The sequence below is a fragment of the Miniopterus schreibersii genome, assembly GCF_964146895.1.
Source record: "Miniopterus schreibersii genome assembly, chromosome: 1".
Classification (NCBI taxonomy): Eukaryota; Metazoa; Chordata; class Mammalia; order Chiroptera; family Miniopteridae; genus Miniopterus; species Miniopterus schreibersii.
This window is the reverse complement of record NC_138101.1, coordinates 132608836-132897193: the sequence shown is the minus strand read 5'-3', so window position 1 is coordinate 132897193 and position 288358 is coordinate 132608836. Positions and strand designations below refer to the sequence as shown.

Genomic DNA, 288358 nt, shown 5'->3' with positions numbered 1-288358 from the left:
CCCCTAGATGCTGTTCACCCAGGACTGTGCCACTTCTTGATTTGGGGGAAACTCAGAGTCTCCAAGAGACCGGGTTGTAGGTGCTTTGCAAATGTTCTTTGTGCGTATTGGAGCTTACAAGGTGAGCGTTCATAACTGGGAGGGTGCCAGCAAGTTGATTTGCATATCAGCTAGACCAGCTAAGTTTTGGCCATGCCAGTTCTTTGTACCCTTGGGTATCATTCGGAGGCAAACCTGAAGCTTCTACATCCTTATGGTGCCTTGGAGTGACTACTAAATTCTTGGCCTGGGGTGATATATCCCTTTCTTTGTATGGGCTTAGCCAGTATCTCGGTGGCAGGGCAAAGCACTGAGGGGAGAACTCCTGCCTTTTTACAAATTGCTCATGAATTTTCAAGTGTGCCTGTTGGCTGCTGATAGTGGCAGCTTCCTTAGACCTCCTACTGGATAATGCTCTTGGACATGGTTGCTGAAGAGGCGGCAAATGAACTGAACTCCTTGTCCAGCACGTCAGATCAAAAGCAAACAGGCAGGGCTGTGCCAAGCTTAATTCACAAAAATTGCCCCAAGGAAAAGAAAGCAAATGTAAGCCTGCTGCTCTCTGCAAAGATAGGCAGTCCCTTATCGTTTCTGTGACGACATCTGCTGCAGGGCAAATTGTCCTGGAGCTGCAAACCAATTTGAGGAAAGGCAGATATGTAGGGGTCAGAGCTCAGGTAGGAGCTCTGTGCCATAGCAAAATGTCAGAGAGAAGAACCTCGTGGACAGGAGACCAGAACTCCATAGGATTCATTTCTGAATTGCAAAGAGATGAATATGAAATGCGATGTTTTATAGGGATTCATAATTAGCATTCAAATTCCTTTTGTAAACAGAACATTGCATTCCTCTTTGCAATGCTTTAAGTGCCTTTTGAAAACCAAGTCTCAGAGTGGGTTAATTCTGAGTCACTCTTGTGAGTTTCCTGAGACTTACAGAGGAAAGCCCTGAATCCAGTTGTAAGAGGGACAAGCACATTTAAATGGAAAACCTGATGCTTCTGTCTGATAGCATCTGGCATTTCCACTTTGGCATACTTATTTGCAAATTAAACTTTCTACAAAAATCTTATGAAGTTCAACAACAAGCTTTTATTCTTTTCCTGTGAATGTCAGCAGTGATGAAAGGGCTTATCTCAAAACTAATAAAGAGAAGCTGTCCTGACTGATAACCTTAAGTACTCACAAAGTCCCAAACAAGTCCAGGAAATTTTGTGATAAACACACATGTGTAAATACAGAGGGCACTTTGCTACTTTCTGGTTCCAATCTTCCCTATCGGAGTCAGGGCTTAGGGTCGCCCCTGTGCCATTTTTATGGAGGTGAAATTTTTAGCAACGCCTTGGCCTTCAGGGTTACAAGCCATTCTGATTCCTTTTCTTTTCCTCTTCTCTTCCACCTGTATTATTATCCTTCCTCCCTTCTCATCCTTAGGAAGCAGGCTTCCAAATCACTCCAGTGATGGTCAATGATTGATGGGCCCCGTCCCTTTGGGGATTATGTCGTCTTCTTCCTTTCCATGAGTCTCTCAGGTTCCAAATCATAGGCTAGGGATAATCTCCCCACTCCCTGTCGTTTATCCCCTCTGAACATTTTTGGCATCTAGCTTTGTATAAAAACTCACACACAAAATTGGCACAATCACTTTGTGAAACTGTTTGGAAGTATCTGCAGAAGGTGATTATGTGCACATCTTATGACCCAGCATGGTGTATACGCAACAAAAATGGGTATGTGTGTGCACAGAAGAAATGTACATGAAAGCTCATAGTGGCACTATTCAGAATGGTAAAAAGCTGGAATCAACCCATTATAAGTAATCAATTATATATTGTGATATATTTATAAATAAAATACAGCAGTGAGAATGAACAAACTGCAGCAATAACATGAATTACCTTCACAAAAATAATGTTGAGCAAAAGACGCCACACACAAGAACATATACTGTGTGTGGGGGTGTGTATTTCAAAAACAGACAAAACTAATCTATAGTGTTTCAAGTCAGGATAGGAGGGATGTAAGTACTAGTTACATTATAATAAAATTTTACCTTAAAAGAAAATAAACAAACACTAAAATCATTCTGAGATGCATTCATCTTTTTCCAAAAATACAACCGTTTCTGCACAAAACTTACCCAAACAGTAAGCTCAGTTCCACCAATGATCAAGCTATCATCTTAGTAGTCATGGCTATTAATGTAAACAGTAAAGCTTACACCTAGCTAACAGCGTTTCTAGAAGAGATAAGCATAACACCTACATAAATTTAACAAACATTTGAGAATCTGTTGTGTACCAGCCATTGTGTCAGGTACTGGGGTTAAAGCAATGGCAAGACCCATCTTGCTGTCAGAGAACTTTTTGTCTTTTCTGGTTCTAGACTTCCCTAGGCTTCTACCGTGTTCCACCCAGGCCCCATCCTACACACTCTACTGAGCCCACCAGGTTTTGCCATCTTCCTCTCTTTTCTCCTGTGAATACGTCATCTTCCCACTCATAGGACCATACAGCAACAAGGTTGAAACTGCTACTGCACTGGGGCAAAAGGCAGAGTGAGAACTGGATTTTAGAGATCCCTAGTTATGTACCCCTCCCACCTCCCAGGCGCATGAATCTCAAGCATTGCAAACCCTATTCAGCCACTGATTGCAAACACTAAGCTGGTGACTGAAAACAGCTCTGATATGTGCATTCTGGATAATGTAGTAACCTTTTAGGCCTCAATATAACCAGTTAATGCATCAGAGTAATTTGAAGAATTATATCCAAGTGGCAGAAAAAACATTCATCCATCATTCAGAAGTGCTACTAGTAAAGTAAGAATGTCTCAGAAATGTGCCTACTTTTTTTTTTTTTTTAAATATATCTTTATTGATTTCAGAGAGAGGAAAGGAGAGGGAGAGAGATAGATAGAAACATCAATGATGAGAGAGTCATTGATCGGCTGGAGCCTGCAACCCGGGCATGTGCCCTGACTGGGAATCGAACCCCGATGACCTGGATCCTAGGTCGATGCTCAACCACTGAGCCACACCTGGCCAGGCTGTCCCTGTTGTTTAGATATCCAGACATTCTAACTCTGTGGCTCCAAACCTGGAGTCCCTGGATCTCTAGGCAAGAGCCAGGCCTTAAGTTATTTCTAGTATGTTAAAAAGCCTCACAGAAATTGCACACTAACCCACAATAAGATTTAAAGCTAGGCAACGGTGATTTGTTATGTTTAACTAGAAATAATCTTTGTGTAGTAAACCTGGTCATTGCATGTTAATCACAAGTTCTGATGGCAGTTTCTATGGCTTTGATAGATGCAAATTGGTAAGCAAATGAATAATTACTTAATATATGGAGTTCTCTTGAAAGATACATTTCAAAATGTGAGGTTCCTGGGGTTAATATACTAATAAAATGTCTTCGAGGTACTGAAAAATTTGGCAACGTCTGAACTAGTCTAAGGTATCTTTCCTTTCTGCAGGACCAGCAGAGGGCGCTGAAACTAAATTATTTCCTCTTGAGCAGTTCTTGTTTCAAGGGCACAAGACAACAAAGGACAGCAGGATCAGAGCAGAGGTAGAGGCCGCTGCGGATTGGGATTGGAGAGCAGCTGCACTGGGAAGGCACGTCCATTTCATGTATTAATTTTTAAGGAGTAGGAGACATAACATGCAACAAGGAAGAAGTTTTTTGATGGCAGTACTGTTTTATGATCTACAATTACACTCACACTGTTTAGAAATAGGCCATTGCTAGTGTTTGTCCATTTAGGGCACAGCTCAATGAATGAGCCCACATCTAACTTCCTAAAAGGTCATTGTCATCAAAGGGACCAGGTCTGAGCATCGTGAAACAGGGAAATTGTCTTGGCATTTCTGGGCTTGGTCCTTTCTTCTTTGTTTTCCTCTGCTCCTCCAAGGATGACCCTGGAGGAATTATTTTGGGCATTATTAAGTAGGACAAAGAGGTTCTTTCTGTTGGGGGTGGGGTGAGGTATAAACCTCCCACTTCTTCCTGCACCAAACCTAGAAAGAAAGTGTAGCCTGCTCTGCCATCCTGAAGGGAGCTCTGCCTCAGGGAACAAATACGGTCAGGACAGTCTGGACTCCACAATTCCACTCCTTCTCCATGACTGATGATCTCTTTCGGGAGAAACTGAACTTGGATCATCTCATATCACTGCTTTTTGTAGCTACACATTCCACTGTTCACAATTCTACAAATTCACATCAAGTTTCACTAAGGCACTCAGCCTACTTAATTATAAGAATTCTTGTACTCATTATATCTGCACATCTTAAATGTTCCTGCAGTGTTCAAATTTTTTACTCAAGTTGGATATTTGACTCCCAAACTCATTTTATTTGTTGAAACTTTAAAAATGTGTTTTTTCTTCTTTCCTTCCATTTTGAATAAGTACTATATAACTGGAAATGTAACCCTCATATTCTGAGTCCTCATGAGAGAACTAGAATGGGCAAGACCCTTGGAGGTAATCTACAGCCCCTTCTACGGCATCCCTAAAAGCTCAGACATCTTCTTCACATTTGAATACATCCAGTGATGGGGCGGGGGAGGGTGCTCGAACCAATAGGGCAGAATTTCTGGTTAATTCTGATGTTAAATAGAAATCCACTTCTTTGAATTGTCCAATAATAAATGCACATTCTGATCTTCTTCCTCTCAATTGTCCTTCAAATATTTGAAAACCACTGTCGAATTTTCCCTCTAATTTTCTCTTTCCTGAAGGCTGAACATCTCCAAGATCTCTAATAATGTCTCATATGACATGGGATTTTTTTCCTCATCTTTGTCATCATAATCAAAAGTTTTCTATTTGTCAATATCTCTTAAAATAAACTCTTTCCATACTTTCCTACCACACGAGAAGATTCTTAGATTCTTGGGGAATTCAAGGAGCTTGGTCTGGTGTGGAGGTGAGTTGGGATTGATCATGGGGCTGCAGCGTTTGCAGCCAACGGAAAACCGAAAGTTGGTGATCTTAGGCAAAGCTGGGATGAAGGCCAATCTGATAATTCAAGCACAGCACCTGAATCTGATGTAACTGGGCCCAGAAGCAGAAACCAGCCAAGAGGTAGGTTCAGAGCAGAGTGCAAGGACTCCCTGAAGCACCACCACAGCCCTTGTTGCATCACTGTGTCCACATGGGTTTGACTAGCCTCTCTTAGCTCCAACTGAGTGCATCTTCAAAAGACACAACCAGTAGTTGCTGATGATTACTTTATGATGAACAGCTGATGATAAAGGTTTACTCTTTATGGTGAGATATTTGTTGAGCTCAGTAAAGATTTTCTGTTTTCTCTGTCACACAAAGGGGTCTTCACGGTGGTTTTTCTGACAATAAATGTGTGGGGGTTTTTCCACACCATTTCTCCAATTCTCTGGCACCAACTGGGTGTCCAACCAATCAATCCAATTTTGACACTAACTATCCAGGTTTAGCACAGACCCCACAAGTTAAAGACTCAGTCCCACCAGACTACCCCTACTTTAGACAGCTGCAAAGGGGGTGACCAGGCTACCTATACTTCCGCTTGGCTGACTACAAATTTTGGGGTATCCATGATCCCTCTCCTTAAGTTCAATAATTCACTAGAATGACTTACAGAACTCAAGAAAATATTTAATGCTTCCCAGTTTATTATGAAGGATAAAACTCAGGAATAGTCAAATGAAAAATATGCAAAGGACAAGGAATGGGAATGAGGGGTGCTGAGGTTCCATGACCTCTCTGGGCATGCCATCCTCTCAGCACATCAGTGTGTTCACTAACCCTGAAGCTCTCTAAATCTCTTTGTTCAAGAGTTTTTAGAACCCATTCTCTAGCTCCCCTCCCCTTCTGAGAGGTTAGAGTTGGGACGAAAGTTCTCATGCTTTATTACTACATTTAGTCTTTTTGATGACTAGTCTCCATCCTGAAACTATCTATGGCCACCACCCTAAGTCACCTCATTAACATAAACTCAGGTGTGTTTAAAGTAGGCTCATTACAAATGAGCCTACACTCATCACTAAGGAAATTCCGAGGGTTTTAGGAGCTCTGTGCCAAGAACCACCCAAAACAAATACCATATGTATTTTTTATTACTCCACTGGGTGACAGCAAGATAGTTTGTGATCGAAAGTTCAGGTTTCCCTTTGAGATGGAAATTAGAAAAACCAAACAAGTAATGAATCAAATTGGCTCCCATACTTTAAGAAATAATCTGGGAATGTGGGATGGGTAGTCTTCAAGAACACTTGAGCTCTAGAAACATTAAACCAGGTTTGGTCTCTGGAACAGGTGTTAACATTTGCTGGTCTCAGGCTGTAACCTTTTCAATTTATGTAATTAAATAGAAAAAAAAAGTGCTGCTCAAAAAAGAATATAGTCATCCTGTGGGAGAGAAAAAAGTAAGTATATGGCTGAGTTTGTTAAGCACATGCAGGGGAGAAGAAAACTAGATGTAGGTGACGTGAATGTTTGAATTACCCCAGAGGTGCTTTCCACTGTGGAGCAGGGATTGCTCATCAGACCTGTGTATGCTTGAATGAAATATTTCTCATGATTCTCTATCCCTTGTGGTCTGATTCCATGCTTATGAAGCAAGGCACTGACTGAGATTCAGCTTTTCAGGTTTCTTGAATCTAAGAAGTCACTATGGTCAGTAGATATGGGTCTGGCCACTGGAAAGGGATAGGTTCAAGTGGTACATTAATGTATTTTCATTCTCCTTCATATGTAAAAAATTATGATTTGCATGTCAGCTACACACATTGCTTAAATAACTGATCCCTGGCTAGCCTTCTCTTGATAGATACCGCCTAATGCGTCATCACTAAGCCACACATGCAACTTCAACTCAATCTGACCAAAACTGGACTCAACAAAAACTTTCCCCTACCAATTTCCTTGAGTGTCTCTACTGCAGTGAATTATACCACCTGATTGCCCAAGCCAGCTTCTTTAAGGGGCATCCTAGACTCCACAACATCGTGCCTCACCTTTTGGAATTAACTACCAAGTGCTGCCCATCTCATGTTGTCCTCTCAAATCTGCCCCTTTCTTTGCAGGATTACTGTCATAGCTCTGGCCTCATCAGCTCCTCCAGGATCACTGCATTAACTCTCTGACTTATGCTCCTGTGCTCCACACTGCCCCCTGGGGCCAGGATAATGCTGCTAAAATGTGAATCAGCTCATGCCAATTTTATGCTTAAAATTCTTCAATAACTTTTCATGATTTCATACTTCTTAGCTTAGCTCCAGGGATTTCCATGATTTGATGTCCACCACATGCCAACTCCCTCTCCAAAGACATCCTGAATCTGTCATCCTTATAATTTCCTGAATGCATCATGCAGTTTTTTAACTAGGTTACCTAATACAAATTGTTTCCTTTCCCTGGTAAAGGCTCATCTTCCAGGCTGACCCCTCCCTTGTTGTGCTAAAATCTACTGCCTTTCTCCAGAAAGCTTTCTCCACAGCCTCCTTTTAATCCACCTCCCTCAATTTTGAGACCCCTGACTTTTCCCCCAATGACTTTAAGGGATTTTATATGCCATATCCCATGCCCACAAGGTAATGCTGCAGTCTTGGTTACTTGCCTTACACCCAAGGTCTCTTGAAGGGCAGGGATCTAACATGGTTAAATGAGTAAATAAATTAGCATAATAGTTCTAATAAAATGTTTAAAGATCTTTTATTTATTTAACAAATTAATGATTTAGCCTAAAGTCCTGAAGTAAGAGAAAATACTAAGGAACAAAAGTTATAAGGAGGCTAATTTTGGTTATTTTAAAAGAATTTGTGTTTCTAACAAATAGAGCTCCCTTCAAATTAAATCATCTGTTTATAAGATGAAGAGCTTTCTATTACCAGAGAAGTTCAGGTAAAGGTTGAACCCTTTTGTAGGGCTGTTACTTAGAAGATTCAAGCATTACATGGGGATTGGACTCTGGTTGTTATTGGCTGGTCACCAAAGTGCTGCTACTCCCACCAGGCACACAGTAGGATTGCACTTCCCATCTCTTTGAAGTAAGCATCAGTGTGTGATTGATTTTAGCCAAAGGGGCATGAGCAGAAGTGATGTGTGTCACTTCCAAGCAGATTCCAACTGCTTTAATCATCATGGAAGCAGTGTCGAGGTGATGCCTCTGTTAGCCCGAGGCCTGAGTGACTCCAGGTTGCAGAGGTCCTCTGCTGACCTGCATTGGGCATGTTGTGAGAGTGAGAAATCAGTGTTGTGCGTTAAGCCACAGGTTTGGGGCTGATTTGTTTGCAGAGCATAACCTACTCTATCTGGACTGGCAGTTTTCCTGCAGTGTCATCCAAACCTATGATTCTGTGCCTCTGTGAAGGGAAAAAGAGGGATTGAGGGGGACCCACTGGGAAAGGTAGAGGAGGGGGGGTCCTTGCAGTGGGGTTCTGGGAAGGTGATGGCATGGAATCTCAAGGGAACAATGGAGAGGAAGGGACAGACATGTAGGTTCTCACAGTTTTGTCTTGGCCCAGGTCTGTGGGCTTATAAGGAAACTTAGCTGTTTCAGGCAAGTTATGATAAAGAAATCTCTTTATGAACTTGAGACCAGCAGACATGTTCTGCTGTGTACCATGTGCCAGACAAAGGCCATTGACTAGAGATGGATGGAGGTACTGGTTTCCTGCTTGATCAAGCCGATTGGGCATCCCTGTTGCTGTGGGGCCAGGAAGAGGGCCTCTGCTTGGGGCTGAACTCCCAAGCATGCCAAGAGCCTTGGGGTCAGAGGGCTGAGTTCTTGTCTCAGACACCAGCTATGTGACTTTGGGTCTGTCACTTAGACTGGCTGAGCCTCAGCTTCCTCATAAAAAAAGGAGATTAGAAAAACATCCTTCCTGCCTCACAGGAATTTTATGGCAATCAAGAGATAATGTGCCTGGAAGTGCTTTGTAAATTGAAAATCACTAATCAGATACCAGAGACGGTCGCTTATTCTTCCATTAATATTCTCCACCTTTGCGAGCCTCCTCTGCTCTTCCGTCTTCCATCTGCCTCAGGCGATGTTCTTTAGATACGAGGTAGTGTGTAGGCGAAGTCTTTCATCTAATAGTGCTTTTATGTATACAGTCTTACCCTCTCTATCCCCTTACCAGTCTCCCAGTAGAAGTTTTTTTCTTGGCTTTGATAACCCAAAATTCACAAAACATGCATTATTTCTTAAAACATCTTGGCTGTTTACATTTAAAAAATTATATTATGTTGCCCCCCACCCCCAAATCAGTACACTGTGTTTAGCAAAATGGCATGCAGGAGAAGTCTCGGGCTGACATTCCAAGCAGCGCTGGTGGAGCCCAGAACCCTGTGGTGGCCGCCCTGGGACAGCTGGCGGCACTGAGAGCCCAGGCACTATCCGTACAGAACCCCCATTTGTCAGCGACCTTAGTCGTTTGGTGACGAGGGAATGATGTGTTAAGCATTTTCCATTCTAACATGAGCATTTGTTACTCACAGGTGTTTTAGTTCTGCTTTAGGAAAGTGAATCAGCATTTTGGTTTCAGGTATATGGCTGTTTTGCGTTTAAAATAGTAAGAAAGACACCCTGCCTTGTGTTTTGCAGAAAAGCCAGACAGATTGCTGACTTTAAGCACGAGAAAAATGCCCCATTATTTGATTTTGATCCTACCCATTTGTAAAATTGTAATGCATGAGGCTCACGGGAGTTCAGTTTTCCCGGAGTCCCGCAGCTTCTTGTGAGGAATGGATCCTCGCAGACTCTGACACGCCTGCTTACGCCTTGGTCCGCTGTCCCTCGGGCGTCCCTGGGCTGGGCCCGTGTGCTTCTGCTGGGCTCTGCTGGGGGCTGTGTCTCTACAGCGACAGCTCTGCTGAACCAACCTCACCTTTCCCCCCCAGCCCTGGGAGAGCTCAGGTGCCTGGGGTAGGGGTGGGGTGACCTTCCAAGGACATGGACATGACATTTTGTGTTTTAGTCGGCTTGGGCTGCTGGAACAAATTACCATAGACTGGGTGTCTTAAACAACAAACATTTATAACTCACAGTTCTAGAGGCTGGAAATCCGAGGTCAGGGTGCCAGCGTGGTTGGGCTCTTCGTAAGTGCTCTCTCCCTGGTTTGCAGATATGTCTTTAAGTGAGGAGACGTAAGCTCTAGTCTCTATCTTGTGTTGGGACACTAGTCCCATCATGGGGACTTGACCTTCCTGACCTGATCGAAACCTCGCATCTCCCAAAGACCCCACCTCCTAATACCATCCCACTGAAAGTTAGGGTTTCAACATATAAATTTTGGGGGGACACAAACATGCAGTCCATAACGTCCTGGGACAGGTTTTGATCTGCACAGATACCAGCTAAATTCTCCTTACTCGCATTTTCTCTGGCCTTCACCTTGTGTTTAAGCCTGAGTTCTCAGACTGATTAGCCAGCCATTGGGATACAGTAGAAATTACCTGAAATCACATTAGCCAGAACAGTGAACTATTACATCTTAGAGAATGTTTGATTGTGGGAAACAGAAACCAAATCAACTAATTGAAATTTTTAAAAATGAAGTGTTGTTGGAAAGATTAAGTGGTAGCTACAGAACCCATGGGCTGGAAGTGTAGCCCCCAGGGCTCTCAAAGGATCCAAAACAGGATCACGTGGCCAGGCAGCTGCCATCTCGGCCTCTCTTACTCTCTCACCTCCACATGCCTCTGGGCAAATGCTCCTTTCTTCCCCTTCTTTGCTACCAGCTTTCTCTGCTCCATTTGAACTCAGGTGAGGTATGGCCCCTCCAGCCCTAGCTTTAAAAGTCCCCAACAGAGACCCGAAAATGGACTTTGTGCACCAATTCCAAATTCTTGGGAGGCAGAAGCTACCTGATGTTACTTGAGTCCGATGGTCAAGTAACACTGTAGAAAGGGATCTGGATGTATGAGCTGCAGAGGCCCCCTGCCAGGAGGTAGGAATGAACACAGAGGAGGTAGAGATTTGGCTGAACAAACAGTCCCCCAAACAACAACAAAATCACAAACATGTTTCATATTTTCCTCCTGGCTTTAAAGGGAAATGGGGGAATAGAAAAAGGAAAGAAAGAAAAACACACACATAAATATGGCCTTGATTATATGTGTGTGTGTGAACATATGTGTGTATATACGCACACATGCATATATCTCTCTAGACCTTGAGGATTGTGTTCTTTAATAAAATTAATCTTCTTCCCCACCCCCACTTGCTGTCCTTTCCTTGCCCCAGTCTTACTGCCCTGAGTAGAGGGCTCCCTCACCGCTGAAGTCAGCAGGGTAAATGTGTTTCTGAGAATGCGGGTGACCTGGCTGAAAGAAGTACACAGAGCCATGCTAAAGCACAGTATAGGATGAGATCTGAAAGGTAGCAGAAATGATTAGAATAACTGTAATCTTATACTAAAGTTTGCTTTTATACTTATTCATCTGCTCTTTCATTTATAAGCTTCAGGGCCAGAATGGTGTCTAATTTATTTATCTTTCCTCCTAGCCCTTATTAATAATATATTCTTGCACACAAATGGCATCAACAAATATTGGTTGAATGAATTAATAAATTAAAGTTTTAGGAAACCAAGCAAAAATTGTTCTCAATTGATTTAATATAGCATTTTTAGTGCAGAAAGTAGATTTTAATAAATGTTTTGTCCTCAAGAACTCAAATATTTGTCCACAATGTAACCATGTTGGGGGATAGAGGTTTAATTTTTACCTTTTTTTAAAAGAAACATGATTTCCACAGATAACTTTTTCTTGAAGTTTGATTTACAACAAATTTTCAACACCTCATGTTGAATGAGAGCATCTTCTTAGCTTAATTTTCAGTTGGAATATTTACTGTATATTTTATGTACTGTGCATTCCATCAAACAACATGAAAACTATCTAAATAATTTTACTTCTATATGAGTTCTGATTATAGCCATTACACAAAATAAGCTGCATCTAATATTAGCGGGAGCAATTTGTTTTTTATATTTTGTTGTATCCTGTAAACTTGCTAAACTAATTTAGTAGTTCTTGTAGCCTTTTTATAGCTTCCTTAGTATTTTCTATATATGATCATATCATCCATGAACAACAATTTTACTTAACTGTCTGCCAGAAAAGGGCACGCTTTAAAGGAATGCAGCCAATGCAGCACTCCACTGCATAAACGTAACAATGTTCAGCATCCAGTTAAGTTATTAGCTAGTCAAAGCCTCAGGGGCATGTGACACATAACCAGTAGAAGGATCAGGCAATACTAACAGACCCAGAAACAATAGAGATGGTTGAATAAGCAGACAAGGCCTTTGACTTTTATATCCGCAAGGATTTTAAGGAAAACCTGTAAATAACAAGGAGAAACATGGAAGATATATATAAAAAAAGAATCAAATGGAACTTCTAGAGATGAAAAATACAATATCTTAAATTTGGAAATAAATTATTGGATGGGATTAGCACAGGTATCCTTCTGGCCTCTGGCTCTCTAGAACCTTAGCAAGGCCGCTTTCTCTCCTTTAAATTCCCTCTACCTCCTCTGAACCAAAACAGGCTCAGGCATGACTCTCTCCCACCTGAAATTCAGGAGGCAAGAACTGATGGGAGTTGAGGGACTGTCAATCCTACCATCTGCAGTGTCCTGTGATCATCTCTCATTCTGAAACATTTGGGGCTACTCTCCACTCTATATTTTAGAGAGGAAAGAGGGAAGTGACTTAGGTGATTGTTTCTATAACTTGCTTTGATTTGGTCTTTTTTCTTGACACTGTTTATTTACAGCAGTTTCCAGTGTTATTAATCAGCCATTTCATGTTCCTCAGTCTTTTCTCCCCTAGAATATAAATGATAGATTCAAAGACAGAAACCCTAGGAGGACTCTTGGTCTCTAGTTGGAGGTTGCTCCAATCTCTTTTCCTCACAGATTTTTATGTAAAATATGACCATTTGGACTCTGATTTCTTAGAACTAGAGCATTAAGAGTCACAATTGTTGAAAATGAGCTTGGAATATCCCACTGTTATAGGCATATATGGAGGGAATGAAAATTGGGCCATAAAATCTATTTCCCAACTTTCAGAAAAGTTCTTCCAGCATCTTCGTAAAGAGCTTGTGTGACTAATAGGCTATAAATAAATATAACTTTGATGCATTATGCAGCATGTAGTTTGACTGGAACTGAGACAAATGAGGCAAATAGATACTCTATTCAGAATCATCAGAATCTTTAATGATAAAGTTCAGCTAAAGCACATGCAATTTTCTCCCAAGCCTGAACACATGTGATGGCGGAAGTACTTTTAGAAACCCTTATGTGCAGATGTTAAAGTTCATGTATTTTTATTTCTCCCTTTTGTAAGATATGAGAAAAATTTCAAATTTATAAAAAAATGTAAGAAATTGGTAAGCCTTCCCCAAAACATATTATTGGAAGGGGGGGTCCCTTGAGTTCCTCATATTTGTCTCATTTCTTTTTTCATATTGTTTTAATTTACTTTCAATAAGGAATACATTTACATGGTTCAAAAATCACATGCAGATGTATACATGTATTAGCAGATGTGTGCATGTGTGCACATGTGTGTGTATACAGTAAAATGTCTCTCTCCAGCCTCTGTTCTCCATCTGCTCAGATTTGTATCACCAATGGCACCACTATTATTAATTGCTTATTTACATTCATCAGTATATCTTTCTTCAAATTCAAGCAGACATCAATATATATTCTTATTTTCCCACCTTTTTACCCAAAAGATAACCTGTTATATACTGTTGTGTACCAGTGGCCTGCCCAGGGCAGGACAATGGCAGTGAACCACTGGGGCTTAACAGAAACATCAGCAATTGTCTAGAACTTAGACCAGTAAAAGAGTTTTGGAGGAAGGACTGTTGACTTACATTGTTTAGAATTATTGACACATGGTTATTAAAAAAACGTGAGCCAATTTTTAGTCCATTTTAAATTGCTTTTAAATTCTTACAGAACCTCTGGTTGCCTGCACAATGGCATAATGCTCTTACCACTCTGTTCCTACTGCTTTTCTCAACATTCTACAGATCTTTCCATAATAGTAGAGAGAGAACGTCTCTGTTTTTACAGCTATATAATATTCCATCATGTGGAGGGGCAACAATTTATTTGCCTAGTCCACCGTTGACAGTAGTGGTCTTTAGGGTTGCTTCCAATCTTTTGTTTTTACAAACTATGCTGCAGCGACAACTCATACTTATTTATGTAATTTTGCATATGAAATGCTGGGACAAAGGACATATGCATTTGTAATTTTGATAGAAATTGGCAAATTTCTTCTCTATAGGAGAGAGTAAATTTATATTCTCACCAGCAATAAGTGAGTGCCTGTTTCTCCACAGCCCTGCCAAGAGAGTGTGTTATTAAAATTTCTTTATATTTGCTCACCTGATAGGTGAAAAATTGTGTTTCTCTGTATTTTTAATTTTGTTTTTGTTGTAAATGAGGTTGGACATAATTTCAATTATTTTTTTATTTTTAAAATATATCTTTATTGATTTCAGAGAGAGGAAGGGAGAGGGAGAAAGAGATAGAAACATCAATGATGAGAGAATCATTGATTGGCTGCTTCCTGCACGCCCCTGACTGGGCATGTGCCCTGATTGGGAATCGAACCAAGATCTTCTAGATCATAGGTCAATGCTCATCGGCTGAGCCATGCCAGCCAGGCTCATTTCAATTCTTAAATATGACATTTTATTTATATTTCTCTTTCTGTAAACTCTCTGTGCATGTGATCTGCTCTTTTTTCTATTGTTTGATTCTTCTTGTCTTACCCATTTCTAGTTTTTTACGTATTAGGGAGATTAACCCTTTGTGATATGCATCATAACTATCCAGTTTATTATTTGTATTTTAAGCTTGCTTGTGGCATTTTTGATCATGCAGGAGATTATGTGTCTGTGTTTTCACTGCATGTGTGCCCAGTGTGGGTGCAAAGCTGAATTAATCAATATTTTCATTGTGACTTCTGGAGTTTGAATCCTGCCTTTCTTCTATGAACTCAGGGTACCTCAGAGTAACTAAGTAGCTGCTGTGGGGAAAATTTTTCTTTATGCAAGTATTCCACCTAATAAATAGCAAAGGAATGAGAGAATCAGAATATCACCTCTGCAAGCTCTGGCGGATTAGTGAATCTGGATACTGATGATCAATGGCTGCTAACATCACGGAAAGGGAGATGAGCAGGAATTATTTGCCTTCTGATAGAAATAGATAAAATCATTGGCAAAATAGTGTCTCTGAATCTGATTAAGCCTATATATCTAGTGATGAATTTACAAGAAATACAGATGAGAGTAAAGTATAAACAAAAATATCCCTTCTCCTCTATGCAAAATTTATACTTGATTTAGCTTTGTTTCCTTGAAAACTATAGGCTTTCTCCCATCGTTAAGTCTGAGGAGCAGATGTTATGCTAACTCCATCCTGGAAAGATCAGATTAAACAGTTGTTGGGTTTTTAGAACATTTTATCCCTTCCTGGTTAATAACAAGCCCAGGTCCTATTATTCCACAGGGAAAAGGAGTATTCATTTCCAGGGACTCCTGGGAAAACATTGCCTAGTGGAATGGTATGAGCCCTATAAGCTCAAGTCTTTTTCTGAAACCCTTTCCCTCTGTGCCCATTAAATCTGCAGAGTAAATCCTTATTAAACTGATAGCTATTATTCAAAACAGCTTACATTTCAGAGCAATTACCATTCCCCAGCCAACTAAATGCCCAATTAGTCTTTAATAAAACCAGCACCTAGTACAAAACCCAGCAGAGAAAGGTGTTTACCAAATCCTTTATTGCCCAATTCATTTAACTTGGGTGACCTACATAATATTTATACAATCTTTCCCTCCCCAAAAATAAATATGACCCGTAGGTTGACTGTAAAGGAAGGATCTTGACTAACTGGAAAGGCAAATGTATCATTCCTTCTGTCCTCACATTATCCCTGTCAAGAGCAGGAGAACTGGTCATCATTCTTCTTTTAACATAGACTCAATTTAGAGCAACAATCATGCAAATGTCCTTTCCCAGTGCCAGCTCCTAATGGCCTCCTCTCAGAGGTGTGTGGGAGCAGTCAGGCTGGGATAACTGTCCTCACTTGAGCATCAGCACAGAGAACAACTGGTTCGGAAACTCCTCTGGGGACACGTGTACATGGCACTAACACGATTGTATTGGGCTTCTTAAAATATACTTATAACCAAGAGAGCTTTTTAAAAACAAAATATCAAAATGGATACTCTTAAACGGACTTACTCAATTCCTCAAATGAGCATTTCAGCAACTCTGAGCTTATCTGTCACCAATTCCTCCCTCATAGAGCTGGCAGTAGCTCCCTACTAGGCATATCCTGGTAATCTGTCCACGTCCCACTTCTCTATCATTATGGATTAATATTAATATTTGCCCTTTTAAAATTTATGTTGCAAAGAACTCAGAATATTCCCTTCTCAAGGCATTCTATGCACAACTCCTCAGGTAAGAGACATTTGCTATGCTTGTTACAAATTCTTAGAAGGGCGTTTCCCCCGCTGCACGTTGTGACAACCACGCTGCCTTCCTCTCACTTTCGCTGTCTGCCTTCAGCAGGCGAATGGCAGGCACGAACTTTCGCTTCTGCATTGTGCTGCTCAACCCTGCAGCTGCCTTTGTGTGTATTTGCAGCAGAAAAGTCTCTGTAATCCTATTGTTCATTTTGAGCTGACTCTCTGCATGGGGGCAGGTGCTATTTGTTTTTGAGACCACAGTGTGCTGTTTTGAAACAGCATGGAATATGGAATTGAGAGACCTGAGTTCAAATTTCAGTTTTGTTGTTCACCAGACATAAGACTTGAACAATTCCATTAATGTTTACTGCTCTCACTTCTGAAATCTCTTAAATAGGAATATTACCAACCTTTTAGAATTTCATGATGATTAAATGAGATACTCTGTAATATTCTTAATGCACACACAGTCCATGCTTAATATTGTATTGCATTGGCTATGACACCACTGATTATAAAACACACCAGCATTGGTTGATAATATTTTCTGGGAGCAAGATTTAACATCAGAAGAATATGTAGCAGAAGACCCTCTGCATAAAAAAAAAAAAAAAGCCAGTGATTTGGAAAAGTGGACAAGAACAACAACAAGAAGATTGAGGGTTCCAAGGAAAAACTTTACCTAGTTTTGCTTGGACCAGCCTAAACCTTCAGGTAGAAAAGAGCCTGAAATTTAAAATTCTTTTAAACTATGTTTTGGTTTCCTGTGATTTCTGGCTACATTAGATAAGACTATTTTGACTATAAGTAAAACCAAAAAAACCCAAGAGCTTTCAAGGATGATTCACAAAGTCAAAGGTAAAATCAGATGACCTAAGACTGCTGCCCAGGTCTAGGTCACCTCTGTGGGTGGCTCCTACCATCCCTGCTCCAGACACTGGGATGAAAGGCCTGTGTTCTCTCCCTCCTGCATGCCTTTGCTTCTTGTTCCTGTGCAGATGTAGGATTAAGGCGCTGAGATTTGGGGGTAGGTTTATGGGGAAAGGAAGATGGTAACCCTTTGTTTCAGGTCCTTGGTCTGTCTCTAGTCTAGACAAAGGAATTCTCTGAGGGACAGCATGGGCTTGGAGGTGGTCCACAGAGTATACGATTTAAGGACCCTTGTGCCTGATTCCTGACCTTCAGTGCCTTTCCATCTGCAATGTCTTGCATATTTGCAGGAAGGAAAAGACAGACAGAATGGAGTGAATCAAAAAGAGTCAAGTTAGGAATTTCAATGGCTGAGAGGAGCAGAAATGAAATCTTTTAATTCAAGGGCATCTAGAAGATCTGAGATAAATGTGTGCTGTCCCTTAGTTGAAAACACTCTGCTCCTGCTTTCTCTGCTAGCTACTCCTCTACCATCACTCCAGCAATATTTCCCTTTATTCTAATTCCTTTAAGCATCCAAGGAAGTTTCAGATTGTATAAGAGAAATTCTAGGCATAACTTCTTTTCCAACTTTGGTAGAACAAATCACTCGAGGAGTTGGCCGAGAAAAGCTTTGGGCTGAACATCTACCAGATTATTTATATCCATCAAAAATGCATCAAACTATTTCACATCCATCAAACCACTTACCATGAAGCAGCCCATGGGTTCCCTTACTAGGGGGACCTAAGTCAAGGGAACTGAAGAGGGGTGAGCATCAGGGTCAGTGGCTGTTCAGTCTTGCTTCAAGATAGCAGTTCTGGAAGAAGTAGCAGCTTCATACCTCATGAGGAAAGACTAGTGGCTGTGGGAGCTGTGTTCAGGATGGATGGAGAAAAGTAAGCACAGTAAAGAAAACAAACCACAATACATGGGTTTGGGCCTGGGCAATGGGTTTCCCATCTTAAAGATCAGCATGATGGTAGAATAAAGTCTTTGCTTTTATAAGGCCAAATTCAGCTATACCCTGAAGCCAGGGGAATCCAATGGGTATGCGATTCTTTGGGAAGAAAGAAAATCATTTCTCTACCTTTGGCTCTAAGCTCTAAAAACTCCCAGCTTGCTCACCAAACTGCTACATTTTGTGTTTGCTGACGCAGAAGTATAGCACTTCCTTATAGCATACCACCAGATGGTAATTGGATTCTAACAATAGAACAAAATACAGAGAATTCCCGTTGCTTGGCTGGGTTTTAACTGATGTGACAGCAGAGAGCTAGCCCATCCACAATGTGCCCGTGTGGGGAATGAGCTGTGAAGATTTTGGTGGTTAAGCTCTCTTAGAAAAGCCAGGTTGGGGGAAGAGTCACGGTTACTGCTTGGGGTGTCCTAGGGACTCCAGCCTCCTCTTTTTGGGTTGACTCTAGATGACTGCTCCTTGTATTCTCAGAAATCTCCAAGGGAGTTGGGGCTCCTTCATTTGAAGCCAGCCCCTTCCCTTCTCTGCCATCTTTGGTGAGAGGCAGTCTTCTGGAACTGGCTTCCACCTCAGGAAGGAGCCAGTTTCTCTCTCTGCCATCACCCTCAGACCACATCCTAAACACGTGGTGACTCTCAGAGAGGCCTCTGCCAGAAAACAAAACACCCTGCATGGAATTGGTTTTCCCTAGAGTCTTGATTTCAATTTTTAGAAAAATGGGAATTGTGTAACATAGGTGTGGGACCGTGCAACTTGGCAACTTGGAGCACACTCAATTTATCTATCGCTCCCTAGAGGACATTTTCTCAGGGAAGCTTCTCTGCACAGGACTGATATGAGAAACATAGACTCCTTGAAAAAATAGGACCAGCTCATCAATGTAACCACTGTTTTTCAGATATCGTTTCTGAAAACAGGCCCATGATGGCAATCCTCTAGATTAGGGCCCACTTACTGAAGAATTAGGATTACAAAGGCACTTAAGATAATCATTGATTTCTTGATGAATCTAACAGCATTAAACACCAATATTTGCTCACAGCACTGTAGGAACCAACCCCCTCTCCCCCCAAAAAACCCCCCAAATAAACAACAAAAATAACAAACAAATCTTGGCGGGGTGTAGTTCAGTGGGTAGAGCATTGGCCCGTGCATCAAAGGGTGGTGGGTTTGGTTCCCTATCAAGGGACCCCGTCTGGGCGCTTGTGGGAGGCAACCATTTGATGTGTGTCTCTCACATCTATGTTTCTCTCCCCCCCCCTCTCTTCACTCTCTTCCACTCTCTCTAAAAATCAATGGAAAAAATATCCTCGGTGAGGATAACAAAAAACACATACAAACAAACAAACAAACAAAATAAACAAAATCAGAACATGAGGTCCCTAACTTAATGGAAACTTCAACCTGAATCATAGCCTGAGCCTCACAAATCACCTAGAGCAGCCTCCTCTTTGTGTAGATGAGGAAAATAAGGATCAGGTGAGTAAAGTGACTGGTTTAAAGTCATGAAACTAAGTGGTACAAGAATCAGGTTTGGCATCCAAAATAAAACTCATATTCATAATTATATTCACAATGCAATCTTAACGATGTGTGCATGCTGGAATAAATTGGAGAAGGAAGGCGGATATGAGAGTAAGGGGAAGGTCAGAACTCAAATGCTTTTGCCTCTGATCTCTGTGGTTAGCCTTGTGAGGAACTGTGGACTGCCTACTGGATGGTTTGGAGAACCAAAATGCAGACACTCTTAGAGAAGGAAAGCAAGCCCTATGTGTATGGCCTTTACAACCTCTTTGCTATGCACATGAAGGGAGATCACTTTGAGCTGAGCAAGGAGGGAAGGCTTCCTAGAGGTAGAAACATTTGAACAAAGCTGTGAAGGATGGATATAATTCAGGTGAGGAACAAGAGTAGGACCAGCAGGCCTAGCCTGGGTCAAGAGGTGCAGCCGTAGACATATGTAGGACTGTAGTTAGTATGAAGCTCAGCACCCTTTAAATGTGGCTAGAGAGAGCGAGAGCTCAATGCCTGCATTATTCAAGAACAATGTTAAAAATGCTCAAAGCACCAGGGGTTAAACACCAGTACCAAGACTGAGAAAGTCAGTTATCTGAGGTGGTGGTAGGAAGGACACGAACTGTTATAAAGTTAAGGTTTGCCCTGAAGCTGTGTGTTTATATGTATGCAAGTGCATACCGAGATCCATTTCTGCAGGAGATGAAAAGGTTTTAAAGATTAATATAAGAATAGAACTTCTGTGTTGATTTTGGAGGCTGAATATGAGCTGGAAGAAAATATTTGGTGAAGAATAGAGGCTGGCACTCATGACATTAGATGTTTTTTGGGGCTCGGGTTAGTGAATACATTACTGCGGAAGTTACATATACAGATGTTTCCTGCCTACTATGACCTAATATGAGATGCTGGCTGCAACCCTTGAACCATCCCCAAAGATGTCACATAAACAAGTTTGATACATCTAAATAACATGGGGAAAAAAGTGAAAAGATCCTGGGGAGGCAGAATGTGATTGGGTCCATGTGTGTGTGTGTGTGTGTGTGTGTGTGTGTGTGTGAGGGGCGGGGGGAGTGAGTGTGAAGAGGGATAGAGGATCTGGTGCCAACATTGGAAACAGATGACAGAAAAGTTTTCTAGTTGCATCCTGCTCATTTTTGCATTGCTAGGGGCAGAAAATTGCTTCCCAGGCAGAAAAACAGACTTGCTGGCCCAGCACCAGCTAGAAGCTTCAGTGTAACATCAGGGAAGAACCCTGGGTGGAGAGCAGATAATAAATCAGGGGAACAGAAGGCCTGGTTCCGGAGGCTCCCTCTTTCTCAAGCCTCTACAGCCCATAGTATAAAAATTAAGAGCACGGGTTCTAAAATCAATGGCCCAGATTTTAATCCTGCCTCCACCACATACTGCTTTGTGACTTTGGGAAGGTTACTTACTTCTGCTCTCAGTCACATCTGTCTTTGTCTTCTCATCTTTAAAATGGACATCATAATACTACACAACTCTTAGGATGATTTAAAAGATGCAATACATGTAAAAGTACTTAAACCTGGGCTAATGCATACTAAGTGCTCAAGAAGCGTTAGCTGTTATTTCGAAAACTAGAAGTTGCCTCCAGGGGCAGTGTTGATTTTGGGGGAGTTTGGGAGTAAACAGAGAATAGGGAGCCCATAGGTATGATTTTCACACACTGTCTGTTCCCTAAACTCAGCAGAAGAGGCACAAGCAAGGACCTTAGCTCTTCCCCTTTCTTCCAGATACCCATCAGCCAAGGCAGCTGATACTCCCAGGGTAATATGAGTCATACAGAAAAGGCGACAACACATCTACACTCTCAAAGAAAAGCAACAAAGGGAAATTGTATACCAAAGGATTCAGACTTAACAAACCATACAAAATCAGATTTGAAATTAGCATAGGAAACACCCTCAATAGGATGAGAGAGAATTTTGGAAACATGAAGAAGGAACGGTCAAAGGAAACCTGACTGAAGATGCTAGGAATGAAATTTTAATTGTTAAAATAAGGAACTCAGTGATTCATTTGGATAATAGAATGGATATAGCCATGAAATGAACAAATAAAATGAAAGATTAAGTTAAGAACTCTCCCAGAAGATTCTAAGACACATTAAAACAGTTGAAACTATAAAAGTTGAGAGAGGTAGAAGATAAAAATAGAAGTTAACATCTGTAAGTTAGGAATCTCAGAAGAGAGTAAAAATAAGTGTAGTGGAGAAAGTACTTGAAAATAGCAATCAAAATTTTTTCCAGAATTAAAGGAAGACGTGGTAGATTTGACAGTAATGCTCCCAACTTGTTCCATCTCTTGCTAGCCATGATCTTTGGTGGCCCCCTCCTCATTGATTCTAGACTTGGCCAACTGACTCGTTTTAGCCAATGGGACATGAAACAATTGATGCAAATAAAGAATTTAAAAGTGCTGCACATTGGGACTGGCTGTCTTTTGTTGCTTTTAGAAGGCTGAGCTACCATATAAACAAGCCCAAGCTAGCCAGTTGGATGATGGGAAACATACGGCCCAGTTGACCTATTTTTTCAGCTAAGGCCCAAAAGCCGAAGCACTTAGCTGATTAGCTGCTGACTACAGAGGAAACACCAGCAAAACCCAGCCCAATTTGCCAACCTATAAAATACAAAAGTTAATAAAAGTTTATGTTTTAAGAAACTACCTTTTGGTGCGTTTATCACATAGAAACAGAAAGCTGATAAAGAGTACGTTGATAACTCAGACTGAAAATGCTCACAATGGATTAGGCAGGAGAGGTTTAAACACACACACACACACACACACACACACCCCTAAAACAACAACATAAAAGGCAAAGGGAAAACTCTAAAATCTTTTGGAGAGAAAAAAGCAGATCATCTTTAAAGGAAAATGAAGAGGATTGACATCAGAATTTTCAAAAATTTGGGGTATAACAAAATTGATAATATTTTTGAGGTATTAAAAAAAGAGAATTTCAATCCAAAATTTTGTATCTCACTAGTCATTTAAATATGAGGATAAAATAAAGATATTCTCAATACTAAGCCCCAGAAGATTCAACATACAAAAACTGCTTATGAAAATCATTCAAAGAATTATTTCAGCAGGAAGATAAATGCAAACCAAAGGCTGTGGATGTAAGAGTGAGAAAATAAAACTAAATTTAAGTTCAAACAGAAGAAAGAATGGAGGTTGAAAGGGAAGCGGGAAGGAGTGGGCATATTCTTCATAATCCGGAAGTAAAATTTTTGTTTTATTTTTCAAAATATTACAAATGTCCCTTTTTCTCCCCAGTGACCCATTCCATCCTGCCCCACCCCCCCTCCCCAGCCCCTCTCCTCACCATTGTCTGTGTCCTTGGGTTGTGCATAGATGCATATAAGTTCTTTGGTTACTCTCTCCCCCTCCACATCCCCTCCAGTTCCCTCTGAGATTCGTCAGCCTGATCTATGCTTCCATGTCACTGAATCTATTCTGTTCATCAGTTTATTAAGTTCTTTAGATTCCACATATAAGTGAGATCATGTGATGTTTGTTTTTCTCTGCCTGGCTTATTTCACTTAGCATAATACTCTCCAGGTCCATCCATACTGTCCCAAAGGGTATGGGATTCTTCTTTATAGCTGCATAGTATTCCATGGTGTAAATGTCCCACAGCTTTTTTATCCACTCATCTACTGATGGGCACTTGGGCTGTTTCCAGATCTCAGCTATTGTTAATTGTGCTGCTATGAACATAGGGGTGCATATATTCTTTCTGATTAGTGTTTCAGGATTCTTAGGATATATTCCTGGAAGTGGGATCACTGGGTCAAAAGGCAGCTCCATTTTTAATTTTTTGAGGAACCTCCATACTGTTTTCCACAGTGGCTACACAAGTCTGCATTCCCACCAACAGTGTGCCAGAAGTAAAATTTCGATTAAGTTTGGGCCGACAGTAATGCAATCAGGGCAGGGAGTGAGCCTGAAATGGGTTCTAAGAAAGATTGTTTTGATATGCCTCAAACATGCTGAAAACAGCTGCACCATTTAAAAGGCAATTAAATGTGTAATAAATGGAAAGGCTACAAAATTGTTCTGCAAAAAAGTCTAGATGGGAATTGCCAGAGTGTACTAGCTGAGTGAGGAATGTGTGCTAAGATGAAGGTTACCAGTTTTTTAGCTGATGTGCCCTCTGCAACACCAGAGGCATCTTCAAAAAATGACAACTCAAAACTAGCTCTTTTCAGAGCTTGCAGAGTGCTGTGATTTCTGGCCCCGTGCATGGGAGAGAAAGGAATGCAAAGCATACAAATGGGGGTGGGGGGGGGGCGTAGAAGGCAACAGTGAGAGAGAGACTGCTTGGCATTCCGTCTTGGCCTGGAGCCTGTGAATCTATCTGAGCATTAAATGGTAAGAGGAGTGGGACAGAAGCAGCAGAACATGAAAATGGTGTTTTGAACCAGTAAAATCCACTAATCAGCTAATATGGAACTTTACAGACTGTAGTCTACAAAGTGCCGTCCATCTTTCTGTCTGATTTCATCACTTTTCTGTCTGATTTCTTCACTTTGATTGTCCAGGAAAAAGATGCTCAGGTTAAATCCTAATATTTCAAGTATTTATCACCCAGTTCTATATTATAGGCATCTTGGGTACCAGATAACAGGGAGAATCAGTAAGGGTTTAATAGGGGAAACAAAACCACTATTCATCATGGGATAAAGGACTTATTATAGGAAGTAGACCTAACTCAACTGTGGGAGGATATGGAGAGGTGAAAGTCTAGGAGGAAGTTGGAGAATCAGAGAAATAGTCAATATCCTGTCTGCATGAGACATCAAGTGTGTCTGGCTTCCAAAATGGGACTTAGCAAAGGAGAAGGTCCCGGAGGTCTGTGGGCAGCTGTGCCTCCATGAGTCTGCTGGCAAGTGTCTGGGAGAGACCTGGAGCTGTCCTTGTCAACAGGATCAAAAGTCAGGAAGAAGAGCTAGACACGGGGGGGGGGGGGGGGGGAGTGAGGACGAGCTGGAACCCATTGGCACTGGGGCGATTTTCAGTCACTGCATCTAATCCTGACCTTCAGCAAGCAACAGATGCTGCTTCACTTCTGTCCCCCAAATCCCATGCTAGTTCCTCTTTCGGCCAACTCTCAGCCAGAACCATGTAAGGAAGGGGTTTTAGCAGACAACTTAATGAATTTGTGCAGGATCAACTACCCCACAGGGTGAGTAGTGATGACTAGAATGATCTGGTTTGAGCTGAGATTTCAAGTTAGCATCCAGGGTGTGGAAAGTTAAGAGAAGGAAATGGGGATCCAGAGCCAGGTCAAGATATTGAAGGGAAAGGTCATGGAAAAGTTGGGTGATCTGAATAGCTACATTTCTGGGAAGATAAAACTGGCCTTGTTTCACTATGGGTGCTGAAGCAATGCTCATTTTAAGCACTCAGTTGTGTTGCCTTGAAGAAGGGACTGAGGTTCCTATATGCTAAAAAGTTTCTCACCTGTTAGAATATCTTGTAACCTGGTCTATACAGGGTGGGGCAAAAGTAAGTTTACAGTGGTTCATATAACACAATATATGAATATAATACAAAAATTGATAAATAATAATACAAGAATAAACTCTGTGTTTTGCTTACTCAAAACTGTAAACCTACTTTTGCCCCACCCTGTATAATCAAGACTACTCCCTGTCAAAGCATCAGGACAGAGCCAACATACTGAGTTGGCTGGATTTACCCAAATTCAAGTCTCTCAATGACAGAGACATTTTCTTTACCTCAGGTTTTAGAATGAAAATAAAAGGAGGTGCTTGAGAGGCGCTCACTTACATGATGAACTAATTTTGTACAAGGTGGGAAGCAGGTAAAGACTTATAGATATATAAAATAAGCACTCTACAAATAAAACTATGTGTTCTTCAGTTACCATTTCTTCCTAACAAGCATTATCTACTAACTCAGGTTATTATGATAACTTGGGTATGAGTATGCACTTGCCCAGGAATGGATACGGAAATGTTTTTATAGGGATTGCCTGGATCTTGCAGATAGTAAATTAGAATGACCATCCCATATGAGGGCAGGCTTAAGATTCCAAATTTTCACAGAAAATCTTTTGTAAAATTTCTAACCAGAATCCATGTCAAGATAGGCTAGCTTCCTTGTCTCTTTTTGCGGCTGAGATGATTTCTTTTTTCTGTTGTCTTTTCTCTAGGGTGTAGGCCTTTGAGGGACCTGAATTGATGTGGGGCCTCCCACTCCCTACTTTGCATGGGCCTCAGGTTTTGTCTCCTGCCCCAGCATTACTGTTAAAACCCAAGCGTCTTAGTTTCTGAAACAGGAGTACTCATTCCTATTTTGGCTCACAGTTCTGCCTGCAGTGCCCTCTTGGAATTACCCGAATTTCTTCTGAATTCAACCATGCATTTAAAAAATACTTGTTAGCCCTGGCCAGGTGGCTCAGTTGGTTGGAGTGTCATCCATACACCAAAAGATTTCGGGTTTGATGCACAGGGTGTGTATGCGAAGCAACCAATCAATGTTTCTCTCTCACATCAGTGTTTCTCTCTCTCCTTTCCTTTCTCTCTCCCTAAAATCAATAAAAACATCCTCAGGTGAAGATTTAAAAATACACTTGCTGTATTTCCAGGTGTTATGTATGAGTTGGTCAGTAGGTTTAGAATTCCAGATTTCTAGAGAATGAAGTTGCCAAGATGACCACTGACATTTCTTCCGGCCAGCACCGAGCTGCTGCTACACACTGCAGCACCATGCGACTGGGTTTCTAGGTCCTACCCAGAATCTGAGATAAACAGGTTGGGGCAAGAGAGGATTCCTTGTGTCTTATCCTCTTGAAGTGTGAGGTGAGTGGGTATCTTCATCCCATTATCTTAAACGCATTCGATCGTCAGGGTGTTTTGAAATAGTGAAAGATAGCTCTTGTTCTTGAGCTTCCATTCTTTGAATTTATTGATAGTGAAAATTCCAATCATTACTGATGGCTTTGAAGGCAAAGGGCCACTTAGCTCTTGGTTTGTGTCTTAGCGCTCATCTGTGGTTTTGAAGCTCCACTTTAACGATCTGTTGTGTAATGGAGATAAGCTCCTGAGAACTCGAGTTCTGGATCTAGCAAACCATGTGCTCTCTTTTCTGGATGTTCTGAAGATAATCTGAGCTGACAAGTCAATGTGCCTTTTCAGATTAAGAACCAGTCAGTGCCTGGAATAAAGGGACAGGATTGGAAAAATAAACATTTTTTCACTCTTAGCTGGACACATTGAAATGGAGACTTGGCTTGCTCTTTCTTTTCATTTATTCAGATGCTTCTTCCATGAAAGCAATAAGCATTTCTTATCTGAGAAAGAGTATGAAAGTGAGAACAAAATTTATTTATTCCATAAATATTTATTATGCATCTTCTATGTCTGTATCAGGCTTGAAAAGGAAAAGCCTAGTAAAACAGGTCAGAAGATCATAGGAGACTGGCAGATAATGGGCTGCTCTGGACCTATGCTTGCTAACTGGAGTAGGTGGGGTTCAAATCAAGGACTGAGCAACCCCCAGTGAATGTACTCTTGCATGCATACAGCATCAAGAGTTGAGACAGGTGAGTGAGGCTGGGGAGAGGAGGCAGATGTTTCCCAGAAGAAAGTCCTGTTGAAAACCTGATGCAACAGTCAAAAGTAACTAAAATCAGATGATGTGTGAAAGAGAAGTCACAATTCTATTCACTCTATAACAGCATCAATAAACCAAGTCTTCATGAGATAGAAAATAAATACAAAGAAAGATTATCAGTGCTATATGTACTTTTAAGTTATGTGTAACTCTTCTTTATTTCCTTTATCATTTTACATTCCTTTATAATTTACTTGATTGGTGAGTAAGTATAGACTTCTCAGTTTCTCTCAGGATCTGACGCTAGTGCATATCTCCTTACCATCCCAATATCACCATCCATTCTCTTTCTTAACTCCATTACCTTTACTTACACTGGGGTTCAACGAATGGTTGTTGTTATCACAAAATATTTTGAGCACAGCCTTTTCATATCAAAACTTTCTGGAATACCATGTTCTTTCTCCAAGAAAGGGGTACTTGTCAATAGAGATAACAAGAGATTAAGCAAAGTGGATAGAGTATAATCTTCATGAGGCCAGGGACAGCATCTATTTTGTTCACTGATGTATCTCCAGAACTGTATTTTCCAGTGTCTGGAAAGTATTAGTGTTCAATAAATAGTTGTTGACCAAATGAATAAGTGAATGAGTGAGTGAGGAAAGGAGAAGAGCCATAAGAAAGTCTATTATTTATAGGAGTCCCTGCCAGGAGAAACATCTCTACCCAAGAGGGATCTGCAGAGATAAATAGCTTCCTTAGGCCATTTGGAGGAATATGGATCTGCTGCCTGCTAAAGACCAGTGAAGTTCTTTCAGGTCCTTGACTCCTGAAAGTAGTTGGACATAATCTCAGCCCCTAAATGACATGATCATTAAGAAAGGCAGGGAGTTAAAGCTGACAAGAAGGGGGAAAAAAAGGTAAGGAAGGATATATCAATGCATCCTCTGCAGTGTCATCAACATCACCAGTGGTTTTGGGGAAGCAACAACACTACCAGGCAAATGTATTAAAAGTTCACACACTGAATTGTACTGCTGAATGCTGCACACTACAGTCTACTACTGGAGGCTCGCAGAGCCCTTCTGTGATTTTAAGTGATATGGGCCACAGAGGCACAGCTAATAGCTGCATCTGCATTTCCCCTTCCCCTTTAAGAGATATTGCCATCCCTTCTTTCCAATGATTAAACCATAAGTTGATGGTGGGCAAAATTAATGACCAGTAAATAAATATAATTTACACAAATAAAAACGATATAAATAAAACAAACATAGAAATAGACAAAAATATAACTACATACAGTTTTGTATTCAGACAAACTGAATTCAAAAAATGGAAGTATTTTCCAATAGCAGAGGTGGGAGAAAGGGGTGGCTTAGGGAGAGAAAGATGGGGAGGGAAGAAGGGACTCTAATGGAGTAGGGGTAGGAACCTCAGCAATGAATAAAACTTGCCCAGTCATAAAATTCCCTTAAGCTGGTCTCTTCAAAATAGCCCCATTAAGTAAGATAAAGCGCCCACAGATGTTCAACCAGCTTAAGCAGTTGAATTAGCAGAACATCTAAATGTCTCCATTATGAAGAAAGAGATTCTTTCATTCAGGAGCAATAATGAGCTGTTTCCCATTGATTGGTTCCATTGGGAGGGAGACTAGGGAACTTCAGTAATTTTTTCCCTCTCTGGTATTATTGCAGTGGTAAAGTTAAAAGTCAAATGTTCATGTTAAAAGTTAAAGAGGGGCCCACTCATTTTCACCCGCCTACCTATGCCACGGCTGAGATAATTTTTGTGCTGATTTCCCACAAATTCTCTCTCCCTCAAATTCCTCACTTAACTGCAATGTGACTTATCTTCCCCAGACCCACCACTAAAGGACTTTAAGATCAACACGACCCTAAATTTTTTTGCCATTATATATTTTTTTCTTTTTTAGGAATCCTTCCACCCCCAGCCCCACCCACCACAGCTGTCGGCCTGCTCTCTACGAGTCTGTCTCTAAATTTTATCAAATACAAAAAAACCAAATTTTTCTTTCTGAACCTCTCTGCGGAATTTGACAATACTCATTTAAACTCCCCTGCTCTTGGCTTTCTCAAACCACTTCTCTTGATACCTACGATCATTTCTAGGTCTCCTTTTAGAGGATCCCCTTCCTTTGCTGACCCTTAAATGTTGCTGCTCCCTCTCCCTGGTGTCATCTTGGCCACTCATCTCACCCTGCTCACTGTCCCCAGGTGATCTCATGTAGTCAACCACCTAGGTTAGGCCGCTCCCCCTACCTTTATCATCATAAACACAACTGTCCTATGGGCATTTTCTACTCAAATTCAAGATGTCTAAAAATGCACTACCCTCTTTCCTGAGCTGCTTCTCATTCCAGCGTCTGCCCTCCCGGCCTTCTACAGGGCTGACATGAGTGCTAGCTGCCTGCAGAGACCAGTGCAGAACACCAGTCTTGGTCCTCAGGCCAGGGAATATATTAATGTCAGCATAGGTCAGGAATTTTCTGGGGCAGCCCAAATTTCATTTTTTAATCCAGTTGATTAATTAAGCATATTTAATACAATTAACATTTGTGCTTTTGCAGCATTTTGCATATAAACAAATTCCTAAACCACAAAAAGAAATTCTTTATTAAACTGTGCCACCCAATTTGGTTTTGGAAAATTATTATTCTGTATACACACTAAATCAAAGTAGTAAATTAATATTGTGATGTATATAACTGCCCTCTATGCATTTGATTAGTGTGAATCTATTCCCTGGATACCAGTATAAAGAAATTTAGTTGCTACCTTTTCAAGGCTGATGCTCTGACTTCTTGGAGTGCTTAGCAATGTGAAGTCACTTCGTAAAGCCCAACTTAAAATGATAATATATAGTGATAATTTATTGAGCTCCTAGTATAGGTCAGGTTCTATTGTGGACACTTTACAGTTATTACTTTAATCTTTATGATGCCCCTACAAAATACCTCATCCCTTTCATACAGATGATAAAACTGGTACTTAAGCCAGTGATGTTCTGGAGTCAGCTTTTATGGGCGATGAGAGCCAATAGTATAAATATCTCCCAATCTTACATTCAGTGACATCACATTGGTAGCTTAAAATCAGCCATGATGGGAATATTTACACCACAAAAATCAGCACATGTGACAAATCAGGGCCTTATTTATTTATTGTAGAGTGTGTTATTAAGCATTTACCAGCACACCACAGTTTACAGCTAATAACCAGTAAAGCCAAGATTCAAACTCAGATCTGTCAGTCTCCAAACATTTGCTCTGTCTTTCTGTGTTAAAAACCACAGGCTGAGATCACTATCCAGTGCTTCCCTAAGGCTCTGAAATTTTTTTTCTAGAAGACCATCCCCCTTCCCTAACTAAATTCTGCTAACTCAAAATAGGAAGCAAAGTTCAGCCAGGGGCTATCCAGAATTCCCTTTATTCTATTTCAACTCCTGCCAGAAAGGAAAGTCAAATAACAAAACTATTAGGGAAAAACCAAAGAGACAGAGACAATTGAGTTTCTGTTTGTTCAGTATCCATAAATGCAAAGGAGGAACTGAATACACCATTAGTTCTCAGATGCTTTGAGGAGCCCCAGTGGAGAGCTCTTTCACTTGGCAGCAAGGAGAAGAACCCCATGGAAGCCTTAATCAACACCATCTAATTAAGGAGATGGAGTTTAATCTCTGGGCCAAGTGTCCATCTGCTTCCCATTTCCAATCATTTAGTGCACATTAGAAGTGAACAGAACATAAACTAGGAGCAACCTCAGTGATGCATTACATTTCTAAGACAGAAGTAAGACAAGAAACAAACTTCTAAGAAGATAACAAAATGGGCCAAATGCCCTTCTAAAATCTGGCATGGACTGGAGTCCGATATTGAGAAAATGACCTTTAATAAATAATTCTGTTTTTGATGACACTGGACTCTCCTCTGGCCGAGACAATATAGCAATCCCAAAGGCCATATTTAATAGCCTTGTATATTCATTTTGCGTGCATTTTATAGTTCTGTTCTTTGTTAGTTTCATCTTTGGTTTTAAATTGCTAATTCTTTGAGGAGAGATCATACCTATTAAGTTCTTATAATACTAAGTTGAGTGCTTGTTGCACAATAAATATTTTCTAACCATGAGTTGCCTGTGCTTTCTCTTGCTTACTTTGCTTAAAGTGAGTGAGTGGGCATGGTAATAGTGGAGCTGGCAATGGCACAGGACATTGTTCCCACACTCAACACAGAAGCCACTGTCTCTGACCCCCTCTCAGTCAGTGAAGGAGGCGTGTATTGCCTCCTCAGGAACAGTCAGGCCAAAATTCGAGCCTTGAAAGAAGGCAGAGGCAGCCTCTCTTCCCGACAAACCTAGGAAGTGTGGTCCAGGGGAAGTGCTTGCCCTCTGAGGACTAGCAGTGACACATTAAGGACATTTATGACAGCACAATTAAGATGTTGGCCAGACTAGACTCTAACCTGGAGGTTCAGGGGAGGAGTCTTCTAAGCCATTCAGGTTGTTGGCAGGGTTTCAGTGCCTTGCAGCTGTGGGCTGGTCCCCATTTCCTTGTTGGCTGTCACTCTCTGGTCCAAGAGGCCACCCATATTGCCCCTCTCGTGTACGCTCCATCTTCAAAGCAACATTGGGTCATCGAATCCTTCTCGTGCTTCAGTCTCTCTGACTTACCCTTTAGCCACCAGCTGGAGAAAACTCTGCTTTTAAGGAGTTCATGTGGCTAGATTAGGCCCACCCTTTCTGATTAGTGATCTTAATTACATCTGCAGGATCCCTATGCCATATAACAGAGCATAATTACACACATAGTGTCACAGGTTCTCTCCACACTCACGGTGGGAGATTATACAGGCAGAAGGTCACTAGGATCATTTTTAGAATTTTGCCTCCCACAGGCAGGTCACGGGTGGGATTGCTCACCTAAGCAACTTGGAAGAGATCAGAGGTATGAATTCAGGTGTGTCCAGCATGATGGGTGGAAGCATGATCAGTGACTTGAGTCCAAGAAAAGTCAAGGCAGTAATGGGGCCCAACCTGGAGACAACAGCTGGACTTTTTCTGCTGTGTGTGGGGGGTGTGTGGGGGGGTGTGTGGAAGAAGCAGTGTGAGGAAGGAGAGTAATGGGAGGGAGACATGCCAAAAGGGGATGGTGGTGGGGTTATCTCTTACATACAAACCTTTTGAAGAAACAGCCCAATGAGTCTACAAAGCATATTTTCTTTCTTGGGGCAACCAGAGCTCCAGCAGTCATCCTCCTACCCAAAATATTCAAGGGCTTCCCCATTCTCCTCAGTTTGGCTTTCAAAGCCTTCTCTTTATAGGCTCCCACTCACATTCCAGCTGTATTTCTCACAAATCCTTCTAATGCATCTTCTGCTGAAATTTCAGTAGAACTGGTACATAGTGAAGGGACTGATGGCAGACAATTTTTCCCTAAAGAGTCACAGGTGATGCTATTACCCTGGTGAATTTACAGTGATCTGCGGTCTATCTCCAGTCCTTAGGCTCTCAAACTGGATTTTACCAGCACCTCAAATGCAGGCCATGCCTGGGATAGTGCTCAAATAGACACTAATAATATTTATGGTCTATGTTTCCCTTGCTGCATCTTAGCCTCTCTTCTACTGGCTAACCTCTGTTATGTCTGGAATTTCCAGATTCTCAACTTTGGCTCAGGTGGTACTCCTTCCTGGGCCCTTGTGAATGCTCCCATTTCCAACAATTGTAGCAGAACCAACTACTAGTTAGTGGGGCCAGTGAAAAATGAAAATGCAGGACTAATGTTAAAAAATGATTAAGAATATCAAGAATGCCCTAGCCAGTGTTGCTCAGTGGTTGGAGCATCAGCCCTTGAACCAAACGGTTGTGGGTTCGATTCCTGGTCAAGGGCACATACCTGGGTTGCAGGTTAGAACCTGGGCCCACATCGGGGTGAGTGCAGGAGGCAACTGATTGATGTATCTCTCTCACATCGATGTTTCTCTCTCTCTCTTTCCCCCACCATTCCTCCCTTCCACTCTCTCTAAAAATCAATGGAAAAACTATCCTCAGGGGAGGATTAACAACAACAACAAAAAAGAATTTCAAGACAGTGACTCTACAGAGTATTGAAGCGAGCATAGGGTCCTGTGTCACCGCGCAGCTCAGTGCTTGATTAGCTGCCCTCACTTGTAGGACCTCCCCGCTTCTTCCCACCCTCACTCCTGTTCATGTCCACGTGGTAAATTCTCAAAATTTGTTTTTGAATGACAACCAAGGATCTCAGACAAGTACTGAAATTATATGGGGTTCTTGAAAGTTCTCTAAATCTGGAAACATTGCATTGAGAGGAAGTCTTTGTCTTAATGCCTGCTATAGAAATGGTAACAAACATGCCTCCTACTTTACATAGAGAATGGCAACTGGGGATGGAAAAAGTCACCCAGACCTTGAAATATGGAATACTGGTGGGCCAGATCATGGAAGCAGCAAACTATAGGGAAGGCGAGGGGCTGCTCTTTGGACCTGCAATATCTCCTTGGGAAAGAGGAGAGAGAAAAAAGAAGGAAGGAAGGAAGGAAGGAAGGAAGGAAGGAAGGAAGGAAGGAAGGAAGGAAGGAAGGAAGGAAGGGAGGGAGGGAGGGAGGGAGGGAGGGAGGGAGGGAGGGAGGGAGGGAGGGAGGGAGGGAGGGAGGGAGGGAGGGGAAAGAAAGAAAGAAAGGAAGGAAGGAAGGAAGGAAGGAAGGAAGGAAGGAAGGAAGGAAGGAAGGAAGAAAGAAAGAAAGAAAGAAAGAAAGAAAGAAAGAAAGAAAGAAAGAAAGAAAGAAAGAAAGAAAGAAAGAAAGAAAGAAAGAAAGAAAGGAAAAGAAAACAGAACGCCCACCTAGCAAACATCAGGGCTTTTCGGTTCCGGAGGCCTGTTTTTCCTAAGGGTGCCAAAGGCATTCTCAGAAACACATTGGACTATGGTTGGCACAGTGGGTCTGGGGTGGGAACAGCAGGACAAGGGTGGGATGGGGAACTGTCCTTAAAACAACAACTACCAAATGAACCTGGATAATCGGCGAGGCTGCATCCTGCCCTCCCATCCCGGGCCTGACTCGCAGGGAGAATTTTGAAACGGCCGCTGGCAGATGAATGGGGAGCACCTCAGCCATCTGTCTTCCAAATGATCCTGTAGCTACAGCTACTATTTCAGTCAGACACCGGCAGGCGGGCAATTGTTCACAGCCACTGTGAAGAATAGGGACTGTGAAGGGTTTGGCGACCGTTCCGACTTCCCACAGACCCGTTTTCAGTTTGCCTGAGTCATTAAAACACGGAGGGACGCGGGGCCTGTGACTGACCCAGACTTTCAGTGGCTTTTCCCCTCACCTCGGCCACTCTACCCCTCTTTCCATATTTTCCTCCCCCTCACGCCCCTCATCCTCGGCTTCCTCTCCTTACCCTTTTCTCTCTTTTCTCTTTTTCTCACAAAACTACACCAATATCTTGGTAGGAAACTTGCTGTTGCCTCGAGTCCTGTCGTGAAGAGAGAGGAGTGCTGAGGCGGAATGCACGAGACTGGACTAAACCCACTGCAGCCCAACCAGAGTCAGCTCCAGAATCCTGCTGGGTTCTCCCGGGGAAGGAGAGATACAGAGGGGAGTTAAAAACTGCAGACAAGAGATGCCAAAAAAAGACATGCACCATTAAATACTGCGTTAATCCTGGCTAACAAGTTGGCCAGGAGATAAGAAAAACCAGCTGGAAGATACGAAGTCTCATCAACATCTCCCAGAGGTAGGTGTGAACCTGAGCACATGAAAGCTTTGTTTAATTTGATAAATGTGCTCATTTGTCAGCATTTTAATTTTCATGCCTTTATGGACCAATTTGAGTGACATAATTCGGCCCACACCTGGTTTGACGTGACAGATGGATTCGAAACTCCACACACAGCGCTCACCTCCACGCTGCAAGCACCTGCTGGCACAGCCTCAGAGCTGAGGAGGGCTTCACGACCTCACCTCTCATCTGGAGCAGGAAATGGCTTTGAAAGGATAGCCTTGAGAATCAAGTTCAAAGGTGGAAACAAATGATTGCTCTTTAAGCCTGGTAAATATGGCAAGAAAATTAGAACTCGCTGTCTTTCCCCCCGACCTCTCTTATGTTCTTATATTCTTCCTCTCCAGCTCTTCTTTCTCTTTCCTTCCCCAGCTCTCCACCCCTACCACCATCCTGCTCTGAAGAAATGCTTAGAAACAGAAAAAAACAGAGTCTTCTCCTCAGCTGCTTCTGCAGCAGGAGGTGTCATACATTAAAAAATCACTGTACAGTATCTCATTAGACAATGTAATTTAAGTTTCCTTACTTCAACTTTGCCAAGAAGAGCATCTGAGTGCTGTACATCAAGTATTACTGAAATGTCTGTTTTACTCACAGTCAATCAACCGAAAGTGTTCTCTGCTAAGATTTTGGGGGCATAAAAACTTGGGGATCATTTTTCATTCTGCATTGAGATTCAAGCTCAAAGCTATTCCTAACAAGGTATGAAGTGTTCAGTGGCTTCCTGTCTAATGCCTCATTACTTGAGTGACCATGAGGCTTATCATGAAGCTGGGCACCTTGGAGAATGAAATAATGAAAGTTCCTATTCATGATTACACCAGGACAACAGATATAGGCCTGGTCTGTCCAAGAGAAGCCTGGGTGCACAGCCCCTCTGCCCATCAGGGAAAGGCTGAGTAAGAGGAGATTTTATTGTTAGTAAGGATGGTTATCTCCTCTGAATGCCTAAAGCCCTAGCTGAACCTGTCACCTACTTGGAATTCAGTATATTCTACCTTACACTTTTATTTCTCTTTATATGGATTTGTCCTGGAGGTTGGAGTCTGAATTCCTTTTTTCATCCCCTAGGAGAGATCCAGAAATCTCAATATTCTTGTTAATGACAACCAAGTTTGGCCTGCGAAGAGCTCTTGGTCTTCTGGTTTCAGAGGGACATGCCCCCACCCCCTTGTGGGAGATCCCCCCTGAGAGTTTATGTACCCCACCTTGGGGGTTAAGGACTCCATTGGTTTTCTATTGCTTTTGCAACAAATTACCACAAACATAGTGGCTTAAACCAACAGAAATTTGTTATTTCACAGTTCTGAATGTTAGAAACCCTCAAATAGAGGTTTTGGTTAGGCTGTGTTCCTTCTGGGAGCTCCAGGGCAGAATCTGTTTCCTTATCTCTTCTAGTTTCTAGAGGCTGCCTGCTATCCTTGGTTCAGAGCCCCTTCTTCCATCCTCAAAGCCAGTAGTTGAGCATTTCTCAATATCTCTCTCTACATTTATCATCATGTCGCTTTTTTCTGACTCTAACCCACTTGCTTCTTTGATTACACTGGGCTCACCCAAACTACCCAGGATAAGCTCCTCATCTCAGTATCCTTAACTACATCAACAAGTCCTTTTTGCCATGGAAGGTAACATAGTCACAGGTTCTAGGGATTGGGGCACACTGAGGCCAATTCCTCTCAATCCTCTCTCTTTTGAAATTTGTCTTTGAAATTTGTCTCTAGGGATTGGGGCATGCTCACTTTTGGGGCCTTTATTCAGCCACAAGGACCCTCTCAAGCCAGACTCTGACTTTGTTTCATTAGGCATTTTGTTATCTACGGGTCACAGCCATCATTAATGTTTCTCATAGGTCTGTTTTCAGTCTTTCTGAACAGAGGAAATCTATTCTTTGTAAGGTAGCCAGGAGGAGTGAAGCACTCTGGTGCTGGGGCAGGCTGCAGAAGGGCCATCAAATTGGTCAAAGAAGAGAAGAGAAATTCTTCCCCAGAGGGCTTAGACATTCACCTGCTGGGGCTAAGCACAGACACTCAAGTCTCTTCTGGCTCTTGGTTTGTACGCCTTGGTGTATCTACATGCATGGTTTACATACATACTTCTCTTGAGAAGGGTGTAGGAGGAAACCTTCAGAAAACAGTAGAGATACCCGGAATGTAAGAGTTCATCACCAGCACCCTCTCCCCAGGCCTGAGCCTCCTTAGGAAGAACCAGGTCTGCTCCTCCCACTTTCTGCCCCACCCTCACCTCCAACTCCACCTGACTTGACAGGAAGTACCAGCTGTGCTGCTGGCATCTGTATTTCAGAGAAAAAAAATTACCACACTTCTCCCCAACCACTACTACCGAGTTTCCCTGATCAACACCGTGGACGTCACCTCTGTCTCAGGCTCCCATTCTTGCCTTCTGTTCCAGGGATGTTATGCGCTTACCCTCTTTTTTCTTCATGACCAGTTAGGGGCTTATAATGGTCTTTGTACAACCTGCAGTGGCGTAGCTCACAGTGCCCGTAGTTTCAATAGTTTTTTAGATATACTGTACTGTGAAAAGACCTCAGCCAAACATACATACAACCACCATCACAATGAAGTTAACATGTTGTTGATGCCTGCAGTATGCAGATCACTATGCTAAGTACTTCAAGTGTACGATTTCATTTAATCTTTTAAAAAAAATTTTTTTTTTTATTGATTTCAGAAAGAGGAAAGGAGAGGGAGAGAGAGAGAGCTAGAAACATCAATGATGAGAGAGTCATTGATTGTTTGCCTCCTGCAAGCCCCCGGCTGGGGATAGAGCCCGAAACCCCAGCATGTGCCCAGACCCGGAATAGAACCCGGATCGCCTGGATCCTAGGTCGATGCTCAACCTCTGAGCCACGCCTGGCCGGGCTCATTTAATCTTTAAAATAACCCTGTGAAAAGAGTATTAAATTAGATAATATGCATATGCACGCATGTGCTCATACAGGCATACACACACTTCTCAGCAGAGTTTAGGTTGCAGAAAAAATATTCAAAGATTAAATATATGGAAACAAAAAGAAGCAGTAAAAGAATATGAAGGAAGCCCTAGCTGGTTTTGCTCAGTGGTTAGAGCGTCTGCCCACTGACTGAAGGGTCCCAGGCTTGATTCAGGCTCAGGGCACATACCTCAGTTGCAGGCTCGATCCCCAGCCCCAGTCAGGGCGAGTGCGGGAGGCAACCAATTGATGTTTCTCTCTCTCTCTTTCTCTCTCTCCCCCCCCCCCTTTTCCACTCTTTCTAGAAAAACAATGGAAAAAATATCCTCGGGGGAGGATTAAAAAAAAGAATATGAAGGGAAAAGAAAAATACTTTAGATTGGTCTTTTCTTGAGTGGGGGAAGGCATGATAAAGCATTACAGGAACACGTTGCCATTTGTGTGTGCTATGAATTGAACGTTTGTGTGCCTCCATCTCTACTGAATTCACGTGTTGAAACCCTAATCCCCACTGTGATGGTATTTGGAGGTGGGGCCTTTGGGAGGTGATTACCATTCAATTAGGTCCTGAGCGTCAGGCCGTTATGATGGAATTAATACACTTATCGAAAGAGGAAGACATGAGAGCCCTTTCTTTTTCTGCCATGTGAGGATACAGCAAGAAGGTAGCCTTCTACAAGCCAGGAAGAGGGCCCTCACCAAGAACCCAATCTGTACCAGCACTTATTAGAGTAGCCTAAGCTGACTAAGACAATGTATTCATTCAATACATGAACACACTTATTGAGTATTTACTAATGTGTGCTCTTAGATATGCAGACATAATTGAGATTCAGTCTCAGTTTTCTGGGAACTACCTGTCTGGCAAGAAATGCATATCATATCTGGCACATTACAAAAAGCAATGAACATGCAGAGGCATAGGAAGAAGTGGCTAGTCACTTCAGCCTGGCAAAAAATTGGGGGAAATTTGGGGGAAAAAGATATTGAATGTAGCCCTGAAAGATAGGGTTTGAATGGATCTGTGGGGGGTGAGTGGCAACTCAGGCCCAGCATACAGTGGGACCAAGGCATGGAGGTTAGGAAAACAATGGCCTCTTATAGTAGAATTATGACTGAACTATCACATGTGAAAGTGAGGAATAGATTGGAAAGATGGCTGAAGTTAAGTCACATAGGACCTTGCATGCCAGATTTCAGATTTTATTTTGCAGATAATGAGGATCTCCTAAAATGTTTTGAGTGAGTAGAAAAGTGACATAAATGAGGGCTCTGAAAACGGTAGCCAAAGAGCCAGATGCTAGGGACTGAATGTGCTGTGGGCTAGACCATGAAGAAGAAAACGGATGTGTAAATACACATTGTGACAGCTTCTATGAAAGGAGAGGGGCAGGGGCCGGGAGAGGGAAAAGCAAGGGGAGAGGGAGAGGCTAAGACCCGAAAACAAGGTTATCTCCTTCAGATGCAGGGGTCAGAGAAGATCTTTCTGGGGAGACATTTAAGTGGAGACCTCATACATGAGATATGATCAATCATGGGAAGAGTTGGGGTGAGAAGTATTGTTGGGGTCAAGGTTGGCCTATGTGAGGATTTTCGGGTGCAGAAGAACCTGGCGTGTTTGAGACCTGAAATATGGCCGGGCCAGTGACGGCACAGTGAGGGCGAGGGGTATGTTCACGTCCTGGCTGAATTCTGGGGCATTCATCTCCAGACCTAAGCAGGCCCGGGCACTGTATTCAAGGCTTCCTTTTCTTAGGGGAAAACCCTACATTGAAATTGAGGCCACGCTCTTTTGTGGGTTTGCACGTGGAATGAAGGCTTATGGGGACTTTCAGAAGCTGACATCGTCTCTAAGCGTGACTGCTATTGTGCCCTTCCTCGCGAAGGACCGGCTTGAACGGCTTCTGAGAGTCGATTCAGTCCTTTCCCCTAATTGCCCTTCCTGTCGCTCATCCTCTGTGAGGGGGATCGGGAGTAACGCTGGCCCTCGTGTGGCAACAGCAGCCTTTCATCCCACCTCGGGGAGGAGGAACTGAGTAAGGGGACACAATAAGGGCTCAGAGGGACACCAGTGGGGAGGCCTGTGGCTCCCTCTCCCCTCCTCCTTGAACTTTCCTCAAACTCTAACACACTCACATAGCTGGGGAGTCGAATGTGCTCGAGGGCCACGTGAATATGCATTGAGCGTGTGCGTGGGTGTGTGCGTGTGCGGGTGGCTCACCCACCACGGAGAGGCTGGCGGAGCGCAGAGGAACAGAAGCGTGAGTAGGTGGCTTGGGCCACCTCAGCATTAGGCTGGAGGGGAGGCAGTTATGCCTCCTTCCAGCCCTTCCTGCTGCCTTTTCCACAGGGAAAGTGAGCCCAGGCCAGGCGCCCCGAAGAGGAGTCCTGAGCTGGCCACGCAGCTCTCCCCACGTTGGGGCAATAATGCTGTCTCCGGTGCGTGCAGCTGAGGAGCTTCACATCTTCCCCCCGTCTGAAGGAATGGCTTTGGATTGCATCCTTCCAGCGGTTTCCTGTCTCTCTGGAATACTGATTACCATTCCTTTTTACTCAGTGACTTCCCAAGACTTTGGCCATTTCTGGGACCCTCTCCACTTTAATCTTACATTAGGACAACCAGACACCATAAGGACCTGAATGTGCTTCCAGCCCGTCTACACGGGGAGAGAATGTCTGCCCTGTTGTGTTTGTTTCCAAGGAGTCTTCCCCAGGTGGGTGGAGGCCAGTTTCTCCATCAGGATGACAGAACTCTGAAGTTACCTGTGGTCCTGGGGTGAGCTGCGTCCAGGCCGACCTGCCCTGCACAGACCCCCCCCTTAGCCCCTGGAATACCCTGCATCTTTTCCCTGGGGGGCTGCCTCTGAGCCCAGCTGCCCCCTGCCCTGAGCAGTTTCGGACTGTCTGTTACTATTGCCTTTGCTCCACTTGCAGTGATGGCAAGTGACATCCAACTCTCTGGGGGATTCTTCTTCTTGGGAGAGGGGAAGAGGGGTGATGACACCATCCAGTACTATAGAGTCGGACCTGTACAGGAAGAGGGGGTGGTAGATAAAGGAATCCCTTAGGTCTTGGGTGGGGACAGTTGAAGACCAAGGTTTTAGCAAGCAACCCACACGTCTTAGCACTTTGTACTTCCCAGAGCTTCTCTCCTTCACATTCCACATTTCAGTCCACTCACCAAGGCTCTGAGGCAGACAAGGTGTAGATTATTTTTCTCTGAAACATGAAGAACCATTTACCGATGTAATTTGCCTGAGGACCAAAAGCTAATGACAAAGCCAGAGGCTCTCTGCTAGGAAGGATCCTAGTTAATTTACTTTTTAAAAAGAAGTTTGCCTGGCTTACAACTCGTTAAAAAATAATGCAGTTTTTAAAGTAGAGTTTGGGATTTTGGGTAGGGCAGGTCAACTATTATAACTAGCCAGATCCTTTTTGCCTGACAGTTCTTTACAAATGACCTATTTCCAAAGAATGTTGGGTTTACTTGGACATCATAAATAACAGCAACATGACAACTATGGGTAAACAGTGAGCTGACAGCATTGGTTTTCTGGGGTCTTCTTTCCTTCTTTCAGCTGAATGCCTAAAGATGCTTCCAGGAAAGGTGTGCTATCACCGATTTACACTTTAGTGAGGTATTAGTTACTTCCCTTTTCCTCTTAGGGTTATTTTCACTCTAGGCCCAGGTTTAATTTGTGGAGTAAATGGTTCTCTTTAAGTTACTCTCAATGTTAGTCAGCTAGGAATCATTTGAGTAGTAGCATCCTTGGAATCACACTAATACATCTGTAGGTGAACCTTGAGCTTCTTTTAAAAAGAGGGGCATGAGTTACTGCCCAAAGAACACGTCCAATAATACCCCAGGCCATGGAACCATTCACTTCTGTCCCCACAGTTGATGGCACACTGAGGCCAATTCCTCTCAATCCTCTCTCTTTTGAAATTTGTCTTTTTGGAAATTCCCTCTAGAAAATGCCCCACTGGGTGCCTTTGGGCCAGGCGCTTCTTATCCCAGAGGTGGGCTATATGGAACAGCCAGGGATCTATGTCCCTGAGCCATAAAAATGGTCAAAGAGGCCTGGATAATGTCTGCTCGTGTGACCTGTGCCAACATGGATTTAAGGATAACACGTCGATTCTTCTAGCCAGCAGCACAGTCTGGCAGCATCACAAGCCTGGAAGGTTTTACTACTTTGTTTTGGATCCTTCACAGAGAAGTAGCCCGCTGCTTGGAGCCCTTATGTGCCAGGGGCAGGGCTAAAGGCTTCACAATCATCATTTCACTTAATCCTCATGATAACCTGTGAAATAGGTAACCACTCCCATTTTAAAACTGAGGAAACAGGCAGAGAGTCAGTAACCTTCCTAGGTCACCCACCTGGTAAGGCTGGAGCTGGAATCGGAAGCGGACAGGCCCTCCTGGGACCACTCATTAAGCACACGGCATTGCTGCCGCCAGTGAGCCACAGCAGAGGGCACCCTGCTCATGTTCACTCCAGTCAGAGGTGTTGTGCTATGTTTTTCCTCCTGGGGGTGAGGGTGGAGGCCCCCCTTCCCGTTTCTTTCTGTCCAAATGCCAAGGCTCCTTCAGTACTGGAAAGATTCAGACCAATGTAAATGGATCCACCAGTATCCGTCACTGTAATTCCAGTTCTAAAGAGCAAAAAACTCCCCGAAGGAAGCCTTTGTGCTGTGAATAAAGAAGCAGGTTCAATAGTAGGAACTGGATTTTCCTTCCTGGGGCAGTAAAAGAGAGGATTGGTTTTAAGGAAAACTGACAGAACATTTCAGATTCCAATCACCAGGGATGTGGTATTATAATTAAACAGAGCATCTGGCGCACATAGTCAGAGCATGTAACAGGAATTTTCTTCAGAAACTGAATCATCCCAGCCATGTTTCAGATCTCAGGGTAAAGCTGAGAATCCATGGGCTTATTTTTCTTCTTTCTGTGTCATCTCAGAGTGGCAAAGCAACTGCGATGCAATGTCATAGGAAAAGGCTCATATCTAATGTTTTCAAGTGATGCTTGGGATTTGTAGGACCGGCGATTGCTGTCCAGCCTCTGACTCATCCAAGTATGGATGCATGATGGGGCCAGGGCCCATTTAAACAGGCATCCTTGACTGACGTGAACTGGTTGAGCACACAAGGATGAGAAAAACTGTATGTAATCTATTAAAAAACAAACCCTTCACTCCACAGGAGAGGATCAATTACATTTTAATTAATTAATTAATTAATTAATTAATTTTAAAAGAAACTGCATTTTATTTATTTTTAAAAATATATCTTTATTGATTTCAGAGAGAGGAAGCGGTGGGGGGGGAGAGAGAGAGATAGAAACATCAATGATGTGAGTCATTGATCGGCTGCCTCCTGCAAGCCCCTTGCTGGGGATCGAGCCCGAAACCTGGGCACGTGCCCTGACCTGGAATCGAACTGCAATCTCCTGGATCCTAGGTCGATGCTCAAACACTGAGCCACCCCCAGCTGGTCATCAATAGCATTTAAAATGTCTAACAGACACAATGTGAGAGCAGTGACAACACATCTCAGCAGCGGACTCAGAATCTCTTCGGTCTGTCCCTTGGTTCCCAGAGGACTAAGGAGGCCAGGCAGCTTTGCCCACCAGCCCAGAGCCCAGAGCCCAGTGTGATGGGTCACCGAAACAGACCCAGCCCCTGGGGACCTGTGATGCCCAGGCCCATGACTCATCAGCAGAAAGAAGAAAATGTGGCAGAAAACTTCAGGGGTGGGAGGGGGCAGCAAGTGAAACTATGAAGCTTAGGAAATGCTGAGGCTACAGATGAGGCTCAGGGGAAAAAATATAATGGGGTCAAGGCAGAAGGTTACATTATAGCAGCTGTCAAGCTTAAATGCACATTATATTTAATTTCCTTGACAGCTTGAATTTGCTGATTTAAATCTAGTAAGCATCTAGGAAAGCCATGTGCCCTACCATCCAGGGCCTGCAGGGGTCATTTTTTTTTTTTCTCAAGATGACCAGGGACACCAAGAAGGCAAATTTGGGAGTAACGTGTGCATTTCTTAAAGCTCCTCAAAGTGACTGACACACCACAGACAGGACAGAAGAACTCCCTAAGCTGCTATAAACCATGCTTTATGTGTAGGTAACATTTTGGAAGAGTAATTCAAGCAGGATTTAAGAGAAATCAGAAAGCAAGAAGGGCGTGGAGGAGAGAGAGGTGGCCACTCAAAAGGGGTGGTGGTGGAGGGAGGTATAAATTAAGATCAGTGTTGTGTCAGGCTGGCTCTGGCTATACAAAATCTTTTCATAAATAATTTCTGGATTTTCAAAACGCAAACCAAAAGAAAATCCACCTTTTGCATCATCTTGTTAAAAGAGGACTGGTAGTACTTCACATTTAGAGGAAATAAAATGAGACTTGCCTTGTGGGTGGGTTAATTGGGTTCCCAGACCCAGTTTTACCATGTGGTGGTGGGGGTTCCCTCTACAGCAACAAACAATTCTCAGACACCAGTGGGGTGTCTGAGATTCTACAGGTTAAGGGTTCAGTCCTATAAGGTTGCCCCACCCCCAATACACATTTTAGATGCCAGGCACAAGCCCAGGTTATCTGTGCTTCTGATCAACTGGCCAGAGATCGGAGGTTCCAACAAACCCCTCCAACTCAGAATGCCAATCGCAAACCCAGGTTGTCATCTGTACTTCTGGACCGACTGGCTATAAATCAGAGGTTCCCAAAACCCCATGTTTGGGTACGATGAATTTGTTAGAAAGGTTCACAGAACTCAGAGAAATATGTTACTTACTAGATCACTCATATATTGTGAAAAGATATAGCTCAGGAACAGCCAAATGGAAGAGGTACATAGGGCAAGGTATGCGGAAAGGGTGGGTGCCTCCATGTCCTCTCCAGGCGTACCATTCTCCCCGCACCTACACGAGTTCACCAACGTGGAAGTTCTCCAAAACTCGTCTTCTTCAGTTTTTATGGAGGCTTTGTTACATGGTCATAAGTGATTAATCATTGGCCATTGACAATTGATTGAACCCTCCAGTCCCTCTCTCCTCAAGAGGTGTAGGGGGTGCTGGAGCTGAAAGTTCCAACCCTCTAATCATGTGGTTGGTTCCATCAGCAGCCAGAACCCCATCCTTAGGTACAGCCCAAAAGCTAACTCATTAACATAACAAAAGACACCTTTTCCCATTCTCAGCACAGAAATTCTAAAGAGTTTCAGGAGCTTTGAGCCGGGAATTTCTCATGCCTCAAGTCCTTACATTTCTCATGCTCTGATAATGGCCCACCTGTGGCATTTTCCAGTTTGATTGACCTCTGGAAATACTGTCAGCTGCCTAGCCATGTCCATACAGGCAAGAAGATGTCACGAAGTGACTTCAGGGGCATCTGGAAGCACAGCCCTTTTCTTGATGCCAGCTGTGTGCACATGTGAGCATGCAGCTTATGCCCAGCTCCCACCTCGTCTCACCCAGGGCAGGAGAAGAGGCACACAGAACAGCATCAGGAGGAAATAATCAAACTGAGGGTCCTCATGATTTTAATTTGTGACTATAGCTTTAGAAATAATTTTTTTCTTCTCTCTTCCTCTTATTTCATCTTACAGACTTAGCCTTTCCTCTTGATAATCCTTAACCCCTAAGGCAGCAGGAAACAATAGCCCAGACCTGACTTATGGTCACAAGGACAAGGTCTGGATGTCTGGCAAGCTAAAGAGAACATTTGACCCATGCTATGTTTCAGCTCCTGAGTGCTAAGGTGGATCCCTTGGCTATTTTTCCATGAAATCAGACAGAGAGACTCTGGAGCTGACCTCAGAGCTGTTCTCAAGACTTGAAGAAATGACTTATTACCCTATGTCAGCTCCTAACATGACCTGGAACCCCTAACCCATGATGTCTTGTGATTTTGCCCCATATAACTTGAAGCCTATACACCATCAGGGAGCCCTGTCTTCCAGTGCAGGGTTTCATCCATACTCTGGAGTGGCCAATGCTATAATAAACTACTTCTTTCCTTCACTGCAAACATCTGCTCGTGTATTTCTTTCAGTCGGTGCACACAGGTGGACAGACTCCAATACTGAGGGTTGATAACAGTAACACTCAAGCATTTGCATTTGTTTGAAATTTATTTCTAGTATTTTCTCCCTCTTCTACTTCTCTCCCACCCTTCCCCGTAATCCGCTTGTTTAGTCAGAGGATGATTATTATGATGTCAATAGTTTTTCTCATTGATGACAGGGGGAAAAAGCACCATTGACTTTTCTAAAAACACTTGTCATGTTGATCCTCCCATAAAATTTTAGAGTTGGCTATGGTGTAATTACTAACAAATAAAAATCATATTAAGAAAAAAGATCTTTCCAAGGCAGTTAGTTTATAATTTGTTCACAAGAACTGGTGCCTTTAAATACACAATTAACCTAAGGCTGGGTTCCTCATATAGCTAAACCATCTATCCATTTTTTCCTCTGAAAAGTGGAAACTGCAGTTTTCCTTTCTACTTGCAGTCCTTCCAGGAAATATTCAAAGTCCTGACTGCTTTATAGAGGGTCCATGCTAATCCAGAGATGGCTATTATGCTACAGTAGTCACCTAAGTCAGTTCCCTTGAAAACAAATGGGGGATGCAGTAAGTAGCATTTACTTTTCCATAAAAATAAATCGACATAATTGTAATTTGATCAAGTAGTCTTTCCAATTTAACAGGGCCTGAAACTAGTCTGTTGAATGAGGGCCCATGTTATAATAAGTACTTGAGTTGAGCATACCACTAACATCTGCAGAAAGATAACTATTAATTGGCTTAATTGCTCTGCCCAGGAGAATAAAAAATATATTTAGCTCTTACTGGATATAATCTCATTATCATAATGCTATGCATCTTTATCCTAATGCTAATCCTAGTTCTTTGGTCTCCTGTAGGCACACAAAATCTTCCCATTAGCATCAAAAGTGCAGTGATGCCTACTTATTTGGAAGTGTTTTTACAGATTTTACAAATAACTGAGAGAAACAAACTTTTGTCACAGAATTAAAATATTTAATGACAAAATTAGTCATAGTGAATCATGAGCAGGTGTTACTTGTCTCTGAAAGAAACAAAAATTATATTTGACATCTTAGAGAACTTCTGAAGAATTAACTGTACAACAGACTTCAGCAGTGTCATAATTCTAAACATTGGAAGAGAAATCTATCTTCAATATCCCATATTTAGAGCATTCTGTAAATATTTTTACATAAATGCACAACCTTTGCTAGCCACAAAAGTAGTATTAAGACAGATTTCACTGTAATTTGAAGTCTAACAAATAATCTTTATTTTTTTCAGAGCTTAAAAAATGTTAACTACTGATCCTGTTACATTTTACAAATACATTCTTAATATGAAACATTAACCTGAATAACTGTATAATTCCTGTACACTGATATCTAATAATACTAGTGAAGGATACTACAGCTACACTCCAGGAACTAATAACACTGGGAAATTTCTTTTCCTTACGCATTGTCAACACAATTTAAGAAGTCCTTCACAAAAACACAGTATCCCGAAAACTCATAATGAGGTACAGAAATGAAACAAACAGAAATTAAATGTCTTCTAGCAAGCTCAACCAAATGAACTGGTCCCAAATAATGTGAGTCATTTTAGCAATTTTCTCTAGGTTAGGTTTTATCAGTATTTTGTATTGCAGCACCTTCTACAAAAGGATAGCAAAGAACTTCATGTGTGTCATCACAGGACTCCTGTGCAAGAGTTCAGGGGGTTGAGGAGGGACGGGGACTGCTGTTCTGGCTTCTCTGTGGGGTGAAGCCCTATGTATGTCTTTGACAGTGGGAGGTCAAGGTCATGACCACAGCCTGGAAGCAAGTGAATAGAGGAAGCCAATTCAGAGGTCTTCTTCTAATCCAGGCTTTTTCCAATAAGGCTTAAATCTGAAGGATAGAGAGAGAGTGAGGAAAGAGGGAAAGATGTGGAATTCTTATACAGCAGTACCCCGGGTTTCGAATGTAATCTGTTCCGGAGACCGTTCGAGTTCTGAAATGTTCGAAAACCGAGGGATCCACAGCCACAGCTGGGCCTCAGGATCCTGCGCTCAGCGGAAGCCGCGTGGCATGTTCGACTTCCGAGGCGTGTTCGAAAACCGAAGCATTTCCTTCTGGGTTTACGGCCTTTAGAAAACCTGAATGTTTGTCAATGGAGACGTTCGACAACCGAGGTACCAGTGTATTTGTGAAAAGTAACGATCACAATGTGAGCAGGAAGGAAGGATCTCACATCTCACAGTATGCTTATGACCTCACCCTCCGCTACTTCAGAAGAGGCTCCGCAAACACTATTGTTAGGTAGTTGGCAACAAATTACATTTTTGAGTTTGGCTTATTGTCAGGGGGTTTTAGATTTACCTTTTCAATTATTTATACCAACTGTCTACCTCTGAAGCCAGAATCCAATTTGGGAAGATGAATATGTGTGTGTTTTCTGAAATGAGATTTGCAAACAAAACCTATTTAGAGGGATATTTTGGGCTTTTCTTAGAAATTATAAATGCTTCTCATGATACTCATCAGATAGAAAATTTCTTTTTTCTTAAACGTTTTACACACCAAAAGAAAAGTACAAAATATTATAGTAAACTTATATAGTTTACCATATAAATTTTACAGTCTTTTAGAATTGGATCATCTCCCTAAGAGGATTCAAAAATTTGTCTCTGGCAAATCCTATCTCCCTTTTGATACGTACTGCCTAAGATAATTTTTCCCCCCAATAGCCCAACTTTCTATCTCCCCCAGAATGTGCTGTCAGGTGAACTGAAGTACTTAAATCAGCATAAATAATCCGAAAGCTACCTTACACTGCTACGTAAGAGGCTACACTATACCTGAACTTAATTGGATCCATGGATAGGAAGGGACAGAAAGGGTCCTGAAGATTCACGCAGCTTAAAAATCAATGGCGCTGCAGTGAGAGGCTGGCCATGTGTCTGAATGTGCAGCTTGCCTCCGATTTCAAGAAGACACAGCATGGCTTTTATGTTTAGCATTTTAATCCTCTAAGAAACAAACTCCCAGACTCTAATACTACCTCAAGCAATACAAAATCATATGTGTGAACCAACTTTTTTCAGTCTGACTGCGAGGTAAAGTCTTCTTAACTGTGCTGTTTCCGTCAGACCTGGCAAGCTGCAATTGCCATGAAATGAAATTTGTCAAGAAACCCATATTTGAAATGACATTAAAGAAATAGACAGCAATAACAACATCAAAACTTCCAAAAATCAGATACCAGGAAACTGAAGGCCATTTCCCAAGGACATTGTGAGGATGTCTCTAAAACAGACATGACTTTGTAAAAAGAAAAGAAAAAAGGTTTTAAATGTAGTATCTTTTCACATTATCAGTTACACAGACGTCTATCTGGACAAATCAATTCTTGATAAAAATCCAAGCTTTTTTCAATACCAGCTACTGGAATTTGGGACAATGACAAAAAGAAGCAGCCATAAATGCACAGATGTTTTTAAACAGGCTTTTTCTTAGGTCTTTAACCTCACATTTTTAACCTTCATTTGATAATTTCAAATAATCAGCCTAGAAACATGTATTTAAACTGTACCTCAGAAAGGAGATTTCTATCTGTGATTCTGATCTGTTCTTTTGAATGCTAGTGATGGCTCATGCAAAAGATTACTACATAAAAAGCAAAAATCTAAGACTGCTGTTTCCCCCGATAAATCCAATTGTTTTTCATAATACAGATTTGTTTCTCAGGGTATAGAATCTTAACCTTCAAATTAGGAGTAACTAAGAGACTGAGTGAAGCCAATCACCGCTGGACTTTTATTTCCAATCAGGAACAATAACATCTGATGTCACCATATTCAAATGCCTTCCTGTTTAATATTAGGAAAAAAATACATGATGCCAGTTTAGAGTCAGCTCAGTATATCATTTGGTCCAAATTTCATATTCAAACTACCACAAAAAAACAAACTTTAAAAAAAGGGGAAACACATACATACACACATATACACACAGTGGAAAAAACCAAAACCCAAACGAAGCTGTTGCTATTGCAACATTCTTAGCAAGATCATTAGGGAAATGTATAAACACAACACCTTTTTCACATTAACATCTTCAAAAGAAAAACAAAACCCTTAAATGTCCATATATTATTGGAAAAAAGAAGCAAGTGGAGGTCTGGAATTCTTGTAAAAACTGCTGAACAAACTCTTCCATTTCTCTTACGAGGGCCACCAGGACAGTTCCTCAGCATTTGTGCTTCATGGCAAGCTAAGGAGAGACGGGTGAGAGAAGAGGGAGATGTTATTGGCAGCGGGAGGTCAGTGTGCTCTGTCCCCACGCCCACATGAGAGGCAGGACCTCAATTCTGCTCGCTGGGGCCGACGCCAGTACTATGCACAGTGGCATCCAGTAAATGTGCAACGTTTTCGCAAGTCATCCATGGAGCATTGCATTTGTTACTCCTCCCGACAGTAGTTTTGTCAGTGTACGTGTCCAGGTAGGGGAGAGGGCTATTGTGGTGTTCCCTCATTCCCCTGAAGAAACAAATGGAAAAGCCAAAGCACAGGAAGAAGGGGTGACCTACCCTAGGAACAGGTCAGGGTAGATGAACAAAGGCCTCTGGGCTCCCAGGTTACTAGTTATCCAGGAAACCCACTACTCTTTGAATGTAAGTATTTACTGACATCTCCTAAATATAAAAAATCAACAATGGCAGAGAAACAATTTTTGTAATCGACTCAATATACAAACTGAACATTCAACCAAGTCCAAAGCACTTGCTTAAACCATGTTAGGGCTGAACAATAGACCAAGTCCAGACCTTGATTTACTATTCCTCCCACCGGTATTTGAGAAATGCACTTTACTGAAATGTTAGATAGTTATAAATGGAACACCAAATACCACTATATCTTTCAACATCTTCCCCGGCCCAGCTGGACCCCTTAATGATATATTTAAGGAAATGTATGTAGACATGGACATAAAATTAAACCTGACATTGCTTTCCTCAGCCAGATCTTTTCCAAGGCGCCCAGAGGCAGAGTTGAGGTTGAACTTTAATTCTTCATATGTCCAGAGTCTGACATTAGGGATTAATCCCTAAGTTTGGGGCTGGAGTGACTGGGGGTAGGTGGCAGGGTTCTGGGATTGAGAATGGTTTTTGAGCAATGAGCAGGTGATTCTATGTAGGCACTAACTTTGTAGAAAGCCCTGTCATCTGCTTAGTGACCAGGTTCTCGACACTTGAAGACACAGCAAAGGGAAACCCCCTGATCCCACCCAGAGGTGCTCTGCATCACACCAGAAGATGTCAAGGGTTCATTTTCCAGTGTAACACAAGACAGTCCTAGGCTCCCCTTCCCCTTCTTGATGCCTGCAACAAAGAAGTTATAACCTGGGCTACCACCTCAGCTAGGTCACCCGCAAGAGCAGCACCAACATTTCTCTTGCAGCTGCTGCTACACCCGGGCCAAGTCAGCATGTGATGGAGAGGAGACCGTGGACCAAGCCCTCGTGTTGCTAAACTAATTACTCTGCTTGGGAAACCTTGGCTGAAAGAGCTCCTGGTGCCTCTGTCTGGTGAAGACAGCCTAAGCGAAGACCTCCACAGGCCTTCTGTTCTGACACCCACAGTCAGTTGAAGGCCAGACAGTGCTTGCGAAGTCCTGAACATGCCCAGGTTGTGTGCTAAGTGCTGTGAGTTTTTGCCACAAGGATGGAGGTGGCTTATAACTCCTGACCTCAAAGAGTTTATGGGAAACATGGTGGATGGAAATAGCAGAGCCAGGGCTCTCCCTCCGATGCATCCCACTCCCCAGCCATACTCTGAGCCCCTCTGTGTATGGCCTCACTTCTTGGTCTGTCTTCAAGTGTTTATACATTATTTAGCAAGGTGGACCATTCATATCAACACAGAGCTGTTAAGTATTGTGCATAATGAATAACAATCATATATATTTGATCAGTGTTGCTGTCCTGTTATTTACTGAGCTCGTAACCTTCACAACTAGTGGGCTTGTGCCAGTTTACCCAGTCATTAATCTTCAGCAGCCTTGGTGCTGCTCACACCAGGCCCTGGTTACCACTACAGTGGGTCTGGACCCACACAAAGGGAGTCCCAGCCAGGCGGGGTGTGGCCCGCTCAGCTTTGCAGAAATACAACTGGATTGGACATTCTGTTATTTGAGGTATTTTTGTAGAAAGTTAGAAAGCTGTATCACTTTGATGCTACCTAGTTTTTTGTTTTGTTTTTTAATTGCTTGGGAGTTGGAGCTAGAATATGGAAGGGGGAGGTACTATTGCTTCCCTGCTACAAGTCTGGTATATGACCTTGAGCTCCAAAGTCACAACTGCCCTGTACCTCATGTTTATAAATATCATCTCCAACTCAAATGCTACGCATTAATTTAGAAGTCAGAGTTCCTATAGAAGAGTTGTTTAAAATTTCCTTTTGATATGTTTTGTTTACTTAATATGTCATGGAAAGCTTTCTCTTTCAAAGCTGTGTAAACTACTATACCTTAATAATAATAATAATAACAACAACAACAATAATAAAATCATTACTTATACTGAGGGAATCTTTAAAAGGCATGGATTTTTGAGGTCCCTTCCTGCTCAGAGACCCAGAGGAAGAACAACACAGAGTAAGGAGAGAAGCAGCCATTCCCTGCCAGTGAGACAGATGCCACCTACCACTCCCTCCCCCATAAACGTGGGCTCATGAAAACAGGGCGGATCACTGTTCCTTTCTGCAAGAAATGTCATCTGAGGATGCTGGGTGTGGGTCCCGCTCTCGCCTGCTGACTCACTGCCTGGCAGGCCTCAGAGAGCTGCACACACTTCAACGCTGTGCTTTTGGGGCAGGGACAGTCAGCAGGTCAGCTCTGCGACTGAGCTGCACTTTCCTAAGGGCTGAGGCTGTACCAAGCCCACAGCTCAGGAAGGAACCTACTTCCTCACGCCAGGCTGACTGAGCTGCGGGAGAGGGCGTGGGCAGGAGCACTTTTCATCTGCTCTACAGAAGTACCCACACATCTTGATGGCAGGGTCATGCAGAGGTGATCCACTTGCTGACACACTTGGGTCATTGCAGGAGCACTGGGGAAAGCTAGAAAGCTGGAGATCCCTTTCTACTGCAATCTGGAAAGGTGGGCTATACTCTCCAGCTAGAGTTGCTGCCCTGTCCAACCAGGAAACACGAAGAATTGTCACCTGGAATTGCCGTTCTCTGCTCAGGGCTCTAACGTGTGCACTCAGTCTCCACTTGTAAATACAGCCCACTGTTTATGAGCCAACACAGCCATGTTTGTCTCGGAGGCAGGGCTGGAAAGCCTGGCTTCCATCTCTGAACTCTCTCCTCACCAGCACGCATGGTGGGGTCCTGACTAGCGAAATGACATCTTCAGGGTCAGCCTACACCAGTGGGCTCAAATCAGGAAGTCCCAGTCTCGGGGAAAATAGCCACACCTTATCTAAAGAGGTCAGCCTCCTCCTTAGGAATACTGCCAGTGCCCGTGATTCACAAGCACACGACCTAGTCTGGCTCCGACAGCGCCTCCCTCTCACTCCCTCAACAGACACCAGCAGCCCCTCTCTCTCCTCAGAACCCCCACAGCCCACAGGAGGGCATGTCACTGGCTGGCACGGACCCTCTTAGTGGTAAAAGCCAGAGGCCCTTTTGCTTTCGGTGGGCTAACCCGTTTGTTTTGTTGGATCCTATTTCAAGGGCTGCTTTGTGTTTAGAAAGCATCAGCATTTAGCAGGAGGAGCTCCCACCCCCTCTGGAGGACATAACATCTTCCCCTCCAGGCCCTCCCATCCCTGTGTTGGGATCCTCGGGCTCATTTCTACACCCTCCCTCTCCCCTCACTGTGGTCATTATGCAACTAAATAGGGCAGGTTCAGCAGAAACCATTGTTATGGACATAATTATAACACATATCAACTTAGATTTATATGTGCTATGTATTATGTTAATAGATTTATAGGTTTGAATTCATTCAATTCTCTTGATACCCTTGAAGATAGTACTAGTGTGAATTAGCCATATTTTACTGATGAGGAAACTGGAGTTTAGAGAAATTAAGCACTTGCCCAAGGTCACTGATGAGTAAATCACTGAGATGGTAAATCAAACAGAAAATGTTAACCACTATGCCATACTGCCTTCCCAGCTGCTTAGCAAACTTGGCCATGATACCAGGGAAACAGGGTGACCAGGGCCAAGAATTCTGGCCACCTGGTTAGATTGTCCAGCCCAGTGTTTGTGTAAGTTCCTCTGAGGGGGACGCCCACATGGATGACCTCCAGGTATTGTCTACTCCACCTTAGGAAGAGCGATTTAACAAACTTCCTTGGTAACCTGGTTCATGGTTTAATCATTAACTGAAGCTCTTGTTTTAGCGGAATTTTACCGGTGCGCTATTGATTGCTCTACTCGGTGTGGTCAAGCACAAAAGAGAATCGCCTGTACTGTCACCCTTCCCACACTCGAAGACAATTACAGATTATTCCCTTTAGCTTTCTCTTCTTCAAATCAACACTTAAAAGTTTCTCCAGACTTCCTCTACCTACCCCTCATTTAAATTACTAAAGTTGCTGCTGTTATAAACGAAGCCGGGGCTGGAATCCTGGCATTTCCAGCTCATTGTTGTTTTTGCATTAGGAAGGCTGGAGAAGGGATTAAGGGACAAGAGAACCATAAATCTGAGCTCTCTCCCTCTGTGACAACCTCAATCAGGACGACCTGCATTTTCCAATAGATCTGGCCCATTTTCCTCTGGGAACCCTAAAGGGGGTCCCAAGGCAGCAGGGCAGTAAGACCCTGTCATGATAGAGAAGATGACGCAATGAGACAGGCCTGTGCAAAGGGGCTGCAGGAAGGGAAGGCAGGAAGCTTCCACTTGGAATCGGATCGGCAGTCTGGTCCAAGCCTGAGCCCCACGCCTGAGCTCAGCTGGGGAGATTTTTCTTATTTTTCAGGTTGTCTATTCTTGTTTCCTCTGCAAAAGTGGGGTTTTCTGTTGGAGCACATTCATCCCCCCTCCCAAAGGTCACCTGAAAAGCGTATCTGTAAGGTCAGATCATGAGCCTGAGATGCTGACAGTTATCAGCGGAAAAGTTGTTTCTGGAAATGTAGATTCGAATTGCTGGCCAGCTCTTTGATCTAAAACACAAGAACAGCAGTAAAGCCTCTCTATCATCAGACTAACAGGGACTCTTTCCTTTGGTTTGTGACTGCCTTAGATAGCTGGCTGCCAATAAAAACTCCCCCTTCCCCTTCTGAAAGGCACCTTCTTAGTGAGGGTGTGAATGTGGACGTGTGTGCCCACTGTCACGGTCACGGGGGAAATGCTTTCCCCTAGGCTCAGAGGTGGGAGGGAGCCTGGTGGCAGCTCTGCTTTAGTCAGGCCAGCTTGAGAGGTCCACGGCCCTTATAGCAGGAGGCTAGCCCCGAGCTGCACCGTGCCCTGGGACTAAAACTTGATTTTCATATGGTGAAAAGATAAGAACACAGGATGCTGAGCTCATGACCGGAAAGAGACAGCAAGGAAAAGTAATCACAGCAGCCCAAAGTCCTCTTCTAAGCACTGGCCAAGGGAGGGGGGATATTCTGGGACCTGACCTCTTCCTTCCTCCCCAACACTGTTCTCTGAGACTTGAGCCCTAAACTTCTGGGCAGGAATTAAAGATGGTCCACATTTCTCAAAGATCCAAGGTCAGAGATAGGGATGAAGATGTTATAACATAGTGAAGGCTAGGACAATTCCAGGACAAGAGCAATAGAGAAACTGAGACAGATCGTTAAACAGCAGTTTGTAGCCACCTAGTAAATCCCAGCTTCCCTAAACCAAGGACACTTGAGAGTAAATGGTTTGTGTTTAGATGGGCCAGGTATAGAAATCAGGGAAACTCACCAGGGCAGGAAGCCCCAGATGCCTTCAAGGGGCAAAACTGAGAAAATAAGAACTTTGTCCCCAGGGTAACCTATCCTCCCCCAGCATATCGTTGGTCGTGCAATTTAGACCCCCTGAGCTTTCCTCCCTAAAGATAACATCTAGGCCTCAGTTGTGTTTCCACTCCAGGCCCAGGTAAGCAGTGAAACCAGACAGGTGGCACCCTGTAGCTGCCTCAGGACCAGATATGTTGACTAATGACCTTCCTGCCCTGACACTGACCAATCAGTGGAGACCTTGACCCTGAAAGAGCACACCTGGAAAGCTGATGGATATTCTATTGAGATCTTTCCCTGAGACCTCCCCTAAGATTTCCCAGCCTGCAAGAAAGAGATAAATACTCTCAGGACAAAGGACCCAGGAAGCATTGTCCCCCCCACTCCAGGGGAGCACGCCAGCACCATTTCCTTCTCTCCTCCAACGGGTCCCCACGAGACTTGCAACCAGGAAAGCAATGGGCGGTGGAAGCTCATCCAGGGCTTACCCCTGGAACCTGTCTCCAGGGCCCCCTTCTCTCTCTCACTTCCCAGTGAGCCAACGCAGCCCAGCCTGGGCTCTCCTGTTACTTCTAAGCCCTTCTTTGTTTCTTGGTCCTAAGTATATTTTTGCTGCAGCCGATAAATCCTGGCTTTCTTTTCTGCACTTTGTTTCGTCATTGAAATCTTTCTCCTCATGGTCTCCCTGGTAACAAAGACGTCAGAAAGGAAATATCCAAAGAAACAGGGAGAGGAAGGAATCTTTTATGACTCTGGTACTTACTAAGTAGCAGATGGAAATTGTATAGAGGGGGGGGAAAGGCTTGATTTTGTATCTGCCATCACAGGAGACACGGAAATAAAGTTTGCAGGCTCCCTGATGGCCCAGGCCCAGACCTCTGCTGTCTGCAGGACCCACCTTGTGCGCAGTTTCTGCAAACTGCTGGGCGCTGTTCCTCATGTCTTCCGTCTTCTCCTCTGCTCGGCCTAACCGCTCCCCGCGCTCGTTCAAGGCCTGGCTCGCTTTCTGTACGGCGCTGGTCACGCTATCGGCCGCTGAATGGAGGATGCTGTTTCCTAAAGAAGGGCAGCAAGAGGATCAGAAGCTGGCTCGGCTGACCTACAGCCACAGGCCCCTGCCAGGGGTGAGCACCTGTGAGAGCAAGGCAGCTCACACTGCAGAAAGGCCCAGTCAACATTGCTCCTGATTGGGTCTGACCCACTCACTTGCAGGAAAAACACCTGTTGGCGGCAGGACCTGGGCATATGCGGAAAGCTGCTCTCACATCCCCACAACCACCACTCCATTCATTTCCACTCCCTGACATTCTGATGAGGAAGCATAAAAGGACTAGGTCCACCTTGGGACTTGGCTTGCAAATGGAAATGGAAATCCTGACAAGTTCAGAGAACTAGGCAAGTTTAATGAGACACATCTGGATCTTATGTGTCTTTCCCCTGGACCTGGGGTTTAGGTGAATGACCACAGGAAAGCTGGGGGCACAGGACTTTTCCAGATATAATGCTCTGTATTCCTCTCAACTCTTCCTTTCCATTATCCCTAATGTATGGCTCCAAGAAAGAAGCTCTGAATCAGCCTCAATGTCCGGAGTAGATGCATCACCTCGCAACCTTGAATCCTGAGCCGTGGCTCTGTTGGTTGGGTCTCCGTGCCTCTAATCTCGAGTATATGAAACATGGAGCCTCAACACTGCACTTAGCCAGCAGGTAGAAAACAGTGAACCAGCCTGGGGAGAAGCTCAGCACTCCCAGATTCACGAGAGATGAATCCGAGAAAGTTGGAAGCCATCATGTTTCAAAGGGTTAGGCATCCCTGACACCCACTTGGCCCGGAGCGGGAAGCAGAATGCAACAGTGATGAACTGGCAGAGGCATAACCCAACTAAGAACAAGCATCTTGCAAAATGACAACCAAAGGAAATTTATACCTGCATTTTGTTAACATTAAGTGGAAGATACTTAATAACATTTAGTGTAATAGCTTTATGTCTTTGAATAAGTTTATTACATCATTTAACTTTGTACCTGAGATAGATACATCTAGCCACAGGCAGCTTTTAATAGAAATGTAATTTCCTCTGGTCTCTGCTGCAAAGGCTTCCTAATTTCTCCTGTGTGGGAACAGTCTGTGGTTTGTGGAAGAAGATCACAGGCAGAGCAAATGCCCAGCCCAGAGGAAACACTTCATAAATTGTTTACCATTTTTCTTCTTTAGGGGTGGATTTCCAGGGCTTACACTGTGCGCTAAAGGAAGGGGAATGGGGTTAACTTAATATTACTCAGTTGCAGCAAGCACTACAAGGAGCCAAGATAAATCAGCACAGATGAACAGGGGCCAGGGGAGATGAGGCTCTGGAGAAACCTGGTTGAATGCAAGCATTGGAATGGAAGGTCTAGGTCTTCAGAACAGATTTAGGAGGAGAAATCTTGGTCCCCCTTTCCTTCAGGTCATGCTCATGACTATGATGACAGCCCATCATCACTGCCTAACATTCCAACAGCATTCTGCAATCATAAAGCTCCTTCACAAATATCATCTCATTTGTCACAAAAATTCTACTGCAAAGGCTGAGACTATTTGAGGTTAAGTGGCTTGCACAAGATCATGCCACCAGGGAAGGAACATGGCCAGCACTGGAACCTGGTTTTCCTATGACTTTTCCTTATTCTATACCTTCCTCTTTGAAAATAGGGTCATGGGAAGCAATCACTATGACAGAATTGCAAGCAGACAAGCATAGAGAGGTTTTGACAGATTATTTCCCAAGGTAATGCCTGACTGTTTTTGCCCTCGAGGCATTCCTCTTGGTAAATGAAGAATTATTGCCTGTGCTGCATTGCAAGCCAAGTGTTCTAGAGAAGAGGGCACTGGGATGGAAAAGGAAGATGCAGGAGGGATGGGGGGGGGTGAGCAGGAGTGGGGGCCCTTTTCCTGCTTCCTTCCACATACCAGAGGCAGGGGAAAGATGGGGCCAAGAATCTGCAACTTCACAGCTAGGAATAGCTGCAGTAAAGCGAAGGGATTTTAGATAAGCTTTCATAAAATAAGGAGGGTATATAAGCAGTACTTGTCTTTTCCTATTGGAATTGACCCTCACGGTATTCTCAAAGCTCAGACATATCTGTGTTTCTGAAATGATTCTGCTATGCATAAGCCATGCTGCTTTCTTGTCATGACTTCTGTAAAGTTAATCTTGTGCATGATGTCAGGTGACACTGCACCCTCTTTTATATGATATGATTTAACCAAGAGTCATTATAACTAAAAGAGAACCGAATGCTGTCTTCACTATTCAAAGATGACACTGCTGACTACTATCAATAGAAAATCTACCTTTGGTTTCTTTCGTGCATGAGGATAGATTGGAATAAATTTTGTTGCCTCAGTTGAAATGACCTCTCCTGGTTTCAATTCTACCCGTATTTCAGGACTAGTGAAGTCCTATCACCTTGATCAAGCTTCAGGGCAATTCCATTCTTTCCTTCCCCTCAACTCTGGGAGAACTGTCTATATCCTTCTTGGGTGCTTAACCAAGTACAATCATGGGCAACTCTTCCACCTTATTTCTTCACCTGTAGATGCAGTGACTTCCCAGCTGGATTATAAATCACCTGAGGACACCACTTAACTCTACTGACCATTCCCTAAATCTTGAATTTTCTCCTCTTGATTTGGGTCTCCTGCTTGCTTACTTTCTTCTCTCTGGGGTCTTCTTGCTAATGCTGTAATTCAAGGGTTCTGTCCTGGGCCATCTTCTGTTATGTACTCTACAGACTCTCCCTGGGACAATTTTATTCAGCTCATAGTTTTAATGGCCCAATTTTTATCTTTAGATTGTGCTGCTGAGCTCCAGACTCTTATGTTTTCTTACTGGACAACTCCAGGTGAGTGACCCAAACTCATTTTGAAATCAGTATGTCTAAACATGACCCTGTTATCTTCCCCTTCACACCTGCTTTTCCTTTGGGGTCTCCTGCTCAGTGACTAACCCTACTATCTACCCAGCTCCTCAATTCAGAAGTCTGGGAGTCCAGTCTACATTCCTCCCTCATTTTCAGCCCATACAACTAAGTCACCTGCTACACAGCCCTCTGCTCTCTACCATTCTTGCCTTCATAGTTAGTTATAGTGACAGCCTTTTGTCTAACTGTCCCCACACCCTTTCTAGTAAGTCTTCCACACTTTTACAGTAAACTTTTAAAAGACAAATCTGTTATCACCTCCCCACTACTTCAAGATAAAAGTGAGACTTGTGCTTTGCCGGTCTCTCTCAGCTCATCTTGGAATCCTGTCCATTTCCCCTTCTACCTAGCATTTTCTAATCCCACACCCTGCCAAAATTTTCACGAATGTGTCATGTTTCTTTTACCTACATGCCTTTGTACTTATTGTTACCTCTGTCTGCAACTCTGCTTCTCATATCAGCCCTCTCACTCCTAAATTCTTCAATACACTTCAGGCCTCTTTCCTAGGAAATCTTGTCATGTACAGCCCATCCTACCCCCTGCTGCCCCCAACACACACATTATCTTGTGTCTATTTCAAATGGTGTATTTATTTTCCTGCATGTAATCGTTGGATATCTAGTATGAGCTCTTTGAGGGCAGAAACTGTGTCTTTCTCACTTCTGATTCCCGATCCATGGCACACAGTAGACACTTAATAAATGCTGGTTGACTTACAGGCAGCAAGTAAATATCATCCCACTTACGATTTTTTCATGCCTTAGCAGAGAGTTGGACACATAACTGATGCTTTCACATGATCTAACTAGGTCCTGAAATTCTAAATTTGCCAAATGGTTAAAGGTTTAGTCTGTGTCTAGTGAAGCTAATTATCTCTTTTAGAGATTGTGCTAGGAATTTAATGAATTAAGTCAACAACAAAATGCAAAACAGGAAATGCTTTTGCTAAGTAAAGGGGAAGTATATAAAAAATTTATTGTTACTAGCTTTAACATAAACACTGTAAAGTATAAAAATAACAGAAGTTAAAAAGCTTAATAAATCCAATGCAAAAATGACAGTTACCTGAACACTTACTATTTCTAGGCACTTAATAAAATCTGCTCTTCATAACAACTTATGTGATGGGCACATCATCATTTTTAAAATCCCATTTTTACAGATGGGAGCAGCACTGTAGAGAGAGAGGTTTAACAGCGTGCCAGGAATTATACAGTAAATGAATAGTAGAGGTTGGTTTTGAACCCAGGAAGTCCAGCTCCAGAGCAGTTCTCTTCTCATGGGAATTTTCTTATACTGAGATTAATGACACAGTCTGCATGAGCTGTATGCAAAAAAACTTCAGTGTAGTAATGCATTTCTTAAAATCATAATAGAAAACAAAATATCTTGTCCTTATTATAAATTAAAAAAATTACCGTAGAACATTTAGAATACACATTGTTATAAAAAGGCAATAAAATCATGTAATATTCAACTGCTTAGAGATAACCATAATTTATATTTATGGTACATTTTATTGTAGTAATTTTTCTGTATATGCTTTTCTGAAACATGGTTAAAACCATACTATACATATTCAGTTATATATCCCATTATGGGTACTTTCCCATGTCATGAAAAATTGTTTGAAAATACTGTTTATAATGGCTGCATTATACTATTGTAATTTATTCAACTATTACTCTTTTAGATATTTGGTGTGTTTCTAAGTCTTACTTTTTATAAAATGAGGCTGCAGTTACCATCTTGCATTTACAAACACACACACACACACACACACACACACACACACACACACAACCTTTGCCCACATCTCTGATAATTCCTAGAAATAAAACTGCTGGTTCAAAGGACATACACATTTTTGAGGCTCTTGGTGGGTGCTGAAAATTGCTTCCCCGAAAGATATGTTCAACATTCACAACTATTCATTTGACTGCATACTGTGTGCCAGGCACTGTTATGTTGACACAGGTGGCAGAATGACTTTGAGGGAGTGACTTCAATTCTCTGATCTTTAATTCCCTCATCTGTACAATGAGCATCATACCATCTGCCTCATGTGGCTGTTGGTGAAATGAGGACAGAGATGCATCCAAAGTGCCTGTAGGTGCTCAGTGGACACTTGTCCCTCCACCTCCCAAAGACGACATCTGCCCTCTAGGAACTTTGGAAAATTGCACAATCCACCCAATTTCATTGCATGTCTCCCTGTCTTCCCTCTTCTCTCAGGGCTAAGTGTCTTTAGGCTTGCAGAAGACATTGCATAGACATCTTGTATACCCCTGCTGTGTGTAGCTCAGTGTGTTGCTGAGACGTGGAACTGAACACATACTCATTAAATGAATGAGTATGCTTTGTATATAGGATGCCTGACTCAAAAGTTGGGGCCTCTCATATTGAGCTGAGTTAAATCTGGAAATAAAACAGTCTTCCAAGGCAGGCAGAACAGTAATTCTCTCTAAATAGACGCAAAGCATATTAATACCTAAATTTGTTCATTCAATCACAGAAAATAAAGTCAACTACCTTTTGAATTATAGTCTCTAGAGAAATCATTCTCACTTCATTGATGTTGCATTTCATCATTCCACTCAATATGTGCTTTTAAAAATATATATGCTGGTATATTTTCTGTTAAATGACTTAGAAGGCTTTGAAAGAGCAACTTGAGATAAAGCTTTAACATTGTATTAGTCACTGTTTAAAATCATAATTAAAAGAAATTTAAATGTATAGACAAATGAGGGAAAAAGTGTAAAATATACTGACAAGTAACAATAGAAAAGAAAAAAGGAGGGAAAAAATTTAAAAAGCACACAAAATACTCCAATAGCTCAAATATCAGTACAATTTCTTTTGATTGCCTTAGACTTTAGGTTATAGATTGGTAATCAAAATTCCTAACTGTATAGCTAGCAAAGAGGCAACTTAAATAGAATTTCAGCAGCTACTTCCTGTATCAAGTACACATATAGATATTGGAAATACAAAATACTCATCCTGTTTGGGAAAAAGATAGTAGAAAAATAACATAAAAATAAATGATCAATAAATATAAGCCAATCTATCCTCAGTTCTGAATAAACATGTTCATTTCAGAGCAATCTTTTAAAATGAAATCTCTTAAGAGTTTTGTTTGGGCTACTTCTATTCCATAATCAACTAACCACTTCAGAATACCTGTTCAATAAGTCCCATTTATCCAAGCTAATTTAGAAGAAAACAAATTATGAAAAAAAGTACAATGGTACCTCGGTTTTCGAATGTAATCGGTTCCGGAAGACTGTTCGAGTTCCGAAACGTTTGAAATCCTAGGGATCCACAGCCACAGCTGGGCCTCAGGATCCTGCCCTCAGCAGAAGCCGCGGGGCATGTTCGACTTGGGAGGCGAGTTCGAAAACCGAAGCATTTACTCTGGGGTTTATGGCGTTCCTAAACTGAAATGTTCGTCAACGGAGACGTTTGAAAACCAAGGTACCACTGTATATGTATAAAGTGAATTTGGGCTATAACACAATAAACTCTCAAAAACTGGCATGGAGATCTATTATATTAAATCTGTTAATAGGTCAGAAACATTAGTAACTCCCATATCACAGACCCAAAGTGTTCAATAATAATTTACTTTTGAGTACATTAAATAGTCTCTGTTCTATTGTATTAATTTTCTTAGCAAAACAATTTTGTGGTGAGACATAAGGTACACTTAAGTCTGAGTCAGTACTGGTGATATTTAAATTAATTTTACTGGATGCAAATCTATGGAATTCAACTAATATTTTCCTTTCTGTTTTCTACTTACAATCTTCATTGCTCAGTGTCTCTACTACTAGATGACATATTAGCAAAAGAAAAGTCTCATGGAAATCTGATTCCCTGACCACGGGGCCCATTCTCAGTCCTGAAGCTACTCTGAACAACTTACACATTAATCTGCCCTGAGATGAGCTCCCACCTCCACCCCATTGGTGGTAATTCAGTTGCATGATAATCGTGATGCTTCCAAGGAGGTTCTGCTCAGTACTGTGACTTGCACTAAACGTTTTACAAATGAATAGTAATCAAAATAATAACGATGATATTAACTTTCACTTCAACAAACAGAGTGATTGAATGCAATGGTCTATCCATGAAACACATTGGTTCTTAACCCAAAGACTCCATTAATCATCTGTGAGCACGGGCAGACTGCCAAGCTCTTTCATTACATTGACTAATCACACTGCTGCACTTCAATGTTGGACAACCTCTAGGAACCCCCTGTAAGATGGAGACTCTTTCAAAAGGTAAAATTTCATTCTTGCTTTTGTGGTGCTGACTGATCCTTAAATTGTTACACGCCCAGGTTATGCTACTGGAAGCTTTTCTAAAAGGAAGAGTTAGTTGTGGCCCCATGTTGGGCACAGGTGCAGCTTGAATATCAGCCAGTCACTCACAGAAACAGCTACTTTTCACTGACTGTCTACTCTGTGAAGGTGCTGTAGTAAATTGTCAAATTCCTCAAAGAAGTATATTCTTACCCTATTTACAGTTGAGGATATGAGTGCTCAGGGAGCTGAAGTAGCTTATCCAAGATCACCCACATCTTGACCCTAAAGCACATTTTATCATTTTTAGAATAAAAATTATATATATTTAAGGTTTACACATGATGATTTGATGTACATATACTACCTAGCAAAATGATCACCACAGTCAAGCTAATTAACATATCCATCTTCTCAAGGTTACCTTTTTCTTTTTTCTTGTTCGTATTTTTTTGTGGTGAGAGCACCTGAAATATCTTTTAGCAAATTTCCGGTGTTCAATACAGTATTATTAACTCTAGTCCTCATGCTGTGCATTAGATCTCTAGTCTTATTCATCCTACATAACTTCAACTGTGTACCCCTGAACCAACATCTGTCCACTTCCCCCACATCCCTGCCCGTGGTAGTCACACATAGAAAGAAAAGAAACTACACGATCTCACTTATATGTGGGCTCTAAAAAAGTCCAGCACACAGAAGCTCAGAGTTGACCTCAAAGCTCAACGACTATGTCAGCATTTCCCAAAGTGGTTGTGTGGCTTTAAAAAGTCCTACACAATTGTAAAACGACTTTGTGAAATGCCGATTTAGTTGGCCTCTTTACCGCAGAACTTTGGAAAACCTTTAATATGCTAATGTGAATTGTTAATCAAAAGGAGGCAGGGAAAGAAGCAGGAGAGAGCTGTTAGCAGAATTTCTCAGACATATTTATTTACAAGGTCCTTGTGCATAGAATCTGCTTTGGGAAATGCTACAATAAACCATACCAACTTCTAAGTTAAAGGAAGAAAAATAAATAAATCCAGGCTGTCCTCATCAATTTAGTAATAGATGGACAAGTCATGTAATTACATTAAAAAGGCTTGTTTTATAGAAGCAGGAGAACAGATATAGCACATTAAATGGCAGTTCCAGAATTATCTTTTGTCTTAAGTTGGTGGCTAATTTCAGGGACCATAAAGCTTGTTTGTTGCTTGCAGCTGGATGGCAAAGAAAAATGGACTCAGAGCTCAGGAGTACTTTGTAAACCCATAAACTCAAAAGCCTATTTGAAAGAGACCTTGGAGTTATCTATTGCTGGCATTACCAAAGGAAGAATGGGCCATTCCACATTCTGCTGGTGATGTTAAGGTAATTCAGTGGATCCTCAGCTTGCTCTCAAATCGCAGGCGATACCCCACAGCTAAGGACACAGGAGAAAGCCCGATGTTCCCTTCCTGTCCTACAGAAGCCTAGGAGTTCATACTCTTCTCAATTCATGGTCCCAATATTCCCAATGGCAAGGGTCAAACATGTAGGATTCTATTCATGTCCTTTGAACACTTCAGCTCAGGATATGTAGAGAAATTCAGCAGTCTTTTAGTGTGTATTTAAACTTGGCCATATGAACATGCTTTTATGGAGCATCAGCATAATAAATTCAAGGAAACTTTTTGTTCTTTTTTGTTCAGAGAATACAGGCTTTCAGAAGGGTGGCTGAAATGCAACTTGAAAGAGGGAAGCCTTGTTCTGAGGTTAAAAACCTCGAGTGGCTCTAAATTTGGTAAAATGGATTTTGTTCCCTATCTTTGGATGTCTGGGACAAACCACTTATGATCTGCGGCTCTCTGCTTTCATTACAGTTGGAAGTGCTGACTTTTACTTTAATAACTACAATTTCAAGTCCTGATATATACAACTTGAAAACCTTCAACAATGCTGCTGGCCAAAACTAATTCTGTTCAACATGTGGAGCCTGCTACTTACTAGCCGTTTGACCTTAAACCAATGACTTTCCCTTTGTGCCTCAGCCTGTTTCCTTCCCTGTCGTGGGGGTTGGTCTAGTACCTACTTCATAAGGTTGTTGTGAGGGATAAATGAGGTCATGTATAAGTGGGGCACGTGGAACAGTGTCTGACACACAGTAGTCACTCAACTTTACCCGTTACTAACGAGATAAACTTCAGCTTCCCGGCACTAAAGAGCCTTTCTGTTAAGCCTCCCATTTTAGCTCGTCTTTCTTTCCTTACCCTCATTCACCATAACACTCTTGACGGAAGAGTCTGCTCTTACTGTGACCTCTCATACTTCCCCGCCACTTGAACTGTCAGTGAGGTGGCTCCCACGCCAGTCTAACACGGCCTCTCAACCTCACCAATGAGCGAGCAAGTCTGCTGCCTATTTTGAGTTTCCTCCACTTGGCCACAGGACCACATGTGGACTGACCACACTTTTAATTTTTATTATTATTTTTATTTACTTATTTATTTATTTAAATACATCTTTATTGATTTCAGAGAGAGGAAAGGAGAGGGAGAGAGAGACAGAAACATCAATGATGAGAGAGTCATTGATCAAGCCCACAACCCGGGCATGTGCCCTGACCGGGAATCGAACCCTGATCGCCTGGATCCTAGGTCGACGCTCAGCCGCTGAGCCACGCCCAGCAGGGCCTGACCACACTTTTTAAAAAAATTGTTCCTTCCCTGGGCTTCTATCACACGCTGTTTCTTGATTCCCACCATCATGTTGATTAATTTCCAGGCAGTTTCATTCCTTTCTCAGTTAGGGGTATGATGTCAGAAAGGTCTGGGTTTGGGTCTGTTTCTGCCAAATACTAGCGATATGATCTCAGGTAAATTACATAATCTCTATAAGCCTTTGTTTTCTCATTGGCACAATGGTGATAAAAACGATACTTATTTTTCATAGACTTTTTGTGAGAATTGAATGAAATATATACTTAGCACAGTGTCAGTAATACAGTATGAGCTCAACACATACTGTTGTTAGTACTATTTGATTCATTCCGCACATTTATTATAGAATGAACATGGGCCTGACACTGTCTATACTTGTCTGTTTCTCAAATTTTACCTAAATATTAACCCACTGCTTCCCTCCCACTCCCTATATGATCTCCTCCTCTTGAATTCCCTGTTAGTTAATGGCCCTTCTCTCCACCAAGTGTCCTGTGCTCAATTTACCTTTAACTGTAACCTCTGTCATATCCCACAGCCAGGTTGTCTCACGGCCTAGCACACTGATCTCAGCAAGGGCTCTTCCAACAGTTTTCAACTCCATCTAGTCCCTGCCAGGTCTCACTGGGCCACCACAGCAGCCTGGTCTTCCTGCCACTGGTCTCAGTTCTCTAATACATCATCCTCTTTCTATACTACTGTCTTGATCATGCCCCTTCTTTGTCTCAGCCCTTTGTTGGCTCTCCCATTATACAACAAAATCAATTACAGAAGATCCTTCTTGATCCAGTTGCCAAGCTATATACCTGCCACCCCCCCACAGACTCCACTCTCTATCTGCTGCCTCATTTTTTGTTCATACATTTTATTTTATTATTATTATTATTATTATTTTTTAAAGATCTTTATTGATTTCAGAGAGAGAAAGAGAGAGAGATAGAAACATCTATCAATGATGAGAGAGTCATTGATCGGCTGCCTCCTGCACGCCCCCGACTGGGGATTGAGTGGCAACCTGGGCATGTGCCCTGACCAGGAATCGAACCCCTATCTCCTGGATCCTAGGTCGATGCTCAACCACTGAGCCACGCCCAGCAGGGCTTGTTGATACACTTTAGAAAATTGTTCAAGTTTTGTCAGTTTCTTACTATAGGCAGAGTACAGCATATAATAAATAAGTTCAGTGTAAATAAAAACCTTAACAAGGAACACTGTACTGTGTCCAGTTCTGTCCCTAAGGGTGTCCAAACATTAGCAATAGCACTTAAAAACTTTTTTTACAACATTAGTACTTAAATGCAAACCCAGCACTTAGATTTTGGTGTCTGATACTGTTTTCTGCTAGAAGAAAGCGAAGTTCTTTGGAAAGTGGTGGTTTCCATGCCTTGGGGCAAGGAAAACTCAGAGAGGCCTGAAATGCCTTATGATTGCCAGACAGTAATAAGGACACCTTCAAAGATGTTAAGGACAGCGCTAAAAGCAAAAAGAAGCCAGTTTAAAGCAGGTCCTCCTGAACAAGTTGTAATATTTAGAACATAAGGAGTAATAAAATGATTATAACAGTGAAGGTGGTAATAATTATAACTATTTCAGTATATAATTATATAATAATACACTATAATATAATGTATAATATATAATTATAATAATTTTATATAACTTTGTGGAAGCTATAACTTAATAATGACTTAATATAAAACATTAAGTACAAAAATGAAGTTGAAATACAAAACAAGATGGATTACAATTGTTTTATTTTATTTTATTGCTTTACTATACCAATTTTAAGAAGTAAAATGTATTAAAATATTTGTGTATTTTTTCTTCTAAGTATTTACCTATATATAAAAGTATGATCAGTTTATATCTGTATGAGAAGAGCTGGGTAAATACAGGAAACTATCGGTGAACCAAAGAGTTTCAGAAAAGGTACAAACCATTCCAGAGAGGTGTGACTAGAAAGAGAGGCAGTGATGCATTCTAAAGTGAGAAGAGCTTTCTCCTCTTTAGAAATTGGCTCTCTGTTCAGACTAGATCACATCTGCTGAGAAGGAACCTCTAGATAACAAGTTATGATATTACTAAGGAATCTGTGTGTTCCCAATAATGCTAACATAGCAGACCAGTTTATAATAATAATAACATGGTGGGATTATATAATGCTGGCCAAGCAAAGCAAACGATACACTGTTCTTGGAGAAAACCCATCAAGTTGAAAATACTGGACTCATGTAAAAAATCATGGGTGTAAATAGTGCTACTGATGTGCCACATCAAGTTCAACTGTAAAAAGGGACCCAGTGAGATATCCAAATTTGGGAGAACAAACAGTTAAAAAGCTATTGCAGTAATTCAAATAAGAGATAATGGTGGCTGTCCTGTCTGGTGTGGCTCAGTTGGTTGGGCATTGTCCCGGGCACCGAAACGCTGCAGGTTCAATTTCTGGTCAGGTCACATGCCTGGATTGTGGGCTGAATCCCTGGTAGGGGTTGTGCAGGAGGCAGCCGATGGATGTTTTGATCTCACATTGATGTTTCTCTCTCTCCCTCTTCCTCTCCTTCCTCTCTCTCTCTCTCAAAGAAAGAGGGGAGAGGGGGAAGGGGGAAGGAAAAAGGAGGGAAGGGTGGCTTATACTAGAATGATGTCAGTTGAGATGAGAGAAGTGGAAATCTTTAAGATACATACTGGTGCGATGAATATGGGAGATGAGGGGAAAAGAATAGCAAGTGAATCCTAAGTTTTTGATCTGAGCAAGGGGGTATATAGTGGTGTAATTTATAAGAGATAAAAAGCTGTCAGAAAAACAAGTTTTCTTGGGGGGTGAGCAGATGTGAGAATCAAGTATTTCATTTTGGATAATGTTATGCTTAAGTTGCCTGTGAGACAGCCAAGTGAAGTCAATAAGGCATGTTCCTGTATGAAGCTCTGCAGAGGAGTCTGGGATGGAGATACAATTTATAAGTCAATGGCAGAGAGAGAATGGGAATGGATAAACTCACTTAGTGAGCAACACTAAAGAGAGAAGGGAGGGGGTTTACAAACCCTTCCTTAAGAATTTTAACATTTAGAATATGGTGAAGGTAAAAGTGCCTGCAAAGGATGCTAAGACTAAACAGCCTGGGAAGCAGGAAGCAAACCAAGGAGAATTTGGCACAGTGGAAGTCAGGACAGCCCAACAAAAAGGCAGCCACAAGAGTGCTAAGACAATTCAATGGGGAAAGAATAGTCTTTGCAACAAATGGTGCTGTGTCATCTAGATACCCTATGAAAAGAATGAAGTTGGACCCTACCTCACACCATAACCAAATTTAACTCAAAATGGATCAAAGATCTAAACGTAAGAGCTAAAATTTAAAACTCTTAGAGAAAACATAGGCAAGAATCTTCACGACCTTAGATGAGGTGATGACACTAAAAGCACAAGCAACAAAAGAAAAGAGGTTATTTTGGACTTCAGCAAAATTTCAAGGAAGCTTGTGCTCCCTCCTTCACGCTTCCTTAGCACTTTATTCATGTCTCCACTACTATATTTAACAGGTTATATTATAATTTCTTATATTTCTTTGACTGTCTCCTCTCCATTTGTATATTTGGTGCTAAACAGAGAACCAGATCCATACATCACATGCACTGTGTGGCTGGTGCTACTGTATGAAAATAAGCACATTTTAAAACACAAATAGAAATAAGAATATAAAGGGTAGAAAATATAGAGAAAGGTCATCAAGGAAAAAGTGCACTAAGCCTAATTTATTAACATGAGATGGGAAATTAAATGGTCTTGGGATAGGACAATAAAAGGTTAAGTGGTTTGAAGCTCTATGAATAAAGAACAAAGTCTGAGGTTGAATATCTTTTACAATAAACCAAAATAAATTTACTTGCTCTTTGACTTAAGAAAATATGTATACCATATTTAGTATGTGTCCATCCCAAAATGGTTCTTAGAGATGTTTCACTTCAAACTAATTTAAATTGTGCCTCAAACTTATTGTCATTAAGTAATTAGTTTCTTTGGGAATTTAGAATAACTTCATCATGTAAAACACCCTGTTGCTTTACACTGGAAAGCAATTTAGGATCATCTAGTTCCCAGAAGAGAAAACAGGTCAGAGTGGCAAGTGAAAGGATTTGCTCAAGGTTGCATCCCAGGTAAGAGCAGAGCTGCCCTAGAAGCTATGTTTGCTGACTTGGAGCTCAGTGAGGCTCTCTACTCACCCACAGTCTTACAGATTTAAGAAAAAACACACAAGAGTTGAGTAGGGAAGCTGAGAATCTGGCGAATGATTTCCTTAAAACAATCCATGCTCATGTCCCTTTTGGAGAGTGTTATCCTTACCATTTGGAGAACTTTCCCCCAGTAAGCATGTGCACATACACTAGTTTGAGATTTCAATATACAACTCTACTCAGCTTTGACAGCACAATCATAAAATCCAAGGGAAAAATCATATACTTTAAGGAAAAGTGTATACATACCACCAGGCCTGTGTTACATGATCAATTTAAGTGTCCAAAGCACTGCAGACTAGTGAAGACAACTTTCAATTACGGAATGGTTTTCTGTCTGAGAGTTCAGTCCTTAAAATGGCAATGTGACTAGCATCAAAGGATGCACAGGAAACCACTTATCTTGAGCAGGAGAAATGAGACAGATGAACTTCCACAGACGAAGATAATCTGCTAAATTTAAGGTGAAATATGCTGAGCATGACAAAAATTTTCTATTATAGCCACCAAGGTCACTTTACGACTGAACTGGGTCATTATTGTTGTAGTTTAATTTTATTATTTAAGAGATAATAAAGAGAATCAAATCAGTCTGCAGCCGTGACCTAGTTCTTTTTGTGATAACTGGCATCTGAAAATTTCAAAGTTTGTGTCAGTTATGCTTCAGACATTGCCACCAAGGGCAGAATTCAGTACACAGCCATTTAACTACAGCTTCTTTTTCTGACTGTCCATGCTGGCACACACATGAACTTGAGAGCCACTGAGTTTGTCGTTTTAATGTGGTGAACGCAAAACTGAGACTCTCATCTTACAGAGTGGGAATACGGTGATAAATATGGTGAAGATTTTTCCCCCATCTCTCTGGTATGACACAGCAGTTTTGAAACTGACATGAAATGCCAATGGATTTCATGACTATTCACCAGTCATTCTGTGGTCTTAATGTATTTTGCTTGATTACTAATGAATTCCTGTTACACATTTTACTTCCTAAGAAGGATGCTCTGAAAACTCCTGCCAACTGGTCATTAAAATCCACTACAATTATCATCAATCAAATAAAATGACTATCAATTACACAGAGGAGTTAATCTACACTGCATCATTTTAAACACAAACATTGTCAGTTCATACTAACAAGATACAAATTGAAGGAAGAATGCTCAATCAGCTGAAGATGTATGTTATCAAAGTTACAAACGCAACCCGTTTCCTTTTGTGTTATTATTATTAGGGACTATGACTTGCCAAGTGCCTGTTACGTGCCAGAAACTGGGCCAAATGCTTTGCAGCTATTATTCTATCAACTTTAGTGGCTACCCTTTAAGATAGATACGATTATTCCTCTCTTAAAAATTGATGAAACCCAGAAACTCACCTAAGATTATGCTGCTAGTCTGTGATAGAGTCTGGTTGGCTCTAATATCATTATTCTTTCGTGAGTTTCCAAAGTTTCTTAAGGGTACACCTTGTGAGGTGAAATCTTAAAGTACCAGGAGCAGATTTTCATTTGTCCCATCCTCATGATGTTACACTTAGGCCTAGGATAGGAGCATGGCATTTACATGCTGTTTTCCTCTACTTGATGTCTCCTCAGCTTGGTTACTAAGCCACAATCCTCCTCCAGGAATCCAGCTCTGATTCCCTGAGGCTGAGTGAGAGATTCTGTTTATGCTTCCCATAGCACCTATTGCATTTCTTTGATGAAACATTTATTATAATGCACCAAAACTGTTAGTTTACTTATGTGTACACCTCATTAAACTAAGAGCTTCTTGATCACAGGGGTAGCCCTTTTATTTTTCAGCATATCCAGTCATGATGTTTATCATTTAGTAGCTGCTCAACAATGCTTGTTGAATGAATAGTGAATGGGTAAAGAATGAAAGATGTTTTGGTTTTGTAAAGATGTGACAAAGTTGCTATTTATGCCTAAATTCTTATTTTCATTCGTAGTCATCTTGCACTGTGCTGTTCTAATGGGGATACTGAAAAGATCGACTTCTGGACATATTGAAATAAAATTTCACTTACAAAGCATTTTTCTAAATTGTTGCAGATTCTTTTATTCTGTCAAAAATATAATCATGTACAAAATACAAATTCAAAATATTTGATAAATATGGAAAAAGTTACTTTCAATAGAAGCAACACTATTTCCAAAGTTGTTGTTATGGTTCTGGAAAAAAATGACACACAACATGAATGAAAACCCAAACAGATTTTGCTTCTTTCTGTCTTTACTCCATTTGGAATACCAAGGCAGGCATGTGCTTTTCACACCTCTTCTGTTTAAATACCACACTTTTAAAAAGATTAAGCACTGAAAACTCAATTTAGAAGAATAGAGTTTTAGTATATTTTATCCCTATAATAGACTTTTAGTATATTTCATCCCTATATTTTAACAAACCTATGGGTTAAAATGTTAACAGAATCAAGTTTAAAAGATAATGATTTTCACCAATTTAAAAATGTTTTGTATTTCACTCATTGAGTTTTGCAAATGTCATTATAAGCCATTTACAATCCTTGTTGTGGGAAGGATCCTTATATATGGAGGAATGAATAATCCTCATACTTTTAAGGTATGTTACTCTTATATAAGGTGAGTAATACAGATGCTGATGTTCCTTTGAATTGATAAGGTGGACAGACTACAAAGTGCTGAAGAAATAATGATCTAGTTAGGGAGTGACTAATGAAAGGACATAAAGTGGCCAGTGATTAGACTATTGCAAATAGGAAAAGATGACAAAGGCCTGAGCTATAAGGGTAAAAATGGGAATAAAAAGGCCATTTTAAGAGACATTGAAGGAGCACAGAAGGATAAGGGAGAAGAGCTTGTGGATTTTTATAGGAAAAAGCAGAGTCTTTGGGTTGATAAGTTACTATAAGATCAAGTTCAAGTTACCTGATTTGGAATATGAATCTCAAGAAGTACTTCTCAAGATTTTTCTTCCATGATACACATAAAGGTTTGGCAGAAATAATGGTAGGCATTCACAAAATTGTGCTTTCTTTTCTTCTTCCTGGATACATAGAAAGTATCTATTTTCCAACCTTCCTTTTTTTTTTTTTTTAAATATATCTTTATTGATTACATAGAGAAGAAAGGAGTGGGGGAGAGAGAGATAGAAACATCAGTGATGAGAGTCATTGATCAAGCCCGCAACCGGGCATGTGCCCTGACCGGGCATCGAACCCCGATCGCCTGGATCCTAGGTTGATGCTCAACCGCTGAGCCACGCCCGGCCGGGCTTTCCAGCCTTCCTTGAAGTTAGGTTGTTAATATGGCCAAGGGGCTGTAAGCAGAAGCAATGAGTGTCACCTCTGGGCTGAGGGGATAAGAGGCCCTTGGGTGGCCTTCCAGCTCTTTTCTCCTATGGAATCTGACTCTGGAAGGCTCTGGTAGAGATGGTGGGCCACCATCTAAGCCACCACTTAAGTGCTGTGCTAGAGAGGCACTGAACTCACAGACCCGTTTGAGTGAGAAATAATGTCTTACTTGTTAAGCCACTGAGATTCTGAGGTATGTTTGTTGTTGCAGCATAACCAAGTGTTACCAATAAAAGGGGTGATATTTACATTTAAGACACTCTGAAGAGAGTACCCAGGTTTAGAAGACCTCCTTGAAAATGTTTTAACTAAAACAAATCAAGTCAATGGTATTACTTTTGTGTATGAGAGTAAGAGGAGGGGAATTTATAAATGTATTTTTTATAAACATGTAAAGAATGAAATTAGCCACTTAAAGATTTTTAAAATATTATTTTAGAAGAAAAATATAGGTTATCTCTCTTAGTCAGCTCAGGTTGCTATAACAAAAATACCATAAACTGGGTGGTTTAAACAACAGAAATTTGTTTCTCACAGTTCTAGAGCTAGGGAAGCCTGAGATCCAAGTGCCAGCCTGGTTTGGTTCTTGTGAGAATTCTCTCCTGGGGTTGCAGATGTCCATCTTGCTGTCCTCACATGGCACACAGCGGAGAGAGGAAGCAAGCCCTCTCCAGTCTCTTTTGATGAGGCCACTAATCCCATCATGAAGGCTCTACTCTCCTGAACTAATCACCTCTGAAAGGCCCTGTTTCTTAATACTATCCCACTGGAGGTCAGGGTTTCAACATCTGAATTATGATGGGGACACAAACCTGTAGTTCATAACATTATCTAATTAAAAAAACACTCAATTTTATTTTTTAGAAAGTTTTTTTTCTTATTTCTGTACTATAAGATCAAAAAGTAGGTGCTATTGAAAAATAAGCATCAACAAACCAAATTTTATGCCTTGAAATATAAAAACATAGACTTTATATACTATTATAAATATGGTCAATAATTATCCCATTTCTACTTTGAACTCGTGACCAAAACTACTCTTAGTATCAATGTCTACAGTGTCACTTGTTTCTTGTGCAGTGTGGATGCAAACACCCATTCTCCACTTATTTTCTTATTAAAAATGTATCCGTGATAAACTAAAAGAAAATGGCAGTAAGGTAAATAATCTTGTACTGTACAAGTGAGACTGTATATTGCAGTCACCATGACAATTAATTAGGGGGACTAGAAAGAGTAGCAGAGAGAACTGGGGCGCCAGCTATCATTACTCTTTTCAGTGACATTCAAGAAAGCCAGCAGAAATACCCTTACTCACCCTTAAGTGAGCAACACCCTTCAGGCATGTATGAAATCACACTCAAACTTTAGTACGTTAATGGTTTTTAATAAGACTATTGGCAACATGCAAACTGGTACTACTCTATTCAGTACAGAAAGGGACTTTGTAAGTATAAAATATTTATTTTGCACTCAAGACCTGGTCAAAAACCTAAGGACAAATGACATTTGAAAACTCAAAACTCAGAAGTGAAAAATCAATCACCAGTCAAAAGGGTATCTATTAATCAACAGGCAAAATTTTTTTTAAGTTAGGTCTTGTAATAGGGAACGTGTAGGGTGGAAGTACGGGTAAAGGGCAACAGTGAAAAAGCAAGCTGAATGGAACATGCCTTTTTCTTAATTCTTTAAATCTTCAGGAAAAAAAATCTAGCTTCAAGTAAAATCTCACAGGAGTCTAATTAAGCACTTTTACTGCAGGATGAGGCGCTAATTAAAGCTTTACCTTATATGGCTTTCTAACTTGCAGCTGCAAGCAGAATGTTTCAACATATCATCAGATTGGCATTAGACTGACAAAATGTAGTAATCATTTCCTTTTGTGGACTGGAAGACATCAAGAACATGCATATTTTAATTCATACCTTAGCTGATCCAGATATTATTATTAAAGGTTACAGGGAATATATGGCATTGCAATGTTTTTCTATCCCCCCTCTGTAGGTAACTGAAAGCTTGCTTATTTTGAATAAATGTAGCTTGACCCAAGTGATCTAAAACAAGGACCTGAAACAGAGGGGGGATGGAAGGAAATAGGACAAATTCTTAAGCTCTGTAGAACACAGGAAAGGTGAACTTTGCAAACTTGAGTGGCCACCACACAGTTATTTTCAAGAAAATATTTGCGTTTATATTCTTGGAAGAAGCTAGACTACTATTTTTCTTGGTTTAAGTTCATTTGAAATCTGACATTTTTTTGCCACCTAACTATACTCTCAAGTGGCATAATCACATGTTCAATTCTTCCACACGTACACTTGTCAAAGTCAAGGAAAAAAGCCAGCAAAACTTGGTTCTGGGGGTGGTGGGCAGGATGAACTGTGTGGGCAGGCTGGAACTGTCAGTCCCCGGGACTTTGGTTCTGAGTCTAGCACAGCACCTGCCAGCACAGTCACCCAGAGCTTTGCTAAGTGGGGACTTGTGTTCATTTCAGGGAAGGGCTAGGACAGACCTTTTCTGTAAAATTAAAGAAAAAGGCAACACATGAGTAGGGCACATAATGCTGCTATTAATCAAAGAGGCCTAGGCTACTACTCTAACATAACTAGCTGTAGACGAGCATCTTTATCTTGGACTTTCCCACCCTGAGTGAGCTGAAGGTGGCTGGAAATAGAAACTAGAATGGAAGAGCAACAGCTAATGATCTCTTGAGTTGGGCCTCAAAATGAATCTTTTCCTTCTTGTTAAATTCTCATGGAAGATCTGGATTCAGTTTTCCAACTGAGAGCTTCACTGGCTTTTAGATGAGCATCATACATATTTGTTGTGGTTTGTAGTTGTAGAACTAAGCAGAATGTCTGCAAAATTTGTGACTTTAGTTGCTCCAAGAAGCTGGAAAAATCCCCTGTGCTTCCAGACTCCTCTTACCACCTAGGTGGCACATACACCCATTGAGCCCCACAGCTCCTGAAAAGAGAGACCATAATGCTCAAAGTTGACGTCTTCTTTTGCTACCATTTTCTGGCAAATGACTACTGAGGAGATGCCTTACTCAGGAGCATCATTACGACCCCTACACTGTAGTGGCCTATAATGTTCACCCCTCTCTCAGCAGCTGCCTTCACTGACTCAGTCTCTGGGAGAAGACTTGAGATCATCTAGTGGTGCTGGAGGGTTAGTGCTTGGCAGTGGCCAAGTGCAGAACTTCTCTTGGTTAACCTTAACTCTTCAAAATCTAAACCTGTATCAAGCAAGATAAGCTTTTGTCTTTGTTTCTATTCATTTAAAAAGAAGTGAAAATGTAGAGAGAAAAAAACATTTGTAGGATGAATTTTTAAAAAGATAAAGTTACTAAAAACTCAAAAAGAAAAAGAAAAAAAAAGGCTAGTATACTCGAGGGCCCTTCCATGTTTTGTTATTAAGTACCTAACATCTAATTTCTTTTAGAAGTGTCGTTGGGGTGGGGGTGGGGGGAGCAAGTTTGAGCACAGACACCTATATGCATAGACAACTCAAATGCTCTCTTTTATTTAATTCCTACTACTTCCTTCCCATTTTAAACAGATTTAAAGCTGAGATTAAGTCAAGTGGTCTCAATAAAAAAAAACAACCCAAATTTTAAAAGCCAGTAAAAGAAAAAAGAATAGAAAAGAAAAAGATAGCCCTGCTCTGGTCAGCTGGCTCAGTTGTTTGGAACATCATTCATTCACCAAAAGGTTTCATGTTCGAGTCCCAGTCAGGGCACATACCTAGGTTTCGGGTTTGATCCCCAGTTGGGTCATCTACTGGAGGCATCTGATCTCCCCCGCCCCCCCCTTCCTCTCACTAAAATCAATAAACCTATCCTCAGGTGAAGATTAAAAAAGAAAAAGGAAAAAGATAGCCCCGACCATCCAGGTCCAACAGGTCTTGAAAACGAAAGCTGGAAACATTACAGAGATATCCCTTCTCAACTGGGAACCTGGCCAAGCAACCCCCACAGGGACTTGAGTTCTGTGATTATGAGTGAAAGTTGCATTGTCTGCCCCTGTTTGCTCTCCTTCTGCTCCTTCTGTTCTCTTCTCTAATTTTAGACATACTGGCCTTGACAGCATCCCTCAACAAAAGGATCAGCAGAGCAAGTACTCAAGTCCTAAATTTGACATTTCTCACACTAAGAGAAAGAAGTGAGGGTCCCTACCATCATCTTGTAGGTTAATAGCTTTTATGTAATCACCAAAAACATTACGGGGGACCAGAACCATATCACTACTAATTTCCTCCTAATTATATCTAACACTTTATATTTTCAAAGTAAACCAAAGCCTATTATTAAGTTATCTAAAAATGCTATTTCTGACTAGCAAAAGGTTTACTGAAAACTATTACTCTGGGCAGGAGTCAGTAAATTTTTTCTGTAAAGGGGGAAACAGTAAATGTTTTAGGTTTTTTGAGCCATAAATGTCCCTGGCACTATTCCTCTGAAGTTGTAGCATGAAAGTAGCAATAAACAATATGTAAATGAACGGGAGTGGCTGTGTTTCAATAAAACTTTATTTATGTAAACAAACTGAATTTGGCCTGAGGCCTGCAGTTTGTGTTCTTCTGTTTTAGGGTCATAATGAATAAATAAGTTATCATAACTGGTTAGTACCAGCAAATAACCAATTTATCAACACATGGTGTTGATCTACACTAGAAAATCACTAACAATGGGCAAAACAGAATTTTACTTATGATCTAAATAACCTAAAATTTGGAAAACATTATCTAGCAATAGGGTATTATACCCCTCAAAGAAAAAAAAATCAGTTAATGTTTGCTTTTATGTTTAACAAGTCACATTTCCTGAGAATGTGACTATCTTTAAAAACCTAAGAAGCATGGTAACCATACCTTGGTGTGACTTGTAATTCTTAAACAATAAAAGCACTAGTAGTTAACATACACTGAATGCTTACTCCATTATAGACACTATTCCAAACCCTTTACAGAATTAACTAATTTAATCTCCACAACAACTTTTTAGAGGTAGGTACTATTATTATCCCCACTTTACAGATGGGAAAACTGAGGGCCAGTAAACAATTTGGCAGAGATCATAAAGCTAAAAGGTGAAAGAGGTAGGATTCAAACCCACGCATTCTTGAGCCTGAGTCCATGACCTTAATTGCTACCCTTCAGAGAGGAAGGCAAGTCAATGTTCAACCCTGGGAATTCCACCTCATGGGAGCATGCCTGGCCTACCTGACTCTTTACCATGTGTTGGATAGCATGCCTAGTGTTTTACCTGTGATATGTTAATTAACCCTACCCACTGTGCCATATGGGAAGAATTATTACCTTATTTTACAGACACAAAAACCATGCAATAGGAAGGCTATGAATTGTGCAAGGGCACATACACCTAGTAAGTTATGGGACCACTTATGCTAGTTCTGTTGGGACAACCATCTTTTTAAAATGTTTACTTACTGATTTTAGAGAGAGGAAGAGAGAGCGAGAGAGCACGAGGGAGAGAGAGCGAGGGAGAGAAACATCGATTTGTTGTTCCACTTATTTCCAATTGTTCCACTTATTTATGCATTCATTGGTTGCTTCTTGTATGTGCCCTGACCGGAGATTGAACCCACAGTCTTGGCGAATCCGGATGACACTCTAACCAACTGAGCTACCAGGCCAAGGCCCGAATACCATTTTGAAAATAAGGTGATCACTTTCTGAACAGCTATTTGCAGCAGGAGGTTCACATTACTGAGGAGAAAACAGGACCACATTGCAGGCTAGGGGCAGCGAGCACTCTCTTGATGCAGGGGTATTTATGTGACAGAGGCTTCTTGAAAATTTACTTCCTCCAGATGAGAGCTGTACCACAGGATTGCATAGACTTCAGTTGCTTTCCTCCCCATGGACTGAATCCTGCAAATATGGTTTTGACTGTGTGATTCTTTGTTCAGCTCCCGTTTCATAGCTTGTCCAGACATCATGCCAAACAGAGTCCATCAAACTCCCTGAGCTTTCCTGGCATCTGCTCAGTGTTACAAAGAAGCAAATACTGGCATATACTTTGGACCATTTCATTGTGCTGACCTAAGATTACAGCTATGAAAACTTTCTCTTGGAATCTACCTTGACCTTTATTGTGTTTGTCAGCCCTTCCCCACATATAGGGGATTGTAATTAGAGATAGCTCACTGGTCTTTAATAAGAGAGTTTGCATTCTTATATTTTCCTATTTGACTTTTGATAATATTCAAGAGAAGAAAGAAAAAGTCTTTTTGTACTATATCATTTTAAAATCAGAAGTCTAATAGATGCAACTATGATATTTTTACCTATCAAAGTCAAATCAATCAGTAATTCTTTCATTTTCAGAAAAGACTTCAGCTTGGATTAACTGTCCACTAAACACACATGTATTCCTTGTTAATTATGTCCAGAATTTTAGTTCTGTTATTTAAGGAAAGAGTCAAAATAATTTTAAAATATTCATTTGACAATGTATTTACCATATTTGCGATCACTGTTGTCTCTTACATTCAACTCCTTCCCTTTGGGTTCACTCTGCTTCATGTTGAAGTACATCATTTAGTAGTTCAGCAAAGGTTGTGAGGTAGCAAATAATCTTTGCTTGTCTGAAAATATTGGTTTTTCTTTTATTTCTATATTATAATCTAGTTGGGTATGAGGTTCTAGATTGACAGTTTTTTTGCCCGGCCAGGCGTGGCTCAGTGGTTGAGCATTGACCTAGGATACAGGAGATCAGGGTTCGATTCCCGATCAGGGCACATCCCCAGTCGAGGGTGTGCAGGAGGCAGCCCATCAATGACTCTCTCATCATTGATGTTTCTATCCCTCTCCTTTCCTCTCTATGAAATCAATAAAGATATATTTAAAAAAAAAATAGATTGACAGTTATTTTTAGAAATTATTTTATTGACTTCTGCCATCTCTTGTTACTGATGATAAGCTATCAGTTTGTCTTTCTACTGGAGGAAACTTTCTTTTAGTTGTAGTGTCTTTTAAGATTTTCTCTTTGTCCTCAATATTTTGCTGCTTCATTCTGCTTCTGTCTCAGTATAATTTTGTTTCATTTTCAAGTGTGGCACTTGGTCATATTCTCAACCTGAGTCTTCACTTCTCAAAAAGTTTGCAGTCATTGTCCTTTAGAATACTACTTTTCCACCATTCTTATACCCTCTTCTTCAAAACTCCTATAAAATAAGTGGTAGAGTCTATCATTCCATCTTTCATGTACAACTGCTCCTCTATGTTCTTCATGTCTCTGTACTGTATTGTATGTGAATTTCTCATGATCTTCCAATTCATTAATTCTGCCTTTGACTATGCCCAGCTGAGACTTTATTCTATCAATTGAGTGTATTTCAAAGAGTATATCTTTTAATTTCCAGGATTTTGTTTTCCCCCACTACCTCGTCTTTCCATTTGGTTGTGCTGATGTCTTTTAACATTTTGTTCTTTTTTTTTAACATACTTATTTAAAAGTCATTTTCAGATTGCTCTATTATTTTCATTTCACTTGGAATGAATTCAACTCCAAACTGGGTTTTTTGGGCATATATTATAGAATATTTACATGTACATTCTTTTTAAATGGGAAATTTTAATTTCTTACCCCTTCTCACCATGTACGATTCTCCCTATGTACAGTTTTATTGCTTCCTCTATTGGTCCCTGGGGCAGCCAGGACTTAAAGTAATGGTCTGAGGCCCCTGTCCTGGGTGCCATTCTGGGTGTCACAGAGGCAGTCCTAAGCTAGTGGGCAGCTGGCCCCAGGTCTTGAGTAAAAGACTATGTCTGTTTTCTTCCCGTCTCCCCAGGAATGCACATACTTATAAGCCACTGCCCCAGGGAGTAGCCTGTTTGCAGACTCCTTGCTTGGGTAGGGAAGCCTTGGTTCCAAACAGTAAATGTGGCTCTGGAATCCTGCTTTACATGGGGTACTTTTAGTCACTGTTACAGAATGGAATTCAAACTGCTTCTTTCCAGACCTGTAGCCCAGCATGCAAGCAGCTTCATTCCTACTTACTGCTTTGTGATATTGCCATGTTTCTAGCCGATGCATTTACTTATCTTTTTTTCTGAAAGTGGTAATACGTTTTTAATTTCCTCTATTTTTATGTGGTGGTGTTGAATGCGCCTCAAAATGTAAATTTACAACGTCAAATTGCTCCAACATTCAATTTTCAAAACATTCGCTTTTATCAGTATAACAATCCAAAAATTCTACAGTGTTCAGCAGTGTGAATATTTATTTTTCCCTTTGTTTTCACCAGCTGGTTATGCTGATTATGTCTTACTGACAGATTCTCTTATTTATCTAAGCCTGGCTAATTGAAAGTAAATGGCCCTATATGACAAATTTCAATTTACTCTTTTATAATAGGGGGGAAAATGGGTTAAAAAGCAGCAGCAATGCAATGGTCCTGCCTATTATTATCTGTAGTAGAACTTAAAACTTCTGCAGTGTTGCTGTTTTTTCTTTTTTAACCTAATCTTAATCAGAGAGAAATCCAGCTATTTGAGAAGACGTATACTCAGCTTTTAAGGGATGAAGCTGAGATGCATAATAGGTCCAAAAGAGGAGAGTCATAGCTTCGGAATTATTTTTAATCATAACTGAAGAGAGCTTTACCATATTCTTCCAAGTCTTTTATCTCTCAAAAGAAGATTTATACATACTCTATTTCTGAAGGCTGCCTTACTAGGACTCCATCTTAATTACTCCTGCATGTTGCTGGCCTATACGTGTTTTTGATGCACAAAAGTTGAATATAAATGTACCAAACTTTATATAGCATATGCATTCTTTAAAATTTATGCATATCTTAGATTTCAACAAATCAAACAGCCTTTTCCTTTTGAAGTATAATATGATTGAAAAGATATGTTCCTAGATGAAAAGAAAATATGATCTGAAACACTGTAAGAAAAGGCAGCCAGCATTAGGAGAGTGAATTTAACAGTCAAACACTTAACTGAAAAAAAATTTAACAGTCATAAAGCAATGAATGTCGTAATTCCAATGCAGTACTAAAGAGACAACACTGCCCAATGTCAGGAGCTAAACTAATGGCTGATGAAATGGGAATAGAATCTAAATTTGTTGGAGGATCACTTGGAACTTTTAGACAAAATCATATATCGATGATAGCTGCTTTGAGGAGCTTTTTTCTACTTTTCTCTTTCTAAAGAAGGTGGAAAGAGAAGATTTTAGAGGTAAACCTAGGTTTGAATTTTGACTTCCCTCTGTTACTTATGTGACTTTGGGCGAGTTAAGTAACCTCTCTGTGACCCAGTTTCTTCCTGTGTAACAATAATTATTTTCTAGGGGTAATGTGAGCTAAAAAAATTGCCCGGCATATAAGAGGAACTCGATATGGTGACTACCAGTGTTATCGCCACTAGCTGGCTTTTTCCCCAAGAAGATAAGAAAAATGGCTTTAAATGATGTAAACCTGTAAAAAGGTTATAATATATGCTATCTTATTCAAGTTTAAAAGTCAAAACATTAAAGAAAATACACAGGATAATACAGGGTGAGGCAAAAGGAGGTTTACAGTTGTGACTATACGAGTTTATTCTTATATTATTACTTATGAACTATTATATTATTTTCCATGCAAACAACTATAAACCTACTTTTGCCCCACCCTGTATATTGACATCATAAAAATTTTCCTACAATTGCAAAAGTGTTTCTCTCCCTTTTATCTATTGTCTAAAAAACCCTAATATTCCTGGAAACCAACCATCAGGATGTGAATCTACTCTGACCTTGTGAAAAACATTTTTTTTCGTAAGTCTCAACCTCTTATAATGGGAACTGAGAAAAAGATCAATAAAATCAACCAACTGTGAAAATAAGGTCCATAGGATAGAGAGAAACACTGATGGAGGGAATGATATATAATAGTATAAATAGTCACAAGGCGATTAGCTCTTGTGCAATATTTATATGTGAATCATGGAATGCCCCTGACTTTTCCCCACCGTATTCTGTCCTGTTTAATTCTCTTTTCTATAAGGGGCATAAAACTGATCCTGACCAGAATGTTCCCAATCAAGTTCAATGAAGGAGATACTAATTTCACTTGAAAGTTCTTTGCTACTGTGCATACGAGTAATTTTGACAATTACATTTAGATTTTCTCAAAGTGTAAATAGCCAGTTTCTGCTTAGACATCTAAATTCAAAAATAGTCTATATTGTCCTGTTGGTATTGACTGTTAATTTAAATAAAAGAAAAACAAATATTTGCTTTTCCATATTTTTCTTTGTATCTTTAACTGGCTAACCTAATGTTATGCCTTTGAGGGCTCCATCTCAAATTATCTTAAAAAATCCTAATAACTGTTTGGACATCATAAAATTTATGTGCCTACATGATAAATTTATTTCGTTTTCCATATTTGTTGTGGTGGCTAGAAACTGGGAGGGTAGATGCCTCTGAAGGTTGCCAGATAAAATACAGGATACAGTAAAATTTGCATTTCAGATAAACAATGGATAATTTTTTAGTATAAATATGTCCCATGCAATATTTAGGATATGGGACATACTTATACTAAAATAGTACTTATAGTTTATCTGAAATGCAAATTTTATTGAGTGTCTTTAATTTTTGTTTCTTAAACCTGTCACCGCCTAATGCTTTTAGTTCTTGCAGGATGCCTAATGCACCCAATCCTGGGTAGGCAAACTGCGTGTAGTAGAGCGAAGGACGTTTGGTCTTATAAACCAGTGTTTAAATTTCAGATAACTATCAATGCTAAATCTAGTGATTTAATCTTATTTAATTTTTTAAATCGTCACCTGAGGATATATTTTTACTGATTTTTAGAGAGAGGGGAAGGAAGAGAGAGGAGAGAAACGTCAGTTGGTTGCCTCCTGTATGTTCCCTGACTGGGGATTAGACCCGAAACCTAGGTATGTGTCCTGACCAGGAATCGAACCTGTGACCTTTTTGGTGTGTGGGGCGATGCTCCAACCAATTGAGCTACCTGGCCAGGGCTAATTTTATTTTAATAATCAGAAATTTTTAAAAGCTGAGGATATAAAGTGGAAAAAAAAACCCCAAACCATTTTATTTACCCCTCCACTAAAGGTTTTAGAAATCTCATACACCTGTGGAGTTTCTCAGATACTTTGCACAAGTTCCTTATCTCTAGTCCGGGTGAGGAATAGCAGTGTGGCCTTCGAGTCTGAAAATTATATTCTGATCTGTTGTCCAAAAGGTATGTGCTCAGTGGTTTCTCCAGAAGTAGGGATGATGGTGACAAAATACTAATGACCATTTTTAGAACCAGTTACTGTTCTTGAGAATTTCAGCTTCTCTCACTAAAATTCCATGTAATTTTTAGTTCCTGATGTTCTGTTACAGCAGAGCAGCAGCCTTTAAGTACCAGCTGATAAACTTTATTTTTTTCTTGGTCTATGTGAACTGAGAAAAACAAGGACAATGTAGTAAGGTGTGTTTTTTTTAAAAATAAAGGTAAATGTTTTCAATTTAAGGAACAGCCCTTTATTCTCAGAGATTATGTCCTTTTAATCTTTAGTGTAAAACTTTCTTTTCTGAAATTATGGTAACATTGGTTATGAAGATATTTTTTTTAAATGTTCTTACATAGAAAATTGGTTGTCAAACTTACTGTCTCCCAAATTTTTAAAAAATTGTGCTTGTTTGTAAATCTAAAAGTATGGACATCATGCAGCATGTCTTTTATGTCTATTTCAGAAGCACCACTTCACGTCTAACAATATTAAACAATTCTGCCTCTGATCCCTGTATCTCCATTTTGGGAGTGGAAAGAAAACTGGACACAAAGAAATATTCTTGGCTGAAGATATATGTTGGTGGAAAAAGAATATTTCTATTACAAAGTTCATAAAACATGTTTCAGGCTTTTTTCTTTCCTAAAAGAAGGTCTGAATTATGTGCCCTGATCTCTAGCACAGTGCTACTCAATATAATTTAAACATTGCTGTTTTGGTAAGTCAGCAGTAACATATGCACTCAGTAAATGTCAAACATGAAATGCAACACATTCAGCATCTATAAACCATGGCAAACAACTTAGCATTCCATTGGAAATGTCTATAATGCAGCTCAGCTCATTCCCACTTGGAACAAAAAAATTACTATTTTTTATTTTATTTTTTACAATTTTATGGCCTACATGGATTAGGAATGCTCAAGGACATTTTATCGTTTCTGTCATAAGAAAGGGTTTCTGATACACATCCTGGAAGACATCATGTAATATGAATACATATATTACAATTTTCAAGTTTCTCTAAAAAAATAGAATATTCAGACATTTACTGGCACTTTGCAAAAATTCCATCTGATTGAATATTTTAAAATTCACTTTAATCCCCAACTATCCCTTCAAGGTATGTATTACAGAAAAGCATAGAGGCTGAATGTAAGTTAAGCAGCGTAGAGAATGTTACAGAGCTAATGAATGATGCCATCAAAGGTGGGAGCAAATGAATCCGGACTGTTCTCTTTTCACTATATCAAACTGTGCAATTACACCGTCTAGCTGATTCTGAAAGTAGGAATGGCTCTCATCTACTGCAGATTACTTAACTATGGGACAGACAAAATATATTCATGATCCTTGTCAAGCTAATAAATGATACCTCAGAAGGACCCTTATATAGCCTTGGTTTGGTTCAAGATTTTGACGGAGAGAGATGATTTGAAAGCATTTAAGGTACAAAGTCACTCCTGGATCAGGATGACTAACCATGACCCACCAGCTGTTTCACAGCATGCATTTCAGTGTAGCTTACAGCCAATGAGCAATGAAAAAGACAAAATTCACATCTGTGACCCACTTTTTCTTTAGTTACTAGTCATTCATATCATGCACAGAATTGGATGGAACCTAAGGAAGTAGTCCTTGCTTACTTCAATTTTCTCACTTAAAGTAAAAGTTATCTGCTTTTGATTCACCTTGTGGAAACAGGATGAGGCTGAATGACTGACTCAAAAAATATGAGAACGCACATCAACTACGGTAATGCTGTCCTAAATTTAAACAATTAATACATAGAAGATTCAGATCCACAAACATCACATAGCTTTGCTAGAGTGTCCTGCTCCTAATAGTGCTCAGCTGATGTCAGGTGGTTTGTCAGTAGTTCATGGAGCACCGTAAACAACTTGGTTGATGCAGTAATTACTAGGACCCCAATAACTAAAACAAAAAAATGCCTGAAACCAGGCTTCCCAATTATATAATGTAAATATTTGTACTGTTATTTTTATTGTTGTATTTTTTGGTTTCTTTTAATTTCTTACTTTCTCCAGAAAGTTTCTGTAAGGCAAGTCGATAATAAAATATCATGCCATGTAGGAAATGACGGTGTTGGCTGCAGCGACGAGCATGAAGTAATAGAAGAGTGGAAGATAAGTCTGTGTGTACACATGATTAATACAATTAAGGCATTTATAGAGAACTTGCAAACAGGGTTTTTAATTTGATTCTCATAAATACAGGGGTGGGCAAAGGTAGGTTTACAGTTGTGAGTACGCGAAACAGTTTATTCTTGCATTATTATTTATTAATTATTTAATTTATTATTATTATTATTAACCTACATTTGCCCACCCTGAATATTGTTAAGTTGGTGTTATCTCCCCTTCTGCTTAGTTGAATCAATATATAGAAAAGGAGCCCGGTCGGGAGTGGCTCAGCGGTTGAGCGTCGACCTAGGATCCAGGTGATTGGGGTTCGATTCCTGGTCAGGGCACATGCCCAGGTCGTGGGCTCAATCAATGACTCTCTCATCATTGATGTTTCTGTCTCTCTCTCTCCCTCTCCTTTCCTCTCTCTGAAATCAATAAAGATATAAAAATATATATATAGAGAGAGACTTGTGTTTAAGGAGGGAACCTGGAGGTCGTGGAGGGGAAGGAGCTGGGCAGCACTCGACTGCAGCACCAGCTCTCTCTCCCTATTAGCAGCGGGGCTTGGCCAAGATCCCCATGGATCACTGTCCTGGTTTGTGCCACGGAGGAAGACACTGAAGTTTGTTATTTTTCAAGGATAACAAAAATAGTCACTAAATGGACCATGACATGGACGCCTCTCGATTGGAAGAAGTGCAGGAGACTGCACGGCTCTCCCATCAGTGAGGCCACCGGGCAGCCTGGCCTCCTCTCCCGCCCTGCATCTGCTGACCGGCATCAAGAAGCAGCGACATGGCACTTTTAATACAAAGGAACTCTTATGCGAATTATAATCTCTAATATGTGTGTGTGTACATATCCCCAAGTAGAGGGAAAATTACACATGAGTTTTTTCTTAAGAAATAAGCAACTGATTGTAACGCGCCCTGGTAGCAGCATGTGCAGGAGGGTGAGGTTCACATTCCACAAGCCCTTACTCACCGACAGGAAACACTGAAGCAGAGGCAACACCAGAAAAACGATAGGAAATGTTACAGATTCCCGTAATGTACGTCATACGCCAATTAATAATGGGGCTGTGTTCCGAGAAATGCAATGTTTGGCGATTTCACCGTTGTGCGAACATCAAAAAGTGCACTTGCACAAGCCTCGGTGATCTAGCCCGCTGCACGCGCGGGCTGCATGGTCTGGCCCGTTGCACTGGGCCACACACCCGCACAGCAGCTTACCTACTAATACTGTGGGCAACTTAGCGCAATGGTAGGGATTTGTGTATGTAAACATATCTAACAGAGAAAAGGTACATTAAAAATATGGTATAGAAGATAAAAAACGGCAACCTGTAGATGGCAGTCACCACGAACGGAGCCCGCAGGCCTGGGAGTGCCCTGGGTGAATCAGTGGGTGCGTGCCGAGGGAAGGTGAAGGCGTGGCACATAACCGTGCACTCCTGTAAACTTCATAAACACTGTACACTTGGGCTCCACTGAATTCACAAAACAAATGAGAGTAAATCAAGCACGTACTGCCTTCCAGCAAACTTCTTTGTAAGTAGAAAGTGTACTTTAGAATAGCAATAAAAAGTATAGTATAATAAATACATAAACCAATAACATAGTTGTTTGTTATCATTATCAAATATTATGTAGCGTTCAAAATATTATGTGCTGCCAGCGTAGGTTTCTTTACACCAGCATCCCCATAAATGTGTGAGTGATGCACTGTGCTACAAAATTAGGATGCTATGACGTTGCTAGGCAATGGGAATTTTCTGGCTCCATTACAGTCTTATGGAACCACCACTGCAGTTTGTCACTGGCTGAAATATCGCTATGCAGCATATGATGGTACTATATGAATACACTGGGAGTAAGAATGACCATATTGATCACTTTTTTTAATAGGAACCTTATTATGAACATGTGCTCTTTTTATGATTTATCTGTTACCTCACCTTACACATGCCCACAGGGGACACTCATAGGTAAAATATTTGCACATCTCACCCAGGGATGATCTTGCATTGTTTGGAAGAAAAGTATAACACAAAGTCACACTTTGGATCCTGAGATTTGACTCCATCCCAGGGCAATCCAGATAAAAGCCATTTGGTTTTCCTTTAGCATACCAATCAGAGGGCCAGGCTGCTATGAAGGAGACATCAGAGACATGTGTCCCTAGAATTCTAATAGAGCTCAGAAGTCTGGGTTTTATCCCAGCATCTGAAGGGCTGTGCACAAGTGGGCAATGCTTAAGAAATACCCTTTGACGATGATAAAACTATATGACACTTCAAAATAGTCTGTCATGGAAAAATAACCTGCCACATTCCAAATTCTGAGTATAGCTAACACTAAATAAAATTGTGTGGATTCACTGTTGCAATAAGACAACTGCTAACCATCCTTTAAAATGCAGCTCAGTGATCAGCTTGGCATTATTGAATTGTTTTATATAGGTTTACATCTAATGTCTTCCAGAAAGGTAAGTAAAGTTGACCAAGGTGCCTGCTTTGTTGTTGGATGTCCACAGGCACATGGTGCTTATGGAACTATGAGGAAATGTGTGCAACTGGGCCTCAAACAATAGAGGTGGGGCTCACTGAAGGATGCCTTGTATTAGAACAGGTGGAAGAGTAAGGGGTAACTGAATGAATGAGCCAAGGGTATTTGGGTTTAGAGTTCAAGAAAAATACTAGGATATGCTTTAATTTGTACAGAATCTCACTTTGAAGAATAAATCATTTCTTCCTTGCAAATAATTTACAACACTTACTGAAAAAAGAAAACAGGTTTGCAAAGAATCTACTTTGTGGTTCTAACATACAAGGTGCAAATACCACTAAAGATTTCCATAGTTCACAGGATTAGGTAAAAAAATAAAAATAATAAAATAACAGACCAACAGTAATTACTATAAAAGTTCAGTGTAAATAACATAGCAATGGGGAGCCATGTAGGATTTCCTCACATTTTATTAAGAAAAATGAAGAAACAAAATTGTAACAAAGTCCCCCTTGGGACCTTGACTTAAGGTGACATGCCCATTATCTAAACTGTGCTACTACTATTAGAGGCAGACCATGTTTCTTTGAAATGAATTAGTTGAACACAAGCCTCTCTTCTGGAATCTAAAGTTCTACATATGTAATTAACTCCGAGGCATCTTTGAAGTACAAGTATGTTATCACACATATAACACTATGAGATCACCTCTGTTTACAATGAACAGAGAGAGAACAAAGCTACCGTCTCAGAAATAAGTACGGCCTACGTGAACCTAAGGCTTCACTTTTAGGGCCCCTGTCATTCATGCCAAGTCACATTTCAGCAGCCAGACTGGCTCCACATCTCTGCCTTCAATCTCCATAGGTTGCTTGGTAACTTAGGGACCCAGCAACTAAATGAATGGCTTTGAATTTTTGAAGGTGACCAACCTTTAATGAGCTAAAGGCGAGGTAGAGTGAAGGTTAGGAATGACCATGGCTTGAGGACTCTGTCTTAGCTTACTGGTCCTCCAACCATCCAGAGAAGAGGCAATGCTGACAGAGGCATGAGAAGACACTACTGTTCCCCCCTCACGCTCGCTTAGAGCATCCTGCCCTCTTCCAGTGTACGAGGCCTTCAACTCAGCCTTGTAGACTTTCCACATGCCTTCTGGATCCTGTAACCAGCATCAAAAGATCCAAGTTTCCCAGTCTGTCCTCTGGAGATAAGGAAATATGTTTGGAGAGAAAATTTCAAACATTCCGTACAACCCATTTCTGTGTAACTGACTCTCCCCCAGGGAAAAAGAAAAGCCTGTAGCGTGGCATATACACAATCAGTACATACAAGGGAAGAACTGCATGGAACTATAGATACAGTGCTTAAATGATAATCCTATTTGAGCTGGTATTTAAAAAAGTGTGGTTCAGTGGGAGTCAGGCAGACTTGCTCTCAGTCCTCTGATCTTGGCAAAGTCATTCAAACTCACTGGGCCTCAGTTTTCCCAATGGCAGACTTGGACCAGATGCAGAGTACCTGAGCGATATTCTCAGCCTGGGTTCCTTCATCTTCCCCTTTCACTAAAATAAACTCACTTTCATCTCTTTACTATAATGAAGTTCTGATAAACAAAAACAAACAAAAAACCCAAAAAGCGAGATGATTTTAAAGGTCCCCATCATTCTTAGTTAAAAAAAAAATTTCTTAAGAGTTATCTTAATTATATACCTGTAATAAAACTAAGAAAAAAGTTAAAACTACCCATAGTCTCTGGCCCTCTCTTCTTACCTCCCTTTTTTAATACCTGCAAATGTGCTGGCTAAAATATTTTTAAAAATTCTTGCATAACTCCAGGGGGCACTCTTCATACCAAACACAATGCCAATGATATTTCCTGGAGTGCGGCACTCAGTGGCCCTGAGGAAGGTGCTTTTAGAGAAGAGTGAGCCTGTGCTTGAATCTCTTCTCTTCCACTTACTAGCTATGTGACCCTTGGCAAGCTATTTAATAATCTCTCTGATCCTATTTCCTTCTTTGTAAAATGAAGATAATAAGTTGTATTTCCAAAGGTTGCTGTAAAAGTTAAATGAGATAACATGTACAGAACTTGGTGTAGGGCAGCAAACCAACACCAATATTAGTTCTCTAAAATCACAAAAACTATCACATTTCACAGTACAGAAAACAATTGTGTCTAGGACTTGTGGCCCATACTATGAGAAGAGACCAAAAGATACTGTGAAATTGGGAAGAGATTTCATCTAAAGATGAGAAAATGAAGATATGAAGATGGAGTAGGTACCCCAAAAGGTAAAGGGTCAGAAAGTTGTGACCTGAGAACCACATAATTTTTAAGTCTTAGAACTGGGATAACTGGGAGAAAGGAAGACTAATCAGCGTGCTAATTAATTAGGGTGTGTTGGTACAACTATTATCAAGGATAAGCAACTGTTTAAATAAGACAGGCTGCACTCACTAAGGACATTTGTGCTGCCAACAAATTACAATGTGCTTAACTTGAACATTTTTGCCTTCCATAGAATCCGGGACCAGTCAACATTTAACTGCACTAAAGCTAAATTAAAAAGTGATTAACCTACTCAATAAAGCTACATCTTAGGAATTATAGATTCTGAAAACAATACAACTGAAAGGGATTTTAGATATTATCTAGTCTAACCTCCACAAGCTACACTTGGAAAAATTGAGATCTAAAGAAGATGAGAGATATGGCCACAAAAGGCAGCACCCATTCTGTTACTTGGTCTCATTAACTATCTTACTCCGGGAAATCAATCTGTAGGTTTAGCCAATTCACACAGCAACCACTGAACATTGGATATACGGATTTCTGTGTCAACTCTGCATAATTTTGAGTTCACAGGGCACTGGAAGACATCTGAAGGACTGGGCCAATGACTGACAGAAATAGCTGGTGGGACTATGTGGGAAGGTCTGAGGATATTCAAGAAAATAAATGAAGAACATACAGAATGGTTTTTACGGATCTGCCAGTCTGAGATTTGTGATTCGGGTCGTGGTAATTAGAGTCTATTAACAGATCAACTATAGAACTATTCTCCATATGCAGGATGTAACATAGTGACTAGCACATAGTAGGTACTTAGTACTTATCTGTTGTATAATTTGACGATAAACCAAGAATGAGTAAAGAAATGAAAGGATCTGTTCTGAGAGAAGAAATGAGAGCCTCAGAGGCAACAGAGAAGAGGGCCTGCCTAGTGACGCCCCTAGGGGAGGCGGAGGGGGAGAGTCATCCAAACTCTCCCCAACCTCAGCAGGAGGGAGGTGGCCAGTTTCCTTTGCAAGGGCGATGGAGTGAGTCTGTGGCCTTCTTGCTTCCATCTCACGTTTCTATCCTGAGGAAATGTAATCATTCCCACAGCACTGCTTCTGGCCCCTCTGCACTCAGGATAGACTGTGCAGAAGTGGAGTCTACCTCCAAGGGCAACAGAAATTTCAAATTCATAATGTTACAGTAGTTCCAGAGGAAACTCTGTGCATAAGGGCCAGCTAAGTGAGCTACTGACCACACTGACACCGGTGGGAAAATGTTTCAGAGCAGGTACCTTCCATTTTCATGTAGCCTTTTGTGGTCTAAGCCTGGTGCGCCTTTGACCTTTTGCCAAGTCTGTTAAAGCTGAACTTTGAAAGCAGGATTCGTTTGATGAGCGTTGATGGCACAGATATGATAGAAAGCCATATCTCATTATATTTTCTAAATAGTAAGGGGTTAGTGTTTGACATTCCCTTTCCTTTTAATATCTATGTCTAAATTTTTCACTTTTGTACCATAGGCCACTTTGAAGTTAAGATGCACCACTCATCACCTCTGCTGTATTTTTCTAAGACTAAATAGAGAAACTATAAGACAACTGTACATCAGTGCCTAAAGAAAGCCCTTTCAAGGTTCTATGATATAAGCAACTTCCTGTTTAAGAAAAATAGGAATAATTCAGTGAATAATAAGTATTGAACAGTGTCTTCTCCAATACATCATCTAGCAGACTAATGACAAAATGTCAACGAGAACGTCAGTTGCTGGGACAGAATAATGGAATTCATGCCCTGTTCACATGAAGATATACACAGCCCAAAGAAGATATGCAGTGCCTCTAATGTGACTTTTATTTTACACTTGATTAAGATAAAGTTGGCGCACTGGGGAAGGCCTGGGTGGGGCAGATGCAGGATGGAGGGGAACAATGGGGGGCAGAAAGGGGCACATCTGTAATATTTTCAACAGTAAAGATAAATTAAAAAAAATTCTTTCAAAACCAGGTCAGTGAAAAGATCAATGATATAAACACTTCAACTCACAGAGTGATCGGCAAGGCCTGAATATTTTTAGCACAGTTTCAATTCCCTAAAAAGGAATATCACCTAAAAGAAATGTGTTAAATGCCCTCTTATATGTTTCTCATGAAATTACCAAAGCTAGTACTTGCCCCTTAAGGCTGGCTTACAGCACTCAGCTCTGTACGCCATTCAAGAAATAAAAGTAAGACTAATCGCTATTTGAAAGAAAGGGATTAGCCCAGCCGGTGTGGTTTAGTGGTTGAGCATTGACCCAGGAGATCGGTCAGAGCACATGCTCGGGTTGCGGGCTTGATCCCCAGCAGGGAGTGTGCAGGAGGCAGCCAATCAATGACTCTCATTATTGATGTTTCTATCTCTCTCTTCCTCTCTCTGAAATCAATAAAAATAGGTTGAAAAAGAAAGAAAGAAAAAGAAAGGGACTACATCTGTAAGAATTTTTATATTAATATTTGTAAAATATATTGAGAATTAACAAGAAAAAGGAACTCAGAAAACAGTGTTCTACAATAAAATTTTAGAAAAGTAGTAAAACTGAAAGGTATTTATTTCTTTTCTTTTTTTTTAAAGTATATCTTTATTGATTTGAGAGAGAGGAAAGGACAGGGAGAGAGAGAGAGAGATAAAAACATCAATGATGAGAGAGTCATTGATGGAGCTGCAGCCCGGGCATGTGCCCTGACAAGGAATCGAACCCGGATCGCCTGGATCTTAGGTCAACGCTCAACCGATGAGCCACGCCCGGCCGGGCTGAAAGGTATTTCTACTACAGAAACAGGTTTGTTCTTATAGTGCAAATAATCTTAGCTAAGTGGCTCATTCTTCTAAAAAGACCAGCTTTTGGATAAGTATGAAAACATACCACTGTGTCTAGATTGAGTGTACAATGATCTCCCTAAAATGGTTCTCATGCAGAATAGCAACTTGATCCCTTTTTTTTTCATCTTCATGCTGTGGAACACCTAACTTATGTAAAAGTGAGCCTAAGGCAACAGGATGACTGAAGTCACACAAATGCCTACTCACCTCCCATGATTTTGGACTGGCAGTTAATGAACTCTGGCTTCCTGTCCGTGAGGTACCTCTGGCAGGTGTGGTGGAGGATCTGGAAGAAGGTGCATTTTTCTGAGGCTGTGCTGGCTACCCACTGGTCAAAAGCATTTTCAAACAACAAATCAAACTCTGGAGAATCCTGGAAAAAACAGTGAAATAACTACTGATCTCAATGTATAAAAACTGCTGGTTCTAGCTTATGCCCAACAAAAGACTCATAAAGGCTTAAACACCTTTCAAAACTTTGTTCCTAATGACGAGGCTCATCTTTATTAGCACCCAGGTGCGTGGAGAATCCACCTTTCTCTGTTTATCAAGCAAACCCAAATCTTACAGTATTTACAGATGTCCCGAGGAAGCTAGTACCACAGAGGTCCTTGTAGCCTACCACACGTTGACCTGCGTCAGAATTCAGACTACATATCGCCTTCCCAATTCCTTGGGACATAATTCCTTTAGGTTCTCAGCACTAAATCATATAAATCTTGCCTCTAACCTCTGAGAGGAAAAGATTCCCCCTCATCATTTTAGCATATAGTTACAATTTACATTTTAACTTTTCTTCATTATTGATGTTTTATATGGTGAATGTGTGTGAGCAAAAGGGGGGAATGTACTTTGAATAAATATCACAAAAGGTTTCTAATATTAAATGCAATAGACTCCTAAACTTTTAAGGTTTTATTTATTTAGCAAATAAACCTCATCATTGGTGGCATGAGGAGATAAATGAAGCTTAGATAAACATGGTTTTTCATATTGATACCCATGATATCTGAACTCTGGTCTTTGCACTTTGCTGATAAACATATTACTGGATGTAGCATTTCTTCAATCTGCGTCCCCTTAGGTTCCTGTATCAAACATGATGGAAAGGTTTGTAATTCCCTATAAGAAAGGAACAGGAATCAGAAAGTCTTGGTCGCAAATTGAAATAGAGAAATAGCTTTGTTAAAAACGACTCAGACAACCACCACCATTGCCAAGGTGAATATAAGAGTCATCATGTGAAGAGGCCACCTTCACTCCACACTCCACAGGTCACTCACCCGATTAGGATCGATGCCGTTAACCTGGCGAAGCTGCTCGAGCATCCACTGTGATCTCCGCACGAATGACGTGGAGCCTTCAAACTGTTTGACCTTCGTGATGGACGCCTGTGTGGGCTTCTTGTTTGTCACTGCCAAGAAAAGACCACAGATGAGTGGGTGTGTTGGTTGGTTTGTTTCCTCTGTCAGCAGTGCTTCTATCTCACACTTACGTGCATGTGCAAAAAGAGAGAGAGAAGGGAGAAAAAATCTACACATATGTGTATATATATAAAAATATATAGATCTATCTAAGGAGAAAATGAATATGTGGGCTTTTGGTGAGGGGGGAAGTAAAAAGCCATAGAAATGATAATCTCTTCTCTCAAGCAGTTATAGTACAATTATAACAGTAAGGGCTGCTTTGTTTGTCTTCATTCATTCAAACTGAACACTACTTAATCCATACCACCAAGCACCTTCAATGGAGGCTGTGAGTGTGCAATAACCAACTGCAGGCAAGAAGCATACAGGGCTGACAGGCACCAAGCAGGGGTCATTGGGAAAGGCTGAATTTTCAAGGAAGTTCCCCTAAGGAACTGCAATGCATATTTTCAATTTCATAGCCCAGTGTAAATATTTCAGGTTTCAGGGATGAGTAATATCTCATTAAAACACACACAACCATTTGGCTTTAAAATGCAGTCCAGTTTGTATTGATTTTGCATCTAATTATGACTGTATCTGGCATTCTGGGTGTCGCACCCCCAATATCAATTCCTGAGGTCACCACACCTTTAGGACCAGGATAGTCTTTCCTTCCAGCCTTAGTCATGCTGATGATGGACAGTGACACCTCTCGGACAGAAGCCAAGCATCAGCCACCAGGAGAGAGTCCCTTGGAATATTTCTATATCTGCTTATTTCATGACTTAGAGCCTCAAGGGTGGGGAGGTAATGAAGTGTTTCGAAAGGGCTTTCCTAGAAGCTCCTGCGAGCCTTGGCTGGAGGAATGGTAAGATTTAACAGAAATGATGCTATATAGGAACTAGGAAGAGTGGAAAGCACAACTTGTCATAAAGAATGCTATCCTAATAAGACCGTGTACCGGTGGCACATTCTTTCTGTGTTTTAAATAACCCCACAAATTCCATGTTTTCAAGTAACTATGCAGGTGCTCAACAGATGGCAAAGAAAATCCTTGAGGGACGAAGGACAGAGAACACCTACTCCAGTCCTGGTTGGTGGTAAGAAAACTCTCCTTTTATGCATGCCAGGGTTTACTGTGTCAAAGTGTCTGGGGTAAGGAAAGCGGGGACCAAGAGGAGAATGAAGTGTGGGTACCCTGCCTTTAGGTCTGGTAAGAATCCCTGTGGTTCCAGGACTAAACATCGTTTTTATGACTTCAGTACAATCTCATCTCTTAGCTCTTAACCAGAATTTAGCAAATATTTTTTTAAAATTTCAAATAGTGCTTAGGTTTATTGCCCATTATTTCAGCTATATTTGGCTGAAAGCTTCTGAACATTTCACACCAATTACATTTACTTTCATGGTTAAAAAGTCATCATCCACTTAACACCCACAATCAGTGGAAATTTATGGTCTTCTCTTCACAAAAGTCTTCTCCGGCCTACAGCTCCAAGTATAAGCCTGTTAAGTCTCATTAAGAACAACTATTACAAGTCTGCTCAGGGCTCTGCCAATTCATTTACTTTTTGTGTCTCCTAGGACACAAAGGGAGATCTAACAGGTTTTTCTGATAGTCATGTCCTGCTTGTGTTTTAATGTTAAAGTAAATAACACACCTGGAATATATGCGGGTTCTAAAATGTGCTTAAAAGATTAAAGAACTCTTTTCAATGACAGGAAAACACGGGTTCCTGTATTAGACACACATCCCTAAACACAAAGGGGATTTCCTCCTTTGTTTATGTAAATCACCCGACATTTAGGCATCCTGGGAAACATGAACATTTTCCTTGTAGCTTTAGTTAACGTTGTTATGAACTATTTTTACTTCTGGTCCATTTATTTCCAAATAGTTTACAGCATTATAAAAGCTCAAACACAATGCAAGATCACTGTGATTACTGGCATGTTTAGCACTGACATTTTAGAAAAGCAAGTTCCATTGGACGCTTGTCACTGAAATGAGAACTACAGGAACCCCACCCACATGACAAATGCCCCACAGAATTGCTCAACAGCGATCACACTGCAGAGCGGTCATTTTTAACAGAGGCAGTTACAGCTCCATCCAGTCCTGCCTTTCCCCCATATTGGTTTATTCCTTGCCTGGTTCTTAAAATCTGGGTAGTTTTCCTGGGCACTGAGCCCATTTTGATTTAATTTTTGTTTATTGTTATTATTTCCACCATCCCGGTTTCTATTTTGAAGCAGGTACCTTAAAATTATATTATTATATATACATTATATAGAGTTGAGACTTTCCCCTCCTGAAATCAAAACACTTGCACAAACATAGGACTGCCAGACTTTCTGAGTCCCATGCTTGACAAAGTCATGGTTTAATCCCTTCTTTTTTGTGAGGTTTTCGGGGTCCATAGCTAATAATAAATAAGTCAAAATCCAGACGTCTAGTGAAAAACAGAAATTTATTTTCTTCTCCCAAAGGAGAGCTAATTGGTAATATACCTAGAAAATGCACCCTACAGACCTGAACCAGTAATATAATAGTGCTGCATGTCCAACTACCACCTGCAATAGATCCATATCCATTATTTTGAATAAAAGGCCAGATAGCCACTTCTGCCATGCCTTTAACATTCATGAGGAAAAGGCAAATATAGTATTACTCCCACGTAATACTACAGACCACCCAAATCAGCCCGGTCTCATTCTCCACTCCAACCGCCCCTCAGAATCACCTGGCAGTTTTATAACAAATACAACAAACCGTGTGAATCAGAATCTCTGGGGTGTGGCCCTGGGATCCATATTTTAAATCTCCCCAGTTGGTTCTGAGGCATACTGACTGATGAGACCACTGAACTCGTGTATTTACTCATTTAACAAATATATATGGAACACTTATTAAATGGAAGACACAGAAGTCAGTTTTGTGGGCAATTCAAAAATTAAATAAGACATGGTTCTGAATCAAGAACTTGGGCGGAATGGGGAATAATATAAAACAGTATTAAAGCACAGTAGGATAAATGACATCCGAGTACCTGAGCTGTTGGGAAGGGAAGGGGCTTTAAGGACCAAGGCAGAGTTCGGGAAAGTTAAGGAAGCTTCATGAAGCAGCCACGTTCCAGGAAATACAACATTAGCCTTCACCTGTACTTCTTGACCAGCTTGGCCACTCAAACTGAAATGTGGAAGATTGAGCCATCTTTTAAAAACTCCTCAGTGGTGTTCCAAAGCATTTAGGATAAAGCCCAAGCCACTCACCATGACCTGCAAAGTCTTAGATCATCTGGCCCTGCTCCGAAGAAACAGCGACATCTCTCTACCTTTTGCAAAGGCTATTCCCTTCAGAGAAAGACTCCTTTCCCTGTGTTTTTTCTTCCTTTCTTATGGTTGTCTCTCGTTCACTATTCAAATTTCAGCTCACATGTCAACTCCATAGGAAAACAATGCTGTGATCATTTTTTTCAAGTAGGTTCCCCTATAATGTTATTTCTTTCCCTGAACTCTGTTCATTTCAAAACAGATTCATTTAAAGCCTGGATAAAACAGTTAACATTTGCTTCTCTGACATATTTGTGAAGAACAAAAACCAGATTGCCATCATGTCCATTTAGTCCAAACATGCAAGATGTGGACAAATCCCCACACTGATCTTCTAAGCTACACCTACCAGCTTGTGATGTAGAACAGCATAAACTGACAGAATAACAAATTACACTTCCCACAGCGTTTGAAGCTTTAAAAAAATCTCTTTTATACAGCTTCTGGCACAAGAAACACCGACTTGCCAAAGTAATACTGTTAATGGATGGAAAAACTGCAACTTACACAATGAACTTAAGAGTCTACTGCTCTTTCCATCACAGCTTCTTGCTGCATTATCAAATGCCACATTTTATTGTGTGTGGGATGCTCATTAAATAAGGATTACTTGAATCATTTTGTTCTAATAATGATACTACTGGTGTAATTCTGATAACATCCTATTATTTATTTAACATTTCCCTATACATAAGCTTGCTTTTTTACTTAAATAAGTCCATGAAAAAATATATGGTAAAGTTATAAATAGATACAGCTCTTCCTATATTAAATAGAAAATAATATAAAAAATAATTGAAAAATAAAAAATATAATGAAAATATAAATGCTCTTAATCTCAAATTAGAGAGCTATCAGTGGAGGGCTTGGCATCTGATGTCTGCTCTATGGTAAATGGTGATTAGCAAATGTAGACAAGTATTAAAAACTATCACAACATAGATATTCTCCTAGATATAGTCACAAAGCCTAGCCGGAAATGGCTTCTCTAAGACTACTGCTTCATAAACATTGCAACTCACTCAGTAAGTCAAGTTTTGGGGTTATCCAAACCTAATGCTGTTTTTCATTCACTCCCACCCCTGGAACCCATTGCTCTCTGTGGTGGTATCAGAGGAAGCAGAAGCATGTGGCCAACCAAATGCAGGGCCTTCTGCTACCAGTTCTGATAAAAAGAGTGTGGTTTCCATGGCTGCACGCCTCCTCCTCAGCCTCCATGTAGACCTGATCTACATCTCAGCCGTAGCTGAGAAGCAGTGATAGGAGCTATTATGTCGGGAATATCATTACTCAGGTTACTTAACCTCTCTGTCTAATGAACTAATGGCCTAGTGAGGTCTTCTAAAAAACGGCCCCTCCAGGGACCATTGTAAAAAAATAGAATAAGACACCTAGTCAAGGAGTGGAGACCACCAGCCTTGCTTTTGCCTATCAGAAAATTCTATTTAATTAAAAACCAATATGCAGGACAACAGCAAAGCACCATCTCAGATCAAATGTGGCCATGCAGTGAGCCAGGAATTGGTGAAGAAAGAGACAAAGACTGATGGGAAAAAGAAAGACAGAAATGCAAGTTATCTGCATATTATGCAAAGCAGTCGAGGAATGCAGACTACCAGTGATTAAGTAGCTAATCTTCCATTTCCAGGTCCAATGGCTCAGAGATCACTTTTTTTTTGGTCACTCTTTCCCCTACAATCTCATTATTCACAGCATCATTTCGGAATCGTTCCAAACAAGAAAATCAATTTTGCCTAAGATACAAAATTACTAGTCTCAGTCTTAAAATATTACTTTAAAGAAAACAATCAGCATATAAAAATGATTACTTTACCTTTATATTCTCTATCTCATTTTTCATAGTTATTTTTACATATTTACCAATATTTGCACAAACATTTTTAATACACATTAAACTCAGATTGAATCATTTTATAACTTTTTGTGCTCATTTCTCTCTTTCTCTCAAAAAAAAAGGTATTGAAGAACAAATTATATCTATACAGTTTGATGTTGAGGCTAAGCACACCTAAGTACCTAAGTAGGATACCTTAAAATTTCCCCATGCTTAGTCCTAGCATGATCTTATAGTTAAGCGAAGGTCAGCATTTTGTGGTATGCCTTAGCTCTCTGCTCTGCTGGAGTCTAATGGCCAGAAAAACTTTGATTTCAACAAGACCATTGATGAGAAATAAGCAATTTGGAACAAGGAAAAGAAGTGATGTCCACGTAGAATCTTATCAGGGCTGCTCTCTGGCTGTGTCAGAAGTGACTAAAAATAAAATCCTCTGAAGTGTGGTTCAGGAAATAAAAGAAAGATTGAGTATGCCTTCTGGGTGCTGATGTGGTGAAAAAAAATGGGCTAACAGGCAAAGGAGAGAAACGATTATTTAGAACTGGTTTCCTAATGCTCTTCCAAAACTCTATTGTATAAGTCTAGGTGGATTTAATAGAATCTATGGAGAAATAAGTATCAGGTCTGAGGCCGCATCAGCAATTCTATCTGGTGAGATGGCTGAATGTTCATAAAGCTTAGGAGCAAAAATACCTCTACTGCTACCTCAAATACATCCAGAATAGAGAAACACCATCACTGCTGTAGTTAGTGGGAAATAGAGCATGTGCTCTACACAGGGTTGATCGTTTGATTCTCATAGTATTTCTCAAAGTGTGTTACCATTTAAGACACAGTAAATGTTTAGACTCCATAGGCTCCTACTAGGCCAATTCATGAAATGGCCAAGTTTGTCTTTGGGGCCCTATCTTTCCCCTACCCATCTTAGATACTGGCCAGATTCCTGACAGCACCCAAAAGAGCCGGAAAGGATATTCTTGAATCTGCATGTTTTTAGGAAAAAGTTTTTAATCCAAATAAACAACAGACCCAACAACAAAAAATGATGGCATTTCAGCCATGAGCACAAGCCGGTGGGGAAGGATGTTGGATGCTGGTCCTCTGACAGTCCCTGCTCCGCTAACTTAAAGGGGAGCGGCAGGGGGAACCAGGGCGGAGGGGTCTGCGGTATAAAGCAGACTTCCTTAGTCTACAGGTGGGGTAATCACAAAGAACATTTTCCACACAGGAAATTCCTTATTTGGGACCACTAGTTTCTAGGCCTAGACCTGTCTCATCTCCAAACTAGAAGAAGATGGTGAAGGGGGGAGGCTGAAAGTCTAAGAAGTTTCTCCAAAGGGTTATTGAACAAGGAACCATTTGTATGGGAAACTGCTTTCTTGTACAGAAGTGTGGGTAAGTCCTTTCGTAGAAGGGGAAGAGTAAGAACATCTTGCATCAAACCTTCCTTGGGAATGGTGCGTTTAAAATGAAGGTACAGCACAGTATGGAGCTTAGTTAACATTAGTAGAGCAAGCAACGTCCCTAAATCAACTTTGTAGGAAGTACTATCTGGTTATAATATTTCCAAATTACCAACAAGGAGACAGTATTATTTTGAAATGTGCAACTTTTATGTCACATGCCATTATGGAATCTAGTTGCTTCTTCTAAAACCTAGTCCCTTCTAATTTTAATTTTCTTTATCCTGTTTATACTTTTGCTTTTTAAAAATACTATAGAAATATTTAGATTTTTATTTTGAAAGGGTATTCTATTTTTTTCTTCTTTTATTCAAAATTTATTTATTTTTTTTATGAGAGAGCAAGTCGGGGAAAAGTACGAGAGAGAAACATTGATGTGAGAGAGAAACATCAATTGGTTGTCTCCTGCACATGCAGGTCCAGGGATTGAACCTGCAACCTGGATATGTGTCCTGAGTGGAAATGGAACCTACTGAGGGCACACTCCAACCGACTGAGCCACACTGGCCAGGGCAAGGGTATCCTATTTTTTAAGTCAACAAGTTCAGGTACAGTCTCATAGGTAGTCTTGGGCTGTTAAATCTTTAACTTGAAACCAGAAAGCTTAATCTCCAGAAGGCTGGAGCTCCCCACTGCAAGACCAGTCCTGCCCTCTCCAGACTAGCACCCCGTCTTCTATCCTGTAGACTGATACACCAAGAGCCACTGCAGGTATGCATGCACACACGAATGAGTGCGTAAACGAGCGGCTCCTCAACAACAGGAAGAACAGGCCCCGTTTCCACCAGAAATCATGAATAATACCAAACACTAGCTCAGGTTCAACTGTTCTGTTTCAAGATCACGCCACAGTTTCAAGGGATTTGAACTATTTTCTTATTAGAAAAGAGCAGTATCCTGAGAACTAGGGAGAACAGAGAAAATGGTAAAAATCACGAAATTACAGAAATATCAGGAGACTAGAAGGAGAGAAATTTTGGGGTTAAAATCTATTTAAAAACCCCTTTTCATGCAATCCATATTCTAGCAGCATCTCTCTGAAGTGATTATTCTGTTTGTTTCAGCCTCCCTGAAAACATAATTTCAGGCTTGAGATTCAGCAAGCCAAGGCCTCCCACTGTGTTTGATTTTTTTTTTTAACTTTCATAGACTTTCCCCCATGGACCTGAAGAGAAAACCAATTTGCATACATTTTGGGTGAAGGGTAAACATACAATGAATTGCAAAAGCTGGCTAATATGCGTTGTTGTGACTTCATGCTTTGTGTGGAAAGGGTATAACATGTCTGATTTACGTAGTATAACTGTGAAACAAACAAACCAACAGGCCCAGGCCAAGGAAGTAAACGCCCAGAGCTATGAGAACCGCTGGCTTCGGGAAAAGATGAAACCCAACGTGGAATACTGCGACGTGCACTGTTACAGAGGTAACAGAAAGGCTTAGCTACAGCCACAAAGTCACCTTCTGTTCTTACTTCCTCGATTCCGGGAACAGATGTAAACATCACGTTTCATCTATTCTTAGGAGAGGTTCACAAACAGAATCTAAACACAAAGACATCAAAGAGACAGCTACCTGGCTCAGGAATGAATTAAATTATTCCACAAGAAGCTCAACTGCTGGGAATAAAAACGTGCAGAAGAGACTCCCGTGATGTCATGCTTTCCTTTAACATTATCTATTATACACTGAAAAGTATAGTCCACACAGTAACTCCCTTCAGGAAAAAGTCATACTTGGTAGGAATCCAATACATATTTTACCTGGGAGAGCTGCTACACAGCATTCTTAGAGCCCAAATACCCTTTCCAGGGAGAAAAGATTAGTCATTTCTGCAACCTCTACTTCCTTGACCCCCGGCAGCTCTGAAGAGGGGCACTGACTCACCACTGACACCCTGCACCCCACTGCTGAGCACAGTCTTTTAATATGAATATTTTGTCTACAGGAACCATGGAAAGAGGCTATGTGGCCATGGATCTCCTTCCATGTGAAAAGAGTATTCACCAAAAAAATGAGACTAAAACTTGAAGAAGGCAGAGCAATAGAGAATTTTCTAATGGACCAGGTACTAAGCACATAATATCACTAGGTTTTGAAAAAAACAAAGCTGTTATTACTTAGTAAACATTTGCTGTCAAATATAATTCCAACTGGCAGTCAAGCAAAGACAGATTTATTTGGTCTCTCTGCTTTTCTCCCTGGTCACCACCACCACTTACTCAGTACTTTTAGTAATACATTTTAAATGAGGCTGTACATCATTGAAGTTCTAAAAACAGTGAACGATGCCACTAAGAACGTATCACCTTCACTCTTTACTGTGTTAAATTGGGGAACAAAATCTGGCAACATGTTCTGGGTAAAACGAATGTAAATTATATCAGTGAAAATTATCTACAATTAAAATCAGCTTAATTTGTTTTGGTAAATGCTAGGCAATATCTGCTAAAGCTAAGCATGCATATACTCTATGACCCAGCAATTCTAATCCTGTGTCTACACAACAGAAATGAGTGCTATGTCTACCCTCCTGCAAGGAACAAGCAGAAATGGACAAAATATACGAAACAATGAAAGACAGTGACCCCTATGAGATGGAAAATGAATGAGTTGAGCCCTATAATTGCCCTCATTTACTGCTTTGAGGAATTTTCCAGCATGTGGCACAAGGAAGAGGAAGCCAGGCAGAGACTGGCAGATGGCCTGAGCTGAAGAGACAGAGCTGAGCCCAGGGAGAACAAGGTGATTAAAATTCTCAGACCAAGGTGATGAAGAAGAGAGAACCCCAGAGATCTGCAGAGACTCCGCCGTGAGTATTTAGCTGAGTACTTCTCACCACCTATGTGTGAGGAGATGCCCTGAGGCCAGAGAAAGAACCACTCAAAATGAACAGAGGAAACAATACTCCGTGCTCACATAGGGCTGGGCATAGTGCCTGTGCCCACCAGCCAGCCTGGAAAACCTCAGGATTCAGGGGGCATTGGGTAGAATACACAGCAGGATCTTGCCCTATTAGTGAGGAATACTTAGCCTGAGAGTAAACAATGCTCTAGTCTTGTTTTCGAATGACAGTGTAGTATGGAGTTTATAACATATGAAAAACTAAAATGTATGACAACAATGGCAAAAAGGTTAGGATGGGAGAAAGGGAAGTGAAGTATTAGAAGGTCCCTATAGTATACATGAAGTAGTACATCACCTGAAGGTGACGCATGTTAACTTAAAGATGTGTACATAAACTCTAAAGCAATCAGGAAAATTCAACAGAGTTTAGCTGTGATGGTTAATTTTATGTGTCAATTTGGCAAGGCCATGGTACCCAACTATTTAACATTATTTTGGATGTTTCTGTGAAGATATTTTTGGATATGATTAACACTTAATTGGGGAGCTCTGAGTAATATTGATTGCACTCCATAATGTGAGTGGGTCTCATCCAATCAGCTGAAGGCTGGAACAGAACAACAGATTGACCTCCCCAGAGCAAGAAGGACTTATGCCAGCAGATGATCTGCAGGCTTGGATTGCAACATCAGTTCTTTCCTGGGTCTCCAGCCTGCTAGGTCACCCTGCAGATTTTGGATTTGACAGCCTCCATAATGACATGAATGAATTCCATAATTATATTCCTTTCTCTCTACATATATACACACACATCCTATTGGTTCTGTTTCTCTCGAGAGTCCTGATTAATCCAATAGCTAATAAGCTAACAACAAAAAAATTTCATTTACAATAACATGAAAAAGAATAAAATACTCAGGAATATATTTAACCAAAGAAGTACACGACTTGTATACTACAATTTATAAGACATTGTTGAAAGAAATTAAAAAAGATTTAAATAAATGTAAAAACATTTTGTGTTCAAGAATTGGAAGGTTTAACATTGTTAAGAATGGCAATAATCCTCAAATTGATCTACATATTCAAATGGAGAGACATATTGTGGTCATGGGTTAGAAGACTCAATATTATTAATATGTCAATTCTCCCCAGTATAATCTAGATTCAATAAAAATTTTAGCAGATTTTTTGGTAGAATAAGACAAATTGATTATAAAAATTCATATGGAAATGCAATTGATCTAAAAGAGAAAAAAAACTGTGAAGGAGAAAAAGAATGAAGTTGGAAGACTTATACTATCTGATTAAAAAACTTGTTTTAAGACTAAACTAATCAAGACATTGTGGTATTGGCATCAAGATAAGCACAGAACAGAACAGAAAATCTAGAAAAATATCTCTGTATATATGGAAAATTTGTTTTCAACAAAAGTGCAAAGGCAATGCAGTGTAGAAAGGATAGTTTTCTTTAACAAATGATACTGGAACAACTGGATATCCAAATGCAAAAAAGGAACTTCAGCTCATACATTGTACCATATACAAAAATTCAATCAAAATAGATCAGAAACCTACATGTAAAATCCTAAAACTATAAAACTTTTAGGAGAAAACAGAAGTAAATCCTCGTGAACTTGAGCAAGGTAAGGCTTTAGATAAGGCACTAAAAGCACAATTTATGAAAGAATAAGTTAAGTAGAGCAAAACAGAAAGCCCCTGTTCTTCAAAAGAATGAAGAGACAAACCACAAACTGGGAGAAAATATCTGCAAATCACTGTCTGATAAAGAACTTATATCTCGAGTATATTTGTAAAAGCTCTTAAAACTCAATAAAAAGAAAACAACACAGTTTTTAAAAAACGAGCTAAAGATTTGAACAAACACTTCACTAAAGGAGATGTGAATGGAAAAAAGCACATTAAATATTCAGAACAGCTTTATTTGTAAAAGCCCCAAACTGAAAACAACCCAAACTTCCATCTCCAAATAATTATGCTGAATGAAAAACCAAAAAAGAAGTACATACTACATGTTTCCATTTATATAAACTTGTAGGAATTGCAAACTCATATATGGGACAGAAGCAAATTAGTGGTCGCCTGCAGATATGGGCTAAGATATGGGAAAGCTGGGGGCCAAGCAAGGATTACAAAGGGGTATGAGGAAACTTTTGGGGATTATGGATAAGCTCATTATTTTGATTATGGTAATTATTTCATGGATGTATACATGTAAAACTAACTGAATTGTACAGTTCAAATATGTAAAGTTTTCATGTCAATTACACCTCGATAAAGCTGTTAAAAAACTCATAAAACTAATCTATGACGACTGTAGTCAAAATAGAGGTTATCTTTGATGGAGGTAGAAGGGAGCCTCCTGGGGTACTGGCAAGGTTCTGTACGTTGCTGTAAGTGATGCTGACATGGGTTTATACTCATGTAAAAACAAATTGAATTGTATATTTAAGATTTGTTTACCTTACATTATATGTCATACCTTAATAAAAAGTAAACCGATAATAATGATGATAATGATTATGGCAGGGTTTGAGAATTGCTACCAATTTGAAATTCTCCACCCTGACAGGTATATCTCGCACCTGCCCCACCTAGGGCATCCCAAGGTTACTGTGAGTAATAAAATCACCCCTCACCCACAACCAGAGAAACTGTGCAAACTTGGAAGTTGTCTTAGGCCATTTGGGCTCCTATAATAAAATATCACAGACTAGGATGCTTATAAGCAACCTAAATTTATTTCCCATAGTTCTGGAGGAGCTGGGAAATCCAAGATCAAGGTGCCAAGATCAAGGTGTTTGGCAAGATCCTACTTCCTGGCCCATAGTTGTCTTCTCTACAGGGTCCTCTCATTGCAGAAAGGGAGGGAGAACTCTCTGGGGTCTGTTTTTTCCATAAGGGCCCTAATCTTATTCCTGAGGGCTTCGCACTTATGACCTAATCACCTCTCAAAGTCCCCACCTTCTGATATCACCGCATTGGAATTTAGGATTTCAACATATGAATTTTAGGGGACACATATTCAGTCCATAACAGAAGGGAATTTACTCAATGCAATCTGACACGTGCTTTTATAAAAAATCTACCTGTGGGACTTGAAAGTATATCCTGTTTGCAAAATTCTCCAGTTGGGTTCATGGTGCTCTTCCTGCCCATTTCTTCTGGAACCTTTCCCCAATTACCCCTCTTCTTCGAAGCTTCCATTGCTCCCTCTTCTCAGACTTTTCCCACTCTGCCTGTGATTGTGCTTATTGTTTTCTTTTCCTATAAGAATCTTCTACTGATAAGGCCAGTCCTCAAGACCTGTCCATTCTTTTGAGGAATGTGGTGAAAGGAAAGAGTTAAGTGCGCTTAGTGCCTCTACTGCTTTACTACCCACCCACTGCTTAACCCATCGCTTCCCTGCTGCCTTATCACCTCTCCAAAAACTGCGCCATGAAAATCAAAATGCCTCCAAATTACAAAACCCAACGGCTTTTTCGTCTTCCCTCATCTCCCTTGTTTCATCGCACCCCTCCCTAGAATCAAGACATACCCCAGAACCAGCCTTCAGGCATTCTTTGGGCACAACGAAGCTTTTGGGTACAACAGTTAGTGCCAAGGCTCAAAGGTGGAAAGAGCCTGACATCTTCAAGGAGGAGAAAGAAGACCAGGGTAGCAAAATACTGAGAGAAGGAAAGAGTAGATGAGCATGGGTGCAAGCGCCAGGTCAGGAAAGCCCTGGTGTACAAGGCTTCCCAGACATGAAACAGGAGTGTAACAAGATCTGATTTACATTTAAAAAAATATTGGCCAACTGCTACTGGGCAAACAGATCATGGCAGATGTGTGCATGAAAGCAGAAAAACTACTTAGGAACTTGGACTGCAGCAGTCTAGGAGAGAGGCGACAGTGGCTTAGACCAGAGGGCAACAGTGGAGACAGAGAGAGAAGGGGACAGTCTGTCCCACTCTACATAGCTGTTGACCCACCCCCCACCCCGAGGAAATCCTCAAAGTCAGCCGTCACCAAGTTCTAATCATCTCCATACCCCAAAGCCCAGTATACTGTAGGCCCTTGTTTACTGAACATCACACTTTGTAAAGGATTATGTCTTTGTGTAGTTCAGAGTACCTGGTAGGGTGGCCCACCTCGGGTCCTAACTCAAATATCTATCGCACAAGAAACATCTCCATTCTCATCAGAAATAATCAAAGATTTGCTGTATGTGCTGATGACTGTGGTTAGTGATATCTCACCCACCTTACCCTCTTTTTGGCCACGTCTGTTTTTCTTTCTGAGTAGTTTAAGGCAATGCTGGGGGAAGAAAGAAAAAAAAAAAAAAAAGAAGAACCAGGCACACCTGACTGCAAATTCTAACGTGGTAAAGAGCTGCTCCTCTTGCAGAGCGAGCCAGCTCCTCCGTGACTTCTGCCGCTAATTCCAAGGTGGAACACATTGTTATGCACTTCATTAGTATTTATGTAACAGCCTAGGAATCATTTCCGAAATAAATGATGCCGCTTGGGTTAAATGACTCCTTCCTAAGAAAAATCCCTGGAGATCTTTCAACAGCATAGCCTTGATGAACATTCGGAACAAAAGGAGTAAACACCCGACCCTGTGGTGCCGAATGAGTGGTGATGTGCTCAGCCTTCCCTAATTCCCCAGTGACAATTTCCACATCATCAGACCAGAATTGGAAGACAAAGTGTCCTAAGGAGATGAGGCACAACTACTGAGCTCTTCTCAAAACTCAGCCGGTCCTGATGTCTGCAGGCCCCCACGTGCTAGTCCGAGGCTATCTGCCCTCTCCTCAGACTTCCAGTCTAGATCAGAGGCTGTTCGGCTGAGGCCAGTCTGAATGGGCCAGCAGTCACCATGCAGGGCCACTACTCCGTGCCAAAGCGAGAAGCTGCTGCTCTCAGGAAATGCTGACTGTGATCAGTGACCTCTGTTTCCCTGGGGCTCAGGGACAGAGCTGAGTGCTTACCCAGCCCTTGGGAGTGTACACTAGGGAGAGCAATTCCTCAGTTTTACTGGATGTCACTGTGCCTCTTCCACTATAAAAGTAAAGCCATTATCTGAAAAACATGAATGGTAGGAGCAAGCATTATGGATACAGTTTGTGTGAGGCAGAGAGTACATGTGAAGGAGCAGGTAAGCAAGTGGACCCACTAACTGAATTCTCAAACCATTTGCGTGAAATTAATTTAATACCAAAACTTCAGTGTATGTTGACTGAAATTTGGGACAGAAATCACCAATTTTGTACTGCAAGTTAACTATAATAGTTTTAAAACTTGCAGAGAGAAAACTAGTATAGTTTAAAACTAGTATAGTTTAAAACTAAACTTAGCACTTATAACCAGGGGCCAAATATGAGAGTTCCTTAGATCAACAAAATACTAAAAAGTGTAACTTCTATTGGCTCCTCAAAAGCAATGCTTTGCATTCTTTTAATGTACAAGCTAAGGCTCTGTTCAGTTTGTTATACCAATTTGACATAACTAAAGCTCACTTACTGATTTCACATGTACGGTTTACACTTCTGGCCACATGATCAAGGTACTACAGAATTTTAGAGTTGGAAATATCACAAGATGTTTATTCTCCACCCATATCTTGCCTTTGGGCATGTTACCTTCTCAGGTACTTTACATAGATTCTTTTTCTAACTTCTTTTCACCTCCGTATAATAATTACAACTCACCCTAATAGTTAAAAAGATTCATGATGAGAAACTCTCTTCTAAGGTTGTAATTAAAGCCATTTCATTTCACATTCTTAAAAGTCATCATTTAATTATTAAGTCACCAGTTTTCTCCTCATTGAAACCTTTCTAGTTCCTCCAGCCTTCCCAGATAGGTCTTTTTCAATCACCACCTCCTGTGGACCTCCCTGGATCCTGCTGAGTTCTCCGTGTTCCCTGTTAGATATGGAGCCAGGCCTAAGTAGAACCATTTACAAATGGCCAACACAATGCAGCAAGTTCACACTGAGCTTGGATTGATTTGGATTCCTATTTGGGCACGCCAGTATTCTGTAAAACCATGATGCTGCATGCTATAGTCCTCCTATCTACCGTATTTATAGACCCAATGTTTGGCCACATTCTCAAAGACATTAGAAAAAAATCCTAATTGACATTTTAAACTTATTTTTTTCTACAAACCGCGCCAATATTTTGCATCCTATTACGTCCTTTCTTCCATCCTTCCTGTATGGCAGGTATAAGCCCATTTTGAGGTCCTTGGGGGAGAAAAGCTACTTCCTAGCCTCACTAAAGAATTGAATACAGTACAGGCAAGGTTTCTACCTCTATCCCCGATTCCAGCCCCCATCTGCATTCCAAGTACAGTGAAGTATCTAGCAGAGTTCCTTGCATCAATACTGAATATCTGTTGAATGAATATCAGGGTCCGTGGTTGTTGAAAATGGGAGGGCGGCATTGGAAATAAAGACACAACATGAAAGACGCTGCACGAAGTCTACCTGTGGAGGTGTAACTGGTAGTTCGCCATGGTTGGAACCATTGCCACAGAGAGGGTGAGTAACATCTGCCTCTCTGGGACAAGTGAGACACCAGGCATTGCATCTACCTGAGGGTCTTTACTCAGAATCTGGTGTCACTTCTTTGTTCCATTCATGCTAAAAGGATCACCTTCCTTATTATCTCTTCAGACATCCTTATGGAGGACTCTCTCGACCAGATACAAATTTGTATGAACTTTTCTCTATTCAACTCCACAGGTCAAAATCTCCACTGCCAATAGAGCCATCCCTTAACTAATCTTTGCTGATCCCTCAGCATAACTTAGCACCGGGGGATGCTCGCACTTCTGTGATGATGAAAAACTCTCCAGGAACTACCAATATTAAACACATAAACAGAGAAACTAAACTCTGCCAAAACTCTCACCGATTTTCTGCTCCAAACTCAAATTTTAGTCTATCGACAAATCCACAGACTCCTAGACTCTCTCTAGTATGAACAGGGTGTCCAAGTGGGCCTCAGAGGATACTCATTTATGAGTATGATATAAAAAGGTATAAAAAACAAATGAATATTGGCAAGTCAAGAATTACAAGTAAAGTGATAGGTCACGGTATCCAAGTGTTTTAATTTTTCTTGAATCTTTTCTCGGCTGCTGTGATTTCATACCTGTAGTCACTGCTCACATATGATACTGGGAATGTCCATTTTGGACTTCCAAGGCACTTGTGACTCTGCAGAGTGTACATCATGCAGCCAGCACAAAGCCATAAACACCAGCAAAACTGTGTCAATTCTAAGTAGACCACGAGGAAATGACTAACACACATAGAGGACACTTTAGGGTCTGTCACTGATACAAGGAAAGAATTAACATTTCTCTCATATGTGCTTTCTCTGCTAAGGACACATCAATGTCATTGAGAGTTCTACAGGGTGAAGCCAGTGTCCTCCCCAGATGTCCAAAGGCTGCCCTCTCGATACCAGGCCATCATCTCTAGGTCCTCCCATTTAGAAAGAAGTCTGTGCAAATGGCTCTGGGTGCAAGTTCTTCCTATTACTCTCAATCATCTCGCCATATGCAGAAGATGCTATCCTCATGGATAAAACCATTTAGAAGCTCTGATAATTCACGTGTAAATTACACAACTTATTTCTAGAAAAACAAATGTTTCATTCTTTAAGTAATCAATGCAATGGATCATAAGTGTCCTTGTGTATCAACTGCTTGGCTGGTCCCTGTCTATACAGCCTCACTTTCTACTCCACCAGAGCCTTGGCACCACCAAAAAGCCAGGTTCCTTCCAGGGTCTTGCACACATCGTAGCCCACCCTGCCTGCATGGCTCTGTTCCATGTGACTTCTCAGCCTGGCATGCCTTTAGGGCCACCTCCTGCAAATCTAAATTGTGCCTATCCTCCCTCTGCCACAGACTTTCCTAGGCAGTCTAGCCCATGCTCCCTCCCTTCCCTTTCCACAACATCTATGACATTTCTCTGTAACAATCATTTTAGAACTTTGCTATACTAAATCTAATTTAGGAACACAAAGGAAATATGCAAATGATTTACCCTAAACTGCCAATTTTTTTAAGTTTAATAGGTTAAATCTTTTTTGTACATATTGCATCATTCTATTAATTTGCTCAGGAAGCCTCCCCACCCCACCCCACCCGCCACGAGTAGTGCAAAGGGAAGCTTCAGCTCAGTTCGCAAGGAATTCTCAAACATTCTCAACTCAGAACACAGAGGCTCCCTCAAATGAAAATGTATTTCCTGATAATACTGCAGTAGGATCTTGTTGTTGATTGTGAATTAGTTTTTTGGCACTCTAGGCAAAATAAGATATAGTTTCTCCCTCTCAAGGGTTTTCAGGCTACATTTAGATGGGGGAAAATCAAGCAAGAAATAGTACTTATATTTCAATGCCAAAGGAAGGCTCAAAAGGCCAGAAGAGCCAGGACAGTTTTCAGAGGAGGCAAGAGTTCTAAAGGGAGACTTGCAGAAAGAGAAGAAATAGGAACCCATAGAGAGCAGGAAGGGTACACACTGAGAGTCACTCTCATGTGCGAAAGCCACATTTCCAGAGAGAAGAGAGTAAAGGTGGAAACGGCCACAATGTGACCGGTTCAGGCTTCTGATGAAATGGACAAATGAGAACAGTGACTTCCATGCCTGGACCTGAGCCATCGTGGTGTCCCTGTAGAAGGAAGTACAGGAGAGGTCCCTGCCTTCTGCACGCCACGCTTGCTTTTCCCCCTTTGTGCCGAACCACAACCATTAACTTTTTCCCTTCTTCTTGGAAAAAGGTTCATTCTACAGATGTCTCATTGATTGATGGGCACAATGAGGGTTCGGGGGAAGAACTCGTAAGGGCAGTGTTCAGACACAGACACAGCCACATCTGCCTGAACTCCTGTGTACACTCTGTTTCTAAGACAATGTGTCTAACAATCCATAGGCCACTGCACCAGCTTCAAAGAGCTGGGACGCCTGATACTGCTGATGTGCAGGTGCTGAAGATGCCCACTGTCAATTCTGCAGACCCGTAAATAAGGAACATTTGTAGGGTTGCAAACTCAACTTAGCAATTACTGAGCACTCCAAAAGGGCACTTCAAACCTTAAGTAATGGCCATTTTTAAGAGAGAGGGAGAAGGCGAGAAAAAGAGAGGGAGAGAACCTGTTTTATCCTTGGGAAGATGCTTGTTCCCTCTCGCCTCCTTTTGAGGGTACAAGGAAGATTTACCTGCCATGGTCTGAACTGCGGGGGGCAGGCTCCAGGCTGTATATCAAAACCAGTTGATGAGAGGGATAGTCAGTCTGATTCTGGTGTCCAGAGTTTATGCCCTGGTGTCAGATTTGTGTTATAAAGGAATTCATTATACTACTGGCTTCCATTTCTGGTTCTCCACAGCGAGGTGTTCAGGCATGTTCAATAGGTGATTGTCAAAGGCCCCAGTTCCACCAACAGGTACATAGCACATGGTGCCACAGGCTCCATTCCACCCACATCACCTTGGCCACCGTGCTTGAAGGGCTTGGAGAAGTACAGTCGGAACCCAAATTAGCTCCTAACGGAAGCAAGCTCTGTTTACCGCAGCATAAACCAAGCAGAGAGTTCATGCTTTGTCATGGTGGAAGGAAGGTCATCTTAATTGGAAGAATAAAGTAAATTAAACGGCTAATTTTTCAGATATGACTAAAGAGCTGCTGGCTGAGACAACAAAAGTAAAAGGAAGTTTATATGAGAACAAAGAATATGTTTCCTGCTGGGAGCCTTAGAAAGGTCCTTTAGAAGAGCCACAGTCACCCTGTTGTCTCCTGAGAGGGAGTAAAGCTCCCTCCTGACAGCTTGTTGGAAAGAGATGCTCATTCGTATGGTTCTCTAATAGAGGCCAAGGTTTCTGGGGTCTAATCACCCTGTGGCTCTGGTTTTTGTGCCCACTCCACCTACCTTTTTATGGGCACTTTAGACATATCTTTCACTGTTTAAGTCTTAATTTCGTCATTCCTAGCATGAAGCTAGACTAGAAGGACACTATGAGCCCTTCTAGTTTTAACTTCTATGGCTCTGTGGGTCACATACACACATGCTGCACGTTATGATGCCCCTTCTCTCAAGTGCAGACATCTTACTCACATAGTAAGAAACAGAGAGACATCATGTAGCTAAGAATAGTAAGGTAGCTCTTTCCTAATAAAAATAGAAAATGTAAAAATACCTGTGCATTTACAAATGTCCAATGCACAAAGGATATATTTAATTCCTTCTACCCAGTCATTTTTTTAGACTCATCTGTGATTCTTAATCAAAGCGATTGTCAGCCTGCTGTTTCCTTCTGCAAGGCTGATGAACTGCGGGGATGAGGGGTGGCCAGGGGAGGTCTCTTGGCAGGAAGGGAGTTTCATGGTATGAGAAAACTGTTCTGTTGGGAGTGGCAAAATGTTATGCTCATAACTTTCCTAAATTTCCCCGGAGGGAATCATAGCTGAATATGAGATGTTGATGTAAATTTTCTTCTTCGCTTAAGGAGAATTTCAACTGCCTACACTTGGATCATAAAGCAGTGTGGCTATTCCATTCTTCTGGACAAATCTGAAGGCGAAAATAACGTTCAGTCAACAAATATTTATTGTGCGATCACTGAAGACAAAGTGCTGCCCAGGGGTGAGGGTGGAGGGAAAGGAGGTGAGATGAGAGGTGGAAACAAGGACAAGGTGATTCAAGTGCAGCCCTACTCCTCAGCCAGTCTGCCTCTCCGAAAAGAAAGAACAAGCCGCTAAATGCTAAAATACAAGGCAGGACATTCTAAATACCATGCTGTGTATTTCTTACCATCAGCAAGCATGTAATTAGTCATCTGAAGGAGGGAAAGAACACACACTAAGTGAGGTGGAGGAGTGGCATGAGGGGTGGGTTCTGGGTGGAACAGGGCAGCTTCTTTATGAAAGAAGTGTCTTCTGAGCTGCAGCCAGACGGATGGCTAGGGCTCGGACGGATCAAGAAAAGAGAAGCAAAGCATATCTGATTTATCCCTCAACCCATCGAGGGAGTCCATAACAAAAAGATGGACCTTACTCACTGGGAAGGCCCATTTTGCAGGAACAGAAATAAGACCACCCAGAGAGCAGCTGATTTCTTTTAGATTACCCTGACCTGAGATGAATCTTAAGACAACCATTTCCTGTCCAAGAATCCTGGATACTCCGTTATGCTCAAACTCAATGTTTAGGAAGTAATCTTGTTAAATACATATTTATATTCAAAAACAGAGCTCCAAGCTTCCTGGTCGTATTTCCTGACCTCAGCATAAAGGCACTATTATTTTCTTGACAAGGAAATTATTCCAGTGCCCCTGCCCAGGCTCTAATGACTCCTGTTTGCCCTCAATTTTCTTCTTCGTGAAAGGACACCCACAGTTGTAACTCAACACCAGTTCGGGTCAGCACACAGTCTGATGCAGAAGCAGCAATGATGTGCTTATGCTGCTGTTGAAACTGGGAACAATGTTCCTGAGTGAGAACACGAGAACACTTTTTTTTTTTGAGAACACTTAAAATCTTACTTCCTTTGAGATCTGTCATTCATTCCCAACAATTCAGCTGCAGGGCCAGGCTCATCTCATTTAAAAATGTAAGTCAAGAGCCCAAAATTGGTAATTGGGCATTTAATTGGGTATGTGAAGGCACTTACTGGATTTTAACAGCTCCAACAGGTAATGTTTAAGAACATTAAAAATGAGAGCACTGATGACTCGGATGCCAATGGAAAGTGGATGAATTTCGGTAGTATAATTTAACACATGGCTAACTAGTGTTTTCAGCTGAAAATGTTGAGCTTGGTTGGTTTTCTTACTTTTTCTTCTATGTCGTGGATTCTCAAAATATTTTAACTTTTTAAGCTTGGCTTCCCCTCTCACAAAACTCCAGCTTAAAAGTGTTCAATTCAATTTAGCAGGTATGTATGTGGCCTAATATACAGTTGGTATTGCTTAAGACATACTAAGAAGTCTGAGCTCTATAAACATGACACGGTTACACAGCCAGGAGCATAAACGGCCTTTGTATAGTAATCTTTAACCAAATACCCCAAAGCCATTTATATCGACTGCCAGTGCCTGATGACCCCTCATTCTTTTCTAAATTTTATTTTACTTATTTAAAAATAGGTGATAACGCTGATGTGATTTAAAAGTAATACATTGAAACATCTTACTCCCACTTGTGTCCATCTATTCCATTCCTTCCCTCCTCTGGTCTGACTTAAATTCGCTAATTGCTTTCTTGTTAGGAGGTGGTCTGGTCTCTGCTTGAGTAGACTTACCCGAGCAACATCAGGTAGTAGGGGAGCTGTTAAGCCCATTCTTACTGAAATGCAACTGTGATCAAAAGACAATGACTATAAAAGTACAAAGTACCTGAGGTTCTCCTTATACTGTTTGAGCAGCCCCATCACATTCCTCAGTGTTTAAAATGATAAACATGAGAAAGAATATTGAGAGTCTATAAAAAAATAAAAGCATGTGAACTCTAAAGAAAGAAAACAATACAAAACTAATGGCCAAGTACATTGACATCGTAGGAGCCACGCTACTGAAGTCGGTTTGAAAACAGGTTCCTTTTAATGAAAAAGAAGAAAATGTCTATCTGTTCAAGTCATTATCCCTGAGAAATAATTAGGACTTAACTGTGTAGAAAATACGTCAGATTGGTTTTGTTACGGCCACCTGTATGTTCTCTACAGCTTTTTCTATAACATGAATGGACACCTTCCTTCTTAAAAAAGAGAACAGAGCGAATGTACCTTAATGCTTTTCCTGTAACACATTTTGATATGGGAGTACTTAGTATCAAGCTATTCTTGATAAAAAACACACAAACAACAACAACAAAAAACCAAACCAGTTCTCTTCCCTGTTCCTGGCTGGCTCTTGGCCCTGGATCAATATTCCTTTTCATTCCCACCCTGCGATCTCATCTGGGACACTTTTACTTACTTGCCTCCATCCAAGACAACCGACTCTCAGGGTCTGCCTGATGGCAATTCTATTATAGTCCTAAACCAATTATTTTAAGAAGAGATGAAAAAAGGAGAGGAGCTGTACAAACGCGACACAATCCATTTTCTTCCCCTTTTTAATGTTTCTTGACTCTTCACATAGCCTTTCTCCCCGAGCTCCAGGCACTCTCTTTACAAAACAGAAACAGGATCTCCATTGGCAGGAGCTGCCCCTGTGAACAATAAAAAGCCCAGCAGAGATAATGATTCCCTAAGGCTTGCAGGGGGGGCTCCTGGGGGCTACGGAAGGCAGCAAACTCCAGCTGGGGGTGTCTGGCTGCCCTGCTCCCAGCCGGCTAACAGGGGGGCAACAATTGTATGATTTGTTCTTGTTCCTTTTAATCCTCTTGGGGGGCCCTCTCTCATCGCCCATTAAATGGTGACAGTTCCTACCACGAGGCTTGGCAGTCGTGTACCCTGAGAAGGGTCTGGCTGCACTCGGGAGGGAAAGACTAAGAAAGGACGTTACTGAACTGACACTCGTCTTCCCTCCTCAGCGTGTTCCAAGTTGTCTTGTGCTAAAGGGTACTGGGAGAACATTTTTAAAAAACACACTAATTCACTATATTGTTTAGCATGTTCCCTAGGGAAACCAGTGGAAAGCCTCCTGAGCTGGGTTCCCACTAGGCATTTGCTGCTGACACAGGAAAACAAAACAAAACACCACCTTATCTAGGAACACAATCAAAGATTTAGAAAATTTCCCAGAAAATGTAAAACCTATTACTAACCCCTCGGGGGTACAATAATGCTTGGTTCCCTTCCACGCAGTTAATCTGCCACAGGTAAGACCGAGACTTTTCCCATCAAAACCTTTGTGTTCAATTCCAGGAGAACCTCTGAAGGACACAGCTGGGGATGTACAAGAAGTAACAGGTCCACATCCCTAGTGGGGGGGACCTGCAGTTAGGTGTGTGATTCATTGCTCCCTGCCATCTGGTTCTGGGAATGTGGGCTCTGTATGTGAAAATGAGAGGTAAAGGCGGACAGAAGAGCAAAAATCTGGAAATAGCCTAGTTCCTATTAATAAAGAAACAGTTATTAAAAACGACCAAATACATAAAAGTGGGCCATGTATGGATCAATGATGATAACATGTCATGAAACAACAATTATAATAAACCTAATTCTGTATACTCCATCCCAAAAAGAAAAGAAGGGGGAGTAGGGATGGCTAGCAGGCAAGGAAGACAACTTAGCAGAGCAGAATGTGGGCAGTTCCAATTTCTGAAAGGTTAGATGAGTCACATTTCATAAGCTTTTCCACATTCATCCACTGAAAGGCTGTTTTCTCATTGCTTCGAGAATCCAAAAACCAAACATACTGTTCAGACACTATTCTATGGTTTTGAGACCATAGTCCTCACACTCTTTTCCCCTTCCTACCAACCACCTATTTGGTTCCCTACACACCTGACTCTGAAGGTGAGGTGACCATTGGAGAGCTGAGGATTTGTTTTCCTTCTGGATTTTCCTGCAAATCTGACCAGAACAGAAAAAAAAAAAAAAAAAAATGGGCACTCTAGGAGAAAGGCTCAGGCTCAATTCAGTGTGTGTGCCATTAATTCAACAGCAAAACTCAGAGGCCGCTCTCACTACACCTCCCTTAGAACTCTATGACTTCCTGAAACTCCTCATTTTCTGAAGGCCATGGTGGGTGGCCAGAGCTCCAGCCAGCAGATGCAGTTGACATTGGAATACTCCTCAAGACATGGCAGGAGAGCAAATCTGTCCCGGGGGCAGACTTCAGTAAAAAACTCAAGTCAACATTTGAGCGTCCAATCAAAACATCAGGAAAAGGCATCTAAACTTTATAGTAGGAAAATGCTTGAAAAAAAATCCTAAGAGTGACAAGTCTAAGTAAGACAACAGAGACTACATTCACAAATTTAGCATATCTGGATACAGAAACACAACTTACTACTGCTGTCCATTTACAGCCATTTGTGACATGGAGGCATCTGGGCTCTACTGGGATTACCTAAACTCCTTGAAGGCAGGGGACAGACTGGGAAGTCACTTAAGGGCTGTTTCCAGCACTAACATGGATATGTTTCTAAAAGCTGATGATCTGGGCTGGCACCTGTGGGCAGGATAATTGCAATGTTAGGAGCAGGCACAGTTCTGGTCTTTACCTGGAGTGCAGCTACCAAACGGGTGGGAAAGAGAGGAACTGTGCCTACAGGGGCGAGTGGTTGGCTGGAGGGACCATGCACAATGTAAATAAGACAGCATCTCTATTCATGGGGAGATTCATTCCAATTTGTCCAAAATTGGCTGCTAGTGACCTACAGACTAAAAGGTGCAAATTAGGGCATTAGTTCTCTCCTCCTCATACCTTATCGGGGTCCTCTCTTCACTGTCTGTCACATCTTAACCTATCTCAAGACAGATTCCTACTTAAAGTGGTCACTGCCCATCTGTGCTTACCATTCTTCCCTCTTCTGGGTGACTGAGCATAAGGGCTGGGGGAGGGGAAGAGTTCCCATATAAAGTGGGCCTGGACCCAACCTAACTAACTCTAAGATGCCTAAACCTCTTGCTTTTGCCTCCGCCTCAGACCCAGTAGAAGGAAACGAGCACCCCAACCACAGAACTGCCCCCCCTGTCTGTAGAGCTCTGCTTGCCAAGCCTGCATTGACCTGCATCTACTCAGCTCTCCTTCACATGCTCCGATGGGGCTTTATTTAGTCAGTCATTCTCCTCCAGTTCCCTGCCCTACCCGTAGCTGTTCTTAGTAAAACTTCAAAAATAAACAGATAAATAAATAAAAAATCTCATATCAGGTTTTCCTCAATTTCCTACCTAGCTAGTTCTAGCCCACCACCTTTTGACTATAAATTCAACTTTTCATATAATCCCTCATACAAAATCAGCTCCACTTGATATATAATTCAAATGTATATTCCAAAAAGCTCTCAATATTTCTGAAACTTTACATATTTTTGAGTGTGTAATACAATTTCTAAAAAACGTCCCTGAGGAAATAATAGTGAATGTGAACAAAGTTTTAATTACATGACTAAGTGACGACATTGCTTATAATAATGAAACATGGGTAACGACATCAATTTATAATAAGAAGGGATTGGTTAAACTCATTCTAGCATATTTTCATATAATAGGATATTATGCAACAATTATAATGCTATAATACATTTAATGGCATGGAAAGATGCTCATTAGAAAAGGAAACTATATACATATTAGATCTCAATTATAAAATCACTACATATTTAACTAAACATGAAAATATATAAAATCCAGTATTCCTCTGAGTGTCAGAACAAGATAATTTTAAAAAATTCTTTGTACTTCCCAAATTTTCTAGAATTGATTCTTTTTTAATAAACTTTTAACTTTAGAGTAGGTTTAGATTCATAGGAAAGTTGTGAAGATAATGCAGGGAGCTCCTTTGTACCCATATCCAGTTTCCCTATTGTTAACATTTCCCCTTACGGAGGCACAGTTTTTCAAAGTAAGTGAATCTATATTGACATAATATTATTAAGTGCATACTTTATTCATATTTCCTTAGTTTCTGCCTAATGTCATTTTTCTCTCCCAGGACCTATCAAGTACACCACAAAAGTTTATGTTGTGGACCACAGAGAGAGTGCTGATGAGTGATGAAATCTCAGATGTGCAACTGCTGAGGGCCCTGCTTCAAGTGAACTAGTAGACACAGGAACTCCTTACTCCCTAACGTCCCCATGGTGACTACTTTTATTTTTATTTATTTAAAAGAAATGTTTAATCCTCACACAAGGATATGCTTTTACTGATTTTTGGAGAGAGAGGAAGGGAGAGAGGGAGACAGGGATGGGGGGGCGGGGAAGAGAGAGAGAAACAACAATCGGTTCCCTCCCATATGTGCCCCGACTGGGGATGGAACCCGCAACCTTTCTGGTGTATGGGATGCTGCTCAGACCTGGCCAGGGCCCCATGGTGACTACTTTTAAAGGCTGCTATGAAATATTTTTTAAAACTTCCAAAACATTCAGTTTATTATAGAAAAATGACCCACTGCAATTGCTGGCCTGAAGTCAGTGGAGTCTCCATGGCACTGTTTTGGTTCAGAGTTGACTCGCTGACCGGCTATTTGTTCTTCCTTAGTGTTTAAATACCCCTGGGATCCTTCTGCAAAAGCTAATGGGATGTCAGCCTATCCTCCTCAAGATGAATGCCTTTTAAAAATATTTTGAATTGGAACTTTCCCACATCACAAGCTCTTAAATAACTGGCAAAAAAAGAACAAAACAACAGGTTATGTTTAAAAGGGGGGGGGAACAAAACCAAAAATTGTATTTTATTAAAGGCTCTCTTCCTCTCTTTAAGAAATAGTCATAGTCACTTTTTAACACGTAACTATCTAGCTTTCTTTGCAAAAAAAGTGTATCTTACAGAGAAGAAAAAGTGACTCACAGTAAGCAAGTGAGATACAATGGATCCAGCAGCCACTATATTCTGTGGAGTAAGACTGGTGGTAGACTAAGCTATTCCTTACAAGGTATACTAGAAAACCCCCAGACAATTTCCTTATGTCAAAACATATTTACATCTTCAAACATAATTTTCAAAACTTCTGGTTACAGTGATCTGAAGGAAGAGCTGCAAACAGCTCCTGATTTCCGTCTTCCATTTGTCATGGAAATTCAGGAACAGAAGGTAGCAATATCTCCAGTTTTGAATCAACAAATTTTTATTTTAAATTTCAGTGACACACTGAAGGAATCCTATTCTGTCTTGTATCCTAAATGGTGAGTCTAATATAGCTCCCCTTTCCAAAAGCAGTAAAAACCAAGTTTTACCTATCTGAGCCAAGAGCTGGTAGGAGATGGTCAGCATTGCTGAGGTGGCACCTCAAGACTGACTCTCTGTGCCTTTCCCCCAGCGTCCACGGAGAAAGCTTTGGCATCGGAGTTCTCCTGGCCAATCAATCTCCAATGTCAGCTTTCCAAAAATATGCATGTATTCAGTAAAGCATGAAGACTGTAATCTTTGTTTAAAAAAATACTACCTACAAACCCTCCATTTTCATATTTTTGCTCCATTAGAGGTACAGTCAAAATGAAATATTGCATTTTAAAGCTCCTTACTGTGCCTTGATGTGGTTTTTGCCTTCGCATCTAAAGTCACACACGAAACACATATTTTTAAAGTTCTGCAGGGAAAAGACAAGGAATCATGCCTTCCGAAGTTTTCTCAGAAAACGCAATGAAAGAAACTACCTTCGTAGATTTTTCAAGACTGACTTCACCGCTTTCCCTGTCAGGGACACACTTTGGCCCAGTCATGGAAAAATCAAGAAGGAGGAACTATATTAGGTTCACCTCTCCCAGATGCTGCTGAAAAAAGGCTAGTCTTCCTACCCCGGTGAAGCTCTCCACTTCCAAAATAATTGGCCTGAGCAGAGAGCTTGTTTTCTACACTCAAGATTTGGCATATCCGAAGGCCACATGGCAAATTGCTAAGGCTGGGCAGGCTTGCTGCAGGAGAGGCACCTCAGGACCCCAAAAATGCCTGGAATGCACAGGCCTCAGAGATCATCCCAGTCCCCTACTTTCACAGAGGTTGGAGTTGAAAACCAGGGACCAGAAAATGCAGTACTTGCCCAGCTCTGATTCTCCTGGCTTCTCTACTAGAAAGAGCAGTTTGCTCTCAGATATCAGCTCAAGCTTTGCCGTTGCCCTGAAATCTTCCTTATTCATTCAGTTTAGTCCAAACTGATCTTCTTTACATATCTTTGCCCTCTAAGTATGTTTAGGTTGAAAAGAACCCTGAAAAGCACTGGCTCTGTGAATCCCCTCTATGATATCTATGCCACTTGAACTTAGTGACAAAATTTTCTACCTCTTGTGGATGGATGCCCATTCATTCCATGTACAGAAATATATGAACATGGTTCTCAAGCCCCAGAAAACAAATCTGGTTGCCTTTCATTTACTATCCTTAGATATTTAAGCCTACTCTTCCTGAATTTACTGTTATTCAGGGTAAAGATGCCTAGGTGCTTCCTCTCTGATCACACATCACCTTTCTCCTTACTCATTTGCTCTGATCTCAGACCTCCTCAGCTCGACTAGGACAGTCTGACACACTTTTTGTATATAATTTGCTGAATCTTCTACCTGCTCCAATGGATTAGAGTTGAGAAAAGATAAGGGAAGCATTAGCTGGTTTTGATAGTTTACTTTTTGATGCAATCCTCAGTTGGTACCAGTTTTTGAAATATAGCACAGTGGTTAAAAACACATAGCTTTGGAAATGAACAGATCCAGCTCAAAGTCCCTGAGTTGCAATTTCTTATCTGTATGACTTTGGTTAAGACACTTAATCTACAACGTACATTAAGTACTCAATAAATGTTGGTTATCATAATAATCATTTCTGGGATTTGGTATCTAAGCCTCAGCAACAGTTCAGATTAGAGGTTCTTGATATTTTATTCTGGAATCTTGGTGGTATTAATTGCCCTGTCAAATACCAACAATTCAGTTCACCTTTATGATCTGATATTTAAATTTAAATATTTATGCTCTCTCCAGCATTTGAAGTGGGCTAAACTTACATCTGATTTTCAGAGTAAGACTACCACAAAGCTGTAACACTTCGTTCTTGTGCCACTTGCATATTAGCTAACTCAGAGTTTTAAAAAATTACCAATAAAACAATTGAGGAGGACTTATTTCAGGCCACAGAACTAGTTAATAGGTAAATCAGGATTAAAATCTAAGTATCCCAACACCTAGTCAAAAATATCTTGCTGTTTCTTGAATCCAAATAGGTTCTGAAGCTATATTGTCTACTCTCTGAATCCTCCCCAAAGAGGTGGCCAAACACGAGCATTGAAAATATTGAAAACCCTTAAGCTCTGTTTCCAAACAACTAACATGAATGAAACTAAAGAATTTCATCTGGTTTCTGCCCCACCCTAAGTGATGTCAGGGCTCAACGCATAAATAAGAACACATTTTGGCAGAAATGGTATTTTGCTTCCACAAATTTATGAGCTCTTGACAGTGAAGGCCTCAAAGAAAAACCCTCTAAACTATTTTGCTAAATATACCCTTTCTCTACCCTTTGGTGCTTTGTTTCATGCAAAGTTTTTGTTGTTGTTGTTGGTGGTGTTTTCTTTAAGCATATCTCTTGTTAAAAGGTAAGTCATGTATCCATTCTGATTTTTCCCCTCAAAATCAGCAAAGTGCCGAACCTGTTAATTTATTATCAATAGCAACTAAGAAATTCCAAACAAAAACCAAACAGTATACTTAGGACATCTTGCCACTATTAAATTTACTGTCCTTGGCTCAATTTTAATCTCTCTTTTCTTAGCAAAGATGCAAAAGTTTATGCTTTAGAGAAAGTCACTGTCCTCATCTGAATTAGCCCTCCTTCCTAATATCTATATTTGGATTCAACAGTCAGTGGTTTGAAACATTAAAGGGCTTTCCACTGAGCCATTACCATTTTTCTCTTTTTTTGTTTTGCAAACAGGGCTTATTAAATCTTTGCTGTAGGCACCAGGATTGAAGAACAGTGAGAATGTGCTGATGTGAAAGATTTCACTGAACTCTAGCAAATCATTTCTGATTTGCCACAACTCCCCAACAGTAAATGCCAAAAAAGCATGTCATCTGGATGGAAAATATAAATTCCCATCACATAAAACACAATAAAGAAAACAACAACAAAAAAAACCCCTACTCCTCTCCCTACACTAGGGGTTTAAGGTAGAGATGCTGACTGCAGATGCTTTCCATTAAGTATATTCAAATCACTGTAAAGAACAAATCTTTGGTACCAGTGGAGCTCAAAGCAAGTCCTACTAAGAGTGAAAGGAAGAAATCAGTGTATTTCTCAGGACACATAACATTTCTTTCTTTTAGCTACTCTCCGTCCTAGTTTAAGCTTAGACACACACAGACACATACACACAAGCAAGTTTAATAGCATACAGTTTAAAGACATACACTACACAATTAAGTTTAATAACTAATCAAGGGAAAATATAGAAAGCAAAAATCAATACCCTTCTATTGATTTAACCAGCTCCCAGGTCAAAAGCGTGAAATTGCACACACATCTTTACTTGCAGTCTCTCTTTAACCTGACTAAAACGATAGGGGGACTTTGTTTCAAAGGCATAAACCCACAAAGACACAGAAAATGGGAGTTCAGAATACACATCAACAAAACTTTGCAAGCTAGACATCAAGTGGATAGGTGGTTAGTGACCCAGGGAGGCTCCCAAAAGCTGAAACCTACACTGGCAGTGGGGAAAAGCTAAACAACAACCCAGTTTACAGTAGAGAACCTCTCAAAAGCTAAAAATTATTTTAAGGCATCAGGTACCTTTGAGATGGGGGTAAAATGGAGCCAAAATAGGAGGAATGGTTGAAGGTCTATTCCAGAAGCATTTAGATGGCTCTCCCCTTCTCTGCTCTTTTACACGGCACCTGGCTTTTCTAACCCTCTCTGTACCAGGCACCTCTGAGGTTGGGGCAATGTACTAAAAACAGCTGCTGTTGCTTTTTCTTCAGAGAGAACATTCATATAGTTATTCTCAGTATGTGACCCCCATTTCTCTTATCATACTCAGCTCTTAAGACCCTGGCAGCCAGACCTTATTTTATAGGCAGAAGATTGGAAAATCCTTCTTTGGGGAATCTAACCTGGACAAGAAGAAAACCACAAAGATGCTGACAGCTGGGGTTTCCCAAATGAAACAGCATAGCCAGACCACCTTACAAGGAAGCCCACAGGTAATAACACCCAATCACATGCTCAGGGCTTCTAATTGGCTTTTAAGGCACTACTCCTAAATATGAGCAGACAACCAAGGACCACTGAGCCAAGTCTCAGTGTGAAATTAGAGACTCAGACAGTCAAAAGCAACTTAGAGAAAGCTATGGGACTGTGAAAGAAGAAAACTTTAAAAAAAAATCTATCATTAATACCCTAAGAAAACTAACAAAAGATGACTTATTGATAAAACAAGGACAGGAATATTATAAGAACATTCAGAGAAGAAAAAATATACTTAGATATTATATGTGTATGTACATGTAAGTTTTAAAAACTCAATTTTAAAGTTAAAAACTAAAGTTGAGAAAATCTACTCCCCCCCCCCAAAAGAAACTAGAGAAACAACTCCAGGATTATAATACATCAGGGTCCTTTGCCAGGAACAAAATCCATACTAGCTCATTTTGGCAGAAATTATTTCTTATAAGACATCAAGTGACACAATCACTGGAAGGACTAAAGAAATAGATTTGGGGTTGGACTTTCAGTACAACTCCCAAACTATACAAGCAGACTGAGCCACAAAGGCAGCTTCTACCACTTCTAACATGAGGAGACTGCTTTCTGTAGTAGTAAATTGCCACATATAGCTGCCAAATCCAGAAACATGTCATTATTGCCAAGACCAGAAAGTCACAGCTATTGTTATTGGCTCAAAGCCAAGCTGTACCTGCCACAATCCATATAAGCAAAATGGATGGCAAGCAACCTGTTTCTTGACCTTCATAGAACTAGTGACCAAACACTGGAATGCCTGCTAATGTTGTCACAGGGTAAAAAGCCTCTGTGACCCTGCTTTCCAACAGAATAAGAAGTACAGCTGAATCTAAATCACATCAATAACACTAGCTTCAAAAGAGTCTGGGAACTACAGTATTTAGCATTTTAGCTTTGTAGTTCCCAAAGGTAAACTAGAAGGAAGTTGGAGAGGATGTGAGATAATTCACCATATCTATCACAAGGTTCTCAACATCTCAATAACAAAGTTTCAGAAAGAAAAGAGAGAGAGGAAGCAAAAAGCAAAACAAAACATGGGGTTGGGTTATAGGAGGGGTCATGCAAGAAGTAATTCAAGAAAATTTGAAAGAAATAAATTTCAACACTGAAGGGACCCACTGACTCCAAGTACAATAGATGAAAAGAGACCACACACAGATTACTGTGAAATTTCAGAACATTGGTGATTAAAAGAAGATCCTGCAACCTTTCAGAAAGGCAGGAAATAAACATATAGGAAAGATCCGTTTGGACTTCTCAACAGCAATACTGGAAGCTAGAATGCAATGGGGCTACACTTTCAAAATTTTAAAGGAAAATAATTCCAATGTAGAACTTTGTACCCAGCCAACCTATCAGTCAGCAGGGTAGAATTACAACATTTGCAGGCAGGCAAGTTTTTCATGCCTAGTGTTCTGTTGTCATTCTGGGCTACTGGGTTCTGTTTTGACCTCATTCTGAAACTACACATACCTCTCTCTTGTGCTGAATCCCTGTTTCTGGTATCTCATGTTTTATTCTTGCTCAGTTATATCTTTGTTCTCAAGGAGTTTCTGAAGAAAGGCTCATAAGATCTTCTGTGCACAGGTACCTTAAGGTAATATGTTAACTGAAGGTCCAAACAAGACCTAAAAACAAATCAGGAGAAGAGATCGCCTCCACCAATTATGGAGTCCTTCTATGGATTTATGGAAATTTCATTTTCAGGCGAAAATGTGCCCAATTAAAAAAAAAGGATAGTGTAATTGAGCTCATCTCTCAAAGTGCTGTTGTTCCTCTGAAGGATAAACACGGGCTAACTAAACCTTGAATATCTTGTTTATATCCTGTAATGTTAGCCTATATGTCAAAAAACCCCAAAAAATGTTATTGAGGTTAGTAAAAGATCACAATCTCATTTCATACGAAAACTTCATCATTAATTTATTCCTCCTCGCCCTGTAAAGAAAGGAAAATGTCAGGAACCCCCCTAGGAAGTTTACTTAGAATCCTTTTGAAAACTGTAATGCAGCTCATGTAATTAAATGGATGAAACCTGCTATTCTTTTCAACCATCACAGCCTTGAGGGCGCCCGTCTCATCTTGATAACTTAGAAAAAGTTACCTGGAAAAACATTTAGGTAAAACTTTGATTTGTTCACTGTAAACAGAAAATCTCCATACCAAATTTAAAAACTCTAATGGGGTTAGATTGTTTGACTGTATTCCCCTCAACCACACCCACAACACACACACATATCCCCCCTCACATGGTCTTTATGTTCTCTGGTGTCTACTCTGCTTACCCATATATTTACAGTGTCTAACACAATGCTGACAGCCAATGACTGCTTCATGCATAAATAAATTAATAAAAAAAGGAAAGAGGTGTGTAGATAGAAAGAAAAGCAAAGAAAACAAGGGGTAAAGGAAGGAAGGTATAAATCCTGAATTTAAGTAGTATTTATTTTTAATTTAATGTTCATTATCTATCATCTATCTATCTACTTATCAATTATCTATGAATCTTGTTTTAGAAATTCCAGAGGTTGTTAGAGGACTTGGAAAATGAGCCAGATGTTTCTATACTCTTCTAACAACAGAATGATCCTGAGAGGAAAGAACACATGGAGCTGCATCTACAGAGGCCATCCTGATTCTGGGCAACCACACCCCTTGGACTGAGTCTCTTTCCAGAAGAATCGTGCAAAGGGCAGGGCCCCTCCTCTCTCTAAGTTGTCTACTGTGAGCATTCATTCGGAGCAGACTGCCTGAGCGGGTGTCTGACCCTGATCCCTGTGCCCAGGTGTCACACTGACAGCACTTGAGTCAAAATCCTCTGGGCTACGCGGCCCCCACACTGGCTCCATCTGGTCCACAGGCTGCAGGGCTGCTAAGCCATGACGGGCCACCAAGGAGAATATCAAATGTGAGGCACGCTGCCAAGATGTCACCAAGCAGGGCCTTGGAGGGAACCGGGAGAGAGCAGAGTGGACCCTGCACATTCTCAACTATCAATTACTGTAAAGAGAACTCCCACAGTCCTGAGTCTCATTTGCCTCATTACGCTGCTCGGAAGGGCTCTTCAGGGAGACATTCGGCGAGGAGGAGAGCCCAAGAATGGCACTCTCCTCAGCCAGGGGTCGTTGTGCTCTCAGCCCTTCAGGCTACGGTGTGGCACACCCTGCCCACTCAGATGTCCAGAGAGGGTGACTGGTCCAAAATTATCCATTTTATACAATGATAGAAATATTAACAGAGAACAAATGGAATCTGGCCTTCCGTGCGATTAAATACAACTTTAACAATAAAAACAACAGCTAACACTGAGAGAGCTTATTATGTGTCAGGTCCTATTCTGCATGTTCTGCATATGTTAATATTTAATCTTCATCACAGATTTAAAGAATTTACCATTCTTTTTTTTTTTTTAAATATCTTTATTGATTTCAGAGAGAGGAAAGGAGAGGGAGAGAGAGAGATAGAAACATCAATGATGAGAGAGTCATTGATCAAGCCCGCAACCCGGGCATGTGCCCTGACCGGGAATCGAACCCCGATCTCCTGGATCCTAGGTGGATGCTCAACAGCTGAGCCACGCCTGGCCGGGCCAAGAATTTACCATTCTTAAACCCACTTCACAGGTGGAGAAACAAAGGTACACAGAGGTTAAGGAATATACCCAAGGTCACATAGCTAGAAGGTGGCAGGTCTGAGGTTAGCAATCAGGGCTGGGAGGGCTACTCAATGTGAGTTATTTCATTCTGCTGTATTCACATGGGAATAAAATATACGCCCTCCCCCATTAACATTTTCAAGTAATTCCAAAGTTAGAGAATAGACTTCCTTTGTAACATTCAAGGTTAAGAGCACAAACCTCAGAACATTTAAGGAACAGCTAGCTTTACAAAATCTGGGTTTCAACTTCAGTCCAGTCATTTCTCTGTTGAGCAAGTCACATTTTACAAAAAGATCATAAAATATAAAATAGTGATAAAATATAAATAGGAATAAAAATCATAGCCAAGGATCATAAAATTTGCAATGGTAAAAGCAGCATGGGACCAGATTAAGTCAATGTTAGAGGATTTTGGTCTTTGTTTTAGAAATTAAGTAGGACTATTATAATTGGATTTGCATTTGATAATAAATCAATCGTAGCAGAGTTGAGGGTTTCCTAAATGGAAAAGGGCAGAAAAGACAAAGATTAATTTGGGAAGTATCTCAGTGTTTCAAGAGAGTAGATGCAGGTCTGTAACAAAACAAAGTAAAATGACCAGGATTTGGTAACTGACTTAAATGTAAAAGGTGCAAAAATTAGAAGACCAAATCCAATTCTAAGGTTTCTAGCTCAGGGAAAGTGGTAGAGAGTGATCCAGTCAGTCATTCCAGGGGAGGGAGGCCAGGAGGTGCTGTGTGGCTCCAGGATTCAGGTGGGAATACTGGATAGGCAGTGAGGCAGGTGGAGTGGGCAGAGGACCAGAGACAGTCAGTTAACTGAAGGAGAACCAGGACAGGCACATCTCCCGGGGACAGAAAAGTTAATGCTGGTTAGAACTCTAAACAGATTCCGTATTACCAAAGCCACAGAACACACTGCATTTTCTTTTGACTATATTCATAGTCTGAAAGTTGGCTTTGCTCACATATATATCCTTTATGGGAACTTCGGTCTTGCAGCTCTGCTCATGCTTGAATTCCTCTTCGTATAAGCAGTGGGGAGGGCATGCGCCCCTCTCTGTCTGGCCTAAGGGACTCCCGCACTGCGCGACAAAGTGGTAGCTGCCACCCAGATGAAAGGCTGATGTTGAACGTGGCTTCCTGCTTGCGAAACTTCCTGGAAACTTTGAAGTTTTCCATTTTAACTCTTCTCTTTATTTCTCCTCATTTTTATGTCAGGACAACTTCTCCAATTCCTTCCACGTCATACCTCAGTGACTTTGTGTATCTGCCTTGAACCTGTCTGGAGATTTTTCTCTATCTTTCATGTATCGTCTGACCTCTAAGATAAGATTCTCCATAACTAATGCCAAGTCAATATCTATTTTCATCTCAGTCGCCAACTGTGGTTAATGTGTTAAGCACCTAAAGGTTTCCAGGAAGTGCTTTCCTCATTGAAATCATTCTAAATTATAGGTGGTCAAAATAGTGGCATTTGCCAATATCAACAGCAAAGGAGCGAGGTTCAGAAAGAACATGGAAGTACTAGAGTCTTCCATTCTGAAATGACCATTTGATTGACTCAGCCATGAAACTAATTAGAAGTCAGAGGGAAGTGCCACATGTTATGCTATTTACCCCTTTCTATTTGTCCCATTATGGAGGAGTGATGTAAAGTGATTTAAATCCACCCAGAGCTCCCATTCTTCCACTGGCTTAACCCACAGGCCTCGGCTTACTGGCATTCATGCCCAGTGAAAGAAGGAGGGTTCTAGGAGTTTTCTTTTCTCTTAAGAGCTGCAGCTGCACTCAGGCACTCCTCGTGATATGTCCTTGTGTTGGGCAAGCTGCCCTTATGCCAAATAATGTCCTGACACACATGGAATTGAGGTTATACTCATTCACACACGACATACTCAAAGATACAACTGAAAAAACAAATTCTCTCAAACACACGAGAGGTAACACAGAGTTTCAATTGTAATAGTAAGTGAGGACACTGAGAATTTCAAAAGCAGCAGCTGGAGCAGTTACAGAGCATGGGTTCTGGGGTTAGCTTACTTGGGCAGACATCACTGACCCAGCCCTCATTAGCTGTGTTCCCGTGGACACGCTTCCTAGCCTCTCTGGGCATCTGGGCCCTCTTAGTAAATGAGGCAATAATTACGCTTCCTCTTGGGGCTCTCTGGAGGATCATGTGAGATCGTTTGTGTAAAGTGATTAACATGGTTCCAGCACACAGAGCTCACGAAACATCAGCTACACTAATTATTATATTCATCAACATCATTCTTATCAGAAACCTAGAGAAGAGCGTGGGTACCTGTGGTAGGACTGAGGTATGGGCTACAACTAGGCTCTCTCTAACCTCAGAAATCTAAATGCAGAATAGCTGGCAGCACTTCTGAAATTAATGCCTTCGGCATAGGATGTCACAGATAATTCCTTCAACCCTAACGTCCACAATTCAGTGTTCTCTGGATGTTTATTAATCTGTTGGCCTGCTGCTTCTGGGCCGATTTTGCACTGGTCGTGGCCATTTCTCACACTTTGATATTACTAAAGGCATGGCTGACTCAAGTTTTGCTTTACTAGGAACCTCCTGTATTCTTGTTACTAAAGACTCTCCCATATCACCATCATCTGTTAGGAATTTCATGTCTAGTAGAGTCACACAAAGAAAAGTAACTAAGACACACACACACAAGGCAGCAATTGTGTGTGAATTGATACTGAAGCCACAGTTCAGTTTTAGGTTCTGATTTTGGAGTCCTGTGGCAGCTTTGTTTCAAGAACAGAATCGCTCATCAAGATCTTCACATAGTCAAGGAGATGAAAAGAGTTTGAATAATTAGAGGCTTGTTAATATGTAGTTACCTGGGTCCTACTCAAATCTACTGAAAAAGAATCTTCTGGGAGAACCCAGGTAGAATGCAGGAATCTTAGAGCAAGCAGCATTTCATATACATTAAGGTTTGAGAAGCACCACTCTAAGGGTTCATATTTAGTAGAGGATACATGCATAAGAAATATTCTAATACCAGGCAGTCTTTGACAGTGGCCATGATAAAGATATGTAGTACAGAGGCTGAACAAAAAGAGAGAACCAATCTGAACAGGTAAACCTAGGAGAGCCTTTTGGATGGGAGAAGTTGGAAGGCAGTTAGGAATGAGAGCAGAAAAGTGGCTGGGCCAGGAACCAGGAGCAACAGGATACCAGAGTGTCACTGGGAGAGGGAACCAGCTAAACAAAAGCACCAGGAGTAGGAAAGTCTGGGAGATATTGGAGCAGTTTCACATGGCGGGGGCCCAGGTGAGAGGCTTGTGGGGAGGGGGTTGCTGCATTAGGAAAAGGAGACGAGGCTACCCAGCAGGTGAAATAGAGCGTGGATGGCCTTTAACGCCAGCTGGAGTCTGCGTTCTAGAGTCTCTTTGCCATGAACTATTTGGAAAGTTGCTCAGAGGGGTCATAAATGAAGCTGAGCTTTGAGAAGTTGAGTTGGTAAGGTGAATTGGAAAGGGTTACTCAGTCCCACAACCCTTTACCTACTTTCCAAACCCCAAAAAGCCACAACACAAAAAGGCTTTTTAATATTTAATTTAGCGGCAAAACTTGCCATGAAATGAAGTGGGGTAACTTGGTCATTATTATTTATCCAACTTTCTGTGAATTGTCATGCATTGTGCTGCAAAAATATCAATGTGTTTGATTAGGGGTGCTGTCCCAAACCCCTTTTGGTGATGTTAGAAAATTTAGTTTATGTATTATATAACATTTCTGAACTCAGAAAAATTGTAAACTCCAAAACACTTCTGGGACTAAGGTTCGGTAAGGAATTGCAGGCTTTAACAAACAATGGGAGAGGTTTAATAGCCTTAATGCTTTACGAGGCAGAGGAAACCTTTTAAGAGGTGCTATAAAAGAGAGGGTAATCAGCTCCTCTTTCTTAGCGGCCAATTTTTGAGGAGCACTTAATTGCTGTGGAGTCTGTCTAAAAGGAAAGGTGCTTTGGACTAAGTGGCTTGGCTCTTGCAATTCCTCTTCAGTATGATTACCAGTTCTTGCCTCCCTGTCTCCCCAACTGTAAATCTCAAAGCCTATGATGTTGCAAACTGGAAAACAGATGGTGAACCGATGTAGACAAAGGCTGTTTCATTTTTGCACTGCCTGTGTACATGTGTGTCTCTGTACACCAAATCCGGCCACTTCAGAGCTGCAGAGCTTCTTAGAAATGACTCAGTTCAACTCATTCCTTTCAGATGAGGAAACTGAGGGCAGAGGAGAAAACTCGTTGGTGAGAGAGATCTCACACCAGAGGCTTGTTGCACAGTTTGTATTAACTGTGCAGCCCCAAGAGTCCATCTCTGACAATAATCTCTTCTACAACAAGGAGTCCATCTATTATGACTAGACATTGACTCCCACAAGAAACATTTACTAAATACCCCTTGACGGTGATTCCCATAAGTATAACTGCACCACGGGGGCATATTACTGAAGTACTGCAACCACATCCTTTTCTAAGCAAGTATTGAAATGGCAAGGGATTTAGGTTTGAGTCCAGGCTACCCCAATGAGTCATATGAGGAAAAATGAAAGGAATAATCAAGAGTGTGTTTTTTTTTTTCTTTAAAGACATTTAAGTATATATAAAGACATTAAGTTATATCTAGATAAATGCACATGCACATGCAAACTCTTAGACAAACCAGGGGAACACAGAGCGGAATACTTACCAAACCTCTACAAGTAAAAAACTTCTAAGCTTAGAAACTACTGAAGAAATGGAATTGGAAAGAATCTATAGCTTTAATTAAACACTCTCACTGATTTTTGTATGATTTTTAAAGATCATAACCATAAAAAGAGGCAAAAATACAAGGGGAATATTCCTAGCAAATATTTCACATATACACTGTGTTCATTTCTCTTCAAAGAACTCACACCAGTGAGTGAGAAAAATACCAAGACTCCTAAATAATTTGGTTAAGGACATGAACAGATATTTGCCAAAAGAACAAATAAGTACTTTTAGTAAGCAAATCCATGACACAGTGAAACACAAACACAGCATACCATATCAAATGGCACAGATTATTAAAGTGATAATAATAATGCTGGTGGAATATGATGAAATACACATCCTGGTATATTACTAGTAGCAACGATTTTGGAAATTTACTTGGCAAATTTCAAGTTCTTTAAAATATTCATATCCCTTGATCTAGAGTTCTACCTTTGGAAACCTACCCTAAAGAAATAATGAACCCTGTAAACTTAAGCTCGAACATGAATATTTATTGCACCATTATTTTTAATGCTGAAAATCATGAACAATCACCATATTCAACAATGTGGCAAAAGAGAAATAAAAAGTATCTATTCAAAATGATATCATGCAACCAGTGAGGTGATGATTAATCCTAGGTAACTGCAGGAAACTGCTTATGACTGAATAGTAATGAAAAGATTAAGAATCAAAGTGGTTTATACAGAATAATTATTACTTGGTAAATAAATAAAGTTAATCCATAAATAGAAAAAGGCTGATTGAAAATAAAATGACTCTGAGTGGTGAGAGTATAAGTTATTTTCTTCTGCATACTAGTTTATGTTTTCCAAAATATCTTTGACTATTGCATATAATTTGATTTGGAAATTTATTTCAATGAAATGAAAGCATTAAATAAAAAAAAATATCAATAGTAGTTTGTCTTCCTCTCTATCCCAATAAGAATGTCAAAAGAGCCCAGCCAGTGTGGCTCACTGGTTGAATAAGGAGGTCATGGTTCCATTCCTTGGTTGGGGCATATGCCCAGGTTGCAGGCTCGATCCCCAGTAAGGGGTGTGCAGGAGGCAACCGACCAATGACTCTCTCTCATCATTGATGTTTCTATCTCTCTCTCCCTCTCCTTTCCTCTCTCTAAAATCAGTAAAAACATATTTTTATTATTTTATTTTATTTTTTAAAATATATCTTTATTGATTTCAGAGAGGAAAGGCGAGGGAGAGAGAGAGATAGAAACATCAATGATGAGAGTCATTGATCGAGCCTACAACCCGGGCATGTGCCCTGACCAGGAACTGAACCCCGATCTCCTGGATCCTAGGTCGACGCTCAACCGCTGAGCCACGCCCAGCCGGGCAAAAACATATTTTTAAAAAATAAGAAAAAGAATGTCAAAAGAGCTTCTTAGGAAACGATATGAAAGTTCAAATGAGCAGAGATATTACAGGGATATTCTACTTAACCTTCCAGAGGAACTACTCTGTGCTAGAAGTTCAGAGCGCTTCTGTGCCTCACCGAGTCAGGATGACAATCTTGTGAGCTGGGTGCTGTAATTATCACCATTTTATTCAAGGCACCAGGAAAAGGAGTAACTTGCTCAAGATGTCACACATCTGCTAAAATTCAAACCCTAGCTGCTTGGCTCCTGAGTGGGGCTCTTAGACATCACGCTACCCAATTGTTTGTAGGCCTCTGAAGTGAGAGAGTACTTGGGTATCATTAATACCAACTCTCATACAGAAAGAGAAGTACAGAGAGGCTGTGACTTGCTAAATGTCACACAGCAAATCCTCTAATACGTAAACAAAGTAGTATTATGTTTTACAGATTGTAATTTAGAAACATTAAGAAAGATCAAAATGAATGCAGACAATATTAGCTCATCTGCTCAATTTTGTTCCAAATATACACTTTTTCTTTTTTCATCTTTTTAGGACCTACATTATGGGAAAGGTACATTTCTGGGGTCTGTAAGGAGAAATTATATCTCTGAAGTCCTAGGGCTGGCACAGCGCAAGCTCTTTCCTCTCAGTTCTCTGCGAGGGCTACATTTCAACCCAGGTGGGATAGCATTACCACCAAAATGCCTTCTTAGCAAAGAACCTCCTGGGTGTGGCACTATCCCAGGCTTTGTAGAGCATCAGACTCTAAGAGAACTCTGAGCTACAGGAGAGCAGTAAAACAGTCAAAACAAAATACAACCAGTTGCCAATAGCAAGGCGACAGCTCTGTGCATGCTTATTTTCTAACCCATCATGAAGTCCAAAATAAACTCCAGGCTTCCTCCTCACATCTGATATAGATTAAGAGAGTCAGACCTCTCTGCTGGGAGAGCAACATTGGAAGAACTCTTCACCAAATAACTGGGCTAAATGACAAGAGAAAGTTCTGCAGAACTGCTCCCGAGTGACTGTGGCTTAGTCATGCCTCATTTCTCAGTGAGCTATTTAGAGGTTTCTGGACACATCTCTTCAAAAGAGAAGACAATGAGGTCCATATTAGTCTGTAAAAATGACAAGACCCAATGATGTTGCCATAAAAGTCACCAAACGAATGACCTTCCATCCAGCACCGGAGCAGTAGCCTGTCCTAAAAGGCAAGTACACTGTCTGTCCTCTCGAAAGGAACCGGGACACCCAATGGCTCCGCTCTGACTCAAAGCAGAGAAAAGGGCAATAAAAAGTGGGATGTACGCATAATTGAGAACAGTTTTCTATTTAGATCAGAATATCAAGACCTAGTTTGCATTAATGATTATAAAATTAACTTAATTGTAAAATTAGACATTTATTTATTATAAAAAGCATAAAGAACTAAATACTGTCTTGAGGAAAGCAAACACACACACACACACACACACACACACACACACACACACACACACACACAAAACCCAGCGGGGACACTAGCTAGATAAGGAGCCCCTACTGTGGCTTTTCATCACTCGTTGTTTTAAACTAATTGAATCCTTTTTAAACAAAATCTTAAGCAGATCCCCCATACAGAAAACAGGTAAGAACAGAGCTGCTCTGGTAGGAGGACAGGAAGGCTGCTGGAGTATCTGGAATTCTGTTTCGCTGTCCCCTGACACATCTGCAAGTCCCAAAGGACGCAGTTTGAAAACGGCATTCTAAGAGGCAAATTTCAGACTTCAAGTATTAAGTGTTCCACATCCTAAATATAACTTGAAGACATCTTTCCTCCCTTACCTATGAATATTGTCTTATATAATTTTTTTTTTTTTTTTTTTTGCCAGACTGGCCTACTTATTGTTCCAAGACGCCTGTGTCCCTGCTTCTCCCTTTCTCCCTGAATGCTCCCATGCTTCCCCTGATGGCATCACTGCTCACTCTTGAAAGCTCAGCTAAATTTCCACATCCCCTGGAATATCTTTCCAAGTTTCCACATCCCCTGGAATATCTTTCCAAGTAACATCAAACTGGTAAAAACTTTCTCTCCCAGAAATACATCTATTCTGTACCACTTACTTGACTAATTATCTAGTTATCTATTAGTTACCTATTGTTGCAGTAGTAAATTACCACAAATTTGATGTCTGAAAGCAACACAAATTTATCATCTAATAGTTGTCTGTTAAAAGTCCCACAGTGTCACAGGGTCAAAATCAAGGTGTTGGCATTCCTTCTGGAGGATGTTTCCTTGCCTTTTCCTGCCTCGAGAGGTAACCCACGCTGCTTGGGCAGTGCCTCTTCACTGGTCCTTGTCACTAGTTTCAAAGCCATTTTTAGGAATGTAATTAGGTTGGACCCACCTGGATAACCCTGAATAAGCTCCTCATCTCAAGGTGCTTAAATTTAATCAAGTCTGTCAAGTCCCTTTTGTCTTGTAAGGTAACACAGCCATAGGCTCTGGGGCTGAGGCTTTGAATATCTTTGGAGGGGACCTTATTTTGACTATCACAGATGCTTCGCCAAGTGTCCCAGGAGCAAGGACCTCTTCATTACCCTGTGGGTAAGTTCCCAGTTTGGTGAGCAGTTGAGGTACATACATCGACTTTATCTCTCCCACCAGTTTTGTGGGAACCTTGGTTGAATTCAATAGGCCTTTTTCCAAAAGAGAGAAAAATATGAGAAAGTTAATCAAGAAATAAGATCTTGTCATATCTCCTAAGGTAAGGGAGGTTGGTGAATATGTATAGCTGTTTCTGGGGATCCATTTAGACCTTTTTCTGTTTGTAGGTAATTCCATGGGATCTTTGAATAAATACCCAGGACTGTAACGGGTCTAAATTCAACCAAGTGATCAATCCTAGAATTTTACCACATTGAGTTATGCAAAATATTTTGCAACATATTTATCTTTGAATAAGATTTTGTGTTTAATTTGAACTTTGAGGTATTTCTGAAGGATGGCTAATGCCACATGAAAAAGTGGCTCACAGCAACTTGTAACCATTTTATTAGATTAAAAAAAAAAAAAATTTTACTAACCAACCTTCCTTTACTGAATTCCTCTGAAATATCACATGTACCTGTGGTCTCCCTGTACAGTTTCTTGATCTGCTACAACTCTCATTTTTGGTACCTGCATTTGATTTGGTTCTTTGCTGTTTTCGTTGCTTTGTTGAAACTATGTTCAGCATAGATGGGATGACCTGCCCTTGGAATCAAGGTAACACAGGCGCACTTTGGTATTTGGGCTCCTGTCTAAAAGCTCCCTGACGGCCAGTTTCTCCAATGGCTCTTGTCACTTAAATTGCCTCACATTACTTATCTAGCTTTACATTTTCTCTCTCCCATACTGTATGACATAAGGACAGGTGATTTTCATCATTTCTCTAGTACCTAGTATAGTCCATTAAACAAAGAATGTTCTCTATAAATATTTTTGGGATGTGTTACAAATGGTACATAAATGAAACTCCAAAATTTAATATGCCTAAAAGTTTAGTCAGATAACCAGAACACTCCATGTAAGATTTCTCTATCATAAAAAAAATCTGCAAAATAAGAATGCTTTACTTTTTTATCTGTATCTTAGGAATATAACCTTAGGGATATAAGAGGCGTGATAAAGGATATGAATTTCAAAGTTAAAAACCCAAGTTTAAAGCAGAGCTTCACCATTCACTCCACTTATACATTGTACAAACTATATAACATCATTGACTTTCAATGTTCTCATCTATGAATACGGGAACATTACTTCACAAAATATTTGCTAGGCTTAAGTGAGGATTTTTATAAAAGGGTTTGTACATATGTCTACTGGTTTTATCTTTCCGACTCTGTTTCTCTCTACCATCTCAACCAAATTTTTGCTGTGCTAGGACAGTTTAGCTGAGGAACCACAGGTTTTGATGTGGTCCCTTTGGAGCATGAACAATGACATTCAGTCACACAGCTCAAGGGCTGGCTTCAGGGCACAGGCGACAGAGGCCAGAGGCTTAGCACCAGGAGCATTACTTTTAGAATCAACAGAATTAAGGAATCAAAATAAAACACATTCACCAAACCCAACATCTCCAACCCAAACACAGACACAAAGTCACTGTACTGGATTTATGTGAATAATATGGGGACTACATCCCACTACAACCTCACACCTACGTGGTTAGCTCACGCATCCTGTCTCAGTTGATAGGAGCCCACTGCTCTAAAACTCCCTTATGCATCTAAAAGTCTGTCTGACTATAGCCAGCCACTGGAAAGTTACCATCCCAATGCAATATTGGTTATTAAAGAGGGGACTGAAAGACTTCCACCCGAGGGTCTGAGCATTGGCTTTGCCACCAGTAGCAATGTGGCCACGGGTAAATCATGCAACCTTCTGTGCCTCAGTTCCCCACATGTAAAGGTATCCCTTTCAAACAGAAGATTCTGTGACTTATTTGAATCTTTCATGATTTGTAAGAATTTTTTATTAGAGAACCAAAGAAACAGATGAGAGCCTGGCTAGGCATGGCCCAGCAGTTGAGCATCAACCTAGGATCCAGTAGATCGTGGGTCGATTCCCGGTCGGGGTGCATTCCTGGGTTGCAGGCTTGATCCCCAGTGGGGCGCATGTAGGAGGCAGCCCAATCAATGATGACTCTCAACACTGATGTTTCTATCTCTCGCCCCCTCTCTCTTCCTCCCTCTGAAATCAATAAAGACATTAAAAAAAAAAAGGATCCGTTAGAAACAGATGAGAAACCATCTCTTATAGCATTAAGACTTAACCATCTACTTTTTTGGGTTATTTATTTGAAAGTCCTATGGTGGCTTAAATGTCAGGAGATGAGTTTAAATTTCAGGCCTGCCTTTACACAAGGTAGCCTTAGGTGAAGTTACTTACATTCTCTAAGTTTCAGCCTGCTCATCAGTGAAACGGCCTATTAACATCTAGTTAGAGGGGAGCCGTCTTACATGAGAGCTGATCACAAGGCACCTGGAATGCAGCAGATATTTAATATATGATTGCTGAATCTGCATCTTGCTGTGCCCCCCCAAAAAAGATTCTGGTGCTTTGCTCTTTTGTCCCAGTCTGTCTAATGAAGAAAACCTTGAGAACCTACAGGAAGTTGGCTGTTCTAATCTATAAACAACATGGAACCTATGGTGCAGAACTGCCAGAGGAGGAAGGCAGCCCATGACTTGTCCACTTGTCCAGTTCCATATGTTGGACAATCCTCTCCCAGCTGGAACCACCTTCGCTTCTATAACATGATTTTTCATTTCCTCCAACAAACGAATACTTAAGACTTTCTATGTGTCAGGTCCTACACAAAATCCACAACACCTCAGAGGACACTCACATAGGACCGACACAGGGCCTGCTTGTAGTTGAAGCTCACATAGCTTTTGCTCCTGCACCTGTGCACACCCACACACAACCTTTGTAGCATATGGTGCCAAGGCACAATGAGAGATCAACTGTGAGCCACAGATGTCCTCTTATCCATTATAATAAAAAGTAGTTATGGAAAACGGACTTTGAATAGAAAATACAAATGCACGTACACACAGACCACTCATCAACTATTTCTAATTATCACTTCTTAATCACAGAATATCTGTAGAAGGTGAATGCATCTTGACTAAAGATGTATTTCCATTGTCCCAAATAATCAGATTTTCATTAAAAAGCCTATAAATGACAATTCTATTCCTTTTTTAAGAGGGTCTGAAAATGGTCTTTATTCTTCTCAACCCAAAGCTTGCTACAATAAAATGTACGATATATATGTTACTTTTCAATTTGCATATCTATTGATCCTTTATACTAAAAATATGCAGGGTTAAAGATATATTAATAATATTCCACGATGCATAAAAAATTTCAAAATCCAGTAGGTATACGGTGTACATTTTTTTTAGTCTTTTTATGAGGCCATTTTAATGATTTTTATATGCAGCAATCCAATCAACAGGTCAAAACCAACCATTGTTTCAACTGACATTATGATCTTTTGTGTGCAGAAAATATATTTTTTTGTATGCTTGCTGAATTCTAAATTCAGAATATCGTATATTTCAGCAATGTTTCCTTCTCTTGTCTGACCTCTTATTTATTCAGTCATTGGATTTAGATCTTTTAAAGAACTGTTTTGTTATGAAATCTTTTTCATCTGAATCTTTTTCAAGGTGCCACTTGGTATGGAACCTTGGGATTCAGCACTATGCTTCATTTTCCTGCAGCCCCCAGATTAAAATTTCATGAATGCTATTTATTTCCATGACAAATTTTTATTTGAGGGCTATAGGAAAATGAAGGAAAGTGTTGAATCACAAGGTTTCCATATCAAGCGGCACCTTTACAAGACAGAATCTTGCTAAGCACATGTCTAAGCAGGTAGTTTGACTGGCTTTTTCCTTTTTCTGTGCAGCAAATTGATATAGTAGGGAAACATCAGGGCGAGGAGAAGAGCTGTTTACCTCACTGTGTTCCCCCAAAAAGAAAAACAAAGAAAGTGGAATTGCTCAAGAATAGCAAAGATATGGATTTGGAAGCATTTAAAAAAGTAAGTTTAAAGATACATGCAGGCATTAAAATTTTATTAAAAATTTATAACATGAGGAACTGTTTCCATTATAATGTAGAGTATAAAGAATATTATATGCAGTTGCCTATATCTATGCAATTTCACCTCAATTATATAAAAGTATCTTGAAAGCATTAGGAACGATTAGAAAAACACACCAAAATGTTAGCATTTTGAAATTGGAATTGCCATGAAATTTTTGAAATTATAAGTGATTTCTCTTCTTTATACTTTGTATTTTTAATTTTTTAAAAAGAAAATGTATTGTTTTTTAATAATTATTTTTAAAAAACTAAAACAAGGTAGTCACCCTGAAATTGTTCTTGTAGTTGAAGAAATAATACTGATAACAGTCTTTCCATGAAAAATCTAGTAACATTATTCCCTTTTTAAAATTTTACCAAATCTTTTCCTCCCCCATTCCCTTTGGAGTGTGTGGCTCTTCTGTTCCTTCTTCTGAATCTTCCTCTTCTTCTGTTAGACCCCTAACTGTTGGAGCCTCGCAAATCTCTGTCTCGCTACATTTTCTTCCTAGCTGATCTCAACCACCCATTGTATTACTTCATCACTTTCAGTGCGAAGGCTGTATATCCAGCCACATCCCCGTGAGCTCCCGGCTGCAACCCTCTACCAGCGATCCCCCTTGGGAGTGTCTCATGGGTCTCTCACAGGTAACATGGCCAAACAGCATCATCTCTTTCCCAGGCTTTTCTGGTCCATACTTCCTCCTCTGTCACCTTTACAGTAAATGGGATCACTAATTTACACTAATTTACTCACTTGCTTACACCAAAAAGCTAGAAATTATCCTTGATGTAATTCTTTTCCTAACCATCCCACCAACTCAATCCATGATCAAGACTTGCTAGTGCCACCTCAACATATATCCTGAGTCCAACACCACCTGAATGGCTTTCACTCGGCCATACCAGTCACATCTCAACTGGACCTGTGCATGAGCTGCCTAAGTGGTGTACAACCCAACCTCATTTATTTCCTGATAGCAAGAATGTGAAACTTGTCATGTCTGCTTAAAAACTGTCCCCCAAGTCCCACCATCAACTCACCTACCTCCTCAATCTCATTTCTTCTGTATATCCACTGCGCCAGCCACACTGACCTTTCTTTGGTCCCTTAATTGCATCAAGCTTTTTATCCCTTCTGCCAGGTCTGCCTCCACAAATGGTCTTTCCCCTATTTCTCGGACCAAAACAGACCTGAAGTTTTGAAGTTAGCAAATTCCTAAATTTCCTCTAAGGCTCAGGTTGTGCCAGGACCGCCAGGCCTGCAGCTGCTTTCAGGAGATCTAACAGCCTGCCCTCGAGAGTCAGAGGTTGGGCTGAGAAGCAGCATTCTCAGAAAGGAGGTGGTTGCTCCCTGCAGACAGCTTTCACTCCAGGTAAACCCCATCACCCACAACAGCTAAACTCTAGATCACACAGCTCAAGGACAAGTTAATGGGATTTGGCAGAACGTAATAAGAAATGAGAAATTACGAAGGATAGAAACAGGTAAAGACACAGTTGTAGAATGGTGCCAGCTTAATACATCAAACCATATTTACATTTCTGTGTTATCTTTAGGGACAAGCGGAAAAGAAGTTGCAGAGTCACCGAAGTATTTCTAAATTTTGTTAGAATCGGCATTTAGCTTTACTTCTATGAATCTTGAAAAATCAAAATATGGGGCATCTATACAACCCAAAGTGCTACACATTAATTACATAGGTTTGGCTTTGAAAAAGGTTGATTTACAAGCTTCAGCCTTGCCTGCCACCCCAGGCACGAGAGCTGTCAGCTCTAGCCGCACATCATGTGCAGAGAGCTCTGCAGTTCGCAGGGCCCAATCTGCATTATCCTGCTTGCATCTCAAAGCAACCTAGCATTGTATTTCCCTTGTTCTACAGATGCAGTAACTCGCAGCCAGGGATTTTATGCTACTTGACCAAAGAATCAGTTATAAAGTTAGAGTCCAGACCATGTTTTTCTAAGTTCTAGTACATTAGAAAATAGAGTTGTAGAACCTGGAAAAGACAATGTTCTAGAATGCAGGAGACATGCTAGTCCTGGTTCTATCAACTAGCAAGTGTGACCTTGAGCGAGTCACTCTGTTTAGGCCTCAAGTGTAAAGATGAGTGTAAGAACATCTGCCTTAGTGCTACCACAGGAATGTTCTGAGGAGCAATTGTGACTTCTGATCATATCTTCTATTGCCTGTCCCCAGCTCACACCACTCATCCAAAAGACCTTGCCACTGTCCCCATGTGAAGCACACTCCCACTTGAAGATGCCTCCACCTGATCCCTAGAATGAGCTTCCCCTGATATGCATAGCTTGTCTGTCATGTCCTGGAGGTCACTGCTTACATGTCCCCATATTAAAGAGGTATTCACTGACTACTCAAAATAAAACAGATTAATCCTGTCTCCAACCCACACTCCTTTTTCACCTACTCCGCTTTATAGTTCTCCACAGAACACACTTCCTCTCTCTGACATATTTATTTATTTGTTTGTGTTCTCACAACTAGATTGTCAACTTCATGAAAGCAGGGATTTCTGTCTATGTTGGTAATCCCAAAGCCTAGGACAGTGGCTGGCACAGAGTATGTATGCCCTTTAAATTCTGATCTACTAAATGGATAAAAGAACTGAATAAACCAATTATATAAATGAATGTGTAATTATCATAATATCTAGTCTTTTCTGGGTCTGTCTACCATAAGAGAGGTTACATAGAACATTCTTGGTATTAAAATCTGTGTCTCTAATCTGCAGGGTAAACTTTGCAACTCACAATTTTAAATGAGTTAGCAGGTCACAGGCCTAGAAAACACATCTATATGATAATTAGTTACCAGAACCTACATTTAACAACGTAAGTCCTACAACTTTCTATTTCTATCGCTAATACCAGAGATGTTAAAAAAACACACCCAGGATTGCCATGGCTGTGAAAAAATCAGAAAGCAAAAATAAAATTTCATATATCAGAGGACTATCATAACATAGAAGTTCTGAACAATTCAGTGTCATTTCTGGGAAGGAAAGGAGAAAGAATGGAATGGTGGAGGTAAGACTTTAGCTACATTCAAAATATTAAAAAAAGAGAAAGAGAGAGATGGAGCAAATACAGCAGGATGGTAAATCTGGGAGTACTTTTCTATATCTTTAAGGTATTTTATAATTTTTTTAAAAAGGAAAGAAACCAAGCAGTGTGATGTCTCCATCATAGATACTAGAATCTGCTAATCTCAGCTTCTTAAAGATGGAAAACACCTCAGTAGTCATGCAGACTAATGTGTATCCAAAGCATGAGTACCCTTCTCACCAGCTCCCCAGTCATTTGCTGAGCCTGGGAAAGGAGGTGAGGACCTCTTACTAAAGGAATGGCCATCTTGGTGAATGTCCAGGGCTACTTTAAAGAGAGAATGACTATAACCCCGTTTATAATTCCCACTCATGAGTAGGCTGAGAGGAGGGAAAGTCTATAAGGCAATTATGAAGTAGTCTTCATTGGAATTTTTAAAAACAATTTAAAAAGTAAACTGTTTTGCCGTAGGCTATAATTTCCATGTTTAACCTTGTGTGTTAAAGGCATCGGATAAAAACAATGAGTGACAAAATATTTTCAGCCTTTGAAAAAACTCTGTCTTTTTCACATTTTACCAATCTCAAAAAAGTACCACCACCCTGATTGGGTGGCTCAGTTGGCTGGAGAATTGTCCCGTACACCAAAAGGTTGTGGGTTCGATCCCTGGTCAGGGCACGTATGGGAAGCAACCTGTTTCTCTCTCACATTAATGTCTGTCTGTCTGTCTCTCCCCCTTCTTCTCTAAAAAAATAAATATATATATATTTTAGATATGTAAAAAAATATATATAAAATCAATAAAAAATATATCCTGGGATAAAGATTAAGAAAAAAGTAACACCAAGGAAGTGGAAATGAGATAAAAAGGTCGCCAAAACATGGGAAAATAACGTTTCTTCTCCAGGGAAGGGGCTTGAGGACTAAGGTCAAGAAACACTGTAGCTGGCAGGCAGCGTGACCCTTCCATGTCCTCCGCTGTGCTTTGTTCTTGATGTCAACGCGTCACTCTTTAGCTGCTCAGGGTTACTGGGATTTACTGAGCCTTAAACAAATTATGCATCATCTTTCATTGTCATGTGGCAACAGAAACTGAAGTTGGCATCAGAAAATATGCCAATGTGATGCAAAAAAATGAAGTTTTATTGTACAAGCACTTTAATTTCCAATGGCTGAGGTCAATATTTTGGAGGGCTGGGTTGGGGGGTAGAAGGACTGAGCAAAAGAAAAAAAAGAAAAAAACCCACAGACACGGAAAACTGTGGTGATTGGCGGGGGGGAAGGGGTATACGGGGAGGTAGAAGAGGGGATAGAGGGATGAATGGTGATGGAAGGAGACTTGATTTGGGGTGCTGAACACACAACACAGTGCACAGATGATGTGTTGTGGAATTGTGCACCTAAAACCTATATAATTTTATTAACCAGCATCACCCCAATAAATTCAATAAACAAACAAACAAAAAATCGTTCCAGGACTATCTCCCAAGTTTTGGTCACAAGATAGATTTTGAAGATCTGCTTGATCCTTCCCTTCTGTTTCAGTGCAATCGTTTCGTCGTTAGAGTAGGCAGCTAGTTAGATAAAGGGCCAGGATGGGGAAAGAAGAAGAGGAAGTCTATTTGCTTACAATGGCTAGAATGGAACAAAAAGGGGACGTTATCTCATACCAGACAGCATGCCCTAAACTAAGAAAGTAATTTTAAGAAGAGTACAAGGTCATCAGACTATATGTAAAATTTTTTATAGGGCAGCCACAAAAATGAGGAAGCGGGAGACTTGAAACTCTCCCAGATGACCCTGACATCCAGGAGGGGGACTCTAGAAGCCTAAGGAATAAGGGTATATAATCTTTAAGGACCCCATTAGGTGGGGCACTCAGACTAGCTGAGTTGCCTACTCAGATTATATCTCTGTGTATTTCCTTCTACAATAAACTTCCCTTGCTTTGCTCGCTATTGTCTCTTGTTTGAATTCATTCCTACAAGCAAGACAAAAACTGGAAGCAGGCTGGAGACCCACCAGTAACAGTCCCACTTCATTATTCATGGGTACGGAACCATTTTATATACTCTTAATCCCAAGCTGGAAGTGTGAAGTTTGCATTTTAGCTGGATAGCCAAATGTTTAGCTTTTTGTTTTGCTTTAACTGAACTTCAAAATCCTAGCTAGTGCAATGATTTCTTGTACTGTCCTTAATAAGTGAATGGAAGAAAAATCTATGAACTTTGGACAATTACACATCTTCAAAGATAGGCTGACTGTACTGTGTTCTCCCTTCCTAAAAAATATATATCTACCCTTTCTTTCCTCATTTAAAAAGACCACATGAGACTATCCTCTGTGCCAGGGCGCCAGCCCCTCACAGCCCTGGTGTGGATTTTTCTGGCTCTGCAGATGACTTTCTCTTCCCTATTCTTGTATCAGTTGTCACGAAGCCTCATTCTTTTTGTAACTTTTGCATTTAAAATGCACATTAGAAGAATGGGCTGTGCATAGTTCTCTGATGAAGATTTGCAGTGATGAATCAAGATTTATAAGCTTCCTTTTGCAAATTTGAGTATTTGTTTTTGCATTTTAGTATTTTACTCATACATTTCCAAGGGATACAGCTCTTAGCTTAACAGCTTTTGCTCATTTTCAGAAAATTATTTCCTCAATTGCTTCAAGCATAAGGACCAGGCAACAGGATAGCTGCAAAGCAAAACATTATTCTCCTTCAGCTTCACCACTATCACCAGAAGTTATTTGTCACAGTGCTTGGGTCAACACTGTCTTTTTCAAGGAGGAGAGATGGGAATCATGGATGAGAACAATTTGTCATGTTTCTCAGAGCTTCACAAAAGTACACAATTGCGTTCACGTCATTACTTTCTAAAGAGGTCAGACTTGGAGCTCCCTGCATCCCTGCAACAACTTCAGCACAGAGAGAACAAAAATGCCTAGACCGAGATAAAAACACAGCGGAGATGGCTTTGCAAGCTCCTTCATTTCCACTGTGGTTCAGAACCATGCTCGATACAATTCCTTTAGCTGGTGGTAAAATGGAGGTTTTGAAGAGCCAAGCAGCCAAACAGATGTCAAGCAGATTGTCTAATGAGTTACCCAGAATTACACACATGCTGGGGCTCAGAGTCTGTCACCACTAAACCAATGCAATAACGATTACTGTTACCACTGGTGTTACTGCTTTTATGATGATTGCTATCGCTGTTGCTGCTATAGTTCTATTTCATCCTAAGCCAGCCACCATCAGGCATTGGTTCTTACTTAACAAGAACAACACATTAGGTAAATTATTTGGACTTTAGAATATAGTCCAAAAAAGAAAAATACATTTTTATTTTACTTTTCTTCATCCTTCTAGCAAGGAAGCTAAGTTACCAACACTTCTTTAAAACTTATCAAAATTAGCATCAACTATGGCATCGTGGTATATTTACACAAATAGTCTTCCTCTTTTTTCTCCCTTTTCCAATCAGTATGCACACCCACCCTATTTAACTAGTTCTAATCCAGCTCCAATAAATGATCTTTATCAGGTGAAGGTAGAATAAATAAACAGATCAGAGAATCAATCAGTCTTTCCCCCTTTCCCTTCCTGGACTAAGTTTTAGATAAAATGTGAACCTAAAAGAAAATGGCAATGATCACATAATCACTGATAATATGATAGATGACTCTGATTTTGTATTAACTACCAGGAAAAACAGAAAGGCTCTAATATTTAGATGTGTGCCCTGTTTGGAAACGACTAGCCTCCCACTGTACACCTTAGGGTAAAATCACTCCTGAGAAATATAACCTACAAAGTCCTCAGCCCTGATTTTGGATTAGGAGTTTCGTGGTAAAGGGATTGGGTGCTACCTGCCTAAATTGCTATGAAAGCTTAACTGAGCTTAGAGAAAAGTCAGAATGATCAGGTAGAGGTCCATCTCTTATCCCATTTCATTCTTAAATCACCTAGGAAAATCTGTAACTAAAACAGCTGGTTGGACACTGTTCTCCAAACATAAATCATGTGCTAATACCTTTCTGAGGCATGGCATGGATAATATACAAAAAGCCCATGGACATCATCCTGCCACCTTCTAGGGCCTATAAATCCAAGCTTTGCAACTGTATAACTAGACACAACAAAATTTTTGCAGATTTTTCTAAGGGCCAATTTTCATTTATTCGAGAAGTTTAATCTCTACCTAATTGCAGCTGCTTGAAGTGTATCTGAAATAGGTTTATTTGTTTTGCAGGGTGTGGGGGGAGTATTGCCTTTTATTAAACAAATTTTCTTTCCAGAACATTTTAGGGAGAACTCAGGGTCAGGTCCAAAGTTTACCAGCTCCTCAATTGCCCAGAAATCTGTAATCCCTGGAGACCTTACTTCTCAAAATGTGATCCTTGGACCAACAGCATCAGCACCCCTGGGAGACTGTTAGAAATGCAGATTCTCAGGCTTCACCCAGACATAATGAATTATACTCTGCATTTTAAAAGGGTCCCCAGGAGATGTGCATGTATGTTCAGTTTGAAAAGCACTGCTTCAGGAAACCAGCTTTTTCCAGAGTAAAGATCTCTCCAGCTTAGGAATCAGGGTAATTAACTCTTGGACACAAACATGAGTGTTCCTAGACCATCCTGACTTCCCAGGGTCATTCTGTCGTGGATAAACAAAGAGTGGGACAGAGCAGTCTATGATTTAGGACTAGCTGAGGAACATCTACCTCTGCTCAGGAAGCCGTGCATAAGGAAACCAGAGGGGGAGGAAAATACATCCCTGTTGAACATGATCCTTTACAGGGGCTGAAGGAGTTGGGCAACTCTAAATCAGTGGGCAAAGGTAAGACTAAAATCCTTTCTCAACATTATTCCTGATCATGGCAACTCATGGAAGGCTTTTGTAGAACAAATCCAATACTGTCAGGATGAAACAAAAACTAGAGGGAAAGGTGAAAGGAAGTGGTAGTCAAAAGTGTTTGATTTCCTATATTTTTCATACTTTTTATAAGGAATCAGCAACTCGTATGGGAACAGGAGGCTCATTACATGTTCTTCATTGACAAAGACTGTGAGAAAAGGCTGCCAACAGCCCAGCAAGCCTTCTCCAAGCACCAGCAGCAGCATAAACACCCAAAGATAATCTATAGGGATTAACATTTTCAACTGAAAATTAATTGCATCTAATTCCTAGAAAAACTGGATATCCACTTGCAAAACAATGAGGTTGAATACCTACCCTATACTATACATAAAAATTAACTCAAAATGGATCATTGACTTAAAGGTAAGAGGTAAACCTAAAAAATCTAGCTATAAATCTTTGTGACCTTGGATCAGGTATTAATTTCTTAGATTTGATACTAAAAGTATAAAAAGGAAAAATAGAGGAAGTCATCAAAATTAAAAACCTTTGTGCTGAAAAGAAGTGTTAATAAAGTGAGAAGACAACACACAGAATAGGAGAAAATACTTGCTAACCAAAATTCTAATAAGGAACTTGCATCCAGAATATATAAAGAACAACTAAACACTAAAAAGACAACCCAAATCTGAAAATGGACAAAGATTTGCACAGACATTGCTACAAAGATATGCAAAAGGCCAACACGCACATAAAAGATGCTCAACATTATTAGTCATTAGGAAGATGCAAATCAGACCACAGTGATAACCATTTCACACCCGCTAGTATGACTAATGTCAAAAGGACAGATAATAACAGGTGTTAGTGAGGATGTGGAGAAATGAAGAAAGGTGCAGCCACTTTGGTAAACTCTCTGACATTTACTTGAAATGTTATACATTCAGTTACGACATGATCCAGTGATTCTGCTCACAGGTAGATAACGAAGAAAAATGAAGACATATGTCCACACAAATACTTGTACATAAATGTTCATAGTAACATTAGTCGTAAGAGTCAAAAAGTAGAAATAACCCTTTATTAGTTTTCTATCACCATTGTAACAAATTACCACAGGCTTAACATCTTAAAACAACACAAATGTATTATATTACAGTCTGTAGGTCTCACTCCTTTTTGGATGCATGTGGGGAGAATACGTTTCCTTGCTTTTTCCAGCCTCTAGATTCCACCCACATTCCTCGACTCCTCTCTCTTGAAAGCCAGCAATGATTCATCTCTTTGATTCTCCTTCCACAGTCACATCTACCATTGACAAAATACGAATTTACTTTTAGGGACTCATGCAATTAGATTAGGCCTGCCAGAGAATCCAGGGTAATCTCCTCATCTCAAAAGGAGCTTAACCGCCCCGGCCGGGCGTGGCTCAGAGGTTGAGTGTTGACCTAGGATCCACAAGATCTCGGTTCGATTCCCAGTCAGGGCACATGCCCGGGTTGCGGGCTTGATCCCTAGTTGGGGGCATGCAGGGGGCACTGATCAATGACTCTCTCTCATCACCGATATTTCTATCTCTCTCTCTCCCTTCCTCTCTCTGAAATCAATAAAGATATATATATATATTTTAAAAAAAGGTCTTTAACCTTAGGGACAACAGTGTGGCGATAGCTGGGGGTGAGGGGACTGGGGGGCAGAGGATGTGGGGGGAGGTGGAGGAGGTTATAAGGGGGATAAATGGTGATGGACGGAGACTTGATTTGAGGTGGTAAACACAATACAGATGATGTGTTGTGGAATTGTGCACCTGAAACTCGTATATTATTATTAACCAGTGTCACCCTAATAAATTAAATTTTTAAAAAATTCCTTAACCTTAACCACATCTGTAAAGTCCCCTTTGCCATGTAAAGTAACATAGTCATTGGTCAGGGGATTAGGACATGGACATCTCTGGGTAATATTCTGCCTATCACCAACTTAAATGCCCGCCGGTCGGTGAGTGGATAAATAAGATGTGGTATATTGTTACAGCAGATATTATTCAACCATAGAAAAGAATGAAGTGCTTACTTACACTACAAATTGGATGAACTTTTAAAACATTATACTAAGTGAAAGAAGCCAGCCACAAGGACTATAATTCTATTTATATGAAATGTCCAAAATAGGTAAATACACAGAGCCTGGAAGTAAATTACTGGTTACCAGGGGAGGGGAGGGCAGGGAGAAGGGGTGGTTAGTGGTGGTGAGGAATATCTATTACTGTCTATGGTTTTTTTCATGAAAATGACAGTGGTGAAGTAGTCAGTGGCAATGTTTGCATAAGTCTGTGACTATTAAAAAAACACTGGATTATACACTTGGAATAGGTGTATGGTATATAACATATCAATAAGCTCATTCTCAGGGGAGAAAAGGTAGGTGGGGATGAGGCATCAAGGAAATGGCCCTGATGGTTTTATTTAAATTATGTCAATACAAACCTACAGTCATTGTCAAAGGGGCCAGAATTATGGGGTGTTGATGGTGTGAGGAAGCCACTGAGAGTCCTACGAATCATGCAAACATTTACGTAAAAATAGGGTGATTACTTCTTTGAAATATTTAACTGCAGACATGGCTATCTAACCAGGGGGAATCTTGTTTAGTTGGCGCAATGGAAGAAGAGGAAGAAGTTTCATTTAATAAAATACTTCAGAATTGGTAGCCCGTCAAACCGCTGAAGAGTAAGGATCCACTTATCCATACAAATGCTTTGCTGTAACATGGGCCTGAATGCCACAGTCGGGTCCCGACTTCCTCCCCATTACAGCAGCTCACCCGTCGGTGGTACATTCTTACCCCAGACCACCGACTGTTGACAGATGAAATGTGGGAAAGCAAATCATAACACCCAGAGTTCGAGATTCATTGGCAAATATCTGGTCTAAATATAAGGTTTCCATTTTGTTCTAAACTAAGGGTTTGAAAGAAAGGTACTTTTCCCCACTGCACCATGAAACAGTGAGTGCTTCCCGGCTTCATGGTGTCGGCTCGAGCTCCCGCCCTGGGAAGGAAGCAGGTGCTGGGAACCAGAGTGTGTGCTCAAGGTTAGGCCGCGGCTGGTGTCCCGACGGCCGCCAGGGTCCCTCCTTCCCAAGGCGCGGCACTCAGGCAGGTGTGTCCGAGCTGCCCGAGCTGCCCGGCTTTCGCTTGTGCAGCAGGCACATGTGCAACTTGGCATCACAAGTCAAGTACTTCAGGGCAATTTCTGCCTCAGGCGCTAAAAATAACCTCACTTTCAAATCTCATCCTGGCCTGGGTCGTGATAGAGTAAGCAGTAGCTCGTATACAAGAGAAAGAATGAAGGTTCCTAGAAAAGGAAAAATGACCCTATGACAAATACACTAGCAGAAGTGTGATGTTTCATTCCCTAATTCTGCATAAAAACATTTTGGATGTTTTAATAACTGATGAATAAATAAAAAACAAGACAAAGCACATGTAAGGTTGCTATAGGGTTCATCAGACTCTTTAAGAGAATTATTTCTCTTCAAAATTCAACAGAACTTTTTTTTAAACAAATCACTCTCAAGTCACTTAGTACTTCAGGTTAAATTATGTTCCTACTTGAGAACCCAGGAGTGATTTTGCCCAATCTACAATGATTTCAACAAACCTGTGAATACACTTCACACCTGTGCCTCTGCCTCATCCCCTTAATTTTCTTTGTGTAAAATAGCAATTTGTTTAATTAAATAAATGTATACTTGTTAGTGGAAACCGTAGTGGGAGAAGGCGAGTGGTGTACATGTGTGTGTGTCCCTGCGTGTATGCACGCTTACTTAAGGATGGGTGGGTAGGTAATAGCGAGGTTAATTTCTTATAAATCTTTACTTGCTCACAGTACCCAAGGACTGAAATTTTGAAAGTGTGCTTGTAATTAGGAGACAAATAGCTACTCAGATGACAGGACCTAACAGAGACAAGTTAGGTCAAATTGAACATTGCAGAAGTTTCATTTGTGTCCTACTTCGGAATGGAAAGCAAGAGAGAAACCCTCCAAAGAGTTTAGTCTTCCAGAGATTTTGATATCCATAAACTTTAAAATCTCACTGTGATTCTTATGTGCAGCTTTCAGTCTTCCCCATATAAAGGAACAGAACATCGAATAGCAGCTGGGTATCAAAACGCACCAAATGGGAATCTTAAAACTCACCAGTGTACCTGCTCCTCGTACTCACAAAGCAAAGACGGAGGCATTCAATACTCGAAACACCACTGGAGGAAGGTGTGTAAATGTCTCGTGCTTGTATCCTAAATTATTTTTTAAAGGAGGTGTGTTAAATGTTGCCATTTTTAAAAAGATACTATTATTTATAATCCATTTTTAATGGTTCCATTTTAAATGTTTAAAAACATTTTCTCATTAAAATCCTTGACTATTTTTATGTTTGAACAATACATTTAACATTTTCTCTTTATTTTTTCCAAAAGGAGGAGCTGATCCCTCAGAGGTTGTGCTAAGGTTAAGACAGCTTAACTATCTTTTTTCTTAGTTTGATGGGAATGAAACTCAAGGTTCTTAAGTGCACATTTCTAGCTCTTCTCATGTTTTTTTCATTTTTAATAAAACACCTGTAATACTCGGTTAATTTTATGTAAACTTGACTGGGCTAAGGGAAGCTCTGAGAGCTGGTAAAACATCATTTCTAGGTGTGTCTGTGAGGGTGTGTAAGGAAGAGATTAGCATTTGAATCAGTAGACTGAGAAAAGAAGACCATCATCCAATCCACTGAGGGTCTGAACAGATCAGGCTCAAGGAAGGTCAGGCTCAACCTCTGATGGGCTGGAGCATCCATCTTCTCCTGCCCTTGGACATCAGTGCTCCTGGTTTTTAGACCTTCAGATTTGGCCTGGGTCTTATGCCATTCACTCCCCTGGTTCTCAGGCCTTTGGAGTGGGACTGGAGTTATACTGACAGCTTTCCTGGGCCTCCAGCTTGCAGACAGTAGATTGTGGGACTTCTTAGATCCATAATCATGTGAGCCAATCCCTCATAATAAGTTTCTATTTCTCTCTATATATCCTATTGGCTTTGTTTCTCTGGAGAACCCTGATTAATACACCATACCTTATTTGAATTGGAAAAATTCTGGTAACTAGAATTTTCTCTGCCCCTGTGGAATCATATGGCTCCCAGGGGACCTCAACAAGCCTGGTCTCTTGTCGTCTTTACCTGTAAATCCCCAGCACCCCACTGGATATCAGATCCTTCAAGGCCCAACCACCTCACAGTCTCTCAGCTTCAGTACAAGACGTCTAACTTTTTATGTTATGAAGGGTTTGCCAAGCAATTTCTGTATAACTAGAGACTGTCTATTTCCCCACACTGTGGTCTGTTTTACTTGTTTCTGGGAAATGGGAAACGAGCTCCGTTACGGGTGTGGCAGGACATGCCATGACCACCAGAGGTGAGGCAAACACCACCACCTAGAAATCTGGCTGTGGGATGTACTCCTGCTGGCACAACACACACAAGGCCCCGGAGAGGAGGCTTTAGTACTTAATAAATAAATCTGGCTTTGAAGTCAGAGAGACCCAATTTCAAACAGGCTGGGCCTTTTAGTCACTGCCACTTAGCAGGCCAGTTGCAGTAATCTTTCTAAGCCTCATCTGTAAAATGGAAATAGCACCATTTAGCTCACAAGGGTGTGGTAACGGTTTAAAGACATATTTGTAAAATACTTAAATAATACAACGCTGAACATACAAAATCTCAGTGAAAGGTAAAAATTACTACTGTTCTCATTCCACTGAACAAGGCCAGCCGGGTGTGAGCTATCTAATCCCAGCTCCCACCACGAATCCATCTGGCTGCGTTCTAACAGCTTACTAGGGTGCTTAGAGCACAGTGTGATCTCCGTGAAGGAATTTATAGAAATGCCATTTCACTAAAATTTTCCAACATTTGCAAACACATAACAAAAAGCATTAGCGTAATTCTATCTACATAATATCCTTTGTTTGTGGATATCAAGTGGTGTCCTGTTTAGTAGTAAGTTCTTCTTTTTTGTTGAGATATACAAGTTTATTATAAGAGGACAGGTTTCAAGGTTAAAATCAACTAGCACTGAAATAATAGGAGCTCGGATTCCTTTTGGATCCCAGCTGAAGGCCTGTCCCTGTAAAGATTCACAGTGCACAGGCAAGCAGGGTCCCCAGCAGCTCGGGAACGTCAGAAAGCAAATCACGGTCATTTTCTCAGAGGAGGGAAATTGCTCCCATCTGCCTATTTTAATGACTACTGTCTTTCCTACTATATTTTTAAATAAGAACATGGCTCAAAAGCCCCAGTCCTTCCTTTCACATCTCAGCTATTGCTTATTTGAAAGTTATCTCCCCACTTCCCACCCTTTCTATCAGAGGATCTCGATGCACCTTTCTGCCGCCCCTCCGCCATCAGAGAGGAGGCTTTAGTACTTAATAAATAAACCTGGCTTTGAAGTCAGAATTAATAAATAAATATGGCTTTGAAGTCCGCTGGTAAGACACCCAGCGGACTCCCACGTTCCTCAACCATCCTGTTTCTCCTGAGCAAGGTTCTCTGTCCCTTACTCATCTCCGTCTGGCTTCTCCCCTTAACTCCTCTCCCTCACCCTTTCCTCTCTCCAGGAAACCCTTGCGAGGCTCAGAGGGACTAGGTGACCTCTCCAAGGCCATACAGGAGGGTGTGGCCACATATTCTGAAGGAAAAATAACAGCCTGGATGGCTCTGATAGAAGAGAAGCAGCAGCAGTGTTGAGAGCACATCTGACTAATAAATTCTGACTTTAGCTAGAGAAGAGAATTCTGGCCATTAATCAATTTAAATAAAAAAAAATGGCATGTCCAGTTCAATGATGGACTTATTTACGCCAGATTTCAGTATCCTAAAATCTGAATAAATTGGATTTAGTATTCTAATCTTTAACCTAACTTATATCTCTTAGTTAAGAAGTATTCCTTCCTTTTGCCTACATCTCAATACAAAATATTTCTGACATTCAAAAAAGGACAGAGAATAAATGACAAATATTCAAAGGTCTACAACCAACGTAAGAAATAACCCACAGCAAACCCATCAATGTCTTCATGTGCCCATTCCCGATCACATTTTTCCTGCCTTCAGCAAAGGTGACCAAAAATGTGAATTTGACTTTAATAATGTCCATTTGTATCACTATTCTTATATACATTACTAACCCTATACAACATGTAGCACTCTGAAGTTCCTAAACTTTAGATAAGTGGCAGCACAGGAAATCCTTCTTCCCGCCACTAACTGCTTCTGCTCGACATGATGATGCCTGTGAAACTGGTTCGTGTCGATCCACCGCGGCTTTGGCTGTTGTCACTGCTGGACAGGACTGTTTCATTTCATTAAAATAGCAGAGTTTACTCATTCTTTTTCCTACTTATAGGTAATTATGTTCAGTTTTTCAATATCATAAGCAATTCTGTCCTGAAAGCCCTTCTCCTCCATGATTCCTTATGAGCATGTCAGTTCCTCTCGGGTGTCACTAGTAGCTGAGCCCTGTAAACACGTTTTACGCTTTAGGAGCTGCTGCTAAATGGTTCTCCAAAGTGGTGACACTGATTTGCACCTCCACGCAGTGCGTTAGAGCTCCATCGCCCTGCCCCTTCACCAGTGCTCCTGTTACCGACGTCAAAACCTCCTTCCAATCTGATGAGTGTAAAGTGGAATTTAGCTTTAATTTACATTTTCCTGATTCCTAGGGAGGCTGAGCATCTTGCATGTCTATCGGTCACTTGCATGCCCTCTTCTTTGAAGTACCTGCCCCCAGCCATCATCCACTTTCTACTGGGTGTTCTTATGGATTTGTAGGAATTCTTACATTCGAATCCTCTGGCAGTTACACAAAGTTGCAAGTATGTTTTCCTTGAATGTGGGTACCATTTCATTTGGTTGACGGTGCTTTTAATGTACAAAAGATTTTCATGTTAATGTAGTCAAATTAACAATCCTTTTCTTTCTGATTAGGCTTTTCTGCAGTTAAGAAATCTACCTTTACCAGAGAAAGTCTGCAGAGACTCCTCCGCAGTCTCTGCTAAAGTCTTTAAGGCTTTGCTTTTGACATTGAGATCTTTAATCCGCTTAGCATTGATTTCTGTACTTGGTGTGAGCTAGAGGTCCTCTTTCTTTTCATTATGAATAATTGAATGTCTTGGTACCAACTGCTGACAGTCAGCCATCCTTGCTCCATTGACCTGCAATGCCACCTGTCAAATATCAAGTTTCCATCTATGCGTGGGGCATCGGTTAATTTTATCTCTTCACTCTGCTACATTAACAGTCTGTATTTTTGTGGAAATGGCCCAGAAAAATTCTTCTCATTCCAGGATAAACAGAGACCAAAACTATACTGAAATGGAGATGCTGAGTGGTTGACAGGCTCACTCATGAGCTAACTGACTCATTTCTAGCTCAGCAATGCAATTATTCCTTAAAAAAATGCAAATTACTACTCAGACATTTCAGTTCCCTTAAATGAAGATAAAATCTCAAACTCCAAGGGAGCAGTGAAAAAAATAAGGTGTGGCAATGGTTATGAACTACTTATAGTTCTTATTCATTAACTCTGTGCCTTATTTGGTGTTTCTACATTCTCACCAGCCATCTCTTTATCTGTCTAATTTTTTCAAAGAATTCAGTAAGACAAGCATATGCTTACCTCCTATTATATCCACTGTTTGCTGTTGTTAAGAGGTGCCTAGATGATTAAGCCACAGACCGGGGTCCTGAGGGCACTCACACTTAGTGGGGTCATGGCTGAGTATACTATGTCAGATTATAACAGGTGACAAGCTAGAAGTATACACATATAGGAGGGAACAATTAATGCTACAAAGGGGGGAGTTCAGGGAGTTATTACAAAGAAGCAATACCTACTCAACCCCTTTGTCTTCTACAAATTTCTCCAGAAAAGTTATAGCTAAGAATCAGCTGCCATAAAAATAGAAATAAGATACCATGGTACCAACATACTCTTTTACCGATAAAATTGGCAGGTTTCAGTATACAGTTCAACATTCAGGACTTTGTGCTCAATTTGATAAACTATGCACAGTCACAAATGCACCCCGCCTTCATAACACATGACATTCAAAGCACCCAGAATTACAGAGGTGAGACTTGACCTTAAAGGCAAATTCACGATAGAATTTGACTGAATAGTGAATTCCCCTAAATGCACTTTCTTCTTTTTTTTCTTAATATATCTTTATTGATTTCAGAGAGAGCGAGGGAGAGGGAGAGGGAGAGATAGAAACATTAATGATGAGAGAGTCATTGACCAGCTGCCTCCTGCACGCCCCGACTGGGGATCGAGCCCACAACCCAGGCATGTGCCCGACTGGGAATCAAACCGCAATCTATCTCCCGGATCATAAGTCGATCCATGCCACTGAGCCATGCCGGCCAGGCACTAAATTTTCATTTAGTAATTCACAAACTGTGATTTAGACATCAATCTCTCGAGCCCTTCTGATCACTACAAGACACACCTAAGTCCTCATCCAGGTGTCAATGTCATGAGAAACACATTGTGACCAGCTGGACACAAAGGTCCTAGGTAGAACATTCCCTGCCATTACTTGTAAAGTTAAACAAGACTAATTCCATCCCAGGCACAGGCAATTACAGAGGGAAAACATCTAAAGGAACAATGGCCAGGAACCACGCAGAAGCTAATATCACAGCTACTCAGGTACTCGCCTCCCTACTGTGAAACTACAACCGCAGTGGGAGAAGGAAGCCTCTGGTTCAGTCCCGGGAGCTGCCCTGTCCTGGAGGAGACACCAAGGGAAAAGGGGCTCCGCATTTCTCCAGTCAAACCCTTCTCTCTGAGTCATTTTTCCAAAACAGTATCTCCACTTCTAAAGATTAACAAGAGGATATACATGGACTAAGCAAAACAGTAGTAATTGCTTAATTAACTGACTTTAGAAATCCTGAATAAGTTTGCACACAGATTTTTAAAGTTTATTTTATACTCTGTAAATATCCCCCAGAAATACATTTTATAATTTCTGTCCCTCCCCTACATTAAAAAGTGAAAGGAAGAAAAATCCAACTGAAAAACAACTTTGTGATTTATTTGGAAGTTACATCATAACACAAAGAAAGCAGCACTCCACCTCTGCCCTGCCAGAAGCCCTCTATAAGGTATTACCTAGAAAACTGCTACGAGACAAGGGTTTCCCAGCGGCTTAGATGGAACACACAGATGACCTGTACTGCCTCAGTGGAAGCACTTACGGAGAGAGGGCTCTGACTCAGTCTCAACGACTTCTCCTCTGCGCCTGCCTAGTTTGATTTAATTTTTGGCAAGGAGGTGTTATGATTGTTTCTTTCTACTTTTCTTCTTTGTATAAACAAACGAGCAAGCACTTCTTTGATTTCCCATCAGTCTAGCAAAGTCCTGAAGAAAAAAAAAGAGAAAAAGATTCTTGCTAAAGGGAGAACACAGTGAGAATCATGAGTAGGTGGTGAAAATTAGGACAAGAAGTGTGGGACTAATAGGGGCCATCTAACACGCTTTCTAAAACTGCTTTTCTGGATGTCCTTGGATTTGCAACAGTGCTCCAACTAGTCCTATGTTTACCTTTCCCACCAGGTAGGAACGCCACAGGGTTAGTCTATCTCAGAGACTTTTATATTGAGCAGGTAACAATGATAGCTACGCGGTTAAAGAACTGAGATTTCACGTATTTCACTCCCTGTGATTACTAAGAAAAACATACAGGCTAAGAAACCCTGTAAGCACACTGCTAACACTTCGTTGCGCCTGCTAAGAAGATTTGTTATTTATAGCTGGAGAGTAGTTTTGTAAATAAATAAATGACAAATTATGATTAAAAAAAATATTCCCAATGCAGAGGCTAGCCACTTGTCAATCAGGAGAGGATGCATTCTGGTTCAGACCGCACACTGTGCAGCCAGGCTGCTCGGTTCGCACCCCAGCTCTGCACTGACCAGCTGCATAAATGTGGGCAAGTTAGCACGCCTTTCTGTGCCTGGTTCCTCTGCTGTGAAACGGTGCGTAATAGTCTGGGCTGTGTCAGGGGTGTTGTGGGGATCAAATGAATTAATACCCAGGCAGCGCTGAGGATATTATCAGGAGAAGAGTGAGTACTCTGAGTGAGTACTCTGCTATTTCTCTTTTAAAATAAAGTTTCCAATTGCTACTAGCTAAGGTTGACTCCCTAATTTTAAAATAATAGGGTAAAATTCAAACTTTTTGTGGACAAAAATAAGTAAAAGCTTGAGTGTAGAGGTGTAAGAAAACCACCATGGATGCTTTTCTAGTGTTCTTTTGCTGCAAGTATGATATTCAGGCACTGCATAGAGAACTAGGCCCTTGTGACTCATTATGAAAGAAGTGTGTTGATGAACGCAGGACTGATGTGCTGAGGGATGGAGGCCTCCTCTTGGGTTTCCACACCCGGCCCCATTCCCTGGCGGGGTCCTTCCTCACCCACCTTCCTGGCTGAACAATTCACTTTCCCTCAAATCTTCATCTTTGCTTCTCAGTGGCTGAGGTTGTTTCCTCTTTGGCCTCTGGGCTGTGTTGCCATCCTTCTGAACAGAGCTGACACAGGAACAAGCAGGAATATTTCTCATGTCATCTATATTTGCCAAAGGCAAAGTGTATTATGCTTAAAATCCTTCAAAAACCCTGGGAGTGATATTACTCAAGTCTTGATTGGCTGAAAAAGTTTTTATAACTATCATATTTTACAGTAACCTTTTCTTTAAAGACATCTTCAAAGAATAGTTTATTTTCTAAATCACTTCTGACGTTTCCTTTTCGCTGCTTTTGTGTTTCAAGAGACCCGTAGTCCCTCTTCATCCGTCGTCTAAGGGATGGATTGCAGTAGCCTTCCTTCAGGTGACATTAGCAGAAATGTCAACCAGATATGTTTGGGCTTATTTTTCCTTATTATAGTTTTCCTCCCTTTAGTGTATTGTGTTAACATTTAAAATGAAATATTTCCAAATCTTTATGTTTGCGACTTAAACAAAAAGTCATTTTCCCTAGTTCTGGAGAGCATATAATCAGTAAGGGATTTAATTCATTCATCTTAGTTTACTGCACTGACAGCCTTTGAATTACTGTCCAATGTTGTTACACCTCTGCACATCGACAAGCGAGTGGAAGGAAGAGGGAAGGGAGAGTAGAAAACTGAAACACAGAGGTGCCCTGAGATGCCCTGGCTCTTGCAAAATAGCCCTCCGGAATTCAGAATAATCAATCCCTAATTGGATTGATTTGTCAGTACCCTACAGACTTTCCTTAGGAAACCAGGCCTAATCTATACAGATGAACATCATTAACAACTGGAAAGTTCCAAACTGTGCACAATTACATAGGGAAGCCTTCTGCACTACAGTGGAAAGAACTGGAAAGCGGGGAGAGAATATTCTGGATTATAGAGAGATTCCATTTCACTCCTCATTAACCTTGTCCTGTCAATGTTTCTTTTATTTTTAAAGGATGTTTATTAAAACTGTAGAGAGTGAAACAAGGAAGGGCCTAAGATAGAGGAAGCAACAGAAGAGATAAGGTGGGAAAATGAGCCTAGGCTGGGCTGCTTTGGCTCAGAAGAAGCCAGAGAAAAGGGGGCCTTAAGGACAGGGTCAGGCAGTTACCCCTGGATGAGCTGCTGCTGCCCATTGCTCTCTGCTTGCAAGCCTCGCAGGGTCCCTTAGGGTTTAGGAGATTCGTGCCAGTGGGGAAAGAAGAAGAAGGGAAAGGCGGGGTGGGGGTGGGGGGTGCTCCTGGGAGTGAGGGTGTCCTCCTGTCAATGTTTCTAAACAAACGAGGCATCCTTAGGGTTTGTTTTGTGTCTTGTTTTGGGTTTTTCCTCCACTTTCCGTTTTTATTCTTATCACTGCCATATGCCGAGTTGTTCATTTACAGTTTTAATAGTGTGTCTAGCTCATAAACTCATTATTTCTTTCCCTACTAGCTTATTAGTCTATTAACAACCTCACACTGTGAAAACAAATTAGAATTAGATAGCATACCCAGCTTTTGACACCACTTTCCAGCTCTTTAGCAATCGCTTCAGATACTTATAAACCTATATATAGAAAGAAGAAACACAGAGCTAAAGTAATTTAGTATCCTGGTGATTACAGCAAAAACATGAAATCGCCACTCAGAGCTGCCAAGTCAGCCTGGTGGCTGCCGCATCCAATCATTACTATGATTTATTCACTCAGGTGCTTGAGGCCATGCGCTCCAGGCACAGAACGGTGTTGGCATCTGGTGCGTGGGCATCAAGAAGAAAAGACAGCTTTTAGTGTTCTTTATATTTACCCCAAAATAAAACCATTCTGAATAGCAATCTAAGTCATTCCCTTTGGTTGGAAATTTCCATTAAAACCCAACACGGACACTAGATTAAAAAAAAAAAAATAGTGTGACACTCCACCAGGCCAACAGATGACAGAAAATATCAGGTAAAAGTTCAGCAGAACAACTTAGGGAAACACACCTGGCAGGTTCTTAAACCTCACACTGAAGCACAGCTCAAAAAAGGAGTATGCTGAGAAACAGAGCAACCCAAGGCCTCCAAAAATACCTACTCTTCACACATGTGCTCTTCAACCAATTCCCAGCACAGACTGGGTATCTGAATAAAATCTCCAAGTTCACGGGAAATTATTCTCTTTGGAAAGTCATAGGCATTTCAGAAAAAAAGGTGCTCCAAAATCAGAGAGTCTTCAGAAGCCTTTTAATCTTCCAATTCCATGGACACAGCAAACATGGCAATGGCAAACAACTTCCATTTCTCCTTCCCACGTACCTACCCAGAGCTGGAGCCATTCCCCGCCAAATCGCTTTCAGGTATAAAATGCTAAACCCAAAGGGGGGATTTCTGAAGGTCTTGCTATGCTTACGACCATGTGCAGTCCAAGCCACACCCTTTCTGATACAGCAAACCATTTTGTCTTTTACTAGAGACTGCAGAGAGTTAAAGTAGTGGCTTGTAGTTCTAAAACACATTGGCAGCTTTAGGGTATTTTATTGTTGAACTTCCCAGGAAGTGAACAAACACATGCCTAGTACCCCATTTAGAGCTCCATGCAGAAGAATACAGCGCACGAGTAAAATTTCCTCAAATTAAGCATCTATGTCAGCAGCTAAATTTTATAGACTGCACCAGCTTTAAAGTCTTAAGTGGAGAAATAATGTTCTATGGAAGATAGACAAGTGACCTCTATTTCACCCTGGGCGGCGTTCAATGAATTGGAATAAACACTCCCAAGAAAACATGCTCCACTTAACTTTTCTTCCCTTCCTCTCCTCTGAGCCCAGCCCTCTGTAAAGTGCACAGATTTGGCAGCCCTGCGGCGTGGCTCAGTGGTTGAGTGTCAGCCTATGAACCAGGAGGTTATAGTTCGATTCCCGGTCAGGGTACATAACAGGGTTTCGAGCTCGATCCCTAGTAGGGGGCGTGCAGGAAGGCAGCCGATCAATGACTCTCTCTTCATGTTTCTCTCTCTCTCCCCCTATCCCTTCTTCTCTCTGAAATCAATAGACATTTTTAAAAAATTTTAATCTGGCAGAAATGGTAGCAATATTATACCAAATTGGCTTCTAACGAATCTAGAAAATACATACCCTCCTACTCAACAAGCAACACATCATTGTTGTTACTGTAGACAGTCGGAGTGCCCAGGAGTCTCCTTCATTGGCTAAGATGGTGCAGGGGGAGGTTCTTACACCGAGAGGACCAAAAGCTAGAAAGATGAATGGACTGGGCCTCAGTGCTCCAAAAGCTAGAAAGATGAATGGACAGGGCCTGAGTGTGCCAAAAGCTAGAAAGATGAATGAACAAGACCCAAGCGCCAAAAGCTAGAAATATGAATGGACAAGGCCTGAGTGTGCCAAAAGCTAGAAAGAAGAATGGATAGGGCCTGAGTGTGCCAAAAGCTAGAAAGATGAATGAATAAAAGACCCAAGCGCCGAAAGCTAGAAAGATGAATGGATAGGGCCCCAGCACACCAAAAGCTAGGAAAATGAATGGACAGGGCTTCAGTGTGCCAAGAGCTAGCGAGATAACTGGACAGAAATAAAAGCCCTCCCCTCTCTATCCCTATAACAACCAGAGGGCTTGAGCAGGAAGGGGAAATGGTCTTAGAAATGGGAGTCAGCCACTCTCCCAGGTCGCTGGCACCTGAATATAACCTCTTTCCTTTTGCACCAATACCTGCCTCATGAGTTTGGCTTTTGTTGCAGGAGGCAGCCAAACCTGTTTTTGGTTACAACTACACCAAAAGAACATGACTGTGTCTTCTAGTTGTAAGGCAGAAACTCTTAGAGGCACATTAACTTACAAATTCCCCCAACCATAGGTACAAAAATATTTTGTTAGAATTCTTCAAGACCTGCTATGTTTCTGTTGGCACAGCACTAATCTGCCTTTGGAAACAAATCTACTTTAAGCTGTGACATATTGCTTAGAAGGCTAATCACACCATTCTGGTAGAGTAGGCCCATGACAAATTACACAGAGATAACACTGCCTGCCCCTGTCTGATATCTCACCATATCTGTGTTTCCCTAAAAATGTCGAAAGTATTTTAATATATTTTTCATTTGTTTGTTGAACTTTTAGTTTTTGAAGAGCCACATTTCCTTAGAAAAATAAATCATATCCTTTAGAATGAAATCTTTACCACACATTTTTGAGACACTGGTATTGTGTGCTAGTAGCTATAACGGAGTTTATAAACAAAACTTTTACTTTCACATAGTATTCTTGAAAAGAAGTTCTTTCATGATGACCTATTGGGGGGAAAGTACTCTCCAAACTAAATAAATCACCTCATTATCCTGGTAATTATACACAGGGTGACTTTCATCACAATTAACCAATAACACTACAGAGAAAATGCTTTGAGATAGTCTACTCAGATATATAGAGTGGTCAGTTTACTACAATTGCAACTATCAAAGAAGGTGGACAAGGGCTGAAAAGTGTGTATTTTGGTAAGAGAATTAAGGATTTTGATTCTTTCGTAAGAAAAATTCTAAATGATTATTACACTGCTATTTTAATAAAAGAATTTAAAAGAAATTACCTGGATGTGTAAAAATTAATGCCTTCTTGTTTAAGCATATTATGCATCCTCAGCAAGCTACTATTTAATACTCCCCAGATGAAACTATTAAATGTTAAGAGTTATTATCCCTTTTCTTTCTCATTCCTCAGAACTTCCACAAAACTTTTCCTGGTAGAATTAGGCTTATTTCTTTTTTATAGAAAGAAAAAGTGTAGTTTAAAGACAGACTCATTCATTCATTCAACCATATTTATGGAGCATCTGCTATGTTTCAGGTGCTACAGTATGTTGAGCAGGGCAGAGGGATGGGTAAATGAAAGGCACACAAAAGGAAAGAGCAAAAGCACCCTCTAGGAGACTCATCTTCCCAGAGAGAAATTCTGCACCATCTAGAGCTGTATTCTATAAAAATTGATATTCCAATAAAGCACTGATTTAAAATCATTTAGTAAATATGAAAAAAGTGGAAAGAACATTAGGCATATTCGATTTCTCATAAAATAAACCATTTTTTCATAGTGTATCCTGCAGAGTCTCTTCCCTGGAGACAGATTTTGCAGGACAATATTTATAATGTAGGAATCTCCAAATAAACAAATTTAGGGCATTAGAGGAAAAGGTAGGAAAAAATGTAGAAAAGGTAGAACATAAAGTTGAGAATAAACTAAAGATGAAATGTCAAAAAACAAAACCAAAAACAGAGAAAAAGCAAAAATCCAGAAACAAAAATCCATCTACATCAGTCATGTGAAAAGAGCTCACCAACAAATAAAACCAAACTAAAGCAAAACAAGAGAGAATCATCAGGATTTTATCAGGAAAAAGAAAGTTGTGGAGGTATACGTGGTGAAAGAATTGCAGAGGAAATAAAATTTAAGAGAATCCAAGGTGGAGTCTGATGAGATTTGCATACAAAAAAAAAAAAGGTAATACTGTCTAAAAAAAATGATACAGGTAAACATGTCCACAAGGAGTATAAAACTTCTATTTTCAGAATGCAAAATTATAGAACTAATATATACTTAGAATTACAGAATTGGAATTATAGAATTATAATACACTAGAATAGAATAATACTGGAATTCTTTTTTCTTTGATGTCTTTTCTTGAAACCTCTGATTTGCAAACATATCTCCACCTACAAAGGCCTTCTTCTCAGATATTGTAATGTCCATGGAAATAATAATCTTTTCCTAATGGACACATACCAGGAAACAACGTAGCATCCATGCATAGACATGACAGAAATAATCTGGCAACTCTCATTCATATGTACTTTCACAGAAGAGATGGTGCCCAAGAGTCCAAAACAAACAGGAGATACAGGAGAACGTGTGCAGAATCACACAGGGTGTGAGACTTCCTTTGGTTTAAAAGGGTAACGGTAGGTGGGCTAGGATCAGATGTCTTTGAACTTAGCTTAGTTTTTGGGTCTGTAACTGATTAGCTCCATTGGCAGAGGCCATTTGGTAAACGCACACACAGAGATCATGGGCAAAAGCACATGAGTAGGTCACTTCTTAGTGTACTAAGGGGATGCACTGATGGACCAGAGTGGCACGCTCTTCGGACACTGAGTCAGCAATGCTCCCTTCAGATAGAAGAGATCACAAGTTTGTAGTAAGACGAAAACAAAAAATATACCCATAGGAAGAATGTAACGGGGAAAAAAATCCACATTCACTTTGCAAAGGTCTTGATTTATATATTGGGTTCCATCATATCCAAGTCTCTCTTGATTATCAAACTGCACCATTATTAATATAACACTAAATAAGCAAAAAAACTACGAATTAAACCATGACACAATGCTTTTTGATCACACACTTTTATTTTAAACTTACTGAAAGAGCTGTTTTAGATTAAGACTTATCATAGATCATGTTACTCTGTTCCGGTGCCTTTATATATACACACTGAACAGCATAATCTTTCTGAAGGCAGTTTACAGGGCAATTATACTCAGTCTATCCTAATTGAAGTGATGACAATATGAGCAGTCTTCACAACAATCACAGCTGTATCATGACTGCTGCCTGGCTGATAACAACTTAGAGATGTCCCAGATTCTAAGATACATCCCAATTTCAGAGGTAGTAAAATGTGAAAAATATATATATTTTAGAAATATGTGAAATGTAGTAATTTATATTACCATTTCTGGTCATAGGTGATATGTTTTAATCATATGCACACACAGAAACATGAGTAAAGAACCTTAAGCAATTATTTTCCTGGCTCTAAGTTTTGTTTTTAAATATTACTGCTTGACATTAAGCTTCATTGTCTGCCTGTGGGTACACATGCATAGCCATTTGGCTGAGATAAAAGAAAACTGCCTGACTACATTTAGGTTTTCAGAGATTTTGGTAATCATTTTGCTCCCAGTATTCTGGGCTTTGTGAATGGAAGGCATTTTAGAACTGCCAATCAAAAATCACTTAATACTTTACCACTTTACAAATGCAGTAATAAGTTAATTAGGTGCAAAATATACATAGAAATTCTGCCTGGCTTTATGTGAGGAAGAAAACAATTCATCTTTTAAAAAAAAATTCTATTGAACTTATTAGGGTGACATTGGTTAATAAAATTATACAGGCTTCAGGTGTTCAATTCTATAACACATCATCTGTATATTGTATTGTGTGCTCACCACCCCAAATCAAGTCTCCTACTGTCACCATTTATCCCCCCTTTACCCTCTTCTATGTCCCCTGACCCCACCCCCTTCCCTCTGATAATCACCATACTGTTGTCTGGGTTTATGAGTTGTTTTTTCTTAATCTCTTCACCTTTTTCATCCAGCCTGCCAACCCCACCTCCCTTCTGACAGCTGTCAGTCTGTTCTCTGTATCTATGAGTCTGTTTCTATTTTATTTGTTAGTTCACTTTGTTCATTAGATTCCACATATAAGTGAAATCATATGGTACTTTTCTTTCTCTGACTGGCTTATTCACTTAGCATAATACTCTCCAGGTCCATCCATGCTGTTGCAAAAGGTAAGATTTCTTTTTTTTTTTTTTTAGGAGCTGAATAGTATTCCACTGTGTGAATGTCCCACAGCTTTTTTATCCACTCATCTACTGAGGGGCACTTGGGCTGCTTCCAAATCTTGGCTATTGTAAATAATGCTGCAATGAACATAGGGGTGCATATATTGTAATTAGTGTTTCAAGTTTCTTCGGATATATTCCCAGAAATGGAATTGCTGTGTTAAAAACAATTCATCTTTTTTATCTTTGATGCACACATTGTACAAGACAATGGGAATCGCATCAAACTTTACAAAGGAGAAAACCTGGGCAAGATACTCACATTTGGCTGTTTGAACTGAGAACACAGAATGTCCTAGAACCATGGCAATCTCGTTACTTTTTTAAATACAAAAGTAATGTTAACCACAGTGTGTAAACAGGTAAACTGTAGCATAGCTGCTTCATCAGATGCTGTACCCTTGCTACCAAAGCTAAGGATTGTTTGTCTCCTAATAGTTTAGTCATGCAAAGATTTAGTTTTTCAAAAGATCCTACTTCTCTCTTCTTTGATGATTTTATGATTATAATATTTAATTACACTTCGTACTTTATTCTTGCCAAAAAACAAATACCCCACCCCAAGACTCCTGTTTGTTTTATGTTAGACCCTATCTAAAGCACATAAAAATTAATAGCTATATCAAACTCCTTTTCAGATTCTAAGGCCTAGAGAAAGTCATTCTTTCAGATTTTAATAGTGAAAAGAAAACAAAGAAATACAAAACAAAGTTAGCTCATTACACCAGTACTAAACTGCATGATATGAAATGATGTTTAAATGATACATATGATAAGGGGTTAATATCCAAACTTTATAAAGAACTCATACAACTCAACACCAAAAATACCCCAAACAATCCAATTAAAAAATGGGCAGAGGACCTGAACAGACACATCTCCAAAGAGGACATATAGATGCCAACAGACATAAGAAAAAATGCTCAACATCACTAATTAGAGAAATGCAAATTAAAACCACAATGAGACATCAGTTCACACCTGTCAGAATGGCTGTAATAAGTGTTGGCAAGGGTGTGGAGAAGAAGGAACCCTTGTGCACTGCTGGTGGGAATGCAGATTTGTGCAGCCGTTATGGAAAACAGCATGAAAGGTACTCAAAAAGTTGAAAATGAAACTGCCTTATCACCCAGTGATCCCACTTCTGGGTATATAGCTGAAGAAACCCAAAACACTAATTTGAAAAAATATATGCACCTCTATATTCATTGCAGCGTTATTTACAATAGCCAAGAAATGGAAACAACCCAAGTGCTATGGTTCATTTCATCTCCTTTTTTATTTTACTTTTTTATTTGCTTCTATTGGGGGCAAGTCAGCTAGCCTTCATGAAAATAGAGCAGAAAGTATCTCCATGGTGACCCACACCCAGAACCTTTTACAAGGCCCCTAAATATTAAGCCCCCTTCCCAATGGCCATACATTCCTATTAGAAAAGTCACTTTCCTGGCTGAAGACATTGTCCAGCCCAGTTTCCGCACTAAACGCTTGCTTAACATGCTCAAATAAGCCATGCTGGTGGAATAACAAAGGGGGAGTGTTGATATCCTGGGGGGAAAAGAACACTTAAGTGGTCAACACTGGATAGCCAGAAAAATGCCATAAACCCAGAATTGAAAAAATTATGTCAGTACAACAAATTGAAAAGCAGAGAATTAATTACATCTCAACAGTATATGAAAAGAAATTAACCATATTGCACTCACTTGCCTTTGCCTATTGGTTTAGATGAAGCTAAATACCAAGATGTGTTGCTGCATTTACCTAATAACATTTAGATCCCAGCATGGTGACCTGGTGGCCAAGGCAACAGAAATACTGCCGCAGCAGACCATAAGTGTAATTCTGGCTCTTGGTGTCTGAGTATTTTCCTGACTTCTCCAGTTTGGGAAGTCATAATTCCAACCCTAGATGCTTAGTTAGGCAACTGAAAGGCAATGGGTTCCTCTAAAAACAACAGAGATAAATGAAAGATTTTATTTTAGCAACAGGTATGATTAAATGAGGTTATGCAATGTAAGTATATTTATAATTTGGATTTATAGTTTTTTGGGCTAACCTGAAAAGTGAACATTGGTGATTTTCTGTTGTTCTGCTGTTGGGGATGGCTATTATCTCTAAGTCAAAGCTATCAAGATATGTTTATTAAATTCCTACTACGCATATTACATGTGTGCTGTATCATGATGTTGTACCACTAGACCAGTGCTGTGCAATAGAAATAAAATGTGGACAACATTCATTTTCTAATAGTCATATTAAATGTAAAAAGAAACAGATGACATTAATATTTTATTTAACTCAAAATGTAATAAATATAAGAAGGTTGTTTATTTATTTAACATTCTTTTTTGTACTAAATCTTCAAAATCTAGTATACGTTTCTGATTTGCAGCACAACTTAACTGGGACTAATTTTAATTACAAGTGTTCAATAGCCACACATAGCTTTGTGGCTGCTGTGCTGGACCTTTATAGAACATAGCAAATTGAGGCCCCATCCACATCATTTAAAGAGGGTTTCTGTTGCATGTTTGCCAAGTATCTTAAAAAGGTATGTCATTAATGACCTCCTGCCCTCTAATCCTTAAATTTTGCTCTCTTTTTGAGATATCAGTTATATCCATGTTTTTATAAAGCTGGGAGAGTGATGTAAACCTTACAGGTTAATTCTGAAGAGTGACCTGCCTGTCCATCCAATTGGCACCTACAGCAAAACAGCCAACTGGGTAAAAGGATGACTTTACCTGGGGTCGGTCCCCATGTAATATACAATGATAAGATCTGGTGTTTAGAAGGAATAAAGAATGATGGTTTCAGCTCCAAAACTCTTGCCTTCCTGCAGGCACAGGTGATCTTAGTGAGAAGTATAATTGCTGAAAGAGGCAAGGTAAAAAAATTGCAGCTCAGAATTGTGACTACGCAGAATCAACATTCACACTGAAGGCATTCAGCCAGACAGTGGTTCTATGGGTGAGAAACCCACGAAGTGTACGTACAGTCTGTGGTTAAGATGATGCTCATATTCCCTTTATCCTGAATCTGTCATCAGGGCTCTGCATTATTGTTCCACTGGCTTGCTGCTGGGAGCCTCTTTTTTGACTTTCCAGTAAGTAGGCTGTCTGCAGACAGCTGAGAACTGCAGGTCTATTTTTATGCTGGTGCATGTCAGAGACCTGTTGACCTGCATACAAACCTTTTCCCAAATCAATCTTCTTCCTGTCCTTTGTCATAGCAACTTCCTCCACTCCACTCGACCTCACTCCACCCCAAACACCAAACAGGCATTCAAACTAAGTAATCATATAGAAACTTGAAAAGTAGGGTCAATGATGTCAACTGGAGAGATTGAAAAATGCAGCTATAAAATTTGAAAACAGAGCCAGTTTCTTTGGATTTTATCCATTAATTCAGCCACATTCTGTTTGACACTGTGCTAGACACTGTGTTTACGGAGTTGAATAACTTATGGTTGCTAACCTCAAAGTCCTGCGATCGAGCAGGAGAGAAGACAAGCAAACAGAAACTGCAGGAGTGTGATAAGGGCCACGCTAAGGATGCGTAAGGACACTCCGGGAGTGCAGAGGAGGAGCAGCCGCTCAGACTGGGGGACTCAAGCAGGCATCTGGGAGAGACAACATGTGAGGGGGAGTTGGAAGGGCACATCAAATTTGGCTGGATGAAGAAACAAGAAATGCAATTAAAAGAAGATGGAAAAATATGAAAGTTCATTAGATTAATCAATATGACTGACAGACATAAAGGCTGTGTTTGCGGGTAGGGAAAAGAGTAGCTGTATATGAGTAAGAGAGAGAGAGAGAGTGTGTGTGTATGGTGGGGTTAAGTAATAAATACACAAAACCCAGATCATAAGGGGCTTATAATTCTGAGTTTCAACTTCTGCCCTGGAGCCAATAGGGAGTAGACCCTATATCCACTAGCTACATCAGGCTCACTGCCTTGCATACAGCCCAGCAATTTGTTCTCCCTCTCAGGGTGAGGCCAGGAGCCCTCCACCTGGTGCATCCTCACACTTACTCCAAGGTGTCTGCCCTTTCTGCTTCGGTCCTCCCTCTTCCTTGGCTCCTTCTTCTGTTTGAGCAAGTGCCATTATATGTACTAACTCAGAAACCACCAGTGTGACAGCACCCCAGAGACTAGCAGACATTACTGAGCCAGGTAATGCTTCCTCTGGTTTCTGAGAGCCTGTGAGTGCAGGTGCAGGCGCAGGTGCAGGCGCAGGTGCAGGAGCTGCCCGCTGAATGCCAGCACGTCGTTCGTACATCTGCACAAGTTCCTCCTCAGCAAGTCTGTTGGGGCGATGGGTTTATTTCAATTCATCCTGTGTTTGAGAAAGTTGAGACTGTGAAGAGATTAACTGCTGAGAGAGGAGAGGCTGAAAATCTGGTGATGGGAGCGGAGTCAACTTGTAAAGAGCAATGATTTAATGAAACTGTGGGATGGAATTTGACAGGACTCCTAAAAGAAAATAAAGGGAAAGAGAATAAACAGAAGAAAATCAGAAACCAACTCTTTTCAAATAGGTCTTGAACCATTTTGAATTCCACTGGTGGAGGTCTTAACAATAAAAATGAAACCAAAGGCATACAGGTGGTGCCATCTGAGCCTCCCTTTTTATAGGGGAAAATTAGAGCCATATGTCAAAGCAGACTGCTAACTAAATGCACATGGCCAACAATTCCATCCAGAGGAGGCAGAGGGCGGGGTCAGCAGGCCATCTGAAAATGGTTCACATTCAGTGAGGAAAGGTGGGAAGGAGGAGGTGAGTGTGTGAAAAAAATCCTGTGGTTACAGTGATTTTCCCCACACACAGTTGTATCACCTTAAGGAACCTCAGGACCACGCAGGGTGGGAGACACAGTGTTGTGCAGAAACCTGTCATCACAATGTATAAATGATGTTCTCTCACATTCCTCCCAAGAGCAATGAAATGGCCAGAATCAAACGGCCAGTTATCTTGTCTTCATGCCTGACACATACAGTTTGATTTTTTATGAACACAAACACCTTTGATCCGAGGGCAGGTCATGCAGTGAAGACGGTGAAAAGAGCAAGTCGATTACTCACAAATGGCATGCTGCTCCACAAAAGATCATGGGGTGACTCGTGCCCTTTTGGCCTATGCCTAAATTCACAGACCAATATCTAAGTGCGTATTTAATTGTTTTCAAATTGATTGCTCCGTAGAAAAAAGTCAAGATAGGGACGCTTACCGGTAAAGAGAAAAGTGATCCAGAGAAGGAAACAAGAGAAAGAGGGGTCACAGAAAAAAAATCTTAAGTCAATTAGAATCAGTTCTTGAAAATGAAATCCCTTTCAGAAGATGTGTATGCTTACTCTCCAGAGGCTGATGGGGTTAGCAGCTTACCCAGTATCCGTTTTCTTCTTAATACAGCCCGGATTTAGGTGGTGAGAAGGTGGCACTGTGTTTTCAACCTCACTCACAGTTGAGGATGGACATGTGACAGAGTCTTGGCCTACGAAACGCACTGGAAATCCCCTGGGTTTCTGGGAGAACTCGCCGAAAGCTGGCCTGCTGCTTCTGCCCCCTGGCTTGCCCTTTCTTCCTTCCAGAAAGGTAGATGTGACTTTGTGGGCAGCCCATTCCTTTTACAACTGCAAGGCAGTTCTAGCCAGGTAAGGCAGGCAAAGCTGATGGGCAGAAGAACAGCAATATCTGTCCTGGACTCATATGTGAAAAAATACATTTCTAATTTATTGAAGCCACTGTTTCTTCAGGTTTTTAAATTTTTATTATGTGCAGCTGAACAGAATCCTAACTGATAAATGAATCATTCTAAATGTCCCAACAGAATCAAAATCTTAGATTTTAACATCTTTTAGTTTTATGTTCCTTATGACATTCAGTAATTAAATTCTGAATTCCTTGTTAAAAATGGAAACTCAATGAAAACTGCCAGGTTTAGTTCTGGACATTTAAAAACTTAATGGCTATGGATGAAAAAACAAACCAGTTTTTCTTCAGTACTGAACTGAATATATTTAATAAAATGTACTGCTATATGATAGGGTTATAACATTCAGAAAGGAATAAAAATTGGTTTCACTGGTTCGTATAATGTCTACATCTTGACCTTTAAATAAATCATTAAAGATTTTGAACAGTATGTGATCTAGCTTTGAAGTACCAAAGAACTGGAATGAATACATATTTTCTTATTTTAGAAAATCATGTTATTTAGTGATTCAAAACAGTTACTTATTTATGCAGTTACTGAAATTCATTTGTTGCTTTTTTATTCAGCAACACGAATTTATTAATTGCTTTATTTTTCCCTCCCAAACAAATTTTAAACCAAAATTAGGCCTTTTTTTTTTTTTTTTCTACTCTATTTTCTCCATCTTTCTTTAGACAGTCAAAATGCAGCTTCCTCCCCAAGAAGAGGCCCAGAGTATGCAACCAAAAGCTGTCAATTTAAGAAACTAACAAGTGAAAGCTGCTTGAAAAAAATTCATTTTATTTTTCATATTCTAAGATGAGTAATAGTAAAATCTGGAAGAACCTTAAAGAGTTCTGCCATTGCGCAGGTCTCATCACTCTCTCACCTTGGCCTGCTGACCACCACCAAGAACCACCAAGAGCATAACTACCTCCCAGTCCATGGGGGCAGGGTCAGCTCTCAGGCAGAGGGTGACAAACACAGCTGTATTCTTCTTGCTTTAAAACCTCCAAGGAAAAGGTTCTAATTAAAGTTATTTTTAAATGTATCATGGTGGCTTAGCCCTCACACTGTCAGCCATTCACACGGGTGTGTGGAGAGCACATAGGGAATATGGGGGAGTTTTTCCCAGTGGAAACCCAAGGGTGCATTGAATGAACCACAATGCACTGGGCATTTTGTCACATTCAGATCAAAGACAGAGATGCTGGAAGTAGACTGAGCTTTGGGATCTTGTCCAGGACTCTGGGTTTACCTCACTAAGTTATCGAAGGGTTCTGAGCCAGGGTCTTCAACTCAGGGCTTTCATCATTACCTTGGACTATGACTACTTAGGACTATCCAGTATAGTCCTATCCTAGCTTTTCCTACCTTTACCCTCCTCTCTATGTTCATATATAACCTCTCTTCTTGTTTCCCCAAACACAACTGTCATCAAAACCTATGGTCCTCTTTTCACAAAATCTCAATCAACTTCTTAAGCTCTCTTTTTGCTTTTCTCTAGATCATTCTTTGTCTCCTTCATCTTCTTCCTCTCCTCTACCTGTCTTTCCCTAGGACAGTATCCTCCACTGCTTTATGGAAAGCATATTAGAAAACCTCTGGGCCATTACGCAGGCAAGGGGAGCTTGTGTGAGTGTATAATGGGAGCCAGGAAGCCTGAGTCTTGGCCCTGATTCTATCTCTAGCAAACAATCTAATCTTAGAGGAGATCTACTTCCTATTGGCAACATGAGGGCAATGCACTCAATGCTCTCTGGGGTTTGCAATTCTACAAATCATGTATTAAGTAACTACTCCATGGATAACGTCTTAAAAGATACTGTACCCCCAAGGGCTCACAATTTATTGGGTACAGAAATAATTCTCAAATTTGAGGGATTATCAAGTGCCCCAAATAAATGCAGACCCCTCTCCAGGGAAGGCAGTTTAAGAGGATAGGTTGGCAGAAAGTCTGGCGTCCTGATAGGATTATTTTTGGAATGGAAGATATGAAAGAATGTAGGTATGCTTACAGTAAGAGTTTCCTAGAGCTGGTTGGAGAGAAGGTAACTGGAAGAGCAGAGTCCTTAAGCAAGTAAGAGGGTACGGGATACACAGGACTTGTTATATAATATGAGTAACTGAGAAATTGCCCAGAAGTAACAACCTAAGAAAGTACAGATGTCAAGCAGACTATTACCAAAGTCAAGTGCTTATTAACTAACAAATTGAAAGAGGCCCCATCTATCAGTAAAAGTCTCCCCAAATACTCTAATCTTGATTAACACAGGGAGACAGGTCTTCTGAAATAGAAAGCAAAACAATAGCTTTCTGACTCTCTGGGACCAAACTGGTTTGAACAAGAAGCTGTGGCTACGCTCAGGCAGGAGCGGCAGCTGCGACGGGAACAGCTCACTGAAGGGAACACAGATGGGTCCTTGAAGAAAATAGGGACTGAGGAGCATGATGTGGTGACAGAGACCTTGAAGGAAAAGTAAATGAGAAAATCCAGGGCAGTTCCAACAGAATGACAAAGAGGCATGATGCACGCATGCCCAAAAATGACACCCAAAGACCAATTACCAACAAAAAGAAGTCATTGCCTGTTCCTGAGAAGACAGGAACAGGAGGAAGAATCTCATTCATGCACCCACTACACAAAACAGGGATGTTCCACTGACAAAACTTCCATTCTTAGACACAGCATTCTTTACTCTTGGGGGAAACTGACTAAATATGAGGGCCGAGGAGCAGGCTGTTCACCATAACAGTAGATAGGCAGTGATTGGATAAAAATGTGTACTATTACAGCTAAAGTTTAATGAGCAAAGAGAAGCCCAAATCCACACATTGCCCAATTATAGGGCCACATCACCATCTCCAAATAGGCTTCTTGAAAAGAAACACCTCCCCACATGCCACTTCCCAAGATGTACTTTTGACTTGTAAGGATTCACACTCAGAAGTACCATTTTGCTATACAAGCTCGTATTCCTACACAGATTGACTTCTGCCTTTAAGAAGATCGCTCAGATTTTCACTAACAGCTAACAATTTCTTAGGTCAGATCAGTTTACCATCTGAACACAAACATTAATTTAATATGCAAAGTCAGTCTCCCTATGCAGTATCCTTTGCCCTAGCCTTACACAGAAGGCACAAAACTCTATGTTCCCAAAAGTAGGGGAGGAGGGGTGGGAAAAGGTGCCAGATCCCACTTCCTCTGGAGAAAGCAAAGATGCTTGAAAAGAATTCACACTTTTAAGAAGCCCGAATTTGTGAAGATCCATTTTTGAACCCACTGTGGGGCCAGATGAAAAGGCAGGGCTCTGTTGAGACTCCTAGGCAATGGCAGAGTCCTGCACTTGGACCCAAAGAATCTCTGAGGCAGACTATAATGGTTATGAAAAGCCTGGATTTTGTGCCCTTTAATGAAACTTTGCACCTACCTCTCAAAGTCTGGGGATCGCATGCTTTACACAAAGAATCTCTAGGGAGTGCCAGGAGCCCAGAAGTGCAGGGCAGGCACTCAGAAGCTCTATGGCACTGAAGTGTCTCACATTCAGAAACAGTGTGTTGCTGGCTCAGAGAGGGACCAGGTGATATTACTTTCATGTAGTTGATTTTCTGGGCTTAGTTTCTCTTGAAATAGAAAGGCCAAGTGAGAACTGTCTTCTGACAGTGAGCACCTAGACAGCATCTTTAATGATTCTTTACTGCTGGTTTCTCCTCTTTTGTTGACACCTTATCAGGAGCTCCCCTGGACTGATGGGAGACTGATAAGATACAGACTTTGTCATTAACGGATTTTCAAAAATTAACAGAAGGTGATAGAGGAAAAGAGAAGGCCCTGTCTCTGAGTGTAATAAAGAACAATGCTGCTGATTCTGTCACATAAGATAGGGCAAATGCAATTGATTATTGATGACTCAGAAACATCACACAGACTCCTTGGGTCCTTCCCATTTTCCAGAAACCTATTCCATAGCATGAAGTGGAGAACAAGGTCTAGGAGTCATCCTAAAACTGATCTGAACTTCTTCCTAACGCCTTGGCATGCACCTGGATAGCCAGTGTCCAGAGCTGATGACATCAGTGGGAAAGGAGAGTACACACCGAGCAACTGAGAGTTGAGGAAAGAACAAAAAGTAATTATAAGGGAAAAGGCATGGATCTACTTGAGTTAGAACTAAATTCAAAAGGAAAGAGCAGAGTGTAAGCATTACTGAGAACATATTTTAGCTACAGGCAAAAGCTGGTTATAGCTGGATACCTCACCACACATGCCATTATTTTGACATCTATCATCTTTTATTTAAAAACATTAACAGAAGTATAAAATGCATGGGCCAGAAGGTAAGCTTTTTCTCTAAATTGAATAGTGATTATTTTCCCCCAAGTTTAAAGTTTTCTTTCATCTTCATAGTTTCAGAGAAAAGCAGAAACTAAAGAGGGATCCACAGAAGAGTGACACAGAGAACTAAGAGATGGAAAGTGGATCTTGGGTTAAGCACTACTTGGCCTTGGAAAGACAAGCCTGAGAATCACCTTGACAACACTCTTCCAGGTTTCTAAGAGTTCTTTCCAAAGCAAATGTGTTTTCATCACAGTGAGAGGGATACACATGCAGAAGTTGGTTATAAACAAAGAGTTGGGTACTTTATAAATGGAAAATATTTCTCAGATGTAGAATAAGAACACTGTCTTTAATCTGGCCAAATTCCATTTCCTTAAAATTTTAGATTAAGAAAACTAAGGATGAGTTTGCTAAGCTCTATATTTAAGATATAAAACTGGCTTTCTTACACTAGTCAATTTTCAACTGCAAAAATTCATTCACTAACCGTCCCTGCCCAACTAAAGAATTTGCAACTGATAATGACCGCATGTGTGGATCAAGTGGCATTCTATGCATGAGACGTAAATTGTTACCACCCCTTGGAAATCGGTTTGCAGTATATACTGAAGCTGAAGAGGTACATACCCTCTGACTTAGCAATTGTATTCCTGGTACATACCTAACAGAAATATGTGGGAACAGTCACCAAAAGACATGTACAAGAAAGCTCATAGCGGTGCTATTTGTAATAACCAAAATCTGGCAAAAATGCAAATGTCGATCAAAACGAATGAAAAACTGTGGTACAGCATTTACAATAGAATCCTGTTCACTGATGAGAATGACAACCTACAGCTACATGCATCAGCCCAGGTGAGTCAATCTCACGATCAATATTGAGAAGCCGAGCACTAAATAGTACATACTCTAGGACTCCATTTACATAAAGTTTCTAGACAGACAGTTCTAAACTGGGTGCAAGAAATCAAAATAATGGTTATCCTGGGGGGGAAAGGGGTGTTAATAGGAGGGACATAGAGAGCATCTGAGGAGTTGGTAATGTTCAGTTTCTTCATCTGGGTGCTGGTTACATAAAAGTGTTCCCTTTGTGAAAATTCACTAAGCTTAAAATTCACTACACTTAAAATTTGTACACTTTTCCATCTGTTAATAAAATTAAAGAAATTAAGAGATCAGCAATCAGTTTTCCTGTGTAGGCCTTATTTGGATTCTAATTAGGATTGCACATAAACATATATGTATATAGATGATATGAGAAATATATCTTACATGTATTTTTATACTTCATTTAAATTTGTATACTTTATTCGAAAAAATATATATGAGATAAACTTACATGGGGCAACTGGGAAAGTTGAATACTGACTTAATCTTTGATGATATTAAGAAATTTTTGTTGTGATATTTTGATTGTGCTTTTTAAAAGTCTCTGTCTTTTAATGAGATGATTTACATAAAAGTAAACTGCGGTGAAGGGAAGTGGATGCTAATATGATTAGTCAGGAGAGTTCATTGTCGAAACTGGACAATGCAAACATACTGTTCTCTCTACTGCTGTATATTTGCAATTTTCCATAGAAAGATTTTAAAAACAATATTTAGAGAATCCCATTAAGCCAAATAAGCTTATTTCAAGCTGGTAGACACAAGTGGCCTATTTAAATGCACGTAGTTAATACATGTGAGCATAAACATAGTTACCATATATTCTATTCACCTATTAATAGCATAGACTTCCCCCCTGGCCCCAAACCTCTTCTAAACTTCCATAAGGTTTGTTCCTAATTTTTGCACAACTAAAAGCAATTCAGAAGGGTGTTAATCCAAAATACTTTATAAATCTTCTTTTAAGTTATTCTAAACAAAACTAAATTCCTGAAATGCAAGACTGTAACTATTGATGCTCTGCAAGCTGCATTTAATGTTTTGAATCATGAAAACTTAACCCCAACACCACAATTAAAACTCTCTTTATCATGAGAACAAAATTTGGCTAGAAAGGTTTTCAAGTATTGTTATTCAAGGAAAAAAATAACTCACCAGGAACCAGGTAAGTACCTCACCTCACTAAGCATAGCAGGAAGAGTATGTTTTCCCTCTTGATTTGTTTAATGCTGTCAAGAAGTTTTTTCAAATAAGCAAACCCAGAAAAAATGTGACCAAAGGGCACCCCAGCTGAGAGTAGACCAACCCCCGAAGCTTCTGAGTAAGGAGATATCTCCAAATTACTGCATTTCTTCATATATTTGTAAGCATATGCAAATTGCTCAATATACAGACCTGTGCCTGCTTAAATTCCTATTAAATTTCTGACAGCATGAAGTTAAAAATAGAGTCTCCTGTACCTCCTACAGCATTCCTCTGTGTCTAAAGGAATGGGACTGGTCTAAATGTCTAAAATCCTCAGTGCTGACAATATAGCATGATAGAGGGAGTGGTCTGTGGCTACCATAACAGATATGCTCAAACTGGGTGGCTTAAAACATAAATTTATTCTCCCACAGTTCTGGATGCTAGAAGTCCAAATTCAAGGTGTTAGCAGGCTATCTTTTTGCTGGAAGCTCTAGGGAGTCTGTTCCTTGCCTCTTGTAGCTTCTGATGTCTGCCCACACTATGTGACTTATAGTCACATCACAAAAGAGCAATAAAGCAACACCTACTCTGTGCTAGAAAATATGCCAGGTACTTCACCCACATTACCTTTCATCTTTACAACCACACCAAACACCGAGCTTTATTGCTGAGGAAACCCAGATGCTGAGAGGGGAAGTCACTTGCCCAAGGTCACACAGCTGGTGTCAGTGCAAGATTCAAACCCAAGTCTGCTTGACTGCAAAGCCCAAGCTCTTTTCTCCTCTCTATCTGCAGCTACTAGCTACTAGCAAGCAGCTGGGCAGCTGACCATGAAGAAAACATTGCCCACTAGGTATTTGGTCATGTGGGTCAATGGAATTAAGAAAAATAAAATCACTGCACCTTTGAAGAGACTGGAGTTACACACACACAAAAAAAAAGGTCAGTAAGGTTCAGGACCAAGTTACAGAGGCTGGCACCCGGTCGCAGAGGACCGGCCACTGCCTACCAGGAATGAGGAAGAGACAGCTAGTCAGGGACACAGCTGACCTGCTGCAGACTAAGTCTTCAGATGCACGCTTTGGCTTTCAAAGCTTTAAATAGAAGAAAATCCAAATGAATGGCATTCGTTTGCATAAAAATGAACGTGGAGAAAATAAAGTGATACACCAGAAATTGGTTTTCAGAAGTTTCTTTTATATCCTTAAAGCAAGTTATCAAACTGCAGGAAACTCAAGGTCTTTGGGGACTGAGAGCACAGCTTAAAGCCATCCCTGTGCGCAGACTTCTGCAAGCTGCCTGCCGCCTACTGGGCTTTAAGGCTCTCCCCGCAAACAAAGACATTTTAAGAAGGCAATAAAAACTGATGGTACATCAGTTTAGAAAAAAAAAAATCTCACACTGAACCACCTGGCAAGCTTTGTTTTTGTAACACACTAATCCACCATGCCTTCAGAATGAAATACTAGAACTTAGCTCTTAATAGGACTAGCACTCATGCCGAGGCCAGGGCAGTGACACTTCAGGTTTCAGCAGGTAATTGGGCCATAAAGTAGTGAGGAGTGGTTCCCACTGTGTCCTTCGGTGAATGGACCACTTTTAAGCATTCAGTATATTCTATGGGCTCTTAAGCTCTCCAAGAATAGAGCTGCACTTTGTATCCCTACCCCAACACACACACACAAACACTATGCTTAGCATTTGCCAGAGGCCTATAGTGTGCCAGGCACTTTGCAGGTGGCCTTATTTAATTTCCACACCAGGTCCCTGGTGGAGAGCAGTTCACAGGGGTTAGCGATGTTCTGTGCCCACAGCTAGAAAGGGATATGGCTGAGGTGGGACAGAGTTGTGTCTGAGTCCAGTCCTGCTTTTTCACCTCACCCCAAACTCGCAGCATAGGAAGTATCCAGCCCGGGCTGCTTTGGCTCAGTGGTTAAAGCGTCGGCCCTTGGACTGAAGGGTCCCAGGTTCGATTCCAGCCAAGGGCACGTACCTGGGTTGTAGGCTCCACCCCAGTCGGGCATGAGAGGGAGGCGACGAATCAATACACCTCTCTCACATCAATGTGCTCCCTCCCCCTCTCTCTCCTTCCCTTCCACTCTCTCTGAAAAAGCAATGGAAAAACTATCCTCAGGTGAAGATTTTAAAAAAAAGAAGTATCCAGCCTCCTCCCTCTACACTGAAACTCCACTGGCTTGTCACTCATTTGTTTTTCAAAAGAGATGAATAATTTCCAACTTCAGAACGAATAATTTCATACAAGCCAATATGGCAGTGACAAAACTTGTGACTAGGCACCTGATATGTGTCAAGCTCACTGGACTAGAAACCCTCTTTGGTTCCTGCACAAAATTTCCATTCTCACTCCCGAAAATGTGCAAAGTTGCAGGCTACTTTCTTGCCTTTTCTAGTGCAGTCACTGACAGATCACTGATCACTCTTACTCCTAGTCACCAATAAAAGAATGCTTTTGAATGTCAGATGAGGATAATGAAGAAACCAACATTTAGTAAGCATGTTCTGGGGCCAAGCAAAGCAGTGTATGTACATCTTCACATACAATTTTTTAAGTTTTCACAATAGTCCTCCAAGATCTTTTTAATCACCATTTTACATAAGTGGAAACTGAGGCTTAGAGAGGCCAAGTGAGTCTCTCTAGGTTACATGACTAGTCAGTAGAACCAAGATTCAAATTCACACTTTTTCTGTCCCCAAAGCCTGTGCCCTTATGCAGTTACTTCTGATGGCTTTCCTGGAAATAGAAGAAACATTTTATACACACAGAACTCACTCAATAAGCCATTTCTTCCCACTTGTACTCTATGTATGACAAAAGAAAGCCTCATATCTGAAGGGTTTCTGCAACTTCTCACCAATACAGTACGCTTGACAGTGTACACAGACAATTCTTACCTTTTCAAGACCCATTAGAAACTTAGGAAAATGACACTCTGCAGAGCATCTCTTATAAAAGCAGAACTTGAAAGTTCTAATTGGACTCAATGCAGTTAGGCTAAAATTAGAATAATCTAAACCATAAATCTAAGTAAATCATTCCCATCCAAATCTCACTTTTAATGCTGCACAAACAAAAGTATTTAGGATTCTAACTACACTGCATAATGCCAAGTGCTGAATCCTCACAAGTCTTTCAGTACCACCATCTTACCTCTAGGCAAAAATTAAACTGGCCACACGGAAATTTAAACTCATTTCTGCAAAACTCTCCCCTTGCCTGTGGCCTGCAAGGTATTTCCAGTGCAGAATGAAAGAGCTCATTTTATGGAAAAGAAGATTCTTTTCTTCCTCTGACCTCCACATTCACAGAGCTGTACTGTAGCTCAAAATAAAATTAAATTTTGGAAGGAAGCAAGTTTGAAATATTATGTAGAAAAATCTTGGCAACAAGATCCCTATCAACTCACAGACTTAAAGCCAGGGAGTTTTATCTGGCTGGCTAAGAGTGATTTAAAAACACACACCACGAACACATTTTTTGAAATTGAAGGAGGCATTTATAATCCTAAGTACCCTTGGTTAGTAAGTCGATTTATGAAAATGAGTGATGTAAGACTCCTTAGTATCAAGTTGCATTTTTTTTCTATAAAACTCTTTGTTTAAATGCAAAAACCAACAGCAGCCAAATTAAATAAAATCAAAGTCCATTTAACAGGCTGTTTTCTAAAATTCCAGGTAAAAGTCATCCCCATACAAAAAGGCCCCAAGCAAGAGTTTTTAAGTGTCCACATTGAACAAATGAATACTTCCAACAGATACCTAAGGAAACAGGCGCTGTAGAACAGTGATCAAAACAGGAAGCGCAGATGGTTATTACAGTGTGTCTACCAACCCCAGTCACAATTCTCTGAGAAGATATAGAAGAGGTGATGCTAGTTGCTCAATAAATGCTCTCAGTGTTACTACTGCTACTACCGTCACAGTAGCTTTAGAGGGGTCGCCACTTTTTGCAAATGCAACTGCCCTCTGGGAAAGGTATTCAAATTACATATCAGTCTTTTTTTTTTTTTTTTTAACATATCTTTATTGATTTCAGAGAGAATAAGGGAGAGGGAGAAAGATAGAAACATCAATGATGGGAAAGTCATTGATCTGCTATCTCCTGCACATCTCCCACTGGGGATCAAGCCCACAACCCAGGCATGTGTCCTGACCGGGAATGGAATCGCGATCTCCTGGGTCATAGTTGATGTGCAACTGCTGAGCCACGCTGGGCACATATCAGTCTTTAAAAGTTTTTGCAAACTGTATTAGTTTTCTCCTAACATCTCAGATCACATTTCCTCAGTCCCACTGGAGGAAATTTTTAATAGTAGTGGTGAAGGAAGAGAGTAATTTCAGAGAGGAAACAGTGGCCAACCCTGGTGGGTTGCAAAGATTGGCTTTGGGAGGCAAAGGGTACTGGTATCTAATAGCAGTTGGACAGGACACCTGAAGTGAGGGGCAGCATCGAAAGGGGGTTGGAGGGTAAAGACAATCTCTGAAACACATACTCAAAGTCCAATCTAATCTCAGAACTATGTTATTTCTGAAAACAAAAGTGATGTGTTTCATAGCTCTAAATTCCATAGAAAAGGGAGTATTGTGACTTACACTTATCTTTATGTGAGATGTGGTGCATGTGAATGTCTTTTGGAGACCTAGTGTTTGAACTCAAGCTTGAAAAATTTCTTTCCCAAAGAAGGTTGGTATAGCCATGCTATATAAGTAAATGGTCTATACAGCTGTTACATATGAAGTGTAAAAACTGGCAAGAAAAATAATTACGTACAAAAAAGAATAGGCACTGGCTCAAAGCTGTTTATATGGGAACCAAGGACTCTGGTATATAAGCAAAGACTGAGGCTCCCCGGGATGAATCAATAAATGTCAGGTCCAAAAAGGAAATGTAAGTATCCACTTTTTAAATAGTACAAAAGGCCAAGAGGCTTCAGAACCAAATAAACCATTCCCAGCCTGATGATAGTGAACTAAAAGCAAAGTCACAGATGTTTACATCTAGTCCAAATCAAACCTAATACTAGAACTGAAACAAATAACCGTTTCTGCTGATTTCAGGTTCTGAAAACAGAGTCCTCACTTCTAACTACCAAGTGCTGAGCACTGTGACAGGCCCCTTGCCTGTGTTAGGACACAGTTCACACTGCAGCTAGCCCTCTACCTTCCAGAAAGCACACATATGTTTGGCTGACATTTGCCACTTTCCCCATCCCACATCTAACAATACAATTGAAGATGTCGAATGACTTCATAAGTGAACCAGACCAGAAACATGAAGTAAGCAGCTGCTTCTTTTCAGGAGCATTAGAGCATTCCTATCTTTCTCTGCAAACACACACACACAGGGGCACAAACACCACACCACATTTATGTACAACTACAAATGCATATGGAAATCAAATAATACCCTAACCCTAAAATGAGCAGGCATCATATGTACCTCAAAGATGGGGATGGTTAACCAGGTGTTAAGCACACATTGTGCAATAAGATATTTTACTTTTAAGAAGTTCTAACACATGTGGGTTTTCAAATAAGCTCATTCTGGTCCATGGCAGAGCACTGAGGTTCCAGTCTCATTTTACCACTTACTAGTAGTGTGAATGTCTCCGCTGACAGGCTCTCTGAGTGCTCCTCGATTTCCTCATCTGTAAGATGGATTCATACATGTGTGTGTGTGTGTGTGTGCATGTGTGTGTGCGTATATAAGCAAAACCAGGTGTTCCTTATGTCTCACTGTGAAAACTGAAAACAACAAAATAGCCAACAATAGATGGTTAAATACTCTATGGTACTCAAGAAGCCAATAAAATTATCTTTATAAAGAGTGTATAAAAATAAAATTTTACTATCATGAAAAATAAAAAGGGAAACAAAACTATACCTAGAATATCATAAACAGGGAGGAGTATTAAAAAACATAAAACCTAAAGTGAAAGCCACAATTTTTACATGATTTTTTCCCATTTTTTCCTTTATTTGTGGTGCTTTCTATGTTTCTGATAAAGAACACACGTGTATTTATAGGGAGGAAAACAGGTGAAAATTCATGGATCCCAAAGCACAGCTGCCTCTTACCTGTCCGCGACAGAAAGGATCCCTATCGGAGCAAAAAACTTACATAACTGTTGCTTACTCACATTCCCTGGAAAACCAAAGAAGGCAGCTCTGCACTCTACTGCTTCCTTCTGTGCAAATGGAAACCTAAAGCTCAAGGAGTCAAGGCCGGGTCTATTCTTGCCTCCTCAAAACCACTCCCCAAGTCCCTGTAGGCTTCTCAGCGCAGCGTAATTTGTTAAACTGATAACAAACATCAAAACGCACTTGGGCATGAGGTCTGCAACCCAAGCCACACGAGACCTAAGCGTGGTGGATAAAAACCAATTTGTGTTAAAAGGGTATGTGTGTGCGTCGGAAGGGAGAACAGTATGAATATCCGCAGAGAGATTTTTAATAAAATGGAGTCTATTTTTCCCTTGAGAACCCTCTTTAAGGAAATGTAGAAGTGACAAACGATTACTGTGAAAAAAGAACGTTCAGGGAAAGTTTGGATATTCTCAGTGCCCATTAAATGATCGTTTCTTCCTCCACAGTTTGAACTCCTTCTTCAGGAGAGACAACTCAGGCACTTCGAAAACGTGAGACAGCAGCTTCCCACTGTAGTTACAATCGAAGCATTTATAAATTGCTCATTTTGGATGATTCTAAAAGTCCAAATAAATCAGAGAAATCTGCATTTTCATTTTGGTAACTGGGCCGTTACGTAAAAGAAAAGACCCTGCTCAGTAACCAGATGAATTCCAAAGGAATTGAAAGAACACCCAGCAGCAATTTAGTGTGAATAATAGCAAGTTGGAAAAAAAAAAAGTGCTAGACCAAGCCCCAGCCAATGTAACCCAGAGTGAATGTGTGAGCTCCCAGCCCAGAGCTCCAACCCAGAAAGTGAGCCCAAGCTGCAGTCTGAGCAAGAGTAGGATTGGCCCTGTTTCCCCCAGGCCCTTCATCTGTTCCAGAGGCTAGAGAAGTGTCTACCACACGTCTCTACTCTCTAGGGACAGGCAGTTTGGGGGCGGAAACAGAAACCCAACTGACAAAGATAACCTGGCAATGCTAGTGCAAGTAGAAGACGACATGGGAGACCAGAGGAGAAATGTGATCAAGTTCAGGGCACTAGTCATCTGTTCTTCATGGGACAGGACAACCTGGCAGCTTCACCGTCCTTGGGGCCATTTATAGTTTCCTCTGGAAAATTCTGCATATGGTTTATCATGACTGTAACTGGCACAGAAACAGCCCTCACAATCATTCTTTCTCTCTGAACGAAGGGTAACAGGAAAGAGTTGGGCAAACAAGAATCTGATCTGGGCTGAAACTCTGGGTCCACAGGCATTTGTACCAGCCTCTCCCACTTCTGCTATTTGCTTAGCAGTGCACTTGCCTGACCCCTGAGAACATCTTGTTTTATTTTGTTTCAATTTTTCTTTTGATCTAGCGAAGATAGGTGTAAGAAAACAACATCTCCCATTTCAGGGACAGGAACTCGACTAAGCCAGTTCTAACTCCCCACAAAGTTGGATCAAGAGGCCTGAACACAAGGATGTCGGTGTCCGATCGACCCAGCAATGCACAAATACTCATTAGATCAGAGTAGAAGTCTTCAAACTCTCAGAAAGAGAACAGCAGTGTGATCCCCCCAATATTCTAGTTTTGCGGGGGTGGGGGGTGGAGGATAATTTTGGAACATAGAGAATTAAGAGTAGCTTGGTTTAGAATCTGGGAGTCAGAATGACCTTGAGATCCCTGGCAAGGGTGGGAAACAAAGGGGAAGGGAAAGCAAATTTGAGAGAGAAACTGAAAAAAGAACGAAAGGGGGAGTAGGAAACCCCCAAGACAAATCCTGTCATAGGCATACATTAATACGTTTTTTAAAATTGCAGCTGAATTATCTTTGTATGACGAGAACCAGTGAATGTCCCATTTAATGACAAGACAATGTTGCTCATAAAGCTGAGGGCCTTCTATGTATCAGGCCTTGTCCACACACACACACACACACACACACACACACACACACACACACACGCACACAGGGACTCATGTTACCCTCAGTGCCTCTGACTATGACATACTGACAGATGAAATGCTGATGATATTCAACTCTCAATATAACAGCAAAGGGCACTAACTTCTACAAGTGGAAACTCAGAAAATCATCACCAACAAAGAATGCATTTGCATGGATTAAAACCTTGCCTTCCTGCCCTGGCCGGGAGGCTCAGTTGGTTGGAGCGCCGTCCCTTACACCACGAGGTAGCAGGTCTGACCCCTGGTCAGGGCGTGTGCGGGAGGGCAACAGAGTGATGTTTCTCACACTGATGTTTTTCTCTCCCTTTCTCCCTTCCTCGCTCTCTAAAATCAAAAACATACCCTTGGGTGAAGAGTAAAAAAAAAAAAAAAAATTAAAGAAAAAACCAAAAAGCCCTGCCTTTTTGGTCGCTGCCATTGAGGATGTCTGCCGGGTGCGCTCCCTCGCCAGCCGCGTTCCAGAAGGAGAGCGGCCTTCGTTTGCCATGTCCCCAACCACCACTTGCTCCACCTTTGCAATCAGTCAAAACTAATCAAATGAACATAAGTGAGTCAGCTGTGAAATTCCTGTTCTTCGCAGTGGGCTGTATGGTGGGAGAGCACACAGATGGAGTTTCCTTTTTAAATGAAACGTTTGGCACCGGCCTCTGCTAAGAGTTTTCCCGGGCTTCCATCTGGTTTGGGTATTGGAACGCGTGCATGAGAGAATGGAAAAAGAAAGCTGTTGGCGTGCTAAACCACTAGAAAAGCCGAGGCCGCTGACAGCACATCCTCTAAATCCGCAGAGATTAAAATGCTTTGCTCAAGGAATGTTGTCCTTGTTGTTAAGGAAGGGAGAGTTCTGTTTCTGGGACCTAGGCCTGCCCTGGAAAAAAATTAAAAAGTGTGCAGACTTGGGTGTGAGATGAACCCAGATGGGAGTCTCAGCCCGGTCACCATCCAACCGCCTGACCCTGGGCAGTGTACTTAGCGGCATTAAGCCTGGGCTGTTTCATTTGTAAAGTAGAAAGAACAACAGCAGTCACGTCAGAAGGCTGCCGTGAGGGTGAAATGAGATCATGCCTGTTAAGTACTTAGTTACCCATTTTTGGACTCTCCTATTCACAAAGCTTTAGAAAAGACAAATATTACTACCTATTTTAACAGGAAGAGATCTAGAACCACCAAGAAAACTCTAAAAAAAAAAAAAGTAAGGCATCTACATTTTTTCTGTTATACAACTGAACAGAACAAGTTCACACATGGCAGTGCCCCTGTCAGGAGCTTCTCAGAATTGCCCTGAGGAATTAATTTTCTCTAAGACTCAAGTACATTGCTGACACTATCATTCTAATATGTGGCTTTCTTAACAGCCCAGTTATTGGTGTGGAAGGTTGTCACCACCCAGCCAAAATCAACCAAAGCCTAAGGAGGTAGGAAAGCAGATTGATACAGAGACAAGATTATCACTAAAGCTGCATGAGGGAAGGCAAGAAAAAATATTTTTGTTTAGGAAGTCCTCTCTCACAGAAAGAGAGGGAGTGAGGAAAGGGAGAGGGGGAGAGAGAGAGAGGAGAAGAGAAGAGCACAGAGGCTGAGAGAATAGGCCTAGAATCAAACTACCTGGGCTCAAATCCCTGTTCTGTAACATGCAAATTGATCTTGGGGAAGCTAATTTACTTCTGTATACTCAGTATCCTCATCTAAAAAATGAGACCAGTATTGTTATCTACCTCATAACGCTGTTGTAAAAACTGAGTTAATAGATATAAAGGGCATAAAACCATGCCTGACACAGAAACTCAATAAATACCATCACTGCTATTATTACTAATTCAAGGGCGGGCCGGAACCACCCTAACCGTATTGAGCACTGAAGCAAGTGATGGATGCATGGCACTGGCACACCAACGTTCATTTATAAATGACACCTGGTGGCAAAATCTACTGAGACAGAAGACATCTCAGAAGAAAACCCTCTCTCTACTTTGCCTTTCCATAACCAAAGATTATTATTGTTACAAATGTTTTTTAATCAAAGGTGTCTATGCACATATCACAAAAGAGCCAAATTCTCAATGTAGGGTATAAGAGAGGATATTGTATTTTTATAAAATAAAAAAGAATATAGAAAGGATCATATAAGTAAGGCACTGAAAATAACTTTGTTTTTTATTGCATTGTCTTCTAGGGCTACTTAAAGTTTTATGGCTGGATTTACATATCAAATCTCCATATTTAGAGACAAAAAGCTTACCCTGACATAGACTGTATTCCAAAAATGCAGTCTATCAATCAATAACTTCATGAATGAGATAGGAAGACACAGTGCAGGTCAAAACTGTTCAATGTCTTTGTCAATTTTGTAAAGTTAGGAAAAAATCGGGTTCTTAAAACAAGGTCCTCTCTACAGCACACCACCTTCCTTACCTAAGTCAGAAGAGATGAGGTCCTATGGCAAAACAAGCGTGGCCACTGAGGTCCCAGGGACTGGGATTTCCAAGTCTGTCACTACCAAAATAGTGACTCTGGGATGTCATAGCCTCTCTGATGAACACTGGCCCCTTCACCAGTGAAAAGAAGAACATGCCACCTAAGGTGAGGATTACTGGAGCTAAAATAATAACATACACAATATAAATGATTTTCATTTTCTTCTACATAATTTTCTGAAAGACTCATTTTCAGCAATACTTACTACTTCTATAGTAAAAATATTAAGTATATATTGTTGTTATAGTTGTTTTTTATTTCTTCCTTCACTACTAATATTTTTATATACCTCTCAGTTCAATGTGGGTTTCTTCATTTTTCTTGGATAAAAACTCTTGGAAAGTCAACTCACCATCCTGAATAAAACACTTTTATGAAGGTCAAATTTCATCTGTCTTATATTCTTCATGTCTCTCTCTTCTAATATTTATAGACCTTGAGATGAGATCCAGTCTGAATCAGAAAGTGGATAAAAATAATTTCTTCCTTATGCCAGACAGCTGACAATTAACTTTGGTTACCCTAATTCCAATAACAACCAATAAAGAATGTTCTCAAACTCTCATAAATGTTTTAAGCATCCATTTGGATTATTAATAACCTGAATTTCTCCCTACATGACACGTATAGAATAAGAATAAAATTTGGCATAAAACACCCATGGGAATTCAGAATCCTAGAAACACAAGAGTCCAAAGGTACGCTTGAACTTGTCAACTGAATTACTTGAAGCCCAGAAAAATTCAGAGGTTTGACCATGGTCAGTCAATAAGAAAGGGACTAAGAAGAATTGTTTTGATAGAGCTGAGTACCAAAAATATATCCTTATGTCAAATATACTAATAAGACAACCCAGAGTATAACTCCCCAAGATAATGAAACTTCTCAACCTTAGTTTCAGCATAACACTTTCAAAATACAGATTACTTTCTCCATTACCCAGTGCTGCATCAGTAGGACACAGGTGGAACCAGGCCATCTGCATTTTGAAAACTTCTGGAGGTTATTCTAAGGAACACTTAGGATTGGCAACCAAAGACAAGTGTCACATGATCTCACATATCTGTGGAATCTAATGAACTAAATAACTGACAAGCAAAATAGATCCAGAGACATTGAAGCATACAATAGACTGATGAAATTCAGAGGGAAGGGGTTGGGGTGGGGGGGAGGTGTCAGGAAGAGATTAACCAAAAAACTTATATGCATATATGCATAACCCATGGACAGACAATAGTGCGGTGAAGGTCTGGGCAGGGCAGTGGGGTGGGGGTGGGGATGGGATGGAGGGGGGTCAATGGGGGGCAAAAAGGGAGACATCTGTAATACTTTCAACAGTAAAGATAAATTAAAAAAAGAAAATATTGTCAGGTTCTAGGCTCCTAGTCCACATCATTACCTTCCATGGGGACATTTACATAAATTATATCATCAAAGAACAGTCAAAACATTTTTTTAAATATGAAAAATTTGTTCTCTACAAATCCAAAATCATTTTGAAAAGATTAAGATTTTCTGTTTTAACAAAATATGTAAAAGAATGTATTAACCACAAAAAATAAAGTTTCTTCATGCTCCTTCTATAGGAACAATAAGTAGCAACCAAGGAAAGAATTTTTTTAACCATTTATGGACATAAAGTCTAGCATTACACATTACACATACTGAATTAAAAGTGGATGGGGGAATAGATTTTTAACATGAAAATGAGAAATGTTTAATAGGGAACTAGCCTCTAATAATAAATTGATTTTAACTTCTTAGCATGTTTCTAGTTTAGATTTATAGACCGAAATATCAGCGAGGGGGCAACTAACTGTAGAAATTGTTGTGAGAAGGGCTTACTTCACACTTTAAATGAGTTAACAGTTCTATTACAAATAAAGTCTATACCATAATCAGGTATGTAGTAAGCCCTAAATTTAAATAGCATCTTCCATATAAGCATCTATTGTGTCTATACTCGGCAATGTTCCAAGTGCTGTAAGAAACTTAGAACAAATAGGTACACAAATCATATAGGTGCATGCACAAGTTTATATGATCCACAACTGCTTCTGTCTGAGGGTTCAAAAGGGCATTCTAGGATAACTTCTCTTACCTATAAAAGATGAACCCATTAGTGTCTCTATAAGACATTTTTAGAATGTCAATTTACTGAGATATATTTACATAAAATAAATGCACCCATTTTAAGTGTGCAGTTTTATGAGTTTGTGACAAATGTATGCTATACCTAAGTAACCATCACTAAAATCAACATACAGAACACTTACACTACTGAAAAAATTCCCTCATGCCCCTTTGCAGTCAATCCCAATCCTTGGCAAACACCAATGGGCTTTCTGTCAATATGGCTCAAGTCCATTCTAGAATTTCATATAAATAGAACCACACAGCATGTAGTCTTTTCTATCTTTTTCTTTTCTTTTCTTCACCAACATAAGCCTTTTGAGATTCATCCATGTGGCTGTATGTACAAGTAGTTTCTTAGGGTAGTATTACACTGCATAGATATAAAATAATTTGCTTATTCATTCACATGTAGATGGACATTTAAGTCTGATTTTTGGTTATTATATATAAGAATGTTATAAAGCTGTATGTACATGCCTTTATGTGGACATATGATTTTATTTCTTCTGGGTACATGCCTAGGAACACAGTTGCTGAGTCATGTTTGACTTTATTTCAAAATGCCAAATTGTTTACCAAAGCACTTACACTTTCACATCCTCCCTGCCCAACAAAGTATGAGAACTTAAATTGCTCCACATTCTTGTTAACACTTGGTATTGTCAGTCTTTTTAACTTTAGCCACTGCCAAGAAGGAAAAGTAGAAACAAGTGCTTTACAAATGCTAATGAATAGAATCATGTCAGTATATAAGCATTTCATACCATTAAAGAAACCATTCAGGAAGTCCAATGAGAAACACTCAAATTCTATGAATGAACTGGAGATTTTATTTCTCTCCTTATACAATTACAACTAAGTAACTCAAGAAAGATTATCATATTTCCTGCACTCCAGAACCTTTTTTGCATTCTTACAGAGGATATACTTACCCTCTGAAAATAATGTCTTATGTTCACAGGCCTCTCCCTCTGATTATAAATTCTGCCAGACACTGAAAGGGGGGAACTCACACAAAGAAACACTAGGAAAAGACACTGGATATCAATGTCTTACATGCATGTGTTGGCAAGCGTTTAAAACTATGATATTCTTCTCTTTTTTAAAAAAAATTAACTATTTATACTGTTTTAAAAGTGGTTAAATATTATTTGCAGACATTGTCTTAATTTGTACTAATTTTGCCTGTTCAAAATGGATGGCTGGTTTTTATCATCAATCAAACCATAGGAGTTGAAAGGCTTGGCCTCCCCAGAAAGCATTAGGTGGTTCACACTAAAAAGAGGAAGGAAGCTGTCATTCAAGGACTCTGCTTTCACTTCACAGCCTCCTAGGTGAGTTTAGTGACAAAGAGGTCATCCTTCAACTTAATAGGAGGAAAGGAGAAACTCAAAACCCTGCTGAGTCTTTTAATGAGGCTGCCATTCCCTCTGCCTGGAATGCTCTCTGCACCAATATGGTTCTTTTTTTCAGAACCAGTGGAGCAGCTCTGGGTTCTCCCAACCAGGCCAAATTCTCCTTACACATGTCTTCATCTATCTTTTTCCTTGTTAACTATTTTACGGTTAATGATTATATTTATTTTAATGAGTAACTTATTAATGTTTATTGCTCCTTCCCCGTGAAACAAGGTAAGATTCATAAGTTTTTTTCGTAACTGAACCCCTAGTGCCTAGAGTGGTCAGTCCATAAAAAGTACTTAATAAATATTTGAGTAATTAATAAATTACTTGTTAATAAAAACATTACCTTATCAGAGATGTGACTGATATTCCTCTAAGAGTCACGTAAGAAAATAAAGGTAGCTGCTGCTGTCTCAATTATAAGAAAAACCAACCTGCAAAAAATTTTTGGGTGTCAAAGTTGCCTAGCCTTCTTCTGCCCCAATTTCCATGAACTCATTTGCTTAAATGTTAGATCTATTTTATCAACCTGCCCTCTCAAAATTCAAATACATGAAAAAGATGAAGACTTTCAGAACAAAAGATTTTCCTCCGTTACAATGAAACAAAAGAGCATGTCTCATAGTTTCAGACTTGAAACCCGAAGTTCTTGGTAATTTGTAAAGGACATGCAGTTATCCAGTCATCATCTCCTGCAGCAGGGGAAATGGTTATGTTATTTCACTGAGATGAGGCAGTTAGAGTCCCCATATCACTCTTGTAGACTACATGATCCAAAATAGGCCAACAATAGCATGTGCCTCAAATGCACATAAAACTGCCCTCTTTTCCAGGTATAGGCATGTACTAGGAAAAACTAGGGGATTTTAGACCATCTATCTTTTCCTCAACTACTGTCTTCAAGAAATCTCAATGAAATATTGAGAGCACAGAGCTAAATATAGTTAGAATCACTATGTGTCCATGTTCAGGTCAGCCCAAACATAAAACAAAACTTATTGTAATGCATTTCTATTGTTATTAGTGCAAGCAAAAATTCTAGAATCTAAATTTAAGAATATGAAAAAATATTTTAAGACCTGAATCTCATTAACAGAATACTAGGACGGTATTAGGAAAGGCTGCTTCTTTCTTTCACTTAGTCATTAGATATGAATAGCACCCCTATTATATGCCAGGCACTGTCCAGCACACTAAAGGCATGCAAGTGTCCTCCCATGATAACCAAATTTTATTAACCTAATTTTTATTTGGGATTAAGAAAGAGAGACTTGTATTTCAAGGTCAATTCTCCCACACTTATTTAAATAAAAGCTTTCTTTTAACCAATCAGAAGGCATTCTTATCAAAGGGCTATGATCTCATATCATTTCATTTTGTTTTTATTTATTTATTTTAATCCTCACTGGAGGCTATCTTTTTATTGATTTTAGAGAGACAGGAAAGGAGAGAGAGGTGGGGGAGAGAGAGAGAGAAGTCACTCAGTTGCCTCCCGTACATTCCCCAACTGGGGATTCAAACCGCAACCTGGGTATGTGCCCTGACCAGGAATCAAACCCAAGACCCTTTGGTGCACAGGACGATATTCCAATCAACCGCCTGAGCCACACTGGCCAAAGCTGTTCTCATTTCATTTTATACTAAGATACAGTCTTATTATTATTATCTTTACATGTTCTTTCTGGAAAAAAGCTATCTCTACCTTGAAATAATTCTGATAAGCTTAAATGATAACAGGCTTATTATTTTTTTTCAGTTAAAAATGGGCCCAAAAATAAAGTTTAATTCCCAAGCCACAAATTAATTCCATTAATTTAAATTAATGGAAATTTTAAAAAGGGATGAATTAAGGCAAACTTAATTTTTCCATTGCCCAGCTACAAGAAATATCAGAAATGTTATAAATGCGCCATAACTCCATGGAAAACTTATCCAAGTTTTATCTCAAAAAATTGGTATGGATCCACAGTACATCCCACAGATCTACAACAATCACAAACAGAAAGAGAGAAAAAAATAATCCAACAAAATACTAAGCTTAACAGACACAGATGCCTCATTCTGACAAGGAACAGCTGTCAGGCAAAGCAGTGATCTATGAGCTCAGACTTCTTCCTCACATTTCACAATGTGTTGATATTTATCTTGAGACAAACTATCACTGATTATTGGCAACTGTTAAGAAAAAGAAATTCAATGAATCTCAGGCTGCTAGTAAGGACAATTAACCAAATATCAGGAATTGTTCTACAAAAAAGCCCAGAGGATAGCCCACATTCCATCAACGTCCTAGTGAAGGAAGTATGGACAAGCAACTGTGTCTGCCGAACCCCTTATAGACGTTCTGAATGATTCAGAAAATACATTAAAGTGGAACTTCATTACCTTTCCCATATAAGGTAACCTCAAAACTAAAGGTGCCATAAGTAAGGATCAGAGAAGACGTCAGGAAAACAGGACAGGAGAGTGGAAGAGCAGACATGTACAAAACCCGGGAATACAACCCTCCTGGATACCTCAGAATGAACTATTTTAAAGAAGTTGCTTTAATAATATTAATATCTAGTTTCCATTACCTGACAGGCAGATGTAAGTTAAGTATTCGCCTTGACCCCCAGTTGCCAAGAAAGGGATCTTTTTCTTCGTTCTCCTCTTGACTTGGACAGCTCCCAGCATCCTCTCATCAAGAGGTGCAAAAATTTCCTTGCTGATGGCAGATTTGGCACTCATTGTAGAACAAGCGAAGAGGGCGGGTGCAGTTAAGTTTTCTAAAACAAACCAAAAAAAAAGGGCAGGTTGGAACTGAGAATATTGTAAGGGCCCATGTAAGAAGGAGCAGCAAGCTGACTTGCAGGTGAAGTCATTTTCAGTTTGTGGTTTAACCTCTCTCTTGCTTAAAAAGCATTACAGAATCGTTAAAAGTGAGGTCTTAGCATTTGTAATAACTATGAAAAAATATAAATAAAGTGAGAATACTGATCTATTTACCAAAAATGTCAAACACAATGTGAGATGAGCAGCATGAGATGGGATCTAGAAAGTAAGTCAATCTGTACCCCACAACTGCATCTAAGTCAAACTGGCATGAAGTACCTACCCCTATTTCTATTCTGTAAGGAACATGACTTCACATCTCCAGTTGGAAGTCTTTCTACTGTCCAACAATCCTTAAAGTCAATTTACGCTCCATCAAAATCTCCTTTAACTCTAATGTAAATCTATTTCCTTAATTCTATTCACAGTGGAAATAATTATATTATCTTCTACATAGTAACTATATATGCAACAGAAGACTATTAATTTAATCACCCTTCAGCTGCTTTGGCTCAAGCTAAGGAAATAATCCTTATTTATTAGCCTCTTTCACTAGGTCTTATTTTCCAATGCTCCTCTACATCCAGTTGCCATAATCTGGAACCTTGATAAATTCTCCACATTTTCCTTTGGCCAAAGTGGACAGAGAATTAGAGACATGTCTGACTAATACTAAGTATTTTGCAAAAGTTACCCAGCAGCTCTCCATATTCTATGCTCCTGTGGTTAACTGGCAGTGTGCGCACAATAATTAAGAAAACAAAACAGTATGTTGTTGCATCACCATGAGTTCCCCTTGCTCTCCTCTACAAAAAACTCACACATACACAGTCCCCATGCTATATTTAGTTTTCAAAAAACTGCATTTCCCTAATAGCCTTAATTCTACTTATTTGTATTTATTATATTCAAGGTCAATCTGAATTTTAACCCTATCATACAAAAAGCTCAACAGTAACTTGAGTAAATGCGTTCTGTCATCCTAGTCATGCTCTACACCTTAATCAGTAACGAACATTTCTCAGGAAATTAATAAATCAGAACTAATGGTACAGAGAGGGCTTATGGGTTGGTTATGCAGGCTACATAGAGAATCTAGAGATCCTATATATGGGTCGCTAGCATAGCTATATGCATATGGTAACAGCAGCTCATGGAGTTGACCAGTCTGCTGTAAAACTGAGCCACTGGTCCTACCAGGTGCTACTTCTATGCTCAGAATTAGAGATATAAGAAATCATTAAGACATGGCCCCTGTTCTCCAAGAGTTGGCTGCTGACTACATCAAAGGTTTCACTTAAATCCACATGATTTATGATGGGAGACCACGGGAACATGCTTCCCAATGCAAGATTCACAAATGCTACCAACACACCTGTCCACCTATAACCAGACCACATCTGTAACCTCATGAGAGAAAAGAGAGATATTTAAAAAAGAATATCCTTTGGTTAAAGAAATTTCTCCTAGTTTCAATTCTATAATAAAAAAGATATTCTTAGTTAGTGACCACTAACTCATTCCCCGTGATTTCCTAGAAGTTAACAAACAGAATTTCCCCACTATGATTCATCATATGACTTTCTCAGGTAGGTGTTATAAGTGACAGGGACCTTTTTCAAAAAAAAGAAAAACGTGTACTAGTTCTTTTCTAGCTCCAACGCCTCTCACCTGTCACCACTTGGGGACAGGTGAAAAAGAAAGCCAGTGGTCGCAGAGTGACCTCAAACATTCTATAAGCAATGTAGAAAGAAAGTCATATTCCCAAACCCACTGGGAATTCTCTGGCCAGTACCTTCCCAACTGTGGTATGGTTTTTGATTTTCCATCTTGAATTCGTTCCTTTCTAACACTGAGGTTAAAAAAATGGAAAGCTATCATTTTACTATGTAAAAATCTGTTCGGAAAAAAAAAGAGGGGGAGAAAGTGGCATGCATGTTTTACCAAACTCTTAGGAAATTCTAGTCTTCTTTTGAAAAAGTAGTAAGAAATGAGTATAACCTTTTGCTGTTTTTATTCAATGGCCAGGACCCAAAAAAGGAAAAATAAACCATTGAACCTGGGTTCAAATTTCAGCTCCAAAACTTGAGACCTATATGTGACTGGGGAAATCTCTTAAAATTCCAGACTCTCTGTTTACTAACTACTACACAGAGATATCTTTGCCTACCTTGTGGAACCACTGAAAGAATTAAATGGAACACACATGTGAATCACTTATTTCTAGTGCCTGAATTGTATAATAAATGGTTAAAATGGAATTTTTATTAACTCTCCTACTATAATATGAAAAAGACCCTCTGAACTTGTATAAAGTGAATAAATGTAGCCATCCATACCAGAAAGTATTTGTAAAAGAGAAATTGAACCTTTTATTTACCAAACCCTCACTTTTCTCATTCATGAATATGAAACTCTTTAAATGTAGATAAATGGTCTAATATATATGAAAGTCTGCGTACTGTTATAAGGATAAGGAGTTTATAGGCATTGCCCTCAGGAACTCTCCAGTAGGGTATTATCCAACTCATTTTTATGGGAAATTGTCAGATGTGTTGTTCAGGACAATGATGCTGTGGACGAGAAAGGGGCTACATGGCAGGTCTGACAAGCTCAGTGACCAAAAGTAGCCTCACAGGACGGTCTGATCATAAATTCTTAACTGGGTAGGTCGTGGTGGGTGGTCACACCCCAGGCCAAAGCTTCCTTAGTAAAAGGTTAAGCTTTACCTTCATAGAGCCCCTGCCCATTGTCCTTCTGCATCTCAGATAATATACCTTTGAAAGTGCCAGAGTCATCTTTTCTAGGCCCTCTCACAGGAGCATGGGCACCAAGCTTCTCACTGCCACCTTCTGCCCTCCGACACCTCTATTTCCTGTTACTGTTAAGTGTTAACTATCCTACACCCACCAATGTAAAAGAAGAATGTGTTTCTCCATTTTGCTTTTATCCAATCCCAGAGATTTCCCTGTTTTGCTTTCTCCCGCCTCCTTAACCAACCACCAGTGGATTTCATGTAACCTTCCTTATGTTTTCTCCTCCGATTCTAAATATATAAAAAGAACTGCCAAAGTGCCATTCTCCAGAACATTTTCTCAATCCATCAAGATCATGCTGCAGGGCATGTCCTCAGTCTGGCTCCCATAAACTCTAATAAACTCTTACAGCGTTTTTATATGGGCTTGGCTGTTCTTTTGTTGACTTTACTAACAGGCCTGAGTGAAATCACATATGTACGTATGTTTTTAATGCCACCCTGGAAATGGGAATGGATGCTGGCTTAGAAGGGAAAGACTCAGAAAGTAAAAGGGTACTATTGCATCTTTGTGGCAATAATCTGTCAAAGTAGAGCACTCCCATTTCAGCCTTTACAGCCGCTACTTTGAAGATAAGCAGGAGCAACAAAATTTGGTAAACAATGACCTCTTCCCTTCCCCTGGCTCTCTGTAAACTTTGTAAAAGGTTTCCGCCTATAAAAATTCCAGGGAGTAAATTCCAGGGAATAGTTAACCAAGAAAGTTAATGAACGCTTTTCTCAGCTTCTGTCTGGCGCTTCGCTAGCCCCCCACCTGCCCCCTTAGCCAAACAATGTGGGTTTTGCCTTTATATTCTCGCTGCAGAGACTGTTCAGGGCTGCGAGTCTGTCTAGGGCATGAGCCCCTTGCAGCCGCCGGCATAATAAATCTCCAAACGCTCAATTCGGTCTCTGTGAATTAATCTCGCGAAAACTGGGTATAACACTGTAAGAGTGTCTCCCAGACCTGATTTCATGTTCTGAATGCATCATGGAGAGCTTTTCAAAAATGCGGACTCCTGGGCCCCTTCTTCACACCCACCAAATCGGAATCTTGGGATCTGTATTTTAAACAACTCCCTAACTGGTTCTCCTGCAGCCATCCTGACACCTAACTTAAAAGCTGATAGCCTAAGGAGGAACTGTGGAACGGAAAGGAATGCATTCTCAGGAGACAATATAGGAAGAAAATGCACAGGATTTTTCCCTATATTCAAGTAAGCCGATTTATCAGGTCTTACATCTTACTGTTGATAAATCAATGACCAGCCCAAAACTGGGATCCCATTGTAAGGAAACAAGATGAAAACAGCAGCAATGGTGAACCAATGACCACAGTTACTCCAACCTGCATCAACCTGCAGGGTAGCAGGACATGCCACCTCAAAATGTGGCACTTTAGTATATTGATCACTTTGAACTGAAGGCATCTGAAAGACAGCAAATGCAGGGGGAGCTGTCTCTGAACTCCCCTTATCTGCCTAAAGACAGATCCTCCAAAAGGAACTCAGTTGTCATAAATCCCTTCCTCAGGAGTTTCTTCAACCAGAGAAGAGTGACTTTTGTCACAGGAGAGACTAGAAGTTAACACCATACCCCAGACAACCCTTGTCACAAATTATCCTCCCTCCCATCTATTCTTCTAAGGGCCTACTCATCTTTCCTATAAATCACTTACTTCCCCCTAAGACGTCTATATTCCCCCTCCCCTTTTCTTATTAAAATGGCATTTAATCCTAAAATCTAACCCACCTCATGGATTACTCATTTTTCCTTGGGTTATCTCCCATGTATACATGAGGTATGCTTATTAATAAACTTCTGTTTGTTTTTCTCTTGTTAATTTGTTTTTTATTACAGGGGTCTCAGCTAAGAACTCAGAAGGGTAAAGGGAAGATTATTTTTCTTCCCTTATAACCCCATGAAAGCTTTTTACCTTTTTGGTTCAGAGCTTCACAGGCTATAATTACAAAGCTTTCCCATCCAAGAAACCAACCTACAATATGATTTGCAAGTCAAAGCAGCCTTAAGTGGTAGTTGTGGAAACAATTGCAGTGAGTTTTCATCTTTCTCAAGCCTTTTCATCTATCTTCCTCTGGCTCTGAGCCATCTAATCCACACCCACTTTTGTTAGTCCAGGACTGCTGTAGAGAGATGGCCTTCCACCCCCCACAAGTTACCAGGAAATGAAATTATCCTTCGGAGTAGGAGCTGTAAACTCCTAAAATCTCAGGGATTAAGCAGATGAAGGACATGAACAAATGGGTACAAATAATGATGTTTTTGTAACCCAACACTAACACTTTTAATTTTCAATAGTTGAACTGGAAATTGCCCTCTGTGGTGAGAGGGCAAGGGGGAGTGGCAGGGCCTCGAGCAAATTAAAACTGCAGAAGCCCTTTGGCTGGGCATTTATTATCATAGTTCTAAGTGGGTGTAGACGACAGGCTTGAATTTTCTCACCTGAGAGGCCAGAGCCTCCTCTGGTGAGACAGAGGCGCCGTTTAGTTTAATATAATTAGGTAACTGATTTATCTTGCCTCATAAACTTCCCTGTTTGGACGCCATGGTTAACATGCAGTCTTCTGATCATATTTTGGTACTGGCTGCACCAACAAAATCTGAACTGTTTCACAGTCATGTTCCCATTGCCAGTGAGTAACCAGAATCTCTGGTTTTAGACATTTACCCTCTTAAACTAATGTGACTCAACCCTGAGGCAGATGCTCTCCAAACAAGCTGATACCAAGTTTCAGAATTCCCCAACATTAACAGCAAACATGATGTCATCCTGGAAGACTTTTAGGGAGAATCAGCTGGTCTTCCCTAGTGCATGGTTAACTCTAGTGAGGTAACTTCAAATAACTTAGAGATGAGAGAAACAAGATCATGTTTTAAGATAGGACTCCTCTGCGTTGCCACTTCGTTTTTGAAATTCTACAAATGCAGCTTTGACTCCTGCCTTTAATCTGATGACACTAATCATGTACCCAGCTGCCACTGCCTTGCTGGCTTTAAGTCCACTTATCTAGCGACCCACTGAACAGTTTCACTAAGAGTTAACCTAGATGCTACCTTTTCCCTCCAATAGCCCATAAAAACTAACCAAGCACCAAGTGCTGTGGATTCAATTTAATATTTCTGGATTCCACCAGCTCGTCTTCATTCTCACATCTCTGCCTTGGTTCGAATCCCCATCATCCCTGGCTTGAATGATTTGGATGCCTCCCAAAAGGGCTCCAGTACCGCTCCCATCTTGCTCACAATGATCCCTCTACACTGTCCAATTGTAATATACTGAAGGATAAATATGGCTCAAGCTTAACTGTATTTGTTTCGTCTCCATGCCTCAGGTATTGACAGAGAAACACAATTCCCTTGACAAGGAATGGGTCAATGTTGTAAATATCGAAAAGAAGAGAAATATTAAATTGCTCCCCTTAAAAATAATCTAAAAATGTTAATTTCCCTCCGAAATCCAAAAACTTCACATGGTAATCAGAAAACCTGCAATTTGTTTGTGCAATGAAAGTCTATTTTTTCTGGTTTCATATGTTAAGGTCAATGAGATAATCTGTGGTCAATTTAGCTTCTTTATAAAAATTTGGTCAAGTAAGGGTTACTGACTCTAAATATTTCAAATTCCTACTGAGACAACTCCACTTTTTGATAAGAAAGTTCTCCAGATGAAAATTTCAGTCGCTCCATAGCATGTAAGTATGAGGTAAAATTAAATAAATTAGACACAAATTTTAGTCCACCAGCCAATTTTTCCATGTAGTTCAACTACTATTCTTAACTAAAAATTCTTAATAGAAAAACCTAAAAAGGGAGTCTAATATGCCACTAGAATAGGCACATAACTTTAATCTGATAATAATATACATACAAAGTTAAGAAGTGCAATCACTACAAATTCATCATTCTTTGTGGTAGAAACAACAAGGGCTATGGAGTGGGCTTGCCATGGTGTGAAACCAGAGGGCATCGCAGACCAACAATCCATGTTTAAGACTTCACAAGATTTACAAAGATCGGGACTAAATCAATACCACCCCAAAAAAAATCCTCTAAAAATATTCTGGAAGGAGTCAGAAACTTTCAAATGGGATAAAAGCTAAAATTATTCTCTAATCTGCTAGAAAAATACTTGGAGATTGACAAAGAACTACCTTAAAGGAGGAATTCCAAACAAAGACAAACATCAACATCAACTGGGGTGCTCAGGGCCTGCTCACAGAAATTCGGGGGATTTAGGTGGCAGGGTCTCAGCTTGTTTTCTTGATGATCTGTTTGATTTATTCTGCTGTACAAATAGGTGCAGAACCATTGTCATTGGAGGTTACCCCACTCCTCGCATTTAATGAATTTTTATAAAGTAAGTAAATAGATTCCATAAACATTTTTGAGAGAACACGGCAGATACTCTGTAAAGCCCCAGTAATGAGTCACTGAGGTCTGTATAGCACAGCATGACTTACAAAGCACTGCCACCCTCAATCCCAAGTGTGCGGTCAAGATAGCTGTTACGGGCATCTTCCAAAGTTGCTTTCTGGTTGTAAATTAGAATCATTAGGTATGTGTTTTTATGAATGACACACCATGCCCACCATGCCACTTTTAATCCACTCCTACTGGTCTAAAGATTATGAGGAAGGTGGAATTTCTCTCTTACAGAGATTAATATTTGAGTTGGAAACCTCTGAACCAGCAGCTCTATTACTGGAGAAAATAGGTGAGCATGCATTCCTATGTTAAAAATGCATGTTTACCTCCGATTCATTTTTAACAACAAAACATCATAAACAACCTAAATACCCATCAATAGCTAATCATCTTTGGTTAAATACAATATAACCCATCCACTCAACAGAATATTACATAGCCTTTAAAATTCATAGCGTAGACCTACAGGATATGACTTGGAAAAAATGACCATGATATACTACAGAGTGAAAAAAAAAGTTGCAAAACAGAAAAGGAGCTCGAGGATTTAAAATCACATGTGTGTATTTTATATGCATAACAAGATGTCTAGAAAAAGTCTGCCAAAATGTTAATATGATTATCTCTAGATTGTAAAACAAGAAATAGATCAGAGAATTCTGCAGGGCAATATTCTTATTCCACCAAAAACACTCTTTCTTCCAAAACTGGAAGACATATCAAAAGATATTTTACTGAGATTTAATTTTCAGTCTACCTTCCTCTGTTTCCAACTCTAGTCCAAGAGTGGTGTTGGGAATCCAAGAGGTGAAACTGAATAAATTCCCACCTTCAAAGAATTATGAGAAAGAAGAGCAAACGATATGAACAATTATAACAAGGCCTGGGCGGCATTTTTGTGAGAAGGAAATGGCACCACTCCTCTGATCAGATGCAGCTCCCCGCCAGGGCCCACAGCCTGGTGAACAGAACGCCAGAGAAACGTCAGGCTTGCACTCCCTCCCTTGGACACACGCCTTTGGATCAGCACAGAAACAGCACAGCCATACACAGCAGCTCGGGTTACATTTTTTTAAGTGCATGAAACATTAAAACCTAAAATACAGTTTAACTCTTTAAGGAAGGAAAAGAGGGAGCTCTTTTCCCCCATCAGGCTACCAAATACCATGCAACGTGGTTGGCTTCCTTTCCTGGTATATCCTAACCCTCCTTGTGTAGGAGACATTATGTTCACAGGATGCTCCAAGCCAGTGACTCACATCTGCTTCAACTATAAATCCAGACTATTTTCATCTCCTCCTTCTGTGTGTACATGTTTGGTAAGCACAGTCTTCTTGAAGGTTTAACATCCAAAGAACAAACCCTGCTCTATACCCAGACCACAAGACCTGTGTTTACACAAGTTTATTTACACTGTGGGTGGACTTTTTAACCTTCTTGTCAATCACTACATCCTAACTTTAACAAATGATGTAACGGAGCCAGAAAATAACATTGCCAACAATAAAAACAAACACGTTACTGGGAATATGCCATATGGAAGATTTCTTAAGGTGAGATGGAGATTTCATAAGCATCACTCATTCTGAGGGATTCATTCTATAATAGAACCTTCACATTCACAAGTTTAAATACCAAGGACCAGTTAAGTTGGTTCCACAGTACCCATATACCAGTCCTACAGTAAAGGGTAGAAATAAAGTACCAAAGGAAAGGGCAGGCTAGGATGCCCTTCACTGGATTATGACAGGATTATAAACCCAAAATGTGAGGCAGGCCTTAAAAAAATGAATTTAACTATATCAAAGAAAAAATAAAGGCTTGTTATGGAAAAACAAACCAAAAGGAGCTTGGATTGTTAGCATCTCCTGATTTTTGAGTGCTTGTGTCATTGTGATGTCCAACAGCTAGTTGGCAAACTAAGAAAACAAGATATTGGCCTCAGAGCATTGTTTATAGCAGACAACACTGCAGCAGAAAATTTATTCCAACCAAATACGAAGAATGCCACACGAAAATTGACAACATGAAAATGAATGTTTTAATTATATGCTATGTTCTGTACTGCCTGTTGAACTAGTATGTTTCTCTTACACTGAAAATAGAAGGAGCAGGGTGAGGAGACTAAACCCATACATAAAAGGAAGTGGAAGACTTAGGTAATAGTTCAGGCGTTTTCCTTAGAGGAGGGGTTTAATTTATACATAAGTTTATAACAGAGGTTATGAATTTTTAAAAAGACCGAACATATCAACCATTAAAAAAACACACAAATAAATGAATAAATCCTACAGCAAGGGTACGATGAGCTTTTTATCTTTTTAAAAAAAATATCAGAGATTTGCTGACTCAAATCTTAGGTAAATTATTAGTTCTCTTGATTCAGCTATTTCTATTTTAGAACAGACCTGGAATGTAACACTAAAAAAGAAAAAAAAAAAGAAAAAAGAAGAGCCTTTAAATTAAAAAGACCCTCCATTTTTAAGTATATGAAACCTATAAAAACCTAAAAGACAGGCAAAACCTAAAATATAGTTGGAACATGTTTACATACTTTCTAAAAATCTAAAAACCATAGCACAACTTCTCAAAATATTCTTTAAATCTAACATCAATTTTAAAGCATTTCCTACTTGAATTGCTGGTTTGGAGAATATCATCAGTTTATAATTTTTTGGGAGAGCCGATGTCTCAATTTCACAAATGAGATTTTCAATCAGGTCATTAAACTCTTCTATCTCATATGGATCTGGCCAAGGATTGTCATTTCAACTTTAATTGGTCTTCCCAATCATGGTCAACTTCATGATTTTGTGCCTATGCAGTAAAATCTGAACGGTGCTGGAAAGAGTCTCACTCAGTCTTCAAAAGCTTTCCCATCAGCTACCTAAGCTCCAACAGGAGGCGCATACAACTTAGATATGAGGCCTTGGTATTTGAAAATCCCCATTAATATGTTTATACTTGGGGGAAGGGGTGAGATTCCATTTTACAGCTAAGGAAACTGAGGTTCTAGATCACACAGATTTTAAAGGGCAGAGCAGGTATTTGAACCCAGAGAGTGTGATTCCAAGAGTCTTTGCTTTTCCTCACTCTCATGAAAAGAAATGGTAGGGAAAGGTGAGGTGGAAATGCATTCTAGGTAACAGAGACAAACTCATCTGCTTCACAGTTTTGCCTCATCAGCCTTGCTTTCTGATGGACAAGAAACTTACCATCCCTGACCAGCAGCTAAAAAGATAAGGAATCAGGCTGTAGTCTGAAGTGATTCTTTCTGTGCATATCGGTTCATCTTGAGTGTGCATGTCATGCTGTGTGGCTGGCTCAGAGGATCACGCAGTCTAGTTAAAATAGAGCTTGTTTTGGTTCCACAAATATAAAACTGGGGAACTGAGAATACGTTAGCATAGCCTACAATAGATCTCTGTCCCCCAAAACAAGACAATGCCTGCCGAAACCTCATCACGGTTGCTCACCACCCTCCTTTGGAGGCCAGCAGATTATAATAGGAGTCAACTGGGAGGATCTTGGAAGGTTGCCACCAGGCAGTTTTATGAACCTTGTATTGTAGACTATTTTCCAAACTGGAAAAGGTTTACATATAAAAGGCACATATTTCAAAGGTTTCTGCTGCTTCTCAAGGGAAACTCCTCTTTCCACTTCCTTTGCTGTATTGCCCCCTCTGGCATCTCAAAAACACACTTGAACCCTCCTGTGACCTCCTCCCTTACATTCTTTCTGTGCCCTCTATCTTCGCTGCCAGTGCTTCAAGCAACATGAGTGGCTTCCCTGGCAGCAGTGCTCTGGGCTTCAATGGTAATGGACTTGGCAAGGGGAATTCCTGCACTTGACTTTACTGAGAAGGACCTCAGCAACACCTTCCAAATGAGCCAGTCAGACACCATTCTTTGATACCTTTTGGGGCCCTACCTGCCAAGCAGCTTATACTTGTTGAAAGGCATAGAAAGTTAGAATGTTGGCATTAATAAGCTTAAAAATTTAATAGCTGTAAGTGATCTTAGTGGATATCTATCTCATCCAATTCTCTCTCTTAAATCATAAGAAAACTGGTCCAAAAGCTAATTCCCAAATCATACCACTAAAAAGTAGCAAGGTCAAGGTTAGGGCTAGCCATTGCTCTCCACTTTGCTGAATGCTCTTTCAATGATCAATTATTATGGCAATCTTGAGTATGTGGAAGGTGAGGACAGGTGGTATGGCAGGAAGAAGGGGGGGAAAAAGAAAACATGACATCACAGTGGTGGCTCTTCTCAGATTTATCCTTTTTCTTATGAATTGGCATAGATTTAAATGTTGGACTAGAATACCTCTAGTCCATAGATTCCTCAACTTTTGGCTATCACCTTTTATTCCCTTGAATTTTCACAGTTTATATTTTCTCATTTGGCTGTTGAGGCCAAAAGCAATGATGGCCTACCCAAGTGGAACAGCCTGAGCCAGTCCAAGCAGTACAGAATAGCTTTGGCCAAGTCCCAAGCCACAGGGCTCTGTGCTGATCCCAACTAACAGGAGCCCTCCTACAGTCTCAGTACTCTGAGCTACTGGAAGTAGAAAGCACCTTGGACCCAGTTGCATGTCCACTATCAGTCTGGGAATTAATGCTCTGGCATTAGTGATCTCCTGAAAACACATGACAACTCTGCCAGGAGCCTGCATTAGCTGTTGAGAGGGTTTCTCAGTACCTATTCCAGGCCCTGGGAAACACAGGGTAGGAAAACAGGAATCTGACAAGTCTAGTACTTGTCTTTGGAACTGTACCCTTCAGCCTCAGTACAAAAACACCACCAGGTGCCTGCAATCTGTAATCAGTGCTCTATTAAAATGCTCTCAGAAATGCCAGAATTATCCTGATTTCCACATGCAGCTGCACAAGGTCCTGTTGGGTAACTGAAGAGTTTTTATAAGTTCACTTGAGACTTCCCAAACTAGAATGCTTTGATTAGGACACAGCATCCAATCCACAGTGAAATCTCCACAGTGGGTGAGTAGGTAGGCATCCCTGTTCTATGTATGGGGATGCCACAGACTATCCTACAAATCCAGGTCAGACTCAAGGTCCATGTGCAAGTGAAAACTCTGCCCCATTCAATCAGCTCTTCTGTCATTCAATGTCAACACCTTTTCTAATCAGCATGTTCTAGAAAATAACTAACTTCTGACCTAACTAGCTGAGCAGTGTCTGATAGGGAAGAACAATCTACTTATTGAATACTTCCCTAATACTAACTCAGGTTAACACTAGTACAAGTTTATGGTATTACACATTAATAAATTACAGAGATGTCCAAGCACATGTGATCGGGCTCAGCATCCAGATTCTGGGACCAAGACACAGTGGTCACTTCTCCCCAGTCCTAATCTTGCAGATGTTAGGTAGTGAAAAGAAGGCTAGGTTTGTCATCAGATGATCTAGGTCTGAGCCCTGCTTTTGCCTTTACTTGATGAATAATTTTGGGTAAAATTCTACATCACTGAGAGCCGTATCTCCATCTTTAAAATGGGACAGTGCCACCCACTTCACAAGACTTGTAAAGGATGAAGGAGAAGGTTATGAAAATCAGTTTCCTGGGTCAAACTGCTCCCATCTGGGGTGCCCTGGTCCTTGAAAGGCAGATACGTATGTAAGCATGTCAGCTTACAGCTGCAGAAGCATATACACATCACAGTGTATTCTGCAAAGCTTTCCTCAGGCGTCATTCTATTTCATCTTCCCAACTTGTGAGGGAAGTAGGGAGGTATTATCATCTCTCTTTGGCTCGTTAAGAGAATGAGGCTCAGAGAAAGCACCCACCTTGATGACTCCACTAGACAGTCAGGAAAGAGATGGGTTTTCCTCCTGCAATCCTGTCATGCTTCCATTGCACCCCTTTGCCTTACCATATGGACCTGCCAGCTTAAGCAGGAAAATAATGACAGAGCCAATTTAAGTCTGCTCCACTGTAGGTGGAGCGTTGTTACTAAGGGAGAGGCAGTGCAGAAATTTTTAAAAGGCAAGGGCAAGTGCAAAAAAAGGTAAAAGGAGCATGCAAGGAGCAGAGTGGAGCTGGGGTGAGACACGGCTTCACTCATTCAAGATACAACACTGTCCTGGACACTGAGGAACAAGATCAACACAGTCCTTTCCCTCGTGGAGCTTGCATTCTAGTGTGGAAAAGCCATCAACAGTAAGCAAATCAGCACAGCAGTTGAAAAGAAATCAATTTAGGCATGCCCTGTGGGTTCAGTAATTAAGTAAAGGGATCAAGAATATAATCACTATCATTGACTACTAACTGTCAGGCAGGAAAATAAAAAAATGTGGAGCCAAAGCTATCCAAGCCTTCTAAGAGGATATTCATCTGGCTTTGAAGAACATTTCTGCTCTAGCACATAATGTTTTTTTATCGTCAGAGGTAACAAGAAATATCATCTAGGGACAGGACCTTCATTCTACACACATTTACTGAGACATTACTATGACCTGGGGTTTGTGCAAGGGATAGAGATTATAGGCAAAATAGATATATTTAAGGGAAAAAGAGTCTAGTTGAGGAAAAAGACAAGAAGAACAGGCAACTACCCGATAAAGTAGGAATTTGAAGCTGCTGCTCCACAGCAGCAGAAGAGGGAGATGCTTTAATCCTTTAGAGGCTGGTGATCAGGAGATACTCTGTTAAGCCTAATCTTGAAATGTAATTAAAGACTTTAATTAAGTCTGCCTGCACAAACTACGCAGGGAGATCCACTGCCATGAAAAGCCATGGAAGCTGTTGGCTGTGAGTTAAGTGACGGAGAACTCCACTTAGGATCTGTGCAAGGTGCCTACGACTGCTTTATCTCCCTAAGGGGAGCACAAAGGACACTCTGCAGAGACCCTACAAACTTTCATAAAGCAAGAGGAAACTCTGGAAAAAAAGAAAGAAATGGTCACGGAGAAGCTGCCACAAGAGAAAGGTATCTGAGACAAATATAAATTCCTCAAATGTCTATTTGGTACCAAGTATTACTGGGGGGTCGTGAGGGGAGGTGAAAGGAAAACTACTTTTAAAATGTTCATCCCCACATGTTCACTGAAGTGGGAGTAGACAAATCCGAGGTCATAAACAAATAGTTTACAATAATAACTTTTCTTGGCCCATGCACATTTAAAAAATATATATTTTGTAAAAAAGATTTCCAGTTTCTCTTGAAAAATGGGAGGATCTGACAATACTAGGTTTGCATGCCCACCTCCCCTCCCCATCATTATCATCTCTACAATCAGTCCCCAAATTCATACTTCCCACCATTCCTTATTTTATTGCCCAAACTGAGGCTTACTCTCAATTGACCTTTATCATCCATGTTGCCTTGTTTTTCTTGTATCTGGCCTGTTCATTAATTTTTTCCTATCTCATTACTGAGTATGAAGAACCTGGTGTAGATACTAAATTAATTAACCTGACTGAGAAAGTTGTAAGAATATGTAAGAAGGAAGACAGATAAAAAAAATGTAGAGCCTAATGGGGAAGTAAAGCAGAGATCAAGGAATCATCACATGGATTTTGGAGAATTAAACCAAGGCCATTAAAAAAAGCACCAAATGTTCGTATCACATAGTCATCTTAGAAGTTTAAAAACACTTTATATTCTCAATTCCAACAAGCCAACTGCTCTGAGAAAGTGCCACCAAACAGGCTCTGGAAACACAAATACAAATAAAGTGAAATGTGGATGGTGGGGACTCTGAGAGTCTCATATACAGCCAACTGGTATAGCCTTCTGGAGAACACTTCAGATATATTTATCAAAAGCTCTAGAAATAGGCACAACAGCAATTCTACTCCTAAGAATTTATCCTAAGTAAATCAAACAAGTGGGCATGATGCATATTCAAAGTTGGTCATCTGCTGGATTGGTATTCTTAAAATACCAGCCTGATAGTCTTTTTTCATTGACACCCTATGTAATCTCTATATATAACCTTAAAGAGTCGGTGTTCCGCAGAAATTTGATGGCTGAAACTGTACTTATTCATGTTTTCATCCTTTCAACTCCTTTCATTGAGTACCTATTATGTTCCAAGTTTGTGCTAGAACTCGAGAGAGTTGCTGCACATGGAGAGGTAAGCAGGGCTGGCAATGTCAGGAGACTATTCTGAAAGGAGCTTTGAACTTTCAAAGGGGCTCTCAATAATTACTCCTCTCTGAAGGACCACTGGCTTCATACGAAGAGCTTAAAGAGTATAATATCTGTATTTTATTTTTCTTAAAAGAACTTTTATATCTAGTTTGTCTCTCATAGCCAATACAATAAACTTCTTAGATTTTTGTGTTCATCTAAAAAAATTCCTGGAAAGCAATAAATTACGCAATGTCAAAGATCATCCCCAGGACAATCATCATCTGTTTTATTTCTATGAGTATCTAACACTACACATCATTACATGATTGATCTGTTAATTCTGTGTGTGTGTGTGTGTGTGTTTTCCTATAACACAGAAATCCCCCAATGATTGTGAATAGATGTGTCAGTGTGATGGAATGGTTTTAAGCCCAAACTAACCAGGCAAAAATTGGGAAAACTGGAAGAGAAAGAGTTCAGGGCTGAGAATCAGGAACTTTTACTAGCTAAATTAAACTAGATAAATAACATGTATTAAAAATAAAAAAGGAGGTCTAAGATGGCGGTGACATAGGAGGACACTGAACTCAACCCCTCCCATGAGCAAACTCAAATATGCATGTATATATAGAGCAGTTACTTCTCCGAGACAACTGAGGGGTGAATGAACAGCTTCTGAACTACAAGCAGGAGAAAGGGACCAAATAAAGAAAGCCGGGAAACTGTGGGAGCCCTCTGGGAGCTTCAGGATCTCTCTAGGTGGGAGGAGTCAGTGAGCATCATTGTTTACATGCTCTTCCACCTCCATAGAGTGGGTGGAGTACTACTCGGGTGCTTTGGCTTACCTGCAAGGTCACCACAGCTCATTCCCAGGTACATCTCCTATGGCCTTTTGCCTCTGAACAAGGAGAAGGAACAGGAAAAACAGGCAGGGCATCACCATGGGCACCTGGCCCTCCTGTCTGGCCTCCCTGCTGGGCCACTCCAGCCAGGTGGGCCAGTGCCCCTGGTACCATAAGCACCTTCTGGCTCCATCCAGCTTACCAAAATTAGCTGGCACATAAAGTCTACAAGGAGGTCGCTTCTACACAAGACTACTCTCTCTACAACAAACAAGAGAGACTGTATAGAGAATGCTGTGGATCACAGGAGCACTCCAGAGACTGTAGAAATACTCCAGGGTCAGAAGTGTTGGTGGGCACCACTGTTTACATCCCACTCCACCACCATATGGTGGGCAGGGGCTCTATCCAGGTACTCTCGCCTACCTACAAGGTTGCTGCACCATGTTCTTGAACACAATGACTGACCCATTTTGACCCAAATCAAAGGAAGTAAGCAGGATCAACAAGGCAATATTACATGCACCTGGCCTCCTCACCTGGAGCCACTCTGGCTTGGTAGGCCAGTGCCCTGAACACCATAGGCTCCTGCTTGACTCCTACAGGTGTGTCAAAATCACATGATACACACAGTCTACACAGAGGCTGCTTCTACATAAGGCCACTTTTTCAAGACTGAGAGAGATAGCTATTTTGTCTAATTCATATAAACAAACACAGAAGGTCAAACAAAATGAAAAGAAAGAAGAATAGTTCTCAAATAAAGAAAAAAAAAATCCCCAAAGAAAAACTCTAAGAAAATGGAATTAAGTAATTTGCCTGATAAAAAAATTAAAAGATATGGTCATAAGGATGCTCACCAAACTTAAGAATGAAATACAGGAGCTTAGGGAGAACTTCAACAAAGAGTTAGAAAGTAAAAGAAAGAACTAGGCAGACCTGAAGAATATACTAACTAAAATGAAAAATACACCTAAGGAATGAATAGCAGATTAGCTAATACAGATAAGACCAGTGACCTGGAAGACAGACTAGTGGACATCAACCAATGAGAAAAACAAAAAGTATTTTTATAAAAACAAAACAAGACAATAGTCTAAGAAACCTCAGGGATGACATCAAGAGCTCAAACATTTGCATTACAGGCATTTCAGAAGAAAAAGAAAGAGAAAAAGAAACAGAAACATTATTCAAAGAAATAATGGCAGAAAACTTTCCTAACCGGAGGAAAAATAGACATCCAGGTTCAGGGAGCACAGAGAGTTCCAAACAAGATGAACCCAAAGAGACATATACCAGGACGTATTGTAATTAAAATGGCAAAAGTTAAAGGTAAAGAGACAGTCCTGAAGGAAGCAAAGGAAAACAATAAGTTATGCACAAAGTAAACCCCATAGGCTATCAGCTGATTTATCAGCAACAATTTTACAGTTCAGAAGGGAGTGAAAGGCCAACTTTAAAGTGCTGAAAAAAAGGAAACTGAGACTTGAAATAGTTTACTCAGCAAAGTTATCATTCAGAATGCAAGGAGACATAAAGAGTTTCCTGGACAAGCAAAAACTAAAGGAGTTCATCGCCATTAAACCAGCTTTACAAAAATATTAAAGATTATTCTTTAAGCAGAAAAGGAAATTCCATAACCAGAAATAAAAAATATGAGAAAGGAAAAAAATCTCACAGGTAAAGCCAAATATTTAACAAATACAGTGAATCAGACTTATAAAGCTACTACAAAAGTAAAAAGAAAAGCATCAAACTCAACTCTAACTACAATAAATAGTTACAAAATACACAAAACAGAAAAATCTAAAACATTTCATCAAAATCCCAAATAACATAAAGCATTGAGGGGCAGTAAAAATGTAGTCCTTATAGAACATATTCAAACTTAAACACCTATCAGCTTAAAAGGACTACTGTAGATATAGAATGATACACATAAATCTCATGGTAACAACAAACCAAAAACCCACAAAAAGATATACAAATAAAAAAGGGACAAGAACCAAACCAAACCAAAACAAAACACTAAAGAAAACCAGCAGATGACAAGTGAAGAGATCAAGAGAAAAGAAAACTATAAAAACTACCAAAAAACAATTAACAAAATGAACAAAAGTATGCACTAATCAATAATTACTTTAAATGTAAATAAATTAAGTGCTCCAATAAAAAGCATAGGATGGCTGAATGCATTAAAAAATGAGCCATTTATAGGGTGTCCCCAAAAATGTGTACACACACTTTGAATAATTATAAAGGCAGTGTTTATTAAAATACATTCCATTTTCAAAATTGAGCTATCAGCTGTTAAAGTGTGTATGCATGTTTTGGGGGATACCCTGTACATGCTGCTTATAAGAGACTCACTTCAAAATCAAAGACACATACAGACTGAAAGTGAAGGGATGGAAAAATATATTCCATGCAAATAGAAGCCAAACCAAAAAATCCAGAACAAACAAAAACAAAACAAAACAAAAACTGGGGTAACAATTCTCGTATCAGACAAAATAGACTTTAAAACAAAAAATGTAAATAAAAAGACAAAGAGGACATTATATAATTATAAAGGGGTCAATATAAGAGGGGGATATAATAATTGTAAATATCTAAGCGCCCAGCATAGGAGCAACTAAATATACTGTATAAAGCAATTATTACTGGACATAAAGGGAGCCATCCATAGTAATACAATAATAGGGAACTTGAATGTCCTACTCATATCAATGGATAAATCATCTAGACAGAAAATTAACAAAGAAATAATGACCTTAACTGTCACATTAGACTAGATCAACTTAACAAACATTTCACCCCAAAACTGCAGAATACATTTGTTTTTTTTTCAAGTGCACATAAAACATTCTGCAGGATAAATCACATATAAGGCCACAAAACAAGCCTCAATAAATTCAAGAAGACTGAAATCATTTGAAGCATCTTTTCTGACCATGATGGCATGAAACTAAAAATCAATTATGGTAAGAAAACTGGAAAAAACACAAATAGGTGGAGACTGAACAACAAGCTACTAAACAACCAATGGATCAAAGAGAAAATCAAACAGAAAATAAAAAAAACTATCTGAAACAAATGAAAATTAAAACACAGCTTTTCAAAACTTATGGGAAGCAGCAAAAATTCTTTTAAGAGGAAAGTTCATTGCTGTATAGGCTGACCTCAAGAAACAAGAAAAATCCCAAATAAACACTCTAACTCTACACCTAAAGAACTAGAAAAAGAACAAACAAAACCCAAAGTAAACAAAAGGAAGGAAATAGTTAAGGACAGAGCAGAAATAAAATGGAACAGAAATTTAAGAAACAATAGAAAAGACCAATAAAACTGAGAGCTTGTTCTTTGAAAAGATAAACAAAAATGACAAACTTTTATCTAAACTCATCAAGAAAAAAAGAGAGCCCAAATAAATAAAATCATAAATGAAAGAGGAGTTACAACCGACACCACGTAAATACAAAAGATAATTAAAGAATACAACAAACAATTATATGCCCCCAAAATTGACAATCTAGAAGAAATGAATCTATTTCTAAAAGTTTATAACCTTCCAAGACTGAATCAGGAAGAAACAGAAAATCTAAATAAACCATTACCAGCAATGAAATTTAAGCAGTAATAAAAAAAAGTCCCAACAAATAAAAATCTAGGACCACATGGTTTCACAGGTGAATTTTACCAAATATTCGAAGAACTGATAACTCCCTTCTTAAACTATTTCAAAAAAATTGAAGAGAAAGGAATTCTTCCACACTCAATCTGTGATGCCAGCATTATCCTGGTAATGAAACCAGACAAAGACATTACAAAAAACAAATCTTAATGTACATAGATGCAAAACTTCTCAATAAAGTATTAGCAAACTAGATTCATCAATACATTAAAAGGATTATACATTATGACCAAGTGGGATTTATCCTAGGGACACAAGGATGGTTCAACTTCCATAAATCAATCAATATGATACATCACATTAACAAAATAAAGGATAAAAACTATAAGATCATCTCAACAGATATAGAGAAAGCATTTAACAAAATTTAACACCCTTTTATGATAAAAACAACGAAGTGGGTACAGAAGAAACATATCTCAACACAGTACAGGCTATCTATAACAAACCCACATCTAATATCATACTTAATGATGAAAAGCTAAAAGCTTTTCCTCTAAGATCAGGAACAAGACAAGGATGCTCACTATCACCACTTCTATTCAACATAGTATTGGAAGTCCTAGCCATAGGAATCAGACAAGAAAAAGAAATAAATCATCCAAATCATAAAGAAAGAAGTAAAACTCTCATTATTTGCAGATGACATGATCCTATATATAGAAAACCCTAAAGACTTCATCAAAAAACTATCAGAACTAATAAATGAATTCAGTAAAATTGCAGGATATAGAATCAATATACAAAAATCTGTTATATTTCTATACACCAATAATGAATAATCATAAGGAGAAACTAAGAAAACAATCCCATAAAATATCAAGGAATAAATTTAACCAAAGAGGTGAAAGGCCTGTACTCTGAAACCCATAAGAAACTGAAGAAGATATAAATAAATGGCAGGATATACCTTGTTCATAGATGGGAAGGATTAATAATGTTAAAATGTGCTTATTACCAAAAGTAATATACAGATTCAATGCAATCCCTATTAAAATACCAATGGTATCCTCTCAGACTTAGAATAACTAATCCTGAAATTTATATGGAACCACAAAAGACCTTGAATACCCCCAAAAATATTGAGAAGGAACAAAGTGGGAGGTATCATGCTCCCTGACATCAAACTAGACTACAAAGCTGTAATAATCAAAACAGTATGGTACTGGTATAAAAACAGACATATAGATGAATGGAATAGATTTGAGATCCCACGGATAAACCCTCATTTTTATGGTGAATTAATCTACAACAAAGGAAGCAAGGATATACAATGGAGTAAAGATAGTCTCTTCAATAAATGGTGTTGGGAAAATAGGACCGATAGATATAAAAAGAAATGAAATTGAACCACTTTCTTACACCATGTTAAAAAAAACCTCAGAATGGAATAGAGACTTACATGTAAGATCTAAAACCATAAAATTCCTAGAAGAAAACATAGGTAGTAAACTCTCTGACATCACTCTTAGCAATATCTTTTTCTTTTTTTTTTATTGCTTTCAGAGAAAGGAGAGGGAGAGAAACATCAATGAGAGAGAAACATTGATCAGCTGCCTCCTGCACTTACCCTACTGGGGATCAAGCCCAAAACCCAGGCATGTGCCCTGACTAGGAATCAAATCTGCAAACTCCTGGTGCATGGGCCGACACTCAACCAACTGAGCCACACCAGCTGGGCAGCAATATCTTTTTGTATATGTCTCCTTGAGCAAGGATAACAAAAGAAAAAATAAACCAATAAGACTATATAAAATTAAACATTTTTTTCCATAGCAAAGAAAACCATCAACAAAATGAAGACAACCTACTGAATGGGAGAAAATGTTTGCAAATGATATATACCATAAAGGGTTAATATTAAAAATATGTAAGGAACTCATACAACTCAACCCCAAAAAACAATCCAATTAAAAAATGGGCAGAGGAGCTGAATAGACATTTCTCCAAAGAGGACAGTAGATGAGTGGATAAAAAAGCTGTGGAACATTTATACCATGGAATACTATGCAGCTGTAAAGAAGAAGGATCTCTTACCCTTTGGGACAGCATGGATGGACCTGGAGAATATTATGCTGAGTGAAATAAGCCAGGAAGAAAAAGACAAATATCACATGATCTCACTTATATGTGGAATCTAAAGAACTTAATAAACTGACGAACAAAATAGATTCAGTGACATAGAAGCATGGAACAGATTGAGGGATCTCAGAGGGAAGGTGGGGTAGGTAGGGAGAGATTAAACAAAGAATGTATATGCATATATGCATAACCCATGGACACAGACAATACTGTGGTGACGGCCTGAGGCAAGGGGTGGGGGTGGGGTTGAAGGGGCCAATGGGGGAAAAAGGGGATATCTGTAATAATTTCAACAATAAAGATAAGTTAAAAAAAAGAGGACATACAGATGGCCAAAAGATATACGAAAAGATGCTCAACATCACTAATCACCAGAGAAATGCAAATTAAAACCACAATGAGATATCACCTCACACCTGTCAGAAAGGCTACCATCAACAAATCAACAAACAAGTGTTGACAAGATGTGGAGAAAAGAAAACCCTCTTGCGTTGTTGGTGCAAATGCAGACTGGTGCAGCCACTGTGGAAAAGAGTATGAAGGTTCCTCAAAAAATTAAAAATAGGGCTGCCTTATGACTCCACAATTCCACTTCTGGGTATTTATCCAAAGAAAACAAAAACACTAATTTGAAAAATTATATACACCCTTATGTTCATTGTAGCATTACTAGGAATAGCCAAGATATGGAAGCAACCTAGATGTCTGTCAATAGATGAATGAATAAAGATGTGATACACACACACACACACACATAGAAATATTATTCAGCAATAAAAAGGAAAAAAATCTTGCCATTTATGACAACATAAATGGACCCAGAAGGTATTATGCTAAATGAAATAAATCAGATAAAGACAAATGCTGTATGATTTCACTTATATGTGGAATCTAAAAATACAAACACACACACACACAAAATAAATGAATAAAGAAAACAAAACAGAAACAGACCCATAGATGGAGAGAATAATGATCCTATGGTTGTCAAAGGGTGGGGGCTTGGGGGCATGGGGGAAAAGCACACACTGCAATGCCTTAATTAGTTGGAAGTTATGTGGTGTTGGTTGATGGCTGCAGCGTTCCTTGAGACTTAGTTTATTTACAAAATGACTATGCCGATTTCCTCTATGCTAACTTTACCCTTCATATATCATATAGTTCTCAATGGTATGTGAATATAAAGCCAGCTCACTGTACTTACTGAGATAGAAGAAGTGCAAATGATTAAATGCAAATGCAAAAGTCATGTCAATACAATGCAGGAAACTAAATTTTTCATTTTTTTCTGTGCAATTAACTTAGAAACCATATGGAAATTAGCCAAGAAGGAATGCTCAGAAATAAACAAACTTGATTACAGAACCCAAGCTCCATAGATACCTACTCTACTACAAAATTAGAATGCTCTAGATTCTTCACAAGGGTTGAGCGAAAAATCCAAAAAGATTCTGGTTTGAGATGTATCCAGTGACCTGAGATTTCTATTCTGTATCACATCAACTACTGAAGTAAAAAAAAAAAAGCTCCAGAACAAAACTTTAACAAGGAAAGGTAAAAAGAAGAAAAATAGAAGGAAGGCAGAGGAAAAAAACCAAAATTCCATGGTATTTCCAAAAATCCAGGTCAACTGACAGCCTAGAGACAATAACATTAGCATAGCTGTTTACAGATCAGAAAACTCATTTCAGAGTAAAAGGGGAAAGTCAACAAGTCAAGGGCTTAGGAATCGGGGCTCCTCCAATATACCTTACTATTTCCAAGCATCAGGTCACAGAATGCCCGCAGGAGGCCACCCATCATCAGTCATGGGGTCTATTCTACTAGACAGAGCGTATGCCGAGCCAGTTACCAATACATGATGTGTCTTTCTCACAGCTAGACTGGGAGGTGGGATTTCTTCTCGTTCTTCTTAATTGAGCATGAAGATAGTCTTCACCATTGAACACAGGGCGTGTCAATGTTACATGTCACATTTTGTCAATGGGTTGCAGAATGGCTACACTAGGTCAGGAGAGAGCTAGAGTTGAAATAAGCATCATTGAGAATTGTGGACCCGGCCAGGCGTGGCTCATCGGTTGAGCATCGACCTAGGATCCAGGAGATTGGGGTTCGATTCCCGGTCAGGGCACATGCCCAGGGTTGCGGGCTGGGCAGCCGATCAATGACTCTCTCATCATTGATGTTCCTATCTCTCTCTCTCCCCCTCCTTTCCTTTCTCTGAAGTCAATAAAGATATGTTTAAAAAAAAAAAAAGAATTGTGGATTCAGACTGGGTGATGCTTTTTAAGTGGTCCCATGACTGCTTCTCAGTGTAGCAACGATGACTTTGGGATGCTTCATGTTGGTGAATGTGTGGTTTTACCTGTGAGGACTGGAATACATTAGAAGAGGGTGTCTTTAGAATTGTGCGTAGGAAATGCGTTTTGGGCCAGGCTGGGAAGGGATATACTGGACAGGTTACAACTCAGAATGCCTTGCTTCTCACTTTATGCTTCCAGGGGGAGCTGCCCAATCTTCTGCCTTTATAAACCACATGGATACACCCCTAAGTCAAAGCTGAGTAAAATAGGGGAAGGCTTTTGACCCAGGAAGAGTCACCCCAGTACATTATGGCCTTGATTGAAAAGATAAGCTAGACCTCCAGACAATGAAAGAAAACAGAGCCAATGACTCAAATAGCAGTGGGAGTTAAACTTTAAGTGTCATTTATGATGCAGAAAGAGGCTGAGAAAAGACAGATCACATGCAAGCAAAAGTTAAAGGGGAAAACGATCTGTAGATTAAGGAAAGGATGGTGCCAATAGGCAGAGAGAAGGAAAGAGAGAGAAATAAGCACCCAGAGCTGCCTATGTTTACCCAGATTTCCAGTTCATTTGCAAGGTTTTGATAAACTCTATTTTACTTACAAACAAAAGAACTTACTGAATGCAATGAACGTTGGCAAATAACTTAAATCTGCAAGTATGTGTCTCCGTTTCTTTTTTCATATGTTAGGCCTAACACCTGACAGAATCAGTTCACAGAGGTCACTAGGACAGCACAGTCAGATGAATGTGTAGTCTGTTCTTATTGAGGGGCATGAATAGTGAAATGACAGCAAGTTCAGACTTTTAAATAGATGGAGAACTTTCATTGCCTATATTAGATGCTCAGCCCACTGAGCTTTTATCATCCCTAACAGCAAGCCAAATCCAGTCAAAAGACATATTAATACAAGATGACTTCTGTACTTTATGTAAGAAGAAAATCAACCAATTCAAGGTTATGATTCCCCCAAAATCAAACTACACTAAATATGTCATCTGAAAAAAAAAAAAAAGAATGACTAGAAGATAAACTTTGATTCCAAAAGTTTGGAACTGCCTTTTCTCCATGACTGCACAGCCTCAAGAGCTCTACTTCTCACACAGGACTGCCGATTACAGAGCTGGCAGACAACCGGCCTAGCCTCACATCCACCTCTCCACTCCCAGCTCTGAAGTGGCAGTGTGGCACCCGAGGCACCTGGTGGCCTCCTCCCAGTATCACCATGCTTCCTCCTGCTGTTTCTCCCCAGGCTGGGTCAGGTGCCTCTCTTTTGTACCACATGTGCACGGCTTTATCACTGTGCCTAGCACATCATGGGGAATTGTTTCTGCTTATGGGGCTGCGTTTCCAACCAGATTCTGAGCAACTAGAGAAACCCCAGCACCTAATACAGAACATGGTGCATCATAGAGCTGAAAAGGCATGTTTTATGCACAAATCCATGTTCCCTCTTGTTCCACCTTCCTTGTCCTAGTAGTTCTTATAAGGGTACCACTTAGCCCCGGTCATGTTGGAAGGGATGCTATAACCATCTGCTAACTTTTCTTTCCCTTGGTTCTACCGTCTTCGTATCAAAAATGAGACTATGCTCCACATCTTTCCTAAATATATTAAACATATTTTTTTAAGGAAAAGTCAAAGACACAATCTTTCGAGCTTACATGAAACAGCTTCCAGATCACAATCCAGGGATCAACAAACATAAAGGGACACATAGTAAATATTTTAGGTTTTGTAGGCCATGAAGTCTTGGTCGTAACTATTCACCTCTGCTGTTACAGTGTGTCCTTGCCCTAAATCAGGCTGCCATTATCTCCTGTGTAGATAACAAGCTCTGAACTGATCAACTGGTACCCAGGTTTGCCTCCTTCCAATTCAGTATTCACAGTATAGCTAGAGTTACTTTTCTATAACACCTGGGGTAGATTATTTACCAGCTGTTGCTCAGGCCAAGTCCACCCTTTCATAGTCTGCTGTATGATACTAGAACTAGAAGTCTGCAAACCACATTCCCAGACTCATTTGCAACTGGCTTCCTGTTACAAGCATAGACATAAATAAATGGGCAGGCCTGTGTTCCAATAAAACTTGATTTATGAAAACAAATGGCCAATCCACAACCTGGAATTTGCAAACAACTCATTAATCCAATGCAAAAAATACACATCAAGTATATACTTATGTGTAAAACATCAAAGCCAGATGCTGAGATATATCAGCATAGTAGTGTCTCAGGCCTATATTTTACTAGAGGAAAACCACCCATAAGCAACTCTGGAAAACAGACTTGATGAGTATAATAAAATAAGCACAAACAGTACTGTAGAGTAAACTTTTGAGCACTTGAACTAGTGATCATCACCTCCTCTTCCGATACTCCTCCCTGCCTTCTGGGGCATCCTGCACTCTGGTTTTCTTCCAACCACTCCGACCACTCTTTCACAGTCTCCTTCACAAACTTTTCTCCACTACTGTGTTCTTTCCTGAAACACTGTTACTCTCGGGTTCTGCCCTATGATCACTTCTCTCCCCGCTCTATAGTCTCCCCCGGTAATCTCTTCCTCTTAAGGCTTCACGTACCATGTACAGACTGAAAATATATCACATCGATATCTTAGGATGTTAATTTCCAGTTGGATGAGCCACAGTGAATTTCCAGTTGGATGAGCCACAAGCACCTCAAATCCCAAAGTCCAAAACTGAATGAATCATCTTCCCGTAAACAGTTTCTAGTCCTATGTTTCTATCTCAGTAAACAGCACCACCATCCACCCAGGTCAGAAAGGCAAGCTTCCTCCTTAACTCCTCCCCCTCCTTTATTCCCTCTGATCCATTCCTTTATCTCTCACACTACATCAGTCCCCAAATTCTGTTCCTTTCCACATTCTAAATCTCTCCACATCTACCTACTTCTCTTTCTCTCTGTCCTTGCCCTAAATCAGGGTGCAGTTATCTCCTGTCTAGATAACTACCTCCGAGATGATCAACTGGTACCCAGGTTTCCTCCCCACAGCCACCCAGTTCCCAAAGTATAGCTAGTTACTTTTCTATAATGCCTGGGGCAGATTACTTACCAGCTGTCTCTCAGGCCAAGTCCACCCTTTCATAGTCTGCTCTATGATACAAGAGCTAGAAGTCTGCAAACCATATTTCCCAGACTCCTTTGCAACTGGCTTCTTGTTAAATTCTGATCATTGGAGCCACTGGCAGGAGACTGCAAAGCAGAGGAGAGAAGAAACTCTCTTTCTGTTTTCCAGCTCCTGTCAGGGTCCATAACAGCAGGCAGCTCCAGTTCCCCATGCACAAGCCTTAAGGTAATCCCTCCCCAGAGGGCCAAGTGCCTCCTCAGCAGTGAGCACAGCTCTGTGGTGGTCCCGACTGAGTTTCCAGGTTTAGTGACCACACTTATTCCCTTTTGTTCCCTTCAGCACTAGGGATGGCAGCTGCTTCCTGAAGTTACTAATCTCTAGGTTACCTCTGCTTCCCCCATTTACTCTTTCAGCCCCCCAAAACTCTGTGTCCCCAGTTCCCTACATTAAATCGCCTCTATTTGAAAGATTATCATGGCATCTATTTTCTGACTGGACCCTGACCTATATGGCAGTACTTGGTACCAGCAGTGCTTCCCAGGAAATAAACCCTAAAAATGGGATTCTGGGATTGGTCACTTACCTCTTTCTTTGATCTTGAACAGTGATGACCAAGTGTCTCTCTCCAATATATTTGCTACACAGCAGCTAGTATGATTTTTACAGAACATCCTGTCACCAAGTTAATGGCCATCACTGCCATCAGGAGAGTGGGTTTACTAAGCTCTCAGGGTTCTAGAACCGGTTTCTCTTTCTAGCCTCTCTTATTGCCACTCTTTCCTCCTCCTTTATGCTCCAAGCTCCAACCACTCTGAACTGTTTTCCATTTCAGAATCACTATGCCTGTTTTACTCCCTGCACAAAGCTGTTTCCCCAACCTTGTATACTGTGCCCTCAATCCTCTGTTCACTCAGTTAACTCCTACTTGCTTAGATAGGACTTCCTCCAAGAAGTCTTCCCAGATCTATATGCAGCCTAACTTCTTCCATTATAGGAGTAATGATGCTGCCTGTTAACTCTGTGTGCTTACTCTGTATGCCCCTCAGTTCTGGGAAGACAGGTACTATGTTGATCTTGCTCACAGTTTTAATCCCATTTAGGTTTTCAGTAATAGTTTGTTGAATGAACGAATGAATGAATCCATGAATGAGAAGTATAGATTAATTCCTACGAGGGGAGATTCAAGGATTCTTTTTAAAGAAGGTAAGATTTTTTCTGGGCTGCTAGACCCAATCTCCAGCACTGTAGAAATTTTACAGAAAATTTCATCCTTAGCTTCTGCGGACTCCCTAACAATAAAAGTAAAAATATTTTTCTTTTAGGGATATCCAAATTATGAAGTAACTCTAGAAAAAATAAACTTCTTGAGAATAAAATTTATATCTTTGGGATTTATCCACAGGCAACCACATAGATAACACTACTTTAGAAATATAGTAACTAAATCCCCTTGCATGTTTATCAGCCCTGTCCCCTTTTAGAAGGCCTACCCTGTTTCCAACATCTGCTCTAAAGTAAAATGTGTAGTGACATCCCAATAAATTTACTTTATTGCTCTCCTTTCAAAACACACACACACCAGATTTTAGAAACTGCTTTAAACCAAGTACGTTATAAATCTGAACACTATTTTCAGAACCCAGTAAATGGAAAGAAAAGTGCTTCAATGTGATAAAAACCTTTATATTGATCACTAAATATACATTTACTATATAAATTAAAGATGTGTTTCTATATTTGGAACTCATTCTTCATCTCCCACCCCAAACAGTTGAAGTAATAAGAGAAATGGCTAAGTTTTCATATAGTTTTATAACTTTATGGGTAAAAGTAACAGAGCTACATGAATTTTACTTCTTAAAACTTACCTTTCATACTTTAAATTTAGTTATGATAAAATAGGTTAGGTCAGACATTGACCAAAAGATTCTAGGTTAAATTTTTTTTCCTCCAAATTAATTTTTATTTAAAAATAAATTTTTAAAGCAAAGAAGTGGGTTTATTTTTTAAAATGCTTCTTGGCCTTTAGATTTATTTCTTCTGAGTAAACAAATTATAACACTTTGCAGTTCAAAGGTTTGAGTCCTTAGCAATCTGGTTAATCATTTACTTTTTTCCTTGATCTCTTGGTAGCAACAATACGCTTCCCACAAATCAGCATTGGTACATCTTCCTCATTTATTTCCAGGTAATTATATTAGGACTGTTCTAGGCAGGATGTTAAAATAGCAACAGCAGAACAAAAGGAGAAATTGCTCTCTAAAGCTGTTTAGCTTTTCAAAATGGTAAAGTAACAAAGAAAAGTAGAAACAATTTTCTATTTCTTGACTTCACAATAAACTAAATGTCCCTGGCCCTGCCCCTTTTTCTCCCCTACTTCCTTCCTCACCCCCAAATTCCTTAGTAAACTTGCAACTGTCAACCTAAATGGGTTTTTTGTACCTGAATCCTTTAGCCTCATTTCCTGTGTCAGGTCCTGAGAAATCCAGGGAAAACAACAATCTCCAGATCACTTCTCATGTGAGTTTCAGTTAAACTGTAACTAGGTCATTCGTGGAATCACAAAAGGCTTCTTTGCATCTCTCTTTTCAAAAAAGGGAAGGAAAGGGAAGGGGGAAGGAAAGGGAGCAGAAACAGCTCCAGAGCATACAAAGGCCTGAAATGAATGAGATACACCCTTCCTGAGAATTGACAGCTAAGAGTGAAAGCAAAAAAGTTTAGGCAACCTTCACGTGGAAGGGCTTTAGAGCAGCTTGCCTATGCTTGAGTCACAGTTCTGACAACTGTTTCTCTCTGACATCATCACATTATTTGCCTTTGTGCCTAACTTTGTCTCCTCATCTGTAAAATAATAATGATATTAACACCTGCCTCATGAGATTGTTATGAAGATGAATGAAATAACTATGGAAAATGTTTAGAACAGCACCACAGTGGGCATTCAATAGCATTACCCATTATAACTTTCTTTGTATCCTAAAAAAGCCAGTCTGTTCATCCAAATAAAAGTAGGAAAAATCAATAAGAAACAAGAGATATGAGAGAAGAAAACTGTCAAGGAGATGGGCATAAAGTAGAGAAGCACTTTAGGTATAATGAGAAACTACACTGAACATAGGTGAGCAGCAGAACCTAGGGTAGGGAAGAAATCAGGCCAAAACAGAAGCAAAGCTAACGATGACATCAAAATAGCATGTTGGCACCGCCATAATCTTCAGGCTGGAAAGGGCTGTCCAGTTCTGCTGGGCCAGGGTTTTCTGCTAGGGCTCCCCCAAAGCCTTGGGGTTCCACAGACTCCCCCCAAAGGAACCTCTTTGGGGGGGGGGGGAAGTCTCATCGCAACACTTCAGGTACAGCAGCTCCACTTCTATCTGCTTTATACACCCAATTTAAAGTATAACTTCTTTTTGACCTAAAAGGTTCTATTTTTAATGGGGGGGGAGATAAAAACACAAGAGGTCACAAATCAAATCCAACACTCTCATTTAACAGATTGAGAAACTGAGACCCAGAGAGTGAAAGTGATTTTGTCTAAACTCCACAACATCTACATGGCAGAAGCAGGAAGGAGTCCTGCCTCACAGGCCAGAATCCTGTCCACTCTTTTCCATGTGTGTGGTCCTCACCCTCTCCCCCATAGCAATACTCACCTATATTGGTGCTCATGAACTGCAGCCAAGTCAACCTCCTTGCACTTCCCAAACTCAAACTTGACACTGTAATAGGCAGTTAGACATACATGAGCAGAGCAACTACAGAAGGTCGCCAGGGCAGAAAGCCCAGGGTACCTAGCAAGGGGCAAAACTGAGAAAACAAGGATCTCACCTCCAGGCTAATCTTTCCTCTCCTAGCATATCAATGGCCATGTAGTTTAGCCCCACTAACCTTTTCCTTCCCAAGGATAACATCTAGACATCAGTTGTATTTCAATTCCAGGCCCAGAAAAGCAGCAAAACCAGACAAGTGACTCCCTGGCGGCCTCAGGACCAGTTGCATTGACTAATGACGCCCTGACCTGGTGCTGACCAATCAGCAGAGACCAGGACCCTGACACAGCACCTGAAAAGGTGATTAATATTCTATTGAGACCCTCCCCTGAGACCTCCCCTAAGATTTCCACTTGCAAGAGAGAGATAAATATCCTCAATGCAAAGGACCCAGCCTCCTGGAAGCACACCCATGACATTCCCTTCCTCCTCTTCTTTCCCCACAGGTACGAATCTCCTATATTCCAAGGGACCCCAGGAGACTTGCAACCAGGGAAGTAATGGGCAGTGGCAGCTCCTCCAGGGCTTACCCCTTGAACCTGTCTCCAAGGCCCCCTTCTCTCTCTGACTGCTCAGTGAGCCAAAGCAGCCCAACCTGGGCTCTCCTGTTACTTCTTCTAAGACCTTCCTTGTTTCACTATCCTGAGTGTGGTTTTACTGTGCCCAATAAATTCTTGCTTGCTCTGCTGCACTTTGTCTCTTGACTGAAATATTTGCTTGAAGAAGACAAGAGCCCAGGTCTTACCTTGTCGCTGGAAACACCATCACCCACACCTTTACTCTCTTGTGTTCCCTCTGTCATCTACTCAACTATCAAATACCAAATCAACTATCAAATCTTTCAAAATTCAGCTCAAGTCCCCTCTATGGCTGCTTTTATACTTACTTTCATACTAAATTCCTCCTAACCTACCCAATCAAACTAACCCTTAACCCTCCTGAATATTTTACAATCCATAAGATATTACTAGATGTATCTGCCTTCGCATGTTCACTGACTAGACCATAAACTCCTTGAGATCTGTATTAAATCTCATCATTATGCACTTTGATATCCCTAATCCAAAACTGAGTGCCCATGCCTAGGAAGCACTGCATCTATATTTTTAAATAGTTTTAATTCTTTTGATTACAAAAGCAACATAAAAATGCATAGAGCAAAAAAACCCCAAAAGGCTCCTATAAACCCACCCTTAACTACAATTAACAGTACGTTGTATATTCTCCTAGACTTCTTTCTATAAATACTGGGTAGGGCAAAACTAGGCTTATGTTGTTAGTATGGAAAATAATATAATAATTAATAAATAATACAAGAATAAACTGTTTTACTCACAACTGTAAGTTGCCCAACTCTGTATATAATTCACACACATAGGAAAAAGTAATTTCAATGGATGTTATAAGTATGACATTTCTGTGCAAAAAATTTTTAACATGTCATTTCTTTATACAAATATGTCATATTTTATTTGACCAATTTCCTATTTATGAATATTCACATTCTTTCCAACTTTTCAATGATAAAAAGTACAACAGACATCTATTGTGTATCAGCATAAATATTATGTGGGAATTGCTAGACATGGATACATATTTAAAATATTGATAAATATGTCTAATATCCTTCCAAAATGCCATACTTTTAATTAATACTCCACCCCTAATGAATAAGATTACCTCTGTCTTGTCCAATTCTAGGTATTATCAATCTTACTCATCTTTGCCAATCTGATAGGTGAAAAATGGCACATTATTAAAATTTGCATTTCTTAGGTCATTAATGAGGTTGATTACCTTTGCATATGGTGATCATATGCAAAGGGAAGGGGTGGGGGTTCTTTCAAACAAAAATTAAAGTGTTTTAATAATGTCAAAATAATATCTTCTTATGCATAAGTTGGAGATGGGAAGCTGCTTTTCTTATAACTTAGGGAGGACAGTCTCTAAAACTATTTCCTGTAGGTGGACGAGACTGGGCCAGTATTTTCAGGCCACTATAATGTCATTTAGTCCAGCGAATTGAGATGCAGGAAAAAATTTAACTCCTTCACTATTAATAATCACAGACTATTTGGGGAGAAGATAATCAGGTTCATATTTCCAACATAAATGTTCACAATTTTTTAAAGTTAACTTATGATGGGGAATTCTACACAATTACATTCTTATGGTTTTTCTAAATCCTGTTAAAGAAATAATGGTTTTTCTGTCTTCACAAAGCCAGTTAAGTTAAGCAACAAGTAAGACAGCACTGAAATGTGCATATCACAGATTCTTAAATGTAAAGGTCAAACCGTCAAAGACATGAAGATGGTCTTCTGCTTCGCGGACTTTTAGCAAAAAGTTAACACACTGACAGAAGAAGTGAGTAGAGCAAGATCAGAGAAAAGCTCTGGCTGGCTTCTTCTAAAGTCACCTCTCAGCTGGAGAGGGAGGGAAGACCAGTTGTTAAGTCTAAAATAAAGTAAGACATTGACAGTAATCCCACTGCTGCTCAAAGGAGCAGATATACTGTTGAAGCCCCTAATTACAAAGGAGAGTGGAGTACTCTTCCTGTAAGATACCTTCTGCCGTAGCCTTTTGTATCCTAAAGCCAATGTCAACATTCTGTTCTGTTACCATTATTAAAATGCGCTCTTAGGAAGGAACATACCAAACCCCTGAGGGATGATTTTAGTTGTAATTTTATTAGGGGAAGCATGCCTAAGTATGGATGTGCATGAGTCTCTTTTCAGAGAATTCTCCAGAATCTTCAGTGTGACAAGCAAGACCTAAGATAGAAATCTAGCTACCAAGCAGAAGAAGTTTAATCTGTTGTTCTTTTATTAAATTGAGTGATATAGTACTAAGTATAACATAGTAGTTTTGCCAAGAACTCCTAAGAATGTGGTTCAGTATCACCCACCAGACAAATAGCTTTTGAACCAGGTCACACAGCAACCATTTAGCACGACAGCACTTTCCCTTCTTAGACTCATGCTGGGTGTCTCCTTACTGGCTAAGGCAAGGCTAATGTCACAAAGTTAAACAAGGTGAAACATGACAAGAATTGACAGCAGCACATTGGCAGCAGGAAGTAATGTTCACCATAGATGGAATTACTCCCCAAGCATAAAACCAGCTCAAGAAGCTCTTCCAGTGTAAGAAATTTAAGTAACCAATTGATTCATCAGACATTTATTGAGACATACATAATATATATAAAGCACTACACTATGTTCTGGGGTAAAAGACTAGGGGAAAGAATACAAAGATAGCTGAGGTCTGGTGCCTCCCTCTGAGGAGTAGGCCATCCCAGAGGAAGACAGACAAACTGACAGGAACATGGACAGATAGGAATAACAGAGAAAACTGAAAAGGGGGATTGATAATCGGCTAAAGAAGAAAAAAGCAGCTGATCTTCAAATTCTAACTTGGCGTATAGCAAGAAGGCCAAATGAAGGGAGCCACTGAGTCTGCTGAAAGTAACAACTAAAACACAGTTGAATAGAGTTTTCTCAGGTTACACACACTAATCCCCTTGTACCTCTATCCACCATTCTCAGTATTCAGGATAGTAACAACTCTTGATTCTTCACCGTGGGCCCAGCTCATTGGAATTCAAGGGGAAAAGGGCACCCAGTCAGCTTGCACTGGACAATGTGGAACACCTCTTACACGATCCATATCAGAAGCGCAGACGTGAGGAGAGGGGAAGGCAGCTCTAATTAGGGCTGCGTACTGGACTTTGTGGTTGACTATAAATTTCAGGGGTGAACCTGACTGGATTAAAAATCACAGAGAAACAACCTGAAGTCTACATACCTCTCAGCTCTTAAAAAAAAAAATCACTTATTGTTTAAGAAATTTAACTTTTGTTTTTTGTTACCTCCAGCTGAGAGCGCCATTTGAAGTGGTCCGGTCAACTAGAATTGTTACCTTTTTGAAGTTACAGGTCATGTTTTTTTATTTCTAGGTATCCCCAGTAGTACCTAGCACAAGGCAGGCACTAAAATATATGAGGAGGAAACTCAGGGGTCAGTTAGCACTCTCTGGTCCTTACCCTGAGCCACTGGGGACACGGCAAGGGGCACAGACATCTGTAAGCTGTGAATGGTGAGTGCACTAATAAGCACGCACCCATAGCCTGCGAGCACAATAACCACCCTCATCCAAGAGCACTGATTCTACCATTCAGGTGGAAACAACGGAGACCAGGCCGAGGTACCACACAGTATCAATATTAGTTAGGAAGACTATTCTCTGCTGAAATGGACCCAAAGATATACAATGGCTCGAATACCTTAGGCCACTGTGTCTTGCTCCCATGCTGGGGACTGGGAGACTGAAGTGATGCTTTTTCACACTGAAACAGGGACTCAGGCTGACAGGCTCTGCCCTCCTTGCCATGGCCATTCTGATGGCTAGAATCCAGACACGTGGCCACACCTAAGTGCAAGGGAGGCTGGACGGAAAACGTATTCCAGGAATCCTCACACAAAGATGGCTGACCCTTTATTTCTGAAGGAAAGAGAAAAACCCGATATTAAGGCCCAGATGAAGCAGCTGATGAAGAAGCGTTGCTTAGCTTCCTCCGAGAGAGCCCCCTTCAACAAGGGAGATCAACTCTGCCATGTCCACACCTCCCTTAGGGACCTTATCAGGATTCACCCAAATGATATACTTATGAGGGGTTCATCTCTGAGTGGGCAAATACTAGTATAGCATATGGTTTCCTTCACAAGGAAGCAAAATGCTAACTATTTCCTTGAAACACTCAATGATTCCGTTTTCTGGGTAACAACCATCACGGCTAGTGCTCTCATCCTCAGCACTAGAAGCCCACTTCCTTCTCAGAGCAATCCTCCCCAAAGAAAGCGTGTTTCACTTCAGAGGCGTTTACACATGAAACAATGGGTAGAAACAACACTGTGCTGGAATGTGGACACTGGGCAATCGGCTGACACACTCCTAGATTATTTACCCTCCCCTGCCTCCCAAAGCATTTGACTGAAAATCATGCCTCAGCAAACTGGCAAATCAGCATATGTCATGGACCTTTCATAGTCTCTCTCAGATGTTAAATTACTGTCATGCAAACGATCCACTACGTGCAAATATATGCTCTTTTAGCAAAGCATACCTTTACTTACTTTGCTATTCACCACAATGCTTTGTGTATACCATCATCAATAAATACTTGCTGAGTGAATACAATTTATTTATTTTATTTGTCATGGGTTAAGTCCTCTGCATGTGTCTACATAGAAGCTGTCAGTCTTGAGGACAAACGCTCAGCTGAATGACTCATTCCACACACAACCTTGCTCACAGGTGTGGGGTAAATACTTTCTGACTGTGACAGTGACAATACTAGTGATGATTATGACAGCACAGTCAATCACAATACGTAAAGGACTGTGTTATTTCATGCCTGTGGGTCTAATCAGTCACCATAGGTTGTGCAAGACCCTAGGTCCTAATATGGTTCCTTCACTCACCGGTACCATTCCTATCTCCCATTCCTGTTTAATTTTCTCTATAGCATGTATCACCACCACACATATTTAACTTATCTGTATGCCGGTCTTTCCCACTCTAGAAGTTCTATGAGGGCAGGGAAGTATGTCCATGTTGTCCAGCACCAAAACAGTGCATGGAATGTTAGAAGTGTTCACTAGACATCTATGGAAAAGGAACGAATGTAATAAAGAAGACATTTGGATTCTTTCTTCTGTATCTGAAGATTTTAGCCCATAAGAAATTATCCCTGCAATGCTCCAGCATATTCATGTCCTTTTGACACACTTGAAACATCTCAAAAACAGTTCTCACAGAAAACCACTTTTTGTCATAAAGCAGGGTTTCTAGAAACTCAAGTAATTGTCATGCTATCTTAAAATCCCCAAGTAAACTGAGAACGGACAGAATCTCCAGGACTGGGACTTTTGGCAGCCTTTCACCAAACAAGATTCACACATGAGGCCTGCCTCGTTGTCCACCCCTCCTCGCTCTCTACTCCAGAGTCCTGCCCATGGCGCAGTCCCTGCACCTGCACCCAAGGCATAAGCCAGACAGGAGGATGGGAAGTTCCTTCAAACAGCTTCAGAAACAAATCTGCCCGAGTCCCACATGTTTAAAATGATCAGACTCTAGACTCAGCCCTACTCAAGGGAAAAAGCCCACATTCATTTAAAGAAAAAAATAATGGTGCAAGTTAAAATTCTCAGCTATCCAAATGGCCATGTACCAGATAAATTACTTTAGGTTGTTAAAAAAAATGTACTGAATGTTATGGAAAACAGTATAGAGGTTCCTCAAAAAATTGAAAAATAGAACCTACCATATGATCCAACAATTCCACTGTTTATCTTAAGAAAATGAAAAACATTTGAGACAAAAAGATATATGAACCCCCATGTTCACTGCAGCATTATTTACAACAGTCAAGATATGGAAACAACCTAAATGTCCACTGATGGATGAATGAAGAAAATACGGTATATGCATATAAATACACACACACACACACACACACATATACACAATACAATATTATTCAGTCATAAAAACGAAATCTTGCCATTTGCAACAAGATGGATGGATCTTAAGAGCATTATGCTAAGTAAATAAGCCAGACAGAGAGAAAGACAAATACTGTATGAGTTCACTTATATGTGGAATCTAAAAAACCCCAAAACACAACAAAATACCAAGATCAGAGATACAAAGAACAGACTATTGGTTGCTAGAGGTGGGTGTAGGGGAAAAAAGGGGTGGGTGAAAAAAGTGAAGGAGATCAAAGGTACAAACTTCCAGTTATAAAATAAATAAGTCATAAGGATGTAATCTACAGTATGGTGACTATAGTTAATAATATTGTATTGCATATTTGAAAGTTGATGGAGTAGATGTCATCACAAGAAAAAAATTGTAACTATGGTGATGGATGTTAACTAGACTTGTGGCAATCATTCTGTAAAACATACAAATAGTGAATCATTACGCTGTCTATTTAAACAGTGTAGTGATTGCAGGGGGCGAGTGTGGGTGGAGGTGGAAGAGGGTATGGGGAATAGTGATACAAAAATAAAATTAAAATATACATTAAAAAATAAAACCAATATAATGTTATATGTCAATTATTCCTTAATAAAAAGTAAGAAATTTAAAAATTCTACTGAGAGACATCAATACAAAGAAAAGAAAAACTAAAGGAAAAAAAGAAACCACTGAAATGTTATTTTTAACAAGCTATTGCTTGCTTGGTGGAACTTTAAAATCCATGTTTTATTAAATTTTGACATATGGAGAACAGTGTCTATTGGCAACAATGATCCCTGTTCATTCATTCTTCTGTTGACTCTAAAACAGTAAATAATATCCCCAAAGTAATGGTAAGAGACTACCATCTTAAGAATGTGTAACACAAAAGATATTTTATACATAAAAGGTTTCATACCCAGGACATTTTACACATTAGAAGTTTTTAGAATAGTAGGCACCAGGCTCGAACAATTCATAAACGAAATGCAAAGTTTTTAAATCCCCACAAGAAGAGTTGTTCTAACACCTTCCACCATACTTCTCAAACATTCCACCGAGACTTCCTTCAAATATACTCTGTCCAAAGGGTTTGCTTCAATTTTTTTTAAGTAAATTCTGTCCCAGTTAGCCAGTAAGTACACAGTATATGCTAAACCCAGTGCTAGGCGTGGGAAATACTGAGACGAAGATATAACTTTCATTGTGAGTACAGTGGTACCTCGGTTTTCAAACGTCTCCATTGACGAACGTTTCGGTTTACGAACACTGTAAACCCTGAAGTAAGTGCTTCGGTTTTCAAACACGCCTCGGAAGTTGAACATGCCCCACAGTTTCCACTGAGGGCAAGATCCTGAGGCCCAGCTGTCGGCTGTGGACCCCTCAGTTTTCCAACGTTTCAGAACACGAACGGTGTCCGGAATGAAGTACATTTGAAACCGAGGTACCACTGTATCTGGATTCATCAGCAAAATACAAAGGATGGACTGGGGGACAGCTAAGATTATTTTCAGTTAATTTGTTTTGTTCTGACTTCAAACAGCTTCACACAACTATAAAACTTTACCAGACATCTAGTTAAGGCACGCAGCAACAACAACAGAAATGAAACTTCGAAGTAGTTTGATTAAGTGGAGAATTTTTGATCCTTGGTTTTAATATTTTATGTTCTAAAACTTATCCATCTCAGAGCTTTTTCATTTCCTAGAGACACTTCCCTCTTTTTTTATACTACATAAACTTTTATTTCAGAATGATTTTCAATTTACAGAAAAGCTGCCAAGATAGCACAGAGGGTTCCCAGCCTACACCAATGACATCTTACATCTTACATGGTACTAAGTTGTCAAAGCGAGGAGACTGACACTGGTGTGTTATTATTAACTAAAATCCAGGCCTATTCAGAGTTCCAGTTTTTCCACTAAGGTCCTTTTTTTTGTTCCAAGATCCATTCCAGGATCTCACACTGAATTTAGGACTACATTCTTTTTAAATTCTATTGGTCACCTCAGTCATCTTTCCCTGGGACAGAGAATAGATAGGAGAGCTGTTGTCTTCATTATTGAGCTGGGGAAAGTGAGGCTTGAAAACAACAAATGACCAAAATCCCTTAGCAGGGCAGGGAGAGCAAGGCCCACATCACTCTACACCCTTCCTCTATGTCTTCCCTTCCCCTCAACACTCTTGGCTTTCATAGGTCCCTCTGGAATGTCCCACCTGACCTACCTCATCCCAGTGCAGATAACAAGATGCCCCTACTAGAGTGAGCCCAGCCCTGAGAGAAATCCACTCTCTGCCTTATCACCTCTTCCCCTAGATTTGAGAACAGGGACAATGTCTTAGTCTCAGCCTGGGCTGAGTGAAGCTCTGTACAAGACAGTGAGAGAGAAACACTGCTGTTTCCCTATGCAAATTGTTTGTGATTGATGAAAAAATGCCACAAATTATTTTCAGTTTCTCTAAGAGGAATAGTCTGTTTCTCCACGCCTTGAATCTCGGCCAGTCTTATGATTTGCTCTGACCAAAAGAATTTAGTAGAAGTGACGTTGTACAAATTCTGGGCCTAGAATTCAAGAAGCCTGGCAGTTTCTACTCTCGTTCTCTTGGAATCCTGAGGTCATCATGTGATTAAGCCTGAGCTAACCTGCTGGAGAGGTCAAACGGAGGAGAACTAGTCACCCAGCCAACAGCCCACCAACTGCCGGACAAGTGAGTTAGACCATCCTAGACCCATCTGAGGTGACAGCTGACTGCATGCAGTCCCAGGAGTGAGCCTAGGTGACCTAAGAACTGTCCAGATGAATCCAGTCCAAACTACCAACCCAGAGAATTGTGGGCACATAAATTACTTGTTTTTAGTGGCTAAGTTTAGGGGTGGTATGTTACACCACAAAGGCTAACTGATACCAATTCCTCATTTCTTTCTTGGTAGTGGAATTCTAATTTTACTTCAGGAGGCAGTGTGCCAGTCCTGAGACAAATCCCTCTTAATCTTATTTGCAGATCACCTGGGTTCTCTGCTTTCCTATTTTCCTACTTGCCTCTCAGAGGAAAAGTAAGGAGAGAAAAATCATACAAATTATACAAAACTATACAATAAATAATTAAAACATATTTCTTTCCCAGACCTAAGTCCCAAAATGGGTTGGGGTTGCATAGTATCATGTAGCATAATCAAATGCAGAGAATAGCTCTCCTCCCCTAGTAAAACAAACATAAGTCCACCCCACCACCTGAGGAACAAGGGCCTGGTCACAATGCCACATGTTTTTTCCAGAACTCACTCCAACTTGGCTTTGACCTTCACCTAAGCAGCTCAGGTTTTCTAGTCCCATTGGTTTCTGTTAATGGGTTCCAAAACACCCACATGTAGCCTCTTCATGCAAAATGAGATCAGGCAAAAGAACTTGCATTTAGAATCAAACCAAGATACCACAAATTTAAACATGACGTGATCTTAAATTTTCAGCACCAGTGATGGTCTGTGTATGAGCTACAAATCATGCAATGCCATTGTTTATCTTTTCTAAAGAGTGATACTCTCCAGAGAAAAATGCTATTCTTTATAAGTGGCCCACTCTCCACACCAGCCTAACTTCAGTTGCATTTAACTCCATAGCACTGAAAGGATACAAAACACAATTGCTCCCAACAGTGGCTCCCTGAGAGTTGGAGTGCGGAAGAGCTCTTCCTAGTTTCTGGGATATCCTGAAATAGCCTCATTTCCTCTTGGGCATCATCTGTATAATCGATTCCATCTCCAAATGTATTCTTGGAACTCTGGATTCACACCACAGAGACTTTTAGTCAAGGCAGCCATCATGAAGAACTGTTAAGTTATGGCTTACTCTGTGATGGACAACCTCCCTTAGACTTGGGAAAGAGATCAATGGACCACTCCAAAGTTGCCTGTAATTAGACACAGAGCAAGAAAAGTAATCTGGCTCTCATTTTCACTTCAATAAAACTTTTTCTACAGTAAATCTTTTCAGGCAATTAAAATCAATTCCAATTTCCACTTCTTCCTAAGCCTTTATATTCTTTGCTCTTAAGAGAAAGAAGGCAATTAGGTAAACAAAACCTGAATTTTAAATCTGAATTCAAATTGCTTGGGGCTCTTCACACTTGAGTAAATAACTAAGTGTGGCATAAACTAATAAATATTCCATATATACGTAAAGCATATTTTTATAAAGCATTCACCTACCTTTAGCCCAGCCTTTTAGTTGACTGCACTTTATGGAAAACTCCACACACAGAGCACCTTTCCTCCTAGTGCTTCAAGGCCTTTATGAAGGAGAACTTTCTGAACAGGAAACCAAAGTGCAGAAAGGTGGGGCCATTTTCCTCAGTGACACCAGAACCCCAAATTCCTGGCATTCCCCAGCCATGAAACCAAGGCTCACGTCTTCATATACTACATGCTTTTCATGTGGAGATGGATCTGTTCAGTGAATTTAACATGAAATTTAAATGCTTTTTTTTTTTTACAAAGTGACAAATAGGAAAGAAAATAAAATTTTGACATGACCAATGGTATACCTATCCCTATGAAAGACTGCCTTCTACTTCATAGTCTGACTTTCATGTATTCTAAAACTACCTTTAGCAAAGTCAATGAGATGACTTGCTCAAAAAGCCTTGGTCTCTGACTTTCCAAAAACATAAATCTAAATGCAACAGGTCACACAAAGCAGGTATTTCAATCATTTCACTATGACAGGTTTAATGTTCAGAAAAATAAGGTTCATGTGAAAAATGGATTTGTTCATAAATACAAAAATGAATTTAGTATTTAATATCTACTTTCCAAGCAAGAAACCTATGTTTTACTAAGAGCTCTGAAACCTGACATATTCTTTGTCTCATTCCTCACCTGAACCACAAAGTAATTATGATGCACCTGTGGGCTCTGATTCAAGCTTCCTATATGATGACACTTCTCCAGATGGCACCTGAGGCTGTCAGGTGCTTCTTATAAGTCAAGGACATTACGTTAGGCTGCTCCTCTCCTGTACATACTCTAGCTTCAGAAAGCCACTGCTAGCTGTTTTCAGAGCACACTTCCTTTTCTTATGTTGGAAACTCCTCCATGTGGCTGGGAAACAGGAGTTGTTTCTCTTGGGTAATGCTGTTCATTGAACAAAGGATGAGTTACCAAGTTCAGCTCAACAGAATGAGACAAAATAAAAACTCCCCTGAGGACAAAGAACTGCAAAATCCACTGGTTTTAAGCACCTGTCTCATAGATATTTGTATACTATTCAGTGATGGAAAAATGAGAGACCCAGGCTTAAGGCACCATTATTCAGCTTTGAAAACTGTAGGATACTTTCTTGAAGGATTTGGTTCAACTAACCACAAGCCGTCAGTTGGATCCTGGGTTCAGAAATCAGTAGGAAATGCAGGAGCCATTACTGAATTTCATGGGCTAAGCAGGCTTTTCTCTGGAAGACTGAAATTTTCAAAAGTTAAGGTTCTAATGAGTTACCACTACATCTTGAATTTCCTCGAGACCATAAAAAAACAACATATTCAGTGCATGGTTTTCAGGATACCATGGGCTACAGCAACCACTTGTCCTGCCTCCACATCTGTTTTTCCCTTTTTAGGGCTATTCCATTTCAGAAAAAGAACTGCTAATTTTACCTGGTGGCCCCTAAAATGTCCATGTCTAGCATAGTGGCAGTGTTTATGGTTTCTAAGCTTTAATTAATCATAAATTTTTGGACATCAGTGATTCTGCTTTATGGGGAAGGGGGGACTGCATAAACATCTACCTCAAATTCTGGTTTTGCTAGTTATTAGCTGTGAGACTTGGAGCAGATCTCTCACACATAAAAAAGTTTAAAAAAAAAAGGAGCTAATTTATAAGGACATCAGTGATTCCATGTATGTGGCAAGAAATTTAAAAGATGAGCACAGAAAACCATTTCTTGAGTTGTTTGGTCTTAGGACCCCTTTATTTACATTTTTAGAAATTACTGAAGACACCAAAGAACTTATCTTTAAAAATTCTAGAAAACACAAGAATACACACTCACACATTCCAATAGCCAACATGTGGTATTTAGAAAATTCTACTATATACATGTGAGAAAATGAGAGTAAAAGAGGTAAATAATATCTTAATACTACTATAAAAATTGTTGTGGCTTCATAGACCCCTTAACGGAGTCTCAGGAATCCCCTCCTACATCCTCAGGTTACACTTTGAGAACCACTAACCTAGAATATTTTAACATCAGAAAGCAGGAAAACTATCAAAGACTATTAGAATCATATCAAGAGGATTCAGGAGCCAACACAGAGGGGCTCCCACTGGTCAAAGATGGTACAATTTTAGGATCTGTAAGAATAAATGCAATGGATTGATACATGAATCACACACCTTTCTATCCCCGCCTCCATCTCTGTCTCTCTCTCTCAGTGGTCACCTTTGGAGAATATTACTAATTAGATAGCTAATGGAGTCAACTAATTTTTATGAAAACTGGTAAATAAGGAGAAAAAAGTAGGTGTTTTTCCTGCCTTTCCTGCATAAACTGTATCTCACAATAACCAAATACCTGATTCATAGGAGATTCTCTTTATAGAAGTATTCTGGGTAATAAGATATGATTGAAATAAGATTTTGAATCCCCTAATGAACTGATGGATTTAGGCAGCAACAATGATCATTGCTTGTCAACAAATCACACACACACACACACACACACACACACACACACACACACACACACACACAGAACTGATGTTAATTTAAGTGGCTCCTGATGGAAGTACACACACTCGTAAAGTATTCTTGACAAAAAATGGAAACAAATTTTGAGCCAGCCTCTAGATGTAACTACCAATTCAAAAGAAATATAGTGGCCAGAGGAACATTTAAGAGGGATGTAATCAGCAAAATCCAGCTTATGGGAAACTTTGCAGAATAAATGGTTCGCTTTGGCAAAAAAATAAATTACAAGGAAAAGACAGTGAAGGGTGAACCTGTATATTAAATGGGACTCAGGAGGCTTGTCAACCAATTGCAATGTATGGACCTTATTTGGATCCTGATACAACCCAACTGAAAGAATGAGGAAAACAAATGAATTTGAACACTGACTAGATAGTCCATGTTGGATTATATTAGAGAAGGTCTTAAATATGATAATGATATTACAGTATTAAAAGAAAAGAACAAACAAGAACATCTTTTAAAGATGTGTACAGAAATATGAATAAAATATTAGTGTGTCAGGGATTTGCTTCTAAATAATCTGGGTGAGGAGAGGATGTTGGGGTCTAGATGAAGCAAGATTGGCCTTAATTTGGTCATTGTTGAAGTTGGGAGAAAGGCACATAGGATTCATTATAATATTCTCAGTATTTCTGTATATGTTTGAAATTTTCCATATATTAAAAAAAAAAAAAAAGAGCCATGGAAACGCCTGCTTGTCTTCCCCAGCAATTTTGTGAGATGCCCAAGGGCACTACCCAGCTCTCAGCAGCAGGAAGCACTGGGTCCCGCCCAGGGAGAACTTCAGGACACAGGCTGCACAGCTGACCTGTGATGGGGAAAAGAAGACCTGAGCCATCTCCAGATCAGAGACATCTTTCCAAGAGAGCAGGAAACAAAATCATATTTACAGTATGATCATAAGCAAGAAATATAAACAAAAACTCAGCACAGAGAAAGGTGTAAAAAACTCTTCACAGATAAAAATACAGAAATAAGTCAGTTTCTCCTGGGTACAGGGAATATTGGAGTTTGCTTTTCTTTGCTTCTATTAAATTTTCTTTAATTACTGTATTGTTTTAAATATGGGAGGAAACTAATAAGCTTTATTTTTAAATCATTTACACTATCAAAGCTTTGCAGGTAGCTATTTTTACATAATCACATTTTATGTGTTATATTTCTATAACCTTTTCTATGGCTTAGACAGAGGAAGAATATTATAATAATGAAGAAAATATTAAAAATGATCATTGAGGAATTTGTAAATTGAATTATGAAAACAATGTAAGAACACCCTTTTATATGGGGAAGAGGGGTAGCTTTCATTATCTTTTCCTCTACAAATAGAAAAGTACCGTGACTTTATAAAACCACATTTAGATAACCTAGCTCAGGAGATCTCTTTAGGCTCTTCTAAACCCTCAGCTTTAGGGAGTCTGGGACCCGATAAAGAGGCTTTTGTCCAGATGCTGGACTGAGCTAGATATAAAGGGTGGGGCAAAAGTAGGTTTTCAGTTGTTTGGATAGAAAATAATAAAATAATTAATAAATAATAATGCAAGAATAAACTGTCTGTTTCACATACTCACAACTGTAAACTTACTTTTGCCCTGACCTGTAGATATCCAAATACTCTGTCCACCCACCCGACCCCCAACCCTACCCCCTACCTCCCACTCCTTTCCATCAGCTCAAGGAAGAGAAAGAAAAGTTTACCTTAATGCCAAGATTCCACACCTGGTAATACTATATTCTCCAAAGATATCTGTGTCCCACAAACAAAAATGGATTTTTTTCTTTTTTAGAGAAAATGTTCCTTTCAGCTAAAGATACTCAAACAACAAGGCAACAGCTTGGAGTCCTATGTAAGCTTCAAGGATTTTGCTTCAAAAATAAATGAAAGAATTTGTGCACCAGTGACTATTAATAATTGAACATGAAAAAAAAAGTTGGGAATTTGGCATAGATAATTGTTATGTTTCCACACGGGACTGCATAGTGCCTTTTTGAAAACCCTGCTATTAAACAAACAACCAACAACAAGAAAAAATGCTGGAACTGCCGCTTCTGTGCTTTATATATATCGTGGGAGGCTGCACTCAATCTATGGCAGTGTAACCTTGTAGCTGAGAGTGTGAGTTTCGGACCAGATCGCCAAAGTGAAAATCACTGACCTGCCATTTCTTAGCTGCGTGGCTATGGGCAGGCTGTTCAACCTCTCTGGCAGCCTGGGTCCCTCATCTATAAAATAAAGATAAGAGTGGGAGTGTCAGAGGGTTGTTGTAATAATGGAGATGAGAAATGGAAAATGCTTAGGACAGTGCCTAACACGTATGGGCTTGACAAATGCTGCCTACTGTTGTTATTAGAACCTAATACACCTTTTTAATATTCCCCAACTCTTTTTTCACCCAAGAAATAAAGACTTGACAAACTTCTAATTCTTTAGTCTCATCAAAGAATACTGTAATCTGTTTTAAACCTCGACTTTTCTATTTCCCTAGAGCAGAAATGAATTTTTTCTCTAGGAAAAAAACACACACAAAGATGAAGTTAGAGTCCTCTTTATTTTGTGCTAATCTCAAATAGTAGCAAGTTCCTAACTCCTTGAATCTAGAAAGAAGCTCACTGTTTCTAAGGTCCTAGGAAATCCTCAGAATTAGAGAGAATGATGTCCCTATCCCCCCAAAATCCTCTGTATTGGGGATCTAGTATCTAGTTACATTAAGCCCCGCCTGGCTCTTTTGAGGGGGAAAAAAAAAGATGTTCAGATAATCCATGTCAATGACAATGACAGGAGAAATTCCCATCTCTTCTAGAGAAAGGAACATAAGTCTTAAGGATACTTGCATGCCATCTACAACTTTTACTCAAAAGAAAATTCTAGGGATGTTGGTACTATCAAGGAGACTCCTGGACCCTGAACTTACTAACAGGACGTGAAAAGGATTGCTGAAATTGTAACATAAACTTAAGAAAACATAAAATTTAAAAGAAAAGCCAAAACACTATATTCTAGGCTACAAGGTGTGGGAAAGGAGAAATGGAATGGGGTTCACACATGCTATGGGCTCAAAAAACATGGGAATTGGTAAGAGAGCTGAGACAAGGTTACAAGGCTGGTAGATAAAGAAGATAAAAGAAATTTAAGGTGAGTGCTGTCCAGACAGCACAGTGTCTAGTGCTGAGTATGCGGTAAAATGTGTTATTAGGAATGAATACAAAGAATCCAGTGATGACGTAATCAATAGCTTTGTAGTCAATTAGACATTAGGTATAAAGTCATATCTCTGGTTTGATACATTTGCACCCAAGCTGAAGTGCGTGTAATGAGACAAATCATTTATTCACCAGAATTCTCGGAAAATAAACAGTATTTATGTGTGCTAGTTATTAAGTTATAAAGTGAGGGCTCCTCCCTGTCCCACTGCTGCCCTAATGTGGGGAGAACTTTGATTGATATTCAAGTGAGAAAGAACAGGAACTAGAGATAAAATCAGTAAAGCAGATGAAAGATCACGAAGGTCAAATTATGACCCTTCAAGTCTTCAGTATAGCCTATTCGATGGGACGAGATTTCCCATGGAAACTGGTGTGGGGAGAAGTGCTGCACTCAGGATGCACGTGAGGGGCACACAGACAGCTCTTCAGGACACAGAGGCGCAGAGGCAGAGGGAGGCAGGGGGAAGGAAGACACAGGAATGTGGAATCACCAGAGGCTTTGGGTTGAGCCAAGTTTAACTAAAAATCTCAAAGGGAAAGGAAAACCAGTCGATATACTCAGTTATCAAGATAAAAAGTTGATGGTATAAGGAAAGAATGCAGATGCATTCAAAGACTGGAGATTCCATGGGAACCTAAAAATCCTTGAGGTCATTTGGTTAAAGATGGCCCTTGGTCATAAAGCAACCCAATGAGTTACAAGGCCCTAAGGAACCCCTGGGACACTAGAGAGCAGGAGGACTTGTAGGACCTGGGTCATAAAGCAACCCAATGAGTTACAAGGCCCTAAGGAATCCCTGGGACACTAGAGAGCAGGAGGACTTGTAGGACCTGGTTGTCTCTCCAGGGCTTGGATCTCAGTGGACAGCTCAGCAGGGCAGACAGAGAGCATGGTGGTTGAGATCTCCAACTGTGAAGCTAAATTGCCTGGTTTGCACCTCGGCTTGCCATCTACAAGCTCAAATTAAGTACTTGTTCTGTCTGCTCACACATCCATTCCTGAATTTTCCCTCGGTCCAAATGCTCTTGTTCAGGGGTCACTAACAGATCTTCTCTACAAGTAAGGCAACAGGACTTCTCTACAACATACAACACAATTACACACTGCCCCCATCTCAGCAATTTCAGAAAACACATTCTTAACCTGGTCTTTGTATGTATTTTCTGTTCTGTCATCACTGTGCTGAATTGTTTCTTTATTTTCCCATCCTTCCTGCAGTGTACACAAGCAGCGCCCCAGAAATTCTAAGTACATCACAGATCTTAGCCACTATCAGTGGCTTCTCACTTGTCTACAACTCATTCCTTACACAGCAAAATACTGCGAGCCGACCCCAGGCCTGGGCAGCAGTGCACAGGAACCACGTGGTTCCCACAGGGCCCATAGGTCTCTCTGAGCCCAGGCTCTTCTCTCTCACTCTTTGCCAGCTGCATCCTCAAAGCAGTGGCCTTTAATCTTATGGGAGGTTACATTATTCCTAGAGCTCCAAACTCTCTCCTGGTTTTCCAAAGTACTGACCCAGATTTTAATTTATAAGGACCGGATGTAGAAGCGAACCATTGGAGAAGAATAATATGGTAAAATATTAAGGGGCCAAACCTCTATATTTTATGCTATTCTTTGACATTACCACCAAGGGTACCTTCCAAACACTAACCCTTCCCTCATGATTTTCCACAATTCTCTCTCAACGGTGACTTTTTAAGAGTCACACACCTGGTAAAATCCTGGTTTCAGAACCCAGAGAGCTACATCCTGGTCCCAATCTGCCAAAATCAACAGTATGGCCTGGCGATGGTCACCAAATTTTTCCAGGCCTCAGCTTCCTTCTATGTAACATTTTCAATGCTGAGATCTGCCAGTTGTAATGCTCTGATCCTAAGGTCCCCATTTATTCTTTGGGGCATAAGTGTAGAGAACTATTATGACATGAAAATCCTGAGGTTCAATTCATGTAGGGTATAAGCGCTTAATTTATAAATTTCTTCAACATTGGATCTTTCTGATCAACTCCCAGGCCCAATAATAATAGCTACCATTAATGGCTGACTACGTGCCAGGCACTGTTCTTGGCAGTTTGCAAACTCAACTGAGACTTCCTGAAGGATCTTAAAGAAGCTAGGGCTCTTTAGCTACAAATTAACTCAGCCCCATTCCACTCTGTTGATCCCAATGAACAATGCTTGTTGGATTTATACCTTATCTCCCACTTTACAAGCTTTACAATACCTAGTAAAGATGTACATCAAAGGACAGTATAAATTTGTAAGCCATAAGGAGACTCATACCTAGAATAAACTAAGGCTTTAAAAAAATGCTAAGAACAAAGCAGGTGGTTTAGTTATCTTGAGAGGAAAAAAAATCATCAAGGCAGGGACAAAACTATTGTTTGGGTAAAATAGTATAAACCAGCAGATGTCAAGGACAGGCAACACTCATCAGCAACTGTTTGTTCTCTTTATTAGAGAAAAATGAAACAATCCTTAAAGGCTCAAGTCCTAGATAGGAGAATCCAAGTCTTTAACTCCAGAATACCCCAGGGTCTAAAGGAACTTGCAGACTATAAGCCTTGAGTTGGGTAAAGTGATTCTTGCTTTGGGAACAGTTTGAGGAAAATAATCCAAGATTTCTCACCACCTTAACAATCTAGAAATCTATCAAAGAGCTAAGTTACCAAATTATACAAATAATAAATGCAAGGAGCCAGAGATAGGAAAGATGTAGCATCGTGTTGGACTTGGACTTGGTTTGGACAGGGAAGCATAAATGAGATGTGGAGAAAGGGGAAGAGAGGCATTAGGACAGGGCAAGTTAAAGGCAAAAGTAGGGATGAATAAGCAGGTTCCTTGGGGGGAAATAAGGAGACAGAGCTACAGAGAGCAGAGTGAGTGGCTGGTGGGCAGCAGAACTGCTCTCAGCTGTGAAACATTTCATTCCCGGGCAGGCCTCTTGAGCACTGGGGGACTTCTCCCGCTATCTATTGTCATCATCCTCAGCCTGAAAACAGGGACACTTCTGCCCTGTGCTTTGTCGTTTATCTAATCTATTAAGAATCAGTAACGAAAAGATGCTGTATCTGAAAGCTTACATGCTTGAATTCTTTCTCTTTCTTCTCTCTTTTTTTTTAAGATTACAGACTTCTGCATCCTGATTACTTGGTGAGGATTTTTATTATCGCAACCTTCAGATGTTTTGAGATGATCAGATTTAGCATTTTATTATAAAATCCAAGTGCTTTTTGTTTTCTCGGTGAGCCTTTCAAACCCCTTTTCCTTCTCAAGTATAAGGCGCGCTAGCTCCACTGCCTTCCCATTCAGGGAAGTATTTTCTGAGCTTAGATCACTGCTTATAAACTACAGGCTGGTGGGCTGGCTCTCCCCCAGTGACTGCCAAAGCGCGACGTGTATTACGACCGACAGTAGATGCCTCTCACATGGCTTCATACTTACCCTCCCTTCAAAGCTCATCAGAGTGAGAGCCTCACGGGACTCAGTACGACCCGGCCTCCTCGGAAGGTTCTGATTGCACCGTCAGTCACCTTCAGAAGCAACATAGCCATGCAAGGCAAAAAGGGCACCAATCATTCCACAACTGAAGATTCTATCAACTCAAGTAGTTCAAATGATTTACGTTTTCTGTAGTAACACAAAGTGATGAAAGACACATTTTTCCTCATAAAATATCACTCTCAGGGCATGTTGCAAAAACAAAGAAGTGGGCCCCAAACTATTTAAATCTAGTCTCCCGCTGAATTTCCATTGAAACTAAATGTAAGGAGGTTTAGAGGAAATGGATAACCTATTCTCAATAGAAAAGGAAAAAACCCAGACACCTCATTTGAACCCTGGCTAAAACCTTCCTCTCTTCCCTAATCCTGCTAACAGCACAAGTGACCCGAATATCCAAACACATGGGCACTCTGGTCTCTATTCTCTTACTGCCTCACATCCAAGGACCATTTCCTCCACTCCACTTGAGCCAACCACAGCCCAAACATCCTACCCTTTGACGACAATATCCTCAGCTTCAGCTTCCTTATCAAAATCCCTTTCATTGTGATCAACCGCTAGGGCCTCCTCCGAAGTTCCATTTCATATTCCTTCTTGCTCAGTTTCCTTTCTAAAAGCCATCACTCCCATAACATACTTTTCATAACACCCTTGCCAACTGCCACACTTAACTTGCTCACCCTTCTGTCCTGCTGCCAAACTCCAGCCTTAGACGACGCCTACTGTGGCTCCCTACAACTGAGTACCTGGGCACTGGATGAAGTCACACGCAGCCAGACAGTGTCATTCAATTTTCATGAGCACCAACTGCAAATGAGTACTCCGCAATACTGGGCAATCCTAGCAGATTTCTCTCACAGACTCATTCTTTCTCCTCAACTGTTACTTCACTTTCAAACTTCCACCCCTTCTGATATCCGCACCACCAGCACCAACCCCATTCTCAGGTGACCTCATCTCTTAAAAGAGAAATGGAACCCATCACACAGGTAATCATAACATTACCTGTCACCAAACTTCAGCTTCTTCCTTCCTATTATATCCTGTACCCTCCTCTCATCCAAGGTCAACCACTCCACTTGGGCTTTAGATCCCACTCTGTTCTACCTTCTCAGGTTCACATAATCAATTACACTTTTTCACTCCTATTTATTCAACAACTTCTCCCTTTCAACCAGATCCTTCCCATCGACACTTCAGCATCTTCAAGTCCTACCTTTAAAGCACTGCACCTCAACCTCACATGTCTCTAGCTAGTGCCTGATTTCTTTGCTTCCTTTACAGGAAGACTAAAAATTGTCCTCCTTGCATTTCTCCGTTTTTCCATCTCCTATTCATTTCTCCACCCATTCCAATCTGGCTGGTTCCATCACTTCCAGAAACAGCTCCGGTCCAGGTCAACAATCATCTCTTTATTGCCAAATCCTAATGAGAATCCTTTTTTCATTCTTTATCTTTTGGCAACATTGATTACAGTATTTGGCAATGCTAATCAATCTTCTCCCTGAAATCCTCCTTCTTTTGGCCTTTACAACCACTCCTTCTCCTTACTACTGCTGTACTTCCCTTCTCTTTGAGAGCTGCTCCTCCTCTATCTATCTGTTCTTTAGGGTTGGACCTCCTTTCCTTTCACTGTGTATCAGCAGTGAAAAGCCCAACTACCCATAGGGGCAAGCAAGGAATACAATTAGTGAAGCAAAGCTTTCACTTCCCTCTCAACACACAGCAGAAGAGCAGGATAACTGGCAACAGATCCTAGGCATCAGGTAAGGTAACAACAGGGAGGGTGGTACAAGCTTAATAAAATGGAGAGCAGATGCTCCTACAAAGACAACAGTTATTTAGCTCAAGCCAAAAGTCCTTCGTTATATACAAAAACCCATGATTTTTAAATTTTGGCAACTACATAAATAAAGATTTCTTTCTGGTGCAAAGAAAATGAATCTCAGTTACAGTGAAAGGAGAATGTATTGGCTCTTTTAACTGAAAAGCTTAGGAGTACAGCTGTCACTGGGTTTAATCCATATGCCTAGGACTGGTTTCTCTATCTGGATTCCACTGCTCCTTTGTCATCGCTATTCTCAAATAAGCTCTACCTTACAGCAGTAAGGCAGTCGCTAGACCTCCAGACCACATCCTGCCAGGTTTCAGCAGAAACCAGAAAAGATTCTCTTCCTAGAGCTCCCTCACAGTCTCAAAATTCCCTCTGATTTGGGCCAACTTAGATTACTAGACAATTCTTGAATAAACCACTATGACCAGGCTACTTGGGGGATGATTGGGCAGCCCTGAGTCACACACTTCATTTGGAGTCAGGGGTGGAACTTAATCTAAAGCATAAAGTCTGAGACTGGAGCATAGAAAATCTCTTAAAAGGAAATTAAGGTGCTGCTATCAAAAAGAGAAAATATATTCTGGGCAGCTAAAAAACTATAAACATGCTACAGCAACTTGTTCAAATATTTTAAAAACACTACACAGGCCAAATAAAACAGGTTTTCTGGCTGAACAGGCTTGTCAACCTCCAGTTCCAATCCTTCTTTCTCTATTTGTTTCCTAGGTGATCTCATCCAAGATGAGCCTTCATTTACCATCTCTATACCCAAAATGCCACATTTTTATCTCTGACTCACAAATTCAACTGCCTACTCAACATCTTCACTTGGATGCTTCAAACTGATCTCAAATACAGTTTGTCCAAAATTAAATTAATGATCTTCTCACCCTCCACCTGCTCCCACCCAAAGCTTGTCATCCTTGGAGTTCTTGTTGGGGTGGGGGGAGTAAGAGGAGACAAGATCAACATGACTGAGGTACTGTTTGAAAAGAAAAAAAAGTCTTTCAAGAAGTGAATTGTAAGACTCCACTGAAATTCTTTACTATTTCAAATATTCAAGAAAGACATTTGATATCTTAATTCATCTAAATTTGCAATTTCCATTTTCCACCTTTTCCCAATGTATTTTTAAGACACATAGAAATAAAGTTTCATTATAACAAAGGGAGAAAGATTGTCAATGGACTTCCAAAGGGGCTTTTGCTTGCTAGTTTGTTAATGTAGATGTCATGATCTATCAAATATATTATCTGATTTGATCCTGACAGCAACCCAGGAGGTTAGTAAAGCAAATACTACCATATTTCATCAAATCTAAGAAACCACTGAGTATAAGATGCACCATTATTTTATGAACTATTTTAATGGGGAAAAACACCACAAATTAAAACAAACATATAATGTACTGTAAATCATATCTTTTCAGACATATTAAGATGTAAACAAAAAAGTATATATTGGAATCTGAAAAACATTAGCATAAGGCACACTTTTCAGGTAAAGAACCAGAGGCTCAGAGACTTGTCCAACTAATTAATAATTAATTGCCCTGGCCAGGTGGCTGAGTTCACTGGAATCATCCTGTATACCAAGGGGTTGTGAGTTAGAGTCCTGGTCAGGGCACATACCTAGGTTGCAGGTTTGATCCGTCAGGGTGAGTACAGAAGGCAACTGATCGATGTTTCTCTCTCAACACATCCTCAGAGAATATTAAAATAATAATAATTAATTGATAGCTAATAAGTTGAAGAATGGACTTGAACCCATGGGGATCAGTTTCCTAATCCATTTCCCCCGAGTCTAGCTTTTGGGTTTGAATGACCTCTAGAGTCTCTTCGGGGGCCCCAAGAGCTTTTCTCATACAAAGTTAGTGAAAGAAAATCAGAACTGAGTCAACTCAGCAAATGCTTTTAAATTGACATGAATTCTAAAGACTGAGAATAATTTAGAACTTGACTTTTCTCTAACTCCTAGACAGCCTAGGAAATACTGCTAGTATAAATAGCAATATATGCCATTGTGTAAGAAAAAGATTACTTCATTAATTTCACTGATAACTCAGCAAGGTTCCCGCAAAACCTTACAGTTTGCTATTAATTTTAAATATGATTTACAAGACAATTTTCACTTGTGAAGTGATATTACTGGGCATCTAGTCAAGCTAAAACTTTCATTCTTTTATAATAAAGTATACCCATTTGACGATATATATTTTTGTCCTTGTTTCTAAAATACCCATTTGGGAAGGGGCCACGTTATGCCTAATCACTGCATAAACTAACACAAAGCAAATATGTAAGCCTAATAGTTCTAATCAGTTTTTGCAAGAAGCTTTTCGATTTCAACACCCAACATCCATTAAAAAGAAATTTTGTTGCAAAAGGGATCTGAATAAGATAGAATAGGCTTAATTCAGGACAAAGTTTTAAAATTTAAATCTTATTGTTTTACAATCTGTATTCCCCATAGCACCTAGAACAGTGTCTTAAACACACTAAACTACCTAATGAGTACACATGATGATATACAATTAGAAAACGACAGTCCCTCTGTTTTCATAAATGTTCCTTCCTCCTAGGCCTGTGCTGGCTTTGCAGGAGAAACAGTTTAGCAAATTCTTGGTGGTGCCTACTGTGAGTCTATCTTTGTGCCAATGGGCACATCACACTTAATACTGGAAGTCCTCAAGGAGCTGGCAGTCTAATCAGTGGGTACAAACATAAAAGATATGCAGGTGGCAGATTACCTTTAAGTATACCAATAACTGAGCAATATATTGAAATGTTTTAATATGATGTCAAAGCAGCACATACTAGAATTATGAGAGCTGATGTAGCCAGTTGCTAGATGTGACCTTGGGTAAGTCACTTCTCTGAACCTGTTTTCTACATTATTACTTACTCATCCCTCAGGGCTACTGCAAAAAAAAAAAAAAAAAAAATTAAGGCAGGAGAAAATCTTTTGCAAACCCTAAAGCACTACACAATGTAAAGTATCACTTAAAGATACTAATAAAATGTCCTGTTGCCCGGATTATTGCAATGACTTTTTTGGAGGCAGGGAGAGGACACTTAAGATGAATTTAAGAGGGTTCTTTCTAAAATGCAAACCCAATCATTCATTCCCAGGTTTAAAGACTACTTCTTGCCAAAGGATAAATTTTCAAGTGTTTCGCTTTGTAGATAAGGCTCTTCAAAAGCTGGTGCCTCTGCAGCCCCATCTCTGGCTTTCCTTTTGGAAGACCACAGCAAATGTATCACTGACCCCTGATCACACACTCTCCACACTTCTTTGCCTTTGCAATTTCGGTGGAATTTCTGTCTGTGATTATTACACCACACTCAGGACTCCAAAGGCCGCTATTATAGCACCTTCCACATCATCAGGAGGCTCCGAGCAACTCCAAGGCGAGGGCCAATGCCTTATTCTTCCTCATACCTCGTACAAAGTTCAACCCACAGCACCTCAGTAAATGTTCCTTGAGTGACAGGCAAGGGATGTCCTCATTTGCATACCATAAAAAGACGGTGTCAAAGAGGAAATCTCAAGGGAAGGTTGTCAACTGAAAAAAGGCTTAGCGGCCCTAATAAAAATACTACAGGTTCACGTCTCTTTTCCAAATAGCCTAAGGCCAGATGTGTTTTGGAATTCAAAAATGTTGACATTTTAGAAAGGTAATATATGCCTTATGCTCCCAGGAGAGTATAGCTCAGCACCCCACACTCAAACACAGTAATACTGCTGCAGCAATACGGATAACCACACTAAATGAGCTAAATGAAGAATGTAAACAGACTCTCATTCATTCAAGTCAGATCTCGCCGCAAATAGGTTACCAGAGCTTTCAGGGCCTTTTGGATTCTGGCAGTAGATCTGTATCACCTGATTTGCACACACAGCTCTTTCATATCCATTTTCTCTTTTGCTCAGAAATTTACTATGGCAGGACCGACTTATATTTAGGCAACAGATGAAAGTGGCCACACACCTAAATAGCAAACAGGCTATAAAATACTCTGAGAAGAAGGGGGTCAGAGGTACATACAAATGGTCATCACCACTGGCGACTGTTGCAGCCTCTTAGAACAAGAAAAAAAAATCTCTGGATCCAGCACTGAAAGACCAGGTGAGAAAAGCAGCAATACACAGAGCAGAAAATGACTGCATGAATGACTGTGTAAATCAATCAATCAATCAATACTGTTAAGAAAGCCTATCATTGATTTTTAAATGGCTATCCAACTGGGGGTGGGCAGAATGTACCCAAAGAATGGCATTCATAAGCCAAAATCAAGCTGCCCCAGACCAACCTGACTTGCCTCCATATCAAAATGGAAATAGCAATGCATGCCACCTGCTGTCTAGGACTTCAGGGTGGAACAGAATAACTCTTTTTGTAAATAAACAGATAGATATAGCCATATATTCTTTTAAACAACCAAAAAGATTCCCATGTAATACCCCATGTGAAACACTTCTTTTAGAACCAAATGCTAGCAGGAATAAAACTTACCCTGAGAAACTGGTAAGTGCTTTCTTTTCTAAACAGAAGTACCACATAACTAAGAAAAGGAAGGAGAATGCATAGTCCCATTTCCAATGAATCTTAAAACCTGGACATCCATTTTATGTTTACCAATGAATCTAAAAGTTCTTTTTCAGGGATAAGGAGAATTCTGCCTTGTAAGACTTAGAACTGACATCTCTTGATTCTGTCACACACCAGAGGCCAATAATAACAGCAATAACTACCATATGAGCCCTCAGTACATACAAGGCAGGGAGCTGAGCACTCTGAAGGCCTCAGCTGATACGTTAATAAAAGAATGTTCTGTGGGATTATCAACCCATTTTATACATAAGAAGCTAAATCTTTCAATAAAGATCCCAGAGCTTTTAAGAAGGAAAGTCAAAGGATGGGGAGGATGTCATCTCTTGCCAGTTACTTGGTTTCTACTCTGAAAACAAAAATGGTAAAGCTCATTCTCAGTAGCTCACAGTTCCATCCCCTACTACACATCTTTTCCAGTAAGCATGTAGCTGAAACAACCCTCTCTTCCACATCTCAACTTTTCCATGTAGCCCTGGCCATTGTGGCTCAGTTGGTTGGAAAGTTGTCCCATACTCCAAAAGGTGGTGGGTTCAATTCCCAGTCAGGGCACATACGCAGATTGTAGGTTTGATCCTCAGTCGGGTCGTGTGCCCAAGACAACCAATCAGTGTTTCTCTTTGTCTCTCTTTCTCTCTTTCTCTCTCAACCAATCGATGTTTCTCTCTCTTCCTCTAAAAATCAATAAATCAATTAAAAAAAAATTAAAGTCTTTCCCATGTATCCCAGCTAAAAATGTGTTCTCTTTCATTCTCATTCTCTCTCCTCTCTCTCCACGCTCCTTGCTTCTCAGAAATTCTCCTTGAATGTGCCCCACCTACCTATCCATTCATCCATCCCCTTCTGGGCACTGTTGTATACCAGGCACCATGCTGAAGAGACAAACTATAAAGTCACAGTCTTATCCTTCCAATATTCTCTCTCTACTTGAAAACAAATAATCATGCTTGAGTATGTTAGGTATATGTGGCACAGAAGTAGCACAGATCAAGTCTGCCTCAGGGTGGAAGTTCAATGGTCACAGAAGCCTTCAACAAGGTGGTGACCCTTGACTGGGTCTGAAAAATAAACTGCAAAAATACAAGATGGACGAGGAGAAGGGTATTTTAAGATGAAAAGAATGAAAATGAAAGACGGTACCAGAGTACTTTGCGCGATTCAGAACAGTATCAAGTGACAATGGGGAGGTAAAACTGGGAAAGAGGAAGGAACTGGCCATGTTGAGAAGCAAAAATGAACAAGCCCCAGTCCCAAAAGTGCAGTCTTCTGTGCCTGTCTGACCACAGCATCCAAGAGAGCACAGCACCCTGCCCTATAGGAAAGGGAAAAGTGAGAACATGGGGCAGCCAAATGGGCACAGGAAGCAGAAGTGCTCATCAACTCACCAGGAGAGCCTGGCCACCTCTTCCCAACAAGCTTTCAGCACCCTTATTCTTACCATAAACCCTTGAATTCTAAGAATTAGTCTCTTTCCTCTCTTAGGCCAGTATTTGCAAATTAATCATGACTCTAAGACTTTGAGTTGAAGACAAGATGCTGTTCCATCAAGGGCTCTTCATCCTGAAGGGCAGCTCCGAGGGCAGCACAGGGGAAAAAAAAGTTCACTGAGCTAGACAGGGGAAGAGGAGAACTGATTTTAAATAGACAGCTTTTAAAGGGAAATAGCTAGACCACAGATCATCAGTTAAGGAGAGCTTCAATATTCACCTAAACACCAAGGCACAATAAAGACTGACAGAGTTATTGGGTTCTTATCTGTCATTCCTGGGCCTTTAAAGCAGTAATCCCCATACTTTCTGAAATTGCTATAGCTTGTCTTCATCTGATTCATGGACCCTCATCTCTTCTTAAAAAAAAAAGAACAAAATCTTGTTGCTATATAATATGTTCTTTATTTTTAATTCAGTGGATTTATGATAATTTCCTTATGAAAATTTTCTGACACTCTATAAAATAACTAGACACATCCTGGTTTCCTATGCAAATGCAGAGTGAAAAATCATGAGTCCAAGGATCCACCCCTCAAAAAGACCAAGATGATAGAGAAAGGACAGTGTTTCAACACAAATGTAATCTCTTCCAAGTGGGAATTTGGCCAGGCCAGACAAAATATTGGTACACTTGAAAATTATTTATTCATACATACAAATAATATTGCCAAACTCAGTAAATATTATTTATAGAGCTATAAACTTTTATATTAATTTTATAAGACAAAGTAATTGCTTGTTTCTCCCCTTACGCTGAACCAGTTAAAGCTTTTACTTACTATAAAGCAAGGAAACGACTTCCAGGAGAAAATAATTTTAAGTGGAAAGTTAAATTTTAAAATAAAAAATCTCAGAACTATTTTAAAGTTCTAGAAAATCACCATGAGCTGAGGACTCAAGAGATCAGAATGAAGAGTCCTGGATTTACCTCTGTTTCATAGCAGAACTGTACAGCTTCAGTTTCCTTATCTGTAAAAATGGAGTACATAGAAAGTACATATAGAGAAGACAAAAGGGTTAATTATATACCTAAGACCTTTCCATCTGAAGCATGAAATAAACAATGGTGCCATATAGTTCCCAGAAAAAGTGGAGAGAGATTCCAAGATGGCGGTGGATTGAGTGGAAGCTACACTGACACTCTCCCAGGACCAAACTGGAATTACAACTAAAACATAGAAAAACAATCCAGAATAATCAAGAAAAAGCAGAGAGTAGAAAAAAACAGAAAAAAAAATAAAGTGGTAAAGACAGAGAGGCATACACTTAGTGTTTCAGAAGGTTTGAAATGACAGAAAAAGATGGAAAAAATAGAGGCTTGAAATATACAACCTAAAGACAATAAAGGAAAACCGATCGACTACAGGCACATCACTTTGAACAAGTTCACCAACAGAGTAAAAGCATTCTATTCCGTCAGGAGAAGCATGATGGGAGCACTGGTCCCAATGACAACCACCACACCAGAATTATCCTCTGCCCAGTCTTCAAGAAGGTTGGCAGTGATTATCACCATCTTACATGTGTCTACACTGAGGATAAAGAGCAAGAAATCATCTGTTCTCCATGTACTTTCAGCCTCCGGGTTGTGACTTGCCTTGAGCACCCCAGCACCTGAAATCTAAACCAATCTTAAAACAAAGCGAAACAGCCCTAGCTGGTCTAGCTCAATGGTTAGCGTGTCAGCCCGCAGACTAAAGGGTCTTGGGTTCAATTATGGCTAAGGGCACATACTTTAGTTGCAGGCTTGATCCTGGCCCTGGTCAGTCGGAGGCAACCAATCAATGTGTCTCTCTCATATCGATGTTTCTCTGTCTCTGTCTCCTTTCCACTCTCTCTGAAAAGCAATAGAAAAATATCCTCAGGTGAAGATCAAACAAAGGAACAAACAAACAAACACTTAGATCTGACTTTCACTCATCTCTCCTTCAGTCTTCAGACCACTCAACAGAGTCACATCATTCCAAAACTCACCCACTGACAAATCACTTTTTAGAAGGACTGGGTGAAAAAAGAAACACAGGTACTTTTTACCTATGCGGGAGCAGCTGTCCAAGAGGGATACTTCATCTCCCAAGAGTCAACTGTCATCACATGGCTGGTGCCCTCTGAGCAACAGCACCCACTAGTGGTGGGGAGGACTTCAGTGGAAAAGAAAGGACAGATGAATAGATTCCTTCAATTAGTGTAAAATGCTCCATATTTCACAAAGTTATCAAATATAACCCTCACATCTACACCAAAAGGCTGGTGCTAACAGGCTCATCTTAGAGTTGAGTCTAGCTTAAATGAGCCCTACAATTCATTCATCCATTTTTGGTTTTTACTGCAACCATCTTGTCAATCTGATGACTTCAAACCCATGCGTAGAAGTCCTCATGACTCTTGGGAAAAGACTTTAATCTACACTTTCAGTCACAGGGGCCTTTTGTCCCTTACTCATGCCTCGGCCCCCTCCACCACAGGGACTTTGCACATTCTGTCTCTCTGTAATGCCATCTCCTCCCCTCCCTCTTTAACTCTTACTCATCCTTCCGATTGCTGCTTGTCATTACTTCCTTAGGAAGGCCATCCCAATTTCCTTGACTAGGCCAAATCCCCTCAAATATTTATCTCTCCCACATATATACTTAGAACAGTTGTCACTCAACATTTTATACAATGATCTTTGTGTGCAGATTTTTTTTTTTTAATTCTGTAAAAGCAAAAACCTTGTCTGGTTTTTCTCACCATGATAACTGGTTACACATAGTGGTCACTTTTGTTGAATGAATGAAAAGACAGAGATAAGATCAATACAAAGCAAAATGGAAAAGATGCCCTGACTAAGATGCAAATAAATGGCCCCTGTAGGATTTTAAACCAGACATCTTGCCTTTTACAAGGGGTCTTTCCTGGGAATTTCTTGAGGCCTCTCCACTCCAACATAGCACTGTGATACTGTGCCCATGTGAGGAAGGAAAGGGGAACTATAATATCTTTCTCTGTCCTTTCTCTTCTCCCAAGCCCAGAGATGAAATAAGCAAGGAAAGAAGTGGGGCTCCACACAGAAGGAGCTTGGCCCTGTCTCTTTACCATCAGTAGAAACAGGGCAAGGAGGGACTGTTAAAACTCACAAACCGGCTGAAACAATTGTCCCAGGTAAAACTGCTCTTAAGAACCCCCCGACAAACACCACATCATCTCTATGGAAGCCTTTTCAGGATGAAGGTCAGCACCCTTAAACGAAGACGACTATCTTTCCCTCTCCTTTTAATGTCATTAGACGTCTCTCTCCTCCTTCAAAATCCATTTCTTCTTGAAATCTGCTTCAATGAATTTCCCCATTACTCACCTCAACGGAGCATATTTAAAATGCAGGGGCTGCCCACAGCACTATACTTCCTACTAAGAAAGGTCTGATCTTCCTCTCCCCATACTCAGGGCCGCGGGAGTAGCCCCAGGTGCAGCCCAGCCCCTTGGTCACTAGCTTCCTCAGTAGAGCATGGCGTGGAGGTCAAGAGCCTGACCCGGAGTCAAAATGACAGGGCTGTGGACCCTGAGGACAAGGGACAACTTGTGTGCACCTTGATTTCTGTAAATGGGGAGAATGACAGCACCTAGTTAACAGAGTTGAAAGATCCATAAAAAGGTGTTAGCCCTGGCACACCACATGTGTGTAATTAATATATTAAGGAAGCCTCAAGTATTCACAGAAGTGAGCTCCTTTTTCCCAGCCCAAGAGGCTTATGAAAACAAACACACAAACAAAAACTTCATAGAAAACTGCTCAGGAAAAAAACAACAACTTTAGACCTTTGTGCCTTAAGATAACACAGTGCCCTACGGGGAGACCGTGTTTACTGCAGCTCTGCCAGAGACGCAGTGGGATCATGACCTACATCCTAGTTACACGTCCAGGAACCAGTCGGTAGTCACACCCACTCGAAAAATAAGGATGTGGGCGGTCCTTTACTCCTCCTTTCACAATGTATAGCTTGTATTTACTCAGTGCCCTGTAAAATTCAAAAGACAAAGCACTATTTATAAGTGTCTTTCTTTTGGCCGGAGGTGAATAATAAATTCAGACATCCAGCAGCAAAGTCCAAATCTGAGGTGTACAAACCGCACATGTGTGTAAAACACTATAATCCTATAATCTGCTGAGAAACAGGTGAAGTGGCCACATGGGCTACTCAAAGTCATTGGGGAAAACTAACTGCTACTCAGTAACACCTGGCTCATCACTCTGCCTCTAGAACCCTCTATAGGTGGTGAGAAAATGAATATCTACTGGGGGAGGTTTTCATTAAAATGTCCTCACATTTTATCTTAAGCTCCTGATTTTATCCAGGGAAAACTGCAAGTATGAATGAAATAAAATTCTAATCTGTATAGGAAATGATTTGTTTATCTGGTTACCCACCACCTAGGGCTACGCCCTGATAACCAACTCCAAAAGAATCCTGTGCCGGATATAAGGTGCTAAGAACAAAGAAACCACCAAATGAAGAAATCATTCTACTGCGTAGTCTCAAGAGAAGTCCTGAGGCTCCTTTGCTATGGCTTTGAGCCCCCCAAAATAGGTTGTAGCTTCTGCTTTTTATGTAGTCAGCTTTTAAACGACATTCCCAATCTCAGTGGAAGAGGGCCAGCTTGTTGGGGGTCCATTGGCCGGGAAGGGTGAGAAGAAGCCTCTGCAATGATCAAATGTATTTGGGGGTCTTTCCCAGGACCTTCACATCTCAGGGGCAGCTGGATGTCCCAGGGTCTATCTGAAAGCAATCTGCCCAGGGCATTCTTTTCAAGGATAATTTCTGAAGGTCTTTACTACACACCAAAGCCATTAACCTGCTGTGTTTCAGAGAAAATTAATGGGTAATTTTCTTTTAAGATCAGGAATGAATGAATATTAAAGAATATTCTGGCCCTACTGGTCAGATGTTATACAAGTACCCATCTGGAAAGAGACTGTTTACTACACAGAATATAGTTTCCAGCAGTGACAATATTCCTCAATACCATTTTAGAGTATTTCCTGGGTGGCTGCTTGCCAGCGAGGAGGTAAAAAGAAACAAAGTGTAAGGCCTATGGGTCAGACTATGAGTCCAGGCAGGGCACAGAAAGTCCCTAAATTGCTCCTAAGCAGCAGGGCCCCAGGACCTGTGTCTGGGAAGAATGAGTGCCCTAAAGCCTGACTCCAAGCTCTCCTCTCCCCTCAGAGCCCCAACAAGCGGAGGGCCACCCAGCTCCTGAGGGCCTATGACAGGACAGGGTGGAAGCCAGACCTGTACCACCTGCACATGTTTTTCTGGCTGCGACAGGTTTGTAATTCCTTTAACACCAGTCAGAGGTGAGGAAGGGCAGGGAAAGGCGCTAGTGGCCCTCAGGTAAGACAGAGCTAGGTTTCACTCCTAAATCATTCTCTGTTTCTCTTTCTAAATCTCTCAATTTTCATCTATAAAGTCGAATATTCACAACAGTACGTACCTCACCTCATAGGTTACTGTAAAGATTAAAAGGCAACAGAAAAAGAAGGCTTTTAGTGCAGTGCCTTCTGCCTCCCTACTAATGTCTTCACACTTCACCTAGGAAAGGAAGCTCCATCTCTTTACAGGCAACCTTATCAATAGTGTTTTGGTTTTTCAGTTACCCATGAAGCACCCTCTTTATTCACTGGACTGGGTTCTGAGAGGTCTTTTGCATTTCTCCAAAATCAAATACATGCTCAAAGCACATTTTGAAACCAACTAAAAATATCCAGAACAATATACTCAAAGCAATTCCAAAAATGTTTTCAGCAATATTTTTGGAGTTGGTCTATAGTCTTCCAGAGTGACTTCCATAAAATGTGAGCGTATTCGTAGGTTAAGAGCTTTTCAGCTTTCAGGTGATCTCACATCTTTACAATTCCCCTGGACCATATCCGAGCCTCCAGCAGGAGGGCTTCTCCAGGAATTACATTTGAGAATGCAATCAGGTATCACTGACAGGTGACTCCCATCACTATAGATTTCAAAAACTTTTCATAGATGTTTCTATGAAATTCTCACTTTCTTTTCAAAAGTAAAATATACAACACAATTAAAAACTAGGCAGAAGATTTTAATAAACACTTTACAAAAGAGGATATCCAAATGCCAATATCCTGCAACACATGCAAAGATGCCAAGCTTCAAATGGTGATGAAAATTACAAAGTAAAATCACAATGAAACACCTCTGGACAAACACCAGAATAGCCCAAATGTACATGGCTTAAACTAAATATGGGCAAGAATGTGGAGTAAGCCTGGTCGATGTGGTTCAGTAGTTGAGCGTCTATCCATCCAAGAGGTCGCTGGTTTGATTCCCGGTCAAAGTATATGCTGGGTTGTGGGCTTGATCCCTGGTGGGGGCCCTGCAGGAGGCAGCCAATGGACGTTTCTCTCTCATTGATGTTTCTATCTCTCTCTCTCCCTTCCTCTCTCTCTAAAAAGTCAATAAAAACATATTTTAAAAGAAAAAGAAAAAAAGAATGTGGAGTAATGGCACTCTCAGCCATACCAGATGGGAACATACACTGGAATGGCCATGTTGGAACAGTGTGTGGCTGTATCTAGGAAAGATGAACATATTGACATCAAGGGACCCAGCAAATACACCCACATAACACATACCAGAAACACATACCTATGTGAACTGGAAGACATATATTACATGCATGTTCACAGCAGCATTATTATTTTTTAAATATATCTTTATTGATTTCAGAGAGAGGAAACGAGAGGGAGAGAGAGAGATAGAAACATCAATGATGACAGAGTCGTTGATTGAGCCCGCATCCCGGGCATGTGCCCTGACTGGGAATCGAAACCCGATCGCCTGGATCCTAGGTTGACACTCAACCGCTGAGCCACGCCCGGCCGGGCCACAGCAGCATTATTCATAACAGCCAAAGCTGGAAACAATTTAAATGGACCTAACCAGTAATTGTGGTCTGTCTATCCAATGGAATTGAATCCAGCTACTGTTGCTTGCACACTATAGATGAGTCTCACAATACTGACAGAAAGAAGTCAGACATAAAAGAATATAAAAGTATGAGTGTGTTTCTATAAAACTCAGAAATAGGCTAAGTGATATATCATGTTAGAAGTCAGGACAGTGGCTACCATGGAGAAGGAAGTCACCAGAAGGGGCAGCCCCAAGAGGAGATTCTGGGGTGCTGGTGGCTCTCTTTCTTGATCTGTGTTAAGCATGGGTGAGTTCATGAAATGGAAATTCACTAAACTGTACACATGTAGTCTGTGTTTCTGTATTATATATTAAACTTAAAAAATATATCATTTTTTTAAAAAGCAAATCCACCTAGATGCCTTGTCCTGTGCAAAGCCAAACAGGGCAAACTTATTCAACTGTCCATTGGCATACATTTATTTAAGCAGCCAGGCCTCGTATAAAGAGCAAGGGATACCAGGTCATGCTCCCTCACCCATGCCTGCCCCAACTCCATCCCTTGTGAGGTCATGATTCTCACGGAGTGAGACTCTCTAGGCCTCACTACTCCCATGTATAAAAAAAACAGCTGGGTAATTGTGAGATACAATCTCACTCAAATGGGATACAATGAGAACATTCTGTAGACCATAAATTGGTATTCCAATATTGGCTCTTAAGGCATTATCGCATACCTTAGCAGACAGAGTTGAAAAGCAGGGAGAGCCTAAGGAGACTTATGGAGATTTCGAAGAGCTTTAAGAAGTTCCGAGAGTTTTGAGGGCCAGCAGCATAGGTTCTTTATGAAATTGCACCTCAAACAGGAGTTATTATCCTTTTCATCCTCACAGCTATATCACTAGAGCTGCTCTGTAATAAACTTTTCATCAAAAATAGAGCGCTTTTCAGCTCACATTTGGAAGTAATACACACTCTTCATTTTGAAAGCATCACATTTCCTTTCCCTTTACTCTGTTTCACTCTCAGTCTGCTTTAAGCTTCTCTCTGATTGTCTTTGTGCAACTCACACTCCTCAGTGTGTATTTCTCTAGGTGTCTTTCTTATGTCTCCCTCTGGGTCCCAGGTTGGGGGTTAGTCCCATTCAGGCAAGACAGTGCTTGGAATAGCAGGCGTGACCTTACATAGCCTCAGAGCTCCTTCAAGGCTCTGGGCCAAGCACAGGCAACCTCGTCATTCCTGGAAGTGGTTAGAAATACAGAATCCCAGGCCCCTCCTCAGACCCAATGAATAAGAATCTATGCCTCAACAGGATGCCCAGGTGCCTCATGTGTACATAAAGGTGTGAGGGGCATTGACCTAAGTCATACAACCTGTCACCAGGCAAACTCAGAGGCCCAGGGCTAGAGGTCACAGCCTTGCCCAGGGTTCATTCTAAACAGCTCCTGTGTGAATGGCCTGCCTCACTGCAAGCCTGAGCCCATACGAATGCGCTGTGATGCTCTACGTACTACTCTATTTTTCCAAACTCAGTCACGTTTTTCTGTAACTTGGAAGTGGGCAGAATGAAGGCAGAGAACAAAGGAGGTGGAAAGAAGGGAATGTGGAAAGCCATGTTTGGTCCAGTTTCTCTGTGACTCAGGAAAGCCAGGGGGAGGGAAAGAAGGGTAGCATGTGAGAGCTGAAGCAGGAGAGAGGGGAGTCTCTAGAGCTCAGCCGGGCTTACTGAGAGCAGAAGCCTGCAACCGGAGCACTGGGTTCAACTCCCAGCTCTCCTACATGGCGGCTGTGGACCTCACACACTTCACTTGACCTTTCTCTGTCTCTGTTTTTCCAACTCTCAAAAAACTGGCCGGTGTGGATCCGTGGTTAGAGCGTTGGCCTGTGCATGGAAGGGTCACAGGTTCGATTCCCAGTCACAAGCACATACCTGGGTTGCAGGTTGGTCCCCAGCCCTGGTCAGAGCACATGGGGGAGGCAACCAGTTGATGTGTCTCTCACATCAATGTCCCCCCCCCCCCCGTCTCCATTTCTTCCTCCCTCCTTCCCTCTCTCCCTTCCACTCTCTCTAAAAGTCAATGGAAAAAGTATCCTCAAGTGGGGATTAAAAAAAGGGGGGCGGGGGATAAGGAACAGTTACTATCCTTGACAGCCATGCACATGAAACGAATCAGTATTTGTAAAGTGCTTAGAACTGTGTGCTATTTTAGCACATAATAATCTCTAGGGAGATGTTAAATAATAAAAATAATATACTGAGAGAAAATTTCATAAACTAGACAGTGGAAGAGAATCCCAGAAGAAAGTAGCTATCCAGCTCCACATATTTTTATTGGTTCTCTATCTGCCAGACACGCTAGGCCTTAGGGATACAAAAATGAATATCCCTGCCTTTGGAGGTACTCACAGTCTAGCAGGGTTTGAGAGCAAGGGCTGCTCATATACAAGGTCCCTGAATTCAGGCTTCCCCATTCAATTTTTAAAAATCAGCCACTAGATAGAACAGTGGGTGTGTATTTGGCAACTTGGGGGGAAAAAAATCTGAGTAGAAAGAAAAAGTCTCATTTCCCAGAGGTGAAATTGGGAGACAGGTCCACGTTATTAGCATTGAGGTCTTTATATAAGCTCCAAATTTTTACCATCAAGGTAGTTTTATTTTTTTAAAACTGTTATTATAGTGGCTAAGAACTTCATTTTTAAAGGACTTACTTCAGTAACACCCAGCTTTATCCCCCCAGCCCGTTCTCAGCAGCAGGACAGCTTCCTTACTGCTGCCTTAATGATAGGCTAGATTCTGTTCTTCAAAAATAGTAACTTCTTGACTAATAGATACTGCTGGCTTTCGCCTCAGACTGGGTGAGGCAGCACAATCCTAGTCTAAACAAAGACCAGCTCACGGACGTATAACCTCTCTGACCACAGTCAGTTACCAATGTGGTTATGAAAAGTGAGATTATAGCACACACACATTCGCTCACCTCAGAAACCAGATCACTCCCACTTCCACATCACACCCCCACCTCCATCTCCACCATTTGGAAGGACAGTAAGTGCCAGTGAGGCCTAACCAGTTAGGCTTCACCCCAATACCTTATCTTTGATTAGTCGATGTTGGTGCAGCATCAGTTTAAAAGCTGAGCCCTGGCACCTCAACAAAGGGAATCATCTTGTTTCCTTCAAACTCATAAGTCATTAAAGACCCACACTTGCCGACCCACACCTGCCAATCCACACGAAATTGTCCAGCAGGAAGGTGAACAGGGCCTCACAGGGTGAAATCACCACTTGTCCTTGGGAAAGCACTAAATTTCAGGCTGTGGAGACTGGAAACTAGTTTGGTTTACTGCACTTGTGGTTTTGTTAAAATCTTAAAAACATGTTGTTGTTTTCCCTAGAAGAAAGTAAAAAGGATTCTTCAATTTAATTGAAATGTAAACACAATCTCTCATTTCCTCCCACTTAAAATGAGCAAAAAAGGAGACAGAAACAGAACTAAAGTTAACAAGCCACAACTCACCTAGTGATTGATCTGATCTGAAGATCACAGGCATTTGCCATAAAAACTATCCCACTGACTCTTTGAGAAACTTAGAAAACCCTTTTAATTCAAGGAAAGGGTTTTTGAATGAAAAAGTAACAGCAAAATGCTAGGAAACCCAATGGCAAACAAGGAGAAAGAAACTATCTAGGTATTTTTTACCCAAAAGCAGAAAATTTGACCTGAAATTGATACCGTACTCCTGGATCTCTCTCACCACTTTTTCCTTACTCTCCTTTTGCCCCAGCCACAGTGGCCTTCTTGCTGTTTTTCTTTTTTCATTGAGATATTCACATACCATAAATTGACCCTTTGAAAGTGTACAATTCAGTAGTTTTTAAAAAATATTTTCATTGATTTTTAGGAAGAGAGGAAGGGAGAGGGAGAGAGAGAAACAATGATGTGAGAATGAAACATCAATCGACTGCCTCCTACACACCTCCTACCAGGGATGGAACCTGCAACCCAGACATGTGCCCTGATGGGGAATTGAACCAGGAAACTTTTCCCTGTACAGGATGACACCCAGCCAACTGAGCCACACCAGCCAGGGTTTCAATTCAGTAGTTTTTAGTGTATTCACAAAGTTGTGCAACCATTACCACTATTGTAATTCCAGAATATTTTCATCACCCTGAAAAAGAAACTGCACACCCATCAATAGTCACTCCCCATTCCTTTCTCTCCCCAACCCCTGGCAACCAGTAATGCAACTATTGTGGCCATGGATTTGCCTATTCTGGACATTTCATAACGGAATTACATCATATGTGGCCTTTTAAGTCTGGATTTTTTTCATATAGCATGTTTTCAAGGAATTGTATGGATATACATTCTTTGCTTATCCATTCATCAGTTGATGGACATCTGGGTTATTTCCACTTTGGTGCTATTATGAACATTTGTGTACAAGCATTTGCATGAACATATGTCTTCTATTCTCTTGGGTGTATACCAAGGAGTGGAATTGGTCATGAGGTACCTCTATGTTTAACATTTTGAGGAACAACTGCTTTACAAAGTGGCTGGCCATTTTACATTCCCATCCACGTGTAATACATGAAAATTCTGATTTCTTCATATCCTCACCGACAGTTGTTATTATATCTTTTTTATTACAGCCATCCTGGTGGGTATTACCTTGTAGTTTTGATGTATTTCCCTAATGACTAACGATATTGAGCATCTTTTCATGCATTTATTGGCCATTTGTGTATCTTCTTTGAAACAATGTCTATTTAAATCCTAAGCCCATTTTTAAATTGGGTTATTTTTTTGTTTATTGTTGAGTTGTAAAAGTTCTTTTTTCTTGTTGTTTTTTGAAATTCCAGTTAAGACCCCTCTTCATGAGGGGGTCTTCCAAGAACACTGTTTTCCTGTCTTGGCCTGTTTGATTCCTGGCCAGGGTACATGCCCTTGTTTCAGGCTCTATCCCCAGTGGGGGGCATGCAGAAAGCAGCCAATTGATGTTTCTCACATCGATGTTTCTCTCTCTCTCTCTCTCTCAAAGAAAAAAAAACATTAAAAACAAAACACTCTTTCCCCAAATGTCCAATATTCTCAACTGGACCTACATTCTAATGAATTTCTCTGTACCTGGAACTGCTATCCCCTAAAGGACTAGGAACACGTTTTTCCTCCCTTTCTTTCTCATGCATCCCTCCTAGTTTTCAACCTGAGTGTTGTGCCTCCCTTCCTGTTTATCCACAACTAGCTCTCCTGTGGTCACTGGAACTCATGACTCCTCCAGTGAATTTACAGAATCAAGAAAGACCTTAACAATAGGTTTTTAGACCACCACAGATTTACTTGGTCTCACTCTGTGCTAAGCATGGTCCTTTTCTGAAATTAACTTATATGCAGGCACAAGTATAAGTCTTCATATTCCTACTACATTATGCCACCAAACTAAAGCACCCCTTTTCCTCTACAAAAGTGTCATACATCATTTACGTTTTCTTAGTCTAGCTCCTCCATGGAGACTTTCTTAGCCACCACAGCTTAAAATGTTTTCTCTCTACTCTGAAAAACCAAACAAACAGTAAGCACTTGGAGAGTTCATTAATCAATTAATATCCATATTTAATGAATGCCCTTTACTTTAAGGACATATGAGGGGAAACCTCCACATCCACAGATGGTATTAAACAACTTACTAGAATTGCTGGAATGTGCCAATTCAGTAATAGAGTCCTAGAAGATACTCACAAATCTTCAAAATGTTCTGTGCTCTGGGAAACATTTAAATAAATACAACCAAATTTTTTTGTTGCTGATGCTGTTAACTGCAGTACTTCTCAGAGTGTTTGATAAGATGGTGCACATGTGGAGAATCTCTACGAGAAGGAAAAATAATAGGCAGTGCTTCCAAATTGATTTGCCCTTTACAAGAGCACACCTATTAACATCCGCCCCAACATCATTCTTCCAGCATACCCTGGGAACTGCTGAGCTAATTCAATCGCTACTCAATTCTATCAGCTGGAAAGAAACCATATTTTCTACTGGGGTAAGGAACCAAATTTGCTTTCTTTTAGGATGCCATCAATTGGAATTCAGTCTATTAAAATGCCAGGTTACAGAAAAAAGAAAAAAGAAACCATACATTAAGTGTGTTCATAATTTTAAGAGCCATCTGGATTTCTGAAGTTGGAAAATGATGAAGTGTGAAAAAAATGTGTATCAGAATTGAACATGCAGTACAACCCGAGTTTTAGTTTAAAAACCTCTAGGAAGGCTGAGGAGAGCAGTGGTCCAGGAATAGGCCGTCACTCTCTATGACCAGTGACTCTCTATGACCCGATGACAACAGCCCTGATGACCAAAGAGAAAGTATCATAATGACTGTCTCACAACAGACTTATCCACAGGAGCAAAGATATCATGTGGTCATGTGCTGAGAACAGTGAAAAACAGTGATAAGGAAAGAAGCTTCCCCTACACTGGAAAAAATCCTAGTGGTGGAACGTAGGGGTAACACTCAAAATATAAACATCAAGTTATGAGAAAGAATTTTCAAACAGAAACTTCCCTACTCATGTTAAGTACCAAAACCGTTTAAATTAGCTAGTAAGGCTTAAGAATTACAGCCCGAAGGTTGTTTCTTCACTGAGCTCTGATTACAGGCAGGAAGACAGGCATGGACCACAGCAGTTTTATCTACTGAAACACTAAGTGCTACACTTGAGTTTTTGAATAGGTTTCTGATTTACTGATAGGTTTCCCAAGTGCTAATCATTTTAAAACTAAAACAAAGCACAAATGCAAAGCTGAGATAAAGCATGATGGTCAGCTGGGACTCCATCTGGCACAGCAACGCGAGGCTAGTTTAAGTGCTGACCTCCTCTTACACCTAGTCCGCTTGGGCGCTACATACACCTATACCTGCCTTAGGATGTCATCTCGGAACCCTCCTGACTCAGTGAGGATCTGGAAGCCTCTCTGATACAAAGCAGCTAAAATTCAATGTCACAATCTAGGCTACAGTAAGTCATAGTCATATTCAGCCCTGAATATTAGCTTAAGGGACAAGGAGAAGAGTTTAAGAATGGGCGCAAAAGTGCTGGATTATAAGCTAAATAAAGGGAGTAGCACTGATACTGTACAGTTGTCCCTGAAAGTCCGCCTTCCTCCCCCTTGGAGAGTGAGAGCATCTCAGTTACTGCCAATACCACCATCCTCCAGAAGGAATGGAAGGCTTTCTCCAGATCTGACCACCAGGGGACATCTGTCATGGGGTGCACGTCACCTCCCCCAAGGCCTGGGTAAGCTGCCCATTCAGAGAAGACAGCACACTGGAATTCTTTTTAAACATGCTCATAAGTTCTCCAATCTTAAGGTTCTAGCTGCCAGAACTTTATGCAAACTCCTCTCTACAAATGTCTGAGATTCCCAAAAAAAGGAAATGAGGTAGTTATTGGATTTATCAACATCACAATCATCAATCTCAGTCTACCCAGGAGTGACCTAGAAATCAACAACTAAATACTTTACGGTACAAAAAGGAGGGGAGATCCTATCTTTTTGTGTGTGTGTAAAATGAATTCATTTGAAGAGCAATCAGAATTATTAAAACTGGACAATGGTAAGCAGCACAGGTATTAGAAATATAAATGCTTTAGGCAAGTTCCTAAACACTGTCTCTGTAGATGAGATATTAAAATAACAGAATTTCAGAACAAGCCTTATTCTCTTACTCTCTCTCATCCCGTAAGTCAGTGAGTCTGTAGGTGTAGTCCAGGTGACTCTGATGCTCATGTTTGAGAACCCCTGCCCTAGGAATGGGGGAAGATGCAGCGGGTGGCGGGGCAGGAGCCTGATGAAACCCTTACTAAGTGTGTCTGTCAGAGACAATCTCACCTGTTCTCGCCTCTGCTCAGCACTGACACTTGACCTCACAGACTGATTTCCCCAACAAGGACTCAAGCCCTAGTTCAAGGTCACTGTTAGAGGTCAGGCCAGAGCTCCAGCCCAGGGTCTACTGACTTGTTCATCAACCTTGGAACTGAAACCAGGGCCGAGGACTCTGAACATTGATAAGGCGATCCCACACTGTCTCCTAATCTACACCATGCTTCCCTCTGACAAATATGAGGACTGGGGCATCTAAAGAGATAGATTTAAGGGAAGAGAAAAAAGAAGATAAATAGCTACTCCAAAGACCCTAGCAACTAAATTTATTGGTAAGGAGTGGGTAGAGGGGAGAAGACTTAGATGTCTTGTTATAATTAAAAGATTGGTTAATTTAAAAAACAAACAACTAAAGGGCACAATAAGATATGAATAGTGCTTTAAAGTTTTCTTAGCATTTTTCATTTCCATTATCTCACCCAAGTCTCACAACAACTCTGCAATGAAAGGAGATGAGGTCACTATTATCCCCATTTGACAGAAGAGAAAACTGAAGTGGAGAGTGGCCAACAATTTGTCCATCAGCACAGTCATCCCCTGTAAAGCTACAACTTGACCTCAGGTCTATCTGGCTCTAGAACCTGTGTACCCACACCAGGTGACTCCTACATCTGAAAATGTGACCCAAGGCAGATTACCCCTAGGAAAAAGCACACAGAAAACCATGCAACACAAATGGTGCGCCCCTAACACATGGTACTTGAGCATTGTGTGGGTGCCCCTTTAAGAACTTAACACACAAACTCAACAGCCAAGGTGTTCAGCCAAAAAAGAAAAAAAGAGAGGCATATTTCTAGCCTGCATAATCATTTCTGGACCAATTCCCACTAGCAGCCTCAGAGGCTGGCGAGCAGCAGCTCCCTGCCTGGCTGAAGTGCCTACACCCCCCACCCCCTCGGGTTATGACAGCACAGCTCTGACTCACGTGCAGCCAAAACCCCAAAACTCAAAACAAGAAGTGAAAAAAGTGGAGCCAAGAGAAACCATCAGCATCCTCCACACCCTCGCAACCCACACAATGCCACTTCCAGGGCCCTGGAATCACACGGAACACGGTCTCAGGAGACCAGGGGGATGAGGTGGACGTTCCTGCGGACCCACAGGCCCTATTACTTCCCACCCAGCCCCCGAGGAGGATAATGGAAAGGCCAGAGGATTCGCTAAGAAGTCCTGGGGCCGGAGCCCAAGGCGGACACCACCCAGGCGCTCTCCTAAGGAACAGTATGTCCACCCTAACTCTCCACCTCTACTTCCAGGTCTTGTCTCTGCGAAGATGAAGGGCGGATTGAGGGGAGGGGGTGGTGGTATGGTTTTGTAAAATTAAGAAAAGTCTGGAGGGAAAACCGGGCCGGCCACCTACCCCAGCCACGCTGCCCTGCCGTGTGCGAGGCTCCGCTGGGCGCGCACCGCCACAGGGGCTAACGGAACCGGCGCCCGCGGCCAGGTCGGAGGTTGGGGAAGGGGCATCGCCCTAATAAGCTCCCTAGAGGCAGGGAGCCGTGCCCGTCAGGAGAGCCTACCTCAGTTTTGGCAAAAGTGATTTTCCTAGACGACGCCAGGGAAGCGAAGATCTGGGTGTTGCGTGGATTTCAGCCGGGGGTGGAGGAGCTCAGCCCGGGGCGCAGCGACCCCCTCTGCTCCTCCACACGGGGGGATTCGGGCGGCACTCTCGGGGCCATCGTACCGCGGGCACGGTGAGAAAATAGGGCTCCATCCTCAACTTTCTCGGAGGAAATGCTCCGCTCCGCGGCTTGCCCAACCCTCCCGCACGCCGGGTACCAGGTTTGGGGGCAACCAGGGACCAGAATCGCTCCCGGCGCGCACTAAGCAGCTGTGCCGGGGCGCGCAGCCCCCTATCCCGCCGCCCGCCAACTTGAAGGCATCTATCTGGGCGCCTGCCTACTCCTACGGCCCCGGAGCGGGGTCCCTGCCCTGGCCTCCCGCATCGGACAAGAGCCCCAATCGCTGCGGCTGCTGCAGCCGCAACCCCCCTGGCTGGCTTCTGCCTCCCCCTCCCGCTCCCCACGCCCCGGCCCTACCGTGCAACCGGCTCGCGCCCGGGCAGTGTCAGCGCGCCGCACGCGTCCCAGCCGGAGAGGCTCCTCCGCGGGGGCTGCCCCGCGCGGGGTTCCGGGGTCCGGGCTCTGGACGGGGCTCGGCCGGGTCGGGTGCTGGCTGCCCGCCGCTCGCGGCTCCCGCGCCGGCTCCCGCTGCCCCGCGCGACAGAGGGAGGGGGGAGGGGGCGGGAGAGAAACTCCCGGCAACTCCAACTCCGGGAGCTGGAGCTCTAGCTGCAGCCGCGCGCCCGCCGGCCGCCGAGTGCGAGCGCCTGCGATGCGAACCTGCCCGGCCGCCTCTGAGCATGCCCAGTGCCGCCGTGGGCGAGACCCAGCTCCTCGGCCGGGGCAGAGAGCTGGGGCTGGGGTCGGGACCCCAGGCTCCAGAGCGCAGGTAGTGGGGGACCGAGGGAAGGCCCTGTGCAGGGGAGGGGACCCTGGAGCGAAGGGCCGGGGAGAAACATTGTGCGGAGGGCCGTGCAAGTTTCATGGGTTCTGGGAAGTTTGTCCGCTAGCGAGGCGAGCCTCTGTGCAAGCCTGTATTCGAAAGGACAACAAGGGAAACATTTATTCTCCAGAAGAGAGCGAATGGACCCAACAGATGGGTGTTAGCCATTGCACCTTGATTCCTAGGTCGTAGACTCAGGAGCTCACGGGGCCTGGCAGACAGTGTAAATGAGTCAACTGTGTAGGAGGTGGCCAATTAGAGAGAGCTCTAAGGGCAGAGCCACTCTGCTCTAAATTGCCCATTGTTATTAAAGAATTTGGGCCTACTTTTGCTAGGTTTTCTAATTTTCCAAGAAATGAAAGATTTAGATTCTTTTCATGTAAAATATTCCGATTTTAAAATCTTGAAAATATATTCAATTTAAAAAACACACACAACACGCTATACCAAACAAAACCGTGTTCCTTCCTTGTGCAATCCCTAAAACAGCTAATTTGAAGTCTATGATTTCTGCATTCTTTTAACAAAGAGATGCTGAGTGCCCACTGCGGTCTGGGAAGGAACTGAAAGGATCCATGATGATTCAGATTTCCATCAAAACACTACCAGTTACTAAGGGAAATGGGTTTTCAGACAGAAGAGAGCTATATAGATAAATGCCCGGGCATTCAAGAAAAGTTACTGATGTAAAAGGAGTTGGTAGAACTAACTTTTGGGAAACATCATTAATAAAAACGTACCTGAGCCCGGCCGGGCGTGGCTCAGCGATTGAGCTTCGACCTAGAATCCAGGGGATCAGGGTTCGATTCCCGGTCAGGGCACATGCCCGGATTGTGGGCTCGATCAATGACTCTTTCAGCATTGATGTTTCTGTCTCTCTCTCTCCTTCTCCTTTCCTCTCTCTGAAATCAATAAAGATATATTTTTAAAAAATAATAAAAATAAATAAAAATAAAAACTTACCAGAGTAGGAAGATTCTGCAGGATCACTAAGGCAGTGCCCTGCCAAAGCCTTTTGGAGACTGAAGAAAAAGGAAAAACCAGATATACTAACCCTGTCTTTACTTTAAATGTTGATATTTTTCATCATACATTATTGCATTAATTTTTAAATGTCTTATTAGGATATTTTTCTTGATTACTGACTTCTCTGATGTTCCCTTAAGTTTTGTGGCCTACCTCATCCTACCCTGTGCTCTGTAGGGTGTTAGGTGGTAATACCCCATTATCTTAGTGTGTTTAGGATTCTGTTTGCAAATCTCTGGAATCAGCTTTTGGGTAATACAACAATTTTGTGAGTTAAAATGTCCCTGTATCAGTTTCTATTGCCATCTCCCTTCCTACCACCTTCATTTATTTAAATCTTCCTCTTTATCTTCTATTTTCTCAATATTGCAGATCTAGTCCAAGATTACAACTCCCCCAAACCAGTACAACTGCCCTCTAACCCACAGGTAGGTCATCAATGTAGTCTCTGCCTCAACCAGACACCTGGGACTTACCTCAATACCCTGGGTGATTCTCCTTGCAGGTGAGCTCATTGCAGAATTAATGGAGAACAGACTACTACTTACCTATGGGAAATATTTTAAACATGCAGAACTCTCAAAGAAAAAAAAATGCTTGGCTGTTTACACAAGAAGCCTTCTAGAAGTTATGGAAAGGAGGAAGTACTCAGCCCAGGACTTATCACAGGTAGTTAAAAATATTTGCAGAATAAATATTAATTTCCATCATCAAAACACTCTGTATCTCTGTTTCACCTCCCACAGTTCCTAAGAATTATTATTTTTAAAAACCACTAATGATAAGGTTGTAGAGAAGAGCAAGAAGAACAGGATACAAACATTTATAAAGGGAGGGCTCTGCATTAACAACTAAAAGGTTTGTCTACTTAAATTTTAAAATGTATTTGTTTTCACAATTATTTGTACTAGTAGTAAATAGTACATGATATTAAAAAGCTCAGTGCAGAAAAGCTTAGTACAAGGAAAAAGTAAGTTTCCCTCCCCAAGAACTACTATTGTTGCCAATTTCTTGCATATAGTTAACGAAAACCCTATGCACATGAAAGCAAGCATAGCTGTTTTTTCCCCCTTAAAGTCTAATCATGAAACCATAGAACTGAAAAATACCTTATCATTCATCTAGGTGCCAAGTTACAGATTTTTAAATTACTATTCTGGAAAATAAAAGGAAAATATGGCTTTAGAGCAAAGATGTCTACAGCGAAAGTACCTAGAGCCCTGGAAGAAGAGGGCCTTCTCTACAACCTGACCATGCTGGCACCCTGATCTTGGACCTCCAGCATCCAGAACGAGAGATCCAAGATGGCAACAGAGTAGGTGGAAATTACACTCATCTCTTCCCAGGACCAAATTGGAATTACATCTAAAATATAAAACAATCAACCTGAATAACCAATTGAACATTAGCTGAACAGAAGTCTTATAACCAAGGATTTACAGAAGAAGCACATCGAGACTGGTAGGAAGGGTAGAGACATGAAAAGGGCTGGTCCCCAACCCATATACAGTGGTTGAGAATTGGAAGGGATATCTCAGCTGTAGAGATCCCCTCTGAGGAGTGAGAGGGTCTCAACCCCATGCTGAGCTCCCCATCTCAGAGCACCAGTGCCTAGAAGAAGACTACAAAGCATCTGCCTGTGAAAATCATCTGGGATTCCATCTGCCAGGGAGAGACAAGAGTCTGCTAGAAACCCAGGTGTCCTCTTAAAGGGTCAGCATACAAAATCTCTTTTGTGATCACTTACCCTGGGCTCCAGCAGAGGGATGGCAGCTCAGAGCAGACTGGAGTCACACAGGGAGAGACAGGGTTGTGTGGCTTCAAGGAGAGGGCTAGAGGATCAGATTCCAGTGCCTTTGTGCTGAGTCCCTCTCGCACACCAGCCACAGATGCCATCTTTCCTGGGTTGAGAATCCTCCTCAATGCTGAATCACCTGGAGGGGATGCACAAGTACCACCCTCCTGACTCCCTTTACCCCTGCCTTGCCAAGCACCTGCCCTGAGGAAGAGTCTGCTCAATGTGGCCAGCCTGGTCCTGCAGTTTTCTTGGAAGCCTCTTAAGGAGGTCCAGCCCCACCCCACCCATGCCTCTACTGGTGCTATTGTACAGAGCTTTTCCTCCACATGACCAAATATTAATTTGTTTTAGCCTCATAAACTCTACTGGCCTCACCCTGATGACTCCCTGAGACCCTGATCCATCGCAAAGGTCTGCAGGCCCCAGGCGGGTGGTAGTTGGCCTTGATGTACCCTGAGACTTTTGCTGAGTGGCTTTAGACCCACTGTTGGTGCCGAGTTTGAATCTCTGTCACGTGGTGAACACCACTCGCTCTTATTTGCTGACTCACTTAGAACCTACCCCATGTAAACTTGCCTACTGCCAGAGGCTCTTTCAGTAACTGAACCTAACAGGCAGCCATCAGGTAAAGGCAGACCTCAGGGTGCCTTGGACCTTCCACTGATCTGCCCTGGGCTGCAGGACCTTGATATGTAGCTTGTTCCCTCCCACATGCACCCAGGCCCAGCAGAGGCAGCCATAAACTGAATCACTTTGTAGGTCCTAACAGGTAGCTGAGGGCTGGTCAAAGGCAGCATTTGGCATTGACCTGCAGTGAAGTCCCTCCCAAGAAGCCCCAGAATCAATACACCCAGTGGTGGGCTTCAGACCGCATCAGAGCATGACCCAATTAGCTTCGCAAGAGGCACACCCAAAAGGAGATCTTGTCAGGCACCAACTTCTGCTGGGGCAAATTCCGCTTCATGGGGTCAGCCCCTGCACAGCAGCTCTGTGGTCAGGATTAACCTCATAGTCAGCCACCCCACCCATGAATGGGTCAACAGCAATGAAGATTCAACTACAAACAGGAAGGTTCACATAACTCCCACAATGGGCATTCCTGGAGCACCTAACCCAGGTGATCAGGGAGACTGCGCCACTGAGTCTCACAAGGCCACCTTACAACATAAGGCCACCCTTCAAAGACTGGGACCTAGTACACAGAAACAAATCCAGAGAGGAAGCCAAAATGGGGAAACGAAGAAACATGCCCCAAGTAAAAGGACAGGAGAAATCCTCAGAAAAAGAACTAAAGGAAATGGAGGCAAGCAATCTACCAGATACAAAGTTCAACACAATGGATATAAGGATGATCAAGGAACTTAGAAGAATGGATTAAATCAGTGAGAACCTTGACAAGAAGATAGTAAGCATAAAAAAAGGTAAGCATAAAAAGTTCTTTTCTAGCACAGAAAAGAACTAGTCAGAAATAAAGTATACAAAATCTGCAATGAAGAATGCACTAGAAGGAATAAAAGGTAGGTTGAATGAAGCAGATAATCGAAACCAGTGATTTGGAAGACAAGATAGGAGAAAATACCCAATCAGAGCAGCAAAAAGAAAAAAAAATTTTTTTAAGTAAGGATAGTTTAAGAAACCTTTAGAACAAGATGAAGCATAACAATATTCGCATGATAGGGGTACCAGAAGGAGAAGAGAGAGCAAGAAATCAAGAACCTATATGAAGAAATGATGACTGAAAACTTCCCTAACACGGTTAAGGAAAAAGACATACAAGTCCAGGAAGTGGAGAGAGTCTCAAACAAGATAAAGCCAAAGAGCCCCACATCAAGACACATCAAAATTAAAATGGCAAATGTTAAAGACGACAGAATCTTAAAAGCAGCAAGATGGAACATTTTTGAGACTTATGGCAAACTGCAATTCCCATTTCTTCCCTTTCATTTTTTTTGGTCTTTCACTTTCTCAAAGCTTCTTTCTGCTTCTCTAATTATATTACTTTACCCTAAGGTGTTTCAGCTTTCATAGACCAACATATAGGTAAGAGACTAAAATGAGAAATCATTCCTTGGAAGAAGTGAAGCCAAATAAGCTTTAGTCTTGCAAAAGGATTTGGTTTCATCCTGGACTTCGTTGCTCTGTGATAGTTTAATATGTCTTAACAATGTCTTTCCAATCAGATTGTTAGTTCCTGGAGTGCAGGGAATAATTCTTAAGTCTCTTTAATTTCTGTCACCCAATGCCTAGCTCAGAAGGAGGAGCCCATAAGCAAATGACAGTTACAACCTATCATTATTCGGGTTACTTACCAGGGATGGAAGAAAAGTAGTTCATTACATTATCTTATCTCTAAAGAAATAAAGAATCATCTATTTAGAACACACATAATACAAAAGTGCATCAGTGATAGGTTTTACAATCAAAAGGTACATGTTATTAAAAGCATATAGTGGAAATAGTGGGCAAAGGAAAGGAGGACTTTCTTGAAGATATAATAATCAGGCTGAGACCTACAGGTTAAAATTGAAGTAGTTAAGTAGGCAAAAAAGAAGCAAAGAAAGAGAATTCAGGCAGAGAAAACAGCATGTGCAAGGGAACTGGGTGGAAGTGTGGTAGGCCGTTAGACATGAACAGAGCAGAGCAGATCATGGGCCAGGTACAGAAGGTCACCAGGGCAGAAAGCCCTGGGTGCCTAGCAAAGGACAATTGTAGGGTGGGACTTCTCACCCAGGGTGACCTTTCCTCCCTTAGCATATCGCTAGTCAAGTGGTTTGGACCCTCTGACCTGTCCTCCCTAGAGATAGCATGTAGGCCTCAGTTGTATTTCAGCTCCAGGTTCAGAAAAGCAGCAAAACCAGGCAAGTGACCCCACGGCTGACCTCAAGACTGACCAATCAATCAGTGGAGACCTAGACCCTGAAAGGACACACCTGGAAAGTTGCTGAATATTCCATTGAGATCTTCCCCTGGGACCTCCCCTAAAATCTCCACCCTTAAAACTCTTTGGACAGAGGACCCAGCACACTCTACCAAATGCCAGCACCTTTCCCTTCCCCCATACCCCCCACCCCCACCCAGGCACGTTACCTTCACCTTCCTCACTCCCAAACTTCAAGGGCCTTTCCTATGCTTTTATAACTTGTTTCCTAAACCCATTTCTTCTATGAATTACTTCTTCCATCTCTGTGATTTTATAAATAAATGTTCTCTTATAGTTTGAGCCTTGGTTCTGAATTCTTTCCTAGCCAGAACTCAAGTACCAAGGTTGCTGAACCTGGTCCAGTCTGACCCCTTGGGTCTATCTAACACCTGGTGCCATTCTAGCCACCCACAACAGAAGGATCTGTGAAATGGGAGGTATCTTAAAAGTCTTAAGTTTAACCAATCACTAACCCCATAGACTTCCGATGTAACTCAGTATCATGTAAGAACAGCTGCAATAAAAAACAAACTGTCCTCAGCAAGAAACAAAGTAATCTGCATACCATGGTACAAAGGGCATGGATTTTGAACTTCTGTCTCAACTTCTTCTTGCTCTGTTACCTTGGGCAAAGTCTATAAACTTCTCTGAATACCAGATTTCTTGTCCCTGAAAAATGCATATTACTATCTATTGATGTTTTAATTAGAGTGAACACATGTAATATATTTAGCACAATACCTAGCCTACAGCAAGTGAGACTAAATATTGTTACTTTCATCCCATGACCACCCATCTGGGTGACTTCCAATCGAGCTGTTTCTAGCAGAGCTGTTTCTAGAAGCACTGATTCTGCTACAAGCAATCAATCATATTTTATCTCCACAGATGCAATGTGTAGCATTCCAGTTTTCACAAAAACAATTTTACATACATAAAAAGTGCTTTTTAAAAAAATTCGACTTTCTCTTACCCAGATGTCCTAGTGTTTCTACCTATTGCTAGATTTCAAAAAAAAAAAGGCCTACAGGGATAGATTAATAGTTTAGAGATTTCTGCATATGTGTTTATTAAGTTAGGCCTCAAGACATTACAAAGATAAATAAGTTTAAACAGTGACTAATTCTGAATTTCAATCACAAATAGCCAAGTATGGCTCTTCCCTTATTTCTTGAGTTGCTTGAATTAAAAGTTGTGAAAAATAGCATCCAGCAGAAAAAATATACAAAGACTGTTCTGATCACCCTCTGCTGTATCAGGGCCTCCACCTTAACTCAGACCTGGTTGGTTGTATTACGGTCAGAGTTTGGTAGATTGAACCATCCTGATTACGCCATCCTTTATTTTAGCAATATTTTTAAAAGGCTTATTTTTTTATTTGTTTGTTTAAAAGGACTTTCTCTACCAAGATCCAGAAAAGCTGCTAGGCTTTGAGCTAACAAAGAATCCCTTATTCTGCCAGGACACAAGCAAGTCAGTGACCACACAGAGCTGCTATCTCCCTCTTCCCAGTTTCTGTGCTGCTGGCTTAGACAGAATGATGCAATCCATTCACAGTGCGAGATGGAGAGGTCTCCTCTATTACATATGGCCGCTCTTTCTGCTGTTTGTTATGGTCCCTGATCCTTCCCAAAAGACTTAACAGTGAAAGAAGCTTCTGTTGTTCTGTCCCCAGATACTTCTCAGGCAAACGAACCTGCCCAGAGTAGGTGGCCCTATCATTTCCCATGCTGCTCCCTCGCTTCGGCAACATGCAGCCAAGGACTTTGCTGCCCTAGGTGCTCCTCTCAGACTAGCAGCTTCAGCAGTACATACTTGGGAGCTGGTTGGAAATGCACACTCCTGCCTACCCCAGACCCGGTGAATCAGAATCTGTATTTTTACAAGACTGCCAAGTAATTTGTTTGTACATTAAAGTTTAAGAAGCAATGCCCTAGGACATCCAGCCGAGAAAGACAAAGAGATAACAAAAGCATTTAAAAGGTGAAATCTATTTCCTTTGCCCTTGATGTTCTTTCTTACTCCATCTCCATATATCTAAATCCCATGCTGTTTTCCTTTGAGCTGCCTGAAATGCCTCCTCTGTGAAAATCGTTACTGATGTGTCAGCCAGAGGCGTCTCCCATTCATTTACCTGTATCTTTCCTTTGGTTCTTACCATGGCTGTTTACACTGCACAAGTGTGCTGGCCCGGGCCTAACCCGCCCTGCTCCAGGCTCGAGACTTGCTAGCACCTTCATATATCCTCTATAGTGCCTAGCACAGGAGCCTTGGAAAAAAGCTTATTTATTATGTGGGAGAAAGATATTAACCAAGTAGATATGTAGTTACAAACTGCGACTCGTGCTTTGAAGGGAGGGTATTAGTATATAATAGGGGAACCTAAGCTGGTTTGGGGCAGCGGATGCTCGTCAGGGAAGCAGTCTGAGAAAGCGAAGGGACAATCAGAGTTCACCAAGGGAAGGCAGCAGGAAGACAGAGTTAACTGCAGGAACAGAAGAACAGAAACCCAGAGGCAGGAAAGGGTCGGATGCCACCACAGAAGTGGAAGAAGGGCCAGAGTGACGGGAACACAAGGAGTGGGAGGAGAATGCTGTACCTTGAAGAGCCAGATCAGGCAATGGCTTCAGGATTTATCTTTGTAATCCCATGGAAAGCCACTGAAACTTCTTGAGTGGAGAAGTGATGGGGACCTATTTACATTTTAAGATGACTTTGTATTCCACGGGAAACAGTTTGAAATAAATCAGAAGTAGAAGGGAAACCACTTTGGGGACCACTGCAGTAACCAGGTGAGAGAGAAGGAAGTGTTTAGACAAGATTTAAAACTGGGGAGGTGAGGAAAAGCTACTTTCTGGTGGTAAGAAAAATAAAATTTACAAAAGATTAGGAGTAGGGATGGAAACATTAAATGCAATCTCCACATTGCTTTCTTAAACCACTGGGTGGATAGTGGTGTCAGCCACATATCTGATACAATTGGAAAATTGGGAAGGAAAACTTAAAAATCCATTTGGATATGAAGTTGAGATCTTGTCAGAGAACCAAGTGGTATAGTGAAAGAGACAGCTAGTGTACAGGTTTGCAACTCAGAAAACAGGTCTGGTTGGAAATTAGATATTTCAGAGCCATTAGCATTTAGATGGTATTTGATGCTATTGTATAGAGAGTATAGAATGACCAAGGGAAAAAAGCTCATTTTTAGTCCCAAGAAACTACAGCATTAAGAAGAGGAGTTATCAGAAGTCACTTCCAGGCTGGAGAGATGTTGGATAATTCTGGAGCAAAGAAAATAGGGTTTCAAGAAGAAAAATGGGTCAGTTGATTTGAATACTACTGTGGAGTCAAGCAAGATAATCTGTGACTACAGATTTAAAAAAAAAAAGTTGATTTATTAGGGTGGTGGTTAGAAGTATATTCTTTTTAATAATGTATAAGCTTTATTTATAGTAAAAACCTAATTAACATCTAATTATCTTTGATAACTTAATTTCAACAGGATAATGCCTTTGATGTATTTAACTTCACCTTGATCACCAAACTCTTTGTTAATCATTATTTTTGCATCTCTCTATTGTCATCTTATATATTAAACAGTTAACTCTCTTATCTCCAGTCTAGGATTAAAACTTCAAGTGTTTTAAACCTGCCCAGCCCTCCAGCACAACTGCTAAATGCACAAAATCCCTTCCTTATAGACACTACATAGAATGTACTTGCTACATATAAGAGTTTTTGAGTGATCTATAACAAATGGCCTAATTCTTTCTTTAAGTTTATTTATAGAGTTTTACTAAAAGTGTCCCTTTTCTTAAACAAACAAACAAACAAACTACCTTATTCAGGCAAATTCTGGTCTTAATTGGACAGATATAGATATGCATTAGGCAAAGACAACTGAAAGTATCTAACAAGGTGGTCTTTTTATTTTATTTCATTTTTTCATATTCTGATATTATTTTCAGGAACTAAAGAAAGGAAGTGACATGGTTTGGACAGAAATATTATCTTCCCAGTTTGAGGATAAGAGAGGATGGATAGGGTCAAATCCCCATTCTGCACTTAAATACCTCGACTATTCATTTTCTTCAGAATGACTCAGAGTGTCACCACCCTTTGGTACTCATGAATAGAAAAAAGGAAAGAGAAAGGAGACTTCAAAAGGACTGGTCTCAGCAAAATTGGCAGGACTCCATTCACTTTCCCCAACTTTCCACCTTAGGCTTTAATTATACTGCTAGATAGTATTCCCAGCTCAAGCACAAATTCTTCTGGGCAAGAATTCAAATATATGCAGATTGTCTTTTGTAACCCTCTGCAGCTCTGCTATGCTTACCTGAATCCATCCAAAGTCATTTCCATGCTGTCTCATGAGAAAAGATAGGTCTCCATGTCACTCACTAGTTTTCTTACTTCTTACCTCCCCTTTTCTGTATCACTGGGCATGTTCAAATAGGCCTCAAGAAACACGCCATCCTTTCTCTTGGTGTAATGGATAACACAACATAACCTGCACAGCACTGGGGATAAAGGGAGTAAACGGGGGCGCTGGAGAACTCTGGCAGCTGGATGGAGAAGAGTGAGGGTACATTTAGAGATTTTACACGAACCCTGGCCAGGTGGCTCAGTTGGTTGGAGCACTGCCCTGTACACCAAAGGGTGGTGGGTTCAGTCCCTGGTCAGGAGTGTATGGGAAGCAGCCAATTGATGTTTCTCTCTTCCTCTCTCTTTAAAATCAATTTAAATAAAAACATATCCTCAGGTGAGGATTTTAAAAAAAAGATTTTACACGGCAAGGCCCAAGGTTCCAAAAGACAAGAGCTTCTTAGAGAAGGATGATTGTATTTTTTCCCAGTGACATTCTTGACTCTTAATTTTCACTTGGAGATAATTAAATAC

The 288358-nt window shown here is 40.6% G+C and overlaps 1 protein-coding gene across 6 annotated transcripts; it reads right to left on the bottom strand.

The window, feature by feature from the left end:
- Positions 1-47374: 47374 nt before the first annotated feature.
- On the bottom strand, positions 47375-277523 carry STXBP6 (syntaxin binding protein 6). 6 transcript variants are annotated; one of them, XM_081119361.1, is made up of 7 exons: positions 252353-252491; positions 247855-247921; positions 201061-201252; positions 97226-97356; positions 96150-96315; positions 57243-57400; positions 47375-50655 (listed from the first exon to the last, which is right to left on the bottom strand). In XM_081119361.1, the coding sequence occupies exons 2-7, from the start codon at positions 247859-247861 to the stop codon at positions 50632-50634; spliced, it is 678 nt and encodes a 225-aa protein (XP_080975487.1). In that variant the 5' UTR covers positions 247862-247921; positions 252353-252491; the 3' UTR covers positions 47375-50631. The 6 variants fall into 6 exon arrangements, with proteins under 6 accessions (XP_080975487.1, XP_080975491.1, XP_080975488.1 ...); XM_081119365.1 differs by lacking the exons at positions 247855-247921; positions 252353-252491 and adding an exon at positions 277250-277523 and having other exon boundaries at positions 96150-96228; XM_081119362.1 differs by lacking the exons at positions 247855-247921; positions 252353-252491 and adding an exon at positions 277250-277520.
- Between the last annotated feature and the right edge of the window lie 10835 nt (positions 277524-288358).

What these genes read in the sequence shown, in the direction of transcription:
- STXBP6 (XM_081119360.1), bottom strand. An exon ending in ACGGCATCGATCCTAATCGG is followed by an intron (nt 96,316 to 97,225) that starts GTGAGTGACCTG and finishes TGTTTTTTCCAG; the next exon opens with GATTCTCCAGAGTTTGATTT. An exon ending in TTGCAGAAACTGCGCACAAG is followed by an intron (nt 50,656 to 57,242) that starts GTGGGTCCTGCA and finishes GTCTCTCCTTAG; the next exon opens with CTTGCCATGAAGCACAAATG.